Source organism: Meleagris gallopavo, chromosome 5 (genome assembly GCF_905368555.1).
Source record: "Meleagris gallopavo chromosome 5, MGAL_WU_HG_1.1, whole genome shotgun sequence".
Taxonomy (NCBI): Eukaryota; Metazoa; Chordata; class Aves; order Galliformes; family Phasianidae; genus Meleagris; species Meleagris gallopavo.
Window position 1 is genome coordinate 53,550,738 of NC_139408.1, and position 231,898 is coordinate 53,782,635.

Below are 231,898 nucleotides of genomic sequence, written 5' to 3' on the forward strand. Positions count from 1 at the left end.
AGTACAATACTTGAAGCATACTAGTATCTCCACAATCAAACCCAAGGGAGGCACTGGAAATCCAGTCCACCCATGTGCCTCAGAACACCCATATCCACAAAGCCACCAGCATTTCTATGTATGCCACGGGAGTCCAGCCTTTTAGATGCCTGGGCCACATGGAATGAAGTCTCTGGCCACACAGAAAACACAAGATCAGTAAAAAAAAAACCAAACTATTTTATTGATGTATATGTTTTACTAAAACGTAATAAACACTAAACACAAACAAAAAGAAAAAACAGTGGTATATGTGACCTTCTTTTGGTCAGACTAATGCATCAGCTTCTGTATCAACAGTCATGGCTGTTCTTAGTGAGTTCCCAAGGGGTTTGAATGAGATCATACAAAAAGAATTTGCTCAGTCCCTGGGAGCTCAGTCCGGCCATGTGCCTACAGCCCTTCCTCTGATCCTTATCCAAAGACACTCAACTTCACTCTTTTTGGATGGCAAACAAAAGCAACAGGAACTTTGAATTTCATGTTTCTTAACACTTGTGATTTTACTAACTCTAATATGCCCGTTACTTACAGTTATGATGTATATAAAGGTTTGGCATGTGATAAACCAAGTAACTCCAGCCACCTGAGACATAAAAATACACAGCACACAGCAGTACTTCACTGCCTACTTACCATGAATCTGTGAGCACATAAACTATCAATCCACTGTTTATGGCACAGAGACAACAGGACATGACCATACCACTACAACATGGAAATAAGATGAACAGACCACAGTCACAAGGTGGAAAGTGATGGTGTGCTCATTACAGGTTAAGGCTGCATATTATGAAAATCACCTTTATCATGAGGGTGGTCAAACACGGGAACAAATTATCTAGAGAAACCAGACCCTATGCAAGAGCAGATGACAAAGCTGCTGCTGGAGATAGAACAGAAGAACATGAAGCAGAGCAGGATGGATATGCAACCCTTGCACTTCTCTGCACTGCAGTCCTGGAAAATTTGGGCCTTGGCTGTACTGCTGCTTTTCCTGCTCTTCCTCTACATCCATAACTGGTACAGGGAAAGGCAAGAGAATATGATGATTGAACATGTAAACGAGGTGTGGAGAAAATCTGAAAGGAAGCTGAGTTAGCCAGTGTGCCATGAAGACCACAATGACGTTATCCACATGAGCAGGTTTTACCCCGAGTTCTCCATTTGGCCACGGCAGACCAGGACAGTCAAGTGCAAGACAGTGGAGGAGCTGATTGATGAACTTCTGAGCGTCTCTCAGACAGTTTCCAGAGTTACTTCATGCCACAGCTGCAGCTAGCCATCGGGAAGGGTATTGGCTTAGAAGGCAGGGGTCCCGATGGGTGCTACACTGTCTACCGCATGCTCGTGCCCCTGAAGGCACTCCCGGGCCATGTCTTCCACTTGGAGGTGGGCCCCAGTGAGAGGATAGGAGTGAGGAACCCCTGCATCCGTGTGGAGCTCCAGTGCACATGCAAAAGAAAGCTGCACATGCCGCACATGATGTGCTTCCTCCACCACCCTGAGAACTACCTGAGGAGAGAGCAGATGCCCGGCCTCCTACAAACCCTCTGCATCAACTCCTACCTGGAAATGGAGAAAACCGCAACTTGGTTGCAGGAACTGGTGAGAGAAGCCTAGGAGACAGTGCCTAAGCCAGCCACAGTGCAGCTCAAGTTCCTGCCTTCCAACCGATTCCATAAGCTCAAGCTGACCACCAGCACTGGCAGAGTCTACTGGATTGAGCTCATTCTCGGGGTACAGGGAGAGAACTCACACACATTCCTGACCTTTGACTACAGGGCTCTCATTACCAGTGGCACAAGGCGGCCAGAGAGACGCGTTACTGCAGAGGCACATTTCTTCAGGAAACAGCCACTAGAGCAGGTTATATCTGAAGGATTTCAAAAGAAAGTGCTTACGTAAGTCATTACTAATTTATCTTGGTTAAAAACACCCAGTTTTCTTTTTGAGATCGGACCGGGGGGTTCCGGTCTGCCTTGTAAAGGGAGATGCAGGGAGCTCAGTCCGGCCACGTGCCTCAGAACAGGGCCGATGCCAGGGCCATGGCGGCCCAGGGCAGCTGAGAGGGGCCGCGCTGGGTGGGGCCAAAGGGTGGGGCTGGGGCGTCTGTGACATCACAGTGCGTCACAGTGCGGGGCTGGTATTGAGGCCGTCAGCAGGCAGTGCCGCTCCACTTTGGCCTGGGCCAGCGGTGAGTGCAGCAGCAGGGGGAGGGCGGTGCTGGGCCGGGCGCAAACGCCGGCCCGCGAGGGGTTTGGGAGCCTGCAGTGACGGCAGCGAGCGCTCAGGGAGCCTGCGAGCGGCTCTCCGGGCAGTCAGCACCAGCGCCGGCCTCGGGCCCTGCTGCTTCCCAGCTCCCTCGCCCCCGCTCCTACCCGACCCCAGGGGCTGTGGCTCCTGGCCCCGCTCCCCCAGCTGTGCGCGAGCTCCCACCCAGCCCCACTGACCTCCCCTCTCTCACACCTCTTCCAGATCATGGCTTTGGTGTTTGCCTTCGCCTTGTTGGCGCAGAGCGTACCTTGTGTTGGTGATGATTTCAACTGCATGCAGCAGCGGGAGGTGTATCTGCGAGAGCAGATGACAAAGCTGCTGGAGGACATAGAAAAGAATGTGGAGGAGGGCAGGATGTGGGTGTACTTCTCTGCACTGCAGTCCTGGAAAATCTGGGCCTTGGCTGTACTGCTGCTTTTCCTGCTCTTCCTCTACATCCGCAACTGGTACAGGGAACGGCAAGCAGTAATGTCATGCGAACTACTGCTTGACCTATTGAATGAATACGACAGGGAGATCAAGGAGCCCGTGTGCCATGGAGACCCTGGTGACGTCACCTACGCGAGCAGGTTTTACCCGGAGTTCTCCATTTGGCCACTGAAGTCCAGGAGAAACAAGTGCAAGGTGGTGGAGGAGCTGATTGATGAGCTTCTGAGCGTCTGTCAGACAGTTCCCCAGGATTACTTCATGCCACGGCTGCAGCCAGCCATTGGGGTGGGCGTTGGCTTTGAAGGCAGGGGTCCCGATGGATGCTACACTGTCTACCGCATGCTCGTGCCCCTGAAGGCACCCCCGGGCCACGTCTTCCACTTGGAGGTGGGCCCCACTGAGAGGATAGGCGTGAGGAACTCCTGCATCCGCGTGGAGCTCCAGTGCACGTGCAAAAGGAAGCTGCACATGCCGCACACGACGTGCTTCCTCCACCACCCTGAGGACCACCTGAGGAGAGAGCAGATGCCCGGCCTCCTACAAGCCCTCTGCATCAACTCCTACTTGGAAATGGAGAAAACCGCAACCTGGTTCCAGGAGCTGGTGAGAGAAGCCTGGGAGGCTATGCCTCAGTCGGCCACAATGAACCTCGAGTTGCTGCCTTCCAACCGACACTGCAAGCTCAAGCTGACCACCGCCACCAGCCACATCCTCTGGATTGAGCTCATTCTCGGGGTGCAGCAAGACTCGCAAACGTTCCTGACCTTTGAGTAGGCAGGGGCTGTCGTTAGCAGCAGCACGAGGTGGCCGCAGAGACGCGCTGCTTCAGGAAACAGCCACTACAGCAGGTTACATCTGATGGATTTCAAAAGAAACTGCTTGCTTAAGGCAGTGTTTGGAGTACAGCAAGACCATAAAGACATCTTTCTGAGCAGCCAGGAGACAGAGGCAGCTACACCCATATCCTAGTGGCCACCGACATTTCCACACACGCCACAGGAATCCAGGCTTTTACATGCCTGGGCCACATGGGGTGAAAAGGAATTATTTCCAGCCACACAGAAAACAGAGTTAACGTAAATCAGTACAAAGAATTATTTTATCAATGCATATGTTTTATTAACACGTAATAAACATTAAAAACCAAACAAACAAAAAAAAACCAAACAGTATATGTGACCTTCTTTTGGTGAAACTAATGCATCAGCTTCTGGATCAACAGCAGTGGCTGCAATTTTTTGTCGGTTCCCAACGGGTTTGACAGAGATCGTACAATAAGTTTGCTCGCTCCAGAGTCCTCTGCATTGAGCTCATTCTTGGGGTACAGCAAAAGGACTCACAAACGTTCCTGACCTTTGAGTAGGCAGGGGCTGTCGTTATCAGCAGCATGAGGAAGCCGCAGAGACGCACTGCTGCACGGATGTGCTCCTTCACAAAACAGCCAGGCATGCCTGGCACATCGGATTCCGTCACAAGTCCTGCAATTCCATCTGCAGCTCTGCATCCCTGTTCTGGATGGTGGCTACAAAACGACTGACGCCCTACTTGCCACCTGCCGCAGAGCTGAGCGTGCTGGACATGAAGAAAACGCTGCTCTGGAAGCAGGTAGAAGCTCCCTTCCAAAGGAAAACCACGCCTGAGGGAGCCACACCCCATGCAGTTGAAGAGGCCACTGCATGGACGCTTGAAGGAGAGACTTCCGTTAACAGCTGGGCAGGGACCAGCCCGCCTCTCTGTGAGGGTCCATTTGTTCGGCAAGCCTCGGCCTCTACAAAAATGGGAGAAACGCTCTGTCCCTGAGTGTCCTGCTCAAGGAGATGCCCCCAGAGCCAGCTCCCACTGCTGTGGTGACACAGCTTTAGAATCACAGAATCACCGAGGCTGGAAAAGACCTCAAAATCATCCAGCCCAAACATCCACCTACCACCAGTATTTCCCACTACTCCCGCAGAAACCCAGTTAATACTCCTCATCATTTACCTCTGGCAAAGGGCGTACCATGTTGTGGCACAAGCTCCCAGGGGAGCTGAACCCTTCACTGACTCTCCTTACATAGTCTTGTCCTTGTTGAAGCCTCTCTGCAACTTATTTTCCCGCATGGCTGTCACGGCATTATCCTTACATGTAAGTCCGTGACAGGGGGGCACAGGCCCCGGGAAGAAGAGAGGGAAAAAAAAGGGGGTAGAACGGTGTGCCGCGTACCGGCCGGGGCCGGGGCCGGACCACGCGCGCTCCGGAAGAGGGGGAAGGGCAGAGAGCTAGCCGATAGTTTTAACAAAAACACAATGGCAACCATCTGAGGAGGAAGGGTAATTTACTGAATTTAACTAATTCAAACAAAACGAGAGAGACGAGAGTATCAAAAAATGAGATAGTGCGAGGGAAAGCACACGCTTTCTCCGCGGCGAGCTGAGACGGCTGAGCCGGGCCAGACGGAGAGACGCAGACGCTCCGGGTCCTGTCCGAAGCTCCACCCCACTGCCTCTTCCCGCCAGGTCCTCCGGGGATGCCGCCCTCTCCCCTCCCGTCAGGATACTCAAAGAGTCCACAAAAGGACCAATCCCATTACACACTCCAAACTATTCATTTTCAGCATACGCAGCAAGGCAGGTTTGCACTGATAAATCGCGGCACCACAGAAGTCACTAGGCAGAGATGGTGCTTTAGACAGTGACATTCTCCCACATTTTGCAGGACGTAAATCTGGGTGTGAGAGGGTACATTTTTAACCTGTCTTTTCTTCACAAGGAACAGCGACTCAGTCCCTGATTGCTGATGAAACGCAGACTACAATGAAGCTCTGCCTCCACCTCAGCGGGAAGAAGCACAACAACAGTTGTGAGTTCCCTTAGTGGGATGCAGGTATCCAGGAATGGTAGCTAACCAATGCAGATAAAACATACGGCTGCAGAAACAAAGCTCTGATTAAAAAAAAGAAAAAAAAAATCAACAGAACATAGACTTGTGTTATTTTCTTAGGCAATAATTAGCTCCCCATGTTACTGATTTCAGAGCTAGCACTCCCTGATGCCAGGGCTGGCTGCCCCATACCTCAGGCACTGCCCAGCATACCACAGGAGGGAGGCTGCGCCCCAAATGTGCTCCGTTGGAAAAATCCAAATTGCTTTGCAACCACATCGGCAACACACGTGTAGGACCACGACGCAGCCAGTGCCTGTACAACACTTGCAAGCAGAAGCAGGGCACATGAAGAGCACCCAGACCTGCTCAGCCTGTCCTCAGCTCCTCTTCCCATCCTCTTACTGAAGGCTCCACAGCTTGTGTGTGATATGTTGGACCACTGGAGTTTTAGTGAATTATAAATTGCCGATTTTTGGCCTTGTGGCAGATGAATAAACATAACAAGCTGCAGACAAGTGTAGGCAGTTTTGTTTTGTTTTTTTTAAACAAACTCTACAGAGGATCAAAGGCAGCCAATCTGATTTGAGGCCCCATCTGCAGTGCTGTGTCCAGGCCTTGGGCCCCCAGTACAGGAAGGATGTGGAGCTCTTGAAGCAGGTACAGAGGAGGGCCACTGAGATGATCAGAGGGCTGGAGCACCTCTCCTATAGGAAGGGCTGAGGGAACTGGGCTTGTTTAGCTTGGAGAAGAGAAGGCTTCAGGAGACCTCACTGTGGCCTTCCAGGACTTGAAGGGAGTGTATAAACAGGAGGATGGATAGTGATAGGACAAGGGGGAATGGTTTTAAACTTATACAGGGGAGGTTTAGGTTGGATATTAGGAGGAAGTTTTTCCCCCAGAGGGTGGTGACACACTGGAACAGGTTGCCCAAGGAGGCTGTGGATGCCCCATCCCTGGAGGCATTGAAGGCCAGGCTGGATGTGGCTCTGGGCAGCCTGGTCTGCTGGGTTGGCGACCCTGCGCGTACCAGGGGGTTGAAACTAGATGATCAGTGTGCTCCTCTTCAACCCAGGCCATTCTATGATTCTATGATCTCTGTTACCAGCTTGCTGTTTCCCAGCAGCTCTCTCTCTTAATTAGCAAGCACTGTTCTAATGGAATGTTCATGATACATTTCACAACATGGTCTTTTCAGCATTACGGATTTTTACTTTTCAATTCTTTAACAATTTTGACTTGCATTAGGAAAAAATAAAACAGCTGAGAAGAGTATCTGAAATGTGTGGGAAAGAAAAATCCATTTCCTTTTAACAGCATTCATCAAAAGAGAGAAACAGTTCAGCAAATTCATTTCAAGTTCCATCTTCCAAAAAGTAACCACAAGAATTTTCCCACTGAATCTCCTGCTTACCTCAGTTGTGCTTGTTTTTTTTCCCCCCTCTTGGAAAATCCGATAGCTAAAGGGATCGACCTCCAACTCTGTGGAGAGCTGAATGAGAGTGGACTCCCTGGAGAGCTCCTGATTAGTTGCAATAGTCTATAAGCTAATATCGTGCAAGGAAAGGTAAGAGGAGGCAACACAGAATGGAAGTTGCTGATAAGATATCAGTTAGTAAGTCAAGAACAAAAAATTGCCAGCATGAGAAGATATAAAACCCTAAGGGTGGCACCTGAAGATAGAAATTGAGCAAGACAAGGAATCCCCTTTTCCAAAGAGCAATACATCCTCACGTGTCAGAAAGCCTGTCCAGCTTATCAGGCACCTGCAGATCTCTTCAGCCTGCCATTGCTGTGGATATTCTGCCTACCAAGTCTGTGTTGTGATTGATGCCAACATAAAAGCCACCAAGCAAAGGAAGAAGTGTCCATTAGATGAGTGCAGGTTACCTCCAGCGTAATAACACGTAATAAACATTAAAAACCAAACAAACAAACAAAACAAACGGTATATGTGACCTTCTTTTGGTGAAACTAATGCATCAGCTTCTGGATCAACAGCAGTGGCTGCAATTCTTTGTCGGTTCCCAACGGGTTTGACAGAGATCATACAAAAAGAGTTTGCTCGCTCCAGAGTCACTGTGGAGGCAGCTAATTGTCGTTCTTTCGTGATTAGTGTATCTTTACTAAGTCCCTGAAAGGAGTCTGCCATGCGATATGGGGAGATATTTCCCATAACGCATAGGGGACCCTATTTTTCAGTGAGAACCACCAGTTCATAATAGGGAGATCCCACAAACACTGGGATTGGTCCCAGAATCATTCTATCTAGTGGGGAAACGATCTCCCCCCGACCCATTTATAGAAATCCCACAGAAAGGACACAATGTAAATTTTAGTAAATTTGGCCTGCTGCTTGCCAAGTGCATAATCAATGAATATACGGACGTTATAATTAAGAAAAATACAAGAAAGTTAGGCTAAACAGGTTATCTGCTAAAGAGGAATGGATGGAAAGCTTACACTTGTCCTGGGCTTGCTGAGAAGACTCCAAGAGGAGCGATCTCCAAAAGAGATCCCTCCCCATTGGTAGTCAGCTCTTAAGTGGGGTCCAGGAGAGGTGGAGCCAGGCTCTACCCCTTCTGGTAGCACAAGTGAATTGCCTTCACCTGTGCTCCCAGGGCTGACTCATTGCTCGCCTCAGGTGGTCAACCAGAGGTACAGGCCGTGATTCAGCAGGTCCCATACAGTGGTCAAACACTGGAACAAATTACCTACAGAGGCCAGACCCGATGCAGCTGAAGGGGCTGCTACACACTTGGGCTTCCTAATCTTCACTGTCAGACCTGCTGCTTCCAGCTTGGCTCCATCCAGGGACCCTTTAGCAGAGCGCACTTCACACCGGCAGAGGCTGAGGGAGCTGTGAGCCAGAAGCAGCTTGCTATCAGCTGTACCGGACTCGGGGCCTGCTCCCTGTGTGGCATTCCAGTACTAGAAAGTGTTTTGCGTGCTTTTTGTCTTGACTAACTTATGTTGTTTAAAAAACACCGTGTTCAAATAAAGTACCACATTAGCCACAGTTAAGGTTTCCTACTGAAATTTTACTTCAGTTCCTTGTTATTTGCCTGGCGTAATTTCAGACATCAATTTGGCAGGTACGTCTCTCATTGGCTGTCTCATTTTTCCAGGTATCATCTTTGGGAATCAATCTTTCACCATTTCATCCAGTTCCAAATGAGTTCCCAGGGATTACGTATTTGGAACTTAAGTTGGGATGACACAGGACGAGCAGAGCATCCACAGGCCCGGTCACCCAATTTTCTTTTTGAGATCGGTCCAGGGGGTTCCGGTCTGCCTTGTAAAGGGAGATGCAGGGAGCTCAGTCCGGCCACGTGCCTCAGAACAGGGCTGATGCCAGGGCCATGGCGGCCCAGGGCAGCTGAGAGGGGCCGCGCTGGGTGGGGCCGAAGGGTGGGGCTGGGGCGTCTGTGACATCACAGTGCGTCACAGTGCGGGGCTGGTATTGAGGCCGTCAGCAGGCAGTGCCGCTCCACTTTGGCCTGGGCCAGCGGTGAGTGCAGCAGCAGGGGGAGGGCGGTGCTGGGCCGGGCGCAAACGCCGGCCTGCAAGGGGTTTGGGAGCCTGCAGTGACGGCAGCGAGCGCTCAGGGAGCCTGCGAGCGGCTCTCCGGGCAGTCAGCACCAGCGCCGGCCTCGGGCCCTGCTGCCTCCCAGCTCCCTCGCCCCCGCTCCTACCCGACCCCAGGGGCTGTGGCTCCTGGCCCCGCTCCCCCAGCTGTGCGCGAGCTCCCACCCAGCCCCACTGACCTCCCCTCTCTCACACCTCTTCCAGATCATGGCTTTGGTGTTTGCTTTCGCCTTGTTGGCGCAGAGCGTACCTTGTGCTGGTGATGATTTCAACTGCATGCAGCAGCGGGAGGTGTATCTGCGAGAGCAGATGACAAAGCTGTTGGAGGACATAGAAAAGAAGAATGTGGAGGAGGGCAGGATGTGGGTGTACTTCTCTGCACTGCAGTCCTGGAAAATCTGGGCCTTGGCTGTACTGCTGCTTTTCCTGCTCTTCCTCTACATCCGCAACTGGTACAGGGAACGGCAAGCAGTAATGTCATGCGAACTACTGCTTGACCTATTGAATGAATACGACAGGGAGATCAAGGAGCCCGTGTGCCATGGAGACCCAGGTGACGTCACCTACGCGAGCAGGTTTTACCCGGAGTTCTCCATTTGGCCACTGAAGTCCAGGAGAAACAAGTGCAAGGTGGTGGAGGAGCTGATTGATGAGCTTCTGAGCGTCTGTCAGACAGTTCCCCAGGATTACTTCATGCCACGGCTGCAGCCAGCCATTGGGGTGGGCGTTGGCTTTGAAGGCAGGGGTCCCGATGGATGCTACACTGTCTACCGCATGCTCGTGCCCCTGAAGGCACCCCCGGGCCACGTCTTCCACTTGGAGGTGGGCCCCACTGAGAGGATAGGCGTGAGGAACTCCTGCATCCGCGTGGAGCTCCAGTGCACGTGCAAAAGGAAGCTGCACATGCCGCACACGACGTGCTTCCTCCACCACCCTGAGGACCACCTGAGGAGAGAGCAGATGCCCAGCCTCCTACAAGCCCTCTGCATCAACTCCTACTTGGAAATGGAGAAAACCGCAACCTGGTTCCAGGAGCTGGTGAGAGAAGCCTGGGAGGCTATGCCTCAGTCGGCCACAATGAACCTCGAGTTGCTGCCTTCCAACCGACACTGCAAGCTCAAGCTGACCACCGCCACCAGCCACATCCTCTGGATTGAGCTCATTCTCGGGGTACAGCAAGACTCGCAAACGTTCCTGACCTTTGAGTAGGCAGGGGCTGTCGTTAGCAGCAGCACGAGGTGGCCGCAGAGACGCGCTGCTTCAGGAAACAGCCACTACAGCAGGTTACATCTGATGGATTTCAAAAGAAACTGCTTGCTTAAGGCAGTGTTTGGAGTACAGCAAGACCATAAAGACATCTTTCTGAGCAGCCAGGAGACAGAGGCAGCTACACCCATATCCTAGTGGCCACCGACATTTCCACACACGCCACAGGAATCCAGGCTTTTACATGCCAGGGCCACATGGGGTGAAAAGGAATTATTTCCAGCCACACAGAAAACAGAGTTAACGTAAATCAGTACAAAGAATTATTTTATCAATGCATATGTTTTATTAACACGTAATAAACATTAAAAACCAACCAAACAAAAAAAAAACAAACGGTATATGTGACCTTCTTTTGGTGAAACTAATGCATCAGCTTCTGGATCAACAGCAGTGGCTGCAATTTTTTGTCGGTTCCCAACGGGTTTGACAGAGATCGTACAATAAGTTTGCTCGCTCCAGAGTCCTCTGCATTGAGCTCATTCTTGGGGTACAGCAAAAGGACTCACAAACGTTCCTGACCTTTGAGTAGGCAGGGGCTGTCGTTATCAGCAGCATGAGGAAGCCGCAGAGACGCACTGCTGCACGGATGTGCTCCTTCACAAAACAGCCAGGCATGCCTGGCACATCGGATTCCGTCACAAGTCCTGCAATTCCATCTGCAGCTCTGCATCCCTGTTCTGGATGGTGGCTACAAAACGACTGACGCCCTACTTGCCACCTGCCGCAGAGCTGAGCGCGCTGGACATGAAGAAAACGCTGCTCTGGAAGCAGGTAGAAGCTCCCTTCCAAAGGAAAACCACGCCTGAGGGAGCCACACCCCATGCAGTTGAAGAGGCCACTGCATGGACGCTTGAAGGAGAGACTTCCGTTAACAGCTGGGCAGGGACCAGCCCGCCTCTCTGTGAGGGTCCATTTGTTCGGCAAGCCTCGGCCTCTACAAAAATGAAGAGAAACGCTCTATCCCTGAGTGTCCTGCTCAAGGAGATGCCCCCAGAGCCAGCTCCCACTGCTGTGGTGACAAAGCTTTAGAATCACAGAATCACCGAGGCTGGAAAAGACCTCAAAATCATCCAGCCCAAACATCCACCTACCACCAGTATTTCCCACTACTCCCGCAGAAACCCAGTTAATACTCCTCGTCATTTACCTCTGGCAAAGGGCGTACCATGTTGTGGCACAAGCTCCCAGGGGAGCTGAACCCTTCACTGACTCTCCTTACATAGTCTTGTCCTTGTTGAAGCCTCTCTGCAACTTATTTTCCCGCATGGCTGTCACGGCATTATCCTTACATGTAAGTCCGTGACAGGGGGGCACAGGCCCCGGGAAGAAGAGAGGGAAAAAAAAGGGGGTAGAACGGTGTGCCGCGTACCGGCCGGGGCCGGGGCCGGGCCACGCGCGCTCCGGAAGAGGGGGAAGGGCAGAGAGCTAGCCGATAGTTTTAACAAAAACACAATGGCAACCATCTGAGGAGGAAGGGTAATTTACTGAATTTAACTAATTCAAACAAAACGAGAGAGACGAGAGTATCAAAAAATGAGATAGTGCGAGGGAAAGCACACGCTTTCTCCGCGGCGAGCTGAGACGGCTGAGCCGGGCCAGACGGAGAGACGCAGACGCTCCGGGTCCTGTCCGAAGCTCCACCCCACTGCCTCTTCCCGCCAGGTCCTCCGGGGATGCCGCCCTCTCCCCTCCCGTCAGGATACTCAAAGAGTCCACAAAAGGACCAATCCCATTACACACTCCAAACTATTCATTTTCAGCATACGCAGCAAGGCAGGTTTGCACTGATAAATCGCGGCACCACAGAAGTCACTAGGCAGAGATGGTGCTTTAGACAGTGACATTCTCCCACATTTTGCAGGACGTAAATCTGGGTGTGAGAGGGTACATTTTTAACCTGTCTTTTCTTCACAAGGAACAGCGACTCAGTCCCTGATTGCTGATGAAACGCAGACTACAATGAAGCTCTGCCTCCACCTCAGCGGGAAGAAGCACAACAACAGTTGTGAGTTCCCTTAGTGGGATGCAGGTATCCAGGAATGGTAGCTAACCAATGCAGATAAAACATACGGCTGCAGAAACAAAGCTCTGATTAAAAAAAAGAAAAAAAAAATCAACAGAACATAGACTTGTGTTATTTTCTTAGGCAATAATTAGCTCCCCATGTTACTGATTTCAGAGCTAGCACTCCCTGATGCCAGGGCTGGCTGCCCCATACCTCAGGCACTGCCCAGCATACCACAGGAGGGAGGCTGCGCCCCAAATGTGCTCCGTTGGAAAAATCCAAATTGCTTTGCAACCACATCGGCAACACACGTGTAGGACCACGACGCAGCCAGTGCCTGTACAACACTTGCAAGCAGAAGCAGGGCACATGAAGAGCACCCAGACCTGCTCAGCCTGTCCTCAGCTCCTCTTCCCATCCTCTTACTGAAGGCTCCACAGCTTGTGTGTGATATGTTGGACCACTGGAGTTTTAGTGAATTATAAATTGCCGATTTTTGGCCTTGTGGCAGATGAATAAACATAACAAGCTGCAGACAAGTGTAGGCAGTTTTGTTTTGTTTTTTTTAAACAAACTCTACAGAGGATCAAAGGCAGCCAATCTGATTTGAGGCCCCATCTGCAGTGCTGTGTCCAGGCCTTGGGCCCCCAGTACAGGAAGGATGTGGAGCTCTTGAAGCAGGTACAGAGGAGGGCCACTGAGATGATCAGAGGGCTGGAGCACCTCTCCTATAGGAAGGGCTGAGGGAACTGGGCTTGTTTAGCTTGGAGAAGAGAAGGCTTCAGGAGACCTCACTGTGGCCTTCCAGGACTTGAAGGGAGTGTATAAACAGGAGGATGGATAGTGATAGGACAAGGGGGAATGGTTTTAAACTTATACAGGGGAGGTTTAGGTTGGATATTAGGAGGAAGTTTTTCCCCCAGAGGGTGGTGACACACTGGAACAGGTTGCCCAAGGAGGCTGTGGATGCCCCATCCCTGGAGGCATTGAAGGCCAGGCTGGATGTGGCTCTGGGCAGCCTGGTCTGCTGGGTTGGCGACCCTGCGCGTACCAGGGGGTTGAAACTAGATGATCAGTGTGCTCCTCTTCAACCCAGGCCATTCTATGATTCTATGATCTCTGTTACCAGCTTGCTGTTTCCCAGCAGCTCTCTCTCTTAATTAGCAAGCACTGTTCTAATGGAATGTTCATGATACATTTCACAACATGGTCTTTTCAGCATTACGGATTTTTACTTTTCAATTCTTTAACAATTTTGACTTGCATTAGGAAAAAATAAAACAGCTGAGAAGAGTATCTGAAATGTGTGGGAAAGAAAAATCCATTTCCTTTTAACAGCATTCATCAAAAGAGAGAAACAGTTCAGCAAATTCATTTCAAGTTCCATCTTCCAAAAAGTAACCACAAGAATTTTCCCACTGAATCTCCTGCTTACCTCAGTTGTGCTTGTTTTTTTTCCCCCCTCTTGGAAAATCCGATAGCTAAAGGGATCGACCTCCAACTCTGTGGAGAGCTGAATGAGAGTGGACTCCCTGGAGAGCTCCTGATTAGTTGCAATAGTCTATAAGCTAATATCGTGCAAGGAAAGGTAAGAGGAGGCAACACAGAATGGAAGTTGCTGATAAGATATCAGTTAGTAAGTCAAGAACAAAAAATTGCCAGCATGAGAAGATATAAAACCCTAAGGGTGGCACCTGAAGATAGAAATTGAGCAAGACAAGGAATCCCCTTTTCCAAAGAGCAATACATCCTCACGTGTCAGAAAGCCTGTCCAGCTTATCAGGCACCTGCAGATCTCTTCAGCCTGCCATTGCTGTGGATATTCTGCCTACCAAGTCTGTGTTGTGATTGATGCCAACATAAAAGCCACCAAGCAAAGGAAGAAGTGTCCATTAGATGAGTGCAGGTTACCTCCAGCGTAATAACACGTAATAAACATTAAAAACCAACCAAACAAACAAAAAAAACAAACGGTATATGTGACCTTCTTTTGGTGAAACTAATGCATCAGCTTCTGGATCAACAGCAGTGGCTGCAATTCTTTGTCGGTTCCCAACGGGTTTGACAGAGATCGTACAAAAAGAGTTTGCTCGCTCCAGAGTCACTGTGGAGGCAGCTAATTGTCGTTCTTTCGTGATTAGTGTATCTTTACTAAGTCCCTGAAAGGAGTCTGCCATGCGATATGGGGAGATATTTCCCATAACGCATAGGGGACCCTATTTTTCAGTGAGAACCACCAGTTCATAATAGGGAGATCCCACAAACACTGGGATCGGTCCCAGAATCATTCTATCTAGTGGGGAAACGATCTCCCCCCGACCCAATTATAGAAATCCCACAGAAAGGACACAATGTAAATTTTAGTAAATTTGGCCTGCTGCTTGCCAAGTGCATAATCAATGAATATACGGACGTTATAATTAAGAAAAATACAAGAAAGTTAGGCTGAACAGGTTATCTGCTAAAGAGGAATGGATGGAAAGCTTACACTTGTCCTGGGCTTGCTGAGAAGACTCCAAGAGGAGCGATCTCCAAAAGAGATCCCTCCCCATTGGTAGTCAGCTCTTAAGTGGGGTCCAGGAGAGGTGGAGCCAGGCTCTACCCCTTCTGGTAGCACAAGTGAATTGCCTTCACCTGTGCTCCCAGGGCTGACTCATTGCTCGCCTCAGGTGGTCAACCAGAGGTACAGGCCGTGATTCAGCAGGTCCCATACAGTGGTCAAACACTGGAACAAATTACCTACAGAGGCCAGACCCGATGCAGCTGAAGGGGCTGCTACACACTTGGGCTTCCTAATCTTCACTGTCAGACCTGCTGCTTCCAGCTTGGCTCCATCCAGGGACCCTTTAGCAGAGCGCACTTCACACCGGCAGAGGCTGAGGGAGCTGTGAGCCAGAAGCAGCTTGCTATCAGCTGTACCGGACTCGGGGCCTGCTCCCTGTGTGGCATTCCAGTACTAGAAAGTGTTTTGCGTGCTTTTTGTCTTGACTAACTTATGTTGTTTAAAAAACACCGTGTTCAAATAAAGTACCACATTAGCCACCGTTAAGGTTTCCTACTGAAATTTTACTTCAGTTCCTTGTTATTTGCCTGGCGTAATTTCAGACATCAATTTGGCAGGTACGTCTCTCATTGGCTGTCTCATTTTTCCAGGTATCATCTTTGGGAATCAATCTTTCACCATTTCATCCAGTTCCAAATGAGTTCCCAGGGATTACGTATTTGGAACTTAAGTTGGGATGACACAGGACGAGCAGAGCATCCACAGGCCCGGTCACCCAATTTTCTTTTTGAGATCGGTCCAGGGGGTTCCGGTCTGCCTTGTAAAGGGAGATGCAGGGAGCTCAGTCCGGCCACGTGCCTCAGAACAGGGCCGATGCCAGGGCCATGGCGGCCCAGGGCAGCTGAGAGGGGCCGCGCTGGGTGGGGCCGAAGGGTGGGGCTGGGGCGTCTGTGACATCACAGTGCGTCACAGTGCGGGGCTGGTATTGAGGCCGTCAGCAGACAGTGCCGCTCCACTTTGGCCTGGGCCAGCGGTGAGTGCAGCAGCAGGGGGAGGGCGGTGCTGGGCCGGGCGCAAATGCCGGCCCGCAAGGGGTTTGGGAGCCTGCAGTGACGGCAGCGAGCGCTCAGGGAGCCTGCGAGCGGCTCTCCGGGCAGTCAGCACCAGCGCCGGCCTCGGGCCCTGCTGCCTCCCAGCTCCTTCGCCCCCGCTCCTACCCGACCCCAGGGGCTGTGGCTACTGGCCCCGCTCCCCCAGCCGTGCGCGAGCTCCCACCCAGCCCCACTGACCTCCCCTCTCTCACACCTCTTCCAGATCATGGCTTTGGTGTTTGCCTTCGCCTTGTTGGCGCAGAGCGTACCTTGTGCTGGTGATGATTTCAACTGCATGCAGCAGCGGGAGGTGTATCTGCGAGAGCAGATGACAAAGCTGCTGGAGGACATAGAAAAGAAGAATGTGGAGGAGGGCAGGATGTGGGTGTACTTCTCTGCACTGCAGTCCTGGAAAATCTGGGCCTTGGCTGTACTGCTGCTTTTCCTGCTCTTCCTCTACATCCGCAACTGGTACAGGGAACGGCAAGCAGTAATGTCATGCGAACTACTGCTTGACCTATTGAATGAATACGACAGGGAGATCAAGGAGCCCGTGTGCCATGGAGACCCAGGTGACGTCACCTACGCGAGCAGGTTTTACCCGGAGTTCTCCATTTGGCCACTGAAGTCCAGGAGAAACAAGTGCAAGGTGGTGGAGGAGCTGATTGATGAGCTTCTGAGCGTCTGTCAGACAGTTCCCCAGGATTACTTCATGCCACGGCTGCAGCCAGCCATTGGGGTGGGCGTTGGCTTTGAAGGCAGGGGTCCCGATGGATGCTACACTGTCTACCGCATGCTCGTGCCCCTGAAGGCACCCCCGGGCCACGTCTTCCACTTGGAGGTGGGCCCCACTGAGAGGATAGGCGTGAGGAACTCCTGCATCCGCGTGGAGCTCCAGTGCACGTGCAAAAGGAAGCTGCACATGCCGCACACGACGTGCTTCCTCCACCACCCTGAGGACCACCTGAGGAGAGAGCAGATGCCCGGCCTCCTACAAGCCCTCTGCATCAACTCCTACTTGGAAATGGAGAAAACCGCAACCTGGTTCCAGGAGCTGGTGAGAGAAGCCTGGGAGGCTATGCCTCAGTCGGCCACAATGAACCTCGAGTTGCTGCCTTCCAACCGACACTGCAAGCTCAAGCTGACCACCGCCACCAGCCACATCCTCTGGATTGAGCTCGGATTCTCGGGGTGCAGCAAGACTCGCAAACGTTCCTGACCTTTGAGTAGGCAGGGGCTGTCGTTAGCAGCAGCACGAGGTGGCCGCAGAGACGCGCTGCTTCAGGAAACAGCCACTACAGCAGGTTACATCTGATGGATTTCAAAAGAAACTGCTTGCTTAAGGCAGTGTTTGGAGTACAGCAAGACCATAAAGACATCTTTCTGAGCAGCCAGGAGACAGAGGCAGCTACACCCATATCCTAGTGGCCACCGACATTTCCACACACGCCACAGGAATCCAGGCTTTTACATGCCTGGGCCACATGGGGTGAAAAGGAATTATTTCCAGCCACACAGAAAACAGTTAACGTAAATCAGTACAAATAATTATTTTATCAATGCATATGTTTTATTAACACGTAATAAACATTAAAAACCAAACAAACAAAAAAACAAACGGTATATGTGACCTTCTTTTGGTGAAACTAATGCATCAGCTTCTGGATCAACAGCAGTGGCTGCAATTCTTTGTCGGTTCCCAACGGGTTTGACAGAGATCGTACAAAAAGAGTTTGCTCGCTCCAGAGTCACTGTGGAGGCAGCTAATTGTCGTTCTTTCGTGATTAGTGTATCTTTACTAAGTCCCTGAAAGGAGTCTGCCATGCGATATGGGGAGATATTTCCCATAACGCATAGGGGACCCTATTTTTCAGTGAGAACCACCAGTTCATAATAGGGAGATCCCACAAACACTGGGATCGGTCCCAGAATCATTCTATCTAGTGGGGAAACGATCTCCCCCGACCCAATTATAGAAATCCCACAGAAAGGACACAATGTAAATTTTAGTAAATTTGGCCTGCTGCTTGCCAAGTGCATAATCAATGAATATACGGACGTTATAATTAAGAAAAATACAAGAAAGTTAGGCTAAACAGGTTATCTGCTAAAGAGGAATGGATGGAAAGCTTACACTTGTCCTGGGCTTGCTGAGAAGACTCCAAGAGGAGCGATCTCCAAAAGAGATCCCTCCCCATTGGTAGTCAGCTCTTAAGTGGGGTCCAGGAGAGGTGGAGCCAGGCTCTACCCCTTCTGGTAGCACAAGTGAATTGCCTTCACCTGTGCTCCCAGGGCTGACTCATTGCTCGCCTCAGGTGGTCAACCAGAGGTACAGGCCGTGATTCAGCAGGTCCCATACAGTGGTCAAACACTGGAACAAATTACCTACAGAGGCCAGACCCGATGCAGCTGAAGGGGCTGCTACACACTTGGGCTTCCTAATCTTCACTGTCAGACCTGCTGCTTCCAGCTTGGCTCCATCCAGGGACCCTTTAGCAGAGCGCACTTCACACCGGCAGAGGCTGAGGGAGCTGTGAGCCAGAAGCAGCTTGCTATCAGCTGTACCGGACTCGGGGCCTGCTCCCTGTGTGGCATTCCAGTACTAGAAAGTGTTTTGCGTGCTTTTTGTCTTGACTAACTTATGTTGTTTAAAAAACACCGTGTTCAAATAAAGTACCACATTAGCCACCGTTAAGGTTTCCTACTGAAATTTTACTTCAGTTCCTTGTTATTTGCCTGGCGTAATTTCAGACATCAATTTGGCAGGTACGTCTCTCATTGGCTGTCTCATTTTTCCAGGTATCATCTTTGGGAATCAATCTTTCACCATTTCATCCAGTTCCAAATGAGTTCCCAGGGATTACGTATTTGGAACTTAAGTTGGGATGACACAGGACGAGCAGAGCATCCACAGGCCCGGTCACCCAATTTTCTTTTTGAGATCGGTCCAGGGGGTTCCGGTCTGCCTTGTAAAGGGAGATGCAGGGAGCTCAGTCCGGCCACGTGCCTCAGAACAGGGCCGATGCCAGGGCCATGGCGGCCCAGGGCAGCTGAGAGGGGCCGCGCTGGGTGGGGCCGAAGGGTGGGGCTGGGGCGTCTGTGACATCACAGTGCGTCACAGTGCGGGGCTGGTATTGAGGCCGTCAGCAGACAGTGCCGCTCCACTTTGGCCTGGGCCAGCGGTGAGTGCAGCAGCAGGGGGAGGGCGGTGCTGGGCCGGGCGCAAATGCCGGCCCGCAAGGGGTTTGGGAGCCTGCAGTGACGGCAGCGAGCGCTCAGGGAGCCTGCGAGCGGCTCTCCGGGCAGTCAGCACCAGCGCCGGCCTCGGGCCCTGCTGCCTCCCAGCTCCTTCGCCCCCGCTCCTACCCGACCCCAGGGGCTGTGGCTACTGGCCCCGCTCCCCCAGCCGTGCGCGAGCTCCCACCCAGCCCCACTGACCTCCCCTCTCTCACACCTCTTCCAGATCATGGCTTTGGTGTTTGCCTTCGCCTTGTTGGCGCAGAGCGTACCTTGTGCTGGTGATGATTTCAACTGCATGCAGCAGCGGGAGGTGTATCTGCGAGAGCAGATGACAAAGCTGCTGGAGGACATAGAAAAGAAGAATGTGGAGGAGGGCAGGATGTGGGTGTACTTCTCTGCACTGCAGTCCTGGAAAATCTGGGCCTTGGCTGTACTGCTGCTTTTCCTGCTCTTCCTCTACATCCGCAACTGGTACAGGGAACGGCAAGCAGTAATGTCATGCGAACTACTGCTTGACCTATTGAATGAATACGACAGGGAGATCAAGGAGCCCGTGTGCCATGGAGACCCAGGTGACGTCACCTACGCGAGCAGGTTTTACCCGGAGTTCTCCATTTGGCCACTGAAGTCCAGGAGAAACAAGTGCAAGGTGGTGGAGGAGCTGATTGATGAGCTTCTGAGCGTCTGTCAGACAGTTCCCCAGGATTACTTCATGCCACGGCTGCAGCCAGCCATTGGGGTGGGCGTTGGCTTTGAAGGCAGGGGTCCCGATGGATGCTACACTGTCTACCGCATGCTCGTGCCCCTGAAGGCACCCCCGGGCCACGTCTTCCACTTGGAGGTGGGCCCCACTGAGAGGATAGGCGTGAGGAACTCCTGCATCCGCGTGGAGCTCCAGTGCACGTGCAAAAGGAAGCTGCACATGCCGCACACGACGTGCTTCCTCCACCACCCTGAGGACCACCTGAGGAGAGAGCAGATGCCCGGCCTCCTACAAGCCCTCTGCATCAACTCCTACTTGGAAATGGAGAAAACCGCAACCTGGTTCCAGGAGCTGGTGAGAGAAGCCTGGGAGGCTATGCCTCAGTCGGCCACAATGAACCTCGAGTTGCTGCCTTCCAACCGACACTGCAAGCTCAAGCTGACCACCGCCACCAGCCACATCCTCTGGATTGAGCTCGGATTCTCGGGGTGCAGCAAGACTCGCAAACGTTCCTGACCTTTGAGTAGGCAGGGGCTGTCGTTAGCAGCAGCACGAGGTGGCCGCAGAGACGCGCTGCTTCAGGAAACAGCCACTACAGCAGGTTACATCTGATGGATTTCAAAAGAAACTGCTTGCTTAAGGCAGTGTTTGGAGTACAGCAAGACCATAAAGACATCTTTCTGAGCAGCCAGGAGACAGAGGCAGCTACACCCATATCCTAGTGGCCACCGACATTTCCACACACGCCACAGGAATCCAGGCTTTTACATGCCTGGGCCACATGGGGTGAAAAGGAATTATTTCCAGCCACACAGAAAACAGTTAACGTAAATCAGTACAAATAATTATTTTATCAATGCATATGTTTTATTAACACGTAATAAACATTAAAAACCAAACAAACAAAAAAACAAACGGTATATGTGACCTTCTTTTGGTGAAACTAATGCATCAGCTTCTGGATCAACAGCAGTGGCTGCAATTCTTTGTCGGTTCCCAACGGGTTTGACAGAGATCGTACAAAAAGAGTTTGCTCGCTCCAGAGTCACTGTGGAGGCAGCTAATTGTCGTTCTTTCGTGATTAGTGTATCTTTACTAAGTCCCTGAAAGGAGTCTGCCATGCGATATGGGGAGATATTTCCCATAACGCATAGGGGACCCTATTTTTCAGTGAGAACCACCAGTTCATAATAGGGAGATCCCACAAACACTGGGATCGGTCCCAGAATCATTCTATCTAGTGGGGAAACGATCTCCCCCCGACCCAATTATAGAAATCCCACAGAAAGGACACAATGTAAATTTTAGTAAATTTGGCCTGCTGCTTGCCAAGTGCATAATCAATGAATATACGGACGTTATAATTAAGAAAAATACAAGAAAGTTAGGCTAAACAGGTTATCTGCTAAAGAGGAATGGATGGAAAGCTTACACTTGTCCTGGGCTTGCTGAGAAGACTCCAAGAGGAGCGATCTCCAAAAGAGATCCCTCCCCATTGGTAGTCAGCTCTTAAGTGGGGTCCAGGAGAGGTGGAGCCAGGCTCTACCCCTTCTGGTAGCACAAGTGAATTGCCTTCACCTGTGCTCCCAGGGCTGACTCATTGCTCGCCTCAGGTGGTCAACCAGAGGTACAGGCCGTGATTCAGCAGGTCCCATACAGTGGTCAAACACTGGAACAAATTACCTACAGAGGCCAGACCCGATGCAGCTGAAGGGGCTGCTACACACTTGGGCTTCCTAATCTTCACTGTCAGACCTGCTGCTTCCAGCTTGGCTCCATCCAGGGACCCTTTAGCAGAGCGCACTTCACACCGGCAGAGGCTGAGGGAGCTGTGAGCCAGAAGCAGCTTGCTATCAGCTGTACCGGACTCGGGGCCTGCTCCCTGTGTGGCATTCCAGTACTAGAAAGTGTTTTGCGTGCTTTTTGTCTTGACTAACTTATGTTGTTTAAAAAACACCGTGTTCAAATAAAGTACCACATTAGCCACCGTTAAGGTTTCCTACTGAAATTTTACTTCAGTTCCTTGTTATTTGCCTGGCGTAATTTCAGACATCAATTTGGCAGGTACGTCTCTCATTGGCTGTCTCATTTTTCCAGGTATCATCTTTGGGAATCAATCTTTCACCATTTCATCCAGTTCCAAATGAGTTCCCAGGGATTACGTATTTGGAACTTAAGTTGGGATGACACAGGACGAGCAGAGCATCCACAGGCCCGGTCACCCAATTTTCTTTTTGAGATCGGTCCAGGGGGTTCCGGTCTGCCTTGTAAAGGGAGATGCAGGGAGCTCAGTCCGGCCACGTGCCTCAGAACAGGGCCGATGCCAGGGCCATGGCGGCCCAGGGCAGCTGAGAGGGGCCGCGCTGGGTGGGGCCGAAGGGTGGGGCTGGGGCGTCTGTGACATCACAGTGCGTCACAGTGCGGGGCTGGTATTGAGGCCGTCAGCAGACAGTGCCGCTCCACTTTGGCCTGGGCCAGCAGTGAGTGCAGCAGCAGGGGGAGGGCGGTGCTGGGCCGGGCGCAAACACCGGCCCGCAAGGGGTTTGGGAGCCTGCAGTGACGGCAGCGAGCGCTCAGGGAGCCTGCGAGCGGCTCTCCGGGCAGTCAGCACCAGCGCCGGCCTCGGGCCCTGCTGCCTCCCAGCTCCCTCGCCCCCGCTCCTACCCGACCCCAGGGGCTGTGGCTCCTGGCCCCGCTCCCCCAGCCGTGCGCGAGCTCCCACCCAGCCCCACTGACCTCCCCTCTCTCACACCTCTTCCAGATCATGGCTTTGGTGTTTGCCTTCGCCTTGTTGGCGCAGAGCGTACCTTGTGTTGGTGATGATTTCAACTGCATGCAGCAGCGGGAGGTGTATCTGCGAGAGCAGATGACAAAGCTGCTGGAGGACATAGAAAAGAAGAATGTGGAGGAGGGCAGGATGTGGGTGTACTTCTCTGCACTGCAGTCCTGGAAAATCTGGGCCTTGGCTGTACTGCTGCTTTTCCTGCTCTTCCTCTACATCCGCAACTGGTACAGGGAACGGCAAGCAGTAATGTCATGCGAACTACTGCTTGACCTATTGAATGAATACGACAGGGAGATCAAGGAGCCCGTGTGCCATGGAGACCCAGGTGACGTCACCTACGCGAGCAGGTTTTACCCGGAGTTCTCCATTTGGCCACTGAAGTCCAGGAGAAACAAGTGCAAGGTGGTGGAGGAGCTGATTGATGAGCTTCTGAGCGTCTGTCAGACAGTTCCCCAGGATTACTTCATGCCACGGCTGCAGCCAGCCATTGGGGTGGGCGTTGGCTTTGAAGGCAGGGGTCCCGATGGATGCTACACTGTCTACCGCATGCTCGTGCCCCTGAAGGCACCCCCGGGCCACGTCTTCCACTTGGAGGTGGGCCCCACTGAGAGGATAGGCGTGAGGAACTCCTGCATCCGCGTGGAGCTCCAGTGCACGTGCAAAAGGAAGCTGCACATGCCGCACACGACGTGCTTCCTCCACCACCCTGAGGACCACCTGAGGAGAGAGCAGATGCCCGGCCTCCTACAAGCCCTCTGCATCAACTCCTACTTGGAAATGGAGAAAACCGCAACCTGGTTCCAGGAGCTGGTGAGAGAAGCCTGGGAGGCTATGCCTCAGTCGGCCACAATGAACCTCGAGTTGCTGCCTTCCAACCGACACTGCAAGCTCAAGCTGACCACCGCCACCAGCCACATCCTCTGGATTGAGCTCATTCTCGGGGTGCAGCAAGACTCGCAAACGTTCCTGACCTTTGAGTAGGCAGGGGCTGTCGTTAGCAGCAGCACGAGGTGGCCGCAGAGACGCGCTGCTTCAGGAAACAGCCACTACAGCAGGTTACATCTGATGGATTTCAAAAGAAACTGCTTGCTTAAGGCAGTGTTTGGAGTACAGCAAGACCATAAAGACATCTTTCTGAGCAGCCAGGAGACAGAGGCAGCTACACCCATATCCTAGTGGCCACCGACATTTCCACACACGCCACAGGAATCCAGGCTTTTACATGCCTGGGCCACATGGGGTGAAAAGGAATTATTTCCAGCCACACAGAAAACAGTTAACGTAAATCAGTACAAATAATTATTTTATCAATGCATATGTTTTATTAACACGTAATAAACATTAAAAACCAAACAAACAAAAAAACAAACGGTATATGTGACCTTCTTTTGGTGAAACTAATGCATCAGCTTCTGGATCAACAGCAGTGGCTGCAATTTTTTGTCGGTTCCCAACGGGTTTGACAGAGATCGTACAAAAAGAGTTTGCTCGCTCCAGAGTCACTGTGGAGGCAGCTAATTGTCGTTCTTTCGTGATTAGTGTATCTTTACTAAGTCCCTGAAAGGAGTCTGCCATGCGATATGGGGAGATATTTCCCATAACGCATAGGGGACCCTATTTTTCAGTGAGAACCACCAGTTCATAATAGGGAGATCCCACAAACACTGGGATCGGTCCCAGAATCATTCTATCTAGTGGGGAAACGATCTCCCCCCGACCCAATTATAGAAATCCCACAGAAAGGACACAATGTAAATTTTAGTAAATTTGGCCTGCTGCTTGCCAAGTGCATAATCAATGAATATACGGACGTTATAATTAAGAAAAATACAAGAAAGTTAGGCTAAACAGGTTATCTGCTAAAGAGGAATGGATGGAAAGCTTACACTTGTCCTGGGCTTGCTGAGAAGACTCCAAGAGGAGCGATCTCCAAAAGAGATCCCTCCCCATTGGTAGTCAGCTCTTAAGTGGGGTCCAGGAGAGGTGGAGCCAGGCTCTACCCCTTCTGGTAGCACAAGTGAATTGCCTTCACCTGTGCTCCCAGGGCTGACTCATTGCTCGCCTCAGGTGGTCAACCAGAGGTACAGGCCGTGATTCAGCAGGTCCCATACAGTGGTCAAACACTGGAACAAATTACCTACAGAGGCCAGACCCGATGCAGCTGAAGGGGCTGCTACACACTTGGGCTTCCTAATCTTCACTGTCAGACCTGCTGCTTCCAGCTTGGCTCCATCCAGGGACCCTTTAGCAGAGCGCACTTCACACCGGCAGAGGCTGAGGGAGCTGTGAGCCAGAAGCAGCTTGCTATCAGCTGTACTGGACTCGGGGCCTGCTCCCTGTGTGGCATTCCAGTACTAGAAAGTGTTTTGCGTGCTTTTTGTCTTGACTAACTTATGTTGTTTAAAAAACACCGTGTTCAAATAAAGTACCACATTAGCCACCGTTAAGGTTTCCTACTGAAATTTTACTTCAGTTCCTTGTTATTTGCCTGGCGTAATTTCAGACATCAATTTGGCAGGTACGTCTCTCATTGGCTGTCTCATTTTTCCAGGTATCATCTTTGGGAATCAATCTTTCACCATTTCATCCAGTTCCAAATGAGTTCCCAGGGATTACGTATTTGGAACTTAAGTTGGGATGACACAGGACGAGCAGAGCATCCACAGGCCCGGTCACCCAATTTTCTTTTTGAGATCGGTCCAGGGGGTTCCGGTCTGCCTTGTAAAGGGAGATGCAGGGAGCTCAGTCCGGCCACGTGCCTCAGAACAGGGCCGATGCCAGGGCCATGGCGGCCCAGGGCAGCTGAGAGGGGCCGCGCTGGGTGGGGCCGAAGGGTGGGGCTGGGGCGTCTGTGACATCACAGTGCGTCACAGTGCGGGGCTGGTATTGAGGCCGTCAGCAGGCAGTGCCGCTCCACTTTGGCCTGGGCCAGCGGTGAGTGCAGCAGCAGGGGGAGGGCGGTGCTGGGCCGGGCGCAAACGCCGGCCTGCAAGGGGTTTGGGAGCCTGCAGTGACGGCAGCGAGCGCTCAGGGAGCCTGCGAGCGGCTCTCCGGGCAGTCAGCACCAGCGCCGGCCTCGGGCCCTGCTGCCTCCCAGCTCCCTCGCCCCCGCTCCTACCCGACCCCAGGGGCTGTGGCTCCTGGCCCCGCTCCCCCAGCCGTGCGCGAGCTCCCACCCAGCCCCACTGACCTCCCCTCTCTCACACCTCTTCCAGATCATGGCTTTGGTGTTTGCCTTCGCCTTGTTGGCGCAGAGCGTACCTTGTGTTGGTGATGATTTCAACTGCATGCAGCAGCGGGAGGTGTATCTGCGAGAGCAGATGACAAAGCTGCTGGAGGACATAGAAAAGAATGTGGAGGAGGGCAGGATGTGGGTGTACTTCTCTGCACTGCAGTCCTGGAAAATCTGGGCCTTGGCTGTACTGCTGCTTTTCCTGCTCTTCCTCTACATCCGCAACTGGTACAGGGAACGGCAAGCAGTAATGTCATGCGAACTACTGCTTGACCTATTGAATGAATACGACAGGGAGATCAAGGAGCCCGTGTGCCATGGAGACCCAGGTGACGTCACCTACGCGAGCAGGTTTTACCCGGAGTTCTCCATTTGGCCACTGAAGTCCAGGAGAAACAAGTGCAAGGTGGTGGAGGAGCTGATTGATGAGCTTCTGAGCGTCTGTCAGACAGTTCCCCAGGATTACTTCATGCCACGGCTGCAGCCAGCCATTGGGGTGGGCGTTGGCTTTGAAGGCAGGGGTCCCGATGGATGCTACACTGTCTACCGCATGCTCGTGCCCCTGAAGGCACCCCCGGGCCACGTCTTCCACTTGGAGGTGGGCCCCACTGAGAGGATAGGCGTGAGGAACTCCTGCATCCGCGTGGAGCTCCAGTGCACGTGCAAAAGGAAGCTGCACATGCCGCACACGACGTGCTTCCTCCACCACCCTGAGGACCACCTGAGGAGAGAGCAGATGCCCGGCCTCCTACAAGCCCTCTGCATCAACTCCTACTTGGAAATGGAGAAAACCGCAACCTGGTTCCAGGAGCTGGTGAGAGAAGCCTGGGAGGCTATGCCTCAGTCGGCCACAATGAACCTCGAGTTGCTGCCTTCCAACCGACACTGCAAGCTCAAGCTGACCACCGCCACCAGCCACATCCTCTGGATTGAGCTCATTCTCGGGGTACAGCAAGACTCGCAAACGTTCCTGACCTTTGAGTAGGCAGGGGCTGTCGTTAGCAGCAGCACGAGGTGGCCGCAGAGACGCGCTGCTTCAGGAAACAGCCACTACAGCAGGTTACATCTGATGGATTTCAAAAGAAACTGCTTGCTTAAGGCAGTGTTTGGAGTACAGCAAGACCATAAAGACATCTTTCTGAGCAGCCAGGAGACAGAGGCAGCTACACCCATATCCTAGTGGCCACCGACATTTCCACACACGCCACAGGAATCCAGGCTTTTACATGCCTGGGCCACATGGGGTGAAAAGGAATTATTTCCAGCCACACAGAAAACAGAGTTAACGTAAATCAGTACAAAGAATTATTTTATCAATGCATATGTTTTATTAACACGTAATAAACATTAAAAACCAAACAAACAAAAAAAAAACAAACGGTATACGTGACCTTCTTTTGGTGAAACTAATGCATCAGCTTCTGGATCAACAGCAGTGGCTGCAATTTTTTGTCGGTTCCCAACGGGTTTGACAGAGATCGTACAATAAGTTTGCTCGCTCCAGAGTCCTCTGCATTGAGCTCATTCTTGGGGTACAGCAAAAGGACTCACAAACGTTCCTGACCTTTGAGTAGGCAGGGGCTGTCGTTATCAGCAGCATGAGGAAGCCGCAGAGACGCACTGCTGCACGGATGTGCTCCTTCACAAAACAGCCAGGCATGCCTGGCACATCGGATTCCGTCACAAGTCCTGCAATTCCATCTGCAGCTCTGCATCCCTGTTCTGGATGGTGGCTACAAAACGACTGACGCCCTACTTGCCACCTGCCGCAGAGCTGAGCGCGCTGGACATGAAGAAAACGCTGCTCTGGAAGCAGGTAGAAGCTCCCTTCCAAAGGAAAACCACGCCTGAGGGAGCCACACCCCATGCAGTTGAAGAGGCCACTGCATGGACGCTTGAAGGAGAGACTTCCGTTAACAGCTGGGCAGGGACCAGCCCGCCTCTCTGTGAGGGTCCATTTGTTCGGCAAGCCTCGGCCTCTACAAAAATGGGAGAAACGCTCTGTCCCTGAGTGTCCTGCTCAAGGAGATGCCCCCAGAGCCAGCTCCCACTGCTGTGGTGACACAGCTTTAGAATCACAGAATCACCGAGGCTGGAAAAGACCTCAAAATCATCCAGCCCAAACATCCACCTACCACCAGTATTTCCCACTACTCCCGCAGAAACTCAGTTAATACTCCTCGTCATTTACCTCTGGCAAAGGGCGTACCATGTTGTGGCACAAGCTCCCAGGGGAGCTGAACCCTTCACTGACTCTCCTTACATAGTCTTGTCCTTGTTGAAGCCTCTCTGCAACTTATTTTCCCGCATGGCTGTCACGGCATTATCCTTACATGTAAGTCCGTGACAGGGGGGCACAGGCCCCGGGAAGAAGAGAGGGAAAAAAAAGGGGGTAGAACGGTGTGCCGCGTACCGGCCGGGGCCGGGGCCGGACCACGCGCGCTCCGGAAGAGGGGGAAGGGCAGAGAGCTAGCCGATAGTTTTAACAAAAACACAATGGCAACCATCTGAGGAGGAAGGGTAATTTACTGAATTTAACTAATTCAAACAAAACGAGAGAGACGAGAGTATCAAAAAATGAGATAGTGCGAGGGAAAGCACACGCTTTCTCCGCGGCGAGCTGAGACGGCTGAGCCGGGCCAGACGGAGAGACGCAGACGCTCCGGGTCCTGTCCGAAGCTCCACCCCACTGCCTCTTCCCGCCAGGTCCTCCGGGGATGCCGCCCTCTCCCCTCCCGTCAGGATACTCAAAGAGTCCACAAAAGGACCAATCCCATTACACACTCCAAACTATTCATTTTCAGCATACGCAGCAAGGCAGGTTTGCACTGATAAATCGCGGCACCACAGAAGTCACTAGGCAGAGATGGTGCTTTAGACAGTGACATTCTCCCACATTTTGCAGGACGTAAATCTGGGTGTGAGAGGGTACATTTTTAACCTGTCTTTTCTTCACAAGGAACAGCGACTCAGTCCCTGATTGCTGATGAAACGCAGACTACAATGAAGCTCTGCCTCCACCTCAGCGGGAAGAAGCACAACAACAGTTGTGAGTTCCCTTAGTGGGATGCAGGTATCCAGGAATGGTAGCTAACCAATGCAGATAAAACATACGGCTGCAGAAACAAAGCTCTGATTAAAAAAAAAAAAAAAAAAATCAACAGAACATAGACTTGTGTTATTTTCTTAGGCAATAATTAGCTCCCCATGTTACTGATTTCAGAGCTAGCACTCCCTGATGCCAGGGCTGGCTGCCCCATACCTCAGGCACTGCCCAGCATACCACAGGAGGGAGGCTGCGCCCCAAATGTGCTCCGTTGGAAAAATCCAAATTGCTTTGCAACCACATCGGCAACACACGTGTAGGACCACGACGCAGCCAGTGCCTGTACAACACTGGCAAGCAGAAGCAGGGCACATGAAGAACACCCAGACCTGCTCAGCCTGTCCTCAGCTCCTCTTCCCATCCTCTTACTGAAGGCTCCACAGCTTGTGTGTGATATGTTGGACCACTGGAGTTTTAGTGAATTATAAATTGCTGATTTTTGGCCTTGTGGCAGATGAATAAACATAACAAGCTGCAGACAAGTGTAGGCAGTTTTGTTTTTTTTTTTTTTTTAAACAAACTCTACAGAGGATCAAAGGCAGCCAATCTGATTTGAGGCCCCATCTGCAGTGCTGCGTCCAGGCCTTGGGCCCCCAGTACAGGAAGGATGTGGAGCTCTTGAAGCAGGTACAGAGGAGGGCCACTGAGATGATCAGAGGGCTGGAGCACCTCTCCTATAGGAAGGGCTGAGGGAACTGGGCTTGTTTAGCTTGGAGAAGAGAAGGCTTCAGGAGACCTCACTGTGGCCTTCCAGGTCTTGAAGGGAGTGTATAAACAGGAGGGGAAACATGAGGATGGATAGTGATAGGACAAGGGGGAATGGTTTTAAATTTATACAGGGGAGGTTTAGGTTAGATATTAGGAGGAAGTTTTTCCCCCAGAGGGTGGTGACACACTGGAACAGGTTGCCCAAGGAGGCTGTGGATGCCCCATCCCTGGAGGCATTGAAGGCCAGGCTGGATGTGGCTCTGGGCAGCCTGGTCTGCTGGGTTGGCGACCCTGCGCGTACCAGGGGGTTGAAACTAGATGATCGGTGTGCTCCTCTTCAACCCAGGCCATTCTATGATTCTATGATCTCTGTTACCAGCTTGCTGTTTCCCAGCAGCTCTCTCTCTTAATTAGCAAGCACTGTTCTAATGGAATGTTCATGATACATTTCACAACATGGTCTTTTCAGCATTACGGATTTTTACTTTTCAATTCTTTAACAATTTTGACTTGCATTAGGAAAAAATAAAACAGCTGAGAAGAGTATCTGAAATGTGTGGGAAAGAAAAATCCATTTCCTTTTAACAGCATTCATCAAAAGAGAGAAACAGTTCAGCAAATTCATTTCAAGTTCCATCTTCCAAAAAGTAACCACAAGAATTTTCCCACTGAATCTCCTGCTTACCTCAGTTGTGCTTGTTTTTTTTCCCCCCTCTTGGAAAATCCGATAGCTAAAGGGATCAACCTCCAACTCTGTGGAGAGCTGAATGAGAGTGGACTCCCTGGAGAGCTCCTGATTAGTTGCAATAGTCTATAAGCTAATATCGTGCAAGGAAAGGTAAGAGGAGGCAACACAGAATGGAAGTTGCTGATAAGATATCAGTTAGTAAGTCAAGAACAAAAAATTGCCAGCATGAGAAGATATAAAACCCTAAGGGTGGCACCTGAAGATAGAAATTGAGCAAGACAAGGAATCCCCTTTTCCAAAGAGCAATACATCCTCACGTGTCAGAAAGCCTGTCCAGCTTATCAGGCACCTGCAGATCTCTTCAGCCTGCCATTGCTGTGGATATTCTGCCTACCAAGTCTGTGTTGTGATTGATGCCAACATAAAAGCCACCAAGCAAAGGAAGAAGTGTCCATTAGATGAGTGCAGGTTACCTCCAGCATAAAGATCCCAGTGCTGCCATGCCCTATTCATAGGACAGTACTTCCCAAAATGAAGTTTCCACTGGTAGTGACTCAAAAATGCTGCACTAAGTGATAAGCACACTATACAGTGTGCTTGTATTCAACACACCTGCAGGATGGGATGCCATACAGAGACCTCCAGATAGGCTTGAGCAGTGGGCACATAAGAACCTCATGAGGTTCAACAAAGCAAAGTGCAAAGTCTTTCACCTGTGTCATGGTCTCACTATCAGTAGAAGTTAGGAGATGACAGAGCGCTGCCCTGACAAAAAGAACTTCAGGGTACTGGCAGATAGCAAGCTGGACACAAGCCAGCAATGTGTCCTCATAGCCTAGGAAGCCAACTGTATCATGGGCTGCATCCAAAGCAGTGGTCAGAAGGTCAGAGGGGGGATCCTGCCCCTCTGCTCTGGGTTAGTGAGACCTCACCTGGAGTGCTGCGTCCAGGTGGCGAGTCCTCAGTGCAGGAGAAATGTGTACCTGTTGGAATGCACCCAGAGGAGGGCCACAAAAAACTACGCAAGGAATGACACAGCTTCCCTTGAGGACAGGCTGAAAGAGCTGGGGCTGTGCAGACTGGAGAGAAGACAACTGTGGAGAGCTGAGAGCGGCCTTTCAGCATCTACCAGGGGGCTGTAAGAAAGTAGGGGACAGACTCTTTAGGATGGTCTGTCGTGGTATGACAAAGGGAAATAGTTTTAAACTAAGAGAGAGGAGATAAAGACTGGATATGAGAAACAAGATTTTCATATGATAAAGACGATGAAGCACTAGCACAGGTTGCTCAGAGAAGTGGCAGATGCCCCGTCCAACCAAACCAACCAGACAACCAAAGTGAGGCTGGCTACCTGATCAAGGTATAGGCATTCCTGTTCAATGCAAAGTATTTGAACCAGATGGCCTTTAAAGGTCCTTTCCACATCAAGTGATTTTATCATTCTACAACCATGACTAACAAGTTCTCATCAGCTGAGTGACAAAGCTTTGGGTTCATGTGAGTATCCCCATCTGTGTTAGATCCACAGTTCACTCTTCTCAATTCTTCTGAACCCTGTAAAGACATTATTACTGTTTCATCTGGAAGTGTTGTCTGGGAGCTTTTTGTATTTGGATGACATTGGCAATCCCAAATCTTGACAAAGGAAGGTTACTAATTATTGCAGCAGCATTAAGTCATCAAGTGTTACTATGTCTGCAGCTATTAGGGACCATACAGAGGAGAAACAGTCCTTACCACTAAGAAAGTACAGTCTGCCTTCTGCTCTTTCCTCTGAAGGATAAGGTTTACTGTCCTCACCTTGATTTACTAATTTGTATTAGAGTTAACTAAGATAACTTAGGAAGCCTGCAGCAGAATCAAAACCTAAATCCAAGCCTTCATTAAATACAAGGCGGTCTTTCTTCCACTTCTAAGAAGGGAAGGTTTAAACATTGGCTGCCAAAACTGAAGAAAGTTCTCAAATTTTTTGCTCTGAATTAACATGCTTCCATTGAAGGCTGCCATCTCACAGCACAACCCCACCTAATCGGAGAGAATCTGAGCACATACAAGGTAGCAAAAACTAAATCTCACTCTTGGAAAGGAAAAACAGATATAAATAGCTTGTTTCTCACCTACCAGCCCGCAGCAAAGAATAAGGCTAAGGAGAAAAAGTTGCTCTGAGCCATCCTCAACTTACTTTGTTTGAGGTATCTAAGGGCAGTCTGAATAACAGAGGCTCCACCTTCTACTCCAGATTTTTGCTATTCTTAGAGCCAAAATTCTTATTCTAATTTAAACCTCCCTTGTTTTAATTTAAATTCATTATTACTGTTTCTACCCACCACGTACCTCAACAGATTATCCCCATGCTCTTTGGAGCTTCTTACAGACTTAACACTACTGAAGATTGTTCTCTTTCTCCATTAGTTTTTTTCTCTACTCAGGAGACAGCTCTTTCCACCTTCCCACCTAACAAGTCCATTTTCCAGGTCCATAGTCAGCACTGCACTTCCCACCTAGCCTTTCTCTCCCTGACCACATTCCTCCTAAAGGGCAGTGCCCACCCTGAGGGCCACGCCAACTCTCTAGCACCTTTGTTTCCAGTGCCAGCCAGGAAGGGTGACATCACTGGAAGACGACATGAATGATTCAGGCTCTGGATTGCAGTATTAGGCAAAACTAGATTTCAAAACATTGGCATAATCAGAGAACACTGCTAGCTCTTTCCAACTGTCAGCTCCTTGGCAGGGACACCACTTGACTTCCAGTGCCAATCTGTCTTCAGATATCAGAGCCTATAAACCTGCAGACGGAGTTTTGCACAAGCAGAAGCTAACATGCCAGTTTGATTGTAGGATCAACTTGTCATGATACAGCAGCACAGTCTTTCCTGCTATTTGCACGTGGGACTGAGTGAACAGGGAGCTGAACTCTTCAGAGTTGAGGCACAAGCCAGCAATCCCTTGCTCCCTTTCTTAGGAAGAAGGCACTTAGCCTTTCTTCATAGGGGAGATGCTCCAGGCCCTTCACCATCTTTGTGGCCCTCCGCTGGACGCTTTCCAAGAGATCCCTGTCTTTTTTTGTATTGGGGAGCCCAGAACTGGACACAGTACTCCAGATGAGGCCTTACCAGGGCAGAGTAGAGGGGGAGGATCACCTCCCTCGACCTGCTGGACACACTCTTCTTAATGCACCCCAGAATGCCATTGGCCTTTTTGGCCACGAGGGCACACTGCTGGCTCATGGCCAATCTGTCGCCCACCAGGACGCCCAGGTCCCTCTCTGCAGAGCTCCTCTCCAGCAGCTCATCCCCCAGCCTGTATTGGTGCGTGCAATTATTCCTCCCTAGGTATAAGACCCTACACTTGCTTTTGTTGAACCTCATCCGGTTTCTTACTGCCCAGCTCTCCAGCCTGTCCAGGTCTCGCTGAATGGCAGCACAGCCTTCAGGCGTGTCAGCCAATCCTCCCAACTTCGTATCATCAGCAAACTTGCTGAGGGTGATTCAGCAGGTCCCATACAGTGGTCAAACACTGGAACAAATTACCTACAGAGGCCAGACCCGATGCAGCTGAAGGGGCTGCTACACACTTGGGCTTCCTAATCTTCACTGTCAGACCTGCTGCTTCCAGCTTGGCTCCATCCAGGGACCCTTTAGCAGAGCGCACTTCACACCGGCAGAGGCTGAGGGAGCTGTGAGCCAGAAGCAGCTTGCTATCAGCTGTACCGGACTCGGGGCCTGCTCCCTGTGTGGCATTCCAGTACTAGAAAGTGTTTTGCGTGCTTTTTGTCTTGACTAACTTATCTTGTTTAAAAAACACCGTGTTCAAATAAAGTACCACATTAGCCACAGTTAAGGTTTCCTACTGAAATTTTACTTCAGTTCCTTGTTATTTGCCTGGCGTAATTTCAGACATCAATTTGGCAGGTACGTCTCTCATTGGCTGTCTCATTTTTCCAGGTATCATCTTTGGGAATCAATCTTTCACCATTTCATCCAGTTCCAAATGAGTTCCCAGGGATTACGTATTTGGAACTTAAGTTGGGATGACACAGGACGAGCAGAGCATCCACAGGCCCGGTCACCCAATTTTCTTTTTGAGATCGGTCCAGGGGGTTCCGGTCTGCCTTGTAAAGGGAGATGCAGGGAGCTCAGTCCGGCCACGTGCCTCAGAACAGGGCCAATGCCAGGGCCATGGCGGCCCAGGGCAGCTGAGAGGGGCCGCGCTGGGTGGGGCCAAAGGGTGGGGCTGGGGCGTCTGTGACATCACAGTGCGTCACAGTGCGGGGCTGGTATTGAGGCCGTCAGCAGGCAGTGCCGCTCCACTTTGGCCTGGGCCAGCGGTGAGTGCAGCAGCACGGGGAGGGCGGTGCTGGGCTGGGTGCCTGCGAGGGGTTTGGGAGCCTGCAGTGACGGCAGTGAGCGCTCAGGGAGCCTGCAAGCAGCTCTTCAGGCAGTCAGCACCAGCGCCAGCCTCAGCCCCTGCTGCCCCCCAGCTCCCTCGCCTTTACTGAGGGTGATCAGAGCATGATTTAAAGGTCTTTTCAGCACTATAACTTAAGTCAAGCTTAGTACCATACAAGAGAGAGCTGAAAGATATATCAGTGTTTTTCCAGTATGCAAGAAAATTAATTTAGGAACTGTTTACAGCATTAAGTGAGCCTTATTCATTTAGCTTTTGAAAATAATTCAGATACATTTAGAATCTGAATCAGCTGCTCCTCATAAGATTTGTGCTCGAGACCCCTCATCAGTTTCGCTGCCCTTCTCTGGACATGGTCCAGGGCCTCCATGTCTTTCTTGTTGTGAGGAGCCCAGAACTGAACACAGTACTTTAGGTGCAGCCTCAATAGTGCTGAGTACAGGGCGATGATTACCTCCCTGCTCCTGCCAGACACACCGTTTCTAATGCAGGCCAGGATGCCATTGGCCTTCTTGGCCACTTGGCCACACTGTCAGCTCATGTTCAACTGAACATCAACCAACACCCCCAGGCCCTTTCCTCTTCACAGTCATTTCAACCACTACAACTCAGCCAATAAGTAAAAACATCTTTCTAAAAAGCATCTGTGCAATAATAGCCTTTCAGGACATTCACTTATATCTATTCCTTCTAGTTGCCAAATATACTCTTATGCCTAAATATTCAGCAGATAATTTGAGGTTTTCTGAATATGACATTAAGAGCAGTATTCCTCTCAAAGTAGTGGGAATACATTATGACTCACACATAACAATTGCCTTCAGCATAAGTAGTAATTAAAACTGGAGTATTTTATCATAAGGTTATTAATTTTGGAATCTAAAATAATGAGGATTAGAAAGAGGTAGGAGGGGAGGAAAGCTGCTAGATGACTCAAAAATTTAAAACATTATTTAAGGCAGTGTAAGTACAGTCATTATAAAATGGCAATTGATGAAAAATTAAGACAGACTATCTCTGAGGTACAAGTCTACTCAGGACTACAGCAGTTCCTCCAATCACTTCAACAGGTCATCTACCAAGTCACCGTGGGGAAAAAACAAAAAGCACCCATCGTTGCCCATCATGGCAAGTTTGTGATGAGCTTAGCAGGAGATTGCCACAATACAGAACTTTTAAGGACACATGAACATTCAGTTTGAAAGTCTGAGCCAATAAAACTGGCACAGGGTGGAATCACCATCCCTGGAGGTGTCAAGAACCATAGAGATGTGGCATTGAGACATGGTTAGAGGGCATGGTGGGGATGGGTAGGGATTGGATGAGTTTAGTGGTCTCTTCCAGCCTTAATGATGCTATGAAAAATGTTTGTTTTTCAGTCTAGAAGAGGCTAATTCCAGTTGGAAAATATATTTGACTCAAGTGTATCTCACTACCACAAACACTGTAATTGGATGCACAAGGTGAACTGCATGTAGGATGCAAAATATTTCTTCCAAACCATTCACCGGTGACAGAACCAAGAAAAGATTTTCCCCATCTTTAGCATATAATATAGTCATGTTATTGGCTAGGTGAGGAGAGGCTGGAGGAGATAATGAGATGCAGACCTCTAGAAGATGCCTGAAGAAGCACAGAAACAGTTTAGCAATGAAAAGAGAAATCTAGGAGGACACAAAGCCATCGTCACATGTCTAAGCCAGTTAGAAGGGTGGAAATAAGCCCCTCTCCACAATCGGGACAGTGAAGGCAAGGAGGAGTAACCGCAAATTGTAGCAGGGGAAAATCCAGGCTAGAATGGCTTCAACATTTCTAACATTCTGAACAGCAAAGCAGCTGATGGGAAGGGGAGGAGGTTTTGAGGACCCTATTTCTGAAGGAGTTTATGCACAGTGTCATGGAATGTGTACATTCGGAATGGCAAGAGTAGCAATTCTTATGTCATGGGGTAGGAGGATGCCTTGGAAAACTACTTGCTAATCATGGAACAGGAGGACCTTGAGCAGCCATTTCCTAAGGGCAAAGTTCTGTTCCTGCTTATACAGAATCAAGCATGCAGCTTGGCATGTGGTTGTAGGTAAAGCGCATTCCCCAGTGTTTAGAGAATTTATAACATACATCAAGTGATGACTGCCTCTCTCACATATGGAAATACATCTTATCAGAAATTATCTTATTAGAGATGTTTAACTTCTCCATTTTGCAGTCAGAATAACCCACTCAGGGCTCAACATGAGGCAACATCCAACAAACTTTTAATGGGAACCCAGAGAGCCCTCTTTTTTATTTTTTTTATTATTTTTGGAAGCATGAATATTAAACCGAATTTTCCCAACTACATTTCTTGTCCTGTATAAAAAAAGTAATGAGGTTTTTCTGAGTATTTATAGTACTTCATGAATTTGGGATGAGTACTAGTAAATGGCTTAAGAGCTAGCAGAACAATAGTAAATAAATGCATAATAATTTGGACTTGCACTTTTGGTGTGATAGCTCTTCTTCGATTCCAATCAGTGAGGGACAACCCCCTGCCAAAGCAGGTTCCTACACCAGGTCGCACAGGTAGGCGTCCAGGCGAGACTTGAATATCTCCAGAGAAGGAGACTCCACAACCTCTCTGGGCAGCCTGTTCCAGTGCTCCGTCACCCTCACCGTATCTCATAGCTCCTCATCCAGACAGCTCTTGAACACTGCCAGCGTCAGCAACTCCACCAACTCCTTGGGCAGGGCATACCAGTGCCTTACCACTCTCTGAGAGAAAACGTTTTTCCTTATGTCTAACCAAAATCACCTCTGGCACAACCTGTGGCCGTTTCCTTGGGTCCTGTTTGTTGCCTGGGAGAAGAGGCCAAACCCTTCCTCATCACAACCTCCCTTCAGGCACATGCAGAGTGCAATGAGGTCTCCCCTGAGCCTCCTCTTCCCCAGACTTCCACTGTGAGCAAGATGTAGTTTGGGACTCCAAGTTAATATATCCAGCATTGGAGAAAACAGGTGGTACTTGCTTCATACTGTCCTAAATGCTTCCTTTACAGGCATAGAAACATCAACATTGAGGTTATTTGAACATTATAAATTTGCAGTATCATTGGCATTTCAAAGCATCCGTTCAACGTTGTTTCATTCAGGAAAAATACTTTTTTTTTTTTTTTTAACTTTTAACTGTGAGTCATGCATTTAGGGCTCTGCATAGCATGATCGATGGCAAACCTTTTTTAAAACAGGGAAAGGAATGCAACTGAAGCATCAGCCTATGGACTTGAGACACAGTTTTGACACGATGCTCTGTTGAACACAATTACGGAGTATTAGCACCTTTTAAGGAAACAAGGTCTATGAAAATGTATTTTTAAAACCTCCCAAATGCTTGTACGAAAGAGGCAAATAAGTGCAAAAACCAGGAATCCTCACAATGCATCTTTCTCATACACTTACACATGATTGCCAGAGTTCCCAGGGGGAAACTGTCAATGAGCCAGTAGCCTTTCTCCCAAAACATCTAAAGTTGCTCGTGTTATGACAGTGCGATGATTGAAATGGGATGAGGGCAAGCTCCTCCAAACTCCTTGTTACGCAAGGCTGAACACAAACCCTGTCTTGTAGATAACTGACAGCTGAAGAAAGGAAAAACAAACTTCTGAATTTCTTCACCAAAATGTGTGGCAGGAAACACTACTTGCACACAAGGGACACTGCTGTTTTCAATGCTCATCAATTGGCAAAACATAAGATACAGAATTTCCCCTCCTATTATAACATAAGTTAACTTTAGCCAGGTCAGAAGTGACAAATACAAGTTCAGCAATAAGCATTGGCACCTGCATTGCATTGGCAGTTGGCACCCCAAAGCACATGCCTACTCCACAACTAGAAGGCATTAGCATTATCCACAGGATCACTTAACGAACCCTGTTGGTACTTTGACAGCCTTGCTACCCCCTCTCCAACCAGCAGTAGTGTGAACAGCTGCTGTCTGCTTTCAAAATGCTGGCGGCAGCCAGAAGGGCAGCTGGCAGAGATTTTCCTTGGTTAGAAAGGCTAAGCACTGAGAAAGTTCTAACTCCCCTCTTTGCTTAGCCTTGGTTGGGCACTTCCATTGATATTTTCAACCACCTACAAATATTTTATCTAAAAGCAGTACATAAACTTTTCTTAGTCCACAAGCAAGCATTTTACAGCTTGCAAAGCAGCAGTGAGCATGCAATACAGGCTGAGAGCCATGTGTTGCAGAGAGCTGGCTGGTGACACTCTGTTTTGCTAACAAGTGCAAGCATTCTGAGCGACCTTGTAAGGCATCCTAGACACAGGGTTTCCATAGTCCAGTGCATCTTCATGGCCTAGAGAAAAAAAATCCTGCTTCTTCATATAGCCCTGAGAGCTATTTGTAAGCAGCAGGGCCTGGATCTGATGTACAGTTTCAGGTCCTGACTGTTGACAAGAGCACACAAAGCCTTGACTCAACAGCTCTGGTATGGGCTCAGTGTGCAGTATAACCTCCTATCCCCTCATCACTAGCTCATCTGGCCATTCCTGGAAACCAGGAAACCCAAGCAATAAAGTGATTAGGGAAAGAGGAGAAAAAACACATCAGAAGATAAAATCATAGAATCATGAAGATTGAAAAAGATCCCTAAGATCCCAAGGCCCAACCCCACACCCACCATGCCCGCTGACCACGTCCCTAAGTGCCACATCTCCATAATTCTTGAATGCCTTCAGTGACAGTAACTCCACCACCTCACTGGGCAGCTGTGCCACTGCATCATCACTCTTTCTGGGAGGAAATTTTTCATAAATTCCAACCTGAGATCTGATACTGTCATAGAAGAAGTTTTCCTCAAAACAACATGTGCCACCTGTTCAGTTCTGCACACCAAACCCCATTACCATGTGGGAAAAGACCAGACAAGCCCAGCCAAGCAAAGCAAACGGAGCTGGCAGCACTGCTGACAGAGGCAAGTAAATCTCTTGCTGTCAGTGCAATGTTGTACTTCAGACCATGCTCCAAAAGCAGGCTCCCTTTTCCTTCTCCCTCCTTGCCTGGCACGATTTCTTAAGCAGTGTCCTGCCCAAAAGGCAGAGAAATTAATGAGGCTTCATTTTTTCAGGAGTTCTTTTTTGAGGCAGTAAGTTGCAAAACTCAGCTGATCCACTCCATTCTACCTAGCCCCCCTTGCTCAGTTTAAGTAGAGATACTGCCTTCAGCCATTTTAAGAGCCTGCAACTAACACTATAAATATCCAGTATTCAAATGCTGGCATTGAGCTCCTGGAGAATAAACTTCCCTGATGGAAGAATGGGCTCATTAAGGTAACAAAGTGACAGCTTTGAGCAAGCTCCCTTTGTAGTTTCTAAATGCATCCTCTCTGATGGGATTAAAGTTGTGCTACCAGTAAGAGATATGAATGGCCTTAGTGTCAGAGCTGCCTCAGCTGTACACTTCCAATGGATTTTTTGTATGCTTAGGTATGCAGAGACATATAATGGTCAGAGCAAAGCAGTTTTAGCTCCCCAGGAGCTATTATCATTGCACTTGTACATATTATACACATCCCTCTTCTAGCCAAACCCTATGCATTCCCAGTGCAGTAATACTAGCAAGAAATCAAAGCACCATTTTTTCTCCTCCCTAATTATCTGGGGGAAAAGAAGGAAAGCAAAAGGTTCCGTATCAATAATATAACATCAGTAGGAATGGAAACTAAATACGCTCTATCAACTACTCTGATTTTGTGGGGCTTTCTGGATGATCAAAGTAATGAGCTTAGATCTTCACCATCATCTCTCACTGCTCTGCTGAAAAAGATAATGATTCACTCCAGTGTTATGTGCAAGAGGTTCCTATTTCTACTTCTTCCTCTGAAAGGACACTTGGAGCCATGCAGCTGGCAGATTCCAATTACACTCCTTGCAAACCACCTCTCCCGCCCTTTCTGTATGTTTTTAGCGATTACCAAGGTTGATGTTCAAGCTCTCACCTTCTCCCAGTAGTGCAGCCACAGCCTTGCATTAGAACATGAAAATTTAAACTCATATCTTGCAATATTCATTAATCAACAGAGGTAATGCAACAAAATTGTAGTTGTAGCTGAGACAAGCTGCTGAGCTAAGATGTTTTCCACCAGTAACTATATCTGCATCTTTTATTTACATCAATTTGAAAGAATTCATTAATCATATAACAATTCATATTTTATTGCATGAGAGGGCCAGCTGAGTGAGCTGTACTTGTTTCGGTGGGACACGCACATGCTGTAAAATTTCAGGCTAGAGTCCCAGTGAAGAAACCTAAATAACCGTCTCAACTGCAGATGGTCCCACCCTGACTGTGCAAAATTGCCAAGTAGAAAGCAGCGTGATGCAAAGCAAGGAGCTGGCTTTGCAATTGAATCTGTCCCTTCACCATCCTCCTCTGCTAATTTCGGGTGGTTTAAAGAAAGCTTAAGTTCTGTGCCCTGTCAAGCCTTTTTTTTTTTTTTTTTTTTTTTTTTTTTACACATTTGCAGCAATGTTCCTAGAAAGAGGTTAACATGTTAACATCACATTTCCATCTCTTATATTCATAGTTTGCAATACAGGTTTCTTCAGCAAGAAATGCCAGTGATATGCTAGGATAGGTTGTCTTCCATCAAATAGAAAAGTGACTTCCTTGACAAGAGCCACAGCCCACCCCATCATTCTTTATGTAGTCGTGTACATTTCAGAAAACAGGCAACAGAGAGAACCTGATTCATCCCTCTGACAAATTGTCTTACATTTCTGAATGTTAATTAGTTGTTAGATAGGATGAAGTACTCTTTGGGAAGAAAGCATTGATGAAGATATCTACATAAGATGATAGATGAATTCATATTTAAAATAGCATGTCTACTCTAAAATGAGAACCCTCTCATCCAGTAATCTTCAACCACATAAATTAAAAAACATTCAAATCTTTCTAATTTCAGAAAAAAATGGATTAATACCATTTGAAATGGCTAACTTTTAAACAGACTATTTGTACATCTAGAATACAATAACCTGAAAGGTCACCTCAGCTTTAGTTTACTATAGCCTTCTTTATAGTGTTACCAATGCCCCTCATTTGTGTCCCTGCCTCCTACATCCATTCTACCCATTTCACTTCTTCATTCCACATCTCCTGCCACAAGAGCTTTTCTGCATCACCTCAAGCTTGTACTGGACATTGTGTGATGGGGCCACGTTCTTGATCTCTCTATCAAAACAAAAGACAGTGTCTAGTTAGCATAGGAGTTATTCTTGGAAGGCTCAAAGAACTTCCTATCAAGATGAAATAATTTTGCTTTAAAGGTTTCAGAGATGTTATTCTGCCAGCTTTTCCCCAACCCAGTCATAACTTATTAAATGAGGCTACAAATTTACTTTAATCAGCACTCCTTCCCCTCACCTCCTCCTTCTTACAAGGTTTCAGAGGAGTCATAAATTTGCTTTTATGCCTGTTTAAAGGCTTAATGCCATTTTCTCATTTCTTGGTATCAACAGTCCAGATAAGCATAACCAGCCTTTTGGAAAACATCTGAGATGGCCATAAGTCTATTGAGTAATCTTGAGTCTGTAGAAAACAGTGCATAGAGAACATATTATTTAAAAAAATATCCTCTGCCTACACATCCTGGATAGGAGAACCTTAACAGATGCCAAGTACTGACCTCTGTCCACAGCTAAACTCTACTCTTTACAAAAATAGTACCTACTTTACTAAAGAGATGCCTTGAAGGTGCTGTGATAGGAAACATATTTGGCTGAACCCCAGTAAAAATCAGTCCTGCAGTACAGCTATATTCAGATAGGCCACAGACATACAGAAGGTGCCACACAAGGACTAGGAAAACAATCTCTTACAAGAATACATGACTACCTGGCAGATATAAATAGGGAGGAACTTCTGCAAGTCTGTTAAAGTCTTGTTATTGTAGCCTCAGTGCTATGAAAGACTTTCCACCAGAACATTATCTAGTTGTTGCATTTTATGCAAATGGACATCCAAGCATGCGGCTGCTTGTGACTGTCACTACCACTACATCAGGGAGGCACTGGTCTCCAAAATTTCCAAAGATGGGATTATTTTGTGACTTGCAATGCATCTGAACTGTACTAGTATACAGTCTTCCCCCTTCACTCCCATGCGTGCTTGGGGATTTCAACATAAAGGTCTCATTCTATCTCTGGATTTCCTGCACTCAGGAATCAAGGCTATTCACAGAATCACAGAATTGTAGGGGTTGGAAGGGACCTCTAGAGATCATCGAGACCAACCCCCCTGCCAAAGCAGGTTCCCTACACCAGGTCGCACAGGTAGGCGTCCAGGCGAGACTTGAATATCTCCAGAGAAGGAGACTCCACAACCTCCCTGGGCAGCCTGTTCCAGTGCTCCGTCACCTCACCGTGAAGAAGTTCTTACGCACATTCGTGCGAAACTTCCTATGCTGCAGCTGATGTCCGTTTCCCCTCGTCCTGTCTCCACGTACCACTGAAAAGAGACTGGCCTCACCGCTATGGCCGCCACATCTCAGATATTTATAAACCTGGATCAGGTCCCCTCTCAGTCTTCTTTTCTCAAGGCTAAACAGACCCAGTTCACTTAGCCTTTCTTCATAGGGGAGATGCTCCAGGCCCTTCACCATCTTTGTGGCCCTCCGCTGGACTCTTTCCAAGAGATCTCTGTCTTTTTTGTACTGGGGAGCCCAGAACTGGACACAGTACTCCAGATGAGGCCTTACCAGGGCAGAGTAGCTTCCAGGAAGCTCAGCTGGCTACAGCCAAGCCTGGAAGTCAGAAACAGAATCATACCATGTCATGGATTGGAAAGGACCATGGAAGATCATCTAGTCCAATCCCCCTGCCAAAGAAGGAACACCTAGATAAGGTCACACAGGAACATGTCCAGGGAGGTTTTGAACGTCTCCAGAGAAGGAGACCGCACAACCTCTCTGGGCAGCCTGTTCCAGTGTTACTGTTACTGTGAAGGTTTTTTTCTTATATTTATGGGGAACCTTCTATGTTCCAGCTTACACCCATTGCCCCTTGTCCTATCATTGGACGTCATTGAGAGGAGCCTGGCTCCATCCCTTTATATACTTATAAACATTAATGAGGTCACCCTTCACTCTCTTCCAAGTTCAGTAGACCCAGCTCCTTCAGTCTCTCCTTGCAAGGGAGATAATCCACTCCCTTAATCATCTTTGTGGCCCTGCATTGGACTATCTCAAAGCAGTTCCTTGTGTCTTTTTGAACTGAGTGGCCCAGAACTGGACATAATATTCCAGGGAGGGTAGATGGGGAGGAGAATCTCTCTCAACCTACTAACCATACCCCTACTATTACACCCCAGGATGCCATAGGCCTTCTTAGCCACAAGGGCACAATGGTGGCTCATGGCCATCCTGTTGTTCATCAGGACCCCCAGGTTCCTTCCCCGAACACAGTTCTTCAACAGGTCAGCCTTTAAGCTGTACTAGTACCTGGAGTTGTTCTTGCCCAGATGCAAGAATCTACACTTGCCCATGTTATATTCCATTACATTTCTCCCCTCCCAACTTTCCAGCCTGTCCAGGTCTCACTGGATGGCAGTACAGCCTTCTGGAATGTCAGCTCCCTGTTCTCCCAGCGTCATCAGAAAACTTGTTGGCAGTGCGCTCTATTCCCTCATTCAAGTTGAGGATGAATATATTGAATAGTACTGGTCCCAGTACTGACTCTTGAGGGATTTCATTAGACACAGGCTTTCAAGTAGACACTGTCCCACTGAGCACAACTCTCCGGCTTCTTTCTTTCAGCCAACTCACAGTCCACCTCACTACCTGATCATCCACACCACACTTCCTCAGTTTAGATGAGAGAATTCTGGGGGAGACAGTGTCAAATGCTTTACTAAAATCAAGACTACCCCATTCACTGCTTAACTAGGTGGATAGACAATAGTAATGTCTTCATAAAAGGCTACCAGGTTGGTTAAGCATGACTATCCCTTGGTAAAGCCATATGATGCCCCTAATGAACATCTTATCCTCAATAAAGCTAGAGACAACAACAAGGATAAGTTGTTCCATCACCTTTCCAGGGATGGCGGTGAGGCTGACCTGTAGTTATCCAGATCCTCTTTCCTGCCCTTTTTGAAGACTGGAGTGACATTTGCTTTCCTCCTGTCCTCAGGCACCTCTACTGTTCCCCACGGCTTACCAAGGATAATTGAGAGTGGCCTAACAATGACTTCCTCCAGCTCTTCTAGCACCTGCCGGTGCATCCCATCAGGAACCACGGATTTATGGGTGTTCAGATTACTTAACTGGTCCTTAGCCCAGTCCTCATTCACTGAGCCAAACTTCCTCCAGGGCCTCAGGAGTAGCAAAGATCAGATAATTATCTCAGCAATACTGACCCACATCCAGGCCCTAGAAGTATTCAATACCAGGTTGGACGGGATCCTAGGCAGTCTGACCTAGTGGCAGACAATCCCCTGCCTGTGGTAGAGGGATTCGATCTTGATCTTTAAAGGTCCATTCCAACATAAACCGTTTTGGGATCCTAACCTAATGAACAGCATGTCCAAGAAAATTTCTACTGGAATAGATTAAGCAATTTGTACCCCACTCAATCCTTACTCTTCAGCATGTGATGCTTGTAACCGGTGCATATTCTTCCCATCAGCAATTTCTCAACCAAGCAATTCAACTGAAAACTCTAACTCCCACCATGTTGCAAGAGCATGACATAGCCTCGGGCACTAAGAATTTCCTAAGAATATCCCCTAGCAGATGGCATAAACTGAATAAGCCATAGATAGGAAAGGGAGTCCTCAAGAAACACTGTGAAGGAGATAATTGGTGTCTTCACAAAACATTTTCATAAAACTCTAGACTCTTCTTCAAATAGTATTCAAGAATTGAGCATCTTTGATGAATCACACTTCTGAGATGAGGATGAGGAAGGGAGGAATAAAAAGCACTTCCAAATTTTGCAGAGAAATCTCTGAGAAACCCAAGACCTACCCCAAGATGTGGGATGTGAGATGAGTAGAACCAGCTCCAGAACAGCATGTAGATGCATCAGCACTGTTCAATTAGTAGCAGCAAATAAATGCCTTGGCAAACATTCTTTTGCACCCAGAACCAAGGGTAACATATGTTTTATACCCCTTTTCTCAGTGTCACCTTCACACCTGGAATTGGAGCTGTTTAGTCTGGGAAAGAGGGGAGACCTTATTGCTTTCTTCAAATACCTTAAAGGTAAATGCAGCAAGAGTGGGCTTGGTCCTTTCTCTCTGGTGACAGGACAAGGGGAAATGGCCTCAAGTTGTGACAGTGTAAGTTTAGGTTGGATGTCAGGAAAAACTTCTTTACAGAAAGAGTTGTCAAGCACTGGAATAGGTTCCCCACGGAGGTGGTTGAGTCACCATCCCTGAATGTGTTTAAAAGTTATCGGGATGTGGTGCTCAGGGACATGATTTAGTGGAGGGTTGTTAGAGTTAGGGTAGTATGATTCGGTTGTTGTTGGATTTGATGATCTTGAAGGTTTTTTCCAACCTGAGCAATTCTATGATTCTACCTCCAAACTCATGGGCACAAGAACTCCCAGGATGTGAGACATGCAAGTCACTTGCTGGGCTGACTCCAGGGCCTCCAAGGTCTCCACAGCTCTACCCACACTGACAATCCACGCATAGAAGGTTATTGCGTAACGTATCTAAGCAGATGCAACAAAACAGTTGGCAAACTACTGGAAAACAACACAGCTCACAGGATCAAGAGAAGGAACCCTTTCTCATGCTACAGAGGTCTGTGGTTTGGTTACTAGACTAGCTTTGTGAATCATCATTTTAAGGATATTTTTACTGTAATCAAATGCTTAAGCATTCCATAGCATCAGTAACACCATCTAAAGTGATACTCGGACAAACGAGCAAAAAAGTCCTGAGATTAAAAATGATACACTGCAGTGAGTCACTCAATTAGCAACCTTCGTGCAACATTTAGTAGACAAAGGAGGGCTGTCCCATCTGACAAGTGACTCACAACATAAAAGAACATAATACAGCAGCGATCAATCACAGAGGTGAACAAGCGGCAGCAGTTTTGTCCAGAGACTGAGTAACATAGGCAGCTACACATTCATGTTCTACACTCATGCTTCTTTCTGCTTAATTAATGAGCTTTGCAGAGCCTAAGCCAAATGTATCATGCAGTGTTTTATTTAAAGGGTGGAGATTGAAGAGCATCAGAGTGAGAGGATTCCAGGCAATCCACACAACTCTTCTTACTAAACTCTACTACAACAGTTGTCTGACTCCAGACACTCTTCAGAATATCCCAGGAAAGGAATTGAACAAATTCTACCCTGAACTGTGACTTGGATCTACTAGGAAAGCTAAGAAAATTTTAATCCAAAATAGTAGCACCTATCAACTTTTCTAGAGACAAAGGCTGTCTTTTCATTTATCCCTGGATGCTCTGTTGAAGGCCATCCTTGGCCACCTAACCATCCTTATTCAAATCTCCTCCAGTCATGCTTCTGCCTGCCCTGGTACCTGCTCTGAGGAACAGTCTCCCACCACTCCTCCCTTAAAAAGAGAAAGCAGTCACACAATTTCTCACACTGAAGTATTCTCAGTGGACCTAGGAGCTGAGGACAGCTGAGTTTGCTCAGCATCACGCAGGAATTCATCACACAGACCAAAAGTCCATGTTGCCAAGACATCCTGCAGCTGTACTAAGCGTGAAATCATCCCCTCTCTCTTTGTGAGGATGAGAAGGACATCTAGAAACATATCACGTAACTAGAAAGCAGAGAGATGGCTGGGCAAGGTGGCACCTCTTTGTGAAGATGCAAGTTCCTTTCATAGAATTATAGAATCACCAAGGTTGGAAAAGACCTAAAAGATCATCCAGTCCAACCAACCATTTCTCTTTGTACTCTTTCATTGTACTCATATGTTAATGGCTCCATGAAACATAGGAAGACTCATCCAGGGAAGATATATGGAATTAAGTAACATTACCCAAACATTTGCTCCCTATTAAAGGAAAACTCAATATTTTACTGCAGGAAAAATATATAAAGAAAGAAAATAAAGAAAAACGCAGAATCCAGCTCTTTAACATCGAAAGTTTGACTCTTCAACCTTAACTTTTTTGCTCCTTTTAAGACACATAAATACAGATAAAAATATCCTAACAATTCTTATAAAACCTTTACAATGATTGTGTCTGTGATGATCACATTATTCATGGGTTAGCAAGCTTTAAGTGAATGGCACAGTTCATTCAACTGATTTCTTATTCAACTTTTATACAGCAGTACATAATTGCACAGTATGTCATAAATCCTCTAGAATACTATTATAATTTCTTCCCAAAATACTCCTGACCTAGCATTACAACAGTTGAGTAGAACCATAGAGATAAATTATGTGGAATGCACGAACTCAAAGGGGCTGAACTCAGAAAGAACCTCAAGAAAACATAAGAAGCAAGAAAAAAAAACACCTTCTTTTACACATTAAGACTTAACATAAAGTCAGAATTCCCAAGAATAATGATGTTTTCCCACCTTCAATAGAATATCACAGCCAGACTCAGCTACAGCGATGAAGCTGTAGTGGGACATTCTGGGGAGACACCCCAAAGTCTCTTTTCCATTTGTCCCCTTCTCCATCCGCTAAATCCATTCTGGTTTGAAGGCATAAGATAAGAGCTTTATTTAGTATTTCCCCAACACAGAGGCAGAACAGAGCCCATAAATCCCATCATTACTAATTCAATAGTATTTCTGTGTACATTAAGCACATTACCTTGAAAGTCAGCCCAAGCTCTTTCATTTCAAGAACAGTTCATTCAGTCTGCTAGTTAGACAGGAAAAATCCCAACTATTCTCTCTTTACCCAGACAAATTCGTGATTCAATAGATGCCTGAGCTAACCTGAAGAGTTGCACAAAAGACTATTCTAAGGGAGCGTTCTATCTGTCTCACAAACAGTCCCCAAAATATGAGACAACATCTTTTGGAATTCAGCCTTTTGGCAGTCTTTGAGAGCTGCCACAACTCAGTATTACATCAGCCTTCAAGAAAGCCCACTCTATGCATTATTTCTGTATGTTGACCACATTCACAGAAATCTACAGTTTCATTTCCAACCAAAGCTCATTGGCCAAAGTTGTTTCAGTTGCAAGCACACCCTTGAGGACATCAAGATATAATCTCTTGGTCAAGTGATCTGAGCTCAAAAGGCACTGGCTTCAAAGCAGTCTTCCCTTTAACTCAGTGAAGAAGGAATCACATCTATATAACACTATGAATTCACCTAAATCTGTATAGCTCTAATCCAGATTACATCCACTCTTTAAAACAATCAAGTCACCTTCTGAATTTTCTCAGTGTAACAGAATGAAGTTTCAGAGACTTTCAACAAACTAGGTCTGAGGAACACCTATGTCAGATTAGGATCTCCAGATATTTTCAAACCACATTTTTTCAGATCTCGCATGGTAGAAACAGATCTGCCCTTCTCTGTTACAAAACATAAGAGTACTACCCAACTGTTAATTGCAAAATGATGACCTTCCAATTCTTTCAATTAGAAAGAAGATCATTTGGATGCTGTGTGTCATGTGTCTGAATAGCAACAAATGAAGTCAAAAGGAGCAAAATACTCTTTTGGGAGTCAGATCTGTTATGCATTAACTACATTTTCAGCATGAGACTAAAGATAATCCTGTTAGTCCGTAAAGATAATATAACCAAAGCATTAAAAGATCATTACATTAAACAAACTTACAACAAACACACACACAAAAAAAAGCTACTTACCTTTGGAAGGCCTCAGATATACAGGGATCTCCAGCAAGAAATGCTTACCACCACTGCCAACCCTTAAATGAGGTCTGAGAAAGGCTGAATCCTGGCTCCACCCCTTCTCAGTGTACATTGCATGCACCTGAGCTCCCCTAGGTTAGCTCTGCCTTCCCACCATGTGCTCAATCGCTGTTTGAGGCCATGGATTGGCATTTTCATTACAAATTAAAAAAAAAAAAAAAAAAGTCTTAAAGAAAAAAGTCCTTCTGGAAAATTTAGTTACCTCAGCATAAGCATACACAGTTTTTGGAAAAAGTTTAAACAGGTTTTTGCTTAGCCGTTCTCAAAAGACCCCAGGCTTACATTGAAATCCACCACTACTTTATATACTATACTATATATAAAGACCACATAGGTCTTTATATCTCAGATCTTACAAATGCTCATGATTGCTGCTTCTTTTTTGAAGAACTGAATAGAGAAAAAAGCATCAAAGTCTGAAGAGTAGTCTGAATGTATTTTAGCAATTATGAACGCGCTAAAGGTAAAATACAGAGAGAAATGTGAGTTTGTACATCTCAAAACCAACCTGCCCATTTATAAACCATCATTACCTTGTCCTCAAATTCAAAGGAGCTTCTAGAGTTTTCACTAGATTCTGAACTGTTGCCTTCTTCTGATTTGTTGGTTAGGATGCTATTTCCAAGTCATCTATGAAAGAAAAAAGTGTAAATCTGATTTTTGAACATTTTCAGCTGATTGTGTTACCTCATACCCTGAGCCAATTAATTGCTTTGAGTCAGTTGAACTGCAATTCAATTGTTCCCTAAAGCTGTGGATCAATGCTGCAGCATTGCATTGATAATACAGGAAAAGCCTATTAAATCCATAGTCTTACTGTGGTGAATGGTGTCTTTAAAATAGATACTTGCTTCTATTATGAATATTGATGCTATTTTTCTTCTTCCTTGTATCATTGTAAAAACATCAAAAATGTTTAGCAATGAATGAACTAGAAGAAACCAGGTAATTGTTCCTTTTCAGGGAGCAATTTTAGAAAACACTTCTTTAAAAGTTTATTTACTGAAAAGTTTCAAGGACATTTTAGATATTTTGCCCTGGAATCTTGTATTTAAAGAATTACACCTCTAATGTTTTCCAGTTTCTTAAGACAAAGTTACAAAGTCAGAACAATTCTACACAACCTAAACTGCATCTCTCTGTTGCTTACTATGAAACCTTGGTCTTTCCTACACACTCTGCAGCATGCAGTCACATCTGGAACCTAAACTGAACTCCAGGTGGGCACTGTTACCAGGGAGGTTTCTATAATGAAGTAGATGTAACTGGCTTTTCTAAACGACATTAACTCTTGGCCATGCTATGACCAGCAGCCACAGATCTTGGTGAGCACTGCCTCACTGGGATGTGAGGAACTCTCTGCTCGTATAGGTGAGGGTGGAGCACCCATTAACAAGATGTGCTGTCGTTTGAGTCAAAGAGCCTCCAGCCCAAAGGAGAAATCACTAATGGCCGTATGTACTTAAGATACAGGCTGCATCTCCTTAGCAAGAGGTAAAGTTGCACAAAAATGAGGCTGAAACGCTTTTAGGTCATCACCACACTATGTCCTGAAGAGGCAACCTTAATTCTAGCAGAATATTTCTCAAATACAGATGATCAGCATCAGAAATAGCTTCAGATATAGACAGAACTGCAAGAGCTCAGCCATAGCCTTTGCCATGTAGCTTCATGTAAGTTAACCTACAAGAAAGCTCTACTGTTTTATCACTTTCAAGAGCCAGGGGTGTCTGAACACTGACCACCCGTAGTGGTCAGTTTTGTATTCCCCAGTGCTAATAAAGCCTAACTCCAAGCAGACACACCTGGAACCTCAAAAAGAGAGGGACTGGAAAGCACCAAATTATATAATGAAACTTTGGCATATCCTCTTCACACTACACCTGTTACAAAAAGCAGGGACACCAGGTCTCTAAATCCTATGCCTGAGGTGATTAATTGGATGATTATTCACACACAGAGTTTAATCTCCAGCCCCTGGAGACCTGTGGGAGTTTACTGGCTAATGACCTGCAAGTTGCAACTCAGAGCATCCCCAAAGATTAATTATATACCAGACCTGCTCAGATTATAGGCCTGATTTACAACACTACTCAATGTTAAGGGTGCCTAACACTTTCTATTATTCAGTTTAATTATAACTGTTTGTGCTGAGGTGTTTACATAGCTGCTTCAGGATACATTTGCTTTTTTTGGAGAGCGCTGAAAGCCAAACAGGATAGCAGCTTCCAAGTGGGAGGAAAAAATCATAAAAAATAAAACATCATTACCGAAAGGATATTGTTTTGGTCCTTGGTGCCAGAATTGCGAGAGAGAGAAGGATTTTTAAACTTCTATTTTTGAAAACCTCTAGCACACCCAAGCTGTGGGAGGTCAGCAATTGGAAAGCATTCACCAATAGTGTGTTTTTTCCATCATCACATGAAGTTCCACACTTATGATTATGGGCATTTCATTTGCTGGAATATCTCAAGGACCCTATTCTCAGCTCTCACAGAAGATGACTTTCTGCCATTTCAACTGGACATCACTGTGGGCAGTTCTAGGTCCAGATGGAAGCAATGAACTTCTCATTGGAAAGGTCCTACTGGAGCTGGGCATATTGGAGGAAGAGAAAACATCTCTTTCAAGTGCAGATGTATCATAGAAGTGAGGGGAAAAGTGAGAGACTTGTATTTAAGGCAGCAAGTTATAGAATGGGATGTAAGCTGTTTTGGAAATAGGAAGACTGAAACAAAGAGGCGGAGAAGATGAGAACAGAGAGGAGGGAGATCAGGTGTGAATATGAGGGAACTTGTACTTGGCACCTTTAAAGCAAGAACACAGAAATCCAAGTAGCTCCCACCACTTTGCTATTTTGTATTTTATATGAATGTGCAAAAGATTGCTTTGGTATTTGCTTCATAGTCCTTTCTTACAAGCTCTCTGTTCAGAAAAAGCCTTATTTTGTAAGTTGCTGTCTTCCACCTGTGGAATAATAGTGGGTATCTTCACCTGAAGGCAGATAAGCAGTTCATGCTAGCATCAGTGTCCATGCCTCACATCAGTACTGTCCTTCTGCCTGCATGGCATAGCCAGAAGGAAAGTTAAGTTGGCTCTGAAGGCTGGGTTACGCATCAGATCAGTGCTACTCACTGTCACTCAGATGTCACTCGGTGGGAAAAATGAGTGTCAGGAGACAGTCTAGAGCAGTTAGCCTCCCGTATACCGGTCAGCACAAGGGTGCACAAGCCACACTATGAGCATTCATGAGAGACTCTAAGAGAGTATAACTTCCTGACTAGCCCGAACTGGGTCAATAAACTAGGAGCAGGATCAAGGCACTTCCTAGACTGTAAGAGATATTTGGGCATGGAAAAATGGGTCTGCACTGTACAACAGATTCTATTTCAGATTGTGCTTGGCTCATGTCCACGTGTCAATGCATAGAATACTTGCAAAGAGAAAATGACCCAAGCTGTCAGAGCAATCCTTTAGGCTGAAACTTCTAAGTGAGTGTTGTATTAGGCTATTTGGAAAGGTGAGATAGCATCTGCAGAACAGAGCCTGTTTCACTGATAGTGGGGATTACAACATTGCAGTCATCTATCACTTGGAAGTTATGAGTCTGCAGTAGGGAGCAGTCTGAAAAATCCAGACCTATACGTCAGGGATTTCCCCAATAAGAGGATTACTCATCAACAGCACAAAGGAACTGAGCTGAATATCTTCTCGTAGGCAGGAAAAAAAAAAGTGACACAGAGGTGTTGAGCATAGATAAGTGCAAAATTGTGACTTCATCAAAACTGCTCTTTCCACTTTCCCGAGGATGTGGCCTTCAGACCTCTGCCACGCAATTTAACCACAGCCACCATTAAGCGCAACCACCACCTCTAAAGAGGTAAGGGGGGTGCAGGGAGAACATCCCAGAGACAGCACAGTGCTGGCAAACAAGCCATCATCCATCTGTGGTGGAAGGCAGAGATAAAGGTCCTCAAGTAGAAAAATATTTATTAAATGAACAGGACTCCTTCAGCTGCATGGGATGGCCATACTGAACCAACGTGCTGGCACCAGCCCCAAAAAGCACAAGAGAATGCATATTCCAAAGAATAAGCAGATGTTAATCCTATATAGAGCTCTGCTTGTACCTACGGTCAGCATCACAGAGCAGGTAGTATAAGGACCCTACATTTCTTTGATCTCCACCCTAAGATGATCATAAATTCCTTCAGTTGAGAAGGACACATTCTCAAAAATACGCTGTAACATCACTCATTCAAGTGTTCTATGTCTTCTGCCACCAGTTTTTTACGTCTGTCAGGGACAAGTCACCAGACTGGGTCAGCTGTCCAGTAATGGGATGCTCTGAAGGCATGAAGACAACAAATTAGAAATAGGATTGATGGGAAGCTTTCTCTACTGGATTGTCTTGCTGCTAGTCTTCCTGACTTCAAAGCTCACATCTATCTCATGAGGTGGGAGACGGTTTCTAATTTTAGTTAATCTAAGTTATTTCCAGCCTTTTTCTGCAACACAGCAACACTGAATCTCAGCATTGTGCCTTTGATCACTGCTTCACCAAAATAAACTGGCCTGCATGTCTGTGCAAAGACAGCTTTACAGGCAAACTCATGTAGATGAAGCCAATTGGTGATTCAGCTCTCGTTTACACAGTTCATATAGAATCATTGAATCATTTGAGTTGGAAGGAAACTTTAAAGGTCATCTGGTCCAACTCTCCTGCAATAAACAGGGATACCTACAGCCAATCTCTGATTTGAAGTGGTAGAGAGGAACAATGAGCACAAAACCCGTTGGGCTTTATTTTCTACAAGGTGCTGAGTTTCTGTGCATTGTACCACATCTAAGAGCAATTCCTTACCCAAATAAAGTCATGTCAAATTCTGGTTCTCCATGAGATAGTCCTGTAAGTAGCAGAAATGAGCTTCCCTGTAGTCTTAGTTAAGAAAAACATTTTACAGACACTGCAGTCTGTCCCAGCTGTTGACTAACAGCAGACTGGGCCACTCTTCCTTTGTATCCCAAACTCTCTCCTGTCTCTCTCTTCTCTTTCCTCAACAAAAACATGTACTCTGTAAATGCCAAATTAACATTAAGTTTCACATGAAAACGATGTTTAGAACTAGAGAACATATGCTGAGAGTAAGCATTTTAGTGATTCATTTGAGGGAGTTAGTGCATTAATTTTGAGTGTATACTGCAATTGTATTCCTGCAGAGCAGAGCAAATGTAGCTCTTCCTCTTCAGTACTGAGATGATTTTTGGTCATCATAAAAAGTTGCAAAACTGCTGACTTAGCTGTAATAGTAGGAAAATATCACAGAATCGCAGAATCACAGAATCTGTGACATTATTGGGGAGATTTGGACTTTAAATTCTCTTACTGCAAACAAAAGTGGAACTCAAGCCCCCCCAGAAAAGTGTATATATATATCTATCTAGCATTTGAGAAAAGAATAATCCCATTTTTAACCACTACAAATCAGCAAAATACTACATAACTTGAGCTCCTGCCTATTCAAAGGTATTACCCTACTAAAAAACAAACAAAACAAAAAGAGAGATGTATTTGGTAGTTTTGCTTTTAAAAAAATTCAAAGCACCTTAATGGCAGGATATCAAGATATAATGTACCTGCTATTAGACTCTATGTGGCACTAAACCTCCTGGCAAGTAACAAGCCAAGACAACATTTTTGGTGAGAAAAAGAAAGAAAAAATAAAAACTGATTTTAGCAGAAGCTGTAGAAGCAAAATTTGTTTCAACTGTCTTTGCACATCTTTTCATCACATTCTTACAATTTTTAAAACTGCTTTAAAACTGGGTGGTAAATGTGTTTAATAGGTCACTCTCTGTGTCCAGCCCAGAGATAAGGGGCTGTTTATATCTCCAACTGCAGAACCTTGGCTCTTGAGCTCAACTGGTAACTGCTTACACAGCAGGTCTCCAGTGCTTGCCCAGAAGGCAAATGTTACAGTCACAGAAAATAAATAAATCTGACTGCTCTCATGTTTAGCCCTGCTCCAGCACACCAATACTTCTATATATGGCAGCCCTAGAGCTCTGGTGCACAGAGATCACAGAGGAGCTCATGAAGATTTGGAAAAGCAGTCCAAAAAAGTTAAAACATTTGACAAGGAGTCAGACTGGATGGTTTTGTAAAAGGAAGCAAGGAGAAAATAGGTAACAGTGCTGCCAAAGGGGACTTGCGTCCTCCGCTGCTCACAGAACTGAATCACAGTGACACTGTTTGACTTAACCAGATGTGGGAAGAATGTGAACAAATGCTGCCCTGAATCTGCCTTCTCTTTTCCTTGAGGAAACCTGTAGGCTACATGGGACAACACTGGAGTGGATTGGTCTCTCCAAGGCTGAGGGAGCCTGGAGCGTTGGCCCCTTGACAAGTGAGCAGTGTGCCCACCTGTGCTTCCCGGAGCAGTGCCACTGGAGCAGAGATGGCCACAGCACCAGCACTCTGCTGAGAGGCCAAAAAGTAGTGCTGGAGCTTCTCCAGTGAAAGTGGTGGTTCAATTCAATTAAACATAGGTAAACACCATTTAACCTGAATTATTCCCAGAGCCCAGGAACCTTGTATGAACTAGAAAGTGCAAAGGAGACCTTTCCAAGTCCCGTGGCCAGCCTGCCAAGAAACAGATTTTGCAGCTCCAGCTCCTGCAGTCCAGAGAGGATGAGAAACAATGGGAAGAAGGGTGGAGAAAGAGCTTTCCAACATGTAAAAGATAATACTCAAAGAGTGGAAAACTCTTCTGTTTACTGAGGATAGGAAAATAGGCTTAAAATGCAGTAAGGCCTAATGCAGGTCTCCTCCAGAGAGAGCTTTCCAGTGCTCAGGAAAATGGGAGCACCGGAATACACCACCTGGAGAAAGCAGTGGGCACTAAGGAACATGGTCAGTGGGAATGGTAGGGAAGCACTAGGATTGGGCTTGGTGATCTTAGTGATCTTTTCCAACCTTAATCATTCTGTAATTCTATGAATCTGAAGAGCAATATGAGCAACAAAACAAATACTGAGCCTAAAATAAGGGATTAGATTAGATATATAGAGTCCCATAAAGCCCCTTCCAAGAGCTGTATTTCATAACAGCCCAGAACCACATTTAAGCAATGTTTATTACCCTGCATAAGTACTTTTACATCCAACTTTAACAGCTCCTATCTCTAAGCTGTGCTAAAGGCTCAAGAAGACTGAATGAGACCAAAAAAGTTCTGAGTCCTATACAAGAGAGGATTTTAAATGAGGTCTCTTCTTTCTCTTACCTTGAGTCTTCCAGAGACATTATTCAAAACCAGAGCCCTAAATCTCCTCCTGGAAAGGTCTCCTTTTGTTGAAGCACTGGAACAGGTTGCCCAGAGAGATGGTGGATGTCCCTGGAGACACTCAAGGTCAGGGCTCTGAGCACCTGATGGAGCCATAGGTATTCACTGCAGGGGGGTTGGACCATACGGCCTTTAAAGGTGCCTTCCAACTCAAAACAGTTCTATCATTCTATGAAGTCCAAGCCTGGCCATGAAGAATCTGTGACTTTAGAGGATTTGAAAATCTCTAAGACTTTTTGTAGTTGCTGCCTTTTTATAGTGGAATAGTATTGCATCAGCTCTTCTGCAGACGTCACTGCATCTCCTTTAGTTCTCAAGAGGTAATTCATCAATAATGTGTATCACAGGAGGAGCCCAAAACACTTCTCTGATTGCACAGGAGCTACCTAAAATACTGCCTTCTGTCTCTGTGAGACAGCTCTACCGAGGGGAGAGAAGGCATCTGTAAGGCCTTGTTACACCAAAGCCCTGAAAGCAGCAAGGTGTCTGCTTCAGAAATCTCTTTTTTTTTTTTTTTTTTTTTTTCTCTAATAAACCCTGTTGGGAGCACATACGCAGAAACTGAAGAGTTCCATCTGATGGCTGAAAAGAGTTTGTAAGACATTGTTTGGAAAAGCAGAAAACCAGCGGATACAGTGACTGAGTAGGAATGAAAGATTAGACCAATAAATTCTCTCATCACATGCAACCCTACCCAGCATAAAAACATTAAAAAAAAAAAAGAAAGAAAAAAAAAAAAAGAAAAAGCAAGGCCTGTGGGTAGCGAATGCTGTTCTCGGGCTTTGCATTTCTTCTGTACCTCTGCCCTTTTGTTCCTGCTTTTGGGCACAGCAAGAGAAGTGTGGAAACAAATTAAGAACCAGCTGTACACAGGAGGAGCAAAATCTCAGAGAGCAGCCAACAGAAAGCAGAACATATGTTTACTGTCATCTTCCTCCCCACGTTTGAAAAGCCACCTTCCTTCCAAGGGGGAGAAAAATCCTTTTGCAAGGCTTTTGGAAGATAGGAGAGCACCTCATCAGCTGGGTGCTGGCTCAGCTCACAGCAGTGGTTCATTTCCCTTCATCTGTGCGATCCCCCCCCAGTGCACTGATGGAGCTCGTGATTAATTCAGCTCTTCACTCAAGTTTAATGCTGTTCCACAATCTTTTCTCTCCAGTGGAAGAAAACAGCATATTTTGGGCCATTGTTCCGGGTGGAAGGCTTGTATTGCCATCTCTCACTGGGATATTTCTTCCAAGATCTGCACCTGGGCATAGAGTAGGGGATGTGTCAGTCCCCACCATACAGAAGGGCCAAGAAACTATCAGAGGAATTAAATTCCTCATCTGGGTTGGTCTCACTCCTGACACCCCTATTTAAGAACAAAGGTGTCTATTTGATGGCTTTATTCCACAATTTCACTTTCATCAGCTATCCCTCAGTTTAGTCCAGGGATGACTTCTCTCACCCAAAAGCAGATTCTGCATATATTTGTTTGCATAACCAGCTCACTGGGAGACCAAAGGATTCTTCATGCCTAGAGATGGATGCAACTATTATGCACGACAGGCTTCAGGACAAGGAGGATTAAAACCATGCATGAACTACAAGCAAATGACAAATTGCAGTTGTAGGGCTGTTGTGTATAACACAGCACTAGATACATAGCCCAGAATGAGGAACACTTTTATATACATAATTCCTTCACCAAAAATATAGTAAACAGTTTCTGCCACTTCATCCTCTGTTTTGTTTCAGTCTTCCCAAAAAGTTCACTTGGGCCCAGGCCAGATATCTGTGGAATTTATTACCACAGTGGTTCCTCAGATTGGACAGCAGCTTTGAGAAACAGAAATGGAGAGCCTTAAGTGTTCCTGAAATAGGATAGTAATAAAACAGTTAGATAGAAAAAAAAAAAAAATCAAGCTTGTAATATTGCATATCATGATGAGTGTCACCCTGTTGCTATCACACATGTTGGAAAGGAATTTACTCCCATGAATGAGAGAGTTCGATCTTTCCCAAATATAATCCATATGTATTTTCCCCACTTTACTCTGGCAAGGATGAAGATTTCACTTTTCAGATGGATAGTTTTCACTTTGTGTCCTGATTTCATTGGCTGCTGGCCAGTCCCACCTACAGCCCTACAGCACAGCCCCTCTGCACAACATTCTGACAAAGTTTTTTTCCACAGGCTGAGATGGAATCATAGAATAATTAAGGTTGGAAAAGACCTCTAAGATCATCTGGAGTCCCACCATCCACCGCTGGGTAGGCAGTAAAAAGATTCTCAGAGACATCAAGGCTACAGAATTCAAAAAGTCTTGAACTGACAAATTAATGAGAATCAGACAGAAAGTGAAAAATACTACTTAATGAGTCATTAGGGACATTTTGTTTTGCAAGACAGTCATGGCTGCATGCTAACTGTGACGTTCCACAGCCAACACATTTGCTTGTTCAGAGTGTTTGGCTTCAGTTGCTTGCCAAAAAGCTGCAAGGTGCTCTTCTAAAGATGCTCTCTTTAGAAGAGCTATCAGTGGGAATTCAAACTTGATAATTAAAAAAACTCAAGAAAGCAAAGGATAGGTTAGTAGACAGCGATGTTTATATGTGCAATTCTGAAATGCCCTCTTTTTTCATAATTGGCATTATTTTATGATCTCTAGAAAGAAAAATCTCTATTCCACTGACCCTGTCAGAGAGGTAAAACACAGCTGGCTTTATCCTTCTAAATCTGCAAACTTACAATCTTACTTTCCTCTCAAAAAGCAAGACCCACAGCTCCACTTTTGGCTTCATGTATAGTCATTGCATTTCTGGACTCTGTTCTTCAAGCCCTGGCCTCTCTTTAATTTGGACCCAGAAAAACAAGTTGGCAATGTCAGATGAATGATTTTAATCTGCCAAACACGGGAAGTCTGAGAACTTAAATTCTTTTTTTTTTTTTTTTTTTGTCAGTTAAAGGCAGAGGAGCTACTAAGAAAAAAGAAAAAAAGGTCACCTCTATGGACGGTGACCCCACCACTCCCTGGGCAGCTGTGCCACTGCATCATCACTCTTCCCTTTTCCTAATATCCAACCTGCTACTACATTTGGTAAAAGATAAACAGAAATATAAAGCAGCAATTAACTGGAATGGAAAGAGAACTACTGGTATGTAAGAGGATATGTGATATGCTTCCTGGAACCTTTAGATGCTGTCAAGAGCAGAACTAGACATATAGCATGCACCATCATAAATCTTACTGCACAGGGCAGTGTTTTAGTTTTGTTTCCTCTCTGCATTTCTCATTCATCCCCAAGAATGAGTCAGCCAGTAGCAAAGCCATCTGCACAAACTCACTGTGACAAGTCACCACTACGGTAGGTTCTGGTCCCAATTTGCTTCTCCATAGCCCCCAGCCATGCCCAGTCCGCATCCCACCTCACATACCACACTGCACTGCTGGAAGTTTTCTTCGAAAGAAGGGCCCAGTAAGCTTAATGGCCACCTGAAATCATCTGAATTTTACACACAGGAGCTTTATAGCATGGGGATTTGCTATTGTAAGCATGTTCTGGACAGTGTTAGAGTAAGCAGGATGTTGCAGGGAGCATATCCAGCTCTTGAAGCAGGACTCAGGTTAGGTTTTTAGTATCAGTGTGAAGGCAGATCATCTCCTTGTCAGTTACAGCACTACAAATATTAGTCTAACCTTGATTTATCAGTCATTTATCCTGTCCTTGCTCTGCAGCAGCAGCTTCTAGCATTGATGACAGAAAGGCTCGACATTTCTGAAATTCTTATTACAGAAGCAGATTAAGATCTCCCAGGCTTGGGACTTCCTAATTAACACTGATCCCTAACACCTCATCTGTCTGGGAGAGCCCTGCACAGGCTGCAGCAACTGAGGCATTGGGGAGCTGCACAATGCACCGAGCTTCAGTGCTCCTGAGATGCAAGTGCAGCTCAAGGACAGCAGCTCAAGCAATGCCCAGTGTGGGCTATGTCTCCTGTCCGCTTTCTTTACAATGCTGGCCATCCTTTTATCTTTTAGTACACAGAATTTTTCTATTTACTTGGAAAATCAGATACGTTGCCTGTGGAGAATTTCATGTCAGAGTTCAGGATAACGTTTTCTTAGAAAAGGTAAGACAATGAGAAACACCGTTATTCCCAGCGGGGAACCATTATAACCTTCTGTCTGATATCTTCTGCCCTGTAGCCATCACGCAGCTTGCAGCACACTTAGCATTAGGCTTTCCTGTGTTCAAAGCTGAACTTGCTGCCTCCACAGCCTTACCACCAGGTGTGTCTGTCTTCACCTGCTTTGTCCCGTGTGAACTGAGTAGTGAGAACGGGGTTAATGTTCTGGTCTTGACCCAGGGATCCTAACCCCCCTTCCAATACACCTGTAGGGCGGTACGTCCAGAACCAATTTTGCATTGGAGTTTGCATTAAGAATGTCTAAAACACTGAACCAAACTTGAAAAGGCAGGAGTAAAGGAACTGGATAAAGGAGATTTCACTCTGTATTGGCCATGAAATCCTTAATGCTTCATGTCATGCTTTAGAAAATCACTTTAGACTAAGACTCACTCACTGATTACAGTCCTGTTTTCAGCACCAGATGCCCAAGTGAAGCTCTGATGGAAGGTTTGGAAAATGCCTTTTAGCCACGGACAGGGAGTTCTATCTGTTTAGTCTCAAAAAGGAGAGACTGGAAGGCAAATTGATTACACTGTCTTCACGTGGGGAAGATAACAGGCACTTAAAAGGAATTCTTAATCTAGGAGAAAGGCTTAACAAAATGCTTTTGGCTAGAAGATGAGTCCAGACCAGTCCCAATTAGAAATAAGACACTTTAAAAAAGATTTTTTTTTTTTAGAAAAGGCAGCTGTTCCAGTGGTTGTGATCACTGAGACAGTACTTGGAAATGGCAGAGCCCCCAGGCCAAGAATCTGTGAGGTGTCCTGCCGTCTTCCTTTCCTCCTTACTGGGCACAAGAGAGGGGAACCTCTCTTTTTAGCACAAATCTAACCTAGCAGCTCTTTCTGAGCTCAGCTAAACTCTCAGAATAATTGCACTAAAAAGATGAAGCATCCCTTCCTAGCAAACACATTGCAGTGCTATTTTGGTCCAAATCTACCTGGGCATTAACAGAGCTTATGCATTGAACCACCTTATCCAAACCATACTGAAAAGGAAGGAAAGAGCCACCCAAAACAGCCAGTCCAGCCTGTTTCACTGTGTTGATACCTCACTACAGCTGGGTTGTTGTTTGCTGTCATCCTTTTCTATGTATATTTGAATGGGAACAGAAGCTGCCTCATGTAGGAAAGCTTTCCACAATGCTCTGCTGCCCCTATCATCCCATATGCAGGACATGCAAAAGTAGGTTGGATGGAAGCAGGCACAACAGACAGACCTACATTTCCCCCTCGTTGATGCATGTTAATTCCCAACTCTTAAATAGAAAATACCAATAATAATAACAGGAAATACCTTCTTCATACCAGTGCCTGTAATTGCTTACCAACAGTTACAGGGCTATAAAAGCTCTGAACGATCCACAGGTGGTGCAACAGAAACGAGCAGAACTGCACAGCTGCTACTCCTAGCACAGACACACCCATCTTCTGATTGTGGAAAAGAAAATAATACCACAAGCTTCCTGAAAAATGAAGTTCCTTGCTCCTAAAGTATAAATGCCACCAAGACATGAGACGTGTAACATGGTTCCCTTTTTGCAAGGGTTTCAAAGGAAACACTATGCTTGCACACACTGTCTTTACAGCAGTGAGCATACATCTATATAGAAAAAAAGAATTAAAAAGCACAGTTTTCCACCTTTCCACCCCACAGAGAATCACAGAATCATTAAGGTTAGAAAGACCAGTAAGATCATCTAGTCCAGCCATCCACCCATCACCATATCAGGAGAGCAACGTGGTTCTCACCCAGTCACCGACTCTGCTGTAGAGACGTAAGAGAAGAGGCTCTTGCTAAGACTAGCACCAAAATCGTATTCCCAGCGATTTGCTGCCCTCTGTAGCCCAAACAGAGCTCTCACTATTCAATTTATAGCAGGAACAACGCTGTTAGTGCATGCCTCACGGGCCCTAGGAAGGCTGGCACCACAAAAAGGCAGCAATGCCAGGTCCAGCTGGGAAAAGGCCATGTCACCCCACAAGTGGGTGACACCACTGAAGCCCAGATTGCCCAGAGAAGCTCTGGATGGGGCTTTGAGCAGCCTGGTGTAGTGGAGGTGTCCCTGCCCTTGGCTATGGGGTTGGAAAGGGATGATCATTAAGGTCCCTTCCAACCCAAACCATTCTGTGATTCTAAGTCATCCCGAGTGTTTCCTAATGCTAACGAAGCACTTCCCAGGAGTCAGTTTCAAAACCTCAAGAGAACCAAACTTCAGTTTAAAAGGAGACGAGCGTGGCTTGGAGCAATGCCCCAAAGACCATCCTGATGCTCGTGTTTCTAGCAGCATTGCCATGGCTGTAAGCTATAGGAATTCAAACCCGGAATAGCAGTCTCCAGAAGCTGAAATAAAAAGAAAAAAAACAGCAGCCTGAAGAAAGACCCCAGAGAGGCCCAACTCTTTAGCATACCTTAAAGCATGTGCAGAAATGACATTTCTTTTGTCAAGCTGGAGCTGCTCGTTTCTCTCTGGTGAATTACCCAGAGCAAAGCCCAGCCAATGGAAACATCTCATGCACATGGAACCAAGGGGGGGCTAAGATTTGGGATCCCACCATCCAGCACAGGAATACATGTCTGGCAGGATGCTCCAGAGACTGAGCACCTCTTGGCCTCTGATGCACATGGCCCCAGTATGTGGGTTATTTGTGACAGAGGGAACACAGCCCCCCAAAAAAACTAAAGCTCCTGTTCTCCTTTTATTCATAAGGAATTTTCCCCTCCCTACTTGCTGCCTTTATGAAAACTAACCACATATCTTCCAGCAGGGACAAAAGCTCTTTCACTGCAAACTGACAAAGTTCACAGCCAGGTTTTTCCCCAAAGAAAACATTTCTGCCTTCCAGCCCTTCCCAATCACCTCCACACGACGTATCTCTCAAGGCGACAGGTGCTCTGGGTTGGGTGTAACCTAACTACAGTCTGCGGGTGGATGTAGCCCCCCAGTGGTGAAAATAGACACAAACAACGAGGTGGTTTTTTTTCTGTTTATGCGTAGAATTGTCCTAATAAACAACTACTGCTTCTGCTGTGTGCATTTGGGGATGCAGATGCACAGACATCTTGAAATCCAGCCCTAGCAAATAGCAGGAGCACAGGATCATCCCACAGTGACCACAGCTCACGGGCTGGAGACAGGACTGACACCTTCTGGCCTCCTCGTGGCTCCAGCCACCCATGCTTTATGTCACATGAACACTGAGGCAGAGTCTCAAAACGTTCTTGGAACATGTTCTCATTCACTCTTCTACCACCAGCACATGGAAGGACAAGAGGGAATGGCCTTAAGTTGAACCAGGGAAGGTTGGGCTTTAGGAAACATTTCTTCTCAGGAAAAGTGGTGATGCAGTGGCACAGCTGCCCTGGGAGTGGTGGGGTCACCGTCCCAGAACTGTGGAGATGTGGCACTGAGGGATGTGGGCAGTGGGCATGGTGGGGGCAGTCTGGGGATCTCAGAGATCTTTTCCAACCTCAGTGATTCTGTGAATGAATCGGAGCAGCTCCTTGTGTTTTGTTACACGCTTGTCACAGCCCCGCAGCATTCAGCAACCCGCACGCATTGTGCTTCATAAGAAAGCAAGGAGAAAGGATTTTCATCAAAATAGCAAACCTTGGGCACTGTCTGGGTCCAAATGCTGAGGAAATACTCAAAAAGAGGCTGAAAAACGGGTACAGAAGGAATCTCGTTTTGGGACTGCGCGGAAGACGAGGTCCTTCGAACCCCTCCAGCACTCCTGGTCGCATCCCCGAACCGTCACAGCCGTCCTTCGATCCAGCAGTGCCATCTTCAGGCAAAGCGCCCGCCCTGCACCGCATCTCGGACACATTTTGCTGTCCCCACGCCGCCGCCATCAGGGCCCCGTGCTGTGACCCTCTCTGCTGTCACATGTCCCCAGCAGATCAGTGCCATACACAGTTGGACACAGCTCCGGCCAAGGGTTTCCCAGACCTTCAAACCCCAAGCTGCGTTTGGGATATACATATACTTTTTTTTTTTTTTTTTTTTTTGGCTCAGAGGGCAGTGAAGCTCTGGCACTGCTGCCCTGAGCTGTGGATACCCCATCCCTGGAGGTGCCCAAGGCCATGGATGGAGTCCTAGGCAGCCTGAGCTGAGGGAAGCAGACAGCCCATGGCATGGGGTGAGGCTGGGAGGCTTTAGGGTCCTTTCCAACCCAACTAGTCTGCAATTCTATTTTCCTCACCTGTCTGGGCAGGAGCACATCACCATGGCCTGGTTGCAGCTGGAACATCTCCTTCAGCAGTCTCAACACTGGTGTGGACTGTCCCTCTGAAATGATGTGGCTTTGCACCTGTGTGCACTGAGAATGCTGCACCTTACAGGGAGAGACAGACCTTTACCTTCCAGCCATCCTTCCTCTTCCTTGCCAGAAGGTGACACACACAGCCCTCCTTGCTGTAAAATGACAACAATTTCCATGAAGCGGTTTGCTTCAGCAGCAGTCACCTTGCCCTGGGAAGAGATGCAATTTGGCAGCACTCAGCCCAGCTGGGTATAATTTGCCATCAGCAGCACATCAGCCTGTGGGCAGCACAGCCTGACCCACTGAGCTCAAACAGCCAAAGGATGCTGTTGAGCATGCCTGAACCAGGGATACACAGCATCACCCAGCCTAACAAACAGTGCTGCTTATCTGGGGGTCTGAATTAATTAAGCCCTGCACCTGGCATGGGATGTAATGCTGAATTACAGCTGTTGCTGCTCTTCCCTGGCACGGCATAGAGTTGAGTGATTTGCTGCACCTGAGGCAGTTGATGGCAATGCTCAGATATGGGACACATGTAAGACCCCAGATGGGACCTGAGCCCTGGCTGGAGGTGGGCACTGAAGTACCTGGCCCTGGTTGCTCTAAGAGGCTCTTCACAGGCTCCCATCCTGTGTAGGAGGAAAGCTCACCTTTTTATAAACATTCATAAAAAGAAGAATTAAGATTGGAAAAGACCTCTGAGATCACAAGGTTCAGTTGTCAACCCACCCCTACCATGCCCACTGCCCACACTGCTCAGTGCTACATCTCCATGGTTCTTGAACACCTCCACGGATGGTGACCCCACCACTCACAGGGCAGCTGTGCCACTGCATCACCACTCTTTTGGTGAATAATTTTTTCCTAATATGAGTTGGGGACAGGACAAGGGAGTCCCAGGGTTTGCATGGCACCTGAAGAACAGCTCCAACACATCACATGGGCCCAGCTTCACATGGGCTTCACCCCTGGGAAGCACTCCCTCCAGGAATAGGTAGGATTTTCATTTTTCAGAGTGTTAATGTTGTTAGAAAACTTTCCTGAATAGCTTTGCATGTTAACTCACGAAGAAAACAGCATATATTCAACAAGAGTCCATCTGATTCAATAGAAATAGACCTTTATTAATAACATGCACATTATATGTATATTTAAAATACCTATACATTTTTCTACTATTCACTTTAGAAAACAATTTCATAAAAACCTTTCAATCAGGTCCCGAGTAATTTAAAACATTAAAAAGCCATTTACCATCGTAGAATCAGTAGGCATGATCCCAGTGAGTTGGTGTACAGTCACCGTGTAACACAGCGCAGGCTCATGCATTCCAGCAGAAGCGAGCGTTCCCCTTTCTGCAGAGTTAAGCACGTCAAATATCAGATGAAATACTTGACGGCACCTGCCGCAGTCATTATATGCAGTTGTGATTCCCTGCTGATAGCGCAATGTGGCATTTAAAAGCTGGAGACGGCTTTTGTACAATGGTTGGAGCTCACGTGAAGGCAGGGCGGGTAGTGCAGAACCCGGAGATGGCAGAAACTGGAAAAAGAGAAATTCAGGGACCGACCACAGGGAGGAAAGCAGTCTAGAAAAGAGGAGAAGAGGGAATTGCCAAAGTGTGAGGTGGGGCTGGTGCTTCTCAAGGCCCTGTGGGCACAGAGCCGGAGCCGCACGGCGTGCATGGGGCTGTCAGCTAAAGGTGGGCTGCAGGTTTGCATGTACAAAGGCTGTATGAAGATGGGACTTTAAGGCACCATAGTCCATATACTCAACACATTCATTGAAAACAACAGTTCCATTTACAGTGCAATATCAGTGTATTCCAGAAGCCAAGCGGCAGCTCTGCCATCACTTCTCTCTGGTAATTCAGCAATGGAGGAGCACATTAGGGCAGGGCAGCCCCCACGCTGCACATGCTGAGCATGGAGCACACAAGGAGCCTCACACGGATGTGCACAGAGAGGCACGGGCAATAACCAAAGTGTATGGTGGAGCAGAGCCCTACAGTTTGGAGATGTCAGGTTGCAAAGCTGATTCCATGCAGAGCCTCCTGTTGCTGCTCAGTGCCACCAGCTCAAGTCATAGCCAGGCAAGAGAGTGGCACAGAGGGAGCTAAACTCTTTTAAACACTAATTACAGTCACATGTGCTGTTCCAAAATGACCACGCATTGTCCTAAGCCAGCCCTATTGGGAATGACCAGCTACCTGTGAGCAGGTCTGTCCGTGCCACCCAGTATCGCTTCATGAATGCTATCTCTAAGGTAACAGAATTAAAGGGAGGGAAGGACCTTCCTTACATCCAGTGCAAACATAGCCCATGTGTGGGAGTTCCTATCGCAGTCATAATGGAACATATATATATATATATATATATGCATATATATATACTTATCGCCGAAATCTGACCACCTACACATTCACACATCAGAGCCAGAAGAGCTGAATTGCAGCTATGAGCCCTAAAACAGAACAATCACTGCATGAAGCTGTACTAAAGAGCCGGTGCCCAGGACCTTGGAAAATAAGTGATAGAAGCAGTATGTCGTTCAAAAAGTGTCAAACATTTCTGGAGCAACTTGTGATGCTGCTGCACCTCTGTACTGCTTTATCACTGCAGGTTATGGCTATCAAGCACTAAGGTTGAATGGTTGAATGTTGATCCACTTTTCACTGGCAAAAATCACTGTGTGAAGCATAAGGCAGCAAAAACTTGAGCAGATGCAATGTTTAGAGTTGAGGACCTGTAACTCAATTTCAAATCAAAGCCAGCCGTAACATTCTAGAAAGAAAGAGTTGTAACATCTCCTGGAGCAAGTAGAAATTTAAAAAATAATAAAATCAGACAACATTTTTTTGTTCAAGAGGAAAAAACGTGAGTAAAGTGTTACCCTCTTTCACAGGTACCCAAGTGGTTTTGTTGTCTGATCCCAGTTTTTGCCTGTGCTACCTCCTGAGCACACAGTGCTCTGTCAGAGAAGCTCACAGTAGGCAGGAATGTGCCTGCCCTGTTCAGCAGAGGAGGGAATTGTCATTTGTGAGATGGTGGGATAATGCTTTTTTTCAGGTGAGGTTAAAGGCCTTAATCCTGCCGAGCATTCATACCAGTGCAGCAATTTTTATTTGATGTAGGAAGTTTCATTTTTCAGGCCAGGACTATCCTGTGAGTGTAAGAGAGCAGACCGGAGGGGGAAAGCACCCTAGCATTCAGTGTAGCCCCTGCATTGCTGTGAGTTCAGGCAAAAACAGACAAAAAGAGCAAAAAAGTGCATAAACCAGGTCAGTTTATAGCAGAAGAATCACACTGACTGAACAACCACACCGCATACTGTGCCCCCACTGCCCTCCTGGACACAGGTGCTGCCGCTGCCTCTGCCCACAGTGCCCCATTCCCAGCCTTCCCACAATACCTATGCTGCTCACACTCCCCACTTTGCAGGTATCCTTCTCTTGAAATAAACTGTTGTTTTGCACTAATAAGCCGTGCCTTGCTGCTGCTTTCTGTCCCCTAAAGCTGTACTGCTGGAGCAGGAGTTCATGTTGCTCCTTGCACCTCCTGCTCCTCTCCTTTGCCCTGTGCTGTGAACACGTGCCCAGCAGCTGCAGTGTCACAGCTGAGATGCTCTGAGGTTCCTCCTCTAACTCTGCCTTGAGCACGCCCCGGTCAAGCAATGGTATTTTTTGTACTTCAGAAATAGCATCAGCCACATCTGCATGAGAAAAGACTTCCAAAACTAAAAACAAATTCTGTTCTTCAATATGAACCTGCCTCCAGCTGAGAGTGCTCTTCTATTTGCTTTGCTCTAAAGATGCAGGGCTGACAGCCTGCCAGGCAAGCCCAGACTCCCCCACAATAATTCTGCAGCTCTGTAGGACAGGTTTGGGCTATTGGTGTATTAGGTCAGCAGTCCTAGGTATCAGTCACTGACACATCACAGCTCGTTCACATTTCCCCAGGTTATAGTGCAATCATTGCTTTTGCTGGAGCATCATCTCCTCCCTTATATTACTCTTTGGTATTTTCGTGGTATAGCTTTGGCAGCTATAAAACCTCCCACTTGTAGTCACTGTTTGCTGAACAGCTCTCATGTCAATCCACAGCTCATGAGATATATATTTACATAACCTAAGGTTAATTCCCAAGTCAAAATCAGACATTTCAGTTAGATGGGGCCCTGGGCAATCTGATCTAGTACTTAACCTAGCAGCTGGCAGTCCTGCCCAAGATGGGGGTTGGAACTTGATGATCCTTGAGGTTCCAACCCAAGCCATTCTATGGCTCTATGATTTCACTTCACCTGAAACACCATTACCATCGCTGAGTAGCTTCCTCAGGAGTACCTCTGAACTTCTACTAGCATCTGTCACATACATTGATTCTCTATCCAGAGAAGTTACCACTGTTTTTCTGTCTTTCCATGTCAAAATCAACGTTTACCTATTGTTTTTCCTAGCACCAGTGTGAACCCCTCGCTAAACAGCAGGTCAGCATGCAGGAAGGTATGGGGGGAAACAGCCCGAATGAAGCTAAGGGAACACGGCAATGGGACAAAGAAACAATCTGCCCTGTGAGCCGTTCTGCTCTGTACTAAAATAGCAAAGTAGATACCAGCTAAGAGATAATGTAAGTAAAAAGGTGGATGCAATTATTCTAAAAATAATAGTAATAACCTTGCAAATCTCATAGTAGTTTAAGTAGCAAGCGAGTTAGTCTCTGACCATCCTAAGCAAAGGCCATTCCTTCAGCACTGACTCCTGCATGTACAAAGCATTTCCTCAGAGAAACTTCCTATCTGTCTCTTCACAGTTAGTAACTGGCACCTGGCTCCTCGCTGCCGGACTGCTCCGCTACTTGAGGCTCCCCTTCTGCTAAGGGTGGCACAACTGAACGGCAAAGTGATTCCCAGCATCTGTATCTACACGCAGAGAACTGCAACGTGGCTTTGCTTCCACACAACACATTGCACGTGGGTGAGGCCCTCAGCATCACACCTGCCCTGTGTGTGCACGGTGCTTCGTGGCCAATTGGTTAATAATGGGGCTGCGGAGCGGTGCCCAAAGCACCCAACTCACCCTAAGCTGTTGAGTCCAAGCTCCGCTCCCACCTCACCACGGGCATCTCTGCAATCAGTGCCTCATCCTAACGCCTCAGCAAGCAGTTCAAGCATTCAGAAACAAACATCGGTGGGTCTAACAGCTACTTTAATTCATTTTATAAATAAGCAATTGAGAATTTTGCTCCAGGTGGCTGCTTGTGTAGCCCATCCCATAAACGGCGTTCTCTGCAGAATAAGGCACAATGCGATACGAATGCAGCTCTTCATAATAGAGTGACTGAGAACAGCACTCGTGTACCATAAACTTCAGCCGTTTTCGTGAGTCAGAGTAAGCAGTCCTATAGCACGGAGCCTCCTTAAAGTATTCATAGCTCTCCCTCTCTGTCTCTAGGTGAATCTTCCTCAACAGATTGTTAATTAACACCGACCTACGGAGATAGGCTTCGGGATCTTCCAGGAATCGGAGTTTCTGGAGAGAAAGTTTTAGAATACAAGTCCGGTCCTCAGGGAGTATCAGGTGCTGGGGAGCAAAGAGCATCACACGGGTCTTTAGTAGGGAGGGATGGAACCGAGGGAGGATGGGAGCTGGAAGGAGAAAGCTACTCACTTTTGGACAATACTCATGGTAATCTTGATGTAGATGTTCCTCTTCTGCATATTTTCTCTTAAAGTAGGCTACTTTCGACGTCGTTAATGGATTTGGTAGGCCCCAGTCAGATCAGCTCTGCGCAAGATTAAGAGAGGATTTAGGTTAGATTTAGGTTAGATGTTAGGAGGAAACTTCTTACTGTATGTGTGCCCCATCCCTGCGGGTGCCCGAGGCCGCGGAGGGGCCCTGGGCAGGCTGAGCTGGTGGCTGGCAACCAGCCCTCAGCAGGGTTTGGAGCTGGGTGGGCTGTAAAGTCCCTTCCAACCCAATCCATGCTCTGGAGCAGTGACCTCCCGCACTGGAGCTGCTGCCATCAGTACCCCGGCTGGTGACAGCCCTCCGGACCAAGGTAGGCGACGACCCGAGCCCAGCTCCGGGTGCTGCTGGCCAGCCTTGCAGCGAGCTCTCGCTAGGTGGTAGTGTGGTCCCATGGCAGCCCGGCTCTGTGTGCTGCTGCAGCTCCCTGGGTAGCTCTGAGTGCACGCAGCCTGCTTGGTGCTCAGCCTTTCAGCGAAGGGAAGGGAGCGTAGAGCCCCGGGGGTCCCGCAGGCTGCTCCTAGCTGCTCCTGTCTAGCAGAAGTGTCACAGTGCTGCATCACTGCGGGGACCCAGTGGGACCGTAACTTTCCTTCTGGTGAGCACCAGACGGAACGCAGGCTGGGTTTTGGTTTCCAGTTCATTAGACAGGAGGCGCATGTGCTTGGGGTTGACATCATCGTGGACAAAACTCCCTCTGTTAAAAGCAGTTTCTGTGGTTTATTTTCAAATGTGCTATTTTTCGGAAGGTTATTAATGGTGAATTTTAAAGTCCACAGAAAGTCACCACCTGGAGCCACTCACAGTCAGGTCTCAGAGCTCACGCTTCCTTCTCCAAACTGAGATGCCCTTACAGAGCTGTGTAAAACCTTGGCTATTGGGACAATAAAGGTCTTGGTTCTGGAGTGTAGAATCTCTCCTATGGTAACAGAACCAAATACGCCACACATATAAGTGAGAGCTCGTGGTGCTGGATGGATCCCACCACGCTCTCTGAGCTGCAGGTGGGAGTGAAAGGACATTAACACCGATCCTGCAGGGGCTGGGGGCATCTCTCCTTCCCTGGTAGGAGGAAGCGACATGCTCTGCCTTCCTCTTTCCATGCCAAAACCCACAAGAGATGCCCAAACGGGACAATCCTAATAGAAGACTCTTCCTGTGTTTTCTTGCTGAACTTCAGGTTAGTGAGAATGGAGGTTTGCCATAAAGGACATTACAAATCTGGGTGGAAATCCCTTGGCTGGTAGATCAATGGCCTGACTGGAGCCAAGTGTCCCAGCCCTGCTTTGGGACCCAGCATTGCTCTCACGAAAGAGGACTCAGAAAGGGACGTCCCTCCTTGCAATAGGACAATGCCATGTTTTTGTCGACCTGGATGGACCACTGCACACAGCTCTCGGGAGCGGGCACAGCTATGGCCTTCACAGCACTGCCAGCCCCAGGCAGCTGCAAAAAGTGGTCCAAATGCACAGCTTTCACTGCTGGCAGGTTTTATCTTGCATTTGAATTACACTGGAGACAGGGCACCCTGGGCATTTAACTACTCTGACACTGCTTCTCCTAGGTTCCTGCTGTGTTAGCTGAACAGGCAGAAAAGCATTTATGCTCCCAAAGCTGCAGGATAAGAGAACATCACAAGGACTCGGGGGAGACCTTATAGCTCTCTACAATGACCTGAAAGGAAGTTGTGGTGAGGTGGGGGTCGGCCTCTTCTGCATAACTAGCAATAGGGTAAGAACCAGCCTCAAGTTGTGCTGGTGGGGGGGGGCGGGGGTTCAGGTTGGACATTAGGAAAAATTTCTTCCCTGAAAGAGTGGCCAAACACTAGAACAGGCTGTCTAGGGAGATGGTAGAGTCACCATCCCTTGAGGTGTTCAAGAAATCTGCAGATGTGGTACTAAGGGACATGGTTTATTGGAGAAATATTGGTGGTAGGTGAATGGCTAGACTGGGTGATCTTGAAGGTCTTTTCCAACCTTAATGATAATTACAGTTTTCCTCAGCCTTTCTCTGAAGTGGACAGAGGTATGAAAGATGAAGTGATGTTCCCATGGCCCCATCGGGGATGGGAATAAAGCCAAACCCAGAGTGCAGGGTGAGCCAACCAGGGGCTTGTTGTTCTCCTTCAAGACAAGCTTCTAAGTTATAAAACTCATTCTCTGGTGATTTCCACTGAAAAGGCTGAAAGCACAGCCTGTGTACTCTGCATGCAGAACATGAGCAGAGGCAGGACAGAAACCCAGGGCATGCAGAGCATCACCGCTCAACCCTCCATCTCTTCCATCTCCCTTAGATGGAGGATGACAATTGGGACACCATAAGCCCTGAGGACAAACAGTCCTGAAGAAGGACCAGCAAACTGCTTGGAACAGCCATGCCAGATGGACTGGAGGAGGCTGTGTCCAAGAACCATGGAGATGTGGCAGAGGGACATGGTCAGTGAACATAGTACAGATGGATTGGGGTTGGACTTGAGGATCTTAGACGTCTTTTTCAACTACAGTTTTTCTGTGATTCCATGAAGCTTCCTGCAGCTGGCCCCATCCCAATGCCCTGTTCCCAACACTGGGCTGCGAGGCTGATTTTAAAAGGACACATTCCCACCTGCGAGCAAAAGCTCCTCAAAGACCAAGAGCAGAGCAGACGCAAGCTGCTTGGTGCTGGCTGTCAGCAAAGCCCAGCAGTTCCAGCCCTGCAGGACTCCTGAAAGTCAGTGCGGACTGCCTGGCCGGCTGCAGGCACGCACGGCGGTAGTAATGCGGCAGTGAATCAGACCCTTCGTGTTTTGTTTAAATATAAACATATTGAATCAGTGCTTTTTTGTGAGGAAGGCTATTCTCGCCAGCCAAGTGTTTTGACAGCTACAGCAAGGTGGTATGAGTCACTGCCTCCGCCTCAGCCAGCCTTGGAGACAGATACATCTTAATCACATTACATTTTTTCAGTGCCGCACCACAATCCCAGGCACGGGGCCAACCATCCCCCCAGGGATGGAGCGGTGGATCCTGAGTGCGAAGTTTGCCCTCCCTGCCCAGCCGAGCCCGGCTGCTCGGAATGCACACAGCACCGCAGTGGTTCCCGCTGCCATTAGTGCTAATGGAAGTTGGGAGCATAAATCCCATGCGTGGCACTGAGGGGATGGAGGCTGCTGCCTCTCAGATCTCCCCAGAGCAGCTTCATGAGGTCTTTAACTGTACTTTCAAATTCCTACTCCCATTCCTACTCCTTGCCCTGGGAATAATTACAGTGCTGTGTGGACCCACAGAGTTATTAGGCATATTTGGGCAGAGGGTCTTATCTAAATTGAAATGGAAATAGATTTATAGCATGGCAACTTCATGATCGAACTGCAAATGGCACAAGATAGTCTTCACCTGCCCCAGGGTCCCCCATCACACAGAGATAGAGCCTCTATGCAGCAAGAATTAGTGCTGCTGGTCCCAGGAGGGCTGCAGGTCATCTCAGAGAGGGTGTTTAGCAAATGACTGAGCAGCTGAGAGAAAGCAAAGATTGTGCTTTTCCACTTCAGGCAAATGGAAAGGGGACTGCCAGCCCTGGGTCTGCAGGTTGTACAGAGAGCTGCTCTGGCTGCCTCTGTTTTTCCCACCTTTCCTGAGGAAGAGGACTTGTCCCTGCAGTGTGGTGCTGCAGTGCTGGGGCTGGAGCAGCTGCTGCTCTCAGTGCATCTCTGCAGATGGCTGCAGGGGAAACTCAGGGGCTCACTGGGTGAGCTGGAGCCAACGGCACCACACACCTGAAATGTTCCGGTGCCCCACGGGGCTTTCTATCACAGCACAAGGGGATAGAAGTGCAAGAGAGCTAGCTGAGATGGAGACCATCTCTGAGCATCTCCTGCATGCACAAATAGAAAACCCAATGCTTCTGAGCATGCAGAGATGGGTATTTATTATCAGCAGGAGATCAGGAGATGTGACTTTGACATGGCTGAAGATACTGCCTTGTCCTTGCAGTTGCTGTCAAGCTGCAGTGATGAATTCCCCTGCGATGAACCTGTGATGAACCTCAGCCACGCTGCAATTACAAAGTGCTCAGCTGAAAGCCTGCTCTGATGTTACACTGCCGCGTTTCTCAGGACAAGCAGCCTCAGGTCCCACCGAGGCATTCCCAGCTCCAAAACACAGGCAGAGAAAATGTGAATGGGGAACACTGCCAGATCATGGGTTTCACATGGAATGACAATTGCAAAGCATAGGGATGGATCTCCCACTCCCCACCCAGGCACAGAAATCCTCCTTGATTGATCACCTGAGGGAAGGTAGCAGCCTTTCTGCTGGCTAGAGTTGTGGCTTTGCACTTTAAAACTGCCTTCTTTTGGGACTTCTAATTGCTTTACAGATCTCCCTAGTTCACCAGGCACAGGCATCAGGATAGCTCTCATGAATGCATGAAAACAGAGACAGTGATGGGGTGATCGCTCCGCTCCCATTCCCTGCAGCCCCACTGCCTCCATCCCTCTGACCATGAAAATGAGTAAAGCTCAGCCAGCAGCAAAAAAAAATAGAATAACACCTTACTTCCATCTCAGTCCCCCTTTAGCAGTCATTTCCCTCGCTCCAAAGCCCAGTCAGCAGTAGTTGGCAAACGCGGCAGTTACCTGAGGATGTGGAGTCAGTCTGCAAAGGGTCTCTCTGGGATGACGCCAGCAGTCCTGGTGAGATCTCCTCTCACGGGCTCAGCAAGCATTGCTGGCAGCACGGCCCCGCAGAACGTCACCTGTGGGGGGACCAAGGGGGGACATGGCTCAGGTGGCAGCAGCGGGACGAGCACAAGAAGAGAAAACAGGAAAAACAGAGTCCTGGTGTCACATCCAACTCATAGAATTGTTAAGGTTGGAAAGACCACTAAGACTGTCTATTCCAAACTCCCAGACTTCGCCCTCGCTTCCCGGACAGCCTCTCAGACATAAACCAGAACATGAGGAAAAACCACGTCAGCCTCTCAGTGGTACGGCTGTAATGCTCCCAGAGCAAATGCTGCACACACAGCTCCTCGGAATACCCGGAAGTTTGCTGAGCCAAAACACGACTGCAGCCTGAGCACAACCTCGTGAAACCGTCTGCTGTTTTCCCCATCAGCTCTTGTCAGCCTCACAGGAAAGCTGAAGGAATACAACTGAAACCACAGCATCATTTGGAGCAACAGCATCCATTTCCCATCACACAGCCTCCCTCCCTGCCCGGCACTGCCTACAGAGTAACACAGCCCTGGGGAAAGTCAGATTACAGGTTCTGTGTCACAGGATTACTGCACTGTGCATGTTTCTACGTTCGCCTTCTCAAGGGTCCCCAGGGCGCCGTGCTGAGAAACATCAACATATCCATGTGTGCAGACCCAGCTCTGCACTTCTATGTGCAGAGATGCTTATACTGCCTATGCCCACATGTGAAGAAAAAGCAGATCCAAACACTTTGAAAGATAGAGGAAAACAGAGCTTGTGTGTTTGTGTGTGCGTGTCTCGCAGCTCGAACACGTCTATGTTTAGGTGGCTGTCTCATCCCCGAGGATGGCACTTAGCAAACAGGCAGCAAAAAGTAGCTCTGCTTACTTTGCAGAGTTTGCCCATAGGAAGACAGCGGACAGAGCAGCACATCGGTGCACAACCCGTAGCCCTGCAGGACCAGCGCTGCGCCCTGCTCGGCTCCATGCCCTCTTCCACAGCGCTGCAAAGCCGGCAGCTCACACATACAGAACTCCCTCCGTGCCAGCAGCCGCCCGCAGCCCGGCCAGCAAATGCCACGTTGTCCTCAAGCACCCTCAGCCCTGCGGCACTCACCCGGCGATCCCCGGCTGTGGAGGGAGAGCTGCTCCCGTCCTTCGTCCTTCCCCGGCCGCTCCGAGCTGCTGGCTGCCGCTGGAGGAGGTGGCACTGGTGGCAGCTCCTGCGGGTCCCTGCAGCCACTGAGGAGCGCATCACCGCCCGGCTGCAGCCCGCGGAGGTGGGCGCCCAGATGTGCCCGGCACGGATTGGTCCAGCGGGAGCAGATGTTGCCCGGTTGCTAGGAGCGTTGCTAGGCGCGTTGCTAGGAGACGGTGACGCTCTCCCCATCACTGGCGCGACTCGAGGCTGCGGGGAGGGAGGGGAGGTTCCGGCAGGAGAGCCCACCACCTCCATGGTGGGATGGGAAAGGCTGGAAGGAACGGGACAGGACAAGATAGGATGGGATGGGATGGGATGGGATGGGATGGGATGGGATGGGATGGGATGGGATGGGATGGGATGGACAGGGCGGGACGGTACGGGAGAATAGGGCGGAGAGGATGGGACAGGACAAGATAGGACGGGATGGGACGAGATGGAGTAGAATGGGATGCAATGGGTTGGCGTGGGACGAGGTGGGGTGGAACGGGATGGAGTGAGTTGGGATGGGGTGGAATAGGATGGGATTGGACACGATGGATGGGGAGGATGAGACACATGCACTGTGGCCTGCCGGGCTGCAGTGTGCCACAGCTCAGAGCTGGAAAGGGGATGAGTTGCTGCCAGGGGCATTGCAGCAGGGCGAAGGATGGGGAAGTGAAATGCAGGAGGTAGGAGGGAGCAGCTCTGCTTCATGCCTTGCAGGTGGAGAGGACAGGTTATGTCCCATATGGGCAAGTTGAAGGGGGTATAGAGTGGAGCAGTGGCTGCAGGGGAAAAGATGCCAGGTAGCTGCCCCAGTACAGAGAGATTGAGACTGGGATAAACCAGTGCCCAGAAGGGAGGGAGTGATGGATTTGAGTGGGGACTGCTGGTAATGCATACTCACAGTCTGCTCTCCCTCCGGGTCACATTCATCTGCCCTCTCACCCCATGCCCATGTCCCTCTCTGGGCACACTGACCATTTCCTGAGCATTTTCCATGTCCCATCAGAGTGCCCTGGCTGGGGCACATATAGCCCTGGCCCCAAAGAGGCACTGTAGCACTCTGAAATCCCATGGGCAGAAATAGGAATTACTTCCCAAAGAGATACCACATGGAAAAACAGCTCAAACAGAAGCTTAATGAGGCATGGGGCAACTCAGGCATTTCTGCTTAGAGAAGGCATCAAGCTCATGTTACCCTCATTACCAAGGGTCCAGCCAGCAAGGCTCAGGAAAAGTTTAAAAAGAATAAGTAAAATCTTACATGCACAAGGCATAGTGTGCATAGAAGGGCAATTCCTTTTCCAAAGACCATAACTCTATATGCAGATAATGGCAAAGAGGAGATTACTATATATATATATTTATAAAACCAGTCAGTTTCTCCCATCCAGAAGTATGTAGGGCTTTTCCTTGCAAGACGTGAGCCACCCCTGACTTTGGAAGAGGGGAAAAGCTTTTTGGAAAGACACATCAGTATCAGTAGCTACAATTATGTTAATGGAACAACACTGGATTTCATCAGCTCAGCAGCTTGGGCTTTGTGAGCATCTTTCCCCAAGAGAAAACCTCCTCATATGATACATACAACTGCCATGGATGCCACCATTGCTCCCAAGAGCTCATGCCACAGCAGCCCTGTCTGGGTGGCAGTTCCCTCCATCTCATGCTCCATCTCTACTATAGAATGTTTGCCAGTACCAAATCAAGGCAAGATGTTATGGGAACACATCCATTCTGGCCACAAGCTGAACTTCCTGTCTCCAGTGATCTGGAAAATAGGGGCCCTGGGCACATGGTGCCTGGGGCTGTTACTGCTGGTGGGATACATGCAGATCCCCTCCTTCTTGTTGCTCCAAGGTCTGCAGGAAGGTCCATGTAGAGCAGAATGTACCAGGCTTGGTCCTCCTCCCTCTTACATGGTAGAAAGTCTTCATTTGGCACTCACCTGATCAATACCTCATCCAAATTTTACAGCACTGGCTCTTGGTAGGCCCAAGTCCCAGTTTTTAAACATCAACACAGCAGCCTCAGACCAGTTACTCCTTGTCACAGAATCATAGAATGAGAAAGGTAGAAAAGACCTCCGAGATGACCAAACCCAATCCCAGCCCACCCCCACCATGCCCACATCCCTCAGTGCCTCATCTCCATGGTTCTTTAATGCCTCCAGGTACAGTGATCCCACCACTTCCCGGGCAGCTGTGCCACTGCACCACCGACTCCTTCTGAAGATTTTTTCCTAATACCCAGCCAGAGCATCTGGCTGTACTGGGCCCTAAGCATGAACCACCATGCATGTGCCTGCACACATCTCCTCTGGTCTGTGCAGCTGAAGAAAAGGCCCAGCCACGTACCTATTTCAAACTGCCACTTCTTTTATTGAAAAGTCAAATGAACTCAAACTAATCTCAGATTTGAATTTTCTAGGACAATAGGAAGGCACTGGAATTTAATTGATTTTGATTACCTGCTTTATTATTATGCTGCCAGTAGCGATAGTTCAGGTTGGTGTAATTTTAAATTTACTGTGAGATGAATCTGACATTTTTCTGCTGTTCAACAGAGGACTTGAGCAATGCTTCAGCTCTTCACAAAGATGTCATAATTAATACAGTAATCTCTCTTCTGGATATGGAGATAGAAAAGGAAGACACAGTGGCACGTACTCTGCAGCTAGGAGCTAAATGAACGACGGATGCACTACTCCAGTGTTCCTGAGATTTATTATATATTTTTTTTTAACATTCAACACAATTTCTGCTGCAAAGACACCTCTTCCCCTCTCCTGTCAGCACACAAGTGGGAATTATTAGCTGGCAATAACTTACAGCCAAAAGGTCATCTAATCTTCCCCCAGCTGACTACAGGAAACATTTCCATCCCCTGAGAAGCCTGGAGCAAATTCTTCCTAAATCCAAGGCTTGCTGCTTTCTTCAAGGCAGTTTGAGCCTTTCTATCTCATTCCTTTCCCACCAGGTGTGCACACAGCTCCCCAGCTAAAGACAGGGTTTGTATGAAGCTGGGCTATTCAAATGCTTGGGATAAGTGTTCCAGCTTGGGAGCTCCAGCCTGGGAGCTCCATTTTGAGCCATAGGAGCTGCAGCAGGAGAAGCAGACCTGAGCAGTCACAATGATGTGCTGGGAAGCATACAGTGCAGCTAGGAGGCTCACTGCTCTGACATGGGGGCATCAACTCCCTGCATGTCAGCAAGTGCAGACCTAAATTCTGCTTTCCATTGCAGTAAGTGATCTGAACACTTGGTCATGCAAACTGAAGGAAGATGTGCAGCAGATGCTCCATCCCACCCCCACCTCATCCCACCCCACTCCATCACATTGCATCCCATTGCATTGCATTGCATTGCATTGCATCCCATCTCATCTATTGTCATGGAGACATGAGCCATGCCCTCCCCTCCCATGGGAAGAGTTTTCCCATCTGCTAGGGATGCCTGGCTGGGAGTTGCTGCCCAGCTGAAGCACATGTTGTTTTCGTGCAATGGAAATTAAACAGAACAGTGAACTGGGACCAAAGTCTCTATTGACAGTGATATTATTTGAAAAGATAAGACTTTAAACGCGTACTGCACAAGATAAAACCTGGACAGGCAGACAATAGAAGAGTAGGGTGTTGGGTTTTTTTTGTTTGTTTTTCTCTTTTAAGAATTTGGAAAGCAGGATTGCCTAGCATAGTTAGTGCTATAATAATAAACACGTATTTTAAAATGGTTGTGAGTAACTGGGAATATGAAAAAAAAACAACCCAGAACATTACCACTTACTTTAACTGCCAAGTAGAATTAGAAAAAAATCAGTTCCTTCATCTGACAACAGTTGCATCTCCTCAAGTCAATCATTAAAGACAAATGAATTAAATTAATGTGCCCTTCTGAATCGAAGCACCAAACCTTCAAAAGATGTGTGCATAAGAGCACCAGTGCTCCCAGGCAGCACAGACCTCCACAAGTGCTATATTTCTCAACACAGCCAAAGGGACCCACTGACATAATGACTTCCAGGTGGGCAGAAGGCACTGCAAGGATGAGATGCACCTGAAATGCACATTTGTACCTGGAACTCGGAGCAGTTGGAGATGTGAGGAGTTGTGTCCTGGACCAATTTCCATCCCTGGCCTGGCCCGTTTAGCTGAGGTGTTCCCAGATACTGGCCCATCACTGCCCACCTTGGTGAGCAGCTCCCATAACGTCCTAGAACTGGTTTTCTCCTCAATCTTGCAGTGCATCGTGCCAGAAAACTTGTTGGTATGTGAGAACGCGTTAAGGGTTTGTTTTGTTCTGTTGACCTGTTTACACTTAAAAAGATCGATAGTGAGACTTCAGCAGGCAGCTGGGGAGCAGCAAAACAAACACAGCCTGTTTTCCTATCCATTTGTGCTCTTTCTTACAACCAAGCACCCCGACACCAACACCCAAATTCCACTCTGTCCCCAGGAGGCAGCTCACCATCGCACTGGCTGACCTCGACCTGTCAAACTCGTTCCTTTCCGCCTCTCTGCGAGTGCTCCTCTGCCAGGTAGCACAATTTCTACAAGCATAACTGTCTTTGAGCCGTCTACCCTTCTTTCAAATGTGATTGAAATTGGCCAAACTGCTCAAAAACGGGGATGGTGGGGGAGAGACTGGCGAGGAGACAGATGGCAGACAGCTCAGCTCCTCCAGCCTAAATTGGGCTGATTGAGATGTGGGAATGCTTTCACCCTCTCATGAAAAATTCTATCACTCTTTCGTTGAAATTCAAAACTTAGTTTTGCGACATTCAAAATGTGACTTTTCCACCTGGCCAAAGCTGGGATGACATGAGGGATATCTTGGCAAAACAGCACTTGGTGCTTCGCCAAGTAGCAAAGCAGCTCCAAGCAAGGAATTAAAATGCAGCTGGAGGGAGAACAAAATAATGGGAATAAAACAAAGCAAAACAAGGCAAAACAAAATGTGGAGTTTGCTGAGGAACTGAGGATGGGAGATGGCAGCATGAATTTTAAATGTATTTTAGGAAAAAAATGGACAGGGAACGCAGTGAGCCTGATCACCTCACCAACGTCAGTCCTCAGCAAAACAAAACTCCATTTGTCTCAAAGATTTGTACCAGTGGGGTCTGGAGAGCCAGCCCTGCGGATCCCAGAAGGGATTCAGAAATCCTGGCTCCCCATATTCGTACATCACTACTCTCTCAGTGCTCTGAATACTTACAGCTCAAAATCACCACTTTTGAATTATTTTCTTGCGCTTTTGTCTTTTTCTGTCTCAACCTGGGCATGGGTTACAACAGCTACCTGATGGAAGTGTACTACACACCAGCACATCACGCTCAAAGGCACACACAAGCCAAGTGGCCATCAGACAGGGACATGACCTTCACTGCTGCTGGGATGTGCTTGGCTTTGCATTAGCCCAATGTCAGCTCGCCAGCCCAAGGGACCAAGCACACGTTGATGACACAACACTCATTGATGAGACAGATAACCAAGAGCAGCCCTCATGGGAGAGGCAACATGCAGACAGACGAGGATGGGGAGGGGAGGATAATTCCCATTCCCCTCAGTTATGCATTATGCACTGACCACCTGCATCTTTGTTCTGGACAAAACACGTCCACCTCTCCTAGATGCATATTCACTCGATTCTGCCACAATAAGAACACAAAGGAAGACACGCTGGTTTTGCATGTCTACATGAGCCATCTGCTTCTATTTTATTGATAAAAACCTGCTCACTGAAACAAAATAAGACTGTTTCTAAGGTGTGGATGGTTGTATGTGTGTGGGGGTAATTTCAGCCCAGAATTCTACAGAAGCTGGGCTTAATGCTTTTTTTTCTTCTTTTCCCAGTCAGATATCATCAAGACATTAGCATTCCTAACACAGCATATAATTAGCGAGAGGCAATATATTGTATGATCATGCACGTTAACACTTAAGTAGAATAAAAATGTTTCATTGTCAAGTACATGAAAAGCTAAGAATAAACCCGTATCACTCTTCCTGTTGAATATCCAAACATCTTTTCATCGTATTTTCCATCCTTTTTTAAAATCGGTTTTGCACTTCAGCTCCTCTCTTTCAACCACACGTAGCAACTGAAACGATGCTGATACCATTCCAGTTGCCACACCAGTCAGTTCCAGTCCTTTATTAGCTACACAGAAGGTACAATTTTTCAGTGCAATCTTTGAACCTTTACAGAAGTGAAAAGGGAATATGAATCTGTTTTGTATAACCTTCAGAGTATGAACAATTCTCCTTCTATAGACATATTCATAACTGAACAAGAAATTCAGAAAGCCCCACAAGCCTCGCTGTGGACATGAAGTGCTATACCATGTCCTGGGATGTGTGGGAGAATGTGCCCAGCTGGAAATGCAGCAGCAAGACATAAAAACTGACCCTGCCAGAAATGGTGCATTGTTCCAGGAGGGAAAGAAACCAACGTGCACTAAAAAACAACTTATTTAGTATGGTATGCTTAAATCAACAGTCAGATATACATCGAACCGTGCTGCATGCAAAGCCCTTGGGAGCACAACACCTAAAAACATTTTTATATACACATGTATAAATGCTAAGTGTACCAGATGAATTCTTCATTTACTCTTCATAAGAAACAGAAGGCCAAACTCTGCTGGGAAAGTGTCACAGAAGAGAATAGAGCCCTGCAAGACAAAACCCACAGCTGTGCCAATCGGAAGGAGGTGGGACTGGTTTAATTGGAAACCCTGTGCTTGAGATGCCACACAGTGACAGCAAGAGACCGGAGAACAGGTTTTGTCCTGAGCATCATGAACAGAAGATATTGCTGCCAGGCATGGCCCTGACTTGGAGCGCATCTCTGCAGATATTAATGAAAGAATGGGAGATGGTGTGAAGCATAAGCACCTGCAAAGTGTTAACAAAACAACTGGGATGAGGAGAACAGGCAGCCTTCCTCCCACCTCACTAGCAGCAGGATTGCGGTTGGGTATGTCCCCATGGCAGGCAGGACCCAAATTCCCCTCTGGTCCCCAGATGATGATTGACACTGCTGTACCCAACTGGTATTCCCCGATTCTTCCTCCGATGTGGGAGCACAGGGGAAATAACATGACCTTCAGCCTCCTATTCTAAAGGAGGGGAAGCCTGCAGCATTCCTTCTGCACCCCAATCCAGGCAGGTGGTTTGCGTGGAGAAGAAAGGGATTGGAATACTAGAAAAGATGAATGGTGTCCATCAAGTTCTTTTTCCAAGCTACAGCATTGACCTATATCTGCTTCATAAAGGTGAAAAAACATGGATAGCTGTGTGGGCTGAGCAGGAACATCTTCCTGCTGCCAGCTGGCAAACAGCTTGGGGATTACAGCATGAGGATTAATAGCCTTTGTCATTTGTAAGTGCAGATGCTAACCTTACTCACATGATGGACTGATCTTCTTTGGATTCTGTGCCTGTTTGCTGTTCCAGAAAGATGACCTTGGGCTGCCGTGAGAGACAAAATATTTACACATTCATTTCTTAAGACCTACAGTGTAGGCTGCGGGAAGGCACGAGCTCACTCCGTGCTGGGGAGGAAAAAAAAAAAGTAGGAAAAAAGAAAGTGCTGTATGCCTTCAGCAGTACTGGAACTAAGGAACTGAGGTGGAAAACAAGGAAAACAGCAAAGCCACACCTCAGCAGCAACACGAGCACTCAGTCTTTCCTCTCCACCACCATCCCGACCACCACTGGGGGCATTCAATCCTTGCACAACCACCTGCTAAATCTGCACCAGGTTCCCAATAAAAGCCCACATTAGTTATCCTGTATTTCTTTCCAAGCTGCAAGACCTGTCAGCTTCTGGCTGCATTTATCACTGAAGAAGATCAGCTGGATGCCAACATCACTGCCTGAGGTACAAGAACGTTCTGCTGGGTAGCTCTCGCTGCAGGGAATATCCTGCCTCCCTCAAAGAGCGAGCTCTTCTAAAAACCCTGGCTGCTTTTTCTTCCCCTCAAACCATAGTTGCAAACATCACACTCAGTACATTTTAAATGGAAAGCGGATGCTCCTGCATACTAATTTCTTCAGGCTCTGCCATCCTTTTACGGAACACAAAAAAACCCAGGAGGAACCAAACAGAAGAGGTTGTTTCTTCCATCCTTAGCTCTGTCCACCCAGGGCTGAACAGGTGTCATAGCCTTGTAAACATTAAGGCATCACAACCCAACCAGCACCATTCCCACTCCACAAGTGTGGAGGCCTTGGGACAAGCACCTCAAGGCACAGCCACGCGGCCTCACTCAGCCTTTATGCCTCCATTTTGTGTGAAAGGCAGATGAGAGGTAGAGAGGTGAAGTGAGGCAATTGTACAGATTAAAGATGATGATAAATACAGGAGTGAGGAAGGCTCTGTGGGCACGTGCGCTCCAAGGCCAGCACCAGCTTTAGCTGAAGGAGAAATGAGCAGGCACCAGAGGAAAGGCCTCCTCTGCCAAGCAGCCACCTTGGGCTTTGTGCTGGAGAGATGATCGATAGCAGCTGGTGGCCTTCAGTTCTGCAAGTCTAAGAACATCTGAAGATGTTCATGCTTGTAGATCAATCAATTATGTAAAGCACCAAGTAACTTCACGGGCTCTGCAGCCACTAAAAATACCAAATTACCTCACACAATCCCAGAACCGTAGGGGCTGGAAGGGACTTCTGGGCATCATCCAGTCCAATCCCCTGCCAAAGCAGGCTCCCTACCGCCACCCATTGTCCTCCATGCCTCAGGAAACACACCGCCACATCACCCTGTGACAGAGCACTGCACAGCAGGGCCTGAGTAATTAAAGCCAGTGGTAGAAAGGAAACCCAAACTAACCAAATTGTGCTGTAGACAGACCACAGAAAGCCTTCACAAACAGGCACGTCAGTCAGCTATCGCTGCAGCACAGTGGGCTAAAAGAGGTACTCAGTTCTGTGGGCATCAGTTGAAAGTCGGCTTTACTGCAGAGAATACAAACGCGGTGAGATCATTCTGTTCTGTTGTCAATACACATTAAAAACAAGAAATAAAAAACAGCAGAGAGCCTAGCGGGACAGGGATGTGCTGCTGGAGAGAGACCAAGAAAGGAACAGACTGCAGCTAGCTGAGCGACGCTGCTCGAGATAGAGACGGATCCAGAGCTCTTTGCCCACAGCATCCTGGGCTTAAGCCAGTGCAGTTAGTTCCTTCCCACACAACGGTTTTGTGGTTTTGGAGCTTTTTTCTTTCTTCCCCCTAGAGAAGAAAATTCAAATAACCTCTTTGGGGATTCCAGACAGTGGTGTCAAAAGGAGATAAATTATCTTAGAAAACATGCATTAGGAAACCTGCGTAGTCAGGCCATGCAAGTGCCCAAGCATTCCCAGAAGCAAGTCAGCTGCTCACCCCATGGCCTTGTTCTCCTCCGGGAGCCCCACAGGAGCAGGGACCCAGCACAGCACACATGGGGATGGAGGCCAAAGGGGCACAGGGCCCAGCTCCAGTGGCCGTCACCTATGGAGAGCTAAGTGCGAAGCAGAATTTCCAAGGAACGGAAGCATGCCTGGAAATTCAGACTTCTCAGCCACTTCTAAAGGAAACGAGGGGTTATAGCAGTGACTGAAAGGGCAGTGGTATTTACATGAGAAAGACCAAGAGCACAAGGCCAGCCTGCATCAATGTTAGCAATAACTAATCCAGTCTCTCTATTAAAAGAATTACGGGAGCTCTGAAATAAAGGAGAGCTGCAGCTAAGCCTTCTTCATTTCACAGACAGTCAACACTGTAAAGAAAAACAAACCAGAAAACCAACAAAAGTCCTGAAATACGGCTAGCAAACATGAGCACCCCCAACACCGTTCATCCCAAGATTCATAAATTCCTCTGTGCTTCAGTAGGAATTTAATGAACTTCACAGATGTACTGCTCAAGGCGTGGATGTGCCAACAGTTTTAGCAGCAGCTCCAAACAATGCTCCCCCTCACCTCATCCCTTTCTCCTTCCCTCCAAATTTTTCTTGTAAAACATCAGGCCAAAACGTTATTGCAATGATGCAGGAAGCTGCTTCCATCTGAGAGCAAAGTTTTAACATGTGCTCAGATATTGACAGACTCTATGTATGCTGTTGTCTCTTGCTTTCCTCTGCATCTTAATATTCCATAGTGGAAATATACTTTAAAATTCAATTTCGTTTGTGCTGTATCTTCAGAAAAGATCTAGATATGAAAACAGCATGGAAGCCCAAAATTAGTTCACTTCATTGCTTTTTAAAACTAGCCCTTCCAGTAATTCTTTTGAATCACACAATTATAAATCTGGGTTATCTCCAGTTCACTTGTGAAACATACTACCAATTTATACTTTTCCCTTAGCTAATCATTAAATTTAGCATCAGTGACACTTTAAAGGTTCAAGAAGATACTAAGAGAATCTGAATAAGTTTATTATACACATCTCAGATAATAAAATTACTTATAAACACTTGCATATAAGTTTCATGCAGTTCAGGAAAAAATGCAGAGATTGGCAAACAACTGAAATCAGGAAATGCACCTTTTGATTTGATCTGTTTTACGTACTTTTCCCAGAAGAAAAACATATGGTAAAAAAAAGCCATGTTTAGACTGGTCTGCTTATTACCACTCTTGATGGATAACAAGCTGCTTGTTATCTCTCCTATTGGCAACACAGCAGAATTAACAGTGCAGTCAAAAATGCAGTTGTATTTTGGTTAGATCCTGATTTGAGATACAAAGCCCCAGTAGTGCAGAGCAGATACTGTGCCAGCTTATCTAGGCAGTGGAGGACAATCCTCCTGCATAGGACAGCCACCAGTCTCACTGGAAAATGATGCCCAGGCAAGTAAGTGTTAAGAACGTACAAAGCCACAATCCGTAGGGTCTGTCTCACCCACACCAGAAATCCTTCTTTTGTAAGATTATCTTGCTGGGCTGCCACGTGAGGACAGACAAAGACTGTGTGTATTACACCAAGTGATAACCGCATTTACCACACCACTGCCCAGTGGGTGATCACTAGCCTGACTGTGATGCAAACCAGAACTCAGGCTCAATTTTGGTTAAACAGCCAGTGCTGAAACTTGCACAGCACCTCTGAATGGAAGGAGACAGCTGTAGTGCAAGAGACGGAATCTGGTGCCAGACTAGTAAATGACAAAAACAAAATATGAGGTGATTCAGAAGAGAGAAACCTTTCCAGCATAATATTTCCTTCCTATCATCAGAAGGGATGAAGAAATGCCAATCCTCTTCTAAAGAGCTTAGGGAATTAAAATCAGGCAGCTGATGGCCTGTGAATATCTTGGCACCTTTCTGTCTACATACCATCACTGCCCAAGAGAATCCACATCCTCTGCTGTGTCACATGCAGTTTTCCAGCAGCTAATTAGAGCTCAATGTTCAATAGTCAAGCAGATGAAGACTTCTTCCCCAGCCACTGACTCTACAACTTCAACTCATGGAGATGGGAAAAATGATTAAAATGGAAAATAACAAAACGGGCTGAAAAGTAACTACATCACTTCATCCATCAAGCCTCCTCCCTGCAAGCTGCCCCTCTAGGAGTGGTCCCCTGGGTCCTATTTCACCTGTTCTTGTAGGAGAGACTGTCCCAAAGACGAAGTGCCTTGGTCTGGCATTCTTTACTGGTCAACATGCCAAAAATGGTTCTCTTTCCAGTCCCCAAAGATATTACAGATAGCCCATTTGAACAAGAGCCCTCAGTAAACTTGAGTTGTGCTTAAGTGAACAACAGAGAAATCATGGATCAAAAGCTTTTCTGTATAATGCTGACAGAAATGCTTTTCTGAACGAAACTCACTTTTACGGAACAAAATAACACATAATCAAAACAATGATGCAGAAAAGAGTGATTCAGGCACAAAGGTGGACGTGCAGCTTGTTCTGGTCTTTGATTTTTGGTATTCATGATGACAGAAGCCTTGAACTTCAAGTAAGCATCCAAACATGCATTGTATAGTCACAATATAAAACTACTATTAGTTATCCCTCATGCAATCTCTGTGGCAGTACAGGCTAACAAGTGCACAGGATGCCTAATTAAGAATACTGACAGTATTAAGTCCAAATAAACACTATCAGTTAGTATCAGAAACAGTAATAACGCCTAGGCACTTTAAAGTGACAGGAAATTCAACAGTGCTTTCCCATGCTGCCTGAAAAATCCAGTCTATAGTGGCACCAAATGTTCGTTTGTAGACTTAAAAAATTAGATAATAAAAGAGAGAAAATGTGATCTGCATGCAGTTTAGCCTATCTGTGAGCTATCTGCGTGTCAAGAATATCTGCAAACTTCATTAATATAAATAAGGAAGGGATCAGAGAATTTACTCCGGAAGAAAATAGCATCAAAATTGAACTGTGACGATTAGACGTATGATAAAATGAGCGAGATGAGGAGCAAAGGGAGGATCTTGTAGGTTTGCCCTTGCTTTTCCCAGGGTTACTAATTTGGATGTGGAAAATGCAGGGCAACCTGGAAAGACAAGAACTAAACTTGCTTCCCAGGTCTTGTCACTTTTAATGCCTGATAGATGATACTGAAAAGTCAGGTTAAAGAGTACATGACCTATCAGAGCACAGTGCTTGCCACGGGACAGTTGCTTCCTGCTGACTGAGAATGAGGGAAGACAGCCCATCGTCCTGGGATCTACAGGCTGCCCTGGTTACCATTAAGACTCCAGCAATGTGTGCCACCTGCAGACCTGCAGCCCTTTTGACTCCTTCATCTCCTGCCAATGACTTTGCTCTTCTTCTCCGCTGCTGTTCTGCCCCATGGAGATCCAGCCGATCATCTCTTTGCGCTTCATGCTGCGTTTGTTGTATATGGAGATCATTAGTGTGACATCAGAGAGCTGGAAGAGGGCAACCTGGAAGATGAAAGTTTCCTTGTAGACAGGGTTGGGCTGCCCTCGACGGATGGAGGTCTTGCAGCGAGACATCTCCTGGCCCACAGAGTTGAGCAGGCAAAGCTTTCCATAGGTATCTAGGACAAAACACAGGAAATAAAACGTTTGGCACAGTTAAAAGATTAAATGAAAGCCCCAAGTAGTCAAAAATCACCCAAAAAACTCCATGCAGAGCAGCTTTGTCTGGTTGGACCGATCTACTTCATCCCTGAGATGAAGAGTAGTAGATGAGAGCAACCCTTGGACTTTCTCACGTCCAGCTGGGAAGAAGAGCAGAAGGAAGTAAATGCATGTTTCAGACCATGCTCTTGGAAAAAAAACAACAGGAGAACTGGTTTTCAAATCCATGAAATCTAAGGCTAACTGAATGTGTGAGCATCTCCGTGGATTCTCCATGTCAAACAGTGTGTCTGCACCTTTCATTCCTCTCCCTCACAACGAAGTTTTGGAGCTGTCTTACCAGGGCTGCCCTTGGCTGCACTTGCCCCTTCATCACTTTCCTTTGGGGGAAAAAAAAATAAAAAAAAAGTCTCTCTAACTTCATATTTGAAACAGCACACAAAAATGGTCCCAAAAAAGAGGGAGTGAAATGATTTCATCTCACATGATGGTTTCAAGACCTGTTTCAAATTTTCACCTTTTTTTTTTTTGTTAAGGTCAGTTTTATTCATTATTTGAGTGAATGCGAAGAGTAAAAATGATAAGCAGAAACAGGGAAGGCATGGCCTAATTCAATATTTCCATAAATTCACCCTTAAAACTCTTGCTGCCTCCTGTGCTAATGATCCCATATCTGGTACGTGTTGGTTAATGCTGTGGTCCCAGGCAGAGCCCTGCACTCCCCCTGCTCCACAGACCCAGCTCAGTGCGATCTTTCACCTTGCTCTGCAATCAGTGGTAGCAGATCGCTTGGCAAGAAAAACTCCTCTCCTAACCTCTCTGCAAATCTGTGCTCGGGCTTCTGCAAGCGATTATTATTTCAGAGTGTGCTGAAGATAGGAAATAAATAACAAGCTACAGTCTCTTGTCTACAGCATGTCTATCCTCTTGCGTTCCCATTTGATGTGCTATTTTACGCACTTATCTGCTGAGCGACACAAGGTGTGAAATTACACTTCAGGTGTGAAAACACTTCTGTGTCTCCAAAGCAAGGCTCTCCGCTCCTCAAACTGTTCCACTGAAAAAGCTGTCAGGAGACTGACAATCGAGGAGCAAATTGTGAGCATGCACAGCTGTACAGCTATCGAGTTTCTGTGGAGAAAGTTCAGTCCAATCATTAGCTAGCGGTGCCAATTTGGCTGCCAGCGTAACACTGGAGATGAGTAGATCTTGCCAACAAAGACCTACTCGTTAGACAGGAAAGCAGAGCTCTGACGTGTGATAGTTTGCTAATTGTAGCCGGGAAGGAAAGAGCTGCTTCACTAAGAGGTGCTTCACTGAGAGGTGGACTAATTCCCACAGTAATATTCAATTTCGGTGATGCTGTGGGATTGAATTCTCTAACAACTTCAGATCCATCAGAAACAAAACCTGCAAGACAGAACTCTCTGCTCTAACTCAGGGTGAAACCAAGCAAGTTAACTACCAGATGCAGTGTCTTGCAGTACTTGTAGAGATGTCACTTTGCTTTGCACTGACTATTAAAGATAAATGGGGAGTAGAGGGCTGTTTTCTTTTTCCTTTCTATTCTATTCACCCTTATTTGGGAGGGGGGAATTTCAAAATAGCTAAAAATTCAGCCAGACTTATTTTTCAACACAAGCAAGCAGCTAAGTAGGACAATTCCCTGTTTAAATTTCAGAATGTATTTTCTTTAAAAATTGAAATCTCACACTTACATAATCTCAGTACATTTTCCAAACCAATCCAATGTGCAGGCAGAATGCTGAAGAGGCTCATTTCTGCTGGCATGAAAGAGAGGAGAGTGCTGGGACACAGGAATTCATGGAGATGAGACCCTCTCTGCTCCCTGCCCAATGTCTCCATTTTTCTGTAGATACATCCTTGGTGTCACACCCCTTTCCCCACCACTCTCTGAGAACTGCTTTTTTAAGGGTAAGGGAATCTCAGTAAACCTTTCTATCACCCTCCCTTCTTACTGCCAGCACTGATAGCCCAGGTGGGATTCATCACACCTAATTTCAGTCACAAACATTTCAGCAGACCCCTACAGAGTCAACCAAGTTACAGCCAATTCTGCCAAAGAGACATATGGCATAGTTCACCAGCAACGTAGCAGACAGTGTGGTTACTAGAGATGATGTACGTCTCAACACAAAAGCAAGAGCCACAGCTTAAATCTCACAGGATGCTGTTCCAGAATGTCCCAGTTAAATTTTCCAGGTAAAGAATACATTGGTTCCTTGCAGATGAATTCTAGGATCCACACCCTCAACTTTTGCAAGCAGGGAATAACATAACTAGTTTTAAAGACAACTGAGCACTGCACAACTGATGACTTAAACCAAGCAAAATCAAAATCAGAAAATTAGGCTTCGTACACATCAAATTCTGCTACGTAATTCTTCAGAAAGATCCTCTCTGAGCAGTACTGATGCTGCTCTTCTATGCTTATCATATGGATAAGGTGAGAACATGCAAGCTGGAAGGAGAATAAGCTCTGTGCAGAGCTAATACCAGGAGCTTTATTCATTCCCATGTAAACACGAGCAAAACTATTGCAAAAGACAACAGCAGGCTGCTAACTCTTCTCAGATTTATTCCACTGGGTGTATTTTATCAGCTGAAAGAATTGAGCTAGCCTGAACAGAAATAAAGGAGTAGGTGTGGATAACATATTTAGCATGTGAAATTCGCTTTGCAGAGCTGGTACATCTGAAGCAGAGCTGATATTCTGCTTCACTAACTACATTTTAAGATTGTAGCTTGCTTGCCCTCACTGCATTGTGCTCCTTTCAGCACCTTCTTAGGTGTCTCATTAGAAAACACTTTCTAGCTCTCCTTGTGGTCCACTTTGGTCCTCTGAGCTAGAAAGCTTTCCCCTTAGGTTGGTTTTGACCAAAAAAAATCCATTCCTGGACACATGGTGAGATTAGTGGAACTAGACCAAGCATGAATCTGCCAATTTGTTGAGGAATGTATGTGTGAGAGCATCTATTCATTATGAAGGCAAACATTTTCCATCTAATTACATGCTCAGATCCAGTAACGGCCTCATTACTGTGGTCTCTCAGCACTTTCCACTCTTCTGTATATTTACTTTCACATCAGCTCTGTCATGCACAAAAGGAGAAGAGAGATCAGGCTTCCTTTAAAATACCAAAGAGCTTGCTTTCTCTTCAGGCACCTATCTCTGACAGAAAGAGCCAGACCTCTTAATAGCTGGGAGTGGTTGAGATTGTAACAGGAGTCTGCAAAGAAGTAGGAACAAAGCTGCATTTTGCCAAGACCAATTTTAGCACCACATCCACCTGAGGAAGTTCTTGCTACGAATCATTTTTACTTTCAAGTTGTCCTTCATCCCTAGGATGAGTGGGGTGAACAGTGATCACGTGCACAAAATATGAGTGCCTCTGCATTTAATACCAGAGTGAAAAGCACTAAATTAAGGAGCAGTGCAAGAAGCCAGACACATTTTGGGCTGGCGCTGTGTATTACTCCAGAGGTTTGGCCAAACATCTTCTCATGCAGACTGCTCTGTCTCCGTCAACAGCGCCCCAACCATAAAACACCTCTTGAGAGCTCATCTGCAAAGGCAATCAGTTTATCCATGATTCTTCTAATGACCCATTTCTGTCATCATCCTTCCAAGGGAACTAACCGATAATGACAACTCAGGGGAATAATCAACTATAATTTATATGCTCCTGCTTTTGGAGCATGTAGCACAGTGCAAGCTCTGCTTCCACTTATCCTAAGCTCCACCATTATTAATAACACTGACCTGGGAACAAAAACACTGCAGTATGAAAGGGTCTGACTCCCTACTTGAATTTATATTTAGAAAGAAAATAAACAGCCAAAGCCTCCTGACCTCTCAGACCGTGGACTGCAGGGTACACCCCATGCAGAGTATTAAGGACTCTCCCAGCCTCACTCCAGGCAAGCTAACTCATTTCCAAAACCAGTATAACCATGCCAGCGTGCTGCAATCCAGACTAATATGTAGTCATAACCTCAAGCTGTCAGAGTTCAAGGAGCATTTGGACAATGCTCTCAGACACAGGGTTTGGATTCTGCATGGCCCTCTGTGGAGCAAGGGGTTGGACTCAATCTCCCTTCCAGCTCAGAATAGTCTTTGATTCTATGATATTCTGTGCTGAGTAGAGAAAGCTGCACAGGTACCTCCATTAACTCCAACTGACCTGTCAGTTCAGAAGGCTCTTTCCATTAGTGCGTGGCGTTACCTCCCCACGATGTTACCTGGGGCAGAGACCACTGAGCCTGGATCACTGAAGCTGTACCAGGAAAGAGCATGGAGGAGAATCAGACTCCAGCTTTTTTCCCCAGCCCCACACTGTGAACATCTACATTAGGCCAGAGGCAGCTTGTGGCCTACTCTATTTACTATACAAGCACTCAGATCTGCCTACTACGTTGCTGAGGAGCCAGATTTCTTTCCCCATTCCCTCTGAGTCTCTGCCACTCAGGTCTGCTCTGCCATGGCTGGCAGCTCTCCCGCACGAGGCTGGGATCTGGCAGCTTTCCTTGCAATGCGTGAGTCACTGAGGAACCAGCAACACCTTTCATGTAAAAGGCAGCAGAAAGGAGAACACTGCTCCCTGGAAGGGAATTGCCAGCATAAATAGCTTGTTTGGTATGAAGGGAGGGGCTGCAGAGGAGCGGGAGGCAGGGCTCCCTGCAAGCAAGGTCCCTCAGAAAGGAAAGCTGCTTCCAAACAGCCTCTGAGCTCAGAACCTTGGTGATCCAAAGTGCTGACACAACCCTTGTAGCCCAGCAAAACGGGTTTCACAGAGCCAGCTCTAAGCTAGGACACATGTTGTCTGTGGAACCAGCAGCCTCCTCCCTGACCCTGACCCTGAGAAGGTGCAGCTTCTGTGCTTATGCATCTGAAGTGCCACACAGGCACCTCTCCAGATGTTCAGGATGCTACCTCTACTAAGGGCATTTTCAACACTTCTTACAGTGCACAGTGTGCTTTATGCATTGCTGCTGCCTTGGAGAGAATGGGAACTCTAAATGAGAGTGTATCATGAATGCCCAGCAATGGGAGCAATAGTTCTGCTGCTGCATGAGGTAAGGATGCTTAAGTTTGGCTGTTCTCACCTCCAGCAATGGTGCCCACAGGCACGGCTTTATTATACAGCCTGTCATCACATTTGCAAATGCTGCTCTGTGGAGTTACTGTTGATTTACATTAAACATTCAGCTCCAACTGAAATTTGGAATTAGCAGAATTCTACCAATTCTACCCTGGGAGCAATTGCTTTGTCTTCTGCTTATTTTGGGAGGGGGAAGAAAAGATTTTTCTTCTTGTTCACAGCTATGGGAGCAGGAGAGGCATCACCATACACTCAGCTTCAAATGTATCCCTCTGGTTCAGAAACATCTTCACTTTACATATAGCAATGTAATACCATCACAGACTTTTAGAAATACAAAACTATTCAACGTGATAGCAGATAACTGCATGTGCAAGATATCACTGGATGTTTAATTATTATGGAACATCTACCTCAAAAATCTCACTGCTGCTCCTTACAAGTCCATTACTCCATTCCTTGGTTTTCAGTGCCAGGTCTCACGTGCCTCATATAGAAGAGCTGCACCTAGTCAGACCTCCCAATATCACCTACCTTAGTAAGTCTACACAAAAACAGCATAAACTGATTCTCTTTCAAACACTCTCCCAAACTCCAGTGATCTGTGACTCAAGAACTTCCTTAGTCAAAGGCAATCTTTGTATTTCTTTGGTTCTCAGACCATTTTTCTTCATGGATTTATCCTGCTGAACTCAAGAGAGCTGTACCCACAGTACTCTGCAGTTAGGCACACGGCAGTGTGAGTATGCACAGTGTGAAGAGCACTCTCCTCCTCAGAGCCTGCTACCTCCTCACTTCATTTTAAGACCGTTTATTTTCTTTAATCAGGAGAGACAATGAATTGTTGCCAACTCACTTTCACAACACTTAGGATTTCACAGACTGCCACCAAATCCTCTCCCTTCTCCCATTTGTTGTAGCACTACTGGAAGTCCAGGTTATCCAACTTCAGCTTGCTGGAAGCTGTTCCCATGCCTCTGAGTATCTCTGTCATTCATCAATGCATCTCTCCAATCCTTCCAATATTCTACTTGAATGGAGGGAGCCAGAATTGTGTATGGTATTCATTATGCAGGCACTCGGATATTTACAATCAAATACAGATTTTTCATTTTCTTTTCCATATAATACACATCTGATTGACTTTTTTTTCTCAGAAGACATTTCCTATAAGCCTAATATCTCACTCCCAGGCGGCTCTGAGTCCACCCACGTTAAGTCTGAATTTCACAACACCATACCTTACATTTATCCACACTTCATCTCCCACACCAGTGTCCAGCTGCTCATTACTGAGATATCCTTCTGGGACTCCACACAGCTGGCCTCATCTTTACTGTTCCAAACAAAGCTTTCTCAGTGTATCTTAAGCTGATTCAAGCCATATCCAAGGACAGACAATGAGAAGATGCAGAAGTGGTTTTGTACAAGCTTACTCTGACCAACTGGCAAGTACTCAGCACTGAATAGTTGTCCAAACACCTCTACTGAACTCTCTGGACTCAGTGCATCCCAGCAAACCCCGGCACAAATCCCCCTCTTATTGGTGATGAGATAGGAGCATGAATTACAAAGCTTTAGGAGCTCAAGCAAGCTCCCTGTTCAGCGCCAGACACGTTGGTTATTTTTTTTAATTCAGTTTCCTGGTTTTAGCGGGATCAATTAAAGAAATTAACCTGTCTTAGTCCTCTGGGATAATAACTTTCTTCACAAATAAGTTGATTTAAAAAAACAACACACTAACATCTTTCAAGTCCTCTGGTATCTGACCAAGAAATACCACGTAAGGACTCTAATTCTCCTACCAGAGCATCTTCTGTATTCTTTGGTGTTACCTGGAGCTCAGGCGCACACAAATTTTTACTTCAAGAATTTCTCCTCTTCCCAATAGAAATCCTCATAGCTTGTTCTTTCTCCCTCCTGTCTTCCCCAGAGTTAAGTGTTATTGTACTTGCTTAATGGGGTTAATACGCTACTGATATAATAATAATCACGTATGGATGTAATTATTATGTGTGATTAATTCTGCAGTTGCCGAAAAGCTTGGAGGACTTTTCTTAGACAAGGGAATATCTTTTTACAATAGCCCTTCTCAAATCACATTACATACAGACCTAAACCCCAAAATAAATGCGAAAGGGGAAAAAACAAAGGCTGGATTAGAGGAAAGAGAGCTGCACCCAGAGCAGCTGATGAAGGTTAAACACCATGTGGGCACAGACCATCCCTCCATTGTGTGTTTATACACTGACTAATGCAAATGACCCCTATGAACACTACAATCCCATATTACTACTATAACATGCAAACAATCTGTAATCAGTTACAGATTTTTAAAGATGTGTCTGCCAGCACTGCACACTTCTCTTGTTTACTTTCTTTATAATAAACAGTCTTTAAATGAACATGCTGGGGTTTGTTCTTCTAAGATCAAAATGCAAATCTCTATGAAATGATAAAACAGGTGAATGGCTTGAACAAGAACCAGAGGGAATGAGGTGCACAATACATATGTCACTGAGTGTTAAAATATCTGGGCTGCTCACATTTGACAAACCTCTAGATGCTTTTTTGCACGAGGCTTTTTGGCAGATGCTACCAATTTACAGCGGAGTGCTGCTACCATATAGTCCAATGCTGCTACCATTCTTCTGAGTGCTTTTAAGTGCTCAGAGTGATAATGGACGTATTCACATGGTTAGGAGCTGTGGACTCAGACCTGCAGCTCCACACGTTTCCCAGAACAATGCCTGAATTTTTATCCTTGACCAAGCTGTCCTTACATTTCACATACGTGATTTGAAGAGAAGACTGCCTGGAAGATATAAGTGCCTGTAAGCTGCCCAGCTGTTGTCCCCTAACCCAGCTACTACCCATGTAAGCACCCATGATTTTGATATCTGACTTAGTTCAATCCTCTGCATCCCATAAGATGTGCCAAGAAAAAAAGGAGAGAGATGCACAATCTCCCACCTCCAGCATTCCTTTCACTCTCCAGAAATTACTTGTCACCTCTGCAGTCTTTAAGACCTTGAATCACCAGCTCCCTCTTCTGCACAGTAAAATCCCTGTGCAAGGATGCCGAGGGAACATGCACACACACCGGAGAAAATGTTGAGCTCACCTGTGCAAGACCCCAGGTGGCAGAGAAGAGGGTCAAGGTGGGAAAAGAGCACAACTGGAGAATTTGCAATAATGTAAGATGCTCCTGTCATTCCCCATAGCTGCAGCAGTAAGCAGCAGACAATGCTAAATGCACTGGGCTACAAGTGGACCACACAATGGTACTGTATGGGCTCTGTGCATGCAGGGGTGGGAAACGGAGATGGATTCTGCCCACAGACTCTCTCAGTCTTACAATAAATAACTGCCAACCGTAGCAGCTTGAGCTTGGTATTTAAATGCCTTGAATCACTGTTACGTCTGAAATCCCCATGATACTTTGAAGAAGTAAATCATTCTCTAGTTAGGATGCATATGAGAAAACACAAGGGCTATTTATTGAGCATCTCACTCAGGCAGCATGTTTCAGACAGAGACAATCAGACCTCACAGCACTCCTCTGCAGTGTCTGCAGGAGTTATCAGTGAAATGCTACTCCAGCATGTGAGACAAGTGCTGACTTTCTTCCTTCTTTTAAGCTTTTTTTTCCATTTCTGCTTCACTGGGTCTTCCTCTTTGCATTCATCACGCTACTGGGCTCTCTGCAGGTGCAGAAGTGCAATGCAGAATGCAGAAAAAAACACTGAGTAAAAGCAGATTGTGATAGATTCAGAATCTCTCTATAACAACCGATGAATTTCACCTAATAGCAGACCTAACACAGACACACTGCAGGCTTGATAATGCTGTAGTTGATCTGCGTACAGAACAGATGCAAAGGGCAAACTCAAGATGGACTTAATATCAAAGATAGGAAAAATTTGTTATTTTTCCACTGTCAGGAATATTAGTTTGGGTGGCTGACAGAGGACTTTAGCTAGCTTATCGGACTGATTTAACAAGGCTTATCTGAAGCCCCACAGACACAGAAAGCAGAAAATTCAGACAGAATTTAAAACAGAAACTCCTTCAAAGATTGCCTTCTTTCCTCACACACTGGACCTGTTCTCTTCTTATCAATAAATACACAGAATGCTTATCAGCCTTAAAGATGCTGTCAACCAACCTACTGTTTTTCTGTGTGCCCATCAGCTGAAAAACTGAATGGGACATCTAACCAAGGCAGGTAACCCACGCTGATAGCAAACTTATGTGCACATGATTAATCTGCCAAACCCCATCCAAGAGGCCCAGGATAGACACAATTACGCAGCACCCAGACAATGAATTAAAGGGTTGCTCAACTTACTGCAACATGCAGTGCTATCCCATAAGCACCTGGAAAGACATTCTTCACAATAATACCAACAAATGCCAGTCATTTGATCATTATATTGTAGGTAGAAAACTGGACACCTATTATTCAAGTTCTTTGCAGTGCAAGCATTTCATTTACTGGGAAAGTGTGGGGCATTACAGCTTCCTGATTCAGCTAGATACTAGACTTTTGCAGGGCCTGATACAGAAACTGAAGTGCTGCATAATCCTGCCCTTCAGGCAGTTATGTGACAAAACTCCAAGACCACAGGCAGATGTGTAAAAATACAGCAGAAAAACCAGAGCAAATTAACTTGGACCTACACTGGGACTACTTTTATTTAAGAATGAAAGTAGACTTAGCCTACCTTTTCTTTAAATTGGCTAGAACCACTCTGACTTGAAACTTTTAATAAAACACAAATGCAAACAGTACCATTCCTTCAAGTAAATCCCATGGAGATCTACCATGTTACAGCCAATGAAACTAACTAGGGCTACACAGACTGAGGTCAAGTGTTTCACTGTTGCACAGACTTGCCCTTAATTCTTGAAGGACTGGCTGTTCACATGGTCAGATTACTTCTGGAATATACTAAAGTACTGATGCAGTTCAGTCAAAACTTAAGCTTTCATGTCTGCATACTGAAATATTACACAAATATTTGCTAGCTCTGGGACAATCAGCACAGCATCTTGCAAAAGCAATCTAAGCATTTTGCAAGATGAAGATACTACATCAAATGCAGTGAGTGCCAGAAGCTGTCAAAGGTTGTTACCTTTGACACAGAGACAACTAGATCCCAAAAAACAAACACAGCAGCAAACAAAAAATGCTACTCCAAACTGCCATTCTCTGCTGGTTTCAGCCAGCAGGCAATAGAACAATATGAGATGAACACAGAGCTGCCATTCAAACCCTGAGTGAGAGGCACAAACCAAAAAGGCAACACTGATTGCATGATCCCATTTATATCACAGACATTAGCACCATCCATCCACTAAGTTTGTAAAGCACTTACTACAGCTCTAGCACTAACCAAATCTATTGTAATGCAATCTTCACTTTTTCCTTTGAGTTATGGAGGAAGGGAGCTCAACTGATTAGATACAGGAACAAAACTTTGTTTTTTCTTTCTACAAAAGACTTTTTTATGTGGCTACCAAGAATTCAGAATAGTAAGATCCCCAAAGGGCCAAAAGAACCAGGTCACCCAGAGCCCAGCCCACAGCAAGGAGACTGAAAGTACAGCCCTTGGAAAGGGCCATCTAACAGCACCAAGCAGGGCCTCTGCATAGGGCCATAATAGAATCATAGAATTGTTCAGGTTGGAAAAGACCTTCAAGATCATCAAGTCCAACAACAACTACAAGTCCAACCATACTACCCTAACTCTAACAACCCTCCACTAAACCATGTCCCTGAGCACCACATCCAGACAATTTTTAAACACATTCAGGGATGGTGACTCAACCACCTCCCTGGGAGCCGATTCCAGTGCTTGACAACTCTTTCTGTAAAGAAGTTTTTCCTGACATCCAACCTAAACTTACACTGTCAAAACTTGAGGCCATTTCCCCTTGTCCTGTCACCAGTGAGAAGAGACCAACCCCACTCTCGCTGCAATCGCCTTTCAGGTATTTGAAGAGAGCAATAAGGTCTCCCTTCAGCCTCCTTTTCCCCACACTAAACCCCAGACTAAACAGCCCCAGTTCCTTCAGTCTCTCCTCATGGAGCATCTTCTCCAAACCCTTCACAAGCTTTGCTGCCCTTCTTTGGACCTGCTCCAGCACTTCAATGTCCGTTCTGTACTGATGTGCATGTCACATGGCAACATACAATCACTTGAAAAGTGCTTCTTTCTTTTTATGAATTTGTTAGGAATTACTCTGTGCTTTGGATATCACAGCAATTCTGCCATAATCAGATGTTGTAAAGATATATGCAGTAAAAGAGGCACTATGGTATTACCGTCGTGTCAGCTGCCTCTTCATATGATTGCATCCACTTACACTGCAAAGTTTACCAGCGCACACATTTGAAATAGTGCTTTTAATTTTCAATCAGATACTCTGTAAGGAAATGACATAATTGAATATCCAAGGGAAGAAAATAAAAAGCAAATTTTGACTCAGTGGTGTTATTTAATAGCAGTGAAAGTACTTACCAGGTGGCCTATTAATTGCGAGGTTTCGGAAATGACTGCCTTTGATCATCTCCACTGACAGCCGCCCCGTAGTTGCATTGTATGACAAGCCCACAAGCAGCTCTGGCACCCCTCCATGAGACAGGGACTGTGTTGAAGAAGCGCTATCACTGTGAGAGATTGCTGACAGACTAAGCTGAGAGTCTGCACTCTGCAGGGAAAGAGCACTGAAAGTCTCATCAGAATGTTTACCACCACCCTCCCTTTGGTTTATATTTTGTGGCCTTGTTTAGTAAGATCACACTTACAAAATGGCAATGACTAAGAATGAATAAGGCACAAAAAGAATTAAAGCATCACTTTTACAAAAACATATCTCTGAACCTTCTCTTTAAAGATGAGGAACTCTGTGCAACATGTTATTACTAGTGCAAATTAAAGCCTGCGAGATAAGCATATATCCCAATGCATTAAAAGCACAGTAAATCTCCTTAAAAATGGCTTTTGGATGAAATGCATTTTGCACAGTTTGGATTTCTTTTGGTCACGTACTGTGCATTTTCTAAATTTCCTTCCTTGAACCACAATGTACACTGTATCCCCTTCTCACCCAATGTATCATCTTTCATTCATTTTCTGTGCATCACCTCTTCTTGTAGACATCATGTCAGAGCTCCTCTGCACAAATTGATCAGTGTAGCCATACAACTGTGATGTGCATGGAAGGCTATGAAGAAGCACAGCCATTTCCTCCTCCCTTGACCTACCTCTCCAATCTGCCATGCAAAGGAACATCAGTAAGTATTTCTGGTAACATGAAAACTGTTCAGTGCAAAGATCCACAAGCTTGGAGTTAGTACCAAATGAAGTAGCCTTTGAATTGGCAGTAATACAGCTCCATCGACATAATGGCGCAGAAGAACTACTGTTCTTGTTGAAATTAAGTCAATTAGCCTGAATTAAAGATACTAAGTATAGCCAATCCCCATTCTCCAAAGGAACAATTTTATGGACTCCAAATTTCCTTCCTCAAACTTACGGTCAAATTACTCCTTGGTTCCAAGACCAACGTCACCTTCACTTCCTCTTCCTGGCTGATGTTGCTCAGGTAGAACAATTGCTCTCCCATCATCTTCTCTCCAATCACCTTGTGCACAGCATAGAGGCGGAAACGGACAGCATGGCCACCTAACTCATGTGGCTCCAGCTTACTAAAGGTAATATTATCCTTGAACACGGGGATGGGTCCTCTCTGAACACTTGTCTTACCCCTCTGTTTCTTGCTAGGCATCAATACTGTGTGCACTTGCCAAGTGTTCACACCACTGCGGTCTTTGTCTGGGATGCCCCTGACCTCCAAGACAGTAACTATGAGCTTTTGACTTGAGGCTTTATAACTGAAAATGACATCAAGATCACCGCATTTACAAACGGGCTGATAAGCACTGTGATGAGCTGGTTCATTGTTCACCTCATCAGCCTCCTGCAAAGAGAAGGAAGAAAAAAAAAAACCTTCACTGGAGTTCAACTGCCTCTGTGATCCCAACTCTATTTAAAAAATGTTGATGACCTCACTTGTGCTTGCAAACATAGGCAGTTTCTCTGGAAAATAAGGATCCCACTTTTCCCAGAGAGGCCAATGCTAGTTAATTGCCTGATTCTGTGTAATATTCCCCATACAATCTAGTAAGCAACAGCACTTGGAAACATTTCCAACAAAGAGTTTCATCAATATTTAAATGTTTAGCAAAAGACTGCTAATTTAGCAAAAAACTGTTCACAGGGAAAAAACTAGTCCAAAAGTTGGGGTTTTTCATTCACACTTATTTTGAGGCATTAATAAAACTCTTTGGTTTCATGTGGTTAAAAATGTTGCAACCTATTACTTGAATATACATGGATTTATTCATTTACTTTACATTACTGAAATAAAAAAAAATTCAATCAAACCTGATAACTTTTTGGGCATTTTGTTCTGTAGGATAATCAAACCTTTAAGCACTGTGTTCACTTTGATGGAAAGGGAAATCAAAATAACCAAATTTGTTGCAGAATGGAAATTCCATTTCTAGATGCTACTCTCTCTCTCAATATTTTTCCTGCAGCTAAAGTAATCATAATCAAGAGAAACTGTCTGATTAAATACATATTGATCCTTTATTCATTTTTTAAGTCTCCCAAGAGATGCATCTGTACCTTCTGTGCACTATGGATACTAAAATGTTCAGAATAAAAATTCAAAATAGAGAACAAAAATGCAGACCAATTCACACACAATCTTTTATCTACTTTTAAAGCAAGAATCATCTTGATAGAAGAAAATAAAAAACACAGATGCTCACCTTACCTTTTGATGAGTGGGCGTGCGCCTTTCTGTTCAAAAGTGCTTGTTATCTCAGAGCTAGAATGTGCTTCAAGTGATAAAGGGGTTGCTATAGTGATCGATGATTTGTATTTAAACATGAGTATACACTGTACTAGGGAAAGATTTCCAGTTAATAGCCTGAAGGTGAATTAAGGCCTGTCACTAGCAGTCTGAGTCACCCTCCTCCTCAAACATTTATCTTCCTTTGCATTTCAAGTAACGCTTCTTCTCAACATAGGAATCTCATTGTTCAGAGTACAGCTGATGGGCCATAAGACTTCTGATGTAATTCCCTTGAGAAGTTTCTAGGGTAGGCTGTCTCAAACAAGACCTCAAACAAATCTCAAAATTGACATCTATTTCCTGTTAATCTACTTTTCAAGTGTTCAGATTCATCTACCATGATGTGCAGAGCTTCAGCTTCTCATATTTGTATCGATGTTTGAGGGATTCGCATATCTGGATACAGAAGTCCATTTCTGTACAATGATGGAGACCTGCTGTCATACATCTTGCAATTGTAATGCCAAAGAGAGAAGTATCACCTCTTGGTCAGTACACAGAATGACTTGCTTGCCCGTAAACATGCCTTTCTGAATAAGCAGGTTTCAAAGACAAAAACACAAGGCAGGCCAGGTTGCCAGGAGAGAATGCGATGTTATGCAGATGTAAGTGCTGCTATGTAGCTGTCAAAGTTATTTCTGTCTGTTTGTTGAAATAATATTTAAGAAGGAAATGTAATGGAACTGCACTTGATTCACTTTTCTCTTTGCAAGTTCATCCCTCCTCACTTTCATCTGTGCATTTGCTGTTAAGAAGATGGAATCAAGACACAATTGAGAACTGCTACCAAAGTGTAGAGAAAACTACACTTGCAGCATAACTGCTTTCATCTACATGTCTGAGCTGAAGAATGTGAATACCCATGCACGATCATAAGCCCACAGGTAGAAAAAGCCAAGAGATACTTTCCTGCCCCAACCAGGCTGAGTGTCTCATCTTCTGGCTGCCTGAAAAGCAGACTGTAGGTCAGGTATTCAGTCTTACACAGAATGGTTAAAAAAGATTTGGCTATCAAGGGGGTTCAGATTGCATACTAGAAGGTGACTGGGCATGGCACAGGCTTCCCAGGGCAACGGGCATGGCCTCAAGCTGCTGGAGCTCAAGAAGCATCTGGACAACGCACTCAGACACAGGGTTTGGATTTGAGGTGGTCCTGCTGCATGGAGCCAGGAGTTGGACCTGATGGCCCTTATGGATCCCTTCCAACTCAGGATACTCTCTGATTCTATGAAATCTCAAATCTATTACAATAGCTGTGGCCATATCCACTGCAAAGAAAACTGCTTACATTGGAGGAAGATAGGAAAAGAGAAATGCCAGACTGTGGCATTTGGGCTGATGCCTTCAGAGAGATCTGTGCTATCTGGCACTCACTGTGGGTTTTCAGCCCACAAAGCTTTCAGATGCTTAATCTTCTTTCTGCAGAAGTCTTAACAAAACAGCCACTGGCTTCTGGAACTCTGCCTAGGGCCGGGAGTGTTTTGTGAATGTACTGGCTATGCAAATGGTTAAACTGGAATCCAAGGGGTGTAGAACCTCACCTGAATTTCTTTTTTCCCTCCTCCCAGCACTGTTGTTGTGATGCCAACCCAGTTATACTATGTGTGTAACCCAGTCACTCAGGACAGAGCCAACATCCATTTCACTAAGTAAAAGAAGTCCATTTCTGCTAGGGAAACCTGTGAGAGCAGCTAATTATGGACTAGGCTTGAAATGGTACTTGTGGCTCCACTGTAGGGGCATAAAATTATCATTTTTGTCTCTAAAGAGAGGTGCTTTGAATGGAGCATAATAGCACTTGAACATTTCTGGCATGTCAGAACATTTAGTTCCTGCAATAAAAAGTCTTTCATTAATCCACACAATACCTTTGGATGAGAAGCTGCTCATAGAAGATAAATTGGGACTTGGGGATACGTGCCCCCTGATGCTATAATCACTGTTTGCATTTTTAAAATCTACATACCAGGAGTAAATCAAGAGAAGTATTCCAAAGAAATTCAAGTGGAGGACATTTGAGACACTGCAACAGACATATACCAAGGGAATATTTGTCAAATGCAGAGAAGGAGAAATGAGCCTCAGATGAGCAGACAAACACAGCATGTCAGGCACACAGCGAAGAGAGGTCAAAGCTGCCACTGCTCAGAGTTCCTGTGTGTTGTATAGTACTCTGTGGGACTGGTTGTGCAGCAAACCAAAATGCTATTCAAAATGTCCTTTAAGGCCGGAGCTTGGGCGCTGAGGAGTGGTTCTCCAACTCTTTAACCAGTTGCATGCTCTGAGGAAGGGAACCCTTTTCTTAAAGCCTTGTTGTTCCAAGTATGGAAGCATTAATTTCCACAGCTGAAGAGCAGACTCCTTTAACTCGGGAAGAAGACGTGACCTTTGTGCTGTTCTTTCAATATGCCTGATGCAGGCTGATGTTTTTTCAGAAATTTAATCTTGTGGTAAAATAATAAGAAAACCAAACACATCACGCAGAAAGAATGTGAGAGACAAGGAGGTTGCTAAGTCATCAGACATTCACAATGTCTTAAATTCTAATGTTTTCCTGAGGCTTCAAAAACAAAGGAGTAGAACTAAGGGAAAGCCAAAGAGCTCTCTACCCTTGTGCTCCCTCTTACCTTGGAAAGATGCCCAGTATCAATGGAGACCACAATGATGGTCACTTTGTCAAGTCCCAGACACCCCACCAGTTGCCTCCAGCTTTCCAGATGCTGTCCAAATTATAGAAACCACCAGTACCATTCAGAATCTTACATCACATGTAATAAATGACAGTTCACTGTACCTCAGGGCTCCAAGCTGATGAGCTGTCAGTAGCATCATTTCCTTCAAATCCCTGGTTGGTAAATGCTGCCTCCAATTCCAAACATCCTTCTGCGGCTTGCTGGCTGAAGCCATCAGCAGTGCTGGACTCCATCCTAGGCCCTGAATGCTGCCCGGCACTCCTGCACTCCCTTGTTCTTGAATCAACAGATATATGGTCATTTCCATGACAGGATAGGATGTCTTGGTAACTCAGTTGGCTTAGTCCATCCAGATCTAACAATTTTCAGTAAGAAAACAATTTCAGAGGGATTAGAATGAATTCCTCACTCTCTCCCTCCCAAAACATCTCTCTCTTATTTTATTTTTTTTTTTTGTCCATGCTACTGTATGGCAGAGGCAGCTTCTCTTAGGAGCACTGCAGCACTGGACTAGCAATAAATCTTGTATGTATCAGCTTTGATGGAGTGGACATGGCTGTTCCTCACTCTCCACATCCTGAACAGAGAAACCAGCTTCCTTTTCTTGAAGAGGTTAACCACAAAATGCAAGTCAAAGGACTGCTTCAGGTGTTCTAGAGCCTTGGTGCTGCTTTGTGGCCCCCAAGCAATCACTTACATGGAAACGCAGATTGGACAAATGACAGGAACAGGTATCAGCAACATCCTTTCACTCAGGAGAAAGAGGAAAAGGCAGAAGTCAGCATGGCCAAGGGGGTGGTGCTGGTAAGAAAAGGAGTTTTGCAGAGGTAAAAGTACCACCACAACCCCATTGCTCATCCCTGAGAGCTTAAGAGATGCATTCCCTAACTTCCTTGCCTACTTTTGTTAGTTTTAATTCATCTGGCCCTTAACATTTACTTTATGGTCTAAAGGAAAGTTTATAAATGAGAACAAAACGATCTCATTTTGTGCAAATCACAACAGGTTCCTCATCTGTGCCATCAAAACCTCTGTTTTGAACACGGAGCACTTTATTCCAAGGCATCAAGGAGAGCACTCTGTGTGGAGTGACACAGGTAATTACACGGGCAGGAACACAGAAGAAAATAACATTGTGATTTGGCCTTGAATGTGTTCTGCAAACACTTGTAGAAGAAAACCTTTCTCCTTCCAATGAATGCGATGCCAAGCCTTGCTTTAGGAACACGAAGAGCCAGGTTCTGCCTCTATTGCTTTCAAGTAAGCTAGGAGCAGTTACAGTGAATGGGAAAAAGCTGCACTTCCAGACAGATGATGAAAGTAATTGGAACAGATTCAAAAATACTTGGGATTTAAATGTTTGTTCTCATGAACAATATTTTTTTCAAATTTCTCCTCCAACTCAAATCTTTAAATAATAGTAATAACTACTGCATTAAATAGAAAACAATTACTCTGTTTTGGTTTAGATTAACCAACATTTTCATTCTCTCCACATCCCACTGTCTGGAACAAAAAGTCCAAACCCGTATGAGTAGAAATTCAGTGCTTGGCCCTCGGAACAAATATATTGTTAGTGATTCATACCAGCCCCACAAAAACAAAACAAACAAACAGAATGGAGAATAATGACTCAGGAACCATTTCTTGGAGGTAGGCAGAAGCCCTTGTCACCCTTCTTGGCTGCTCTTTCCATTAATAACTAGGAGAACTTGTTCCCTTCCATCTGCCCATGAAGAGTTTCACCTGCTCCCTCCCAACAAAATGCCTCAAGCATGGGTACTTCAACAGAGCAGTTCGAGAGCACCTCACAGTTTTATAATTACGGTGCAGCTCTGAGATGTAGGAGATGGTCCTTCAGAAGAATGAGGGATCTGATCTCTCAATGTCAGGTGAATGCTCTTCTCATTCCCTTCTACAATGCACAGTCCACCTCTTCTTCTCCTCATCCCCCATCTGGCAGACCTAGTCCTGAAACCAAGAGCTCTCATCCTCTCCCCTCTGCCCCAAGCTGAAGCTCAAGCGAAAGTAGAAAGCCATTTTTTTGCTATTACTCCCATTTTCTCTATGGTGTCAAAAAACAGAAACAAGTAAACAGAGCAATGCAAGGAATAAGACAACGGAAATTCCACATACACAAATTTACTGAGAGTGAATGGGTACAGGCGCTCCTTAAGGCATTTAATTAGCAAGCCAACGTCTAATACACATTTTAAACAGTGGGTCATCCATCAAAGCACACACCACACAGCAGGCTTTCAGAATAAAATGCTACTGTAGTAAGAAATCATCCTCACACAATTGTCTTGCGGTTTTGACTCCTGCTGGGATAATATCTAGATCAATAATGGAGGAATTTTCAAAAACTACATTAAAGCCATAAAAGGCTATTCATAACAGGAAAACTCCAGAAATGTATTAATAGAGCAAGCCATTTCCCTGGGACTCAGACACAAAATGAATGTGTTAGGAAAGCAAATGTAGTATTCAGAGAGAGGAAGGGAAAAGGTGATTCACCGCAACCATTTAGTGAAACAGTCTGGCTTTTTTCTATAAATTTAAAGTAGTTTGGTAAGCGATAATCACTTACAAATACCAGTATTGGAGAATCGTTACAGGTAATAGCCCAGCTGTACAGAAGAGAAAAACTGTATGTCTCCAATTACATTGGTTTTAGCATTATATTCACACAAAAAATGGTCAAAACAAAAGTTGCTCATGTAAGGGAAAAGGTCACAGCAGTAAAACGCCTGTAATTTACTTGAGAGAACTTTAAGGAAGAAAATGTCAACTGTCTTACGAATACCTGACATGAATAAACAGCTCAGTATCAGGGATATATGCCAAGAGAGACTTATCAAACTATTTCAGTTTTAATTAGCCAGGGGTCCCCACAGAGCAATAGAGGTCTATTCTACAATTAAGGGCAGATAGCACTGTATACTAAAAGAGTGTGGGTTTTTCAGTCCTGTCCCACCACTGTTCCCTGCTGTGTCACATGCCACAAGTCGTAACAGAGACCAGGAGCACACCAGGGAACATCCATCACCACAGAATCGGGAAGGGCTCTGTTCAGGGTTGGCTATGAAGAAACAAGGAACTTGGCCAGATGAATGGATGAGCCTCACCAATGACAGCAGGGAACAGAACCCTAATAGGTACTGGGATATGGAAGCATTCCTCTTATGATATATGGAAAGTTCAGCATGTGCAATACTGAAATACTGCCAATATTGAAATTAGCAGATAAATTGTTAGTTGAAGCTAAAATACCTTTCTTCTTTTTCAACGATGCACAATCTCTCAGTTCTATGTACTACAATATGCTAAAGAAACATCCTGAGAGACCTCAATGGTTCCTGAAGTGCATAGTGCACTGTCAGAGTTAGAAGATGAAGTCCAGCAGACCTTGCTAAATGAATACCAAATAATTTATTAACCAGAAGGAAGCACTGAGGTGAAAAGTTTAATGTGTGGCTGTTACTTGCATTGACCAAGGTGATGTTTGCTCTGTGGACTGCAACAAATTGCTGTGATTTTACCAAAAAGAAAAAGAAAAAAAAAAAAAAAAAAGCCTGTCTCTTTCTGTGATTTTCAAAAATGAAAGAAACTTCATCCCTGCTTCTAGACTGAACATAAGCAAGCAAGGGAACTTGCAAGCTTGTTTAAGTCAAGCACAGTCAAGACAAGGGAAAGATTTCAGGATAGAACTTGGTGCTTCTGGACTAGAAATCCTATAAGCAGTGATTTTCATAGAATCATCTGAGTTGGAAGAGACCTACAAAGGCCATCTGGCCCAAGCCCCCTGCAATGAACAAGGACACCCACAGCTCCATCAGGTGCTCACAGCCCATCCAGCCTGACCTTGGGTGCCTCCAGGAACGGGACACCACCTGCTTTCTGTGCAACCTATGCCAATATCTCTTCCTGAAAGACAGACAGAAGAGCAGATGTGAGTCAGTGGGATTGAAACACATCTGCCCTCACATTATACTTCTCTTGACTGGCCTTTGCTAGAGCCCCATGCCAAGCCACTTCTCAGTACCTCAGCACCACAGTCTCCCTTGCATTGAGCCACACCAGACACAGGGAGACTGAGAGGAGCCCTTTGCTTATTTTGAGGTTAGTCATCAAGGTGCTAAAAAAACCTTCCCAGAAGAGCCTCAAAGAAGCAGAACTATTATCTAATTACAATTAATCTAAACAAAAATGGCCTGTAAATTTTAGGGCTCAAAGAGAAAAAGGATCTTAAATTTCAAGTTACATAATGCAATCAGGCCAAGATTGTTTAATTTACCACATGCTGGGTAATAGCACAAAACGACTCCATGATTCCAGAACTAAAGCAGGCTCTTTATTAATAGGGTGATTTGCAAAGAAGCTGTGGGCAGAGCTGGCATTCAAGCCATTCAGCTCCCCACAGCATCCTGCAACTCCATCCTTCCTACAGTTCATGCTCCTCTTCTCAAGCTCTATCCAGGTTACTACAAAGATTTTTAACAGTTGAAAAGCTCAGGCTAAACAAGTCCAAAGTGCAGATCATGACAACGTTCATAACAAAAACAGAGGGTCAATGGAAATTTTGTTTAAGAACATGATCTGAGAAGACTTTGCATGCCAAGGCTGAGTGGGAGAAAAGCTTATCAAGGCTCCCCAGGACACTCAATTTCTCCTTCTGTCTAAGTCTGTGGTAGGTTTCTGATTCCATAAAAACAAAATTATCAATTTGAAGAGACCTGACATACTCAAGGACATCAGTATACAGGCATTAGTTCATAATGAAAAGTCTAATTTTGAATTGAACGTCCTTAGCGAAAGCAAGTCTCAACATGTGGCTGAATCTAATTTCTGAACAGCTATTTAAATAGCATTAGTATTAACCCTGAAAATAAGAGCACCTCTGCACCATGTTGTGCCAGAAGAATTCAGTGGAGGGCCGTATCTTGAAATGTTCAGAGGGTGTATTAAAATCAAGCAATTGTATTTCAAAAGTAAGGCGTTCTATGGAACTAAAACCAGAGGGCACTTTCACAGCTCTTCCCTCTAATGAATTTATCCATGTGTTCGGGCCAATTTTCTAAGTAGCTACATTTTTAAATGCATTCCATCTTTGTTTGTATAGAAGAGTCATTACATTAGTCCATAGAAGATCATAAAATTCTTCCCTTCTGTGCCATAAATTTTCAGTTTCTGTCATTGCCTGACATTTGGCGTATGTGCTGGCAAATGATATAGCACAATTCATTCACTGTTCACCTTGTGTTTGCAAAGCTGTTGTAAAAGGCTTTTGCTAAAAGGCTTGACTTGAATGGCACAGATTAAAACAGATTATTAGAATAAAGTCCTGCAGTCATTATGTTGGCAAAACTGGCAATAAAATCCAAGAAAATCCATGTGGGTTATGAGCCAGAACTCAAAACCAACAGACTTTGATTGGAAAGATCTTCATAAACTTCAGCACAGCTTGGATCCAGACTCTACTCTCTCCAACTATTTCAGAATTGAGCTGCAAGTAACCAATCAGGAAAACAAGTTTAGTAAGAAAGAAAGCAAAATCACAACAGATATCTCTGTATCTTGCTCCTAAAGGCTGGAGAGCAAGTGGTTGAATGTGGGACTATGCTTCATGCCCGCTTATGTTGCTTTTTCAGATATTCCTGATCAAAAACTTTGTGAGCATGACACACACGTTTCAAGCTGCTAAATCACCTCATCATCGCCATCTGAGGATGCTGTCAGTTCTTTGTCCACCCCATAACTGTTACTGAGAAAGAATAACAACTTGGGATTGAGATAGTCTTGCTCTAAGCCAAGAAGCTGGATGATATGGCATACTCCTAGCTCCCAGACAGCCTTCTGGGGACAAAAAGGGAGCAAGGGTTTGGGGAAGATGAGGAATGAACTTGATGTGGAACTGCTTCTTCAAACCTCAGAAAAACCTCTGGATGTTATATCGTATCTGCAACAGTTATGAACTGTTAGACCTTGATCCATTCTGTGTGTCATTATTTTTTTAAATGCAAGCATTTAACAGAGCGGAACAGAGTAGGACACAGTGTACACACAGAACCACTTATAAAATCATTAGCACATGCAATGACAAAGTAGTCAGCAAAGGGCTTGAAAACTTTCTTACTCTTCCACTCCCTTTCTTCTCTCCCTAAGGTGGAGAGGGAACTTCTTTTGTGCAGAGAAAGCAACTCAGATGTGACCTGCTCTCTGGGTAAGGCCACAAGCACACAGATAGAGCACACGGCTAACAGGCACTGCTGACTCCATCTGCCAGCAGCAGAGGAACTCAGGAGACCAATGTAAATTGTAACCTTTAAAAGTGAAGATACGCATTTGAGCACATCGCCATGAACGCCCTTCCCCTCCTACTACCAACACGTGTTTCGAATACAAGATGACTGCACCCTCATTAGTGTCAAAATAGCTGCCAGATGGGGAAAGAGGGTTCGGAACACACTAAATATACTTGGCCTTGCTTTGTCAGGGTGAGATGCAGAGGCATTTTGCTGATCCCCCCACCATCAGCAGGGAGGGAGCCCGGCAGCACAATGTTCTGACCCGCTGGCACACAGTGGTGTAGTGGGGGCAGTGGGGACAGAGTGGTCAGTGTGAGTGTGTTTGTGCAAGTGTGTGTGAACAAGCCAGATGTCTAGTGGTCGATTTGCTGCTGCTCTTCAGCATGAAGTGTACAATAATGGTTGCCAAGATTCACTTTGATAATCGCCATGGCAAATCCAAGCAGCTGAACAAATGAGCACTGCAGTGACACGGGCTGGTTTGGGACAAAAAGCAACTTTTTCACTTCCTATCTCATGACAACCACGTGGCTTCCAGCAAAGAAGCAGGATCCTGCTTTTACACAGTGTTAGGTCTATTAAATCCTGAAATGTAAACTTGATGACAATGGTATCCACCGCTCCATAAGCCCTCCTGCTGCCACTCTGAGGTCAGCACACAGCTCCTTGGGCAGAAGAACTGAGCAAGGCAGTACCAGGACAAACTGCACTCAGCCACAGCCCAGAAGAATCACACAATCATTAAGACTGGAAAAGGCCATTAAGATCGCCCAGTCCAACCACCAGCCCATCCCACCATGCCCACTGCCCACCTCTCTCAGTGCCACATCTCCACTATTCTTAAACATCTACAGCCACGGTCACCCCACCACCTCCTTGGGTAGCTGTGCCACTGCATTACCACTACAGCTAAACATTCCTATTCCGATTTAAAAAAATGGTTTTAGGACATCAGTTTGTAAATGGTTGGTGACCAGCTATTGTAAAAATTATTTAATTTTTAAATATAAGTTTCTTTGAAATTGCTTTAAATAAAAGTTATTTCAAGTTGTAGCAACCCTATGGCCTAAATCTGCCCAAATAATCAGGAGACATAAAACTACATGCTCCTTTTCAGCCAACTGTGTAGTCAATTCACTGCCTCTGCAAAATTAATTTAAATGCTCAGGAAAAGCTGGTAAACTCTACTTACACATGAATATCTTCTGAGCACTTAAGGCACAAAATAAAATTTTAAACAAAAGTCTGGTTTACACTCAGTTTGCCAAAAATCCTAGGTAAATCTTCTTGAATAAATACACCATGTCTTTCTCCATTTTCTAGAAAACATTCAACATGAAGATCCTGGATGCACAAGCACTGTGGCAGCCTTATTTCAGAAGTGGGATAAATTCAGACCAAAACTTAAAAGTTTGAGCTGTCTGCAAAAAATACCACTAATTTTCTCTCTTTTGGGAAGCGGGAGGGCAAAGGGAGCTTTTCTTGTTTTGGAGCCATAGAGCAAGTGTGGTACAGCTGCTGCTAAAATGTGACCGTGGCAAACACAGCAAGAATGAATCAGGAGCTCCTTGAAGAAAAGAATTACAAATAAGGCAGTTCCTAAAGAAAAACTGTAATGCACTTGCATGCTCTGCAGCACAGGGATGGATATACAACCTGTACTCATCATGCACTGGGTTCCCTTTGAACTTCCAGACTGTTTGAAAATCCAGTGCTACTTCTTAGGATTCCTACCTGTGGAGTATTTTAGCCATTTAACATTGAGCAGTGCAAGAGAGAAGAGAGATACCAATGTTCTGCAACAAAACCAGGAGGATTCCTTTGTAAATCAGTAGCAAAACTCTAAAGTTAGCAATTCAACCGCAGCTTTAATTCGGCTGTGACAACCACTGCTTCATTGATTTTTTCCATGGAGCTCAGAAACATTATTTTTAAAAGAAAATTATTTTTTTGTTTTGTTTTAATAAGCAGAAGATTGTATTGAGCCAAACTAAGTGTCAAGTTACCATCCAGTGAATTCATCTACTGCATCTTGCTTGAGTAAAGGGAGGAATTCGGCCAGCTTTTATAGACTATTAGCCTCTTAACTTTGACTCCAACTTTACAAATCCCCAAAGCGTGACTGCACCACTTGTTACAAGACTAAATGCTGTTTCTTACTTGCATTTGGAAGCATACAGGCTAATTAAACAGCCGGCACTGGGGAATCTGTAGTAAATTCTTGATACGTCTGCTGTTGAATCTGTGCCCGAGCAGCAGACAGCTTCATGTCAGCTTAATATCTCTATATTAATAAAACTAACTTCACCCAGGGGAGAGAAAAACATTCACCATTCAAATATACAAGTGTCCTGATTAGGAAAGGACAAGGGGGAAGCATTTTCTATATCACCATGGAAACTTAAAAAAGGACCCATAATTACAATCTAAATTCTGGAAAGATAATGAATACATCTTGAGATCTGCAGATGTTGAGTAGCATATACATATTTCTAGCAACGTCAACTCAATTACTTCTATGCAGTATCTGTTTTATAAATCAACTTCCCACCACTTTTAAGGATGCATGTGAGTTGGTTTTGGTTTTTGCGTTTTCTCCAGAGATGACAGTGGGGGAGGAAAAAGGGTGACCTTTTTTTCTAGCAAGGTATTTCAAACTACCAGTACTTATCCAGAAATTTCACACACCCTATCAGTTACAAAGTTAGCTTACAAGCATCCAGACACACTAAGCTAAACTGCATGAAATAAATAATTCAAGAATTCTCTGCAGCATTACCAAGTATAAACAATAGCTTACCATTCGCTCAAAGCTGATCCAAGAAAATAAGTTACTAAATAAAATACAGTGTAGGTGTAAAATATAGATGTACCACATGCATCCTGTCTGCCTGAATGTTAAAAAACAAAAAACAAAACAAAAATACAGTGATTGTGGATAAGTAATGAAAACAAATTTCTGCTTTCCTATACATTTAATGCTACCCTTTGTGTGTCCACTTTTTTTTTTCCTGAAGTTTTTGATTCTGTTTTACTGAAACCAATTAAAACTTCAATGGGAGAACTACCAAGCCCTGAAGGAAGCAGAAGTGCTATAAAAAAAAAGGTATTTGATCACATAACCGAGAAAACATCAGCACATCTATGCATACTGCATTCACTTGGAGGATCCCAGGAGCTCTCTGTGCTGTGTTCTTTGCTATTACAGAAGCAGTCACAGAAGCCTGATCCTAAAATTTTCATGATCAGGATGACAGAGAAACAGAAGTCTGCACTGGTTTCTAACTCAGCAAAACCTGGAGCTGCACACAGAGTAATGAAAAGGCCTTCTTTTCTGGCAAACTGTAAGGCTTGCTTCTAACAATGGGTTTGTTGAAGTTTCTCAGATCAGAGGAGGAACCTTTTACTGAAGAACATATGGTGCACATGGAGCTCCCACTACCAATTTCTGTCTAACTACAGCTCTGATTTGCACAGCATCTTCAGTCTAGCGTGTTGTCATTCTTGGTATCAACCAGCTGACCTTGGGCTTCAAATCAAAGCACAGAGCAATGCAACTGCCTGATCTATGGATTTGATGAGGGACTAGGGCACCCTTATCTTCATTTATGTCAAAACTATTTGAAGGTGCAGTCCAGTCACCAAAAAGCCGCCTGTTCATACAGCAGAATCATCCACCTCATCCTCACACGGTCCACGCACATGGAGAACCAGCATTTGGCAGCTTTCAGACCAGGGGAAATTTCCAATAGAAAGCAGAAAGCAAACAGAAAAGTCAAGGGGTAATCAGAAAAAAGACCAATTGCAGTAATTGGTTCTGACCATCAAGCACTTCCATAGCCAAACAATACAGCAGTCAGAGCAATAAACTCCAATTCTACATGCTGCTGTGCAAAGAAATAGAGAGCTGCCCACAGAAAACAGCATGAAAATCAACATCTTTTCCTATTGCCTTTTTCCTACTCCAAAATTTGGTTTTAAAAATAGGAACATGAGATTCAGCTTCAAGCTAACTCTCACTTTGTTGCCTAAGGTTCTTCCGTAGCAAAAGGAAATGGCAGCCAAGAAGCATCTACTTTATGTTCCACATGTGGGGCAAGCATGAGTCAGGCTTCATTTGTGTCACTGGGATTTATTAGCACAGGCCCAGGACTTCCGGAGAGGTGGAAGACAAAGGACTGCATGCTGTAGAAGCTGCTGCCATGCCAGAAACCCCTGTGGTGTGGGCACAGCTGCACCCATGAGTCAATGCACACCCCTTGGTCAGGCTGCTTGAAAATGATATGTTGCTGCAAAGGCAGGAAAGTCTCTTTCAACTGCAGATGCTTTGCTTGCACCAGAATGGAGTTGTTAAAGCAGATCCAGAGAAGGGCCACAAAGATGGTCAGAGGGCTAGAGCACCTCCCCTGCAAGGACAGGCTGAGAGAGCGAGGGCTTTTCAGCCTGGCAAACAGAAGGCACTGGGGGGATCTTATAGTGGCCTTCGAGTACCTGAAGGGGGCAAACAGGAAAGCTGGGGAGGGACTTTTTATCAGGGCAGGTAGTGACAGGGTGAGGGGAAAATGGTTTTAAACTGGAAGAGAGTAGATTTAAACGAGAAATTCTTTATTGTGAGGGTGGTGAGACACTGGAACAGGTTGCCCAGTGAGGCTGTGAATGCCCCCTCCCTGGAAGCATTCAAGGCCAGGCTGCACGGGGCTGTGAGCAACCTGCTTTAGAGGGATGTGCTCCTTCCTATAGCAGGGGGTTGGAACTGGATGGTCTTAAGACCAAGAAACTAAAAGTGCAGGTCCCCGTAACCAATGTTTTAGGAAACACTGTCCTTTCTTTCTAAAAAAAAGTAACCTTCTCTTTTTATAAGCATTATTCCCATGATGTCTTTCTTAGTAGTCTTCGTACTCCAACAGGTGGGACTCCTTCAGCTCCCCCATCACTCATCTCTTTTATTTGGCTTGGCACTAATTCTAATGCAAGAGCTACTTTGTCTCTGTACAAACTATAAGGACATTCATCTAAAGTGGCACTGGCTCCTCACAGAAATCAAGTTGGCCAAGGGGGTGCCCAGGAGAGCCAAGACTGCTCAGTTTCTCTGTGCCACACTCAGAAGCAGATCCAGCACATGCATGCTGATTACAGGCCATTCGTTGCACTCAATGCGTAACCATCAGCTTCACACCCACAAGTCTTTGTTTGCTGATTAACAGGGTGGAAATCAACTCCTTCGCAAAGAGATTTGTTTGGGATTGCTACGGATAACTACTGCATTGCAACAAGGCAGACATTTATTTTTCCACTGTTTTTTCTAATTGAGACTTTCTGTTTGCTACCACAAGGTTGATTTATCACAGCCCCCTTGTATCACTGTTATAACACCTTCATTTTCCTGGGAAAAATCACAGTCCTGGGTAGCAGCAGTAGGCAAGGATGTGGTGTAACAAAATTCTCATGCATTTGCAACCAACGCTGTCACCCAAAGCAGATAATTTTGTCCTCCTTCTTTATCCCTGTTTCCCCTTGCTTCAGCATTAGTGATCATGTGGAATCATAGAATGGCTTGGCTTGGAAGAGACCTCAAGGTTCATCAAGTTCCAACCTCCGTGCCACAGGCTGGGATGCCGATCAAACACTAGGACAGATTGCCCAGGGTCCCATCTAACCTGGCCTTGCATATCTCCAGGGATGAGACATCAATAATCTCTCTGGGCAATTTGTGGAAGGCTCACCTGATTTAAAAGCAATAAGGAAGGGACACATAACAATTAAGTGAAGTGAGGAGCTAATTCAAGGCAGCATACAGCAGTGTGCCCGTGAAGCCAGGCATGGGAAGTAGCATAACTTCTGACCCAGGAAAGACAGCACATCTCAGTCACAGCTTTTTATCTGATAATTACAAAATAGCTAGCTACTGACAACTGCAAAATGACTCCCAAGCCCAACGGCTTAATAGCTACGGTGTATTACTTACAGTAAGAGGTCTAGACCCCAAAATCGACCCTGTGACACAGAGCTTCAGCAAATCTCAGTGCTCTCATTAATCCAAACTCAGGAGATTTCTCTCCAGCACCATAACTCTCAAACTACTTGCTGGAGAACACTCCCACATGGATTAAGCTGCTATGTATACACTGTATGGTCTTCACACTCCCTGAGCCTGAGGAACGCACTGTCTCTGAGCACACTGTTTGTGTGGCCACTCACACACGCCCAGTACAGTGCTTCCAGGGATGCTTCATCGTGCACCAATGCCAAGTTCCAGACAGGGAACGCTTGCCTGAGTGTTAGGGAACTTTTTGGTGGAGAGCGAAAGGCATGAGAGCATCACTGATTAAAAATCAGTTACTTCAAAGGATTTTCTACAGGCTTTGCTATGGACTGGTTGGAGATTCAACCTAAGTCTTTCATGATTGCTCTACAAATTGGTGTTGACAAAACATCCCTAAATCAGAGGTAACTGCATGAGAACCATGCAAACAGCATCTGCAGAGGTACAGCTCAACCACATCTTCCTCATTACCCAGAAGATCCCCGCTGGCACAATGCACCCATTTGCCACTTATAAAACTGCACATTTTTTCCTCCATGACTTCAATCTGCCCCCTTTACTTTCATTTCAGTTTTTTCCCTTGGTTACTATGGTTGTGTTTCAGGAAACTATTAGGCCACCCAAGATGATGCCTGCTACCAACAGGTCATTACAAAAGCCTGAAATTAACTGGGAAAAAGATATTCATACCTAAACCCCTATCTCTGGCAATAGACAAGGGCCACCATCAGCTCACCTTTTGGAAGGGTGAACTTATCTCACATAACTTCATATGAATGCAGTACAAAGAGGCTAGGAAGAAATAGAGAAGGATTATCCATGCTTTCAGCAGTCCTAACAGTCATTCACTTCTGCAAGCATTTGCCTGCAGTCGTGGGTTTGCATGAGCAGCCTTGTACAAAGCAGGCTAAACAAGCAATGACTGCAAACGTAAAAAGACAAAAAGTACTACTGTTTGCATCAGCTCACAGAAATACTATGCTTGAGCTCTGCACAGAGTGCTGCTAGTATGCCTGCATGTAACCTCCAGCACAGTGCAGTGAGATCATTCACACCTGCCTCACCCGTAGTAGGAGATGGAAGGTGAGGAGGCAGGGTATCTAGGAGAGGCAGCACTTGCCAGATGCTGCCAAGATCCTGTTTATTGGCAAATGAAGCCTCCTGAGCCCTAAACAACCTTCCCAGAGGAAGACAGAGTTGCAACTGCCATATGGGGAGTGGGAAGAGGATGCCACTTAGCAAAAGTGGATTAGAAAATACATGCACAAACACACACACGCTCACACACAATTTGTTCTGCAACTGTGCTGAATGGCGACATCTATTTCTTCCTTTTTAAATAAACCTTTTACCATACAGCTTATGCAACTTTCTAGATGGCAAGCACAGATGACAGATAATCCTAAAGAGAGTAACACCCCTCACGCCCCTTAGGAAACTGGACAGGAGGAAGCCTTGCCTCCTAGACAAGGAACTTGGTGAAAATTCAAGCCACCAAAATTTGAACCCCTGAAAGACACAGCTGCAAATTAGTAATTTAAATACAGAAAGGACCGTGGTGCCAGCTTCACAAGGACAGAAGTCTGCACACAAGTACTTTCTAAGCAATTCTGAGTCTTACATAGAGAAAGCATTCGATGCAAACTCACGTCTGCACTTCACTTCAGAAATCTTATCATATCCTTCAGATCCCAGATGCATATCCCCAGTCACGTTATGCTTTCTCCCACTTGAGCAACCAGGAGTATTTTCTGTGAAATGCTTTTGTCCACTATCTCTCTTTGCTTTCCTTCACTCAGCGCTAGTGCTGCTGTCAATTTAGTGTAGCCTCTTTAAACGTCCTGCTTGGAGTGCAGGCACTGATTTTATAGGGCTACATTCTGGCTGGAGCACTGGCTGGCTCCATAGCCAGACAGATAATAAAATACATCAGCACTTAGGATTTTCAAAAATGGAAACAGGCCATCTATCTATTTTAGCTTCAAGTTCACACTGAAGTTTGATTTACCACACTAGTAACATATTTTTCTTATGGGTCTATTTTGCTACATGGGACTACAGGACCTAATGAAAACTCACGTCTTGCCTAGGAATTCCTAGCTGTATGAAGGGTCGTTTACTGAGGTCAGGAGTGTTCACGTAATGCAGAAAGAATAATTTCTTCCACTACAGCAATTACTGGCAAAAATCAATGACCCCTGTATAGCTGGAGGCCAAGATAAGTAAATGCAATACTGCTCTCTAGTTTTAAAATTCCCAGAGCCTCAGAGGTGTGCCTCCCTTTACATGCATTAAAGAGAGATATCTAGCCATCTAGACAAGATTCCTATCAGGACATCAAACCTCCTAGCATTCTAAGGTCAAAAAATTTACTTTAGCTAGCTTTGAGATTGCCTAATTGACAGAAAAAACCTCCGCGGATTTCATGCAATTCAAGTATAGTGCTCACCTATATGCTACGCTAGTGTTATGAACAGTGTCAGACAGCTCGGGAGACTCTTCAATCACAGAACTCACTGTGCAAAAATAGATCCGTTTGATTCAGAAGACTCAGCTCTCCTGGCTTCTCTCTCCCCATATCTTTTCAGAGCAGTGGTTGCTGAAACCACTACCTTAGTGGTCACTGACTTTTTTTTGCAAAGGACATGGGCCCTGAGGAAGAAGCAGATTAAGATCACTGTATTTATGGTGTGCTTATTGCTATTCCTCATTTTTTTCATTATTACTGGTTTTCTATAATAGAACTAGGCTGTGAAACAGACCTGTTCTACCCCTTCGTTAGCAGTGCACTACTTTTAGAAGTGCCTTATTGCTCTGCTAGGGTTTTTTTTCCAACTCTTAAGCCAAATGTGCAATGATAGATTTGGCAGCCACACTCTCAGCAGCCACCCCCAGTCAGCTGATAGCAGCATCTCAGCTGCAGGAGGATGCAAAAGCTGTTCCCTACCCCTTCTGAGACGGACGACACCGACGTTAGACAGCAAGGGAGGGTCTCAAGGAAGCTGCAAGAGCAAGTTCATCTGTATTTGCAGCAAACTGTAAATCTGTAATTCACAATTACATGCTCTGTGAATGGCAGCAGAGATCTGCATGCACGGAAGGGACTGCGTACCCATTGCTAACCTCTTACACCAAGCAGCTTGCGCTATTGAGCAACTTCATTCATTTTTAAATTGTGGTTCAAAAGGATCTGAAGTGAAAAGCTTATCCCTGCATTTGTTTTTCAACTTGGCACAACATTACTAGCATCGCTGAAGTACAGAATGGGACTCAGCAGCAGCCAAACCAGCAGCCTGCTGATTAGCATGCCTCAGTGTCTCAGTACTGTGTTCAAGAAAGGTTTAGAAGTTGTACAGAGACACAGTTTAGTGGGAAATACTGTTGATAGGTAGACAGTTAGAATGGATGGTCTTTTCCAACCTTGGTGTGATTCTATGATCCATCCGACATTTGATTTACAGACCCCAGAACCTCACTGCTGAAATTATATATTAGATCCCTAAGCCTAAAAATGATTTTCAGTAATGTGTTTGCTGCTTTGAGGCCTCAGGAAAGCTACTAAGGGAGCCAGGACACTTTTTTAGGAAGCAAAAATGCAATCCAAAACATATTTGATAAAAAGAAGGTGGGGTAATGATGGTTTTTAACTGCAATTTTATTTTGTCTCAGAAGCATGCTGTAAGTTTAAGAGTAGTGAACAACTACTCTTGTATTTGTTTTTGTTTTGAATCTTTTTTTTTTTTTAAAGAAAAGAAAATTATTCTCCTCTGGGGCGTGGTTTTCTCTTCTCTTAAACCTAATAAGCTATATATTGGAATGACCTTGTAACAGGTTTCTGCGGCTCTTTAATCACCAGTGGCTGCTAAATGAAGCGTATCTATTTTCTCTGTTACATTACTGACAACCAGGTCGTCAATAGTAAGTGCCCAGGAATATTTCCATGGCAACAAAAAGCATTCAGCATTGCAACTGTTTTGTGCCAATTTAGCTTTAAAATATTCTATTGTGAAGAGAAATATGGTACATTAAGTGAAATAAAGTCAAGATGCAATGTTCTGAAAGAATATAAGGATAAACAGGAAACACATATTTTGTAGAAATGATGAAAATATGCCAAATGCAAGGAAAAATGCTCAAAGCTAATACTGATGCTACTGAATGCCTTTGCTGAATGTCAGCAAGTCCATATGCTCACTTACATTGTCACTTAGGGTTAGATAACAAAGCTAACAGAAATAAGGCTACCTCAAACATCTCTTGATCATTTTAATCCACGACTGAAATTTTAAGTTCTCAAGGTATTACAGGCTCTCTGCATGTCTAGGTACCATCACAAGAGTTCATACTCTTGATGTTAGAGAATGAATTTAAAGGAAAAAAAAGAAAATATAAAGAAATACATGAAGCACAGAAAGCATGTGTGTGTTGTGGAAGATATTTTCAAATCACAGTTCAGCACCTTTTCTCCATTATACAACTTGGATAGTTTTGAGGAAAAAAAGGCACCAGGTCAGCCTTCAAGCAGCCAACTTCATGACTGTCATGTCTCCAGGGCACTGGATGGCCCTCTGCATAGTGCAGAGCAGAGATAAAGAGATAAAAGACCACTTTTGAGCATTTACAGTGACATTCCCTGTGGCGTAAAAAGCTATGCAATGCCTTCTGAAGCGCTTCATGTGGAAGCAGAGAGCTCCAGGCTGCATCAACGAAGGTGCTGGCAAGCTCTATAAAGACAGCCTCCTACTCCACAACAGCTCCAGACAGCCTACTAAGAAGGAAAGCTAATAGGTAATAAACAAGAGCCCAACAACAGCAACTTGGTCACCAGCACCAGCCCTCGACTGGGAAAAAGTTCACAGCAATTCTCTTCAGCTGCAGTGACAGGTCACTCCAGTACCTCTGAGTGTCTCTCTACTGTGAGCCCATCTCATCCATCTGCATGCTTTTAAGAACCCTGCTCTTCAGATGTCCCTGCAGATAAGACAGCAGGTGAAAAACTGCTTTGACACTGACAGCGGCCCATTCTTGGCCCTCAGCTCTCTGAGAGCTCATGACCTTTTCTCCCATCCACTGTGAAAATAGGTATGGGTCCAGAGATACAACAAAGACCTGCTGGTCACCACCAGAACACGTCTAGCATGTACTGCTCCCCAGCCTGCTCTGAATAGCTCTGGCAGCCCCTGTTGAGGTTCTTCTATGACAGGTCCTGCAGGAATCAGGATTGCGCATGTTCAGCCTGCTCCAGTGTACCTGTGCTCTGGACACTAGATCTAAACACTCACTAAACTCATCCCTTTGGCTTTGACTTGGTGTTTGTGAACAAACCCCCAGGGAAGGACGTTGCACAGACACTGTATAGGAAAAGCCTGGGGAACCAAAGGGTAGAGAGTCTCCAGGGTGCCTTACCAAATAAATTGTGCTCATTGCTTTGGAACATGCTTGTCCTGGCACTTGGCACCACTAACAAGAGACTGGCTCCATACCTTCCTTTCCAGTATTTACAGACATTGATGAGATCCCCCTGAGCCTCCTCATTTCCATCTGACCAGTCTCAGATCTCAGTATCTCCTTCTAGGAAAGCCAGTCCAGTCCCTTCATCATCTTATTATACCCTGGCCATGACAGTGCGAAGAACAATAATAAAGAAAGGAGCTAATTTTAACATCCAAAGAATGCAGTCAAAGTTTATACCTTCAGCCTGATATTCCTATCAAAAGCAAAACCAGAAAGCCTGAACTTTGACAGCCTACACCGAAAAGGCTGAATATATAACACTTCCCTAGAAGTAGAAAGGTTCTTGTTAAAAAAACTCCTGATGAAAAGCTCTTGGCCATTTTAAAGCAAATATTTTAATAGCTTCAACTTCCTATTTCAAACATTTGGTTGGAACACATATCTCCATTTGTTTTCTGTGAACCAGGGAACCTCTGCCCACATCTACAGTGGTACCTAGTGAATAAAAGCCCAGTGGCTGAGATTCAGCCTGAACATGAGTACCTGAGAAGCTGTTCATGTCACTTAATGATCAGAAGTCATAGTTAGGTCTAATTAAAACTGAAAACACCAAATTTATTTATCCATCCCATAATCTCCTGACTGCTATCCTTTTCATTTTAAATCAAAAAGTCTGTGGTGGTGGTGGGATAGAGGGAAAGTGATTTGGGAGCCTTTCATCCATAAGATCATGAGATATGACTGGCTTTTTAGTAGAGCATTTCGCAGCACATGGCACAGTAACATCTTGAGGCTGCTGGCACAAACAAGATTTGAGATTAAATACATATCTTTAATAGCAATGATGAAAAGGCAGATAGTTCTCAAAGCAAAGGCTTAAGGCTAAACACTCCCGTCAAAAGATCCTGTTACCTGAAACAAAACAGTGGGCATAGAAAAATGTTCTGTGCTGCTGCAATAGGCTCTGATTGGTATCTAATATACAACATTTAATTCTGAAAATTTCCACTAATTTCAATTAGATCAGTTTCATGAATAAGAAAAGAACTGGAAAGAGAAGAGGGAAAAGTTAGATTTTTCTCTGGGATTTTCAATGAGGTTTTATTTAACAGTGAGAAACAAAGACTACACTAAACAAAATGAGCAGATATGCTACTACATCAAATCAATACCAGAGATGAGAAATCTAGGTGCTTGCTGGCTGCTTACCTGCAAAACTTGCCTTGTATTTATTAATTTCTAAGGCGCTATCCATGCTGATGCTGTAATCATGACCTCTCATCCTCACAGAGGGCTCACTTTCATCTTCAGAGATAGTAGGAAGCGGCTGCAGATCTTCGTTCATCCAATGTGATCCATTGGCAGCCAAAGGCCCGGTCCTTTCGATACACTGCTGGGGTAAGCTGGTGGTATTTTTAACCCATTTTTGCCTCTGCAGACTCATGTCAGAACCAAAGGGGAGGGCCTCTGAAGCAAGATCACGACCTGCAAAGTGACCATCTTCTCTAGGGCACGTGTATTCCTCATCCCACAGGTCTACGTGTCTTTCATCTTCTGATTCCGCAGAATAATCCTCATGAGCTACTCCATTGCCCTCCAAGCCCCGGTTTCTATCTTCTTCTGACTCACGACCGACTCCACTCAAATTCAGCAGTGAAGCAGATATAGAGTCTCCTGCCTGTTGGATAGCTTCGTATATTTGGGACAACCAAGAAGAGAGTGGCTGAAGAAAACTCTGAACAGCCTCAGATGCCATGGTTAATACTATGACAGTATCTGGAGATCAGCTGTTCAGTTTCACCACCATGTCACTTATGATTCAGAAAGCTGTAAAAAAAAAAAAAAAAAAGGGTCATAAGAGGTTACTGTAAATTGCTTATCCATCAACATATTATCCATCTCAAATGTTTAGAAAAAGGTATAAAAGACTTCATTGGGAATGCTACTGGAAATCCAGAAACAAGGGACAAACTGCATATTCCTGGAGAGTTCCGGAAAGTTTCAGTTCAGTTAATAAAGGTACCATAAATACACAAACACGGAACATGGGAGAAAAGTACATAATCTAAAGCAGAAAAATTCTTCTTGCAGTTCTCAAAAGACCTGGAAAAGAAAAAAGTATAGTACAAGCTTCATACAAAAAATCTAAGTCTCCCAGATCTGACATCCACAACTTCAGCAAGTTCAGAGAAAATAAAGCACAGAAAACCTGAGGACAATAATGCTTTCACTGATTAAAACTACAGGTCAAATGCTTCCAGAACAAGCCAATTTCAGAAAATCTCCTCACAGCTTGTAGTAAAGTACAATCCCACCATGAATCAGTATCAGCTTCCCAGAAACTCAAACAAGATATTCCAAAGCATTCTCACTGAAAAGGCATCGAATAAGCTACCTTCTTCTGCCACTTTGTCCCTAAGAAGGTAGACACATCCCTAGGCCTTCATGGAATTCTTTAGGGAAATCACAATTTACCAGAATTATACAAGTCGGTATATTTTAACAGCTGATTAAGCACTGTCACACCTAGCGCAACCACAGTGCTGTAGAACTGTAAATGTTAAGCTTTTGAACTGAGATGCTCTAAGAGCCAGAAGATTTCTGGAAATGGGGGTAGAGGCAGACTCCGCATATTGTGTGGCCTTATTGGCTGTCATAACCTGCAGAAAGCTAAGGTGCCGTTTCTGCCCAGCAAAATTGCCCAGAACACTTACCCACTGTATAGTCAATAAATACAAAGATGGTATAATTATGAAATAAACAAGAGAGTTTGGCAAAACAGATTATAATGACAAAAAGAGGATGGAAAGCTTACCTGCGTCCTAGGCTCACTGTAAAACTCCAAAAGAGGGATCTCTAGAAGAAATCCTTCCCCACTGGTAGTCAGCTCTTAAATGGGTCTAGGAGAGGTGCAGCCAGGCTCCACCCCTTCCAGCAGCACAAGGGAACTGCCTTCACCTGTGCTCCCAGGGCTGACTCATTGCTCGCCTCAGGCGGTCAATCAGAGGTTCAGGCCATGATTCAGCAGTTCCCATACACTCCACCCCTTCACGTGTGAACCAATGATCAGGTTGACTAACGGGTGAGCTTTTCCTAATACAGAGATCCGCTAGATCGCGACACTTATACAATTTCCATCGCGACACATGTTGGTACAATTCAAGACGAGTTATGATCGGTGAACGTCCATATTCTTTTATGGGCCAGTGCTCAATGATGTTACTGGAGGCATGCAGTCATGAGGTGCAGATCTATCCTGCAGCGCAGGTATAGAAGTCTGCAGGTGCAAATAATTAATGATTTCACTATGCACCTGCAGCAGAGCCCATGACCTCGTTGCCACACCATGCTGTGACACTAGAAGAAATCAGATCTCAGAAGACATCTATTTTTGTCACATGACTGTTTTAGAAGGATGCACTTTCTTTGCAACTGCCAAGAAAACTGCACCAACAACTTCTTCTGCAGTTTGGACAGGTTGCTGAATCCAGCCTTCCACAAATGCTGCTGTCTTTGCTCAGACTGTGAGACCTCCTGAAGTCAGAGGTCTGTCTGGTTCATTAAATCTAATATTTTCCAAAATAGGATCTCTGTGACTGCATGTACAGATACTACTGCCATCAAAACATTAGTATTAATACTGTGTGAATTTTCAGGAGGTACAAATGAAAATATTTTCCTTGTCTGTAACACTTGCTATGCATGTACCAAAGAGCCAAATTCAAAGGTGCAACCTCAGACTCCACTGAAGCCAGTCATGTCCTCCAAGTCAAAATATACATGCAAAATCCTTTCCATGTCAACAGCCATTTGTCACCATGGGTACAAAAACCAAACTTCGCTAAATAGCGATATGAGAAAGCAACAATATTCCATTATTTTTATTTCTCAAACTGAGTGCTACAAGAAGGGCATAAAGAAAGCTACAGATCTGGAGCTACACTGGAGTATTAGCTAAGTCGTATTAGTAGTGGCAACTGTGTTCTTTCAATGTATAGGAGTGAGAAACATCTGCAATTACTGGATTAGGGGAATGAAAGTAGAAACCTGCAAGCAGAAATTACAGAACGTTCTGTAATTGAGCTGTTGTCATTCACTGGCTTGTATGAACACAGAAAAGGAAATCACAAGTTCAAAAGGCTGGAGAAACACCAGCTTACACTACACTGGAACCCACCCACTTGTGCTGTCAAGCTGCTCTTGTAAAGCAGTCCCAATAGACTGAGTCCCATCCTGCCTGCAGTCACGCTACCCAACCTGCAGGAACTGAACAAGCCAGGGTCAATCAGGGCAATTACTTGCTTGGAAATTAGCAGTGGGAGAGCAAGTCTAGCTGCCTAACACAATTAAATTATTTTAGAAACATTTTGAGAAGTCACCCAGTTACTGTTACTCCCTTTTCCCCCACACATGCTCCACTGCAACACAACTTACGGAAATTTTTGTACTGATGGTATGGAGCACCATCAAGACGCACAAGCAGTGCTGATGGGGGACCACAACTGTAAATGGCAAATGCAGTGGGTGATGAATCAACTCCTTGTTATCTACCTTTGTACACGCCTTTGTACACACAAGGTACTGAGCCCTGGACCACCGTTAGCTTGCAACTTGCCAAGGACAATGCAGCCCCAAAGCAACTGCTCCCTTACCATCACGGTTACAAAGCTCAACCACAGTTTTATTCATTCTGTGGTATGCTGTCTTTCACAACTTAACACACCATGGAGGAAGCCAGTTTATGTGCATACCAGACTGGTACCATCACACAGCACCCACACTGCTTGTTTTTAAACATCAAGCCATGCCTCAGCAAACATATAACCGTCTCACAGTTACTTGTGACTGGTTTCAAGCTACTGGCTGGGCCCAGGCTTTGCTGGCAAAGCAAGGTCAACAGGCAGTACTGCCACCCTTCCTGCTCTTGACTTTTACAGGTCTTGATTCCCTGAAGCCTCAGCTACTGCAGATGAGTGGCTTACATCATAACTGCATCCCCATTTATTTATTTTAAGTATGCCACCAACACCAGAGGCCAGAACAGGGGCTGTGTAGAGCAGCTTGAGAACATGAATTGAAAAAGCTCTCAAGGCTGATGAACCAGAAAGGAAAATGGAAAAAAAAAAAAAAGAAAAAAAAAGAAAAAAAAAGTTTCTTCAAATCTCCTGATGATTAAGGTGACTTCACATACCAGGAAAACGGGATTAACATTGTGGTCAAGGCAAGGCAAGGTGTAACTGGAATAGTTTTGTATAAAGCACTGTAAGAAAACCACAATTTCTTTCCTGGTCTCAGGTCACACCACTATATAAAAGTGTACAGTACAGAACAAAGCAGGCATTTTTCTTTTTTGAGTCATAGCACTGAAGCACACAGTCTGACACAGCTCTTTACACAAGGGTTTGTCCAGCAATGCCGAATGTTTCTGTGAAGTTCATTTCATTTGTGAACTTCTGAAGCAAAGGGCTCAGCAACTCAGTAAATACCATCTGTAAGAACAAGATCTCCACCTCTTCTTAGTCATGGAATTCACACTTCATGACAGGTACCAAACCATCAGAGCAGCAAAAGAGGTCTCACACGAGTCCCCAGTGATATATCAGGCCTCTGTTTGAGGAAAGGGCCTTCTTCCTTGCGCAGGTAGCCATTCCAAGGGGAGATTTCATCCCCCACACACATTCTCTCACCATCTTTAAGAACACTGATGCTGGGAGGAACAACTCCAGCTGACTCTGCACGTGGCCAACATCGTGGATCTGTATCACAGCAGCCAGCTCAGCAATCCTCCATGCCATCATACACACACTTGGGTATAGGCAAGCAATCCCAATATGTGTGAAGTTAACTATGGTAGACTTCTCTTACTAAAGCATTAACCAGATTCTCCATCCAGCTCTGCAGCCTGCTCTAAGCTCGCCCTTACAGTGCCAAGTATGTCCAAAATCCAAACTGACAATGTCCAGACAAGCTCCAACCCCAGCAGCAAAGGGTCTCCTGCTGCTAAGGAGTAACATCAGCAGCAGCACATCCTCGTGCAAGGGATTACTAAGGTCAATGAGGCAATCAAGAGCAGGATCCACAAAAGCCTCAAGTATCAGAAACATTATCCATTGTGTCCTAGCAATTAAGAGCCTTTGTCTTGGAGTCTCCTAAAAGGTTTACAATTATGGCATCATTTTCACCAACATCCTTCCCTTATCTTGTTTCTCTCATAAGGACACAAACTGTGCGATTACAATTAAATTAGGAACAAAACAGACAGATGCATCGCAGAGTCATGATGATGGAAATGTCTATTTCATTGTCACTTAACCAGTTCTAAGTTCAGGCTCTTTACAGAAAAGACAAAACAAAACGAAGACTTTGGCAGTTTACAGTACATCACCTGAATGTCAGTTCATGCACCTGCAGAGTGCAAAGCAGGCAGAACTGCTTATATTTCAATACCAACCGTCTTTTTTATTGGCAGGTAAGGTAAAAGTCAGCTTGATCCAAGGACAGGAGAAAAACATCCGTCAAACCCAGAAAAATCTGTGCAGGTCACCACTGTAAAGTTAGATTTATCCCATTGTAGAAGTTATGGTCATGTCAAATGCAAAATGCATTTGTTTAGACAGTTATAAAACCAATAGTCATAGCAGAGCAATATGTTCTAACCACTGCTAAATCCAAATGTGGAGCAGTGATTTCCCCAGTTAGTAGAGAACAGCAACACCTGTAGAATTAGGATCTCCTTGTAATAAACGCAGCTCATCAGAAAAGGAAGTGGAGAACAGGAAAAGTGATTTTTTTAATTCACTTACATTTTTAAACTACTAACCAGTAAGTTACATGTTACAAACACTCCCATCCTGCTCCTTTCTACCCAGCAAAGTCAGACTGAATTTGAAACCAACTCTTGCTTGTCAGCACTCCTCTTGGGAGAGCTCCCTCACTAGGAACTACTGCGCCAGAAATTGGCTTTCATGGCTTCCCAGCCCAAGCTCAGGCTCCACCTTTCTGCACTTGCCATACGACATGCTATGGTTAGCACTGTCCTCTTTAATCTGTCCTCTCATACTGCTGTCTTTTAAAAAGCATTAGCATTTCCTACATGAATATTCTGTATTGGCCTTATAACGATCCAAACAGCATTGCGAAATTTTAACTAAAAATAGAAACCTGATATTTTTAAATAACTCTTAGCTCCAACTCACCAAGCTGATTTTGTTTGAACGGAAAAAGCAGGCTCCAACTTTAAGTTTCCATTGTAATTAACGATTACAACACATTCCTCTGCCGTATCAGATTTAGCACCTCATTAATGTGTGTGGTATTTTGCTTGTATGGCACAGCTGTAGTTAAAGTTGAATTAGTGTTTCCATTATAAACCCATGTTTTCAAAGGTTTATTACTCAGACACACAAGATTTAGGCTGAAATGAAAACTGCCATCGAGCATGTCAGCTGGGAAGCAATTTTTTGTCTTTCAAAATTTGTAAGGAACAAAACACCAAAAAGAAAAAAAAAAAAACAACCAAGCCACCCTGTTTAGTAATAATTCACATTTTAAAAGGCACTGCAAATACATGTTTACATGATAGCCTGTGACAGCTCTATAGAATGTCAACGCCTACATATTCCTGCAAGATGTGCCATCTCAAAAACTGAAATAAAAGCCACATTTTCACACTACTTGATGGGAGGGGAAGAGAAGGGATAAAAGACTTAAATATAATCTTCATGAAGAAAACATAGTTTAAAAAACAAAACAACAAAAATAACCACCATAATCTTTGCATAGAAACATTAAAGTCAGAACCTTTAGCAGGAGGATCTTTCAGACACCATTTGCTTTTTAAACTTGTTGGTACCATCAGCCTGATCTTGGCTCACTAACAAATTTAGCAAGAAATCAATGAATACCACTGACTTCACATTTGCCTGTTCAAAAAACCTGGACTCTTCAAGTATGACAAAATCTTACCCCTTGCAATAGTCAAGTGAAACACAATGCAAGGCAAAATGTGTACCAAAAAAGCTCCAAGGGCTCCAGGCTTTGCAATTATGCCCTTCTACAATTAGCTTTATGAGTGAACCACTAGGAAGCAGAACTTTTAATTGCAAGGCTTCTGAGGCCACTTTCTTGGCTAATTGTTTTGATGACTCTACACTTATGATATGCAAATTCACCAACAAATATACGATGAAATCACCAAATTCCCATTTACCACCATTAACAGGATGGATGCATCTTCTGGCAGCTAAGAAAAATTAAAATGTTATTTTTATAACAGAGTCAAATTCCCCAATGGGCTCTTTCACAATTATTTTGTCCCTAGGACTCATGGGTTTACTCAAGACATAATGTTTCCAGACAACAACAAATGCATGAAAGAGCATATAATAGCTACTGCAAGAAAACCAGGGCAGGCATATCCTTCAGGAGCAAAGGCAGTGCCGTTACTAAGAATTATTCACATTTTGTTCTTAACTGAATTAACAAAACACTCCCATAACAGAGAGAGTGATGAGTGCACTTTTTTCTAGTGTTGCCCTCCATTTCTCAAGAGAGTACTCCAAACAACAAAGATAATGGAAGCCTGGCAGCAATTGTATATCCATTTGATCAAGTTCTGGAGGTTGCTCCAGTCTATCCAAATCCCTGCTGTTATCCAAACAAACAACCTGAGACACAGTAAATACCTCTATTCTCTCCGCAATCAAAGTCTCAAGAAGATTCTGTACATCAAAGGTGGTGTCGTATTGTGATACTCACCCAGGCCATCATGAATCTAGACTTCTCTTTGTAATGTTTTCTTCTCCCTTCTTGTTCCATGCATGAGAACCCACCTCTCTTTTCAAAGCAGAGCTTCCTGTTGATGCAGAGAAGGAGGTCTGGAAGGAGGACAAAGAAGACTCCAACCGCAGGCAAAGACCCAATGGCCTCAGAATTATCTAGAGAGAGAAATTTACAAAGAAAGTATCAGCATAAATGGGATAAATTACTCAGAAAAAGATATGCTTAATGACATCTTGGACTTGCGTTAAGTGGTTAGAAGATCCACATTGGGCCAGTCTTTTGAAAACATCAACAGCAAGTTATATTGCACACCAAGCCAGATTCTGATGGAGGTCTTCATTTTCATCACATGTGAACATCAGACTCTTACCAACTGTAATAAACTTTCATATTAGTGCAGAAGTCCACTCGTTTCAGGAGAGAGGCTGTCGATCTATACTAGCTATGAGGATCCAGCCAAGATAGCACCATTGGCCTTAAAGCATTTCTGCACAGCTTGCAGTGAGTACTTAGGGCAGACTGTGGGGAGGATTAGCTCCAGGTGAGAAGGTCTCAATACCTCCTTTTCAGTTTGGACGTTTTTCTGTAAAATTATCTGACTACGCTGTAATGGCAGTCATTAACTGCATTACTTCTACTAAGAAGAGGCTAATGTCTAGTCTATGAACCTTGTTAATCTGTTACCTTACCCTTCAGTAGGAAGTATATTACAGTACCACATAATTTCCAGTCTTTGTTGCAGAGGGCCAGCCTCCAGCTGAGGTAATTCAGGTTAGCCCCCCTGGTGTCAGTTTTGGCCATGTATAGCAAGCACAGTGGATATGCATCAGCTGACAACCTAGTCCTGTACCTCTACATCCCTATGTCAAATTGTAGAGAAACAGTCTCATTTCAATTTATCAGATTCAGCTGTGCCAGTAGGTCTGCTAAAAACCGCAGGCGCCAGCAAAAAGCTTTTAAAGCCATTTCACCTCTCTCACACATATCAAAATGCCTAAACAAGGGACAAACACTACATAGATCACCCACTGTGGATGGCAAGGGCACACGTCAAAAAACGTAAGTACTGTCTGCAAAAGAAAAAAAAAAAATTGGCTTGTTATCCTAATAATTACTTCACCTAAGAAGGGGTAAAGTTCAGTTGTCCGATTCAAATCAAAGATCCCATAAAAATGAAACAGCAGCAGCACCAGTGGCACACCAGGGATGTCTGTGATTGCAAAGCTACAGCTCATAGATGAGATGAGCAGGAGGAAAGGATGTAAACAGAGCCAGCCCTGCCTGTAAAACATCCCACTGGGAGCTTACAAAACTTGACTCAGCAAAAGGCTCAAGCTAGAAGAGCTGAACCATCTCCAGTTACAGCCCTGAGAGCGCTCACCAGGACTATAATCAAGGGGAATTTGAAAAAACTGATTTCCTACAAGTCGACGTGCCTTAACTGGAAACAAAAATCACAAATGCTTAGCAGCAGCCCACATACAAAGCAGATGAGTGCTGGATGCCAAATCCAGCACGATATGGGCTACACAAACTCAGGAGCTGGCTCTGATCTTGCTCACTCCAGCCTGTGGAGGGAACGTTAACACATACTGAATTATGTAAACTTAAATGACAACACAATCAAGTCCACATTTGCCTTGCTCTCTTCTGCACAGCACAGTTACTTCTCTAGCAAATGCACCTACATTCCCCTTGTGTCTCCCCAGCTCAAAGCACGGCCTAAAAAGACAAGGAGTCTGGTCTCCCTTTTGAGGCTGAAATTTGCCCATCTCCTCCCCCACATCCCAACCCAAGGAGCAGGGCTGGGGATGTGAGAGCAGCTGAGTGATGCACCCACTCCTGCTATTTTCAGCTGCTGAAGTCACCACTAAGTGCCTGCAGAAACCAAGTATAAATCAAAGGAGCTGAGCAGAAATCAAAGTCACCAGAACTCCAGAATATATACAACAGCCCAGCTGGGTGCCATCTATGACTCTTCCTTTTCTCGAGCGTAGCTTTGGCAGAAAAGAGGATTATCATCTCTACCCTTACCATACAAATACAATACAATACATCTGGGATCATCACATCTCAATAGAAACACTTATGTGCCTCCGTATGAATGTATGCGTTGTGTGAAGCTTAGCTTAAAATCTGCAGATTTAAAATGGATTCGTAGCAAACCGACAATTATGTTATGAAGGCTCTCTGTGAGCGATTTCATTGCAGAGAGAGTGATGTGGAGGGGTGCAAGGACACTGCTGTTCCTATTTATTAAGCCATTTCAACAAACCTCAGCTCTAAGCCCAATGAGATGTCATAGTTTACCCTTCTCAGACAAGAATGAAGCAAGCTACCAATATTTTTGAACACCAATTGCCCACCACAAGCTCTGTAATGCTACATGACCCCCAGCCACAGAAGTTTCCAAGGTACCCCTTTTTCCAACAGTCCTGTATCATACCTTGCAAAATCCCAGAGGAAAGAGCAGGCATCCTGAAAGAAAGTTCAGAGACCTATTACCATCTGCTGCCTACACGGATGCAGTAGTATAGTGGTGTAGGACTTGAGACAATCCTTGAGGCTTCCCCTACTCTTTGGGGGCAGAGTGTAAGGCATCTCCTGTACAGACTGTTGATACAGCACCACTCATCTAAGGAATGCATGCTCTATTGCAAGAAGGTGCCTGGGGATTCTGCAGCATAGGAGCTCATGCATCTGGTCACACAGCTGTAAGCAGAAGTTTTCTCTCCCTCATACTATCTGTGCCAGATACTGGAGGCTTGTGCCATGGTATCTCTGAGGGAGGGATGTGAGATTTACACCTGAGCACTGTCTCACATACGTAGGTTGAAACATTACAGTCTGAGCACCTGGCTCCCGCTGGAAGCACAGATTCCTCTGTGTTGGAACCACGCTGGCTCTCTGCTCCTCTGCAATCAGGAAGAAATGAGCTGCACCTGCATATGGTCCTAATGACATGTCCCAGCTCTCCTCTCTGCCTGCAGCTGAAGGGATTGCTCTGCAGGATTGAATCTCCAGGCTAAGACTATGCCTGGGAAATTATTTCAAGACTGATTTGGGCTAGAGCTCTGCTCTGGCTTGCAGGAGGATGTCTGGACTTGGGAGGGTGCTGAGGGGGAAGAAGAGCAGAAACACACACATGACTTGCATTACAGCATTGCTGGAGCGTGTCAGAGCTTCATGCATAAGTGAAACAATCAGCCTCACAGCACTAGATGGAAAAGAAAAAGTAGTGTGGTACTGAATTCCTGGTTCACACTCTGGGCAACCAAGGCTAGGGAAGGAGTGGGCCACCGTGCACTTTGAGACATGTACAGTCCATTCAGCCTGTACTTTCTTCCACTCGTTCATGCATTTTTAAGCTAAGTAATCAATGCTGTAGATATCCTCATGCAGTGACACAGTGAGCCCACGTGTTCTGCAGTCCCAGGTGAGATTGGAAGCCAGGAAATGCTGTTGACACACCCAGCAGGTTAAGGACAAGTATAACTGCATGCAATCCTGCATGTGCTCTGCTGAAGTACAAAGCAGAGGCACAATGGGAAGGGCCCCAAGCTAGGAAAGAGATCAGAGACAAAAGGGAGGTAAACATGTGGCATCTGGCAGAGGACACAGAGGGCACAAGATATTACAATGCTGTTCCTGCTCTAACAGCTTCCTCAAAGCCACCTCCATGCTAAAAGATGACCACAAGGCAGAGTCTGCTTGGAAGAGCAGTAGAGAAGTATTGGCCACACTGTGACAGTCATCATATTCTGTGATCATATCCAGCTGGTGCTTGCTTTTCAGCAGGTTTCACAGCAATTCATCTAGCCTGCTGGGCACCTCCAAAGAGTCCATGCAAATGAATGGAAGTACACCACAGATGCTCTTGAGAGTCCGCTATTAACAAAGCCTTAATCAATTCAGCTTTGCAAGGGTTAATTTTTTGCATAAAATCCTATTCCAGGCAATAGCTCTTTAATTCCAATTGATACAAAGCTTCCTGCAATAGGAATGTTTACTGGTACTTTTTAATTACGAAAAAAACCATAAATTGTCTGTTTTACTGTCTACACTAATTACATTTCATTATATATTTGGAGTAAGCTATGATTTTCCTGCTGGTTCCCATGACATTTTTCATTATCAACCACTAATTGTCTAGCATGCACACTGCATTGTGAACCAAGTAGGCTGATGTGTGGGCAGAAGTTCTAGCAAAAGCTGCAAGGCAACAGAAGTGTACGTTATTATTATTGCTATTATGATGTATTAGAAAGTTTCCACCTACATGAATACCTACGTATCCTCTTCCCTATCAGCAATGTCACAGCACAGCAACGCACAGGAGTCCATCTGTAATAAGCCTCATGCTTGGCAATAATCAGCAGCTACTGAAGGAAAGTTATCTGGGGTGAAATGATGACAGCAGTCCTACTGCAAGGGCAAATTCCCTTCTGGGTGCAATGGAAACACCAAGAAGGTTTCTCAGTCACTTCTACTCATTGCTCAAAGCACATGAGCATCAGAATCTAAGGAGTCAACCTCCCCACGCACAAGGTCAGGGCTATAAAGGAAAATAGTGCCATAAGTGGATTCCTAGTGGAAGAGGATATATGGCTAATGGGATCTTTCTGAGGGTGCATGAAAATAAAAAGCTTAAGGGTCTTCATGAGACACAGATAACGCTGATTACAGAACAGGAAAATCTGTAATGAATCTGTATCTATGCAAACTGAGAAAGTGCCACAAAGGACAAAGCAACTCATTGCATGCAGCATTTCGTAAGTTCCAACTGAGGTAGAGTTTTAAGAGCAAATCCTTCATATAGGAAAGTGCTAGAATAAGGAGTGCATGATCACTGCTCCCAGGATCATCCTTATCAGTCTTGGACAGGTGGCAATTCTATTCATGTGCACCACACACACAATACACAAACACTTCAGAAATAAATGTGTGTTTTCACAGGATTGCAGCTCTTTCCTGATATCTATATCAAAGGAGACAAAGCCTGACCCTTCCTAACAGCACTGTGAGGGAACAGTTGTGCAACTTTTTCTCTTCTCCTCAAGGTGATCCACAAATACGTTATCAGAAAGGCAATCAAATTTCATGGGGCACTGTAGCAGCAGGGTAAAATTCCCACCCAAGGCAGGAGGACTTGCCCTTCATCAGGGTTCAAGTTTCACACACTTTATTCTTATGTACTGGTTTACAGATAGCAAGAAATGAAAGTTCTTCTGGTTTTTATATAAGGAATATGAAGGACTGAAAGATACTTTTGACCTGACTGCATTTATTAAGTTTGACTGCAAAATTGGATTGAACGAAGTGTGAAAAAGTGCGGCCATCTATAGCTGTTGCTGATGTGCTTACAGGTCACCTTTAGAGATTTAAGCAGCCTTATGGCATAAGACAGAAGCATGCAATTTCAAAGGTTTTTGAAACAGTACAGCACCTTTCTTTCCCTTTCTTCTACAACCCACACAACCGCAGCATCCAAACAACTTGCAGGCCTCAATGTGTTTATGCCCTTAGCAACTCTGTGTACCAGTGAAACACTGACACAACTACCCCACAGAATGGTAATCACAGCACACAGTGAACAAAAAGCAGTAGAGTTTAGGTCCAAAAGAACCATCAAGAAAAGTCCTGCTGATCTACACAGACCTTTTAGTGTCTAGACCCAGGAGACAACTTAAAGGCCTCACTGTGGCCTTCCAATACTTGAAGGGAGCGTATAAACAGGAGGTGGAACGGCTGTTTATGAGGGTGGATAGTGATAGGACAAAGGGGAATGGTTTTAAACTAAGATGGGAGATTTAGGTTAGATATTAGGAGGAAATTTTTCACACAGAGGGCGGTAAGGCACTGGAACAGGTTGCCCAAGGAGGCTGTGGATGCCCCATCCCTGGAGGCACTCAAGACCAGGCTGGATGTGGCTCTGGGCAGCCTGGGCTGCTGGTTGGCGACCCTGCACACAGCAGGGGGTTGGAACTCGATGATCATTGTGGTCCTTTTCAACCCAGGCCATTCTATGATTCTATGAACTTCTCCCATAAACTCACATTTTACTTTTCCCAATACAATGTCTCACATTCTCGTTAGAGAGAACTCTCCACCCTTTTTTCCAAGCCAGGCTTACTGTTTTCAGGCTAGTAAATCTCAAAATTTGTGAGATCTCCCACCTCATAAAGTCTACTATAGAGCTTACTATGTAATACTCTGCAGCCACATTACTTTCTCTGCAGCAGAAATGCCACCCTAATCTTGAGCAATGCTCCTGTCAATGTTTGAGACCAAGCAAACTGTTCTGTGAAATATTCTGTCTTCAACAGAAGGCATTTTCTCATTAGAAAGGATGAAGTATTAGTTTTGCTGGATGTGTTTCAAACAACTCCAGGTCAAATCAACAGCAAGTACATTGTGTTTGCATATGATGATGCCTGATGTTCTGCATTTAGAAGAGTCCTGGCTCTCACTCCATTTCTCAGCACACACACAGAACAGATACAAATGAAAAAAGGAAACAGAAGCATGTCATAATGGACAGGAGAGTACACATGTCATCTAATGGAGGTGACTCAACTAACTGCCGAGGTCTCAAAAGGATGATTCAGGGAATAATTGTTAATCTTATTAATAACCTTAGAAAATTCAACGTGGCTTTTAAAATACACTGAAATTAACAAGACCAGGGAGACTGAAAATTGGAGCAGCACAGCACTTGAGTTGCCATTCACAGACTTGAAGTTGGTTCCCCTATGTACCAGGGCTGAGAGAGTTCAGCAGAGACAGCATGAGGAATATTGTGGTACCAACCAGGCCTCAGTTCTCCTGCACAACCACTGTTCCCTACCTCAAACTACAACAGGAAGGCTGTGAGACCCACACAGACTGAGCCCCTTGCCTTGGGACACGGGGAGCATTCAGCTCAATCTGACCCCAAGTCATCCTTCTGACCAGCTTCCTCATATGTATACACCTTCCTCAGACCTGGTTTGGTGTGGGAACGTCAGGCAAACAGTGGTAGGAAAACAGGGCACAAACTTTTAGTGAGAAACAGTCTTACTTGCTCAAGAGTCAGAGATGGAATAAAATATAACACCTAGATAATCCCTCTCTTTCAGGCTTTCACCAGGCCAACGTTCATGAGCATTTCAGGCTGGGCAGAGTAGCTGGAACCTTTCTGCGTGCCCCCACTATCTATAGTGGTCACACTGCCTACCTCCCATTGAACAGCTGTCTTAAACTCTTTTCTTCTTGATCTTTTGTGCTAAAACCCCTCAGACACTTTCACCCTATAATTTTTATCCCAAATGAAGAATCCCTGTAAAGAAAAAAACAAGTTTTTTCTCAGAGTTGAACCAACATCTGAGATAACCAGAGTGAGCTGCAGCCTTCACAACTTTGCCTCAATGCTTCTCCAGACCAGCAACGAAAAACTAGAAGACAGAAAGTCCTTTTCTTAGACTCCCAGTAATTTGAGATCAGCGTTAGGGAAAAGACAAGATCTCTAGAAAATTGTAACAGACTGAGTATGTAGGCGAGTGCTCTACCTGCTATGAGAACACCCTTACACCCAAGCCTGTGCTCTGTCGTTTCCCCTCTATCTCAATTCTCACCCTAACCTACAAGCCAATCTCAAACTGTTTCACACACTGCAACAATTTTCCACGGTAAAAACAGCCATCAGACAGAGCAGTGAGGGGACTTGGTGGTGGAAACTTTCAACTAAGATGTAGAAAAGCAAGAAAAAGACTGCAGTGATAAGTATCCATACAATTTGGATTAGATCAACTGTAATAAGAAAGTGAGTCCCTAAAAGACAATCTTCTGCTTTCATGTTAGAGATGAGACCCATATTCAAATTCAAGTCTGAACCAAGTAGGGCAGAGGCTTAAACTGGCAGCTTCCATGTGTCCTTTGCCTTACCACCAAAAACCTACTGCTGTGGCAAGAGACATCTGGCTTCTCCTGCTGTCTCCATACCCTGCCCCATCCTGAATAAGGACATAACCTGTATTTAGGAATGGTTTTTCAAGGTGTTTTTCTTAGAAAAGTTATAAATTTTAACAAAATACTCTTGTCTGTGTGACAAGAATACGTTGTCTCAGAAATTCCCAACCAGCTTACTACAGGTTTGCCTTTGATCATGCCCCAGGCTTGTTTTCAGTCACAGTACAACTCAGAGTTGATAATCATATACATTTTGTCACAGCTGACACCACTGCCTTTCTGGTAGAAAGGGAAGGCTTGGGCTGTCAGTCTGCCACCTTCCTTGAGTGCTGAAGTCATGCTTTTTTTTTTTTTTTTTTTTCTTTTTTTTTTTTCTTTTCCTTTAAAGACAACTTCTTTGTTGCCATGGTATCACTAATGCGGTATTTTGAGACAGGGAAAGAATATAACTGTGCAACACCACAGTGACACATCTATCAAATGCCATCCTCTCAAAAAAGGATAAATAAATGTAGACTTGTAAAAGCTCCTCTACCCTTTCTAATTTCTTCTTCTCATCTACAAATTGTAGTCTACAAAGGACATGTACTGGTTTTATGACAGAGAAGGTCAGAACGTGCATCTCAGCAAGCAGTGCCTAGGCTTATTTTAATTCTCTTTTCTCCCCATGCTACATGACACCAGCTCAGGTACACACACAACAGAATCAGAGCACCTGCGCTTTCAGAGAATGCCAGCCTGGCTCCCTGTGTTAGACCATGCAGTGAGCGCTTCCTAATTCTAGCCTGCACACTTATTTTCTTCTGAACTAATAAGGTATCTACTGCTGAGCGCAACCCACATTTATCTCAACAGTAAGAAAGACCAAAAAGGGCACTCTGATGTTGTTTCTCATACACCACCTTCAACTCACCAGGTGTGTTCTTGTTAGCCCTGTATCACGTCTTCCCTATCAACTCCAGAATTACTTTAAAGCGATCTTTATTAGCACAAGTCCTTACACACTCAAGGAAAAGGAGAATAACGGAAGGAAAACTTATACAAGCTGACTTCATCGAGGTTTCTGCAACAGAAGAGGGAGTGGAGAACAGCAAGCAAAGCACTGATGGGAAGTTAAAATGTAAAGATCAACTGTATGAGTTGAGAATTCAACAGTAAGCACGGAGCTCTCTAGCAAATGGAAATACGTATTTTACATTTGGGAGACAGAAAAACGGGGAGAGGAGGAAGGAGAAAGGAAGATCTTTGTTAATGCTTCCCTCTTGTTTGGGGAGAAAAAGTTGTTTCCACTTAGAACTGAAGTGCTCTCACCACTTCAGAGAGGAATCTAATTGGGATCTTTATGTTGTCATGTACTTATTTTTCTCACCCACAAAACCTTGTTCTTAGTTCCACTGGTGACCCAAGGCAGAATGACTCACCACAGTAAAAGGCCGGACAACAGCTTTCTTTATTTTTTCTTTTTTTTTTTTTCCCCCTCAAAGACCTAAATAAGCTCTACTCCATCAATTGACCAAGGACGATGCAGAAGTAAACCTCTCACTGAAGGCTGTGCGTTGCCTTGGCAACCCGTCTGATCTCCATTGCTCCAGGGACTGGAAATGTGCTGCCAACAGAAGATTTCAGCTAATCAAACCAAATCTCTTAATACTTACACAATTTCCCATCTGCAGAGAGCAGGCCATGCGCCCACAGAAAACAGAGCACCCTCTCATCACCTTCCTGGCTCCTCCTCGACCTTCTTGTTAGCTCCTGGTAGGCCACAGACACCTCCCAATTGCTGCTGAAGGGGATGAGGGAACAGCAAGAGGCCACAATATGTTGGATACTCACATGGCAGTTGCAGACCTGCACACAGCATATGCCTGGAGAGCCTCCTGGGAAGCCATGAGGAGACCATCTGCTCACTGAGAGCAGTTAATAGACAGCAGGACCCTAACAAGGTCCATGACTGCTCTGTGGCTCAATTCTCTCTTGAAAGGAAGATTATTTTCAAAGATAGGTAATACTCACCCCCAACAAGCCTGGAGCCATTTGTTACAAGAGTGGCCTTCTCAATCTAACTCATCTCTTTTTCAGCTCCCTTTAAACACAACCAGGCAATATCAGCAGTGGCAATCTGCTGATCAGAAAGAAAACGTGGGGCAGGCATGCATCACCAGCTCTTGACATTCCTAGACCAGGACCTGTTGTCAAACTGCAGTGCTGAACATCTGCATTATTACAAAACATCTAATTGGAAATGCTAAAAGGGCAGCTTAGGTACCTAATTTTGCCTTGAAAGCACAACCAGTATTTGACTTTTTATTTTTATTATTTTCTTTCTTAAGTAGATACATGACCATACCCTCTGCTATTCACCTAAATGCTTCCGTCTCATGTATTTAAGCCCAGCCACAAAGACAGACAGATGATCTGGCATTTAGGACAACCAAAGGGCCACGAAAAAGAGGCACAAATGGCACACAGAAGTGAATTTCTCACAGCCACTCTGCTGCTGAGACAGGAAAGTTTACTTGGTAGTGAAGAGACTCATGTCTGTGAAAACCCACCAATTACCATCTAACAATCCTCAGCCCTACATCACCTAACATGGCTCCATCACCATTCCACACAACTGCAAAAGTGAAATTCGAGAGTTCAAACAGCACAGACAACCTCGGCACTCAGGCTCTCCTTTTCCTCCGAGGTCATTCTATATTGCTTTGCAGAAGACCCACCACTCCTGGAAACTCCTACACTGAGATTTGTTCCATACACATTGCTTGCAGCCAGACTGAATCACTGTGTTGCCACAATTGGCGTGAGGGACCTTTAGTATTTTTTTGGTCCCACCTCCATGTGCAACCTGCACAGCCAGTTACTGAGCTGAGGCAGCAGCTGCTGAAGAATAGAATGGAAAAATTGTTGGCATTTAAATAGAGCTATGAAGCGGAAGAGTACTGCTCATACAGACAGGGTGTAGCTTCAAAGAAAGATTTTATTATGGAAGATTTCTAGGCCTCTAGCATTGACCAAGAGACCTACACCCTGGGAAAATATGTTTTAACAATAACAAAAGCCATTAAAATAAATGCTTGGGGAAAAATGCCAGTGGTTTCTAGATTCGTGAATTTAACAGAGTTAAGAGCTTAGCAAGTACTGCCACCTTCTACCGCATCACTGTGAAATTTTCTCTATATGCATTAGTATAACAAACTAATTAACTCATTACTAGGGCTGAAAGGAGAAGGGCATGAACTGATTCAGCTAACCACAAGCTCTGTAACAAAGGAGAGGAAATCAGGTTCAACAGGCAGAATGAGGTGGGAATTAGCTCATTTTAACAGTCAGGATACATGGGTGTCTACATGTGCCTCACCCCCCTGTATTCTCCCCGTATCATGTCTTCTGTCTATTCCAGGCACTTCTCAGCCTGGCAAAACTGAATCAGACTTGGACCCTAGCACTTATGCCCAAAACATGGAACATGGAAATCAAAAGTAAGGTTCTCACTGATGTTCTGGGGAGCAGGAGTGATCTCAGAAGAGAAAACAAATGTTGATGATGCTCAGAAGGCACTCTATTCCTTCATCCTTTACCGTAAGTAAATTAGGAGTATGTTAAACAAACTGAACCTTTGGGAACACTGCTAGCCACAGGCCTCCAACTAGACTCTGTGCCATGGATCACAGCCCTCTGGGATCCGCTGTTCAGATGGCTCTCAACCCATCTCACCATCCATTCCTGCAGCCCACACTTCCTGAGCTCATCTATCAGGATTTCATGGCATACGACATCAAAAGTTTTGCTGAAGTCAAGGTAGACAACATCCACTGCTCTAACCTCACCTGTCCAGACAGCAGTGATATCACAGAAGGCAACCGAATTCATTAAGCATGATTCCCTTCAATGAATCCATGCTGAGTCCTCCTGATCATCTTGACTTCCATATGATTAGATATGGCCTTCAGGATGAGCTGTTCCATCACCTTTTCAGGGACTGAGGTGAGGCTGACTAGCCTGTAGTTCCCCAGATCTTCCTTCTTCATAGAATCACAGAGTTGGATTGGAAGGAAGCTCCAAAGGCCATCTATCCAACTCCCCTGCAATGAACAGGGATATCCACAGCTAGACCAGGATGGCCAGGGTCTGATCCAGCCTTGTCTTGAAAGTCTCCAGCAACGGGGCATCAATCTCATCACTGTGCAACCTGTTCCAGTGCCTCATCACCCTCATTGTAAGAGATTTTTTCCTTCTATCTATATATTCTTGCCTCTTTTGAAGACTGGAGAAATACTTGTTTTCTTCCAGTCCTCTATGACGCCTCTCTTGATGACCATAACCTTTCAAAAACAATCAAGAGTAGCCTAGCAAGATGCCCATCAGATCCCATTCTCAAGATTAAAATGGAGAGCTATGCCACTTGAAAGACAAAAGGACAGCAAGAAGGGGGGAGGCAGAGGTGACTATTAACCAAAATAAATGGAGATTAACTAAAACAGATTTCACATATTTTGCGGGCTTTTGCAGTTCTGATACTTCAGCCCACGTGAGCAACCATCCCTGCACACATTCTGCAAAACACTTGACATAGCGGACCCCAAGAATGAAGTGCAGCATGATTCCTTAGATGTATTCGGACACATGCAGCCAAGGCCTGCTTACTATTTTATTTCGGATATCTTCAGCTATATTCTCCCACAACTATCATGCTACATTTAGACCCTTTTCTTAACCTATCGCAGCCACAAGTATCTGCAAGTATTGACAGCTTCCCTTGCACAGGGATCAAATGTACCCTCTGCTTAACATGAATGTAAATTCCCTGCACTCACATTACTCACTGTGAGCCTATAATTATGGTCTAACTACTGTTCTGCAGTAGTAGATTTTAATCTTAAGTGCCAGTAGGAAACAGCACAAAGTCAAAGCAGAAAACAGAAGAAAAGGCTAACTCCTATTTCATTATTTGCAATTTCCAAGACCTCTGTATTACCACTTTAAGAAAACCCAAGAAGCATGCAAATTCACAGTAACAAGAATTGTTGTAACTCAGGATTTACCTGTAATTGTCACAGAAGCAACAAAATAGGAAAGCTATCTTCTCACCAAGAAATAACCACAAATTATTCAAAACACCAGGCTTACCTAATTGTCCTTACATAAAACAGCAAAACAAGTCAAGCCAGCAGTGAAAATTCCCAAGAATACTCTTCTCACAAAGAATACATTTCAAAGCTTTCTTCCTGGGACAGGTTGCTAAATCCTCTGGACCTGCGGTGCTCACACAAGCAGGGCAAAGTGGGACAGAAACACAGCCCTGAGTGGTGCTCTTTCTTTTTCTCTGTTTCGTATTTGTTGACTTAATGACCCAAGGAATGAGGAAGGCTTCTGGTTGGTAAACATGTGACAGCCACCAAAGGAATGTTAGCCTGAGAAACAAGAGATAAAACAGCCAATACCACTTAACAGGGTTTTTTCAAAACTACCTTACATGTAGCTTTCCTGACCGTTCTGCAGCTTATGAGTGCTAGCTCTTTATTTGGGGGGAAAAAAAAAATAAGAGCCATTCAATTATCACAAAATTGAAACTGTAAATAATTATTCTCTCCTGTTCAGATACACATTCACTTTGCTGCTTAAATTCACATTCCAGTGATAAACACTTGGGATTCTCTTAACCTTTAAGGTACGTTAAAGAAAGCTCTGTGATACTTGCTGTGAGATCACATCCTGTTCTCACTATCCATGAAACTTCTGCTTTGAACACGGATTTTGGATGTACATTTGATTCCCCGAAGAAAAGTTACATCATTCAGGCCAAATTCATCCCTACCATCTCTGCTGTAAAAGTTCTCCCTGCAGAGAAATCAAACCTATTCCCTGCACTTTATTACTTACAGCAAAATTCTGTTTCTGGCATCTGTAATATCCCATTCTCACAAACAGCATGGAAAGGCTGCAGAATGAAAGTCATGCCATCTGAACACAGCTGCTTTCAGCACTCAAAGCAGGAGAGTGCACAGGGAAGCAGACAGAAAAAGTGAGGAAGAAAAGGGAATAAATATTCAGGAGGGGCTTGCAGACCTGGCTCCAGACTCAAGCCCTTTGACTTCCACAAGTCAACCTAGAGTTGCCATGCACGAAGCAAATGATAAGCTGCCACCCAGCCCAGGGAACCAGACAACTGCAGGCAGTATGCCTGCCTCCAGCGCTGAGCCGGCAAGAAACATCCCCACTGATCTAGGTGGCTGAAGATCTGCAGAGGTTTGACACAGCACCCAGGGAAACAATGCTCCATCCTTGCTGCAGAGCTAGATTCACATCAGAGCTTCCTCCTACTGATTATCCTGCCATTTCCTTATTTCTGAACTCTACCTTGAAACTTCCGCTGGGGCCCTTACCATCTTTTCTGTGGTAATTCACTTTAATTCATATTTCTCCAAAGTCCACCAGGCTGCCATATTTATGAAGGAAAATGGAAGACAACTCGAGCCTTTCACTCCAACTCCCGTGCTCTCAGCTTCTTTCTTTGCTCTCCCACATTAATTTCTTACTCTAAACTTTACTCCTGGGTACATCCTTTGTAACATTACAATGGAAAAAGTAATGCAGAAATACTGCTACAATTATGCTAGGAGAACAAAGCTCCCTTCCTTGTCTACTCAACACTTTCCTTTCACCTCCCACTTCATTCTTTCTCCCCCAAACAATTGTGCTGGGAGAGCTTTAGCAGAACCAACATTCAAACCCCTCTTCAAACAGACCCAGTTTTTATTAGTATTTGTCAACCACCAGCTAAACTGCAGCAATATTCCTTTCATACGCCGCTAAATGTCAAGTGGTTATTTTTAAAACCCGGACGGTGCGTGTTACAAAAACCTTTACACCATTATTTCAAAGACCAAGCATCCTCTGGCCGGGAATCACAGGCAGCTGTTTCCCTGGCGACACAGATTGCTTCCAGTTCAATGGCAGCTCCACACAGCCGCCTCCTTCAAAGCCCCATCAACTCTCCGCTGCCTTTGTAGCTCTGAAACAAGCCCCTCTCAATCCACTTCCCAATTCTCCTTATTACAGGAGCACTAGGCTTACATCACTCTGATTTATCTATTGCTGGGGCGAGAGCTCAGCCAGCCCTGGTGTGACCGGGTTACAGCAGGAACAAATGGCTTCCAACAGGCCCAGCTGAATGCATCTCTTCACACAGACACCTGCACAGTGCTCCTCTGCCCTGCAGAGCCCTGCAGAGCAAACAGCCCAATCTCCTGCCAGCCACCAGGGCAGGAGAAATGTCCGGACCCGTGGAGTCAGAGGAGGGCTGAGCCCACTCCCTACACAGGCTGTGTCTCACATGGTACTGATGCTGTCTTCCCAGGACGTTTGATGTTATCATTAGCACTAATATCTGCTCTTTCTGACCCACTTTATGCGCCAAACCTTTTTGTTCAAAGCTCTCCAGAGTCTCTATCATTAACACAGCACAGCACTGTCATTTTAGTTTCCTCATGAAACAGTTATCACTGAACACAGCATTCGCTGGAGGGGAACTGGGCTGACTATAATTCATATGCAGGGGAAGGAGGATTGCAGTATACCTGCACACAGACAGCAACATCTTACGCTTTCATTTTGTCCCCTACAGAAAAAACCTTCCTCAAACTCCCCCAAAGTTTGCAACAACAAATGCATCTCCTGCTTCTTAGGTTCAAAGCAATACTGCTCTTCTCCCTCTGGCGCAAACCTTATTCAAAAGAAATATGAGACAAAGGGAATTGATGAAACAGCCAGGCCCCTGAGGGTGCACCAGGACACAGGGAGTCAGCAAGCCCAGACTGGCAACCCATATGGAATGGACGGCAGGTCAGTGCAGTTCTCTTACACAGGTATGAACACAGCAGTGAAGAATACCAAATGAGCCTTGCTGAACTCTTTTGTGTCCGCCTGCACTCCCCTCCTCTGGGATAATAGCGTACAGGAGCTGCCCACACTGGAAGGAAGATGCCTGCAATAATTGTGAACTCAGAAATATTCACACAACACATTTTTGTCCAAATTGCATTCACTCACTGCTTGCTAACAGCTATAGATGATGAGTCCTAGATTCAAAGAAGAAACTGCTTCAGCAGAATCAGTGTACACATCATACAAGTGCCTGAAGGCACTGGTGCTTATGGGGGACTTCAATTATCCAGATATTTGCTGGACGACCAACATGGCCAGGCACGCACGGTCCAGACGGTTCTTGCAGTGCGTTGAAGACAACTTTCTGATGCAGGTGGTGGAGGAACCGACGCGGGGAGGGGTGTTACTGGACCTTATTCTCACCAACAGGGATGGACTTGTTAAGGAAGTAAAGGTTGGGGGCAGCTTGGGTTGTAGTGATCATGAGATGGTGGAGTTCAAGATCCTGAGTGGAAGAAGCAAAGCAATAAGTAGGATTGCTACCCTGGACTTTTAGGAGAGCCAACTTCCGGGACCTACTTGGAGCTATCCCGTGGGCTCGGGTGTTAGAAGGTAAGGAGGCCTCTGAGAGCTGGTCAGCATTTAAACAGCTCTTCTTCCAAGCTCAGGATTGGTGCGTCCCTGTGAGCAAGAAATCGGGAAAAGGTGGCAGGAGACCTGTGTGGATAAGCAAGGAGCTCATGCGCAAGCCAAAAGGAAAGAAGAAGGTCCATGAAATGTGGAAAAAGGGTCTGACCACTTGGGAAGAATATAGGAATGTAGTCAGGGCCTGCAGGGATGCGACGAGGAAGGCTAAAGCCTACCTGGAATTGAATCTGGCTAAAGTGATAAAGGATAATAAAAAAGGCTTCTTCAAGTATGTTAACAGCAAAAGGAAAACTAGAGAGAATGTGGGCCCCTTACTAAGTGAGAGGGGGGTTCTGGTAATGGGGGATGCTGAGAAGGCAGAGATACTGAATGCCTTCTTTACTTCTGTCTTCAGTGAAAAGACTCTCCCTCAGGTTTCCCACACTGTGGAGGTTAGCGAGAGGGTCTGGGGAATGGGAGACTTCCCTTTAGTCAGGAAAGAGGACGTGCGTGAGCGCCTAGGCAGTACTAAGGTCCACAAGTCCATGGGACCTGATGGGGTGCATCCACGTGTGCTGAGGGAGCTGGCGGAGGTCATTGCCGAACCGCTTTCCATCATTTTTGAGAGGTCTTGGATAAAAGGGGAGGTCCCTGAAGACTGGAGGATAGCCAATGTCACTCCAGTCTTCAAAAAGGGCAAGAAGGAAGATCCGGGTAATTATAGGCCTGTCAGCCTCACCTCCGTCCCTGGAAAGGTGATGGAACAGCTTGTGCTGGATACCATCTCCAGACAACTGGGAGAAAAGGAGGTTATCAGGAGCAGTCAGCATGGGTTCACCAAGGGGAGGTCGTGCTCGACCAACCTGGTGGCCTTCTATGATGCTGTCACATGCTGGGTGGATGGGGGAAGAGCGGTAGATGTAATCTACCTTGATTTTAGAAAGGCATTTGATACTGTCTCCCACGACATCCTTATAACAAAGCTGAGGAAGTGTGAGATAGATGAGTGGACAGTGAGGTGGGTTGAGAACTGGCTGACTGGCAGAGCGCAGAGGGTCGTCGTTGGTGGTGCAGAGTCTGGCTGGAGACCTGTAACCAGTGGTGTCCCCCAGGGGTCTGTGCTGGGTCCGGTCTTGTTCAACATCTTCATCAATGACCTTGATGAGGGGATAGTGGCCACCCTCAGCAAGTTTGCTGATGATACGAAGTTGGGAGGATTGGCTGACACGCCTGAAGGCTGTGCTGCCATTCAGCGAGACCTGGACAGGCTGGAGAGCTGGGCAGTAAGAAACCGGATGAGGTTCAACAAAAGCAAGTGTAGGGTCTTATACCTAGGGAGGAATAATTGCATGCACCAATACAGGCTGGGGGATGAGCTGCTGGAGAGGAGCTCTGCAGAGAAGGACCTGGGCGTCCAGGTGGATGACAGGTTGGCCATGAGCCAGCAGTGTGCCCTCATGGCCAAAAAGGCCAATGGCATTCTGGGGTGCATTAAGAAGAGCGTGTCCAGCAGGTCGAGGGAGGTGATCCTCCCCCTCTACTCTGCCCTGGTAAGGCTTCATCTGGAGTACTGTGTCCAGTTCTGGGCTCCCCAATACAAAAAAGACAGGGATCTCTTGGAAAGAGTCCAGCGGAGGGCCACAAAGATGGTGAAGGGCCTGGAGCATCTCCCCTATGAAGAAAGGCTAAGTGAACTGGGTCTGTTTAGCCTTGAGAAAAGAAGACTGAGAGGGGACCTGATCCAGGTTTATAAATATCTGAGGTGTGGCGGCCATAGCGGTGAGGCCAGTCTCTTTTCAGTGGTACGTGGAGACAGGACGAGGGGAAACGGACATCAGCTGCAGCATAGGAAGTTTCGCACGAATGTGCGTAAGAACTTCTTCACGGTGAGGGTGACGGAGCACTGGAACAGGCTGCCCAGGGAGGTTGTGGAGTCTCCTTCTCTGGAGATATTCAAGTCTCGCCTGGACGCCTACCTGTGCGACCTGGTGTAGGGAACCTGCTTTGGCAGGGGGGTTGGTCTCGATGATCTCTAGAGGTCCCTTCCAACCCCTACAATTCTGTGATTCTGTGAACTGCACTGCATTTCCTCAGCAAATACCTATAAAGTGCCACAGCACAAAGCACAGCCTGTATACCCAAAACCACACCTGAAAACTATTTGAAATGAGCTCATAAATCATTAATCACAAAAAAAAAAAAAGATTAGTTTCACCTATATCAACAAAAAGTATCAACAAAATCCATGTGCCTGCTAAGCCTATGGTAGAGAAATCTAACCTGGTTTGCTAAAGTACACAGAGAAATTGTACCCATTCAGGTTGTTACATCAGCTGTAATTTGATTAAGCTGTTTCCCTGTACCTACTCCATGTGCTGTCCAATGGCCAGGCTCACTACAACCTTGAGTACCTACATGCTTCACGGCGGCATTTTCAGATCCAGCCCTGACTTCTGCCACAAGTTTGGACTTTGGGGTTCACTTATTCCAGTCAAGGTCTCCCACTACTAATTCAACCATTTTTTATGTGTATTTGAGCAGTCCAGCTCACGGATATTTGCTAAGATTCATAGAATCACCACTGAGTTGGAAAGGAGCCTTTAACGGCCATCTGGTCCAAGTCCCCTGCAATGAACAGGGACACTTATAGCTCTATCAGGTGCTCAGAGCCCCATCCAGCCTTACCTGAGGTGTCTGCAGTGACGAGGCATCTACCATCTCTCTGGGCAACCTGTGCCAGTGTCTCACGAGAGCCAATGGTCTCTGTTCTTCCTTGCAAGTGAGACACTTCACGCTGTGTCAGTGAAGGTGGGAGGAAAGAAAGCCTGGAGCAGCGCTCAGCCCAGGGGGGCACTGAGCAAAGAAACTGGTAGACAAATGAACCCCTAGGAACAAAGCGTGCAGACAGGCCAACTTGAACTCCACAAGTGGTAGATTTCCAAATGAAGAGTCTATGTACACAAGAATGGAAGAAAGAACCAAATCCATTTACAGACCTGAAAATCAATACTAAGGAGTTTATTTTTTCAATTAAAGGTGAACATTTTTTCTTTTTAGTAATATTCCAGTGCGAAGAAAGGATGAGCACTGAAAGAGAGCACTCCCAGAAACACAACCAAAAACACAACAACTGCAGATGAAATGAAGGGACGCTGGAATTCCCCAGAAAAATGGCAATTTTCCATCAGAAATCAAGAACAGTTGACAGTGCTCTTCACCTTGCAACTGAGTCCAGAAAGCACTCTGGAAACAGCAGACTAACTAGAGAGCTTGAGAGTTACACAAGTCCAGCATGCATGTGAGCACACAGAGAAGAGCAGAGCTGGACCTCCAAAAATGCCAACAGAAAGCCACGGAAAGCACACTGAGCAGAGGGAAACCACAGTGAGAACACAAACACCAAGTCAACACATGGGCTCCTACCGAAACAACACAGCAGAACAGATGAGCCAAACAGACCAGGAATATAGGCAGTAGCAACCTGCAACCATGGGAAGTCATACAAGAGGCAGAGAAGAAAATAGCCGCTCTATTAGCAATCTCAACAAGGATGAGGATGGCCAAGACAGGACCAAATAGTCCAGGGAGGGGAAAAAAAACAAGCCAACAGCAACACATGCACTGATTAGGAATAATGCTAAAGAATAAAGATGCATGCAGAGTAGCTTTAACTAATTCAAACACTTGCCATGTACGAACACCACAATCTGATCTCAGTGACACCGATAAGCAGCCGTATCAGACAGAAGGAAAGGACCAGCTGCTCGTGATGCACCGTAAAACCATTAGAGATGCATGAGCAAATGCAGATGGCCAATAAGGAGCCAAACCCACCAGAAATGTTATCACAAGGCCTTCACAGCACTTGACATACACAAGCACTGTCAGCTGCCCATGCTCAGTGCATGTCAGTGCCAGCAAGGGACCTGTCAGGAACACAGCACCATAAGCAGAAAGGAGGATGGTAGGGCTATGCCCAGCCCCAGACAGGCTCCAAAACAAGGATTTGTCATCTTCCTGTTGAAAGGAGAGGGGAAAAATGGAACCCTTCAGCAGCAGGTGTCTGCGGTCAAAATCTTTCAATGTCTCTGAAGAGAAATTTAAAAGGACTAAGGAAATACTTCAATTCCAGTATGCGCAGGAAATCCACTTTGAATGGGTCAGCTATGGTTCCAGGTGCTTCTCTGCAACTCCACTTGAGTGTAATACAGTTATCTACCAGCATCAAAAAGAAAATTAATCAGTGAAAAGACAGCCAGCAGACTAACAGCACAGGCAAAATGTGCAGAGGACATTCTCCTATCAGTAACACAGCTCAGAATATGACTGGAGGGCAAAAAATGAACATGCTTTCACTGACAATTTTAGGCCACAGAAACCACAGGAAGGACACAAAAATCATTCTGAGAAAACCAAGCAAAGCAGGAAGCTTCTGCAACACAGGCACCAAGGAGCATAAAGCACAAAGCAGAAGAGAGTGTGACTGGGCTACGCTTGTCCAGCAGTCATGGGAAGCAATGAAAAAGCTCATGGAGGTCCTCCACAGTCAGGGCAGTGAGAAAGTGAACCAGAGGAAAGATAAAAATGAAGATGTTTGAATTAAACTACCTTTAAACCTTAAATAATACTTCTAAACTCTGGTACTTAGTTTTCAGAGTATTTACATTTAGATAGACGTGACAGATTTGAGCTAAATGTTAACAGCGTGGTAGAACTATTGAGTGCAATTACTTAAAGCATCTACAGAACTTAGTTTTTAAATATCCACTTTGGTTAGCTAGCAAAGTAAGTTTCATTACGTTTCAGAGCTTATAATAATTAAAGTTTACAGTAAATCCACAGAATCCAATAGAATTAGCTGACTATAAATCTTGAAGCATAAAACTGGTGAGTGGAGGTAGCGTGTGATTCTCAGCCTTTCTGCAAGGTGCCAGCCATTGAGAAAGCTGATTAGTCAGTCTATGATTAATTGCTTACTGTGTACGAGCCAGGGTCAATCTACTCAATTAGGTGAAGGTCTGGTGGAGATCAGAGATGTAAATCAAAACCTACTCCGAGAGCTTCAGCACAAGGTAAGAACACAGTTGCAGCCATCCCTCCCCACAAGGACCCCTCTCCCCAGGCAGCCTGCCCTCCATCCACTGCCCTAAGTGGGAGCCTTAGGAAAGAGCTGGAGCAGGACACACACACATGCCCTCCACTCCTCTGTAACCCTCCCATCTTCAGTCACACTCATCTCTGAGGATCTCGAGCCTGACATGGTTTGTCTTCTCCAGCCTCTCTGTGAACCCACATAACTGCTGTGAACCCAGAATCCTTCAGCAGGGATGTCTGAAGGCTGAACACCCACTGCGTGAAGGTTCCCCTCCTTCTGCTCCTTCTGAACCTGCTCCTTATGACACCCCTGGACCTCACGAGGCCGTGAAGGGGACTCCCTAAAATCCCTCTGCTGCTAGTTTGTAGATCTCTGTCAGACCCCAAAGAGCTAACTTCTTTTCCTCTATTTCAAAGCATGGTGAGGCCCTGGCACTGCTGCCCAGAAGTGTGGGTGCCTCATCCCTGCAGGTACCCAAGGCCATGGATGGGGCCCTGAGCAGCCTGGGCTGATAGGGAGCAGCCAGCCTAAGGCAGAGGGTTGGAAGTAGATGATCTTTAAGGTCTCTTCCAACCTAAACCATTTATGAGTCTCTGCAAATCAGACCTGTCCTTTGCCAGGAGCCCTAGTCCAGCCACCAGGAACCCTTCCAGTTCTGTTGGAAGAGAGGGAATAAAAGCATGTGCAGTACTCAGGGTAAACTCTAGGCTTACACAACAGCATAGCAACACAGGTTTACTTATAAGCGAATTTCAGCTGCAATATTCCACATTCCGATCATTTGGAAAAGCATTTATCTGAAAACAACAAGTAACTATAAGTACTTTGTAAATAAGATGCTTGGAAAGAATGGGCAGCTTTCCACTTTCACTCCCCCACTTCCACGTTAAGGCAGCTCCTGATCTGTGAACCATGGAGGCAGCAGGGAAGGTTCAGAGGCAAACAAAAAACCCACAGGACCCTGAAAATCCCCAAATGTGGAGAGCAGAGGAGCAGCACAGCAAGTAAGGCCAGTGGGGAAGCGGTGCAATGGGATAAAAAGGAACAGATTAGCAAAAGCAGCTGACTTGGGACACTGGCTGCAGGGCTAAGGGAGACTGGAGTATGCAAAGCAGCATACAGCAAGCAGCAGTGATGTGAAACGACATGAAAACACTGAAAATTTTGTGACACAGTTAAGAAAGCACTATTTAGATGTTGTAAATAATGAGTTAGAAACTTGTGTCAGAGAAGCAGCCGGTCTTCAGATGCACAAGAAAGGCAACTCTTCAGCAGCCCTGCAGAAGAGAAAAAGCCCAAAGAAATCCAAGCCATAAACTTTGAAAAAGAACTATGTAAAAATCTGTGTAGTAATAACACGAAATAGCTGAAAAGCTGGAAACAATTCCAAGAAAGCATGCGCAGGTATTACAGGAAAGCACCAGGCTACCTGTATCACCAAGTTAAAACACTCTAAATGAACAACAACAACAAAAGCTAAATTTCAATTTGTTGATGGGGTTACACAGCAGATTAAGATGACTGCTGGCAGTAAAGAAAAAAGGAGAAAAAATGTCCTTCAGAACGCAAATATCACGTTCAAAGGAGGAAAATAAAAATAAAAGACCGTGAACTTCTAGCAAGTTAAATGTAGAATCATAAGAGGGCAGACCAAGAAACAACTGTGGTAAGCAACTTCCTGACAGCATAAAAGTTTAATTACAATTCTTTTTCAAGTGTTGCAGAAATAAGACGCCTTCCAGAGAGCTGCTGGGGTCACAGATGATGAAGGTGTAGAAGGAACGCTCACGACGACAGTCTTAAAGCAAGGAAGCTGAATGTTGCATCAGTGTTACCAGCAGAGAACCTGAAGGACCTAATTCAGCTATTTTCACACAGAAAAGGGATCTCAACGACTCTCCAAACAATTCTTTGAAAATAGACTGGTGCTTCAGAAGCAAGGCAAATAAAGCAATGTGAAAAGCAGTAAGAGCACAAAAGCAGTACTGCCGCTACAAACCCATGCTGCACTTCTTACTTCTCAATGCAAGGTAGAAATTCTGAAAAGGTTTTAAGCCAGTTACACTAAAGCGGGTAGGAGAAGCAGGGGTATGCAATAGCTTCTGCTCAAGGAAGAAATCTGACTTTTTCAGAGGGAAAAAGAGGTGATAATGGAATCGGGGTAATAAAAAAATCAAGTAGTATGGAGGTGGTGAATAAGCAAGGAGGTGTTATTGCTCCTGAGCAGCTGGGGGGCATGCAATAAAACAGGCAGGTATCAGGTATAGAACGCAGTGCCCAGAAATAGGGCTCCATGCAGTGCAAGGCTTGGGAACTCCCTGCTGCAGGATGCTGCAAGGGACAGAAACACCGATGGCGTCAAAAAGCAAATGGATAAATGGAGTATGAGCTCCTCATAGGCTACCAAACACAAATGTCACACTGACACTTCTGGCTTAAAGAGTCCCCAAGCTGCTGGCTATCAGAAGCTGGGAATGCCCAGTCTAACTCTGCTTCTTAAAGCCTCCCCCCAGCACTTGTTGGCAGCCAGGTCAACGCTCTCTGCCCTGACACAGCACAGCCATGCTTCTGGCACCGCACCATGGATTGCCTTTATTGGTTTAACTTTCAAAAATATTTTTTAAATTAATCTGAACACACGTGATGGCAAGCTACAGCAGAAGATGAGAAAGTAATTGTTTGCTTTGCAGCTTTCACTCAGTCAATCAAACAAATAAACTGTTCCAGTAGCTTCACCTGCCAAATGCACCTTTCTGATCTCACTCTGCCCCACAGGCTCTTTTTGCCCTGATAAGGATGGAAATGAGAGGAACCTGAGCGCATCACAAGCAGGAAACAGTCCAAGAAGAGCCACTACCTTCACAATAGTTTAGATCCCCCTCAACCTTCCCGGCAGGTTTTACACAACCAAATAGAGGAGAAAAAAAAAAACAACTGAGATGAGGAGGGGGAACAAAGGTGAAAGAAAGAAGAGGGAGAAGGTGAAGTAGAAAGTGGAAAAGCAATAGGAAAGGTTCAATTTCTAACTCTGAAAATAAAAACTTATTCCAGAATTTCTTCCAGCAAAATGACAGTATCTTTTTATGCACCTTTTTATGAGATGATGCCAAGCTCGTTGGCCAGGAAAATAAGTTTGAAATAAAATGTTTTGACCCGCTTTGCCTGAAACACTCAATTGGCAGTGAGGGGCAGAGCTGGGAGGCAGGAAGGGGAGCACACAGCAAGCCTACCAAGCAGCTCCAACAGCTGTGCTAAGGCCAATGTGTGCAGCCCTTCCTCTCATGCACGGCTCATCCTCTGAAGATCCCAATGGCCCTCACCATTGTCCTCAAGGAACCCCACCAGCTCAGGTGCTTCATGCCCAGCCAGTTCTGCAGGGACAACCAACACTTAAAGTGAATCAGAAGGCTCTTTAGGAACCCATGGCTGCATGATGACAGTCAATAAGCTGGCTTAATACGACTCCAATCACACTCTATGCACTCGAGTAACTGCTCAAATACGGCTGCTAAGCCAGTCTTCTTTCAGTGCTCAGATTCATGTTCTTCCTTTCCTTTCCTATCCTCTCTTTTATTAACATAGCACATTTCTTTGGTGTCTCTTTAACTTAATGCTCCATTTGCTGGCTGGCTGACAGGTCTCAAAAAAGCACGTCTTTCTCCTGCCAGCAAGATGAATTTTGTTTCATCTTGTTACTTAAGTGATACACCTTCTCTATACTTCTTCTCCCCCTCCTTTTCTGTAAGAAAAGGAAAGAAGTTTGAAAAAAGAATGACAGCAAGCTAGTTTTTAACCTAAACAGGAGCAATTTGCATACGAATCAGATTTTTCAGGTGCCACGGAAGATGTGGGTGCTCTGACAATCTGGAGGAAGGCAGGGTGAGTTTGACACAAACACTGCCAAGAGGTGAACTCGCAATTTACAGCTCTTCCCTAGGGCAAAGCGTCCTGGAGAGAGTCTGTTCTATACTGCATTTATTTGCAGTCTCATTGACACTGTCATCGTAAGACAAAGATCCTGTTTTTTCTTTTATTTACACTCCCCCTCAGAGCCCCTTGCATGCAAGCCCTACAAATGTAGTCAATATGAGTAGGAGAGCAGGATGTAAATTCAGGTGGGAAGTGGCTTCCTTACCAAACCTGATGAGAAAATGAGTTACCCGATCAATAAAGCAGCATCAGACCGTGGAGAAAGAGAGCCCTACGATGCACTAAGCAGCACACAACATTCTCACCAATACATCACTGCACTTGGGGAGCTAGCAGGGCACACCAGGCTGCTGGAGCAGCTCAGGAAGCAGCAGCCTGACAGCAGCACTTCAGCTCGAGCTGTTCTCCCAGCAGTGCTTTGCCAACACGTAGCTTTGCTGCACGTGGGAAAAAATCTTTATGCTTCCGAGCTGGCACTCCGTGTCATGAGTGGGGTTATTTGCACCTCACAGAGCAATCCTTTTTGGATAATGATTCCTGCAGGCATTTCTGCGCTTTGGGTAGCACTGGAATGATCTTTTGGGGAACTAAGGGCTCCCAGACCTCTGGCAGTGATGCCACAGTCCTGCACGCTCAGGGCTCTGGCACAGCACCACAAAGAGGCAGCGGAGCCATTCAGACCAAACTGGACTAGATGATCTTTGATTGGGTTAGGCAGATGATCGCAGCGGCCTTTTCCAATCCTAATCATTCTTAACGATTCTAAATATACAGCGAAGCACAGGCAGACAACACTTCAACAAGAACCTGGGATTAATCAGCTTTATCTTATGCTCAATAAGGCAGAGCGAGCGACTGGAGCAGAAATCCTGCCTTTGTCTTCCCGTAGATTCTGCAAAACACAATGTCTCACCAGAAGTGAGTCTCCAGCAGCCGTGGTGGCAAATAAGCTACGGCTGTTGTTTACTAACACAACCGTGCACCTGAGCCCGTAAGCCAGCACCGAGCACAAGTTTCACAAGTACTCACTTTTCTGCTTTCTCCTCCAGCACTCCCAGCAGGCTGAGATAATTTACCACAACTGTTCTTACAAAAGCGTTACACTCTTTCTAAAATAAAACAGGGGTACGCGACAGATCTAAACCAGCAAATGCATCAGAGCAATTAGCAGTTCTGCTGCTTTTATGGCTCTGATTGGAATTCTGAGCTAAGGGGAAAAACAAGCTCTCCAACGAGAAGAGTAGTGGCTTTGCATACGGGCTCCATCTGCTGGCACACTGCTCCCCAGCTCCATTTAGCAGATAGTAAACTGAAACAAAACCTACACAGCCATCAATTACATTTTTCCTGCTCACAGCCTAAGAATTTCAATAAATACGCCATCTGTTCATCTTCTGTGTGGGAAGTTCAGTCATCTTCTTGGCAGCAATATTATTCTAGAGCAATTACCTGTGTCTTTATCACCTATCATTGTGCTTCATCATCTTTTCATCATGTGTAAAAACCAACCACTTTATTACTACAATTTCTGTAGGCAGCCCGGTCCTGTTAGTTACCATGGAGATGATCTGTCAAAAGAAGGCTACATTTTTAAGAAGTAAAAGCTGAGAAAAGGAGGAGGAGAGAAACACAAAGAGCCAGGAATGAACTTGTTTCTCAAGTCAGAGTTTAAGCACAAAAGGCACATCTCAGGCAGCAACACTGAGATGCCACCAACAAGCTGCCAGGGGATCCATCAGCCTGCCAATACAGAGGATGAGTCGGTGACTCACCGGCATCATAGCACGCTCAGAGGGCAGCGGCGCGGCTCTAATCCCTCAGCTGAGCCCCATGATCTGCTCTTAGGAAGGGCAGTTTCTTATTACTATAAATCAAAAGATGAACTGGGAGGAGGGAGAGCAGGCAGCAGCAATCTCTCCTCCGTGGTGGTCACAAGCAAGACGGTAAATTTTCCATCAGCTACATGGTAGCTTTACATCCCTTCCCGAAAACAGCTTCACACTGACCTCTTTCTTCCCCAGCTTCGCCCCATTAAGGCTCCACTTTCTCTCACCCCTTCCATGACTCCTGTCCAGCTTTCCTTCTCTGCTCTTTTCCTCGACCTGCATGCACACTGCTCTCCTCTTTCTGTAAAACAAGCACACTTACAAGTGCTTCACCTGTATCTTTCCAAATTCCCGTACGTTCCTAAAGCAGCTTTCAGCATGAACTATTTATAAGTACTGCTCCCCACTCACCCACATACACCCCCTGACTTTGCATCATGAAATCCTTTTTTCGGATTTCTCCTCCAGCCTTCCAGCTCCCACCTTTCCAAGCTATAATTGCACTCATGTTACTGCAGGGGAAATATTAGCAAGGTACAAAGGACTTGCTGATGCTCTGTGTTTCTAGGATGCGTCATTAGCAGCCTTCAGCTGAAGCACATCAGGCTCCAAGCTGCTTTGGTTCAATTCAGCCTTATCTCTCTGGAATAAATAAGCAATCTCAGAGCTATCCGACTTGTTTAATATCAAGTACACATGGGCAGAGTTTTAATGAGGTGGGCTGTCATTCTGAATCGCTGCAGTGCAGGAGGTGACCACTGATGAGAAGGAAAATTAATTCACCATCTTCACTACTATCTTCCAACGCTGAATTACTCCAAACTCGTAGATCATAGAAAGTTGGTTAGGGAGGGAAGAAGCGTTTTCCAAAAGTTCTCTAGACTTTCAGATACTTTAATTTCTGTTTGTCCACCATGAGACACAAGGTAATCAATTTACTAAGTGGCCGCATAATCCATTAGTTTCTGGCTGCAAAGAACCTTAGGAGACTGGATCTAAAGGGCATCATATATAGATACTGCGAATGAGATAGAAGTCTGGGACAAAGCAACTTCTGGGTATTAATAAAACAACATTTAAAAAAAGGTATTGTAGCAGTGAAAAAATCCAGTGCTAAAACTCCAAGAAAAAGAGGAGGGTACATAAAGCTGGAAGGCAATTATGAACACAATCTGTAAAATATCAAAAACACACTGCCATCAGAGTTCAAAGCAGAAATCCCATCAACACATTCAGAAGTACCAAATCTGAAAAATTCAGCATTTGCTGAGGAAATACAAATTAAGCAAGATTCTGATCTTAAATCTCATCTCCTCTGAAAGTTTATGACAGAGCAAAAGTTCTTCCCAAGCATCCCCTTAGGATGAGTGCTGTGAGACAGAAACCCCAGCTCGATCTGAAACTGCAACAGCTTCAGCTGCTGAGGAAGTGGCCCCACACAGCCTCTTTTATGTTAAGAGGTGCAGGCCCTGGGTTCCCTCTTTCTCTCCCCAGACACCTCATGCAGTCACATCGTGCCATCAGCTCCCATATGTGATTTACCTTCCACAAGACAGGCCCTGGGAGTCACTTCCCTGCTCTTCTGTGGGGCTGGATGCTGCACAGATTGGATAGAGATGGAGACATGCCCCAGCTAAAAACTGCTTTCCTGCATCATGGGCCAACTGAAGCCGCCACTTGGTAGGCATGCTGTAGGAATTTCTGCTTCTGCTAATGTTTTTTCTTCCAGCCAAGCGTTGCAAGCAGACAAGGTCCACAAGGAGAGCTGCCCCAGTAGGGAATACTGCCTGCCCTGCATGGGCTCTGCCTGGGCCAGGACACCCCACACACCTCATCACTGGGGACTGGACAGCAAAGTTCTTACTCATCACTTCCCCAAACTCCCAGCAGCTTTACAAAATTGCTGTTTCTGCTTATTCTTTGGCTTCAGCAGATGTTCCCAGTCACTGCTGCGTGCTCACACAACGATCCTCTCTCTTTTGAGCTCTTAAAGGGCACGCAGGAGGGGGAGAAGGGGCAGCACCAGAGGCTTTGTGGTTGTCCTAGCGTGGCACAAGCAGAGAACAGCAGGTGGTGATAGTTGGGCAGCAAAGCAAGCATGGCCCTCTTCCCAGAGCATCCTGCCACAGCTCTGCAGTCAGGCCTGTGCTCCTGCTGAGCACCTTGCCTGTAGGGCAGGCCAGGACAGCTCTGCTCATCCATGTGAAGTGACACCAGGCAATGCTGACCTTGTGCTGGGTGAGCCAGCAGCGACCACGTGGCCGAGCACCTAGACTGCTTTAAACCACCATAAATTCATTCTGCCAGAACCTCCCTTCATCAAACCACAAACTGGGGCAATGGGAAAGGCACAGGAAGCAGAGATGTGCTAAGGAGAAAGAAAGATCTACTCAATCACATAACAAAAAGCATGATCGAATCTTTGTTCAGATCTGCTTTATTCCAAAGAACCAAACAAATGGCAGTCTTGCATCCCTCGTGGCTTTGCAGTTAGAAGCAAATCAGCACAGCTAACCAGACATCCAGAAACCAAGTTGGTTTCCCACAAGGAATCCAGAAAGCAGGACGCCCTGCAACAGTGCACACAGCCCTTGGTGAGAAACCTGCAGCACTGAGCAAGCAGCCTTCCTGCTCACTGACAGACCCGCTTCATTCATCTGCAGCTCTGCGACAACTGTATTTGTATGCATTAATAAACCCCATTTTGCTTTGCATTATCACTTCGCAGATGTCAACCATGACTGGGACACGCAGTGCGAGGTGTTATGCAGGCACACTGTGAAAGAGCAGCACAGCAGGGAAGGGGTGGAATACAGATCATGAATCACTTTGCTGGCAGGGAGAGAAAACAGGACCTAATCCTCAAAACACCCATCTGAAGGATTAGGTTAATGAGGAAGTATCATTAACACCTTTCACTCTTTCCTTTAAACTCTGTAGTACTCATACTGCACACACAAAGCAATGCATGTCTTGATGATGAAAGCGCTGTTGATTATTTCTGCTCACAGCACTCTCCTCTGTTCAGCAGTAACCTTCACTTCTGCAAAATCCCAACAATAAAAATCCCTGTGGCCTCACTCTGGGCAGAGCTCCCTGGTAGTGCCGGGCGATGCAAAGTCAGCATGCACAGCTCTGCCCAGCGGGCAGCTGGGCTAAGGCAGGGGAAGGGACAAACGGAGCTTCCTCCGAGCTTCTGAGGGAAAAAAAGGTGGAAAGACCTTAGAAAAATCACACCCCCAGCTGTTCTCGTGCCATTTGGGGAATGCACAACATGCTTTTTGATTTTTCCATACGTATTACTGACTTATTGGCTGCTCCACAGGCTTTTTATAGCTTTTCCATTAAACAGCAATTAAAGCAAGCAGCCAAAGCCAAACTTGACCTGTGCATTGATGAGACAAAGTCTTGAGTGAACAGCTTTTTTTTCCCCAGTATAGATTCAAGGAAGACAGAGAGACACAGCAGATCTATGTCACCTTTTACCTTGTGTCTGCAGGTAGCAGCACGCAAATTCTTGAAAATATCAAGAAAATTCTCCTTCAGGTAATTGCCTGGTCTTGCTACTTACAGATGTCTGATGAACAGAGTAAAACCTCACGCTGCCATTTGCTCATGCAGATGAGTTTTAGGAACATCCCACATTTAGCCCTTCACATAGAATGCAGCATATGACTTTCAGCAAAACAGACCAGCAATCCACTTAGAGGTACTATCACACAGAGTCGTGCTCCTCTACCAATGCAATCTGGGATCCTTCATCCCTACGGTGACATTTTCCTTCTGGTTTAAAACTGAAAATCAAGTTGAGATTCTAAGACAAGCAGCTGCAAGAAGCCTGGAGCTCCTCCTTTATCCTCTTCAAGGAACAGCTACTAATGGCAGCTGCTGTCAGCAAGGAAAGGCAGTTAGCACTTTCCTGCTTAACACAACACCAAAATACAAATATTTGCAACAAGTCCACTGCTGCATTCCCCTTCTCCATTCTCTCATTCTACAGCCCTGGAGGAATCAAACTCTCATATGAATTAATCTTGCTAACAAATCACTTACAGGACAGAAACAGAAAAGCCTCTAAGCTTCTCTGCAATTAAACCCTCTCACCTGTGAAGAGTCTTCTATAACTACAGAGCACCTACAGCCAAGAGGTGTCAGCTCCATCTGCACCTGGCACTGCTGAGCTGCACATTCCTCCTCTTGCCTTTCCACTGCATATCTCTTATGACAGGAGATGTTTGCATTTAGTAGTATGGAGCTGTGACCATCCTCGCATGAAGCATGAGAAGCAATCCTTCCTTCTGTATTTCTCAGGATTTTTCCATACTCCTCCTAGTGTATGGGAGCACACTGGGGATAAAGAAAGGTGCAGTGTAAATGCCCAATGAAAGAATAAAAGAAAAGTGAAGAAAAACTCAATGCACAAGGATAGGGCAAAGAAAGGGGGTCAATTTAGGCTGAAAAAGGGAAGAAAACATACAAAAATTACTATGTATAGAAAGGGAATGTTAAGATCTCTATGTTTACTAGATATGATGCAGCAGAAAGATCTGTTAGGAGTGATTTAGATAAGCTCATCTATACACAGAGCAAGGGAATGGACCTGTGGTCCTTGTACAGTTACTCTGTATGATTATCTGTGCTCTTAAGAACCCATGGTTCAAGACACCCTTTTGCTGATTAGCACACAAAGCCAGGCGAAATAGGGTTTGGTTCCCATTTCATTCAAGCTACAGTTTCCTCACAAAACAAAGTCTCCCGTCAGCCTTAGGTCCTAACCATCCAAATAACAACAACCAAAAAAAAAAAAAAACCAGTAAAAAAATAACCACAGCCAAATGTCAGAAGTGAGAGTAAATCTACAAAAGGAAAGTCAGTATTAAAACCCATTAGGTGGAGAAAGACAGACTCTATTAAATTTATTGCTTGATTTCAAGACTTGGGAAGAGCCTCTTCATTTCCTGTACCTCCTGAGTATTTACTATGTCTCCTATGAGCTAAGACTTCCAGAGTCATTTTAATGTCATGTTCTAAGCACTTCTGCATTGTAAATCATCGATTTTTATCTCCTTCTCCCAATCAATACAAAGATATTTATGCTGAACACATAAAAGCTCTTGACACTATAGAAAAAACAATTACACCCTGCAAGACGTTTGCTTTTGGTCGTTGACATCATGGAATTATCCATTACACTTTGCACATGCCTGCCATTTACAGGAAAGCAGAGTGACCTTGCCTGCCTGCAGTTCACATCTGTGCAGCTCGGGGAAGCAAAGCAGCTGATAGCCATCTCTGCTTGAGGACTGCAAATCGTGGAAGCTGGGAGAAGCCATGCAAGCAGAAGCAGCTCTCATATCTGCCTTGCTTCTGTGTTCCTCCCAGACATCGCTTGCTGTCACAGACAGGATGCTGGCCAGACACATCTTTCTTCCAACCACGACAGATATGCTGCCCTTCACAGCCCTGGCAGACCAGAAAACTTCATTTCCTCTCGTTGCCTGCCAGCATTCCAAGGATTCTACCAGCTTGGCCCTTCTGCCTCTTACCACCCCTACCCAGGAGGTGTGCAAAGACTATTTAAACCACAGTGCAGAGATGCTGAAGCACCTGCAAGCTCCCGCTGTACTGACTTAACAGAGCACACCAGGATCCCATTTGTCTTGGCCATCCCACTCTTGATTAATACTGCACCCTTCCTGGATGCAGGCAGGGTACTGGGCACAAAAGCACAGCACACCTGAATGGTTCCAACACTCATGTCACTGCTGCTCAGAGGGTCATGAGAGGTGGCAGACACCAGCCCTTGTATCTTGGCAAAGCTGCAACAGACCTGTCAAGTCTGAGCAGCTTACGTTCATGATTCTCCCACCAGTCTTGCACTTTCTTCTTCCAGCAGCAGCAATTCACACCTTTCTAGCAAAGCACTCACCGTCTGCGCTCCCTGGAAGGGACCCACTGCCAAAGGGCCCTGGGAGGTGCAGTCTCCCCAACCCAGAAAGCTCACCCAGCCCCGCACCAGACAGCAGCACCTGAGGAACAAGCATGCTGAACAGTAACACACAGCAGAGCGCTGCACCTTCTCCAGCACTGCTCACCCACTCTGCCATTTCACTTCAGGTGACGGTCCACATTTCCTCTGAGGCTGCCACATGCCTGCAGCCCAGCAGATGAGGACAGCCTTCACTAACAGTTAAACACAACCACATTTCGTTTTAAAACCTCAGCCAGATACTTGTAGCACAGTAATTCCAGCAAAGCTAGGGAGCTGTGATGATTGCATCAGCTCCATCCCAGTAAGCCAGGAACACACCTATAAAGGGAGAATTAAAAACCCAATGGTCGTCATTCAAGAGCAAGAATTATGAATGCAGTAGCAGCAGTATATAAGCTTTAGGGCCTAGAGTTATCCTGCTTAATTCTCTCTGATCCCCACTGACCCAGCTGACAGAGGTATCCGTCACTAGGAGGGCAATTAACTTTTCTCTGTAGCTGGTAGATAGAAGTTCCAAGCACAGCAAGGGAAATCTACACATTCACAGCCTGCTTATACTGAATCTGTATTTTTGAACTATTAGAGGGAGGTATTTTGTGTGTGTAGGGTTGTTTGGTTTTTTTTAATCTTTTGTTGTCAAAACAGGCAGAACTCAGCGAAGTTCAGCACCTAATGGCAGATCTGTCCCCATTAATGGAGGACCAAATCACCTGGAGGAAAACAGCAAGAAAAAGCTTTCCTGTTCTTAAAAACCTCACAGCTTCACTTGGACTCTCAAATTGCAGGAAAAAAATATATCGATTTTTTTCCTCTGTTATTCCTCAGCTTCTGAACAGCTGGAGCACCAGCAGTCAAAGGAACAGAATGAGAATGTCAAGCAGACAATGAGGGCAGCAGTGGGAGCAGGGAAGGGGCCTCTCACTTTACAAGGGCTGGCAGAGATGCACACAGAAGAAATGCTAAAGGCAAGAACTCACAGCATATCAGCTCAACAGCAGTAAGGCCTTTTGCAATATCTCTTCTTCAAAAGCCAAAGTAGCCTTAAATCACAACAATTTGTGATTTCATACTCTAATTTAAATCTAATAAGATAGCACACGCAGATGAGTTTTAAGCCCTAGAGAAATAACAACCTTCATTCACAAGGAAAGTGTGTACACAGAGCTTTATCATCATTCTGTTAATCCACTTTAAAGTCACACCTTAACTAATTAGAAAACAGTGAAATTAATTGGCACAAACATAAATTAACTCTCATTTCTACGTAACACCTATGCAACACATTGCACAGCAGTAAACAGGATTCAGACAGCCTTACTGATAGGTAACATACTTAAGAACAAGTGTTTGAAAAGCAGGGCTGTCCAACAGGCACCATCCATTCACCTGGCCAGCTGAACACACCAACACCACTGCCAGCCCTGAAAAAATACCCCACAGATCCCAGGATGCAATGAACCAGGCTGACGTTACCTGCTGTGCTCCTACAGAGCTCCATGATGCTGCAGCTGGACTGCTCTGAGTAACACCATGTCAGCTCACAGAATCACTGCACAGTGTAGGTTGGGAGGGACATTAAATACCATCCATTTCCAGCCCCTGTCATGGGCAGGGCCACCCTGCACCAGAACAGGCTGCCCAGAGCACCATCTGACCTGGCCTTGAGCACTGTCAGGGATGGTTGAAACCAGAGAATGTCGTGTCTTATTTTTCAGCCCTGTAATGTAAGGCCCTGTGTGTGTTATCTCCTGCTTGCCTTTATCTATCAATTCTGATTTGCACCAACTAGTTAGGTGCTCCCTAGTTAGAAAACAAACAGATATTTAAGAAGTATCCAAGAGAAGTGAAAACACTTTGCCCAGGGATGCTGGCTTTGTAATTTGCTTAACATACAAGGCAGTAGCTGTACGTCATGTCATTAATGGAATGCCCCTAAACAGAAGCGATGCACAGCAAAGGACAGTCATCACTTCTGTAACGCTGAGTTCACCCAGAGATTCTTGCAAGCACCCAGAGCAACTCTTTGGGATGATGCTCTTTTTCTGTGCACCTGTGTGAGCAGTGTGCAGGTGTTGCCCGAGGGAGGGCAGCCCCATGGCACCTCTAAGAGGATGTGAGCACAGCAGCGAGCCTTGCTGATGCTGTACAGTAGCAGGTGGTACTGCGTGCACCTCTTCTCTGCTGTCAGGGAAAGAGGGTCATGTATGCCAAGCATGCCCTCCAAAGCATCCTTCTAGATAATTATGTGCACGTGCACACACACTGCCAAAAAGAACTGCAGGCACCAAAGTGTTGCTCCTGAATGAGCTCACAGCAAGCAAATGCTCAGAGGACAACCAGCTCCACAGCCTTCCTGCACTGCCAGACCTGGGCTTCGGTTCGCTCTGCAGAGACACAAAAGGTCACAAAGCAGAAGTCCACATTAAATGCTCGTTAGGTAATCAGCCAGCTGCATACACAAACTCTACTGAGTAGAAAGGAGCTACCGACCCCTTCTGACAGCTAAAGCAGCTCAATATCCTTACGAGCAGCAGCTTGCCATCCTGAATCACCACCTTATCATTTTGAATGCAGCCTCGAAATTTATCTGCAGACATGCGTACGGCACATTTCAGCTCCCATCCAAATTTAATTTGAAACCAACCAGCACAGGGAAGTTTCTTTTCAAGCTGTGCTCTGCTGACATGATGATTTATTGATTTTTCTCTACACGAGGAAAGCACACGGTACCTCCAGAGAAAGGATATGCTGCTGGAGGCGGAGAAAAGCAATGTGAAAACAAATAGCTCAGCTGTGGACGCTGCTAGATGCACAGGAATGCTGAGGTTAGGCTGGTTGTTTGCTTAAATCCTGCATGCGTATCCTACAAGTTCCTTTCAAAAATCTGCACAGCCAGAGTAATGTTTGGAGTTCTTTCACAAAGAGCAGGTCGTCTTTGCACAAAACTTTTCAGCAGCCAAAACTTTCTCTAAAACAAAGCCTAAACTACTTCTAAATATTTTAAGCAATCATCACAATGAGTAAGATTGTTATGAAAAATGAAAAACAAAAACTAGAGCTCCTCATATTACAAGGATGCTGTACTGCCCTCTAGAGTCTCCATCACTTTATCATCCCAGAATCCAGATGCAGAGATTCTTACAAAATGAGCTCTAAAAACATCACAGAGAGGAGTGCTGCCTCCTGCGTATAAAGCAGAGATAATAATTAAAATGAGAGTTCAACCCTTCGAGTGTTTCTCAGCAGTGCTTGGACAACACATGCTTTCCTGGCCTCTCTGCAGACAGGTGCATTTATAAAATATGGCACAACATTTTAAGAAGGACTTCCAATATCACTATCTTTATACCCTGCAAAAATAAATATATAAACAGTGTACTTTCTAATCCCTTGGCCCCTTCCCAAAAGCCACAACTAGTCCTGTGAACTGCATCACAGGATGGAGGATCTAACTGGCTCTTTCCAACACAGGCAATTGCTGCACTCAGATCTGCTGCATTCAACCTCAGTGGAGGGCTACAGAGAGATGGATGTTGCCCCTATTTGTGGGAGCACAGCAGGCTACATTCTGTGTGTTCCATTTCCAGACATGGCGGATAGGGGCATAGGGCAACCCTCAGAGCACAACCATAAGTCAAAGTCTGGAGGACAGAGTTCCCCAGGAGACACTATGAACCCTGACTCTCCAGCATACATCACAAAATGGGCAAGAAGTTGGCACTTCAGGGTTCTTTCCTGCAGTGTCCTTCCAAATTCCAGACTCTGCTATATCCTATCCTATGAGGCATGAACCTGCATGGAAAATACAGCTTATCAATCTCACGTCACGGCTTACAAAAGCACCTTGCTTGACAACTGGGCCTCCCTGGAGGATCCTCAGACTTTAGTATAAAAGATGACAGACAAGATGACCGGGCTGCTACAAGGTACACCATCCTGGGTATCACAAACACAAACTCTCCTCCAGACTGGGTCCTTGTGACCGCTGTTATTTCTCTGGGTTTGGATTTGAACTCACCTGGTTCTTCTGAAGCCTCCACAGACAGAAACGGGAGAGAACTTGCTGTCCAGTGACAACGAATGGATGAGAGTGGACAAATATATAAATAGTGCTTTAAATGCTTCCCAGTCCTCCTGAAACTGATGTGTTCTTCTGATTTGCTGTCTTCACGTGCAGCCTCCTGCTGTTGGAGTTTTGTTACAAAAAGAAATGAGATTCCCTCTGCTAATATTCAGTAGCGTCCCCTCAGTGTTTCACTACTGCTATGGCCATGTTTTTAGGAGCTACTGAGCACTGCTGCAAACACTGAGATACTGTTATCTCCACCCAAGATAAAGTTGGAAAGCTTTTAAGTTGGCCAAACGTACATCACACTGAATCACATTCAATCAAGTATTTCTCTAATGAAAACATAGATTTCTGTTCTGTCAGTTTCCGACTCGATCACAATTCATTCAATGTTAAGGAGAAAAAAAAAAAACAACATTAAAAACCATCTGTTCTCCTTAAATAGAAAAGCTATTTTAAGTTACATGATGAGCCCTAGTAATTACAAAAGAAGTGGAGTGGATGTCAAAAAGAAAATGAAGAGGGGGCAAGGCAGCTGCTACCTTTTGATTATCATAGCACAAACCTTTTACTAACCATGTGGTTTTGCCTTGCACTCCTCACCTTGCTATGCAGCACATACCCTGCTGCCAGCCCATTAGCTGAAGCTATGCAGCGTATGCCACGAGGGTTACAGCACAGCCAAGACATTTGGTGAATGAATCGTTACGTACCATCACATGAATAGAATCACAGAATCATAGAATGGCCTGGGTTGAAAAGGACCACAATAATCATTTACTTTCATCCCCCTGCTATGTGCAGGGTCATCAACCACCAGACTGGGCTACCCAGAGCCACATCCAGCCTGGCCTTGACTATAACTGAATGCCAACAGAATGCCAAAGTTAAAGGTCTTAGAAAAGGTTTAAGTTCTGAAGGAAATAAATGAAAGTAAGTGCCAAATTCAAAACTGCAGCTCCCAAGGGAGCTGACATTTCTTGCCCTACAATTCCCCAGTAACCCACCTGCTCACAGAAACTATGACAGCACCAACCAAACCAGGAGAACTCCTCATACTTAATCCCTCCTGTAACACAGAACTCAATCACCTGCCAATGCTTCCTAAAGAGCTGCTCCACTTAACAGAGCTAAGGGAGAAATGCCGAAGAAGCATGACTCCACGGCGCAACAGTGAAAGGGTTGTCTGGCTCAAGGCAGTCCTGACTTCTTCTTCAACATTCCAGTTACTTCAGGCAAGCACAGGCTGCTAAGCAACATCATATGCAGAGGTATTCCTCCTCCCTGTCTCTCCTTTCCCTGGTCTAAAGAAGAACAAAACACAAACTGAGGTGAGAGCAGAAGCTGTGATTGCATCCCGCTGCCAGGCAGGAAGCAGAAGTTCACAGAGTAAGGAACTGAACAGGGAAGAGGCAAGAGAGCAACAGGAAAGCAAACGAGGAGAAGAGGAGCATCTCTGGAGGTCCATCCCTGTGCCTTCAGCCAGGTAAATACATGATGACGTGTCCTGCACACTTGCTGAGGAACACTGAAAACAATGCGTTTATAAAAGTCATTTCTCTCCTACTAGGCTATTCAGGAACCTTTTATCCACTTCTTTTCCCTGCAAAAGGGGCTGTTATCAGAGTTGCTATCAAGCTGAAGTTACTTCGTGATTTATTGATGTAGTTACAAGTGAGAAACTCAGCTCTGTTTTATGCTTTTGTTTCTAGCTCTCATATTTGCAGAAATATTTGAAAATCAGCAGTACACAGACTAATGTTGAAGAGTCAGAGTGTGTGCTCTTTCTGAGGCTTGGAACTGTTGGTTTTCAGTGTCAGGTTGGAAGCTTGGTGGCCTGAATCACTGCTTCTGAGCACGTGGCAGAACTGTCACCTCAACAAAAGGCCTAAACTTTACCATTTGAACACTCCTAAAGCCATCTGCAGAACAAACACAGCCATCAAAGAGAACAGCACATCTCCTGTCTCCTTGTCGCTGCAGCACATATTATAGCGAGACCCACTGATAAAGAGGACATCAGCAGCATCAAACTGAGACATGTTGAGCTGTATCAGCACAGTCAGTAAAACCAACAGCTCAAGTACCCCTTCCTCAGGATAGCATTTTCCATTTGCTTTTGCTAAATTACAACTCTTCTACCATTTTGGAGTATTTCAGACTAAGCGACGCAGCAAGCCTCAGAGCTCCTGGGTAGTCAAAAAGGTGAGAGTTTGCCGGAATTGGGGCAAAAATGAGAGCATTGTTGTATACAGACTCCTCTGTAACCAAGGAGAGAGATCTCAGAGAATTCTCTGTACTCTCCAGCTGATGAAGTGCCCCATACTAAGGCCCTGCATGACACTAGGTGCACATCATACACTGCATGGAAATGTTGCCAGGTGGCTCTTGGAGCCAAGCAAGCTGACTACCCTTGACATACAGCATCACAGAAGGGCTGTCAGATCCCTGCCTTTAAAAACATAGGCAGCTAAGTTTTGGCAGCAAGAACATGCCTTAATTTGCTTCTGGGCTGTCTTTCACTTCTCCATCATGACATGTACAATGGTGGGGTCTGAGAGGTACAAAACTTCTAAGTGATTTTTTTAACTGGAAATTAAACTAACTTGTAACTATGCTGCAGTTTCATGCAACAGGTATGTTTGTTCAAAAAACAAATATTTTTTGAATCTCAAGTCTCAAACAAATTGAATGCAACCATCATAACTTCACCAACTACAATGTAATCCTTCACTGAACAATAATAGCTGTTGTGGAGGTGAGTGTGGAGCGATCAAGAGAAAATCTCAGCTGTTACAGCAAATAACTTCCAAGTCCTCGTGACAATGAAAAAAAAATTACCTTCTTTCCTTTCACCTGTTCCTTTGAAAAGAAGCTCAGAGGATTTAAATTGCTGCAAAACAAGGAAGAGGACAAAAACCTCCCACGCGTTAAACACTGTGTATGTGATTGTTACGGTGACTGCATTGTTTTTCAGGGTTGACTCAAAGTTTTTAAGCACAAAGCGTAACCACAGCAAGTTATGCAAAATGGGCTTCAAAATGCAAAGCTTCATAAGAATTTTCAACAAAGTTGTTGTTATAAAACATTGCTTCCAAAGAGTCATTGGGTAACAAGAGAGAGGAACAAGAAATATCCATCCTGGAACAGACAGTCCTCACCGCCTTTGTCTGATAAAAAGTTTTAGGCTCATTTTGTACAATTACCTAAGAATGAAGATGTAAAATACCCACAATGCAGAATAAACACAGAATCTTGTCAGAAACTCACTCAAAACACCCAAAGTCCAGATTTGCTACAGCTCTGATAGATGCCAAAACATTTCAGCTTGCCATCAAAAGACACCTCCCTCCAGCAGAAATCCTACACTACAATTCCCCAGATCAACTTGAGCACTGGCTTTGCTAACACATGAGTATTCTTCAGCTTTATGCTACCAGACAATCTCACCTACCAGTGTTATGGCTTGCCCTATCCTTGGGGATGCAGAGCATCATGCCTGTGCATCCTCCAATATAATCCTCAGAAACTAGGCCATTTATTTTTTGTAACCAAAACATTAAATGACAATTACACGGTTTGGAGATGCATGTAAAGTTATAATGGAAAACCACACTTTGTAACCACATATATTTTACTCCAGCTCCAAGAAATTATTTCTTCTTCCATCCAGATCCAAAGATGCTATGGCGCAGCCTGCAGGTGAGACGCTCACCCTGTTCCCCATGAAGATCCTTGCTGTCAGAAGTCACTGTTTTTCCTCTTCCTCTCCAAAGATCTCTGTTCAGCTCAGTGCCTGTCTTCACTCCCTCATACTTCTTCCAATGCTCTTCTATAGTTTGTGATCTCAGGACTTCACACTGCAATACTTTTCCCAAAGGGGAACTCACTGTCTGCACTTTATTAATACTTGTGTTTCTTGAGCATGACTCGCTGGAGCCTCCTATTGATGACTGTCCTGGCTGTTAGTTTCTGATAGCTTGCTTCCCTCTGGGAAAGTAAACTCTCTCCTCTTCACTCATCATGCCAGAAGTCCACTCCTGAGAGGTACTCTCTGCTGAAAGCCATACTTCCTTGTCTCTCTCTGAGCAAATTAAATACTGAAAAAGAGAAAAGTCTACTGCAAGTTGTTCACTGCAGATGACAACCCAAGATTCTGATAATCACCTTTTCAAAGTGGCTCAAATACTCACCCTCTGATTAAATTGACAGCAATACCAACAGGAACTAGCCGTGTGCAGAGGCCTTTTATCTGCAGAATCCCCTTGAAGAGTTAACGGTTAGGAAAAGAGAAAGTACCAACCAAGAAGCAATAAACCCTTTTAGAAAGCTCTCTTCTTTCAATCCCTGTGAGATGCAGAAGACTGAATAGACGTATATGAAAATTACTGGGTTCAGTCACCAAACTCCTTTTTTTCCCCAACTATAAAAGCATTTGCTTCTCAGGAGGAAGTGCTGGGAGAGGTTTGATGGATTTTTTACTTTTTTTTTAAACAATGTACTATCTGCATATGCTGTCTAGACACTTGTGAGATGTAAATCACATTCTGATTTTCCACATTTTCATAAGAAGTGCTTAAGTGTCTCAAAAATATTTTTTGACCAAGCTAAGTAGTTTGGCTGTCCACAAAACTGTACTTGAAAAAAATACAACTAGCATCTAAAACCATGTCAGCCAGCTGTAGAAGTAAGCATGAGATCCCAGGTGCTTTCACACCCTGTTAAAGTCAATGAAGGCTAATTATGGCACCCAGTATGGCATACATGTGAGCCACAAAGACATCATAACACTGCCTACCTCAGGAAGTGAGCAGCAGAACAAGTACTGAAGAAGTCCTGACACAAGGCAGCCCTATGTGCAGCCAAAGGTTGGACTCAATGACCCTGATGGGTCCCTTCCAACCTGTGATATTCTATGACCCCATGAGTCTCACAGCCTGCATTCTGTGCAGTGTCCAGAGAAACACCAAAGGCATGTGCAAAAAGGACAGGTAAGAATGGTTGAAGCTTCTCTATGCAATTTTTCTTGTAGCTGCAGGTGTTGATGAAGAGGTACCATAAGGAACGAACTAAACCAGCCTTATCCCATTTCTGCCCTTCTCCAGAGCAGCTTAGCCCTGTGCACTCCTCTCTGAAGGAGCTTTCTTTAGGGAGCATAGTAGGACTACTCTCTGTAATCCACACACATTCCTTCAATTCAATGTCTATCCATTCATTTAACCCTTCATCACCAAACTAGTCTGTCTTGCATCTGAAAAGGAAGAAGTTTGTTCTGGAAACCACAACTAACATTAACAAAAAAACCAAAAGATATAAAAAGAGCAGGTCGAGGAAAGTGATCCTTCCTCTCTACTCTGCCCTCATGAGGCCACATTTAGAATACTGTGTTCAGTTCTGGGCTCCCCAGTTTGAAAAGGACAGGGACCTCCTAGAAGGAGGTTCAGCAGAGGGCCATAAAGATGCTAATGGGCCTGGAGCATCTCCCTAAGAGGAAAGGCTGAGAAGCATGGGACTGTTCAGCCTAGGGAAAAGAAGAATGAGAGAGGATCTGCTAAATGTTTACAAATATCTAAAAGGAGGTGGGAAGCAAATGGACGAGGCCAGGCTCTTGACTGTGGTACGTAGCAATAAGACAAGGAGCAACAGCCCACAAATGTGAACACAGGAAGTTCTGTACTAACATGTGGAAGAGCTTCTTTAAAGCATGGGTGATGGAGCACTGGAATAGGTTGCCCAGAGAGGTGATGGAATCTCCTCTCCAGGTGGTGGTGTCTCCTTCTGTGGAGATATTCAAGAGCTGGCTGGACATCTACCTGTATAACCTATTGTAGGGAACCTGCTTTGGTCAGGGGGTTGGACTCGATGTTCTTTTGAGCTCCCTTCCAACTCACCCCTGTGATTCTGTGACATCCACGGCTGATTAAGACATGTCTAATTGGATTTATTTACAGTCACTGTAATAAGTTCAGCACATACTTATCACATAACAGATGATAGCTGTATCCTCTTTTAAGCAGGAATTTATCTCCTAAAGCTACACAAAGAACAGCCAGCACAGAATCTATGTGCTTAAAGAGCAGCTCAAAGAATGAGCTTATAGAGCTCATGCCTCCCTATCCCCTAGATATATTCGTCAAAAACCCTTGCTGGATAATTGATCAAGCTTTCCCAGAGCACAGGAGTAATAAGCAATAGATCATACAGTGGGAAGTGAACACAAGGTCTCCTTAATGACTACTTAACCCCACCAATCGTGACGTCAACCTATCTGAAGCATGTAAGAGGCTGCTTTTGAAAGCAAAGCTGCCTGATGTCTTTAGATAACCTCTACTGATAACTGGGACTACTCCTATTTTGCTAAGAGTCAGCTCTGCAGCTGAGCAGTCCCATGGAAGGACCTAACCAGACCAGATGGTACACGCTTGTTTTCCACATGCATGGGAACCAAAGCAAAACTTCAAGAGAGGAACATGCGCAATAAACGTTATGGACTGCTGCAGATGGGACCCCAAGGCAAAGCTGGCATCATTACTTAGAGGGAAGACAAGCCACAGACCTTTGTTTTACAATCCCTTTTGCAGCTCACAGTCCTCTTGCTGCCGCAGTGCTTCCAGTACAGGGCACAGGGCATCCGCAGATCCAGCACCGCACTCACAGGACTTCCTCCTTAATGGCCCATCTGCACCAAAAGGATCTATTTCAACATGACCTAAGCATACTAAATTAGTGCTACAGCCATTACGAGCAAGCCTCTGGGGCCAGATTTGATTTGAGATGTCCTACATGCCTGAAAAAGCTTGGTTTGCTACCTCACTTGTGTCTTCAAACCTCTAAAAATACCTTCAGAAACCTGGCTTCAGGGCCCAAAGGCCCTTTAGCTTACCTCTCCTCAGAGCAATAACACTGCCTACACCCTGCCACTGCATCCAGCTCTCTGCTGAATCCCTCCCCACTCTCTCCCAGAGCAGTTGCGTGCCTTCAGGAACAATAATAATGCTCAAAGCAAGCTCTCCTCAGAGGCAGTTTCCCTGGAGAATGTTCTCTACTTCAATGCTCATCAAAACAGGAAGGAAACAGATTTTAAATGTTCTCCAATCTATTTTGCAAGCCATTCTGAAGCCTGAGTATGTGTTTCTCTTTGAACATTTTCTCATAGGGACAGCATGTAAGCACAAACTTGGCCTCTTTATAAAATTAACTGTGCTTCAAGTATTTAGAAAAGAACACAAAATGGCAATCAATATTTTGCACAAAGCAGGCATTTTTCAAGATTTGCTCTCAACACAACCAGATGTGACACAGGTCTATTATTAGCAGGAATTTTAGCAATGTTATGTCAAAATGAAACAACATCAAAGCATCAAATTATTCTCAAACAGAAGGTTTTTCAAGCACACTGGTGGGGCAGGCCTCAGAAAGCTCCCCGTGGTTACATGCAATTTTACAGCCAGCCACTTGGCATACAAGCATACCGGTAGTTCCAACCATGCATAAAGGGGAGATTTAGGTTAGAAGCTGGGCAGAAACCCTTTGCTCAAAGGGCAGTGCGGCCCCGGCACTGCTGCCCAGAGAGCTGTAGGTGCCCCATTCTTAGAGATGCCCAAGGCTCTGGATGGGGCCCTGGGCAGCCTGAGCTGGTGGGGGGCAACCAGTCCACGGCAGGGTGTTGGAACTGAATGGGCTTTTAAATCCCCTCCAATCCAACCATTTTGTGAGTCTGACATTTCCTAGGGCAAGCAACCCAAGATGGCAGACAGTCACAGTGAGGGACCCTTGATGGTTACATGCATGAATACATACATGCTGAAGGCCACACTAAGCCCTTCATTTCCTATCCTTCCACAGAAGGATGCAATCATCCCAGCAGGGTGAATGCTTGCCCAGTCCAACAAGAGGGCCACACATTAGAAGAGGCAGAGCTCACTCTCTGATGCTCCAAAGTCCTGAGGAAAGGGAGGAGACTGAGGGATTCTCCTCACCACAACACTAAGTTTCATGCATTCCTGGTAAACACTGAGCTGCAATATGCACCAATCTTCTAATTCCTAACAGCACCATAAAAACTCAAGATACACATCTACATGCCACCCAGACAAAGCAAACTAATCAACCAGTCCCTGAATTGTTGTTACAAGTTAATCCATCTATTTCTTCAAAGAACCATGAGACAGTCTTGCCTGCATTTTCTAAGCATGTTAACAAAGATCTTGAAAGCCATGCGAATGGGAGTGCCCTCCTCTAGAATGCTATAACAAACCTACACCTAAGATCCCAGGCAGAGTAACTGAATCCTAGTGGCTTAACAAAGTTTCAGTTACTCTGGGATCTTACTACTGCCCCAATAATTATTAATAGCATGTTACTGCACTGTGATACCCATGTACATGAAGTGACACAAACACACAGTGTTTAATTAAAAGCTTTAACAGAGTGAAGTTGCCTTCAGGTGGAATATAGACAACCTGCACAACAAATAGGGCTGTAGATGTGCAGCGTGATTAAGTCCCAATATTACTGACTCACAGTAGAAAACATGGACATCTGCATAATATTGTTAGTTTCTCTATACATCACAGGTTCCCAGTTAGGAAAAACAAGATCAACCTTCAGTGAAACCAACTTTCAAATTGGAGTCACTGTCCCTGGAGGCGTTCAAAGAAACATGTAGATGTGGCACTGCGGGATGTGGTTTAGCGAGCATGGTGGTGATGGGTTGGTGGTTGGTGATCTTAGAGATCTTTTCCAATTTTAATGATTCTGTGATTCTACTCTGAAAAGTGACCTGCGTGTCCATTTAACTAATCTTTTCAGTATATTCTCTTGGTAAAATTTTCATTTAGAAACACCTGATGCACACTTACTACTGTGAGTAGACCATATTTATTACCATTAGAAGTGTATTTAAGTGATATGCAGCATTTGGCTCACTCCAGCACTGACCTGAACTGTGTCTAAGCTGCACTCATTTCAAATTGGGTTGAAGCCAAAGCTTCTGGAGACCGAACTTGTTTCTTTTCTGATCCCTCAGCCAGCAGGAACAATGAATTATTTAACAATAAAAATCAGAGCAGACTGCTCAGACACATAACTCCAGATCATCACAAGTCATCATCACAAGTCATCACCACCACCTCTTCTGGCAGCCCAGAATCACAGGGGAAGAAAGGCACCCTGGCTATTATGCCGTTCTCTGAGGAACAGCTCTGATTCAAGGACAGAAACTGGCACCACCTAAGCTACAGGATATCCCTACTCCTCCCCAGGTTCCCTGACCAACAGAAACCCCGTGATCCACCAATGGTACTACTGCTCCACGCAAGTACAGGCAGGGTTGGCACCTGTCAGATGACAGCTGAACAGAACAATGCACCTTCACCCACATGACAAAAAAAAAAAAAAAAAAATCACAGTTTATATCCAAGTGGAATTTAATACAAGTACACCATCTTACCAAGTCCAGAGAATGCAGCCTAATATTAAACACTCCTCAGGTCTTTTGTGCTCAAGGTATTATTCCTCAATCAAAACATTTACTAAGTGTCACAGGGATAAGGAATTAGCTGCTAGATGTGCTTACCAAGATTAAATATTCCACCAAGGAACTTGATGAACACAAAGCACGTGGGGAGCTTTGGAAGCAGTACAGCCCAGAGCACGTAGCTCTACAGGATGGGACCACTAAAGCTGAGATACGAACTGGTGAGAAATGAAGGAACTTTATTTCTATAAACGTCCCTTGCCTAAAGGTCTGACCTGCCACACAAAACAAGCAGAAAACAGCGAGCAGTGCAAGATATTCCAGTTGTTCCAGACCAAGTCAGATGAGTTTAGCAGGGTTTATTAGCTTGGTCTTGCTGCAACACCAGTGAGAGGGAAAAGTAGTCACAAGACAGCAGTGCACAGCAGGAACTACAAGGAACACTGAATCACAGAATGGCCAGGGTTGGAAGGGACCTGATGGATCATGAATCTCCAACCCCTCTGTCACATGCAGGGCCACCAACCTCCCCATTTAATACCAGACCAGGCTGCCCAGGGCCCCATCCAATCTGGCCTTGAACACCTCCACAACCTCCCTGGGCAGCTGTTCCAGCACCTCACCACTCTCACAGTAAATAACTTCCCCCTGACATCCAACCTAAATCTTCCCTCCCTCACCTTCAAACCATTTCCCCTTGTCCTGCAGTTATCTACCCTTTCAAAGAGTTGATTCCCCTCCTGTTTGTAGGCCCCCTTTAAGCACTGAAAGGTGCAATGAGGTCATCCCGCAGCCCTCTTTTCTCCAGGCTGAACAAGCCCAGAGAATAGCATTCAGCAGAGCTATTTGTGTATATACAAATGCTTCCTACTCTGCAAAGCAAACCTCTGCTAAAAGAAGGTTGAAAATGATGATCAACACCAAAGCCTCATTAGCTGAACCAAAAGGCAACACACCTGTCTTCAGGCTACAATCAGTGTTAACAACGCTTGAACTCCACCTCTGGTGTTAGTCAGGCTTGTGAGGTCAGGTACAGCACCACAAGCAATTGTTTCACTCTCTGCTGTCCTCTTAGTTCCATCTACTCACGTTCACGGGGGGAGAACTCCAAAGGCCACGTCCACATCATGTCGGTCTGGGCCTTGTCCAAGGTCACCTCCCGTTTGGGGCAGTTTTGAAAGACAGTGTGGAACAGCAAACATAGGTGAGCATCACTGTATGACAGAAGAAGAGAAAAATCATTCTCCCCACTAAGTCCAAATCCTTATGAAGAGCTCAAGCTTGGGATTTTGTTATTGCAAGCTAATAACCGTGGAGTGCCATCCTGACATCTTTCAAGGCTACCAGGTCTATCTGTCCTCCAAACAAGCTGGGGAAAGACACAGAGAGATCCCCGGGCACTCGGTAACAGCGCGAAGCCGGGCTGTAAGCGGGGGGCTGCGCAGTGAGGTGTGAGCAGCAACGCCTGCACTCCCGCAGCCGGGGCTCTACCGCAGCCCGGGCTCACGCCGGGCGGGGACGGGAGCGGAGGAATCGATCATGGCACGGCAGGCGATTACCTTCGCATCAGCGCGGTCAGAACCCCAGCAGCCCCGCCGTGCCTGGAGGCGCACGGACGCAGCCAAGCCTCCGGTAACCACAAGGCCACCCGCTCTTTGTTCGTGCTCTTCAAAGCGCACGTCGTTACGCGGTTTCTCTCCCCCCAAACCCGTATCCCCGCTCTCCTACCTGCCCGCCCCGCGGCGGAGACCGCACCGACACCCCCGCCTTCGGTGAAGTCCCCGGCCGGGGTCAGGGACCGACCGCCCCCCCGCTCCGGGCGCCGCCGGCTCGCACTCACCGTCCGTCGCCACGGCCGCAGCGGCGCGGCCCGACTTCCCGATGGCGGCGGCCGGGGACTCGGAGCTCGGCCCGGGGAGGGGACGCGCTGACCGACCCCCACGGCACCTCCCCGCCGCCCGCCTCGCCGCGGGGGGAGCCCCCGGGCCGCGCCGAGGGGGTCCCGGCCCCGCCGCCTTCTCGTCGCACGCAGCCGTGAGGGCTGAAGGCGGCGGCGCGGCTTTCCGCAGGAGCGGGGCTCCGTACCAGCCCGCACCCCATAACCGCTGCCCGCAGCCCCGGGGCGCGCAACGGAACTCGGACAAAAGGCAGTTGGGGAGGTTCGTCGGTTTCGCCCCGTCTCTCCCAAAATGCTGCGCGACTTCCAACGCCTCGAGGTGCCCCGGGACCTCCCGACGAGGCAGAGATGTGTGGAGAACGCAGCAGGGCGGCTGAGGGCTGGCTGACCGCCGAGAGCTTTTCCAACCTTAGCGTTCCAATTCGTTTCTTCACGTTGCTGTGACCTGGAAGGGTCTACACACTACATAGCTATGAAGTCTCTTACAATCACTCTCAAACCTTTCCCATGCTAATCTTTCATAGTCTATTTTTTTTTACTTCTGTTTGGATTCTTCTAGAGGTGATGTTCACAATACCTTTTGCACTTACCTTCACTTGGTTGGGCCTTGCTGATTTTTCCACTGCAATGAAAATGATAGTGCAAAATGTCTTCCACTTAAGGTTTCTAAAGTTTCTAAACTGATGGCACCTGAGCATTTCAAAGTACAGCCCCGTTACGCTTGGAAACACATTCAAATGCCCACACAGAGGATCCTTTAGCTTTGCTCTACAAGTGGAGATTACTACGGTATGAATACCATTCTTCAGTCAATTTCATTTTTGGCTTTTTAATAAAGCGCTTCCTTCTTGTCCATAAATGAGGGTTTTAGTGCAGTACTGCTGCTTAATGATTAATTTTTCCAGTGTCCAACTTTTGTCACTGAGGCCTGCTCCTCCTTACCAACTAATGCATTCAATACCTGCCCTTTTTATATTCCAACCCTTTATCTTTTCACTTAAGAGTTCCTTCATCTAGGTAAAGGCACTTTCATTCCTTTGGGCTCTGAAATAACTACCACACTAATTCACTCAATGTAGACCCCTTTTATGCCAAAAAATGGTTTTGTATCTCTATTTATTCCTGTAGAAAAGGACACCTGAAACTCATTGGCCTTTCTTGACAGATTGTGTTTTTTTTTTGCAGCTGTGTTCAACTGGAGAAAATACAAAAGAGAATAATTACTCACTTTAGGGTTTTTTTTTTTAAATTATCAATGGTCATACGAGAGTATTTAAACCTTTGGCCTTACAGGGCTGAATGGTGACACAAATGCTAGAGGATGTTACTGTTTACAGAAAATACTCCAGCTAATGATTCTCAGTCTTTTTGCTGTTCCTGCAGTACTGTTGCCTAGCAATTGTTTCCCCATCCTGTACCTTTTCCTAGTGCTAAGCTTCATGTTTATTTCCATTCCTACTTCTTTCCACATCACTGCTCCAATTGATAAAGATCATTTTGAATTCTACTCCTGCCTTTGTACAGCTTGGTGTCACCTGCAAAATAAAATAAAATAAAATAAAATAAATCAATAAACATGCACTGTATTTCCTCATTCAAATATACAGCAAAGCCAGATCTGCTGGAGACTGAATACAATAAAAGGCTTATCACCAAGTTCATTTCCCACACCTATAGGAACCTTGATAAATACTGCTGAATTTGCATGCTATAAAATGTAGCAAGTAAACAGTGAGAAATAATTTATTGTACAAATACAGGCAAGTATTTTGTGAGCTGTTCTTTCAAGAGTGTCTGCTAAAAAGTCACTGCAAGTCAACATGAGTTCCAAGAGATTACTCGCATTATACAAACTAAATACAAGAAGGAACCATCTTCTCCCTCTTCTCATCTCATACAGTGCATAGCAACTTCTTCTCTCACAGGAATCATCAGCCAGGTGAATAAAGGCACCAGGTGCCGTACCATGAGACTGCTGAAGTACAGCAATCAGCACCAGTATTCCAGTGTCAGCTGTAGTTCTGGTCCCAGCCAGTTCCTGTTGTACATCCAGTGGAATCCAAACAAGCACTCTGTGTTACACGTGATGTTGACATTTTGGCATTACAATTCACATTCATGTTCTCCAACTGGATTCTAATGCCGTCTTCTCCTCTTGGGGAGAGGTACTTCTGAAAGGAAATAAAGAGACTATTCTGACAAACTTTTCAATCTATCTTCCTCCTGGGAATAATTAAAGTAGAAATAATTCTGCCCAGAAGAAGGAAATGAATTAGATGAGCTCCTGAGATTCCCTCAGGAATCCCTCTCTGCATGACTTTAAATATGAAAAAAAATCTTTCTAGATTCTATGGCATATTATCATTCAAAATATTAAATGAAATCCCATTGATTAACAACGTACTGTCCTTTCAAACTTATTCAACTTTAAGAGCTTTCTGTTCCTCACAAACATCTTTAATATGGAACACTTACTTACACATAAGTTTGCTTATGGGTATTTTTTAATGCTTCAAAACTTACTGGTAAAACTATTCAAAGAACTGAAGAACGCCCCTGACTTAGAGACAAAACATCATGACAGCTTGGAGGAGGAACAAATAACATCATGTACAATATAAAATACACCATTGTGCCTTCAACCTGTCTGTAAGTTGAATGAATTGAAATTGTCTACAGCTAACTATGGTGATCAGAGGATGTACTACTTTGCTATTAATGTATTTTGTTATTATTCTCTCTTGTATGAAAATAATCTTTTGTTACATACAGTTTTTGACATTAAGTGTATCCCTCACACTCATCTATGCTGTCAGACCTTTACAGAAGTTGCACTTATCCCCTTGTTTCCCTTTAAATAATCTAATTAAATTCCATTCTTTCAGGCTAACAGCAAGTATCTCTGGTCGAGCTCTTAAGTCTGCCTTCCTTTTGTAAGCAGGATCTATCAGACTATCAATGAACTGCCAATGGAAATAATTTTACGTACAATAAACATGACACCCAGGATTCTGCCATCACGTTTGTTTGTAACAAACTATCAGAGCCAAGCTTCGGTTTTGATGTAACAATTTACAGGATGAAAACTAACCTAGTTTTTGCAAGAAGGCAAAAGCAAAGTGGTCCAAGACACCAATTTTAGTTTTAAAAAAAAAAAATTACAGCATAGTATAGAGCAATTAACAAAACAAGTTTACAGTCTCTTAGAATTTCAATCATGATACCTTCTGTATCTGAGCTATCTTCTTCTGTGATTACAGGCATCCCGATATGGTGAGTAACAGTTTCCTTTTCTGCTTGCATCTGGCCTGCAGACAGATTTTTTTAGGAGAAAAAGTCAGCTTTGAGGTTTTTTTTGTTTTGTTTTTTTTTTAATTAATATTAGTTTGTTTTTTCACTTCTGTATCTTAGCTTCAATAGTTAGAAGACTGTTCTCTTGTACCTGTATTGACTTTCCAGTCAAAGGTTGTGGAGAAACACCTGTTGCCCAGTATCTTCATATGGCTCACTAGAAAAACGCTCCATAACAAGTAACTAACAATATTAATCACCAGCTCAGTTCAGAGAGTATTCAAAATTCCTCTCCTTATTCTCTCTCCAATACTACATCTACTGTTCTGAAGTGAAGCAAAGCCAACATAGCCTAATGCCCACCTCTGAAGTGGGCTGAATTTTCTCAGAAACTAAGCACATCATAAGACACTTTGGAACTTTGAAATCATTGAGTTCAAGATGGTTTATTCAAAACTACTTCACTGCTCAATTTTAGTTAACCTTTAATAAACAGTAAGTCAAATGAAAGACTGAGATGGCTAAGCAACTTTTATCAGTTAGAAATTGGACGTAGGAAAGCTGACTTACTTCAGAAAACAAAAGCCATTTCCCCTGCCTTCAGAACTGGCAGATAGAGATGAAAGTAATATCTTTCAAGTCCATAGGAAAAAGAAAAAGAAAAAAAAAAAAAAAGATGCACAAGCAGGGATGTGCAAATACTTGGAAAATAAGTAAGTGCAAAAAACTATACCAATCCAATTTCTTGAGATCCATAAATGAATCATCCACAACCTCTCTGTGCAACCTGTTCCATTGTCTCACCACCCTTACAGTAAAGAATTTCTTCTTAAATGCAATGGAAAAAAACCTCTGATTTCCAGAGAACCTCTTTTCTCTGCTGGCTGTGGTCTCCTACTGCTTTTTTTACTTCGTTTTGGAGATTTCCCATAATCCAATCCCGATTCAGAAGATTCTAGTATTACTTGACGATGTCTTCTGGATTTGGAGGCCTAGAAGGTAAATATATGTAAGAATTATGAAAAAAAAAAAAGTTAAACTGCTATAGCTGTGTGTTACTGAACGTCACTTAGTGCTCCATTCATAAGTCTGAACTGCTCTACAGCCAGAGCTCTGTTTCATTTCATAATGAATTCTCCAATAAACAATTTAAATAAACAAAGGACGATGCAATGTTTGTCATAGGTCTGCCATAAGAAAGATAATTCAATAATATTTTACAAGTAGTACTTAGAGAAACAATGTTCCAAAAATTTCCAATTGGCTTTAAACCCCCAAGTTCCATTTTCACAAGGATTTTCACAGCTTCAAACATCTGAGCCTCGAGGAACCACTAAACTCAAGTACTTCTTAATTCCATTTACTTAAAATTCCATCTATTAAAAACAGAGCACTGACATGAAAAGATACCTTGTAAATGAAAACCTCCAGGCACAGACCACACTGGCATTGCTTCCATAAATCTGACAAGAATAATAAGAACCTCACATTTCCCCTATGTGTTAGATATGGAAACCAGAACATTCAAAAGCTGTATTATAGAGTGCAATTTTAACTGCTTCCTTTCTGATCAATTGTCTACATTGTTAGTATTTAAATTATCATTTAAAATAACTACATCTCTACCATCAAATTTTATACCTACCTCAACAACTGCAGAATAAGACTTGTTTTTGATTCTAGCCAAAGCATCTGCTCTTTCAGAACCCTGCAAAGAAACAAAAGGATTACTCAGGAAAAGGTTTCATTTTCTATTACAGTAACATTAAAATGAACTCTTAAACCAGACTTCAGCAGTATTTCATTATTGTATTGCTGTAATTCCATAATAAATGGTGACAAATTGTTTCTTAAATAAAGTTCAAGTTCCATTAAGAATGCAAAGTTTAATTTGGTTGCCTTCAGTTCCACAGCTCAAGAACAGAAAATAAAATTTGAGACTTCACTTCTTAGTCAAATTCACAGTTGAAACAAGCAGGCAGTTACAATACAAGAGAATTTTACATCATTAAAAAGTAGTTATTGCATTTAGGCGAAACTCTGGGAGGAATCACAAAGGTGTTTGGCCAAGAAAATACAGCTCTTTCCCTTCCTTACCTGAAAGGGGCCATATCTTTTTACTACAAGCATCCCAGAACTATCACAGCAGTGACTGCTCGAAGCTTAACAGAAAAAAACACAATTTAAAATAAAAATCCCAACTCTGCTAATTATTCCTGGAACTTACTTTGACTCTGTCAAGCCCTGGAATGACAGGAAAAACCCACCTCACCTATGACATTAAGTTAAGAAATTAACAGATTCTGCCCGTGCAGTGTAGCAAACAAGTTCATTTTTCTTACTTCTGATCTTAGCGAAGTTCCTTCTTCCACTCTGTTTGGCATTTCATCAGCTTCTTTAGCTTTTAGTAACAATTTCTGAAAAACACACAAAACAGAATATTTTTAAAATGTCGGTCATTCACAAAGCAGTAACCACATGTGCCCCTTTTCTTCACTAATCTTACATTACAGCCTTTCCTTGACCACAAACTGCTACAGAGGTATGGTTATTCTAATACCATCCACAAATCACACATTCCAGGGCAAACATTTCTGTTATCATACAGCCAGTATCACATACAAGTCACCATCCTTTACCCCACACCATAACCCTGAGTTTTACTCACTCCATGTCTTCAGTGTTCCAGTTCTTAGACTGAGATTCCCACCCTATGCCAGTTCTTACACTCTCACATAATCTGTTAAATCGCCACAGCACAGTGGTTGGTATTACCTACCAATCTTTTTTGCTGCCATTCCTGATGTTCCAAAGCCATGTTTTTAAGAGAAACTACAAATTCATCTTTTATCAAGCTCAGGGCCTTGTCTGGCTGGGATTTGTCAGCTGATATGGCACATTTCATTTTCTGATAGTGCTCATGAATATTCATCAGTTCCTAAAACAGGAAAAGAGGCACTTTTCAGGAAAAAGATTACAGCAGTAAAGTGATATGAGTTCTCACTGAAGAAAACCAAGATTATATAACCTAAGGACACCACCGAATTAGCAGAAGTGTTAGAAATAGATTATTTATATGTTTCATTTCAGAGAGCCTAGAAGTAATATTACCTAGCACTTCCCCATCAGCACACCAAATAAGCAAAAGAAGAAAGAGTACCTATTGTTTAAACTAAGAAGGAAGTCTCAGTGATACCAAGGATCAGATCTCAAGGAGGTCTCCTTTTTTCATTTCTTCAGAGGAATCACTTCACAGCCTTCTCACGCCAACATTTCAGAGATAACTTTTTTAAGCAAGGATCTACTGAGTTACAATGTACAATGCAAGCTACAGCCTGCTTGAATCATTGTTTTGTTTTGTTAGATTTTTTGTTTGTTTGTTTTTTTACAGAAATATTTTGTATGTCTAAGAAAACCAAGTTTTAAAAGGAAAAATAAAGGTTAGATAAGGCTATAACCTTGTAGATGATTAAGGTCTTATTATCTGTAATCTGCAGACACAACAACAAACCTGCTTTTCCCAACTCAACATTTTTCTTTTTTTTCCTTCACCCCTCTCTCCCCCCTCCCCCAGGTGACACTTGGCCATTTTTCTCTTTATCATTTACATCTTACTGAGGCAAAGCCAGAAAACATAGGAACATGTGGTACAGGTACCACATGGTAACAACAGGTACAAAAGTTCTTCCCAATTAAATACTGTGCTTCTGAATATTCAAAAAAATTGCTAAGACAGACTATCACCTTAGTCTGCATTCCATAAGAAAGACATAAAGGACTATCTTGGACTAATTAGAGAATGTATAGCTTTTCAATAACAGAAAAAAAAAAACAAAACAAACATCACAGTTTAAAGTTACTGTACCTCCAATACATCATTCGTGATGAGGCTGCTTACTCTGTTACTTGGATCTTTAAATTCTTCTTTACATTCATTTTCCTGGATCTTTTTCTTAGTTCTGTAGTTTAGCTAAAGCAGGAGACAAGGCTTTGTAACTTGAATGGCCAACTTAAACCACCCTACTCTTGAGAGTTTTAGCTGCATATCTAACAATCAAGAGATGCTGAAAGGCATAAAACTATCTCATCATCAACAGCATGCATCTTTATAGCCAAGTGCTCAACCAGCACTTTAAAAAAAATTATTCCCTACTCAAGAATTTAAACCAGCCCTCTAACTCAGGAGCTCAACACTTCCATAAATCATACAACATCTCAAATTGTAAGAAGATTAGATACTAAAAAAAATTTTCAGGTGAGAAACATGGTACACTCAAACATCTTCTAAGCTTTATGTTGTGTACCCAGTCACATAAAGCACAGTGTCAAGCACACCAGTGCTGTTGGACTGCCAGCCATTAAAAACTGAAGATATTTTATTAAAAATGGTAGGTTGTTAACAAAATAACTCACTGGCTTTGGCATTGCTGTGAAATGGAATGCTCTGGCACGACGCAGTGTCCTAAAGATGTATGCTGCATCATAATGCTGGGAATCTATCAGATCCTGTTGAAAGCTCTGGACTTCAGGCCAATCCTTGAGTGCAATCCTGATCTGCAACAAATCAGTTGTGTACTGTTACACTGCCATGCTCAAGAAAGTCTCTCTCATTTCTTGCTTTCCATCCTCCCATCTGCTCATTTTCACTCTAAGACACCTTCTTGGATGATTCCTGTACTCTCCAACATTCACTGTGTAACAGTGGCTTTAAAATTGCCTAAATTCATCTCTGTAAAATGACTCCTCTAAAATTAAGATTGAGATGTAATGACATCACTGTAGAATACTTTGTTTCCTGTGTAAGGAATTTGGACTCAGTTGTGCATATGCACACAACATACACAACTGTTTCTGCACAAACTACTTGCACTGATTTTCTAACTCATTTCTATAGCAATCTCCTCTCCTAAAGGCAGTAAGAAGGCACGTATTGCTCAGACGTTCAAACTTTCCACCTATTTACAAATTCTACTTCTAGTTAACGGGAATTGGAAATAATTTAACCAGTCTTCATTTTGTTGAAATTCTAATAAACAACTGAGGCTGTCATGGAGTTCTCTCTACATTTGACGAGAATATTCTAGCCTTCCACTGACTGTGGAGAAAGACCTTGGTGTCCTGGTGGACAATAGGATGTTCCATGAGCCAACAATGTGCCCCTGTGGCCAAGAAGGCCAATGGCGTCATGGGGTGTATTAAAAAGAGCGTGGCCAGCAGGTCAAGGGAGGTTATCCTTCCCCTTCTGCTCTGCTTTAGTGGAGCACTGTGTCCAGTTCTGGGCTCCCCAGTTCATGAACGACAGGGAACTTTTGGAGAGAGGATAGCAAAGAGCCACAGAGATGAATGGGGGATGGAACATCTGTATGAGGAAAGACTGAGAGACCTGGGACTGTTCAGCCCGGAAAAGAGAAGACTGAGAGGTGATTTCATCACTGTTCATAATGTCTAAAGTGTGAGAGTCAAACAGATGGTTGCAGGCTCTTTCCAGTGGTGCCCAGCGACAGAACAAGTGGCAATGGGCACAAACTGGAACACAGGAACTTCCATACAAACATAAGGAAGAGCTTCTTTACTATAATGCTGACAAATAATCTCAGCAACCCTTTCCAACCTTAGTAATGCCATGAAAACATCTCACGTCCCACACCTTCCGAGGAGGCTCAGTAAGTTACCTTTATTTTTGGCTGGCAGAGCTGCGTGTTGTAGAGCCCATACAGAAGGTACAGAGCACCGACTCGGATCTGGAAGGCATACGGCGGCAAAAAGTACTGCTGTGCCAGCTCTAACGTCTTCTTTGTGATCTTATTCCTCTCCAGAGCTCTCATTCTACCACTACAGCAAACAGAAAGGAGTACGCTGCAGCAAGCGACAGCAAAAGCACAGGTGTCACAGCATCCATAACGCAGCAGCAGCAAGGTTTAGGAACTTTAAAGCGTTACTCTTGATAACTCCACAGAGGGCTGTGCTCTGTGTTCTTAAGCAGCACAGCGTGTAGTAAATTAGATCCGGAATGAAAAAGGCAACAATCTACGTTATACTGTTTAATGCCAACCCACAAGGGCAAGGCAGGACAAGGCAGGGAAGGCCGATCACTCACTGGAAGATGGTGTGGAAGCGGCGCTCCCGCCACAGCTCAGCAAAGCGCTCGAAGCGGACGGTGTCGGCTTCCTGGAAGGCACCGAGCAGCGCCTCGCAGTCCTCCTGCAGCCCGGGCACGGCACTCATGGCCACAACTCACAGCTCACAGCTCAGCCCGCCGCCATTAACGCGCCCCGCGTCCTGTCAGGGCGCCTGCGCAGCTCCCGGCCATGCGCGCTGCTCCGCGCACGGGCTCTCCATGAGGGAGGGCGGCGGGGCTTGGCTGGGGTGCGTTGTGCCGGGTGCTCCCCGCATGCACTGCCACACGTAGGCGGGCGGGGAGCGGGGGGCCGCGGCTGCCGGGCTGCACGTAGAGTGGGTGGGCGCGGCCTCGGCGCGGAGCGGTGCGGGCTCTGGCGGCTCTCCGGCTCCTCGCTCCCCGGCGCACGTAGGCGCGGGCGGCAGCCGAGGCGGCGGAGAGCGGCCGGAGCGCAGGTCTGTGAGGGAGAGCGGGAACGGCGGGGAGCGGGGCTGTGCGCACCGAGCTGGGAGCGAGCGGCGCGGCCGGGTGGTTGGTTGGTTGGTTTGTTTCTGAAAATACATTTAGTTCATGTGGTGTTTAAAGACGTAGGGCTGTGACCCGTTCATCCCGTGTGACCCTGGCTTCGCTAATGGAACTGGATGTGGGGAGAGCAGTTAGCGTTCCTCACCCCACACGTACGGACCCCGATGGCCGCAGGGATGGGAGGCAGGGGCCGGACCCATCGCTGCAGTTACAGCGGTTATCCCTTCATCTAACGACAGCGATGCGGCTCGTCAGGTGTGTTTTCCCAGTTTTGATGGTGGTTTCTCAGGGATGCTGTGTGAAGAAGCACCAGGCGGATCGGTGCTTCTGTAAGGCAGGCAGGGCTGCAGTCACCGCGCTTGAGAGAGGATGCAGCGGGACGAGGCTCGTGTGTGTGTGCGTGTGTGTGTGTGAAACAAACGGGATCTTCTTGCAAAATTCTCATTCTGTTGCTTTTACACTCAAATAGTGTTGTTTTTCTTAAGCTAATTAATCCTCCACGTTTCTTGATGAACCGTTTTTGCTCAGTGGTCCTTCGTGTTCTTCATTAGTGTATTTTAACTGTCCACTGACTGCTTTCCAAGGAACAGCATGCTAGTTACCATATCTTCTTCGTATAACTGCTAAACAAAGGGATACGAGTTCCCACTTGTCCTGCCATGTAAGATGCAAGTTAAGCTATTTATCCTGTGTAAACATAGCTATAAATAACAGGTTTCTCAAGTTGCATATGGCACAGGGTAACTCGTTTATTTTTGAGTATCGTATGTGTTCGGAATGCATTTTCAAATTGAGAACATGGAAATTAATCTTGTTTTCACGAACGTAAGTCACATATGTGGAAGCTTTAATATGCTATTTAACAAAATACAGACATCACTAGTACTGAATAATGGGATCATACTCTACTGAGCTGATAGCATTTGCGCGTGCTTTCTGCTTTCAGACTTCATCACAACAAAACAAAAACACTGCAGGAAATTTCTGATCCGTGCAATAGGAAGTGGTATTCACTTAGCAAGATCTTGGGACTCTTACTGTCTTACTATTTGCATGTGTTGAGAGCAACTGAAATCACCTGGAAAATCATCTTGGATTTGAAATTGCTTCTGTTTTGTTACTAAGGATGTTCTTGATTACTCAGAGGTTTCTTTTAAATCTTTGTCCCCCTGCCTCCATATCCATTGCTCTATTCTCTGTGTTTTCCCGCAACAGCATCTGCACCATCCCTGATGTTAGACTGGAACTGTATGTTTATCCTCTTCTGTTCAGGGGTGTTGCGCACTTAATTTAGATGGGATAACCGCTGTGAGTGGTTTTGGCTATAAGGGTGAAAATGGTTTATAAATGCTTTTGGAAAACAGACCATGCAGATGTTTAGTGACTGAGGTTGCTGACTTCAGCACGAGGTGGGTTGCACTTCAAACACGCAAGTTTCAGTTGTGCTGCATAGAGTGCATTTATTTTCTTTTTCAAAGTGTTTTTGCCGTGCCCGTCTTTTCAGAACTGGGCTAATTGATGAACAGAAAGATCACAGATGTCACAAATTAGAAACAAACCCTCTCTTTTATTGAATTTTATACCGTTACACAATCAAAAAGAAGTACAATCACAAGTATGTCAAAGTGTTTCAAGAGGAATACAATTGCAATAGGTTGTACTTGGTTCCAGAAAAGAATTCCATCAAAATATACCACTTTTTTCATGAGAGAATACTGCAGTTATTCACAAAATCTACCATACTGTATAAATCCAGTAGCAAACTCTTAACTTTTTGGTAACTTGGCAAGCTTTGCTCAAGGTAAGCAGGGAAGCAGAAAGAAAATGACACCTCAGTTTTAGAACATGAATCAATATCACAGTTCTGAAGATTAGAGTTTTCCAGGGAGTCAAGCGTATGATTGCTAATGAAAGCTGGGTATTCAGCTCATGAGTTCCTATGACAATTACTGGCCTTCCTACAGAGTATTCCTGGTCTGTGAAATGTTTATTTTCATGCTGGATAATTGCAATCTGAACAATATCCATAAGTGCAGTGACATTTGGGTGAATTGTGCGTGCTGTTCAGTAGCAGCTAATCAGAGGGGATGGAGAACAGATGATTGACCTCAGGCCTATCCTCTAGCCTGCCTCCTGGATTTATAGAAGGAAATGATTCATTCAGCAGTTTAACAACAGAGAAAGCCTGCCAACAGCTATCAGTGGAACAGCCCATGTTTCTGTCTTCAGCTACCTTTGTTTAGCTGTTTAAGAAGCTGTTTAAATAATGAATGTTACTTCTAAATATGCAGTTATTAAACCTGTAATAATTTTTGATCCCTATACCTTTATTTCATTGCAAGCACGTAGAGCTTTAATTGTTCTTTCTGGCATCTGTCTCTCTAAAGTGATTCATAATTACTGTCAGGGAATTTGTGCGTACAACAGGAATGGAAACTGTTAATAGTAAAATGTTTCTATTATACCCAAAGGTTTTTCAAGATCAGTATACAGTCTAAATCCATCTTACTGCATGGCAAAAGATGCGGTAGGAAGTGTGCACTCTGGACTCCAGGCAACTTTAAGTATATTACACCTAAGCTGCTAGACAACCACTCAGTGGTGTGCATGGTTTGATTACTGCTGCAGTTCCAGTTTACCTGCTGAAAGCAACACTGTTCCTCTTATTTTGCGAAACTCATAATTTAGTATGTTGCATATGCAAAAGCAAATACCGCATCCAGCTGCAGTTCCTTCTTTACTACTGGTAAAGAGTAAGTGCTATAAGATAATGCCTCAACACTTTAAAAATATATATATTCAAAATTATGAAGCAGATGTGTAGAAATGAATGTATACAAAAATCTTGTCCTCCAAAGAAGGATTAGCATGAGGCTGGAGAGTCCTAAAATCTAAGGAAAAAAACGAAAGCAGCTATAAGGACTGCTTCCAGGTTTAGCGAACATGCAGCAGTGTTTAGCACAGCTTTGAGCAGCCCAGAGCAGTTACTGTTACTTTTCCATGCTTTCTTCAGCATCTCTGAGAGCTGAAGAACCATTCTCAGTAACTACAGTACATCACTTGTAGTCGTAAAAATGTAGGGAAGCTGTAACTTCCAGAATACAGCCATAGGGAGCAGGTTCTGATAATTACTGTTACAATAATTAGGGGTTGGTGGGAGGGGAAAAATGGGAACATTTGAGATCTTATGTCTAATTTTAAAAGTTAAGTTTTCAGGCTGAGACTTTTTTTTTTTTCCTCCAGTTGCCCGAAGTGCAGACAACTGCACATACTGCAGTTCAATCTTATTTCATTCACTTCTACAAGCATAGTGAACATGCTGTGCTTGTTAGTACAGATGACAGAAAGTGTGTATGAATGGGGAAGATCCTTAGGTGAAATAGCGCTCCTTTAAACTCATGTCTGGTGGTGCCTTTCCTAAGCCTTTGCCAGCTTCACTATCACAACTGCTACTGCTGCTGGAGAAAGCGCTGCCATGGGAAGCACACCACCCACATATAAGGGCTTCTATGCAAACCCTTAATATTTATTAGGTGTGTATATTCAAGATGCTCATTCTGCACAAATCCTGAAGTCCATGCTTAGTGCTTTTCTCTCTCTACGCAACTTCTACTCGAACACACGACCATATTCTGCTACCAGTGCCTTATCTCTTAACGATGGTTCCATTTAGTTTCATTAGCACACTTGTGTCAGTTTGGAAAGTGCTCTTGCTTCAGTAGAACTGTAACAGTATTTTTAAAAAGCACGTTAAGCTTATACACCATTACAGTGATTTTAAAGTACTCTAAAGGAGGTCAATGAAACAAAGGATTCCAAAATAAATGGTGACATCCACACTTCATTTCTTACAGTGAAATAAGTTTCCTAAAATAGTTTGTGAAGAACGCACAGAATATCTTGACCCTATTTACACATTACAAGGTTGTATCACTAGTATCAGGTTTTAGGACAGCAAAGTTACCGAGTCAACAGCACAACAACGTAGAACAACCCTTCTCTATCACAGAGTACCAGCTTCATTTTTCACTGCAATTTTAAGAAGTTCATCTTTAATTGATCCCTCGTGAATTTTACTTTTTCCTGCTTTCCAGTGTTACCTTGATAATGCTTCCAGAGACGAGCCTCTAAGCTGGTCTTAAGGAAAAAGTCTTTTTGCTCTGACGTAACAGATATGCTGTCTTCTCCCTTTCAAGTTTGCTAACTGGTGTGATAACAAATGAAAAAATTTAACATCTTTGGCCGGCGGTAGTACAACACTGTGTAGGAGAATTTAGTACTGAATAGGCTCATAATTGAGTTGGAGATGATACGATCAAAGTAAGGAAGCTGTGATTTCCAATCAAGTCTAAGTTAAAAAGGGAACATGGATGAACAATAACCACTAACAAAAATATAAATTATCTCATTTTTCTCAGATAACACACTCCCCGAGGGGGCCTGGTCCACATATAGTTTATTGATGTAAGAAAACAATACAGTTAGTGTTAGATCCAACCACAAAGAGCAAAAGAACGAGTGAATGAAGGTTTTGTACAGTACATATAGGAAAATAAGATGTTTGTGACAACTATATATTTCTAAATAAAAAGGCTTCTAAATATATTCAAGTTATTGAAATCTACACGAAAATATACGGATGTTAATAGCAACAAGGTGCTTAAAACCAAAACATTAAAATATTGAGCAACTCAATGATGTACTAGATAAAACTGCTAACAATGCAAGATGGTTTACAATCTGCTTGAAATATCACCTATACCACACAGGGTAAGCTGAACATTTAGATTTAAGATCATACACAATATTAGCATTAACTTCAACAACTACAGGCAGGGATTTCTTTTAAGCTGGCAAAGTGACTACTTTAAGAACATCAAACTCTCTCTCTAAATTGAGAATGAACCCAAATAAAATGCTGCTAGCCCTTCCCAGATAAATCCTTTCCCTCTGACTAATCACACTCTTAAGTCAAAAGCATAAGACAGCATTTAAGAACAATTTATATTACAACGTGACTAAAATAATGACGTAATCCAGGTTTAAACATGATTTCATAGGCAAACAAAAGATTCTTCTTAAAAACTAGTTTTTATAAATGCAGATATATTGCATGAGGAACTGCTGGTATTTTTTAAGAAAATATATTGTGCGATTGTGGCTACAATGCACTGCTGCAAAGCATTGTTGGTTCTTATAAAAAAAATATTAAAATTAAAAAAAAAAAACAAACAAAAAACGTACTTGAACATAAAGAGTAAGAGAGCACAAGTCTTCCAGCTACCTACAAAGAGCAGGATGGAAGTATTGCCAGTTTTTCACGTGCTGACATTTTACTAATGATAGATTTTGGTGACCAACTCCCCAGCCAAAAAATAAATATTTTTTTAAAATCAGGTGCATATTTCTAAGCTGCTATTGCAAGTGTGTTTTAAATGTAATGGACTTTAAGGTGTGTGTACCAAAGAATTATAAAAATGCACTACGGTTTGAGTTATTGTTACATAAAGAATGTATTAAAAAGACTGTCAAAATAAGTAGAAAGGGGATCAAAACTGAACTAACTGAATTAGTGCAGTACTGTAGCCAGGCTTCTAAAATCAGATATAGAAAATATAAATAGACTGCTTTAGGTGATGATTCACCAGTGTCCAAAAAAGGAACAACTACTGTGAAAGCTCAGTTAACTTGATCCAGAGCTCTGAGCAGTTCTTCACCCTGTAGCAGGTTTCTGTTGCCTTGTATGGGAGCATTTACTTCACAATCGTAACTCGTGAGTTGGGGTAGTCCACTCTCATCCATCGACTGCCCTAGAAGTTTACTCGCTATGTCTATAGAGGGAGGGGAAGGAAAAAAGTGCACTTTATTCACTTTCCTCCCAGATTTTTTCAGGAATGAGATGAGCTTGGGTATGTTTGCATCAGTTTTCTTTCACAGCCCCTGCCCCCCTCTACATACGTTTTGTTTTAAAGATACTAACCAGTTGATAGTAGAATGATTGTCTTTTGCTCCACTCCGTTGTGACCGTTCGTTTTGCACGCCTTTACACGTTTCCAAGCAAGCGATGCGTTTCCTCCACGGTCACCTGTCTGCTGGAATAAAGAGCCCTAGGAGAAAGTAAAACAAAAACTTCTTTATTGAATAGTGCATCTTTCTGGCCTTCTGCATCCCTTTGCCAAACTAGGGGTCCCTATCACTGATGTTGGCTTTATTACAATTTACAGTGGATTTCATTCAGAACTGAGATCAAATATATTTCTAATATAGTAGCCTTAAAAATTAATTTTAAAAAATGGGATCAGATTTCAAGAGGTTACCTCCCTTACACAAAATAATTACTGAATCCTGGTTATCACCAGATACCAGGCTCAAGATTAACACGGTACACATACACACCCATTTGATTACCACTGCTCTCACGTGAGTAACTATCAGGTTTCCACTGGAGTCTTTGATGGTTTTCTGCACTGGCATTAGTAGTGTAAATAGGAGGGTCAGGGCATCTCGCTCAGTGGATTTTATTCTGCTTGTGCACCAGTTGTTGACACCAAACCATCCGATTTAAGGCTTAAGGGAATGCAGTCCTGAACCATTCTATTACAGAACAGCTCCTTAGCACATTCTTTTGATGGCAGCGTCCAAGATGTGGGGATCAGAAAGCTTTCAAAAGTTCCATATAATTAGGATAAGAAAAGGCCACCACTGAAACAAAGATGGGATGGAAGGAAAAAACACCATCTTAGTAACAAGGGGTTGAATCTGCAAGATTTCGCCTTGTTAGTAACGCTGACTGGTGCAAAAGAGGAAAAAGTATTTAAGAATGCTGCCATTAAGGGACACGTTTTCAGGTTATTAAACACACATGCAAGTCAAAAAGACAGTTGTATAACAGGAGTTAAACAACTCAGAAGCTGCATTTTATAGCTAGATAAGTCACTGGTATTGTTCCTGTTCTGGCTTTTGTTTTGTTTTCCTACTGTGAATGCATTACAGCCCTCCACATGAAGAAAGATAGCTCACTTTTTTCTGCTTTAATTATTTGGATCATTATTTCATACTCTTACTGTAGCACACCTTGTCCTTGTCTAATTCTCTCATTTTCCAGAAAACCTAAAGTTGCATTTTGTCTTCAATTATTTTCACTCTTTACAGTAATTAATACTGCTTCCATATAGCCATGAAGTCATGGCAAGTTTTTGCACAATCCCAAATCGCTATGTGATACAAGCCTGGATTTAATATAATTTTTCTTCCGTGCATTTGCAAGGCCTGGTTTGTACACTGAGAAATCCATTTTGGAGAGAGAAAGCTGATAACAAAAGTATTTGCTTGCAATAATGTCACTAAGACCCCCACTACGTGGAAAATTCAGCTTCTGACTGTGCAGAAACCATCAAAATATTTATAACGCTCATCAGATACAGAAAAGAGGCTTAGCAAAGGGTGAAATATGAACTTACAAGCTTTAAAAAAAATCTCTCAACATAGAAGTCTGTATTCATTACAATAGCTAACACAGAACTGTTTGTGTTCAGTTACTTTGAAATACGTATCAGCAACACTATAGCACAGCCATAGCACCACTGCATGAGAAAGAGGCAACCAAAGGCAATGAAACTTGTAGCAGAGCTGTGAATTCTTAAGAGCTACTGAAAGCTACAGAACAACATGCATGAAAGTGCAAAGCATTTGGCAAATAAGATCAATAGCATAAGTAGGTTTGTTGTTTTGTTGTGTTTTTTTTTTTTTAAATCTGCTAACCCCAGAGCAAAAAAAAAAAAAAAAAAAAAAGATGTATTAATGCTTTCTCAGCTGTCACAGAGGACAGCAGCACTAAGGCTGCATACAGTGACTTCTCGCGTGAGTGAACCATTCATAGGAAAAGTAACCCTGCACTGTAAGACATGATGGATGACTACATCTAGGAGATGGATGGACTGGTCCAGAAACAAAATGTCAAAAGCTACGATGCAGTAGAAAAAGACAAGAATTAATTATGTAGAAACTTAAGAGAAGTGGGAATTTGCAATGAAACCAAGAAGAGAGATGCAAATCATTGCAAAGCCCAAGATTTCAAACTACAAAAAAAAAAAAAAAATGACATTAAGAATAAAAGATTGTAGAGACAAAATACCCTTACAGAAGATAACAAGTTGAATAGTGCCAATGAAGTGACAGAAGTCTTAGGATACCTACAGAGTTCCTTTGGAATAGCTTAGATGGACAACAATGCGGTACTCGAATCACAAACGAGAGAAACAACGCATGTGGTAGCAATGCAAGTTTGCTAGATTATGTGAATTCACGTTGTGTAGTTCAGATGGTCTTGTTATCTGACCAAACTAAAAAAAGGAACCTCAGACTCAAGGAGAAATGAAAGAATAAGAAGTGTAAGAATGCTGTCCAGTACTCATGAATGTGAAAACTGAGTTTGAAAGCAGAAGTGAAATAAATACGACAATTTTGCCTTACATTTGTGCATTATTCTGCTAATGAAGCACGCCTCCTCACATGTATGTTCACAAATATCTTCTATCTAATCCAGAAATGCACTTAGGTACAGAGGGCACTTTGAAACAACCGACAGTAAGAGAACTAAAACAGTATTTGCATATACGAGGGAATTTCATGCCCAAACAGTTATTTTTGATCCCAAGATTCCATTGCACACCAACAGCTAAACTCTGGAGTCTGCACTGAAGCCTCATGTCAGAAATTGCAAGGTTAAAAGTGAATATTTTAAAATGGTAAAGCAAAACTCACAATTCCAACTGCCTGAAAAAGTGAACCATCATGTTCCATTTTTCGTTTTCTCTGAGCATTATGCAAAGCTAGCATCTTTGGATTTAGTTCTTCATCCATTGCAGTAGATCTAAGAAAAATTGATTCAGGCTGTTAAGACGTTTCTACTGTTCTCGAGCCATTCTTCTTTTGTGGACAAATACAATATGACAGAACTGCATTTAAGAACCATACTAGTATTCTTTAGTAACTGTCTAATTTAAACGATTATTGCCTAGGAGCATAGAAAATGTTAGCATTTAATTTATGTATGAAGCTCAGAATGAGTTTTAGGAAAAAAAAAAGGATGTAAAAAAAAACACCAAAAAAAAAAACAAAGCATAAAGTTCAGTAATTCATTTTCTACAGAAAGGAGGAGGGAAAGATTGAGGAAAAGTCTTCTGAGTATTTGTGTACAAATTTTGTGTTGAAGGTCTGATGTTCTGATTTTGTAGAATTTTGTCATCATAACTATGTGCTACATATGCTATAGTCCATCATCATGAATTATAGCCAATTTTAAAAGCAGTGCATGTAGCACAGACTGTAGATGCCTCTCACCTCAATGAAGTAGACAAGAAAAGCATCAGAAATGCTGTGTAGGTATAACTACCTGTTTAGTGCCTGCTGCAGTCTTTTTAAGTGGCTGTACATCACATTCAAGAGCAGAACAAAATTATGAACACAGCTGGCATGTAGTAGCTGCCTGTTGCATGAGATGTTTATGTAAGGGCTACTGCAAAAAAGCTGCTGAGAAATTAGAGAAGCTTATTATATAAAAAACTGGTCTGGATTTAAATTTTAATTTCTACTTTGATGTAGAATGTTGAAAATAATGTACATCAGTTGCAGTATTTCAAAGTGTATCACATTTAATTTCTTGAATAAATACTAGGGCTTGAGCTTCACGTTTGAAATACCTTTTGTTCAGCGTGACTGTTATCAAACTGGGTGCTCCTGGGCAAGATTTTTCTGTCTGTTCCAATGTTCCTTTTCCTGCTCTGATTGGAGATGCTGTTCGACTCCTGTTCCCACTGTAAGGTGATGCTGGAGCACTACTCGTGTCATTTATTGCGTGGACAGGAGATGATGGAACAATTAGTGCTTTCACATCATCCACACGTTCTGCCACTGGTTTTATCTCATCAGCAGCAGTTGTTGGTGTCTGAGTCTGCTGAAGTATGGTAATGGTAGCTGCATTGTGAGAGCCAGAAGAACTGCTTTCCAGTGGAGATAGCTGATCAAAGGAGCGTAGCTGGAAGTCATCATCCATTGGGATGTAAGGAGCCAACATTTCCAAGTCTAAATCAGTCTCCTGGAGAACATAAGAAGTAAAACTTATATCAGAACATCTCAGTTATGACTTCACGCTCTGCTAAGCCTCTTCCTTTTACCAAATCCTCAAAGTAACTCTGCGCAATTTATTTTTAATAAAGCACTGTGTAGAAGAATAAGGTTGCTGGAAGCATTGAACAAAATGAGAAGCACGCTGAGAGCACTAAGATGATACAGAATTTCAAGTTTATGTACATTACCTGAGTGGAGAATGGATTTTTTGCTTCTGTATCTATTGCAAAGAGCTTCTCCACTAATTCCAGTTTGAATTCATTAGCCATGTCATTATCCACATCAAAGCAATAGTCATTGGGACTACTGGGCTGTGAAAACATTTTGAGTGCAGTTTTAACTTTCTATCGTTACGTTATTTTGCATCGTATCTACAGACTCTGAAAAATGTGTGAATGCCAAAGCTAATTCTAATCTATGGCTGCAAAAACTGAAATGGGAAAGGAAAACATATACGTTTATTTACCCATTTGGGAAGCACATGATTAGTTAGAACCCAGAAGAAGCCTATGCAGTAATTTACTGTAACTAATTTGGTGTTTACAGAAGCCAACTCTGAATCATCCTTTTCTGGAAAGACCTATCTTAAGCTCTTTTTTTCTATCACATGTACATAGTAGCAAGATTCACTTCCATGAAAAGTTAATTCTCCCTGAGAAAAATGTGTTTTTCCTTAGAGTATGAGCATAACTAAGGCACAACCTAGAAATAATTTTAAATTCATGCCTTGGGTGCATCTTTAACTAGATATGCTCTACAAGCCTCAACACAGCACATACATTTTAATGACAGTGTATCCAAATTACATAACTAACCTCAGGTGAACTTTGGCTGGTACTTGCATCAGAAGGGCTGGTTGGTTGCTCTTGCACCTGAGGCATGGTAAAAGAAAGTTCGAGTGTCTCTGTGTTTGGCTCCAACTTTGATACAACTTCTCTATTGAGTGCAGGATCAGCATTGCTACGAAGTGGCTTTGTAGTTTCAGAGGCAGGTAGTGGGGACATTGCCATATTTATATTCTGCAATTTCTCACTGGATGAGGGGAGCATTACATCGTTATACAAAGGAACTTCATCACATTGTTGTTCATCAGACTCTATAAAAATTAAAAGAGACCATCAACCTAAGTAACAAATACTGAGTGTGTCTACGGACCTCATTAAATTTTAACAGTGGCTGAAAGATCACTAGGCAAGTGAGAGTGGGAAGTTATTTTCCAGAGTTTACTGTAAAATACTAAACTTTACTGATTAGCATGCTCTCCAGTTTAAACACACACCCACCATTGCTGCTGAAATCTAGGGAGATAATTGTGTCTCCAGCAGCTGGAGCCAGCACAGTTAAAGCATCTGGTTCCTGCTTAAGTTTTTCAAAAAGGCTGTTGGTATCATCCAGGTCATCTTTGTTGAATATTTTGGTCATTTTCATTTCAGGAGACTCCACTGGTTTCAGCATACACTCAGTTTGTCCAAGGGAAAATATCAAGTCCTTCTGAACAATTCCACTGCCAGACAGAAAGGAAGATGATTAAAAACCAGCTAAAATTCGGCCTTCACAATTTTCTAAGTTGCAAGTGTTTACAAACAAAAATTCTTTCCTCAAATGTAACAGACTAAATCTGGTGTCATAAAAAGGTAACAGACAGACATACTACTTCCATGAAAGCATCAAGAGAGTAAGAAAAGCAAGTAAAACAAACTTTGGGGATTTCCTTAAAAGTCTTCTTTTAAATGAGTGTACTACATCTTGATGGACTGATACTGGTACGTTCACTAAACCTGTGAAAAACTAACTTAGGACTATTCCACAGTTGCAGAAAAATCCTTAAGTTGAACCTTTCAGTAAAAAGAATTCTAAGGAAGAAAAAGATTGATAGGAAACCACTATAGCTGCTCTGACTTCATCACTAAGAATTACAAGTGAATATAACTGTTCCAGACTGTGGACAAACATCAGATAAATGTCTGCAATGCACAAATTCTGAAACGCTTCTACCATGATAATCCAAAACACTTTGGTCCTATACTTGTTTGCCTGCAGAGATCTCCCCCCTGATATCACTACATCAAAGAAACGGTTGTCTTTTTTTAAATCCTAATCCTATGACTAGCAGTATTCTAAGTAAAAATCTAATTGGTAGGAAAAACAGTTAGTGTTAGCATATTGAATAGGGACCGAATTCTCAGCAAGTAATCAGAATCTGACTCAAAAGAATTATGACAAAAATAGCAATTCCTACTCAACTTACCTCAACACATAGTTTACACATACTATGCACTGTGGCTGAGAATTCTTAGTGTTGTATATAACAGTTGCTTGAGTTTCAACCCAGACGTAGCCACCTTGCTTAGCAAGCATTCTGTATTGTCCTGTTGTCACCTGCCCTTTCGTGAACACTAAAAACAGAACGGACATCAGCTTTAATTACAGGCAGAAAAAAAACAAAAATAAAAATCAGTTTTCAAGCTAGGTATTCTCTGCAGACTCATATCTGCAATTAAAAGGAAAACCCTTGTTATTCTGTGGCTTTCCTCTGGCACTCCATCTCATTTCTTGTACTTCGAGAGCTTTAAATACATCCTTTTCACTTACTATCATGGTGCGTTTTGGTCAGATGATCAGAATCCAGCGCATGATAGTACTCATAGATTGAACGACCCAGGAGTTCCTCTGGCTCGTATCCCATCAGCTCTGTAATTCTTTAAAACAAGAGAATATTTGCTAAGCAGACATGTAGCAGCACATAGATGCCTGTAGATCCACAGAGAACTTAAGAATCTCTTCCACGAACTTTACCAGCAATGCTGGTTCACTGTGAGTTTGCTTTTTTCCTCTAATGCTTCTTTAATAAGATACAAGACATTTCAGCAGCCATGGGATTTTACTTCTCATTGAATATTTATAAAGCACGTCCTGTGATGGACAGGATTAAGTAAATCCTGCTTTTTAGACGTTATTGCTTAAAAGTAGACAAGCTACTTACGGACTAGAATATCCAGCTTACACAAATGAGAATACAATAAAATAAAGACATGCTTTAACAGTTTTAACCATGCAACTAAGACAAATTATTAATCAGATTTATTCTTCTCACTATTGTTCTCACTTCTTTTTCAAAGAAAACAGTATTTCCTCCAGCCCCTAGAGGGCAGAGCTAACTAGGAAAAAGCACTCATCCAGCCCTGCTCTACGCACATCACCACCAAATAATATATTTTATGTACCACCACTGGCTTAGAAAGGTACAGTTACTGCACAAAGTAGAAAGTAACCTGCATTCACATACTTTTGTATCTAACTTCAGTAACTGATTAGAAATTCGTTTTTATATTAAAAAAAAAAAAGTCTTAGCAGGCAGTAACAAATAGAATCCAATTAAAAAAAATAGGCCAGTGATTTCCTTCACATCTGTTTTTTCAAATTTATCAAGCATGAGCTTCCAAAGGATAGTAAGATGAGTATTAGACTACATCACTGACATATTTACGTACCATAATACAAAATCTCATTTTCAACTACAGATGCGTTGCATTAAAAGCAGAACAAAGCCTTTTTTTTTTTTCCTGACTGGAAAAAGCAGATGCTGATCTGACAAAAGAGTGGGAAAGCAGCACAATGTGCCTGATATTATATATGCACTCTTTTTGGTCCATAAACTGCACCATCATCTCCAGCAATCCTCAAATCCTTTCCATTTTCTCAGCATCCAGAAAAATCTTCTCATTTCAATGGAATTGTTGCCACAACACTAAAGGCCAGTTTGAACAGGCAGTTAACTGAGGAATTACTCACAAGTAATAACCCTACACCCTCCTCAGACTTAAGAGTTTGGCTTTTAATACGACATCCTGATCAGTCAGTATAAAAGCCAAAGCATCTCCCTGACTCCGTTTTGCAGATAATCATGTTACTCAGTGAGCCTGTAAAAGCATGAGGCCCACGTTAGCCAACACATCCAGCCCCTGCAAATCATTCATTCACATGAATGCAGCTGTTAAGAACAGAATATATTTTACCTTTCATCACAGTAGGAAAATTTCATATCGAGACTGTGACGACTGAGGAACGTTTTACTGTCCAAGGGGACCTCAATGTTTGATGGGTGAGGAATTGGTTCACATATCAGCACCAAGCACGTCATGGGAGGCTTCTTGTAGCCACAGTGAGTTTGATTATTGCATGTGTCATATACACGTATGTGTCCAGTGCAGTGCAGTACCTGTGGGACAGTTACACTTAAAAAGAGACCAGATTGCTTTCTGTCAGACAACACAGACACACTTCCATTAGTGCACACAGAGTGAAGTACCCCCCTCCCCACCTCTCTCTACACTTAGTGTTATCAACAGCAGGAACACAATAGTGCTTTCAAACTGATTGTTAAAATGCAGCCAGTTCTCCTCATCTTAAACAGGCTGTTAGTACACTCGCTCCTAGCACCTTCCTCTCTTGTGTCTGCCGAAGCAATGCCAGAAGTTTCTGCTTTCGAAGTTAAATTCATTACACTGATAACAATTGCCTCAACAACAGGCATCCTACTATGTCAACCTGAAAGTTATGCTAATAGTGTCAGCCTCCATTTTAGATCTTCTGCAGAACTGATGTTAGAAGAAGAAATCAAAAACGTTCTTCAAAAGATGAGAAGGTTGCATTTTTTTTATTTTCTCCTTTTAAAAAAAGAAATCTGAAGTAGAAATTGTTCACATACAGCAAAGAAGAAAGAAGTTATTTGATCAAGAGTAACTAAGCTTAAGTTAAAAAGAATATTTTTAACTGTAATGCCACTTCATACAATAAAAGGCTGCCTAAAGGAAAAAATGAAAATGCATTCATCTCAGACACTTATCAGACTGGGCTCTTTTAGCTCCAGTTATTACAAAAGGGATAGCCAGCAACTTCAGAAAGAACAACACGAGTCCTTCAGAGGAAACTCAACCGTCAGATTTACAAAGCTGAATCAAAAGGAATGGAGTATCAGTATAAATGGCGTCAGGTGTTTTTCCCTCAGAGGAGGCGGCTTTACGCAAGCATTTAGTAATTATAATTTCTAACAAATGAATAACCTCTAATTTAAAATGGAGAATTAAAGAGTTTTGAAAAACTAATTTTAAACATTGTTTCAGTTACCTCTCTGATGTATTCTGCATTAAAATTCAGCATATTGAAGCACGACCATTAAATTCAATACTTACTGAAACTCAACCTCAAGTTACATGAAGAGTGAAAAGTGTTGAAATACAGTAAGTTATGACATCTGAAGAGGAAGCTGCCAACCCATGCAAGTAGCCCTTTGCATTCATTACCTTCCATGTAGCAGACTTTATATTCACTGTTCTTCCCCTGCTGGTCAGTGTACACTTCATTCTGAGAAAGAAGCTGCGCTCTGTGTTTTGCTCTTTGCCCTTTTTCACAGGACCTAGCAAAAGGAAATAGTAACCAGTTCTTGAGCTCATGGATCATCTTCTGAATGCATCAAAATAAAACAAAACCACAACTCAACTCAACTACCTGTGTAGTAGAAGTAAAGAAAAATGAAGACTGAAAACTAGCAGCGCTTATGATTAATAAAGCTTTTCAGAAGGGGTTTTGCTGTGAAATAAAGAAAAAAAAAGAAGTTTTAATGTTTTAACGTCACTGTTATATTTGCAGTCAACTTGACAATCCCAGATTTCAGGAAAAAGATGACTGGTGGAAAATGTAATATATTTTAAAACTGTATAGGAGTCAAAAAAAGCATATGCAGGAGGAGAAGCACTTTGAGCTGATTTGCATTAAAACAGAACTCTTGGGTGCTTAGGGCCCATATCTCTTCAGGACTACAGTACTTTAAGTCTTTAAATTGTGAATTAATAGCTCAGCTATTCAAACGCATCTGAGTATTTCCATGGTGATTTGCATTCTCAGAGTAAGCAGGCACCAGGTTTTTAAACACGCTTTTTGCATTCTTGAAAAAGTCAAGAAATTCTGATACAAATTAATATTAGCAGTATTAACTTTTTTAGTCTTGCTTGCTAGCAGCAGGCTCTAGTTTTTGTTGTTTTTGTTGTTTTTTTTTTTCCTTTACAGGGGAACAACCTTCTAAAGTCAATTACTAGTTTGGCTATTCAAAAACCAAACAGCCTAATTTGGGCACAGAAAACATACTGATCCTATCAGGAATGCTGCAAGCAGCTCAGCTGTGCGCAGACAAAGGCAATAAAGCACCTAGGACAAGTAGGTGTGGAATAGAGCAATCTTGCAGAGGGATGCTTAGAGTGGGGACCAACTTAAGATACAGCATAGAAGTTCAGAACATGTGAGCTTGCTTCTGATCTGAGCTTATATAATGGTTTGATTGTTCCACACGGTCAGCAGTTGCAATGAAATTAGTCTTGGTAGTCTGAACTACCAACTTGACAGAAATCATCAGAAAAAAAAATACACTACAGATAACAGCCACCACACTGCTTTGTCTATTGCTTGCAGGTGCGAAAACTAATGGGGATGAGCCTACTCTACGCTGCATTAGAACATCCTTAAAAGAAGGGGGGAAAAAAGTAATGCAGAGTTCAGACCATGGTTTAAAATAAACCATGGTTTATTTAGTGCTGTGTTTTTAAAAGAGCTAAACCAATCTAGATATTCATAGCTGAAGATCAAAATGTCATTGTTACTAAATGCTGATGCTTAGGGCTCTGCTTTAAGAAGCAGCTGTAAAAGATGGAGGAATTTTCTCAAGTCTCGGTCAGCCTGGACATTATTTTTATAACAGCCAGCTTGGAAAGTTAAAATTCAACCTCCCAAAACATCAGAATGTAGTTCAGTTTCTGCCAATCAGAGCTGTATTCATTTGCACCTGCACAATCCCCAAGAGGATTATTTAATACTCAAATCAAAATAATTCCACTGATGTAAGAGGTGCAGTAAAATGCAACTTGGGAATACTATTAAATATAAAAATGTATTATTAGTGCAACATAGACTTTTGTCTGCTAGCTTCATTTGCAAAACAGATTTTGTAATAATGCTTTCCAGACACCGTATTCCAGTCTGATCAATTTAGACATGCTACAGTTCATCTGCATGAAACTCGCTACGTTTAAGAATATGCTTCTGCACCAGACCAGCTTTTACACTGCTTTAGTGTAATAATGCATCCCTCCAGAAGGCAGGGAGGGTGTCTGATATAGCTTTACAACTGTGCTTCAGTATTAGGAGCGGAGAAGTTTAGAGAATGCTTACAAAATCAAAGCCAGGGCCCTTACCACAGTGATACAGTACCTAATCACTTCTGCTAAACTAAACAGAATTACAGTGATACAAGAAAATAGAGGTCAGTCCTAACAGTGTGGTTATTAATCACTACCTAAATTTAAAGTTCATATAACCCTCTTGTTTGATGAAATAGGAATTAGAGAGGTCCAATTTGAGATTTATTACGACCAAGTAAAGAAGATTTGTTTGGAGGCATTCATATTGCCAAGTCTTTATAGTCGATAACAAACAAACAGAAGATTTAAAGGCAATAATTCATGGGCATTTGTTAAATCCCAAAGTGTACAGCATATGTGAATACAGTGTTCCATTCCCTTACATGGAGAAATAAACAGTCTGAAATCTGAAAAGATACCAATTTCATGCACCAATTAAAAGGTGCAGTGAAGCATAAATCCCAAGCCCAGAATTAACAGTTGCTTTATGGGGCTTTCCAAGTGTTCCTTTCTATTCTTACCCAAGGAAAGAGCATTTGATATCTGTAAGACCACTACCCAATTAGTTTTTTCTGTGTCCTCATCATCTCTACGTACTGAATCTTGCACCACAAGTTTCTGAAAGAAACCATTTGCTTTTAAGTTGTCCTGTATGGGCTATCTGAGACCAAGACAGACATACCAACTCGATGTCTCTGTATTTTTCTATAGCAATCATTCCATATCATTCTCACCCAACTTTCATCTAAACTCATTTCATTCCTATATGCATGCTAATTCTTTCATCCTTCAATAATTTCGGTCATTAATTTTTAGATTAAAGAGTGCTAATGAAGTCTTGTGTCACCTACAATTAGAATATTTCCAAAACATTCTGGCTATATCTGTTAGTATCTCTGGAAGACTAACTTTGTGGTCTGAGCAGAAAAACATACCAATTTGTTCTCTCTATGCCTTTATCTGGCAGATGTCCATCTATTCTAGTGCCAAGAGGAACTATCCATAAGTAAATTAGAGATTGTTTTTTCTTCTTACCATTTCTGTGTGTAAGCATTTCTCTCAGCTCTTCATGGTCACATGGATGAGTGAAATCAAATACACTGTGCCCCGTCAAATCAAACTGCAAAATAAGAGGTATATACGTGTCTAACTTTATATATACACAAGTGTAACAACTTTTTACAGAAGCGAAACAGTCTTAGGAAATGTCAGTATTTCACCTGAGTGAGTCCCATACACTTGTTCACATTTTCAGACATGTAAATCATGTCCCCATCCTCAGAAAGCACCATAACAAATCCATCAAGAGCTTTTAAGTAGAAACAGTTCAGTTCCTTCTCCATTTTGGCTTCTGTCTCCAGCTCACCTACAAAAGACCATAAATTTTTATTAAAGTTAATATCAGTCATTCTTCACTTGTCATCAGAAATGACTTCTGGCACCAGTCTGCGAGGAGCCAGTCTTGCAGGGCTGTTCAAAAGCAGTATCATTTACTTATCTAAGTGATCAATTAAATTCAAGACCTAATAATGGTATCATGAATCTCAAACAATCAGAGTGAGATTGCTTTTATACATCCACCAGTAAGTTTTCTACCTTAAGGAAAGTTTAACTGACAAAAATCCTATTAATTTCTTTTAAACTGCTCACTGGTTTCAGAAATACCTTCTCCCTCAATACACGTCCAGCCCCTTTCCAGGTTGTGCTGACAAGCTGTGCACTTACCAGCATCCAGCAGCTTCCTCATGCGCAGGTAGCTGATGGTCAGCCTCATAATGGAGGCCTTGTCAAGGTGGGCACTCACAGTGTGTGGAAGGGGCAGCTGATGAGCAAGTTCATAGAACACTTCTGACTCCTTGCTTCTTCGGCATCTAGCTGCATCTCTTGACTTCTCTTTCCTGCGTTCAGAACTAATCCTGTATTAAAAAGGTTTGGGATCAATATAAAAGCTACAAAATTCTCTTACGTTAAATGTCGAACAGTCTAAGCTGCCCTGTGGCCAATTAACCAGTTCCTGAAGTTGAATAACTTCAGGCTTCAATTTACACGTTTAAATGCAATTCTGTGTATATAGTTCTGCTGCCAGAATCAGATGCAGAACCATGAAAAGTCAGTTCTTCAGAACAGTTCTTTCAGTCCTTGTCTTGAACACTGACTTCCGCCTCTCTAGCCTCCAAAACCTGTTTCCCCCCAACCCCTATAGTCCCCCCAAAATGCTACAGCTCACGTTATCTCTAGTGATGCTCTAGGAATACCATTCACACTCTTCAAGCTCTTCCCTTTATACCACCTCATTCCTCACATGCTAAAGCCTCATCCTTACAAAGCCTGCCAAACAGGTCAGATAACCAAATTTACCATGAGGTGTCCTGCTTTTCAAGTGTTTGGAAAAGTCCCTTTCCCACTTCTCTTTTCCCAGTGAATCCTCTTCCATTGCCTCCCCCAAAACACATCAAGTAAAGGACAGCTCACTAGCAGCAGGCGTAAAAACCACCATGATCCTCAGCCATTCGATAACGCCAATAATTGTCCCTTCTTCCTGTACCCACAGCAGTGGAAACTGGGTCACTGCAGTTAAATGTGCTTTTATTTTTAAATGGCCTATGGAAAGTAATACATTATGCTTTTGCTGTGTATATACACACAGACACACACCTTTTGAAGGCATCTTGCCTTCTTTTTGCGTGTAATTGAGATATAACAGTGGTACTGATCAGTAGATCCTCTTTTTTCCATTTACTTGCATGAAAGATAAATGTATCTCTATAAATACTGTTGTTATAATTCAAAGCATGTGCCTTTGAACGTAATCATGAAGAGACCAAGTGTTACTAGTTGAAGATGGCAGGAAATAGCCCTTTGTTGTATTGTATTATATTTGCTACCAACAGTTTAGGAATTACACGTTTCTAATTTCAGTAGACCATTACCAAATCATCTCTGCTATGTCTGTGGATCTGTGCAAAAGTAATATAACTTTTTAATTTGCACACCATCTTATGAGAGGTACTGTGAGTGAGGAAGAAAGTGACTCACAAGCTGATATTACCAGGGAAATAAGGAACCAGATTTAATGGAAGCAGTTAAATATATACATAAATCATGTGCTACTTGCAACAGCCAGAGAACCTGCTTAGTTTGTGCAGAAATAGCCAAGTGATCATGCTTTCAGGGCTGACCCTGCAAGCATGAATGCCTTCAAGTATTAAGGAAGCTCAAAGAGTTGTTTTAAAGACCAAGTAAGCCATCAGAATTCCTTGTGAAATTAACTTGATTTTTTCCAACAAATTGTGCCCATCTGATAATTAACTTGTGATTATCTTAGTAAGGATTCCTGACATGTGCTGAGTCTATCAGTTTCTGTGGCCATAGCTCGTGTTTCTCAGAAGTGCAGCATGAAGTAACTGGTGATCTCTCTTATCTTGCAGATATCTCTGCATTCGGTCTCAACCTGAAGACTGAGAAATGGATATCTTGAACTAACAATCCTGAGGCCCTGGACATACAGGTATATCCTGAAAGTCACTAGGAGAAGCCTGAGCTTTAACAGAAAAATACTTTAGCTATTTAAAACCGAATGGATTAAACATTTCTTAACGAAGTCAGGCCTCAAGTATCTTTTCTCTCAGTAGAAAACTAAGGGTGGAGGTGAAAAACCACTCCCAATTCTGTCCTTTTTCTATGACCACAGGTTGTGCCTCTGACAAAAGTAATACAGATAATTATGCTTACTTGAACAGCTTCACCTTTATACCTCCGATTTTATTTTGTTAGCTACTCATTCAAGATCCCTTCACAAACAGTTCCTTCTACTATAGAATTATTTGAAGTAATTGGTTCCCACTGACATGGATGCCAGAGCTTTACTATAGCTTCCCTTTCAACTGCAGACAGCACTTTATACCTAAAGTTGTGCTGTAGCAATAATGCTGTGTACTTGAGTCTGAGCGCTTGTCAGGATCAAAAGTAACCAAGAAAAGTAGGGAAGAGCAACGCAAGAGATGGAGACAGTCCTTTTCCATGCTTTTGTTTTCTCTCTGAAAGCTCCGTGTTCTTGAAAACATTTCAGCTGGATTCTAGATGTTTGGTTTTAGGACACTCAGCACAGATTTCAACAAAGAAGCCAGAACCCTTCACGGCTCTTGAATTACTAATTTCTGACTTGAACATTGCTCAAATCAAGCTCACAGTGCTGCCGTTAAAAATGAAAGCAAGAGCAAGTGAATCAAGCACTGCCTGCTGAAGCCCAGTGTTACAGTGGGCAAAACTTAAGGAAAGCCCAAACGTTCGTAACGGTGACGTCCCAGCAGCAGACCCAGGTCTCCCTCTTACTATGTATTTCCTTACGAGAAAGGCTACTTCTATAGATAGATATTTAAACTGTACAGCAGAACGCTTTACTATTTTTAGCTGTTGTTGAAAACTAAGCTGTAACTAATCTGGGTAAAACCCAGCAATTTAAATGGGAAGATTAACCTCCAGCTTCAAAGAGCATTTCTTTAATGGATCAAATTAATGGGAAAAAGGTCTTTCATAAATGAAGTTTAATTACCAAGTGAAGTCAGAGTTGCCTCAACATGGGATGTCACCAAATATGAGAAAGCAAAAAAAAAAAAAAAAAAAACCCAAACCCTATGCTATTGCAAATCTAAGCTCTGTTACTTCCAGTTGCACAAAATAAATGAAAAAACACACTGTGTAGCTGCCAGAAAATGTCAGTGTAGTCAATTAAAGGATGTTTAACTCCTGTAAAGAAAATACATTTCCGAAGTGAGCTCCCTCAGTTAGAATAAAAGGGAGCTCAAGGAAGAGGACTCCAAACAGTACAATGTGAACCAGTTCAAAATAGGTTTGAATAAATTACATAAGAGATTTTCAAAAGTGCCTATGTTTAAAAATCTTCATGTAAGCAACAGAAATACAACCCCGTAAGAGCAACAGGAACCCGAGTTCTTATTAAGAAAGATCAACATCAAAAACTTCAGATATTTATCACAACCTTTGCTCTGTTGCACATGAAAACACCTAAAGATTCAGAAGATCATCACAGAGGAAGAGGGGATTATACATGCAATGAAAGTATCAGAAATGCCCATGCTAGGCAGGAAATTGCCTGCATTTTCAGGTATGATGTTTCCTGCCCAATTTCGCTGCCAGACATTCATTTCCATTTTGTGTTTCTAGCCGTGGAATACAGAAGCAGAAAGCAATCTAATGCAGGATATACACAGAAGACAGTGCTTCACTGACAATTTTAGAACCAATTCTTTGCACACCTATGTAAAAGATGTTTGCATGTAATAGCTGAACAAACAACTGAGTTCCAGAAAATACCAGAGCTAGACACACAAAGCAAAACTGTATTTCACCACCAGGTTTCACTGCAGCTGAAGGACATTAATTACTCAGGTTTTCACTCACTGCCCCCAAATGAGAAAGGCTTTAAAATACAGCAGCATGAATATAACAAAGTTTTACAGCTGGCTTTTGCAGCAAGCAAAATCTGGACCAGCAAATGTCACATGCACCAGTTACACCTTAGTGCAGCCTCTGCACCTGAATGTGCAGTTCCTCTAAGTATGGCCATGAGGACTATTTGAGCCAGAACATCTTTCTTATAAATTCTTATATATTGCTATATATTGCTCACCAAATCATCTCAAAGACCCCACCACTGCACATTCCTATGAGTGACTCCTCATTCTTCTAAAATATCCCCAAGCATTCCCCTCCTTAAATGTAAGACTAATTCACAGCCACATTTACATCTGCCATATTTCTCCTTACACAAGACCAGTATCCAAGACCTAGAAAAACCCTGGAAAATGCATTAGTAACCAATATATTTAAATTAAAAAATTATAAAAAAATTGGCCAATGGACAGGTCTTAAAATACGTGCCATGTGAACTTTGTTTTCTGGTTTCTTAAATCATCACTTTATGTAAAATTTCACCTTGTATACATGGTATTACACAGGGTTTTTTTTCTGCTTTTCCTGTAAGTTGTTTTACTGCTGCTATTTATTTTCTATCCTTTCTAGCTGCAGATTCATTCATACTAACTTACTGATTCGCTACTCAGATTTTTACTCTATAGCTGTTTTCAATTCCCACATGGAATAGCCGTTGTGCATTAACTTTGTGTTAATTAATCCACCTCATCTTTCCTGATTCAGGTCCTGGCAGGTCTCTCCTCACAGCCACCCAAACCCCACCACGACCGGCTCCATTCATGGGGGCTCAGCCACACCAGCAGCTCTCGTCTGCCACTGCACAGCTGCACACCAGATACAAGCCCACAGGAAAGGCACAGGCTGCCAAAAAGCATCTTACAGCCATGCTATACTCAGCTGCTCTCAACATGCAGTTATTTGTTTTTCTTCACTGTTTGCTAGTTTGATTTTGCTCAGGGCTGCTCGCCACTGCGCTTACTGAATTCTTCTACCATGACAAGTCCCAGAGAAGCCTGGTGCTTACCAGAGAAATTAAGCATAATTCTACTTCCCTAAAGAGACCTTCCTAGGAAAAACAATTCAAAATGTAAGCAAAGCACACCACTCAAATCCAGTTAGTTAAAAATACGTCGAGTTAATTATGTCGGTATTGACTAAAACAAAACACAACACACAAACAACACCTGTTCATCTCCACTCAGCACACACAGGCAATGTCCCTGCTTTTCCCCCTCATCCCCTAAGAAATCCGTCCCCTGAAGGTGCCCAGGCACGGGGTGGCCTTGAGAGAGAGCTGCCATCTCTGCTGTTTAACTGGAGGAAAGGCGGGCAACAAACTGGCCGGAGGACGGCGTTCACCTCACACGCCTGCCTGAGGAGCGCTCACTGCCGGCATCCAAACCTCCTCCTGGTAGTAAGGAGAAGAAATTCCGGCCTGTGCTCACCAACATGAGGCCAAGTCTGAATTTTCAGTTGAAAAGAGCAAGGGACAAGCTTTCCAGGAACTGTATTTGCATGCAGATTTCCCAGAATTTTTTTTCCAGTTGGTTTGGAAGGGTGCTCCTTCCTTCTCAGGCTGTGCTCCGCAACTCCTACAGTCTCTCAGCTCACGATGAGTTCTGTGGTACAGCTTCAGCCCTTCTTGCTTTTATGTAACTTCTTTTTAAAGATCATTGCTTTTGCCATTACGGCCCATTTTATTTACCCATTACCTTATTTTGTAATCCACATGGAGTTCTTGTGAGAGCAATCCAGCACCTTAATCTCATGTGTAGTCACAAGCATGTGACCTTCTAGATAAAAGTCTTACTTATTATGAATTAATGAACTTAAAACCCAGTAATCTAACAAAGAAAATATGTATTATTTAAATACGGTAACTTAGATTTTTAAAAAGGTTTAACTGCAAAATCTGGTGCAATATTAAAGCTCAGAGACAATGCTTCCATATGCAAACTATTAGTTAAATGTCATGCCTTCATACATTTCCTTCTGACAAAGCAACTTGAACTGTTTTCTTGCCATTCAAGCATTTACCATAATTTGAACACCATCAAAAAAACCCTGACTAAAAGGTACCCTGACAGATTCAGAGAGCAGGCAGCAGTTGGAGCTGAATTAGCTACAGCAGCACAAGCTTTCTGAATGAGCACTGCCTTCAAAATCTACTGCTGTTTGCAAGGTGATAGTGGGGACTGGCTCTCATTGACAGGAGTCCACCGAGCTACATGATGAACTACACACTAGGAGGTCTTACTCCCAGGATCACAAATATCACAGAATCACAGAATTGTTTGTGTTGGAAAGGATCCTTAAAACTCATCTAGTCCAACTCCTCAGCTATGAGCAGGGACCTCTGCAGCTCGTTCTACAAACAGGCAAATTGTGGTGTCTGATAGCCAGCAGCAGAGCCTGGCATTCCTGAACCCAGCACAACATTGCACTTCCAAGATTATCAATCACCTGAGTTTGGCCTCACACTGACCTGAAAACCTTCCTACCTCCCTGCTTAGAAAGTGTAAGAAGGTAAAAGCTTCCAAAATTAGTATTTCTAATTAAGAGCGTGGTGAAGTGATTCTGCTGTGTCTTACTACACTGAGTAATACACTGATATTTTCACTCTGCACAGTAGTTTACTGTATAAAAATAACCATATGGCACAGAAGGGTTATTTGTGAGAAAATTATGATTTTTTTCAACTAAGTTATTCGGCTTTTTTTAGAAGACAGCCTTTTTTTCTTCAACAAATGCTGTGCTTTATTCTTCAGGATGGAAGATGCATAGTAGTTACCCTGTGCTTATTATTAAAGAAAATACACAACTACTGTAAGAAAATGACTGGACATAGGCTGGACAGAACTCCCTGAGTGCTCTCCTCACTTCAGCACTCTTGCTGTTAATGTCTTTTGCCTCCCCAAGGCACACAAAGCAACAGAACACATCCCTAGGGATTCGTCACTTGAGCATGCTCTCAGTTACCAATATTTTAGCTATGAACTTCTCTATCTTCAGAGAGATGTAGACTCATGATAAAATATTTAATTTCAGTCTAAATCGTGGGTTTTCAAAATATATTTTGTGGTACTGTATTCAAGCTTTTCGGACCAGAGGCCAAAGGACTTTCCTCATTGCTTTAACACAAGTTCTTACCCTTCTCTTCACTTTGCATTCCTCGTCTGCTTTCACTTAACAGGGTATTTCGTTATCAAAGGTTTTAAAAACAAATTAAAATAAGTAGAAATAAGGATATTTTATTTTTCCTATATGAATAAAGAACCTGCAGTCAAGAAAAATGCTTACATACGGTGATATCAGCTGCACAGTCAACAAGAGAAAAGTCTCTTCAGAAGAACCAAGCACTGAACACGCTCATCATCAATCAGCTAAATCACTTCCATTTAGAACGTCCTGTTCACAGCTTCTGTATTTGACATGGATTGCTTCATGTCTTCAGCTCCTTGCAGTACATTCCCACCTCTTGCAGTGGGTGTAAGCATGGGGAAAATGTGAGGAAGCCAATCTCTAACTCCCCTCCAGCATAACAGTGCAGTTATTATTCTCAGTCGTGAGCAGCATGCAATAATCTCACAAACGAGGTTCTTGGCCTCGGCATTCTTTTCCTTTTCGAAACCTAAGAATTGTCGTAACACCATCGCTCTGCTTCTGGTTTAGTGTTGCATTCTGGTAAACAAAGTGGGTCATCTTTTTTCAGGCAACACTTCCAGGATTATTACGAACTGAATTGAAAGGGATACTTTGTAAATTACAAAGTTGTTCAGTAAAACCTTTCACTGTTGCAAATGTAAGAGCACAGATTTCTTCACACAAGCTCTGATTCTCTTTTGTCAGCTCTTTACTAGAAATTCAGGCTCTGCTTTTGTGTAGCAAGTAACATTTTCCCTCTGAATGCTTCACAAGGATTCATTCATACCACACTGAATTAAACAGAATTTATAGTTTCTCTACACAGCCTATGATGTACATGCCTATTATGTGTTAGCTATCTTAAAGGAACTACTAATGCATCTTCTTGAAGCACCAGTTCTTCAGCTTCGGACGACACATTTCAAATGCCTGGGTAAAAAAATTCACAACATTTTAAAACACTACACTGTTGTACAGGTCCTAATGCCATCAGGCTCCAACAGAAAGAAGTGACACGTTATGAATGTGATGAGACTTATCTTTATCAATGCACTTATTCCGAGATCTTGCATCAAATCCCCAGGCTGGTACGAACAGGCATAGCTTCAATGAACCTGTGCTAATTTACACCAACTGAGGCTATGGCTCCACATCAAAGAACCCTGAAGCATTCGTCACCTACATAAACTGTATTTAAATATATGCATGTATATGCTGGCATGTATTCACTTGATTTCATGTTTCCAATCATTTCAGAACTTATTTGACTTAAAACATAACCCTATGCAAGTTGACATCTCAGTAGAAGCAGCCCCTACTAGCCTTTGTAGCCAATTGTAATTTGGAAACCTGCATCAATTTTCTGTCACTAAAGTGCAAAGGCTCCTTTCTTCTCCTTGACCATTTCTATACATCTCGAGGCCACAGAACCATCTGAAGCATCTCCCATCTCAGAGCAACGCTCAGTGGAAAATAGATTCTCCTGCACATTCTCCTGCCTGCCCTAATATGAAAGAAGGTTCTTGAGAGAGGCTCCAAAAATTTCTCGAATGTGAAAGACAAAGGGCTGTTATGACATGAAAAGATGATTAAGGTCTAAGCTCTTTCCATGCATTGCCTACGATTTTTGGAGGCATGTAAACACCTGCCTATATACCCATGTAGGTTAAGATAAAAGCAGCACTTGAGCTGATGACTCGTCATCTGGAACATTCCTCTTTCCTTTTGGGCATCAGTGAACAACACGAGAGGGACTGAAGTTCTTGCAAGATTTGTTTTTGTTTTGAAGTATTTTGTTTTTAAAGAACACGCTGTAATCTGATCTGCATTTACATCTCCTTAAAAGAGTGGTATCAGGAAAATCTCAGTACTCCCTTCTGCCACCGCTGAGCCGTGCCACACCTCCCACCTGGCCTTACTGAACCATGCCTGAGAATTATTTTGTTAGCATATCATAACACCAAGCTCTCAATGAGACAACACTGACCATTTTTCCCCTGCAGTGCAAAACCGAGTACACAAAAACAGTGGTTTTCTGTTATGCAAACTTTCCTCTCATACTGAGAAAGTCATGAGAACCCAGCTGAAATCCAGCCTAAGACACAGCAGCGCAGTGCAATTCCTGTGCAGTGTGAACACTCAAGAACATAACCTATTTTACTACACAGACTCAGACTTCAAGGCTTTCAGGTAAGAAACACCCCAAGGAGAACACGCACACTCTTACGAGCTTCGGAAGTGTTCGTGCTTACTTCAAAACACTGCCAACATTAAGTAGCATTGTGAAGGCTGAATTTCTTTTCCACAACTTCACCATCAGCAATCAGATTCATGGGAACAGCTTTATAAACTCCAGGCACATAATTCAAGGATATGAGGGAACAAAGGTCTATCAAGTTGTTTTCACTCCACGCAGAGGAGGAACAAGCAGCTCTAACTACACCCACACTGTTAGATATCGCAGTAGCATTACATCAGTAATACTATGGGCTTCTCAGATCTCTGCTCTGGTGGCAGCAGGCACAGAATCACATTTATCAGGCCTTATAAATGCCAGATTTAAAACATAACTTTAGCTTAAGCTAAAGAAGCCCTGGACAGACATTTTTTCAGCAAAGATAAAGCAAACGGAGAATGGGGATGGCAGTTAGAGGAGGAAATAAGATAGATTTGCTACATGAGACCTCAACCTATAAATCAGTAGCTCACCAATTGCCAAGCTTCAGGTGCCAGCATCAGCACACAGCCCCTTGCCATCCCAGCCCCCCAGCAGCCCCAAGCACCCCAGACACCCACCCCAGTGCTCTCCACTCAGTGCAGAGCACTGTAAGCGTGCCACCAGAGGGGCTGGAGAGGTTGATTTAAAAGGACAGAGCAAACAAAACCCAGAAACCCCCTCCTGCTGCTCCCACCAACACACTACCAGATGCCCAAACCTTCACCGACAAAAGTGAACCAAACCACCAACAGTGCAAAACTAAGAAAAAGTAACTACAGTAGGCAAATCCTCCGCAGCTGTTCCTTGCTCATTTTCTGTGCCTTGAAAAGCACAAGCAGTGCCACAGCACTATGCTGCTACCTTCATTTTAGTGGGCACTGAAAAGTGAATTCTGATCACTTCAAGTTTGAGGAAACGGTAAGGAACAGACAACTCTGGCAATGCCATTTAAGTCCTAAGGGAAGCCAAACAATCCAGAAAAATCCCAAAAGCAGTAAGAACAGCCACTTTATGTAATCCATGAACCGCTCTGCCCTCCCCATACCTGCAGGGAGGTTCTATGGAAGACTGAAAAAGTTTTCTCCGCTTCTTCCAGCACAGAAAGGCACAGTTATCATATGTACAAAAGGTTTTTGTGTTAGCTTTCAACCCCATTAATGGTGGCTCAGTTCCACCGGCGCTGAAAGAAACGCACAGACAGAAAGCAGCGGCACACACAAATCCTCACAACCCCACACAGGTTTAAGGATCACAGCCAGCAGCACCAAAGTGGGCACCTCAGGCAAAGTGGGCTCTGACCTCAGTGGCAGAGATACAACAGAAAAACCTTCCTTTTCCTATCAACCCCTGAGATGCCAGATGATACAAGTCCCAACTACAAGAAACTGAAAAGCTTGATCAGTTTTTCAGACACGCACCTCACTACCCTCCATCATACCCTTCTGTACACCTGAAGACCCAGAGCTCTCAAGAGAATACTGCTCTAAAACCTGCTTGTCACCGAGATTGTCTTTAAGTAACTAGTAACCCTAAGTGGTGCATGTACTTAAAAGCCTGCGAGATTCACTCTCCTAATAACAAAGTGTCACAGTGCAGAATGCAGGGAAAGCTTGTCCCAGCAGGAGCCGCATGAACAAGGGTTTGCTTAAAGAATATTGAATCATAGAATCGCTCAGGTTGGAAAAGACCTTAAAGATCATCGAGTCCAACCATGACCTAACCATACTACCCTAACAACCCTCTGCTAAATCACGTCCCCGAAAGTCACCATGCTTCTAAACCTGAATAAAATGGTAGATATAAGCAAACAAAGCTCAAGAGAAGGCAGTTATACTCACTCCATACACTGAGACAAACTGAGCCCCTGCAACAACAGGGGGAAAACTATGAGGAGCATATAAAAATGCTCCAGTTACTGAGGAATAGCTAAAATCCAAGTAACTGTCAATGCATAATGGCATAGGGGGGGAGGTCAAGATCCCTTGAGAAATCAAATGCGATTGAAGTTTGGAACTACACAAAGGAATGCGTGCCACAAACCCGTAAGTGAATCTGCTTCCAGTTACTGTGATGACTGAATTTCACTTTTGTAAGAATGAGGGACACACAGGGTCAAAATTCCTGACTTCTGCATCTCACAGCACATCATTAGCAAACAACAAGCTTCACTAACTGCTGAGAAATAACACCCAAATGCAAGCACGGCAAGAAAGGACTCTAACATGCTGAAATCAACGTGTGCTACATCTGCAATCCAAGCCTTCCCATCAAGGGACAGGATGGGAGGGGGCTCTCCTTACAGGTACTCCAAGCAAGGACACTTTCAAACCTAAACTGTTCTACACCAACCCAGGCTCTTGAGCAATACTTGAGATTTACAGCAAGTTCTCTGCTGAGCTCACATCCTTCCTTTCTCACTTTGCTATCTTTGCTCAACAGCAGACTCACAGCCCCAGGATGAGCACAGCACAGCCCCAGCTTTATGTTTTAAGTTAAAGCATACCCTGCAACAGAGGTAACCTCAGTACTCCTCATTACTTGATAAGATACATTCTCAACCTTGAACTCCGTCTATGGGAAGCACGAGACAACGAATGCTCCTTCTTTAAGCCCTCCCTTTAAGGAAGGGTAGGATAAGCCACGCATACTGATTCTTGCATTCTGAAGAAAGCAGATTACTTCCAGGATAAGAAGATTGCAATAAATAAATAAATAAATGAAAAGTACCAAAGAGAGACAGAACAGTAAATGAAAAATAGCAAATGCTCGAGGACAAAGAAAAACAGCAACAGAGAAAACCTTAACGTCTCAAAGCCCCTCTCTAGAGCTGCCTCCAAACGAGGCCAAAGCACAGAACAATCCCCGCTCCCACGATTTTCTGAGGCTTTCGATAGCACGGAGTAGAAAAACAAAGTAGCACCTCGCTGTTACTATTTCATCGGGCTGAAAGGCTCAGCTCGTCCATCCCGGTGACATTAGCACGGAGGTGGCACAGCCCCGGAGGTACGGCACAGAAGCAGAGCGTTCCCAACCCCACGCTCCGCGTCCGCAGCTCAGCACAAAGCTCCATCATCCATTTTAGCAGCCAGCCAACTCCTCCCCAGCCCCACTTCCATACTGCCCGCTTATCCCGGCCGACCCTTGAATACCAGCGCAGAGACAGCCCGTCTCAAAGAAATCCCCACCATCAGCACAGCCAAGCGCTGCCTCCTCGCAGGCAGCATCGCAGCACCCACTGCTCCGCACGGCGCATCGCCCATCGAAGATCCCATCACCTGAGCGCCCCGACTCCAGAACTTCGCCGTGCAACAAAAGCTCCGCGGCCTTTATTTCCCTCTCTCTCTCTCTCTCTAATTTGAGCTCACGATCCACGGTGAATTATTCATCCTCCCCAACTCACATTGTTCGGCGGCCGCGTCCCCCACCGCCACGCTTCTCTCAAGCTCCCGATGCCGAACTCGACCCTTCCCGAACAAAACCGGAGCACAGTAGGAGACGAAAGGCTCGCCGAAGCCTCCCGCAAGGCGCAGTGCATCCCTCCCGCCTCCTTTTGGGAAACAGCCGCAGCTCTGGGGACAAACCAGCACACGGCACGCATCCTCAGGGAAAACGCGTGCGTCGCGCTCGGCGCTTTCTGCCTCTCGGCGCCTCCTTCCCCCCTCGTAATTCCCACCGCCGTGCCTACAACACAACGTTCCCCATCCCCCCCGGCACACGGGAACCCCCCGGCATCGCGGGGCCGCGGGTCCGGCCCGCTCCCCCCGCCGACAAAATGGCGACGTGGACGGCGGGCGGGAGAGGAGGAGGAGGAGGAGGAATGAAAGAGCGGAGCGCGCTGCGGGGCGGCGGGCTGAAGGCGCGGGGAGAGGAAGGGAAGAAAGAGGGGAGGAGAGGAGAGGAGAGCAGGGGGCCCGGCGCGGGGTGCCGGGGGGCGGCGGGCGGAGCGCCCGGCTCCGTACCTCTTCTTGTCGGTGACGCCGCCCGGGCTGTCCATGGCGGCGGCCCGGCTGCTGCTCGCTCGATCCGAGGCGGAGCGGCTCCAATGGCCGCCGAGGGGCGCGGAGATGGCGGCGAGGGGGCCGGGTTTGGGGCCGCGCGGCCTCACAGCATCGGGGCAGGCGCCGTGGGCCTGCGCCGGACGGGGAGGTGCGGACAGCGGCGGCGGCGACGGCGGCGGCTGTGGGCGGGCGGGCGGCGCGGGGCTCGCCGGGGCTGGGCGCGGAGGCGGCGGCGGCCGTGGGCGGGCTCGGCCGGCCCGGGCCCAGCGCTGCGCCAGTGAGGAGCGGCGGCGCGGCCCGGCCCCCTCGGCCGCGGGGTCAGCTGAGCAAACAGCTGGGAGGAGGTGGGGGGACCGGCGCTTCACGTGGAGCGCTGTGTGCGGGGCGGGACGCGGCGGCGCCGCGGCTCCCCGCGCCCCGGGCTGGAGGGGGTGCCGGGTGGGCGGCGTTAGGACCCGCGCGGCCCCGCGGCGCTGCCCCCAGCTGCCCCCGCGCGGCTCCGCGCCCGCAGGGGGGCGCCAAAGTGCTCGTGGGGCAGCGGTCGGCCGGGGCTGGGTGGCCACAGAGGGGCTGAGGGGAAAGGGTCGGGTCGAGTCGGGTCGGGTCGGGTCGGGTCGGGTCGCCTCGTGGCCCCGGTGCGGCCGTTCGCATGGAACCGCTGGGAAGGAGAACCGGAGCCACGGCTGTGCGAGCGTAGAGAGAGGAAATTCACAGCCGGAACCCACACGCTGAAAATTAAAGGCCCCGCAGTGACCTTAGCTGTGTTCCTTGAGTCACGTGCATTTTCAGTTGTGTGGAGATGTGGGAAAAGGGACCGCACGGAGCTCCCGCATTCCTTCACTGGAGGCTGAGGGGAGCCACATGGCAGCCTGCAGCTCCTCACAGGGAGCAGAGGGGCAACACTCAGCTCTGCTGTCTGTGACAGCGACAGGGCCTGAGGGAACGGCATGGAGCTGTCAGGGGAGGTCAGCTGGGGGTCAGGGAAAGGCTGTGCCCCGCAGGGCGGTGGGCATGGAACAGCCTGCCCAGGGCTGTGGGCACAGCCCAAAGCTGCCGGAGATCAGGGAGTGCTGGGACACTGCTGTCAGACATCAGGTTGGGGTTGGGTGATGCTGTGTGGAGCCAGGGCTTGGTTTCAATGGTCCTTGTGGGTCCCCTCCAATGCAGGACATTTTGTGATTTTACAATCTTGTCACTTTCCTCCAGCAGGAATTTTAAGTGCTCATACAGACCTCAGCCATACGACACCACTCAGTTCATGGCTCTGAGGTAATGATACCCTTTACAGAAGAAGCAGCTTTGACAGGCATAAGTAACATCCCTGCACTACTGTGCACATGTAGCATCGTAGGAAACACCTGCAGGGAAAAATGATGTTGTTACAGTACTGAATCTTTCTAACATTTCTGCAGTGGGTTCTGAGCTCCTGTGTAACCAGCAGTCCTTTTTTGCATGTGGTGACCGTGACATTTAATAGAAATCACAGGAAGTTTCTGTATGAAATGAATTGCCTCTGCCCACAGCAGTCTGATGCACAGAAGAGACACAGGTGCTACAGACTCCCTTTTGTTCCTTCAAGGTTTTTCATCCACACGCTGACAAAGCCCAGCTTTCCCTGGCTTATGAGATGTGACGATAGCCTGTGGCAGCATGGCTGTGCTATATTTGTTATGCTGTGCTCCCTGGCATCTCAGGAAGAGAAATCATCAGACTCAGACTCAGGTCCCTTGCATAAGTCCCACTAAGTTCCACAAAGGAGCTCAAAGACAACTCATCTTTCCAATGCGATATAACCAGTTTATGCACAGGGATAAAATCACTCCAGCATGGCAACAGTGCACTGTTTAATGCACTCACAGAATCACCATAACAGACTCTAAGGAATTTCCCTGCTCAAAGGGGGATGCCCTGGCAGGTGCAGAAATGTCATACCCTACTCAGTGCTCTCTTCCTCAGCCAGGCCACTGCTACTGGGACACATCAGAATGGTTTCTGTAGCGAAGTGTTGCCAACAGAGGTACTTCCCATGCCTTAGAGGAGGCTGTGAGCAACTGTTTCAGCTTCTCTGATCTGGGTGTGAAGATGAAGTGGTTCCTGATGAGCTGTGACACAGAAGTGAAAGTCTGCTTTGCCCTTCAGCTGCTCTGTGCTCAACAAAGATGATTGGGCTACCTTACAAGCCAAATCAGCAACAATGCAGTCCAGAGACTGACTGGCTGTAACATTGCTGAACCCTCCTGGTCCCACCCAGTAATCTCTTATTTTCAGTCCTACAACTGACACTCCTTTGAACGGCGATTAATTTTGATGCCAATAAGCATTGGCATTTCAGGATTCACTTGTGCAATTTCATGAACATCATCTAAATTTACATACGGTGCAATGCATTGAAACAGTTCTTCACTCATGCTGGGTTCCAATCATTTTAAATAATTGAGTCACCAAGGCTCTCGATGCATTAACAGTCCCTGAGTGAAACACACTGCAGAAAATCTCAGTATACAAATTACTTGCATTGCTCAATTTAATTGTTTGAAGATGTCAGACTTCCCAGCATGAACCAGCTGAGGAGCTGTGAATAAGTGCTGTGGTCTTCTTACTAGACACATTTCTCTCATGCCAGACTTGCTTTCTGGCATGAGCTTTGCATCGAAAACTAATTGTGTTTCAGGATGATGTTGGTGGAAACGTGTTTAGCAGTTGAACATTTCATGCTATAGCAGCTCCAGAGGGATGTTAGGCAAACATTCTCCTCCCCATCTTCCTATTTATTAAACTCTTGAGTCACACCACTCAAACTCTGCTATGCCTTTTCCGTTTTGCCAGTGCCAATAACAGAACCTTATTACAGAGGAGACTAGTCACTTTTCCTGAACGTTATTGCTGTGTTAAGGTCACACTCCAACTTACGTTAAAAGAACTTCCAGAAAAAAAAAAAATAAAGTTTGCTTATGAGTAATTAGGGCAAATGTACAGAGGGCAAGCTGGTGAGTCAGAAGGTGGCTCAGTGAGGACAGTGCCGGGGATTCGGCTGCAGAACAAATCAACACAAAGATGTGAGATAGGCTCTGTTTGTGGATTCACGTTGCTCTGCTGATGGGTCAAATATTACCATGCTGGGCACTGTGTACATTTGTTCTCAGGACTCTATCACACTCCTGTGTTACTGATTGGCACAACTTCTGTTGATTTCAGTGGGAAAAGATCAGGGTCTGAGCTTTCTCAGATATCTTTCTTCCAAAAAACACTTACAGTTTCTGAGTAGGGGCTTACAGATGGAGGATGAAGACTAAGAGACTAAGGACTCCCTCCATCCCTCCATAGGATGCCACTGCAACATCCCTTTCCACCAGCACTGGCCTCCCTGGTCTTTTGCTTGGCAGTACAGCCCACTACATTCAGGGAGTAATGTTCATTGAGTCAGTAAATGAGAACCATATTACAGTGAAGGGAGCATATTAATCTACTAGTATTTGACACAAAACATGCCATGCCCGTACATTTACTTTACAGGACAATGCTGCAGGATCTGTAAGGCTGTGCAGCCCCTCAGCTCTGCTGCATGCTGTCAGCAGTCCAATGTCTGTTGCTGTGACTTCTTATGCTTAACAATGCTAGAATCTGAGATCTCTGACCAGCATCTCCTTTCCCAATAGAAATATGAATTGAAATATGAATGGCATTCAAACCCCAGTGTAATAGCTAATGCTGCTGTTACTCACATACGAAATATTTGATGAAATGGGAGTACGTGATGGCAGTCAGAATTTCTCTTTGGCAACTGTGATTTCCACTGGTCTTTTCTAACTTTTTCCTTCTCTCCCTCTTATGTCTGGATCTTACTCTTCTTTTGGCATTTGCACAATACAATTTTTTTTTAAATATGACCACCTCTTAAGCTCACCTCACTGAACATTAGGCTATTGGGAAATAGTCCCTTTGACTTTGATTTCTGCACAGAAAAGAACACCAGTGTGGATAAAAAGTATTATTTTTATTGCACTATGTGCAATTCAGTGTAATAAGATTTGAGGGAAGGATTTTCTACACATGAAAGGGATCTACCAGACAAAAGCAGAAGGCAAGCAGAAGCTCAGCAGGCTTCACTATGCAGCTTCACCAGTTGCCTACATTCTGCCAACCCCAGGCCACTTCTGAGCAGATACTGCCAATTGTATTGTGGTTTTCCTGAGGTGGACAAAAAAAGGATGGAATTTTTAAAATTATCCTTCCAGAAAATAATGGTTTTATGTTTGAAGCCCTGAATGAGAGCTCAGTGGGGGGAGCAGATTTGGTTACAAGCTTCCTGTGGGACACTGTACAAATTACTTCAAGAAAGATTTTGGATCTCAGCACTGAAGTTTCTTGCTACACACCAAGCAGAAATGTTCACAGATATATCCCACTGCTCAGGATACTTAGCTGTTGGCTCTGGCCTACATTTGGCATGGTGACGGGACTGGAAAAGTGTAGCCAAAAGTCTGAGGCCAGGCTGCCTACACTGCAGGTTCTGCTCAAAGAATCACAGAATCGTATCTTAGAATGATTTAGGTTAGAATGGTTAAAATGGTTTGGGTTAGAAGGGAGCTTTAAGATCATCCAGTTCCAACTCCCCGCGATAGGCATGGACACCTCCCTCTAGCTCAGGTTGCTCACAGCCCCATCCAGCCTGGCCTTGGATGCTTCCAGGGAGGGGGCATCTACAACCTCTCTGGGCAACCATTTCAGTGTCTCACCACTCTCACAGTAAAGAATTTCTTCCTGATATCTAGTCTAAATATACCCTTTTCCCATTTAAAACCATTTGCCCTTTCCTTGTTGCTATCTGCCCTTATAAAAAGTTCCTCCCCAGCCTTTCTGTATGCCCCGTTCAGGTACTGGAATGCTGCTATAACATCCCCTCAGAGCCTTCTTTTCTCCCGGCTGAAGAGCCCCAGCTCTCTCAACCTGTCCTTGTAGGACATCTTCATGGCCCTCCTCTGGACCCACTCCAACAGCTTGATGTGCTCTTGTGCTGGGGGCTCCAGATCTGGACGCAGTACTCCAGGTGGGATCTCACAAGAGCAGAGTAGAGGGGCAGAATCGCCTCTCTCAATCTGCTGGTCACACTTCTCTTGATGCAACCCAGAATATGGCTGGCTTTCTGGGCTGCAAGTGCACATTGCTGGCTCATGTTGAGTCTTTCATCAACCAACTCCCCCACATCCTTCTCCTCAGGTCTGCTCTCAAGCCATTCTCCACCCAAACTGTATCTGTGCTTGTGATTGCCTATTACCAATCCATCTTGGTCCCAAGTCCCTCTGAGCACACCAGGCACTGATCCCATGGCCACCTCTTCTGTTCTGTGGCATGGGGAAACAAAAGCTCACCCTGCTCACACACCCAGAGTGCGACTTTCTCACGAGGCTGCTGTGAGCAGTGTGGCACCGGCTGTCATCACACAAACGAGCTGTATTTACTTGTGACCAACGAAGTGCTTTTAACCTACATCCACGAAGCCAGCAGGACACTCCCAATCTGTCAATCAGACCATAATGCCTCATACCTACCAGGCTTGTTTTACTTTCGTCTTTACCCGGCTTCCTTTTTGATGGTATGGTAAACACAAGCAAAATCCTTGAGAGCAGCAGTTGGCAGAGACAGCAAGAACTGTGCTGCAGTCTGCGCATAAGTTATAACACAGAGCAGAGGAAAGATGCATGTCTCAGAAGTGGTTTCAATTTCATGCAGATATCCGACTCTTACAGCCAATTCTGATCAGTAGCAACATTTTAAGAGAGGTTTCTTATTCCATTTTTTTTATCCTTTTTGTCCCTCCTATTGAGTCCTTTGTTATTTTACAGGTTGGACTGCAAGTTTCTCACACAAGACTGAAAAGACTGAAATAAATGCAAGATGAACATGAATAGGCTTCACTTGGAATTAAAATGCAAAAGGGAACAAGCTATTTTGCCTGATAAATACTGGGAACTATTTCAAATTCTGTTTTCTTCCTGTTTTGGCATTACAACACGCTTTTGAGTGATACATGTTTGTTAGATGTTTCTCCTTAACATCTCCCCAACTTGGATCGAGCTGAAACAAACAGGAGCCGAGGTTTTGCTTGTTTGTTTGTTTGTTTTCCTGCAGCACATCAAAAATGCAGTGCAAGCTTTAATGATTGTCTGTTATAACATGCCTTTTGGAGGACGGCAGGCATTTATAGGCGAATGAGGCAATTAATATGTTATTTAGGCATGCAAAGACAAGTTAGAGGCAGATGTCTTTTTTCCCTTGATACAGCAACACAGCATTAAAACAAAGACTTCTTAAATATTTTTGTTTTGTCTATCTGTGTTCACAGGTTGCTTGTTTAAGTCAAAGCTTCAGAAGGTCACCATATTTTCAGGACCAGTAATTTCTGTCTCAAGCTCACTGTCCTGTCAGTTATTTCAGCTAACAAAATGAAAATCAGTATCTCAATCTCTTTAAGGGAATGCTAGTAGTAAACTCAAGAGCTCCCGTGTCTCAGCCTCTACAGAATGGCTTTTATAGAACATCCATTTCTCCTTCAGACTCAGGTACTGCAGAGCCTGGGCTCCAGAGCTGCATGTCTCACTGCACCTTGCTTTGCCCCTAACCAGGTGGGTGGGTGAGGAGAGACGCGTAATGCTTTCTAAATCACAGGGTCAAGGAGCTGCTTGTTGCTCTAGGCAGAAATCAGCACTTTGCCAGCCTGATAACAAGAGAGCTGAGACGCAGCAGATTACAGTTCCTTTAATTTTCTTCCAGTTAATTAAATGATCAATGGCAGCATTGGCTTTCAGCCATGGCAGTGCCAGCTGAAGTGAGCTCTCCAGTTTATGAGAGGCTAATCAATAGGCATCATTTACAGCAGTGATACAGGTTTTTATTTTAAAGCCAAATATCAAAATGCAGAGGCAAAATACTGCTGTTTTTTCACAGCAAACAGGGATCTGCCCCCTAAATATCCTAAGGAAGGTAAGGATGGCACTGTAGTTACAGCTTTAGCTTGGAATGCTTTTTTACTTCTCTGCTTACCATAGACTTCCCTCATGACCACAGACAAAATCCCTAAGCCCACATATGCAAAGACATTTGGGCAACTTAGATAAAAATCAGCCGGACTTGGGTACGTAAATAGCTTGTGGATCTGGGCCTGTGGAAGATAGGCTAAGCTCCCTGTTTACTACGGGATAATAGGTACTTCCCACTGCCACAGCAGGACTGCAGCAACTCAGGTCACATTGGCTAAATTAGAGCAAAGAGAAGGCAGTGACTGAATGCCTGCAAAGGTGTTTCACCACAAGCAGCATCAGAGCACTTTGCTCAGTACCTTCTCCAGCAGTATTAAGTGCTAATAAGGGCTACCCACCTCCATCAGCGACAGCAGAGACTAGTTTAATCTTTGCTTGCTTCCAGCTCTTCCTTGGTTCAAACTCTGTTCCCAGGGACTGTAGGCAGAGACACTACAGACGAAGCAATAAAAGCAG

At 44.7% G+C, this 231,898-nt stretch overlaps 9 protein-coding genes and 2 long non-coding RNA genes across 23 annotated transcripts; 7 read left to right on the forward strand and 4 right to left on the reverse strand.

Moving 5' to 3' along the window:
- Positions 1 to 2,520: 2,520 nt before the first annotated feature.
- On the forward strand, positions 2,521 to 3,519 carry LOC146544357 (inositol 1,4,5-trisphosphate receptor-interacting protein-like 1). The gene has a single exon (XM_085225593.1). It carries the CDS (start codon positions 2,521 to 2,523, stop codon positions 3,517 to 3,519), a length of 999 nt encoding a protein of 332 aa, XP_085081719.1.
- A 5,880-nt stretch (positions 3,520 to 9,399) lies between these two features.
- LOC146544358 (inositol 1,4,5-trisphosphate receptor-interacting protein-like 1) lies at positions 9,400 to 10,401 on the forward strand. The gene has a single exon (XM_085225594.1). The coding sequence runs from the start codon at positions 9,400 to 9,402 to the stop codon at positions 10,399 to 10,401; it is 1,002 nt and encodes a 333-aa protein (XP_085081720.1).
- A 5,885-nt stretch (positions 10,402 to 16,286) lies between these two features.
- LOC146544359 (inositol 1,4,5-trisphosphate receptor-interacting protein-like 1) lies at positions 16,287 to 17,279 on the forward strand. The gene has a single exon (XM_085225595.1). It carries the CDS (start codon positions 16,287 to 16,289, stop codon positions 17,277 to 17,279), a length of 993 nt encoding a protein of 330 aa, XP_085081721.1.
- A 2,247-nt stretch (positions 17,280 to 19,526) lies between these two features.
- LOC146544360 (inositol 1,4,5-trisphosphate receptor-interacting protein-like 1) lies at positions 19,527 to 20,530 on the forward strand. Its single transcript, XM_085225596.1, is given in 2 exon segments — positions 19,527 to 20,480; positions 20,483 to 20,530. Coding segments are annotated over 2 exon segments (1,002 nt in total).
- Positions 20,531 to 22,767: 2,237 nt separating this feature from the next.
- LOC146544361 (inositol 1,4,5-trisphosphate receptor-interacting protein-like 1) lies at positions 22,768 to 23,769 on the forward strand. The gene has a single exon (XM_085225597.1). It carries the CDS (start codon positions 22,768 to 22,770, stop codon positions 23,767 to 23,769), a length of 1,002 nt encoding a protein of 333 aa, XP_085081723.1.
- Positions 23,770 to 26,006: 2,237 nt separating this feature from the next.
- On the forward strand, positions 26,007 to 27,005 carry LOC146544362 (inositol 1,4,5-trisphosphate receptor-interacting protein-like 1). Its single transcript, XM_085225598.1, has one exon. It carries the CDS (start codon positions 26,007 to 26,009, stop codon positions 27,003 to 27,005), a length of 999 nt encoding a protein of 332 aa, XP_085081724.1.
- A 39,724-nt stretch (positions 27,006 to 66,729) lies between these two features.
- On the reverse strand, positions 66,730 to 76,401 carry LOC146544363 (uncharacterized). Its single transcript, XR_014883783.1, has 3 exons — positions 75,964 to 76,401; positions 71,271 to 71,387; positions 66,730 to 71,183 (listed from the first exon to the last, which is right to left on the reverse strand). It is a non-coding gene; the product is annotated as an uncharacterized LOC146544363 (long non-coding RNA).
- Positions 76,402 to 82,892: 6,491 nt separating this feature from the next.
- On the reverse strand, positions 82,893 to 181,656 carry SYT16 (synaptotagmin 16). Of its 3 annotated transcripts, XM_085225795.1 has the most exons (8): positions 146,669 to 146,877; positions 133,568 to 133,746; positions 126,020 to 126,637; positions 107,107 to 107,360; positions 102,924 to 103,367; positions 101,906 to 102,095; positions 91,974 to 92,039; positions 82,893 to 90,212 (listed from the first exon to the last, which is right to left on the reverse strand). In XM_085225795.1, exons 3-8 carry the CDS (start codon positions 126,564 to 126,566, stop codon positions 89,899 to 89,901), a joined length of 1,815 nt encoding a protein of 604 aa, XP_085081921.1. In that variant the 5' UTR covers positions 126,567 to 126,637; positions 133,568 to 133,746; positions 146,669 to 146,877; the 3' UTR covers positions 82,893 to 89,898. The 3 variants fall into 3 exon arrangements, with proteins under 3 accessions (XP_085081921.1, XP_085081923.1, XP_085081922.1); XM_085225797.1 differs by lacking the exons at positions 91,974 to 92,039; positions 146,669 to 146,877 and adding an exon at positions 181,532 to 181,656; XM_085225796.1 differs by lacking the exons at positions 133,568 to 133,746; positions 146,669 to 146,877 and adding an exon at positions 127,626 to 127,751.
- On the reverse strand, positions 153,058 to 191,875 carry SNAPC1 (small nuclear RNA activating complex polypeptide 1). Of its 8 annotated transcripts, XR_014883780.1 has the most exons (13): positions 191,728 to 191,875; positions 191,303 to 191,462; positions 190,044 to 190,184; positions 189,496 to 189,600; positions 188,410 to 188,568; positions 187,973 to 188,047; positions 187,276 to 187,338; positions 186,481 to 186,622; positions 185,564 to 185,647; positions 184,305 to 184,510; positions 181,532 to 183,874; positions 154,174 to 154,267; positions 153,058 to 154,069 (listed from the first exon to the last, which is right to left on the reverse strand). XR_014883780.1 is itself a non-coding variant. In XM_085225799.1 (10 exons), the coding sequence occupies exons 1-10, from the start codon at positions 191,853 to 191,855 to the stop codon at positions 184,476 to 184,478; spliced, it is 1,074 nt and encodes a 357-aa protein (XP_085081925.1). In that variant the 5' UTR covers positions 191,856 to 191,875; the 3' UTR covers positions 184,067 to 184,475. The 8 variants fall into 8 exon arrangements, 3 of the variants coding, with proteins under 3 accessions (XP_085081925.1, XP_085081924.1, XP_085081927.1); XR_014883779.1 differs by having other exon boundaries at positions 153,058 to 154,267; XR_014883782.1 differs by lacking the exons at positions 153,058 to 154,069; positions 154,174 to 154,267 and adding an exon at positions 180,665 to 180,818.
- A 264-nt stretch (positions 191,876 to 192,139) lies between these two features.
- Positions 192,140 to 219,949, forward strand: LOC104911270 (uncharacterized). Its single transcript, XR_793782.4, has 3 exons — positions 192,140 to 192,528; positions 213,020 to 213,099; positions 215,769 to 219,949. It is a non-coding gene; the product is annotated as an uncharacterized LOC104911270 (long non-coding RNA).
- HIF1A (hypoxia inducible factor 1 subunit alpha) lies at positions 193,821 to 224,679 on the reverse strand. Of its 4 annotated transcripts, none has more exons than XM_085225793.1 (15): positions 224,367 to 224,676; positions 211,317 to 211,507; positions 210,812 to 210,957; positions 210,627 to 210,711; positions 207,705 to 207,817; positions 206,418 to 206,620; positions 204,994 to 205,100; positions 204,650 to 204,797; positions 203,685 to 203,905; positions 203,217 to 203,497; positions 202,590 to 202,712; positions 201,975 to 202,369; positions 201,037 to 201,145; positions 198,254 to 198,380; positions 193,821 to 198,104 (listed from the first exon to the last, which is right to left on the reverse strand). In XM_085225793.1, exons 1-15 carry the CDS (start codon positions 224,399 to 224,401, stop codon positions 197,953 to 197,955), a joined length of 2,436 nt encoding a protein of 811 aa, XP_085081919.1. In that variant the 5' UTR covers positions 224,402 to 224,676; the 3' UTR covers positions 193,821 to 197,952. The 4 variants fall into 4 exon arrangements, 3 of the variants coding, with proteins under 3 accessions (XP_085081919.1, XP_010710358.1, XP_085081920.1); XM_010712056.4 differs by lacking the exon at positions 224,367 to 224,676 and adding an exon at positions 223,808 to 224,056; XM_085225794.1 differs by lacking the exon at positions 202,590 to 202,712 and having other exon boundaries at positions 224,367 to 224,678.
- Between the last annotated feature and the right edge of the window lie 7,219 nt (positions 224,680 to 231,898).

Bases quoted from the DNA above. Each gene is read 5' to 3' on its own strand.
- LOC146544357 (XM_085225593.1), top strand. From the start codon at position 2,521: ATGGCTTTGGTGTTTGCCTTCGCCTTGTTGGCGCAGAGCGTACCTTGT.
- LOC146544358 (XM_085225594.1), top strand. From the start codon at position 9,400: ATGGCTTTGGTGTTTGCTTTCGCCTTGTTGGCGCAGAGCGTACCTTGT.
- LOC146544359 (XM_085225595.1), top strand. From the start codon at position 16,287: ATGGCTTTGGTGTTTGCCTTCGCCTTGTTGGCGCAGAGCGTACCTTGT.
- LOC146544361 (XM_085225597.1), top strand. From the start codon at position 22,768: ATGGCTTTGGTGTTTGCCTTCGCCTTGTTGGCGCAGAGCGTACCTTGT.
- LOC146544362 (XM_085225598.1), top strand. From the start codon at position 26,007: ATGGCTTTGGTGTTTGCCTTCGCCTTGTTGGCGCAGAGCGTACCTTGT.
- SYT16 (XM_085225795.1), bottom strand. From the start codon at position 126,566: ATGGCATCTGAGGCTGTTCAGAGTTTTCTTCAGCCACTCTCTTCTTGG. The intron at 102,096-102,923 runs GTAAGTTTGAGG...CTTTCCCTGCAG, and splicing joins AACCAAGGAGTAATTTGACC to AGTGCAGACTCTCAGCTTAG. The intron at 90,213-91,973 runs GTAAGTGTGAGA...GTTTTGTCCTAG, and splicing joins GGAAAATGTACTGAGATTAT to ATACCTATGGAAAGCTTTGC.
- SNAPC1 (XM_085225798.1), bottom strand. From the start codon at position 191,855: ATGAGTGCCGTGCCCGGGCTGCAGGAGGACTGCGAGGCGCTGCTCGGT. The intron at 191,463-191,727 runs GTGAGTGATCGG...TGTTTGCTGTAG, and splicing joins CGCTTCCACACCATCTTCCA to TGGTAGAATGAGAGCTCTGG. The intron at 188,048-188,409 runs GTAGGTAATACC...TGTGTTTTTCAG, and splicing joins AATGGCAGCAAAAAAGATTG to AAATTGTTACTAAAAGCTAA.
- HIF1A (XM_085225793.1), bottom strand. From the start codon at position 224,401: ATGGACAGCCCGGGCGGCGTCACCGACAAGAAGAG. The intron at 206,621-207,704 runs GTAATGAATGCA...ACTGTCCCACAG, and splicing joins TAAAGTCTGCTACATGGAAG to GTACTGCACTGCACTGGACA. The intron at 204,798-204,993 runs GTAAGTGAAAAG...TTCTGTTTTTAG, and splicing joins GACCAAAACGCACCATGATA to TGTTCACGAAAGGGCAGGTG.